We start from the raw sequence: 243,793 nt of genomic DNA, 5'->3' as shown, positions 1-243,793 counted from the left end.
AGTATTCTATAAGCCCAAGACTGTAAACTACTCTTTCTATACAAAAGCTCTAATAACGTACAGAGTTTTGTGTAGGAACTCTTGTGCTTCTGGTTGGCACATCATCTGCTTTTTAATATGTGAAATTAATACAGACATTTGTGAGAGGTTGTGCAAAACTATTGTATTTACAAAAATGGCACAAAAGTGAATTCAACAGTCAATGCACATGCACACTTCATTCACATCTTCAACAAAAGATACTCTAACACTATAGAACGGAATAAGAATACTAGCTTCAACGGCAGCTGTTAAGCACTAGAGTCACATAAGTTACACCAGAATGGGCAAATATTGCCCAAGTAAAATTCTATTGTTAAAGCTGAAACAGGTTTAAGGCCATTCAAGTTCAAGCACAGAGATACAAATCTTTCAGAGCCCCATCTATTTTTGTTTGAAGAATGTAACCTTTCTTCCAACTTGTGGTCTTAAACTTCTGTTTTACAAAATCCAAAAGGAAAATACAGAAGAAATCAATACAATAGAGGTTATATTAAATAAGAGTAACATACAAAGCTATAATTAAGATGAGTTAAGGAAAGCCAAAACATTACAATTGTAAAACTTGCTTGTTACTTGTTGAAACAGTCCTACACTAGGAGTTAGGTAATATATACAATTATTTTCAAGTAGATTACTTTATGTTGCTCTAACATGTTCTCTTTATCAGTGCACTGTTAAACTAATCAAAAACTCTACACATGTATATTCCCTTACAATAGCAGCACACACTACCGCTACCTGCAAAGCTGTCATTCCGAAATGACTTAGTGAATGAAAGGAAATAAAAAGCAGAGAAAGTAACATATTAAGGAGAAAAAATGGGAATTGAAAGATTCATGCAGTTCAGCTCTTTTAATCAGCCAGCCAGCTTGCTAGCAACAAGGGATGGTTTCCGTTGAGGAAGGTCCTGTGGAGTGGGAATGTGGTCACCAGTGACCTCTGTCTTATCCGGAGCTGCAGTAGGAAGCTGCTTGTTCTTCATTTTTGCTTTAGCCATGTTGTAATCCCCAGAATCAAAATATTTTTGCTACAAGGGAAAAAAAAAAAAATTCAGACTGGAGTTTAAAACTTTCATATGCAATCACACTGAATTTAAGATGTAGATGTAACCCTCAACTGTCAATATAAAATAAGCTAATCTAAAAAAGTTTAAACAAAAACATTAACATGAAATAGCACAACTTTCAATTACTAACAGAAAAACCAGAAATTCTTGCTTAAATTATTTGGAAAATAAAAACACTTAATTCACCATCTTGCATTTAGGATGTGCCATACACTTTCAATTATTAAAAACATTATTTATAGCTCCTGTCACCTAGGATGAACATTCCTGAAAGGATTTAAAATTATTTATTTGAGGGAGGCTAGGGTGGCTCAGTCAGTTAAGCATCCAACTCAGTCTCAGCTCAGGTCTTAATCTCAGGGTTGTGAGTTCAAGTCCTAAGTTGGGCTCCACACGGGGCACTGGAACCTACTTAAAAAAAATTATATATATATATAAAAATAAAATCATTTATGTGAATGAAAGCAATTCAGTAAGATCAAAATTAAGGGTAAAATATAAATGCTAGGGTGACAAGAAAACTCTTTAGAAATTATCACTTAAAATGTACATCCTTATTCTACACTTCCATATTTCACTTAAGACACTGAAGAAATACAACTTTTTAAGGTAGAGGAATGAGTAAGGTAGCAATGATACCCTATTATCACTAAAATAGAAATTGCAAGGAGAGCTAAATATCAACCTTAATATAGCTAATCTACAGGAGTTATCTGTTCCAGAGTAAAAACGTACAAATCTGCCTGGTTTCCAACTTCTACCTTTCATGTTTAACCTACCTTTACGGACTGCTTACTATACCTGAGGCGCTGTGTGAATCCTTGAGATACAAAGATGGACAATAGTCGAGTATTCCAACCATTATACTGTTTTAAGTACACAAGGTGCTACAGGTGCTCAAAAGAGAGTAACTTAACCTTTTAGAGTAGGCAAGAGGGAATAGTCCAGCAATGAGATGAGCACCTCACTGACAAAAGGAGAAAGGGGGAAAAATTCTCTTTGAGACTTCAGGGATATCTCGTATGGTAAATGAAGTAGCTGGGAATTCACAGCTTGGTCTAAGACTGTTGAGTGGCCTGGGAAAAGGTCTCAGTGGCTGCCTCCCTGAAGGGACTATTATTCTCTGATAAGACAGCTCAGGCCTAAAGCCAAAGGGTCTAAAGCTAGAAACTGCTTTTCATGTTGTCACTATACACGTAACACACTGAGCAGTTAACAAGGAAACTTGGACCAGACCCTACTAAAGCTTGCTGCAGCTTTATTTCTACATGTTTTAAAATGAGTATGGTGCTCCTGGGTGGCTTAGTCAGTTAACCATCCGACTTTGGCTCAGGTCATGATCTCACGGTTTGGTTCATGGGTTCGAGCCCTGCATTGGACTCTGTGCTGACAGCTCAGAGCCTGGAGCATGCATCAGATTCTGTCTCTCTCCTTCTCTCTCTGCCCCTCCCCTGCTTGCACTCTCAAAAATGAATAAAGGTAATAAATATAAATAAAAATAAAAATAAAAATAAAAAGAGTATGGTGGGGCACCTAAGTGGCTCAGTTGGTTGAGAGTCTGACTTCAGCTCAGGCCAAGATCTCACGGTTCATGGGCTCGAGCCCCACCCATGTTGGCCTTTGTGCTAACAGTGCAGAGCCTGCTTCAGATTCTCTGTCTCCCTCTCTCTGCCCCTGTCCACTCGAGTGTGCTCTCTCTCAAAAATAAACATAAAAAAAATCAATAGGATGAAAAAAAAAATCTCAGAACTTCTGAGTATCATATTAGAAAGCTTCTGCATATTAGAGAGCTACTTCTGAAATTTAGTAGCTTCTAGAGGAGAACAAAGCAGACTGCCAAATTCTTTCTCAATAAAAAACACAAAAGGAAAAATTTAATATACAGTACAAATTTTAGGCAGACTGTCCCCATTGTAATAAAGTCAGTTTCTAATGATCCTATTAACCCTGACATCTAAAAAATTCAAAACTCTTTTAAAATAGTAAGAAATGATATAGTTGAATATAAGACTTCATTTCCCAAGATAAAAGTGCTTATTCATTGACATTTTGGTATAATGCAAAATCATTCAAGAGTTCCCTTCTCAAATTCTATTTCTTGATTCAAGCAGCATTTTCTCTTTCACAACCACTTACAACACCAATTCCAAAATACAAGATTGATAAATTCTGACTTGAAGATACTTAAAAATTCATAAATAGTTGAAGCTTGAGGAAAATTACAAAGATAACAGCCCAAATGTTGGAAGAATGGTTGAGCATAAATTATGCTGGAGATTAACAAAGGAAAAGTTTCCTGAACACTTAAGAGTAAATCAATTCCAAATAATAATTTCATAGTCAAAGATGATTATATAATTTTTTTCATAAATAAAACCATACCTGATGGGACCATTTCAAAATTAGACTTGATACAAATACATTCTACATAGCTATGCTCTCAATGAATATGTTTCTCATTCTGCTTTTTCTATTTATCCCCTACATTATGGTATTTAGAATAATGCTCGTAAATAACTACAAAATATTCTATTCTGTTGACTTATTACAATTTAACTATTCCTCTGCTGCTGAACAGCGGTGCTGCTTCTAGTTATAAAGCTACAAATAGTATCTTCAAACTCGATTTTTTCCTTATATTGAATTATATCCTTAGATTAATTCACAAGAGATTATTCATTCAAAGAATATGAACACTTCTATAAATCTTGATCCATATCCCTTTCCACAATGAGTATTAAATGCTACACATGGCAAAGAGAATATTAACTATATTCAACTTCAACCTTACCAGTGGTTATTATATTTTTCTAATTTACTTGTACGTGTACTATGGTATGATCTAATTTACATTTCACTGATTTCCACCACGGATAAACATTTTTCTAACAGTTCTTCTGATAAAATATTTTACATAGGGGCACCTTAATGTTTTTCTTGAATATCTGAAAAATCTTTTTTATGTACTACAGGTATTAACTATCATTTTTGTAACAATTTCCCCAATGAATTACTTCTCATGAAACAGAGATTTTACATTTTTATATATTTGGAATGATTCCAACCTGCCATCCTATTATTTCAAAGCTGTGAATGTTATTCTTTCGTAAGACAAAGAAAATTCTGTATTTTGCCACTTTTAAAACTAAGTATTTAATATATAATTCTGTAAAAATTTTTATTAGGTGAGCTTTATTTTTTCTTTTATAGGTAATCTCTATGCCCAACACAGGGCTTGAACTCACAGAGTTCAACTCACAGAGATGAAGAGTCACACATGCTACCAACTGAGCCAGCTAGGGTGCCCTGTTAAAATACTCTCTTGGTAAAAAGACAAACAGTGTATGATTTGACTTACATGTGGAATCTAAAAACATTAAACTCACAGAAACAGCAAAATGGTGGTTGCAGGGGTGGAGGAGTGGGGGAAATGGGGAGATACTGGTCAGAGGGCACAAACTTTCAATTAGAAGATGAATAAGAAGTTCTAGGGATCTAATGTACAATAAGTTAACAGTACTAAATTGTACACTTGAAAGTGCCTGGAAAGTAGAGCTTTAATGTTCTCACCATAACAAAAAAATGGTAATTATGTGAGGTAAGGGATATGTTAACTAACCTTACTGGTCAACATTTTACAATATGTAGGTGTATCAAATCATCACATTGTACACAGTAAACTTACACAATGTTGTATGTCAATAGTATCTCAATAAAGCTGGGAAAAAAACAGCCTTTTGCAATTTGGAGAAAATAATCCATATATAACTATTGCCAATACCTACACATATAAACATACATATACATACAAACATGTTTTTACTAAGCAAGCAGCAGATACCAGTATGTTCAAGGTATTTATTTTAGTAAACTCATGATTTGGCACCTGATTCTATTAATAATTCTTTTCTTTCCCTGTTCCCTGTAAGGTAAATAATTTAAATGTACTTAAACCAAAGATGGAGTCCTTTAATTTTTTACAAAGAAGTTAGAAAGAAAATCTAAGGAATAAGCATGTAGCAGTATCTCAATTCAGATCTCATTATTGAGCAATAATGGTTTATGCCTCACAAAGAATTAGTAAGATTTTGAAAAAATATTTTCAGTAATCTTAACTACTAAAATTACCATGTATAAGCTGTATTAGAGTAACTCTGTAAAATGTATTATGTAAAGGAGATAATAAGCTCTGCCTTTACAAGTGATCATTTCATCCAAATAAAAATTATTTTTAGCCTTGGCATGGAAATCATCTTTAAAACAAGTAAAAGTTAAAAAATATTGGCAGAAGCATAAATGCCAGCTTCTGGATAGTCGCTGCTTTTGGAAAGAAGGGTGGGTGGGGTGGGATAAAGGAAAGAAGGGGGCAGGGGATATATACATACATGTGGTAGGTTTCAACTATATCTACATTTTCTTTCTTACAAAGATAAAACTGAAGTAAATATGGCAAAATATATTAAATCTGGGTGGTGGGTACATGAGTTCTGCTGTATTATTATCTGCACTTTCCACATGCTTGAAATAGTTTATATTTAAAAGTGATGAGATGTACATTCTTATACAGATTTATAGAGTAAATGATATAAAATATTGGAAAAAAATTATGTATATCTATGTATATATTTGTATCTGATAAAGTACAGAGTTACATACACACAGACACCCATTTCATAATCGCAACCAGCACAATGAGTTCAGGGTTTAAGCATTTGAAGATTATATGTAAGAACTTACCCCCTTCTGCAATCGTTTCCTTAAGAAATCCGAACCTCCAGGCTTTTGTCCCAAATGAGGATACCTTGCTTTTAATTTTGCTTCTTCGGCTTTCTCTGGACTAGTCACTTTATCTTCCATTTCCTGAAATAATTTAAAATAAATTACTTCTCTATTACAATTCACTTATTTAAAATAATTCACCTTTCAATATCTGGACCCTGACTTCAGTTGTCAAATACCAAATAATGCAGCATCTGACTAAGAAATCAAGCGCAGAAGCTTTTAAAACATCTCTGTCTTGTTTTTCAAATGATCCATGTGATAGCTCTATTATAGCTGTGATGCATGTGTACACCCCACACACTGGATAAAAATATCAAGATAACTCAGCTCTGAAGTCTTGCTTGCCATTACTTTCCAGTTATGTATAATACATTTATAGTTAGTCACCTTCCATGGAACTCATCAGCTCTGTGCCTATATTTAGAGAACCATTTTAATGTTAAAATATAAGAGCTTTTTGAACTCCTATTAATTCAAATTCATGTATGACTGGGAAGCTCTGAGATTCTTTAATAGGAATTAACAACAGCTTATTTACCAGAAGATATTCCCTAACTCAATACAGAAGACCATGCATTTTTTATTTGTTTTTTAAAAGATTCTATTTTTTAAGCAATCTCTACACCTAATGTGGGGCTGAACTGGAACCCCAAGATCAAGAGTCTCATGCTCCACCAAGTGAGCCAGCCAGGTGCCCTGACCTTGGTATTTTTAAAGAGAAACATCATCTTTGTCAACCTTCATATCAATGTCCATTATTCCCTAACCTCCCCCTGTATTTAATGACATGCCAAAGGTCCCATTCTTTATCAAAAATGTGTTTTCTGACCAAATGATATAAATATTTTAAGCCTATTCATTTTTTTTTTCTTCTTTAAAGTAATCTCTACAACCAATACGAGGCTTGAACTCATGACCCTGAGATGAAGAATTGCATGCTTGGAGTGACTGCGTGGCTCACTGAAGTGTTCAACTTCAGCTCAGGTCATATCTCCTGCTAGTGGGTTTGAACACAGAGTCAGGCTCTGTGCTCACAAGCTCAGAGTCTGGAGACTGTTTCTGATTCAGTATCTTCCTTTCTCTCTCTCTGTCCCTCTTCTGCTTGTGCTCTCTCAAAAATAATTAAATGTTTAAAAAAAAAAAAAAAAAAAAAAAGAGAGAGTTGCATGCTCTTCAGACTGAGCCAGCCAGGAACCCCTGAGCCTATTCACTTTTTTTTTTTTTTTGAAAAGCATACAGAATTTATTTAATACAAATTTTATGTGATACAGAAGAGTTCATAAGGATGAAGACCAAACAATTTAAACCTGATTTTTATGCTAGGTTTGAACAAAAGTACAGAGAAAATGAAAAAATACGATAGGACAAAAAGGAGTATGAGCTGAGAGTGGTAAATAGAGGAAAACAGCAAGGCCTATTTGCTCATTTTTCCCAGTGTCCCTCCATCTTTGGAGATAAGTAACCCACTGAACCAGCCTCAGTCCTGGGAATAGGTCAGTCCTTCCAAACAGTTATTTCTCATTTCAGGAGGTGGTGGTAAAGATGGGAATAGATACTCATCTACAATAGATCTGTATATGGTATGAACAATCAGGCATTTAAAAAGGGACATTTCTCTTGCACTGACTTTTGTCAGTTTTCCCATGATCCCATCTGCAGACTCTGGAGTAAGTGGGGTGTCTTAGCCACCTCTTCATGGTCAACAGAAACTATTTGTCAAGTTGAAAAGGCACTGACTCTTTCCATTCTCTCTCCTTTTCTCAACTCCTCTTCATTCCCCCTTCCAAGGGCATGTGGTCTTCCCACCTGGGGCACGAGGTGGTGGCAGGGGGAGGAGGTGGAGCAAGGGGCTCCACGAGGTGGAGCAAGAGGCCTCCACTCAAGCTTATTCACTTTTAACACCAGACTTGATACAATCTACTTTCTTTCAAAGAGCCATATTTTATAGGGAAGCAACGTTTATGACTGTCTGGTAAATACTGAAGAAGAAAGAATGAATCAAGAAAAAGTTGCCCTAACAGGCGATGCTGGGCAATGGCAAGGTACACACACCTTCCAGCTAATGGACGCTTTTCTGCATACCAGCTAGACAAAATCACACACCTTTGCATATCTCGATTCTTGCAGGTTATTTGCAAATGTCAAAAAGCAGGAATGTTATATCCATAAATGTCAAGCCTAGTATTCTTGTACAGCAAACAAATTACTTATGCCCAAAATGACTTAATATGATTTTTGCATTTATTTTTCAAAATTATATTCATACATGCTTTATAACTAGCTCTGTTTACCTTATACATTGTATTTCCTTCATCTTGATCAGCAACCTCATTTGTTACTACGTCTTCTCATTTTTAGTCTTAGAGGATTTTGATATTAAAACTGCTGCTGCTGTCAAATATACTTTTTCTATGGGGCTTCCTTTATATGTATGCTCCTTTCTGCTTCAAGTGTTCTACCTTCCTCCTTTTTTTATGCTACAGTTTCATGCATCTATTTAGATTTTCAGTCTAAGACATCACCTCACTTGATGTACACAAAATTCAACTATGCTGTCAGAGAGAGAGAGACTCTAAACAGTATGAGTGGTGATTCTGCCAGTCATCCCATTCAAGAAGAGTACGCCCCAGAGAGCTCAAGTGTGAGGTGTGTGATGCCAACCTGCCGTTTCCATGATGATCTCACTCCTGGGCCTCTTTCAGAGTTTAAGCATAGTGATGTTCTATTTATCATCTTAGTATTTAAAAACTCAGTCCCTACATACAAGTCTGCTACCTCAGCTATAAACTGAAGAATCAGCCCAGACATCTGCTCAACCACTGGATTAAAGTGACTACTTGTCCTACTGAGAATTGATGGGGCTGTTTCCACTATTAGGGAATCATGGATTATGACTTCATTGGAGTTTTTCAAGAGCTAATTTAGTTATATGCTATTCCTGCCTTACTAACTTTAGAATATAACCACTGTGTAAGGTATGACTGTATTGAACTCATCACAAAAGGTAGAGAAATACTGTAAATTTAAGGTTACCAGCTTAGTGCAGGAAGATGGGTGGGGTCACTGCAGTTTGTCCAACTGTATTCACATCGGTGCTACTCGGACGGAACTGGGAGAAGGAACCTACTCTTGGGTCCCTCTGTACAGTTGTGTTTTTTAAATTGGTTAACACTGAATTTGGATGTTAGTTGAAAAGGACTGTAACTTGATTTACAGCCTTTGAGTCCTTGCACATTCAAAAAAAATTTTTTTTTAGTGTTTATCTGAAGCTGGCTCCAGGCTCCAAGCCATCAGCAGAGAGTCCAATGCTGGGCTCAAACCCAAGCACCGTGAGATCATGACCTGAGCTGAAGTCGGATGCTTAACCGACTGAGCCACCCAGGCACCCTCTTGCACATTCAAATTAAAGAGTGTCAAGAGAGTCCTACATTTCCACTAAAACCATCCAGCTTTCTTGGGCCTGCCTGGGAAATAAAGGCTCTCCACTTCCTTTGTTTGATTTGAATTATCAGTTCTTTATATTTAAGAAAAATTCCTTAACATTTCTGGTATAGAGGTAGCAACTTTCCCTAATTTCCAGTGTTTCTGCAGGTTTCCCTTATTTTATATAAGAGAGGGGAAAAGGTTACACATAATATACAATTGTATCTGGTATTCCCTTATTTTCTTAATAAAGAATATATTCACATATATGTTTATACATGATATATATTACTCGCGTTCAATTAAATCGAATTAGGTTACTATAAAATACGTCTGGGCAAATAGCATTTACAGAAGTATTGTTTAGGTTTAGAATGGATCTATATAATGTGTCCTAGAAAAAACAAAGTCAATCATTGAACTTTCTTGCCAAATACATAGCACAAAGTTAAGTGTCTGCAAGCTGCAACTTTGTAGCTGGATTCAGAATTTCAGCTGCATTTAATACCAAAAGGGGGAAAAATATGACCAAAGCTGTATTTTTAAAACACAGTTTTTACCATCAACATATCTATATTTTTCATGGATCATACAGAAACGTTCTTAACCTTTTGCAAATGTACAGTTATAGGACCTTACTGATAAGCAAGTTGAAATGCTTGGACTTTATGTAGAGTCAATTATAAATAACACATCAGGTGGCAGACTGTCTGCTGGCATTCAGTCAACACTTACTCTTCTTTAAAACACTCCCCTGAATTAGTTAGAAGCCTGAAACTACCTTTCCCAGACTGAACTATTAGGTTCTGCTAATGGCACCTACACCAGATTAAAAAACATGGGAGAAAGAATCCACTCTGTTCCTGGTGATGTGACCAACAATGTGAACACCAGCAATAGCCCATGAGTTCCTGCAGGAGGGCATCAGGCAGATCATCAGGGGCTAGTGCAGCTGCTCCACGAGAGTATGTGCAGGGGATGGTCTGCTCAGAATAGTGCTCACTTATGCAGAGTCAACAGCTTTCTACAATCCACACCTGTAGAAACATTATCTTCCCCCTTTATTCCTCCATCCCTTCTAATAAATTTGTAACCTAATTCCCTAAATCACAACCCTTTCTGTTTGAAATACCCAAAGTGGTTTCTACTGTCCAGGACAGAAGCCGGTCGATAAAATCAGGTAAAATAAGCAATTTATCCCTACAGTCATGTTAAAAAATGCAAAAGGCCACAATGACTGGTGTGACTGCATGTTTCTGGACATCCTTCAAAGTAACTCTTAAAACATTTATTTCAGCTAGAATCAAAATAAATCTTGAAAAAGGTTTGAGATATAGAAAGAAATAGCTAAGAGGGGCACCTAGGTGGCTCAGTCAGTTAAGTGTCCAACTTCGGCTCAGGTCATGATTTCATGGATCATGGCTCAGAGCCTGGAGCCTGCTTTGGATTCTGTGTCTCCCTCTCTCTGCCTCTTGTCCGCTCATACTGTCTCTCTCTCTTAAAAGTAAATAAACATTTAAAAAAATTTTTTTAAAAAGGAAAGAAATAGCAAAGAAACTGAAATACATTAATGTACACTGACAAGCCACTTTAATAATTCCCCCCCAGCTTTGCTGAGATATAATCAACACATTCGCTTTTCAAATTTTAATATCTTAATATGCGAGGTTAAAAACAAAACAAAAGGAAAACAAACAAAAGGGGAGGCTGGCTGGCTCAGCTGGCAGATCATGCAACTCTTGATCTTAGGGTTTTGAGTTCAAGCCCCTCATCAGGGGGAGCATTTACTTTAAAAACAAATAAAAAACAAAAATACTACATAACACAGTTTAAGTGTTCTATGGTCCACATTGTTTACCAATTTTACATTTTGTTTAATTAAGAATGTATGATAAAATTTCAAGGGGAAACAATTACATAACAGAAATGAAGTATGTAATTTCCATACTAACAGTAGAGGTAAAACGGAAGAAGAAAAATCAATCATGAGGGGAAAAAAACCCAAAAGCCTGGGAGGTCAAGAGATAAGAAAAAGAAAAAGAAAAAAAAAAAAAAAAAAAAAGATAGGGGGCCAAAAAGCATTATTAGGGATGCAGAGAATCTAAATATTCATGCCTCTGATAAAAAGCCTCAAAAGCTATAAAGAAAAAATTGACTGAATTACAGTAACTGACAAGTCTATCAGTACAGATTTCAATACACCTTCCTCCATTATTGATAAGTGAAAAAGACAAAGTAGTCAAGATATCGTATTTTATTTCTGCACCCAATAGTTAGGAAATGTATATTCTTCTCAAGCACAATGGAAAAACTGACTAAATAGGCTATAAAATAAGCCTTAACCATTTTCATCCAAAGGACCATCTATGACTACAATTCACAAGATCAAAAGTCAACAATAAAAAAATTTATATATCCCTATTCAGAAATTAAAATACATACGTAACTAAAATAGCTTAAATCATTAAAACTCTAATGTGCACAGGGGCAGACGCCTGGGTGGCTCAATCGTTTAAGCATCAGACTTCGGCTCAGATCATGATCTTGCAGTCTGTGAGTTCAAGCCCCACATGGGGCTCTGTGCTGACAGCTCAGAGCCTGGAGCCTGCTTCAGACTTCGTCTCTCTGTGTCTCTGCCCCCCTCCCCCTCACCGCTTGTGCACGCTCTCTCTCAAAAATAAACAAACATTTAAAAAACAAACAAAACTGCAATGTATATAAGCTTAAAAAATATATTACTAAAATAATTCATGGTTAATAAATAATGGGAATTAAAAAAGAAACACATGGAACTCACTGATAAAAATTCTATACTTACCAAACTTGTAAGATTCAACAAATGTCCCTTAAGGGCATGTATTAAACAAGAAAAGTAAAAGTCAATGAGCTATACATCTAACTTCAGTAGTTAAACAAAGAACAGAACCCAAAGAGAATGAGAGAAAATAAAAAGCAGAGGTTAATGAAATAAAAACCAAAGGGATCAACAAAATATGGAAATGACAAGCTTAACCAAGAAGTATTTTTAAAAATTCAAATCTGGGGGCACCTGCGTAGCTCAGTCAGTTAAGTGTCTGGCTCTCGATTTCAGCTCAGGTCATGATCTCACAGGTTCATGGGTTCAAGCCTCCATCGGGCTCTGCGTTGACTGTGCAGAACCTGCTTGGGATTCTCTCTCCCCCTCTGTCTCCCAGAATAAACTTAAGAAAAATTCAAATCTGTTTTCAAACTTTTATTCTCCAAGAAGCTTCTGTGTCATAGAGCAATTTTACTACTTTGTAAGGATTCATCAGCTAAGTAGTTTCTATGCTGATAATACCTTGGGCGGGGAGGAGAGTAGTAGAAAAAGGATCATTAGAATTCTAGAACATTTAACCATAGGCTACAAACTGGGGAAGCAGAAACCCAAAGATATATGCTTATAATATACAAAAAATACTTAAAAACAGTATTTTAAATGAAGGTTATCTTCTTGACAAGTACATTTATCTTCGGTGTATACTCTATACCTAGCACATAGCTTAACATTTATTGTTTAGGCACTTGCATTTTTGTGAAATAGTCTACTGAAATATATTAGATGTCCCTTTTGTGAGTAGGTGGGGTATAAGGCATAAAAACATAAAAAGAACATTCAAACAATTAAGGATTATTATGTCATGGACTGATAAGTCTGAATGATTAATACCACTTTTCCACCTTCAGCAGAGAAGTTACATAGCAACATCAGCAATAAAAATCTGGTAACTCTAAGCAAATTTTCCTCTATCTGCTCAGCAATATGTTCACTGACGCAATGATTGATAAATAAGTAGAAAAGATTAATGAAAGCCCAACAAATCCTTTGGGATATTGCCAGGAAGGTATCGGAACTGTTATCAACCTCTAGGGAAAAATACTGTGGTCCAATTAAGTCCCTGCTGCTTGCCTAGTGCCTGGCATTTAACAGGTGTTCAATAAAAGCCTACTGAATGAACAAACACAACATACTCCAATTGTTTCAATAAAGCTAAGAAACTTTCCAAACACCTGACAGCTTCAATATCAGCTTATCTTTGAAATATATCATGTTATAGTAGCAGACACAGAGGCAAGCCTAAAACACTGCTGTATATATAGCACATTTGATAAGGTAGCAGCAAGAAACATTTTAAAACTTTTCTGAGGTTTACTTCTAGATTGCTGAGTATCAATGGTTGCACACAAACTAAACAAACAAGTTATGGTTTAAAAACTAAAATTAAAAACACTCTTGAGGGGCACCTGAGTTGCTCAGGCGACTGACCGACTCTTGACTTCTGCCCAGGTGTCACATGATCTCATGATTCATGGGTTCATGGGCTGGAGCCCTGCACTGGTTTCTGCACTGACAGTACGGAGACTGCTTGGGATTCTCCCTCTCTCTGTGCCCCTCCACTGCTCTCAGTCTCTCAAAATAAATAAAATAACATTAAAAAAAAAAACAAAACACTCTTAAGCCTTTTAGTTACCAAAGGTGGTGTTAAAATTGAAAATGTCAATACTAACTGCAATTTTTTAAAAACTGGGAAAATGGGGGGCGCCTGGGTGGCGCAGTCGGTTAAGCGTCCGACTTCAGCCAGGTCACGATCTCGCGGTCCGTGAGTTCGAGCCCCGCGTCAGGCTCTGGCCTGATGGCTCGGAGCCTGGAGCCTGTTTCCGATTCTGTGTCTCCCTCTCTCTCTGCCCCTCCCCTGTTCATGCTCTGTCTCTCTCTGTCCCAAAAATAAATAAAAAACGTTGAAAAAAAAAAAATTTAAAAAAAAAAAAAAACTGGGAAAATGGGAAAGCAGTTTGTACCCACTCTTTAGTGATGATGTATGGATGTAATAGTTCTCTTCCTTTTCCACTACTCACAAAAGCACCAAGCATTATCTTTTAAACTGACAAAAATGTTTCAGTTGAGAGCCCCACTTCAGTTAGCTTCTTCCAAGACATCTTACTAACTTAATTTGATCAATATTGTAATAAAATCTCTAGAAAATCTGCTCTTCAGATCTTCTTTTTAAAAAACTTATAAGTGGGGGCGCTTGGGCAGCACAGTCGGTTAAGCGTCCAACTTTTGATCTCAGCCCAGGTCATGATCTCACAGTTTGTGGGTTTGAGCCCCATGTCAGGCTCTGCAATGATGGTGCAGAGCCTGATTGGAATTGTCTCTCCTTTTCTCTGCCCCTCCCCTGCTTGTGCGCTCTCTCTCTCTTAAAATAAATAAACTGAAAAAAAAAAACAAACAAACAAACAAACAAACAAACAAAAAAAAAACCACTGGGGGGCACCTGGGTGGCTCAGTCGGTTGGGCGTCTGACTTCAGCTCAGGTCAAGATCTCACAGTTTGTGGGTTTAAGCCCCATTTCAGGCTCTGTGCAGCTCTGAGCCTAGAGACTGTTTCAGATTCTGGGTCTCCTTCTCCCCTGCCCCTCCCACACTCATGCCCGGTCTCTATCTCTCAAAAATATTAAAAAAAATTTTTTTAAACTTAAAAGCAGTAATACACATACACACACATACACACACACACACGTTTCTTTATTCTCACTCAGATTTCTTAATTGGGTCTAAACAAAGGTTTTTATATTACTATAGTCTATTCTTCCCTCTTTCAAACTGCAGTACAAGCTTTGTCATTTGTATTAGATAGTACTTTGGCAATGGTTTCAAATGAAAAATTCTGAGAAAAATTCATTCAACCAGTATTTTCTGAACAATGAAATGAGTGGAATGAATCAGGTAAGATAGGAGCAATGGGAGAAAAGATAGATAAAGAAGGGTCCATGACTTTAAGACGTTCACAATGAAAATAGAATTATGTGTTTTAAGTCATCACTATGCCTCTTCTCACCCCAGGACAAGAGTGTACACCTGTCTGACTGAGCTTAGTGGAATTCACAGGTGATAGATCCATGAGGTCTCTGCTAAAATTTTTTTAATGTTTTGTTTTCACTTCAGTGATAATCCAGAAGGAAAAAGTTTAAGTATATACCAGCACATATGAATTGCCATCTCATATCTAAGTGCTACATGATTTCCATTTCAGCTTTCATTTATGAAGGAGACTGAGCAGTACTCCAATTGTCCAGAAGAGTGAGAAAAGAACAGAGCTGAATTTAAAATGTAAATGATATATTTTTGATCCTAGAATTAAATGATCACACAGATTACTCTTAAAAAGGACAAGTGAGGGGTGCCTGGGTGGCTTGGTCAGTTAAGTGCCCAATTTTGGCTCAGGTCATGATCTCACTGGTTAGTGAGTTTGAGCCCCATGTGGGAGTCAGCACAGAGCCTGGAACCTGCTTTGGATTTGGATTCTGCGTTTCTTCACTCTGCCCCTCCCCCACTCACATTCCCTCTCTTGTCTTTCAAAAATAAACATTAAAAAAAAAAGGACAACTGAGTCATCACATGACCTAGGGAAGCGTTAACTTGCCAAACTCAAAATGCCCTGCCTGTAACAACTGCTACCACATTCTCAATACGTTGGAAATTTACTTTCAGCAAAATACTATGCCACAATGGATAATTCACACTAATTTTGTTTGTATTTGATTTGTTTAATCTAAAATAAATTTTAAGTAATCTCTGTCCAATGAGGGCTCGAACTCACGACCCCAAGATCAAGAGTCGCATGCTCCACCAACGAAGCCAACCGGGTGCCTAATTTTTTTAATATTTTTGTTCATTTTTTGAGAGACAGTGTGAGCAAGCAGGGGAGGGGCAGAGAGAGAAGGCCAGAGACAGAATCCCAAAAAGGCTCTGCACTGCCAGCGAGGAGCACCACACAGGGCTTGAACCCAGAACAGTGAGATCATGGCCTGAGCCAAAACCAAGTCAGACGCTTAACTGAATGAGCATCCAGGCACCTCAATGTGTGTTTATTTTCGAGAGAGAGAGAGAGAGAGAGAGAGAGAGAGAGAGGGAGAGGGAGAGCGCGAGCTCGCAGGCACACATGCAGGTGAGGGGTAGACAGAGAGGAGACAGAGAAGACAGAGAATCCAAAGTAGGCTCTACACTTATCAGCACAAAGCTAGACATGGGGCTTGAGCTCAGGAACTGTGAGATCATGACCTGAGCTGAAGTGAGATGCTCAACTGACTGAGCCATGAAGGAGCCCCATCCGTGTTTTAATTTTAAAGCAGTGTTAAAGAGGTATGTTTATACTTATTTTCATGTTTATACATATTTAATATCCCAATAAAAAAAAGTGGCCCATACAGTTTTTCTTCTCTTAACAAGGGCCCTGCGCTTCTCAAAAAAATAGTGACTTAGCCCTTACTCCATGCAGTCTCATCTCTTTATGTTAATTTTTCAGAGGCAACAGGCCAACGTACCGTAAAATTATAAAGGTGTTTTAGCTGAATGCTTTGGCTTTAATTGAAAGGTCAACTGGGTACACAGAGAATAATCCAATTTTTTAAGTCATCTAGCTATTCTTCCAAAATAGAAGAAACAGGTGATTTGGCCCATAGGAACACAGAAGTGACTCTGCACATTCTCCTCATGTTTAGGGATGGTATCCATGCTACGGGACACTTAACATCTACAGCCAATCCCTAATTCAAGAAGGGACATTATATTACCAACCCACTTTGGTATTAATGACAACAGACCTAAAACAAAAGGACTTGAGTTAAAATTTTAATGTAGACCTTTATGAAAACATTCAATACATGTTTAATATTGTTAAACCTGATATGAGGTTGTTTCAAATAAAAGCATTTACCCGGTAGAAATCAACACTTTATACTTTGGCAACACACTAAAAATCTCATAAAAGGAAACTACATAGCACACCACGGTACATCAGAAGTCAAAACCGAAGTTGATGTCAGTGTTTAGGACAAGACACCACACACATGGGTTTGTTGTTTTGGGGGGTTCTTAAATCCCAAGCAATTATGAACACAATAAACGTTTTTCAATAAATAAATGATATTTCATGTTATAGTTAGGATTGTAATCTTTAAACTGTATTTCTGTCCTAGAAGTCCATGTTTTTGTAAAGTGTGAAAAATACCAAACATAATCTTCATTGGAATATCCCTGAATAATATGGTAACTTGGCCTACTACCTACGCAGTTTTCTTTTTTTTTTTTTTTAATATTTACAAGTAACATAACAGAATCATTCAACTGAAGAAAAGTTACCATGCTTAAGAACATATGGAGTGGGTTTAGAACACTAATACACTAATCAAATTTCTAACCTGTTTAGGAGCATGAGGAGAACATGAAGCAGAAGGAGCCCTTACAAAGTCCAATTACTAGACCAAATTCTATTTATAATAATGCCGTCTGACTTTTCAAGAAAAGGTGCTGGCAACTCTCCATAAACAATTTAAGAAACAATATATGGGCCTTTGTAGGCCAGCCACAAGTACCAAGGAGGGCAAGGCAGCAGAAATAATAATGGTGGAAGGGGCAAGAACTAGCACAGACGAAACAAAGTCTTAACATTCGTAATTTGAATCATACTGATTTGTGGATTATTTTCCTACATCTGAAGGATGTTAGAAGTAAGTGTACAAAATATTCCTGTTGCTACAAAAATCCAGGTCAACTAAATTGGTAAAAAATTTTCAATTCCAAGCTTCTGGTTTTCAGTTAAGTACCATATGCGGATCCCAGTGGCTCACATTTCTGAGCACACACTGCGCTAAATATTGTAAGTTACCCACGTCATTTAAGCCTCACAACAACTTTACAAAGCAAGTGTTATCAGCATTATTTTACAAATGAGAAGATTGAAAACTTGAAGAGTTTAGCGACTGGCCAAGGTTACGCGGCAAACAAGGACGGGATCGGAAACGCCAACCCTGGTCTAACTCGCCACCCGAACACGAGATACCGCCTTTGGAGTTAAAAGCATGCCGACAATACCAGTAGTTGGGAAGAGTTCGTTCTTCACGGAAAAATAAGACTTCCTACGTTAAGTGAGGCTCATGGAAAAACTTAGGTTCCACCACAAAAACGGGAGTCCTGGGCTCATATGTACAGTCGAGCGTAAGGAAAAAGGCGACACACCGAGGCGCTGAGAAAAGGCAAATCTCGGCCAAGACTCGGACAATGCTCAAACTCCCACCACGCGGGCGCTAATCACCAGAGTTACGGCTGGCGGCAGGTCTGGGAGAGCTCGGCCCTCACGGCGGAGGCGTCCAGGCAGCTCCAGCTCTCTCCACCAGGAACCCGCGGGCCGACTCGGGGCGCGCCCCTCCGCACGCGGCGGGAGCAGGCCACCCGGCAGGCCCGGCCCGCAGAAGGCTCGCCTCTGGGCCTTCCGAGCCCCCGGGACCGCTCGCCGTGCACACTCACCTTCTGCTCCTCCGCGGAGGCTGCCTCGGGGACTTCCGCGGACATAGTGCTCCCTCTGCAAACGAGACGCCGGGAGAAGACGCGATTACCGGGGGGCCGAGGCCGCCCGGCCGCCGCACCGCCTCAGGCCCGCCCGCCCCCGCTCTCCGAGCGCCCGTTCGGGCAGCCTCCGCCCGGGAAAATGGCCGCCGCCTTATGACGACACGGAGCCTCGCGGCGCTCGGCGGCCACTGCAGCCCGCCGCGCCCCAGCCGCCCGTCCCGCACCGCGCCCCTACCTACCTTACCCCGCTTGTCCGACTCTGCGACGCCGAAGCACTTCCTTTCTTCCTTCAAAGGTCGCGGCTCGCACCTCACCTCACATCCGTCTGGCAGATGCTTCCTGGGAATTGTAGTTTATAAGTGGAGCCGCCTCTCCCCGCCCTTTTCTGCGTATTCCGGGAGATTTACTATTTCTACTTTCCCGGACTCGCCTTCCCCTGTTCTCTTCCTCGCTCCCCGCAGTGTAGCCACGCATGCTTTTTTGGGGGGCGCTTCAAAGCTCTGTGCTCCTTCCCTCCACAAGCCTCTTCCCGTTTCCCTTTCCCTTTTTCCTACTTAACCATATTCATCTTTCACATCCCAAATTCTATGTCATTGCCTCAGGCTTTTCTTGAGCCCCTACCCTAGGTCAGATCCACTTCTTAAATGTCTTCACATGTCTGTATCTTCAGCAACACACGCTGTACCATTAGACATGAATATTAATGATACCTTTCCTGGTCAAATAAGCCACATCAGGACAGGGACCTCGTCCATATTTGCTTATGTTGCACTCCCAGAGCCCAGCATTTCCTAGATGTTAAATAAATATCTGACGAAAGAATTCAAATTCCGTTCATTTGTCTACTCCCGGAGGTCCACTCCCACAACTTGACTGAAACCCCTGACACCAAACTATTCCGATGACTTTAACTACCAAATCTGTTGGCTTTACATTTAATCCTCATAATAATTAACATCTGGATAGCTACCGGCAATACTGTACAGGGTGGTTCCAATGAAGAGTTTATCAGAAACTTGGAAAAAGTTGCCTTCTAAGAGTTAAACTAGTAAAAAGCAGCGGGTAATGAAGGCAATCCTGCGGGAATTTGGAAACCATCAAAAGAACCAGTTTCCTAGGAAGAATTTCAGACAGGAAGAATTGCATGGGGATTGCAACTTGAAAATCCAAGTGTGATACTGCACTCCTTTTGGAGAAAAGAAGGAAGAAGTTTGTCAGGCAAGCAAGTACCTGAAATACGAGAATTCAAGATGCCAACTCTTTGACAAAGATATCCCTTGAGAGTGCTTTAAGTGGGCAGCTGAGAAACTTCTTAAGATCAACTATTTGTTCTCATTCCATACTCACAAAACAACCTACTGAAAATTTGCCTTCCCTTCATGTCAAACAATAGGGAGAAAGGAGAATTAACTAGTTAGGCTAACTGAAGTGTCTAACAGTTGTATTTTTATTAATAAATTGGCATTCTGGTATATATCCTACATCAATATATTTGCGAGCTTGAGTTAAAATCTGAGACACCCATATATAAAAAAAAATTAGTATATGTGATCTTGGATAAAGAGATTCTGTTCCTGAAAGATAGTGACATGCACGTGAGGGCAAGATTGAATTTCTGGGAGGGAGACTTTGGTCAATGGGGAATTTACAAAGGTCAGTGCCCCATTGTGGGGATGTGAGAAGCCATGCTTCCCCAGGTAACACTCCCCTGCATCATTAACCTTGTACCTTAATGTTAATTAAACATGTACCTTAATGTTTAAAATTGCACACTAATCACCAGAATCCTGTTTTTCAAAACTTTTTTCTCTTGATCTCTAGGATACTACTCTCTTATTCTCTCCTTCTCTGTCCATCTCCTCTTAATCTCCTTTGTTGAGTCTTTACTTGCTTCTTTCTTTTTATTAAGTTTGTTTATTTTTTGAGAGCAGGGAGGGGCAGAGAGAGAGAGAGAGAGAGAGAGGGAAAGAGAGAAAGAATCCCAAACAGGCTCTGAGCTGCTTGAACCCACAAGCTGCAAGATCATGACCTGAGCCAAAACCAAGAGTCAGATGCTTAGCCAACTGAACCACCCTGACACCTCTTTTCCTGCCTCTTAAAGGGAGGATTGTAACAGTTCTATCCTTGGATCCCTTCTTTTTCAAGTTTACACTCTCCAGATCACTTCCACCTCATAGGTTCAGCTGCCATCTATGTATTCCAGATCAGTGCTATGCAATAGAACTTTCCGTGATGATGGAAATATTCTCTATCTGTGCTACCAATACAATTGCTACTACCCATATTTGACTATCAAGCATTTTTTTGTTGTTGTTAACGTTTTATTTTATTTTTGAGACAGAGAGAGACAGAGCATGAACGGGGGAGGGTCAGAGAGAGGGAGACACAGAATCTGAAACAGGCTCCAGGCTCTGAGCTGTCAGCACAGAGCCCGACATGGGGCTTGAACTCACGGACTGGGAGATCATGACCTGAGCCGAAGTCGGCCACTTAACCGACTGAGCCACCCAGGCGCCCTTGACTATCAAGCATTTAAAATGTGACTAGTACAACTGAGAAACTGAATTTTAAATTTTATATCATTTTAACTAATTAAATTAGCCACAGGGATTAGAATCACTGAAAAACCGTATTAACAGAGATCCTCATTAGGTCTGAGGCAAGGTTCAAGTATTCATGTTTAACCAAAGCTCCCCTGGTGATTCTGATCCACACCTGCACAAGATTTTTCAGGCTTGGAACTTGGTAAGTGTAAAAAGCTTTAAAAAGACCAGAGGTCTTTTAGAGGCTTAGGTGCACTAGCTCAAGAGTTTGTACGAGTCAAGGAAATAATGTTCCACCACATCCATTCCTCAAGCAGCTGAGAGAGGAAATCCACCTACATCGTTGCTGAGATTGTAGCAAGGATCAAGAACAGAATACATTTACCCCCTTGTGGCTGCGTTTTGCATTTTATTGGCCAGAGGGGAAGTGGCCTCCTCTATGTCACCAGCAGTGCTCACAATTTCTTCATCCACTCCAGGCTTGGATCTTGGGGTCCTGGGGGTGGCTGGGCACATCGGGCATGTCCCCATCATCTCAGAGGGGCACTGGATAGTTGTAGGATGTGGCCTGGTCAATTATGGTGGCATATTTGATGAAGGGGCTAAGGATGGGCAGAATTGTAGCGAGGCCTCCTTAGTGAAGGATGCAACTGGCACTGGTTCCTTAGCCCAGGTATCCTCGAGGAAGGTGGCACCAGCTTATTTTTTTAAAGATGTTATTTTTAAGTAATCTCTATACCCAGTGTGGGGCTCAAACTTAACCCTGAGATCAAGAGTTGCATACTCTACTGACCAAGCCAGCTAGGTGCCCCAAGAACAGAATATATTTTTAATAAAAGGACGCTATAGGAAGAGCCTGGAAGATACATTCGGGAAGTCAACTGAGCCACTGAGTACCACAACCCCTGAGGATAAATGGTGATTTCTGAGAGCTAAGCCCAGGGAACAAAGATTACCTGAATAGGTAATACAGGCCAGATAACTATAGAGAGCAGTTTCAACCACTTGAGTACTGGCAATGGAACTTAGAAATTGGAGGATGCCACTTCTCTAGGGACTGAGATGAGAGATCTTTATATGAATTGAAAATTCAGACAGGAAAATTTTGAATGAATTTAAAATAATGATGAACAGTGGGGTCTAGAAGAGACTTCACAAACTTTCAACATTTTAAATCTCATAAAATATTTGCCACAATGTATTTCTAAACTTTCCCTTAACTTGAGTGCCTCCTGACAGTATACTAAGTTGGATGGCCTCTGAGTTGGTTTAGGACATTCCTTCCTTCCTTCCTGAAGTCTTTTTAAGTCTTCCCCCTCCCCCCCCCCCCCCACAATGATTAATAGGCAGGCCTTATATATGTCACTTATCACACACATATTATAAGCTGTATTGCCAAGAATATTGATGAAAAATATATTCTATGCCAGGCCATAAATACTAGTGGAAAGAATGGAAAAAGAGGCAAAATGCCCATGTAGTAGGGTGGAAAAGACATAAGCTTTAACTCAGATTTGATTCCTGATTCTTCTACTAACAGTGAGACTCTGGGGAAGCTCTTCAAGCTTCCTTTTCTTTCATTATAGAATATCTATACTTTCTGCAGTATGGCTGTAAGTATTAAATAACATATAAATTGTTTACAGTGCCTGGCACATAGTAGGCATTCACATGTTCTCTTCCTCCTCCCAGTGTCCAAGTTTAAAATACATATCATCAACTGTACTTCCATAATAAAAATTTTTAGAAAGGGCATCTTTTTCATAGATGATCCATGATAGAGTAAAAGGGGCTGATTCCAATGCACATATAGTTTTAGGAATTGAGAATGAATTCCTACCATGATGAAAAGCCTTCTTCCCATCTAGACTGACACTGTATTCCTAGATCCAGTAGACCATATGGGGTGTCAAATGCCAAAAGTTTCACAGCGACCACCTCCGTAAAATGATAGCTACAAGGGTGAACAGAGAAAGGGACTTTCATGTTTACATAATTATGTAGTGTGAAAATTTTTATAATGAACATATATTGCATGAATTTTTAAAATTAAGTTTGAAAAAGGATCACCACTTGATTCACAAACCTAAGTAAGAGTGAAGATCCTTAGAACGAAGCCTTGAAAGAGAAATGCTTTCCTTTCTTTCAGGAAAGAAAGGAATGACTGGGACTGGGAATGACAAAGACCTGGTCTGGGGAGATGGCAGGAAGAAGGAATCTTCTTTTGGATGCCTTCCATTCAGTCCCCACCCATTTCATCACTATTTTTAATTCTCATCTGATAAGAAAATTCCCAAGGACTTTCTGCACGTTGTTTGTGACTTGGAGTTCTTTTTCAAAGCAAATTACTAGTATGACTTATTGGGTTAGAGTGCAGAACTGTCAAGTGAGCCTGTGGTAAATGAGGAGATCCCCATTACCTACCACGGGTGGACAGGTTGTCTGCTGGTATCTTTACCTGCATGCCAACACTCAATCTAGTGACATGGTCTATGAATACAAAGAGGCATGATATGGCAAGAGTGGTAAAGACTCTGCCTGTGACAAAAGACAGGTAGGAAAAGAACTATTACAATAGAGATAGTGCCAGGGCAAGGGAGAGCAGATTTGTACTTGGTCACCATACCTCAAGTGGAAAAAACATGGGCATAAAAGACCCTAAGAAGAAGAGGGACAAAATGCCAGCATGTTTCCCTTCCCAGGAAGGGCACAGGATGCAATCAGATGTTGCAATCATGTTCTTGAAATTTTCTTTAAAATACCCAGAAACAAGAAAAACCATGTACTAGCAGTAATTCTAGAAAGGTTACAGTGAGGTATCCACATAAGAAGACACCTCTATCCAACATATATTACTAATTTTTGGATTATTGGAGAGGTCAAAGAATAACTTTTTTTTTTTTAAAGCATTTTGATGGTTTAACTACTTGGTGTTTTCCAAGTTTCATTCAAAATTGTCAATATTTACTTTGGTCAAATGAGTAAGTCTAGATACATATATTGGAATGCCAATTCCAAAAATCATATGACAATTTAAGAAGGCATATTATCAATACTCTCATTCTCTCACACAGACCCAGAAAGGTTAGAGGATTCCTGGAGTCAGTCCCATCAGATGCTATTAGAGCTAGAATTACAATCCCAACATTTTGGGTCCTAATTCCATGTTGTTTTCACAGCCTGAAAATCAAGAATAAGTCTTCAAAAATGTGTGCCATCGAAAACTTTTTTTTAGCTTTATGGAATGTAAGTGGCCTTTTCTCTTTGAGCTGGTATTTTATTTATTTATTTACTTAAGAGAAAGAGAATGCACAAGCGGGGGGCGGGGGAGGGGGGAGTAGACTCTATGCTCAGCAGGGAGCTGGATGTGGGCTCAATCCCACACCTGGGATTATGACCTGAGCCAAAGTCAAAAGTCGGATGCTCAAGTGATGGAGACACCAGATGCCCCAGCAAGTATTTTAAAAGTTATTTATAAGAGGCTTCTTGCTGGCCACCCCACAGCCTGCAGTCACATACTCATCACTGGTCTGATTTCCCTTGAATAGTCTATCCATTATCTGGGTCCCAATATAAGGACCTTCTCATCTCCAAAATTCCAAAGCGCTCACCTGATCTTTGACTCCCAGGTCTCTTGGTGTGGCCTACTTGAGTAGTATGTCTTCTCTAACCTGCACTTGTTGCTTTGTACCAGCATTCCCAGTATCTGTGCCTTGTTATCTGATCTGCTGTTGTCCACTGTCCTTGCACAAACATCTAAAACCATTCTTCTTTTTACGGGGATGGAAGGAGGGCTTTTGATGCACTCAATTAATTCCCTTCCTCAGTGGTTTTCCTATTGTGACCCTGAGCAAGAACATGATAAATTTCTTTGGGGAAGAGGCTCAAGACATCTTCCTTCCCCTCTTGTCAGCTGTAAAGCTAGAATGGAAACTGTCTGATGGTTATCAGAAATTCACTTAATCACATGAAGATCTCATCTAAAAATAAAAGCCAAATACACGTTTCTTTGTTTTTGCGTATATTTACAATATAAATATTAATTTGTTTTCAAAGTACATTTTTTTTAACAATTTGCAAAAGTTATCTAGCATGGGACAGCAATTTAATGTAAAGCTTCTGTAGTAGCAATTAAGGAAAAATAGAACTGTTTTGGGAGTAAGGAGTTCTAGAAGGAATATGAATGGGCATAATGATCTGAATTTGCAAAGGGAATGTGAAGCAGCTTAGTCCACGTTGCACTGCCAAAAACAGCATGTTACAGGACTAGTATGTGAGATAGCAACCAGGATGGGATATTGTAAAAACTAAACCTTGGAGATATAAAAAGTACACATGCTTGCATAGTGCGTTAATCTTAAAGAAGCTCAACATTTCATTCTCATTTTCAATAAATTAAATGAATAGTACTTAAAACACATCACACACAAAATTAAAGACTTGTGCATATATTTTGGATTTCAACATTAATGTCAAAAATACATAGTATGATTTTACATAGGATTTGTGCTACATTAGAACACTAGAGACAAACATCACTTGAGTATTAAGGAAAACATTAAATATTAAATAACTGAGAAATAAAATGTGTAAACACTAATCTAATTGGGGAAGGGGGGGTTGCTATTGCAACATGTCCAATGAAGTGGTTTCAACAGTACAAAATGGATTAGGACATGAGTGTTTCCAGTCTACTTGGAATATGTGGATCTCATTCCAGGAATCCTTTAATAAAAACTGGTCCAGGATAACAGGAGAGGATCCACCCTCCTAGATGTTAATTGGTGCACTCCGTTCTATGCTAATTTTTACTTTCAAACTTGGGTACTGAGCGAACGCTTTAAATTGTCACTCCTTATCAACATCTTGGTGAAAACTGAGGGTTTGTTGGCGATTCAGTGTAAGATTTGAGTTCATACGCAGCACCGCTATCAACTTCCATTGACTTTCTAGAGAACAGGAGCCGTACATCTCTATGGAGGTAGATCTTTCCAGATTTAGAACTCTGGAACCTAAACAAACAAAAAGATGCATTATTTCAGGGAATGAGTCTTTAAAATAAAGTTCAGTAAATTTTGAAAACAAGAAGGAGTCTTGCTACCAATATTAAGAGTAACTGTTTAACAAGATACTTAGTCTTACATTGCTAAAGTATGTGCTGCTATTTAAGTGCCTCTTCCTTACTATTCCCTAAACATCCCATACTCCCTTTCCTTCTTACAATGTCAGAGGTATTTTTTTATTTACATAATCTCTACATCCCATGTGGGGTTCAAACTCATGACCCTGAGATCAAGAGTCACATGTTCCTCTGACTGAACCAGCCAGGTGCCCCAGAGATGTTTCTTATTTCTATAAAGCTTGTTTCACATGTGATCCTTTTTTTTTAAATCTCTGACACCATAACACATGCACTTTCCCTTATCTACAATGTCAAGTTTCAGTTCATATCAGTCAATTATACTACTTTTGGGCTTTGCAGCCCTAGCATCTTACAGTCACACAGACTGCCTTATTTCATATAACTTGTCCTTCCCCAATTGTGAATACATTAAAATGGATTCCACACTTGAGAAGTCACCACAGAAAATAATCAACTATTGAGGACAATTACTCCTATCATCAGTAATGGCTAGCTAATAAAGCCTAATCATCATTAAAAAAACAAAAATTTGTAGTGAAGTGAAAATGGTTATAAATACTGTATATGGAACTGTATCTATTCCCTGCTAATACCTATAACATAATACAGGGTGCTGGAGTCTTTTGTCATATAAACTTATCTGGCAGACAGTCAAACATATCCTTTTGTGCTAATCTCTCTGGTTTACCCTTTGCATAGCAGAAATACTCTTTGGGTTTATGAATTTTACTCCTAAATTAGCTGAAAAATCTGGTGGCCAGTTTTATGCGAGCTGAATGCCAGCTCACTCTTTCAATCTGTCTGAAGTTTTTTCACCTTCTCAATCTGAAGGAGAAAAATGAGAGCTTTGGGAAGTACACCATACTCATACATATATATGGTATACTTCCCAAAGAGGTTTCTTTACAGCATTTAAAGTATCTAATCACTCTGTGGGGATTATATAAAAGCTGGGGTAGTTCATGTTTACTTTGGAGAATGTTGGTTATTTATGGTGGTTAAACTTCAAGAGGAATGGTATCGAATGGAAGTTTAGAGAGAGTTGAATCTTATCCTAGCTTGGGCTGGGATCTATTCTTATGGTCTGCTATTTCATACCATTTCTCTTTTTAAAAAAGTCTTCAGAGTCTGTTTTCAGATTTTCATTTTCACAATCTGTATACATTTCACATTAGGCTCATGTCAGGTAGTGTAGAGTTTGGTTTAAAAACATTGCTCCAGTTCAACATGTCCTTAGCATGTAGAACACCAGACAGAAGACCCCAGGATAAGCAGTACTATGTGGGAACCCATTAATAGACTTTTTCAAGTATGGGGTTAAGTGGACAGCTCAGTCTTCATGTACTCCTGATGACCACAAGGCAGATCTCTTGAAAAAAAGCTGGCAGTCACCATTAGCAGCAGATTAAAGAGGTCTTCTGCCTGCACTCTGGATGAGAGGTGCCTCCTCCTCATGAATAGGATCTTTGAACTAAGGAGTTAGGCTAAAATGAATTACTGTCACTGATGTGGTTAATAACTTACTATAAATAGCTTCTGAAAATTACCAAGAACAAAGTTACAGGCAAAAGACTATTCAGCTCTCTCCCAACCAACAGATTTGCTCATTGCCTGAGAACTGCACTAGGATTTCAGGGCCACAACCTTACCCCAGGATACTGGCAACATAGACCTCAAGGGCAAACAAATGGTTTTTCAAAATCTAGTGCTGTGACCTGGGTAGTACAAGTTAGAGGAAAGGTATTTCTGATGGAATTACCAGAATATAAACTCTATGAGAAAAGAGATTTTCACACTGCTGTTCCCTAGTACCCAGAAACATACTTAACACATAAATATTTGTTGAATGAATACATGAGGGTTAAAAACTTCCCTGCCCGATACAGTAGCCACTAGCGACATGTGGCTACTGAGCACTTGAAATGTGGCTAGTTCAAACTGAGTTGCCCTGTTAGTATAAAACCTATACTTGATTTCAAATATTTAGTGCAATAAAAGAACATAGAATAACTCATTCATAATTTTTATGTTGATTATATATTCAAATTACAACATTTGGGTATGTTGGGTTAAAGGAAATATATTAATCTTTCCTGTTTCCTTTTTAAAAAATTTTTTATTTCAGAGAGAGTGTGAGTGGGGAAATGGGGGTGGAGAGGGAGAGAGAGACAGAGATTATTAGGTGGCTCCATGCTGTGCTGAGCAGCAGCCTGATGCAGGGCTTGATCCCATGACCCCTGGGATCATGACCTGAACTGAAATTAAGGCTGGACACTCAACTGACAGAGCCATTCAGGCACCCCAATCTTTCCTGTTTCTTATTTTTTTCTATCACTTTATTTTTATTATTTTTATTATTTGTAATTTTTTTAAATATTTATTATTGAGAGAGAGAGACAGGGCACAAGCAGGAGGCACAGAGAGAGGGACACCCAGAACCCAAAGCAGGCTCCAAGCTGTCAGCACAGAACCCAACGGGGGACTTGAACTCATGGACCATGGGATCATGACCTGAGCCGAAGTCAGACATTTAACCAACTGAGCCCCCCAGGCACCCCTCTTAACAACTTTTTTTTTTTAATGTGGCTACTAGAATATACAGCACTACATATACAGTTCATATTACAATATTTTTAAGATTTTATTTTTAAGTAATCTCTACACCCAACATTAGGCTCGAACTCACAACCCTGAGATCAAGAGTGTCATCCATTCTCTACAGACTGACCCAGCCAGGCGCCCCCGTATTACAATTCCATTGAACAGCATTGATTTAGAAAATGTGCTTCACTGCCCCAGATATGTCAGAATTTGTTTTGATATAAAATATTTTACATTACATAGCTATAAATGAAAACTTCCTTAATTCAACAAGTAACAATGAATGAAGGAAGATATGCTCTGTTTTCTGCATCTTGGCATATGAAAAGTTTCCAAATTAAGCAAATTCCAAGGGGGCACTGGTCTAGAGTGACACATGTTAAAATAAACAAAAAAATTTGGAGTTGTTCTTCTGAAGTAACATATTTTCATATTTATTTGAAACATCACCTCAGATGTATGAGGTAGCGCAATAACCGTTCTTCTGTATGTCGGATGTTCTCTTTATTAACACTTCTCTTCATTTCTTGTTTAACAGGTACAGAAAAAGTTCTTTGTCGTAGGAATGTCTGATGATTAGCTGGCATATCTCGTAAGTCATATATCACAACAAACATCTTCACCACAGTCTTATTAGGGTTAAATAAGGTCTGAAGAAACAATATAAAAATTATTCTTAAAAAAGTGATTTATTGAGTTGATGCAAAATAATTGTGCCAATAATAAAATAGACTTTTTAATAAGAAGTTAATCCCACTGGATATAATTTAGTTTTGGGAACTAAAGTTAATAACATTTTATAAGTTTATGAAAAGATATTCACTATTTTAAAAAATGGTTCAATTTATTTCCTGTAACAAATCAAAATCTTTAGTCACAAATTTCATATTAGACAATATAAACTTTTACTCTTTGTTCAGATTTTTACAAATGCTTCCACTAAAGTAAGCAAAATACACCCTTACTGGATTAAAAAATTCCAGTTCATTTATTTCAAACATTAGCTTTATTAAAGTGTGTCAACCCCAAAGTACTCAAAACAGAATGTTAATTTTCATCACATTTTGATCATAAGTAAATAGAAATTGTTTTAAAATAAAAAAGCTAGGTAAAACTAGACTTTTTGGTATACTAGGTATGTATAGTTACTATAAAATTAAAAACGTTCTAAAAAAAGAGACTTTTTCTTATTTGGAAATTTTTCCAAGTTTAGAAAATAAGGTGTATTATTAGTTACCAAGTAGACTAAATAATACTTCATGTTCTCACAGTTGGATTCATTTCAAAAACTGTAGTGTAAAATCATCAATATTATAATAGACCAAAATATGTATCCTTAGTTAAGACTGAATTAAATTCAATTGATACTTGGCTATTAATAACCAGAGGAATATTATTTTTTAAAGTACTAATTTTTAAACAAGATCCCAAGCTGCTGATCTGACTTTAACCAAATTACCAACACATCAATAGGTAACTTGGTGCCCGTGCTTTCAGAAGCTCATCCGTGGCACTGGACATCACTCACTGAATCAAAATGAGAAATATATCAATATTATGATCCAACTTTTGAAATCTAGTGAGTCTTAAGATTAAGGCTAATACATTCAACAACCACAACAACTAGCAAGCTAAAAGTTCAAACCATGTTTATAAATAATTAAACTATATAAGGAATGAAAGACACACCTAAATTTCAGATTTAAAATTAATCATTAAAGTTGGTAGTCCTCAAACAAAGGGGTATGAACGTGCTGCCTTGGGATTTATGCCTCATTATTTTGACAACTGATAGCTAGCTTTTCCATGCTTTCACATGAACTACATAGCCAAGGGCAAGAAAACAAGATGATTATCACTCTTTTTAGTTCAAGAAATCCATTTAACATAAAAGTCTTACTTTAATATGCAATGATTCTTCCTCAGTAAAATTATATATATATATTGCAATATATATATTGCACACAAATGTATCACATAATACCATGTTTCATCCCTGTGTGATGTGAACTAAGCAAATGTACAGAAAACTCCTTGCTGTATTTGAACAATAGTGATGAGTAAAAGTGGTCTGGTGAAGCATTGATCACATTGAGGCCATAAGGCATAAAAAGGCTTGTTGAATTAGACCAGATCCTGAGTATAAGGAACTTAGCTAGACTTTTTAGTTGTTTTTTTTTAATTTCAACTTTCTTGAGGTATAACTGACAAATATCAGTTAGATTCTTGTCAGTCTGCTAGAGCCAGCTTTATAATATACTTTTGGGCATGTAAGATTATCCTGGGTCTGACTTGGAGATGAACCCAATTGTAAACTGGCCTTGGTATCAAATTACTCTTCTGAAAAACCAAGACCAACGATGATGAAGGATTGCTTTGGGCTCAAGGAATTCTCCTGAGCCAAAACTAGATCAACAGCTACACCAAAAGGAAAGATGCTTTCTCTGCCCTCACATCTGTCAGACTACATTTCTACTTGGTGTAACCATTTTAGTAGGTTAATTTAGAAATTATTACACCAGGGATAATATAATTTTGTTTCCCAAGTTTTCCTGCCAAAGCAATACTAGCATTTGAGGTTTCCTTTTAAATAGGTCAATCTCAGTCTGACTACTATATTAAATAGAAGGAACTAGTAAAGTTCTAATTACATTGAAAACAGCTCTATTTAAGTTACGTAAACTGTCATATACTCTTTTTCTAAAGCATTCACCTTGATTAGATTATTAATGTTTTCCTTTTATGGAGGTCCCCACATGGCCATTCCTGGGGCAGAGAGCAGGGAAACTCCAAAGAAAGCTGCAGCCCCACTGTTACTTACCAAAGTTGTTGCAGCAGCAGTAGCAGGAGAAAGGGCTAAGTTCTATATGTATGTGAGAGAATGATTATTGCAATTGTAGACTATAAAACACATACCACTTGTATTGTTCCTGAAGGAGGTACTCGATAACCCCTTTTACCAAGGGACTCTAAAGTAATCACACCCTTGAAATAAAAGAAGACAAATTGAGTACAAACTGATGCATATGTATATGAAAGGCTAAAATAAGTATAATAAATTATGTAACTACTAAAATTTTAGAATTCTATTTGTATGCAAAAACATTCCCATCAATAGATACATTCTGAGTATGAAATATTGAGGGTCCCACCCAAAAGGAAACAATTTACTGTTCTTCTTGCAGATGTTGAAATAAATAACATTACACTGTTCGAAATTTCCATTAAGATATACAATATAGAAGTTCCTTAAAAAGGAAATACAGTTAGAAGACAGGATTATTTTCTTGTATCATGTGGAAAGAGAGAAATGAAAAAGCAACTAATTTATTGTTCTTTGGACATACAAAAAGTAAAGAATGCAGAAGGGTCTAAGTCTTAGCCAATAGTGAAGTAAATTCTTTAGTCAGTGAGTTAAATTACATATATGGATTTCTGACTAGATATAGACCAGCATAATCGGCATCACCTAAAAACTTGTTAGAAATGCACAATTTATGGCTTCTCCCTAGATCTATCAAATCAGAGCTGTAGTTGTAAGATCCTCCAGATGATACCATATGTACATTAAAGTTTAAGAAGTACTATACTTCCCTATACTAGAGAACATAATTTTCTGAGAAGGATGTTCTAATCACTACAGAAACCCAAACAACGGGAAGCACGTATAAATTAAAACAAGGAAAGCTAGAATTGAATATATGCAAGTTTCTGGAGAACTAAGATGACCAAACGACCACAGGTGGTAACTGTGATATTTAATTCTTAGAAAGGGGGCTGTTTCATTGGTTTTAACTGGGGAAATAGTTTCGAGTAGTTAAGTAGAATAAATGCATGCTCTGCATTTCATATCCCATCATTTTACATTGTACATGACCAAACATGTCAACTGAAGTAAATATAAAACAGGACTGTCCCATCAGACATTTTTGCTGGATTTGTAAGAAAGACCAGGGTTGGTGGGTAAAAAGAAAAAGTGCACAAAGGTGAAAAGGAAAGCCAGACTCTGCTATGTGAATCAAATGCCATCCTTAGACTGTTAAATTAACATATTAATATTAGGAAATGTTTGTGGAAATGGGCACTGAAAGGACATATGTTGTTCTTGTCTAATGTGATTTACCACGTGGTCATTTAAAGCATAAAAACAGCATATTAACAAACTGCATCTCTAACCAAAATAATAATGAAGCTTTAACAATTTCTTATGATCTGCTTTATGTGAAAAAAGCTGTGGCATATAATGCCCCTCTTCTTCCTAGTTTCAGGAAAAAAAAAGTAAAATATATCCAAATAATAGCTACCTTTCATAATCGCACTGCTATAGGCAATACATTACTGTTCTTTCCTTGCCTCCTTCCCCTAAATACGTATAAGAAAACTGGTGGGGCAAAAACTACTACTACCAAGCCTACGCTTATTTCCTTTGATACATACAATTCTAATAGTTTTCAGAACATGGTAGCAATAATTAAATCAATTTATAAAGAGAGTATGTGTATTTTTAAAACTTTATAGGTTAAGCCAACACTTTACAACCATCTCTAAGCAACATAAGATCAGTAGGGGCACTAGCAAATTACAAATTTTAGACAGAAATTGGGAAATTATTTGGAATTTTATTATTTATTATTGTAATTTTAAATAACTTAATTATTTAATAATTATTTTTAATAATTAAATTTATTTTAGTTGGTCAGAATATTCATGTTTCTACCTATAAAAGTTACTGTACTTATTGGGGCGCCTGGGTGGCGCAGTCGGTTAAGCGTCCGGCTTCAGCCAGGTCACGATCTCGCGGTCCGTGAGTTCGAGCCCCGCGTCAGGCTCTGGGCTGATGGCTCGGAGCCTGGAGCCTGTTTCCGATTCTGTGTCTCCCTCTCTCTCTGACCCTCCCCCGTTCATGCTCTGTCTCTCTCTGTCCCAAAAATAAAATAAAAAAATTAAAAAAAAAAAAAAAGTTACTGTACTTATTGTATTTATTTTTTTTAAGGTTTATTTATTTATTTTGAGACAGAGAGAAAGCACAAGCAGGGGAGGGGTCAGAGAGAGAGGGAGAAAGGTGGGGAGAGAGACAAAATCCCAAGCAGCCTTCCTCTGTCAGTGCAGAGTCCATTGTGGGGTTCAATCCTACCACCCTGAGCCAACGCTTAACCAACTGAGCCACCCAGGTGCCCCAAAAGTTATTTTATTTAACATAAAGAAGAAAAATACATTTTGTCTGGTATTCAAGGATGGAAAAGAAAGATGAAGATAAACAGAATTAAAATCTTACACAAAAACTCCACAAATTACTCTACTATAGAGAATATGCACGCAGTAAGTAAAACTGAAAGAAGTTTATCTTAATTTGGTGAATTACAAATAGAGAAAGATAACATATGGTCTTGTTAATCTGATGATAATTGAAGTCGTACCATGAATTTACCACTGGCATGCCTTCTTTAGACCATTCTACCTGGTTCCACCATTCAATAGTTTCTAAACAGTGACATGTTGTTATGTAACAGTTGGAGAACATTTTTACCAGTGATACCCAAATTGGAGAGAGATATCATGTGGCTTTTTGAGTTAATCTTTAAGGAATTATTTCATGAAAAGTCCTGTACCAGTTATATATCACAAAAACAGAATTTTCTGTATATAATATTATCTTTTGTGAGTCATTTGTATTATTTGTGATGAGAGGTCCTAAGGTAACAAGTAGGAATTTGGTATCTCAGTTCTGCTGGTCTGTGAAATATATTATCAAAATGTGATCAGTCCTTTAAAAACACACTAAACTACAAGAATGTAAATAAGATTCCCTAAATAAATATGATTAATTTTATTAATTTATAGTAGGAAAGATTTGTGTTCTAAGATTTGGACTGGGTCATTTGCAAAAGGAACCCATTCCTAATGAATAAACTAACTTAGAAAAAATTTAATTACAAAATGGAAAGTTTACTGAAGAATATTATCAAAGAAAAGTAAGTCAGGGATTCTTTAATGTTTGTTTATTTTTGAGAGAAAGAGAGAGAGAGAGGGAGGGAGAGAGGGAGGGAGGGAGGGAGGGAGGGAGGGGAAGGGAGGGAGGGAGGGGAAGGGAGGGGGAGGGGCAGAGAGAGGGAGACAAAGCATCTGAAGCAGGCTCTGGGCTGTCAGCCCAATGCTGGGCTCAAACTCACAAGCCCTGAGATCTATGGCCTGAGCCCGAAGTTGGATGCTTAACTGAGTAAGTCAGGGATTCTTAAAGGACAGACAAACTCAACTCAATAACCTGATTCCATACTCTTTCTGGTATCTATTCAAAAGTTATAACCATTTGTGTGTACTTTCTAGAGAGAGTGACAAAACTCTTTATCATTTAATCCTATCTTTTTAGTTGTCAACCAAGGTCAAGATTAATGCTGTTCTACTCTTTAAAAAGCATAGTTCAAATTCTCTCTTCCTTGTGAATTTCACTCAAAAATATTTATTTGAGCTGATTTCAGTCATTCACTCTTTTATCTTGTTTCTAACCCACCTTAATGGTCACTGGGGGCTTTGTACATTAATGACAGGTTACAAAAAATGAGCAGACACCATTATGTTTTCTCATTCGAAGTATGAAACACTGATCAGGCTCTTCATTTTACTCTTAAAATGGAGTAAGGCTAAAACAACTTTCCTTAAGCAAACGGGGCCAACAATGAGTAGGCTATATTTAAGTCCCTAAAAATGTATAACTTCCTTTCCTTTGTTGTCTATTACATAGATTTCTCTTTTCACAACCTTTAGTTCTTTCTTGAAAATCTAGAAGGTTGTGGAGAAGGATATTAGAGGAAGCAATTGGGCCATGTGGGAAGCTAGAAAATTCAAATTGCAAGGCCAGGGCTGTATATTTCTATAACTATAGCAATCTGTATTTCTCAAAGTAAGACCTAACATGAAAACACAGATGTGACCCCTTATTTGAGACCATTACTGTAAACTATGTATAGACTTGCAGGGTTAGCCACTTCTCTTTCTTTGTCTTTTGTAAAAGGGCTGATACCAAACATGCACCAAAACTCAGTATCATTTTTGCAGCTAAAGGCTTATTTTATCTCAAGTGATCAGAATAAAAAAATGGGAAAGACGTAATCATGGGATCATTGAGTCAAAACTGTGCTTTTACTTAGCTATCCTACTCTCCACTAGAACATTAGTGTGGAAAACAGAAATAGCTAGTATTCTAAACAACTCTAGGATTAGAAAAAAATGGTCTTGAAACAAACAGCATAAAGAGAGTGAAAGAGTCTCACAGAAGACTTAATAACTCACCAAATCTTTACCTAAATCTTCCTGAAATGAGGATCACATGTGAAGGCAACACTTATGGGACCAGAGTATACAGTAAGTACTTGAGAATTTGTCTGAATTCAGCAAGATATGAAATCATAGTGTCACTAATAAAAGTTTTATCATGTTTTTTAATCACATAGAAACAAGTAAATTTTCAGCAGATCCTCAAATGCAAAAGAGGATATTTGTTGTTAGAGCTAGCTCAGAAAGAAGTTGTGAGATAACATGTCAGTACTTTTGTTTCTATTCAGCCTTCAGTTTTCTCTTAGGAAATGCTTTATGTTTTCAAGTATTACCACATTGCAGTATTAAATTTCTTTAAATTTAAAGACACTTGCGATTTAATTGGTTGATTTTAGCAGACAGAGACAATTTTTTAAAATACTTGCCATATAAGGAGAGGGAGCATTATCATCTGAAACACTGTAGAATGACACTTCAACTGGAAGAGTCAAATGTGTGGGGCAGAAAATACCACTTGCCCCTACCTCAGCAGTAAAACCATCAACAATGCCAAGAGGATCTAAACGATAGTTCAAGACAGACTCCTGGAAGACAAAATAAATTTTAAGAAACAAATTTTAGAAGTTAACACATTCATTTCTTTTTTCATTTAAATAAAAACATTACTATGATTTCTGGTACCAAAAAAATAGTTGCTACTCAAACAGAATCCAACAATATGTTAAAAAAATCATTTCTCACTATCAAGTGGGATTTATTCCAGGAATGCAAGGATGGTTCAGTATTTGAAAATCAATAAACATGATAGTCACTTCAATAAGAAAAAAGATAAAAATTATATGATCATTTCAACAGATGCAGAAAAAGCATTTGATAAAGTACAATATCTATTCATAATAAAATCCCTCAGCAAAGTAGGTTTAGAGGGAACATACCTTAACACAATAAAGGCCTTAAATAAAAACCCACAGCTAAAATCATACTCAGTGGGGAAAAACTGAGAGCTTTTCCCCTAAGATCACAAACAAGACAAGGGTGTTCACTCTGAAGTCCTAGCAACAGCAATCAGACAACAAAAAGAAAAAAAAGGAATCCAGATTGGTAAGGAAAAAGTAAAATTATCACTCTATGCAGATGACATGATCCTATATTTAGAAAACCCTAAAGACTCCACCAAAAAAAACTACTAGAACTGATAAATGAATTCAGTAAAGTCTCAGGATACAAAATCAGTGTGCAGAAATCTGTTCCATGTCTATATACTAATAAGGAAGCAGGAGAAAGAGAAATTAAGAAAACAATCCTACTTAAAATTGTACCAGAAATAGTAAGATACCTAGGAATAAACCTAATCAAAGAGGTAAAAAGACCTATACTCTGAAAACTATAAAACAATGATGAAAGAAATTAAAGAGGACACACAAGAAATGAAAAGATATTATATGCTCATGGATTGGAAGAGCAAATATAGTTAAAATTTCTATATTATCCAAAGACATCTGCATATTTAATGCAACTGCTATCAAAATAACAACAGCATTTTTCACAGAACTAGAGAAAAAATACTAAAATTTATATGGAGCCCTAGAAGACCCCAAATGACAAGAGAAATTTTTTAAAGTTTATTTTAAGAAAGAGTGCAAGCAGGGGAGGGGCAGAAAGGGGAAGAGAGAGAGAATCCCAAGCAGGCTCCACACTATCCGTGTGGAGCCCGATGTTGACTCAAACCCATGAACTGTGAGATCATAACCTGAGTGGAAATCAAAAGTTGGACACTTAACTGACTGAGTCACCCAGGTACCCCAACCAGAGCAATTTTGAAAAAGAAAAGCAAAGCTGGAGACATCATAATTCCAGACTTCAAGTTATATTACAAAGCTGTAGTCATCAATATAGTATGATACTGGCACAAAAATAGACACAATAGATCAACAGAACAGAATAGAAAACCCAGAAATAAACCCCCAACTATATGGTCAATTAATCTTTGACAAGGGAAGAAAGAAAATCCAGTGGGAAAAAGACAGTCTGTTCAACAAATGGTGTTGAGAAAACTAGACAGCTACATATGAAAGAATTAAAGTGGACCACTTCCTTACATCATACACAAAAATAATTCAAAATGAATTCAAGACCTAAATGTGAGACACCTAAAACCATAAAAATACTGGAAGAGAGCACAAGCAGTAATGTCCCTGATGTCAGCCACAGCAATATTTTTCTAAATATGTCTCCTGAGACACGGGAAATAAAGGCAAAAATAAACTATTAGGGCTACATCAAAATAAAAAACTTCCGCACAGCGAAGAAAACAATCAACAAACCTAAAAGGTAACTTAATGAGAGAAGATATTTGCATACGACATATATGATAAAGGATTAGTATCCAAAATATACAAAGAGCTCACACAACTCAACACCCCCAAAAAAATAATCCAACTAAAATATGGGCAGAAGATATGAACAAGCACTTCTCCAAAGAAGTCATATAGGTAGCCAACAGACAAATGAAAAAATGCTCAACATCCCTCATCATTAGGGAAATGCAAATCAAAACTACAATGAGATATTGCCTCACACCTGTCAGAATGGCTAAAATAAAAAATATAAATAATAAGTGTTGGCAAAAATGTAAAGAAAAAGGAACTCTCTTGTACTCTTGGTGAGAATCCAAACTGGTGTAGGCACTGTGGTGAACAGTATAGAGGTTTCTGGGGTGTCTGGGCAGCTCATTCAGTTAAGCCTCCAACTTCAGCTCAGCTCATGATCTCACAGTTTGTGGGTTTGAGCCCCATGCTGGGCTCTGTGCTGACAGCTCAAAGCCTGGAGCCTGCTTCAGTTTCTGTGTCTCCCTCTCTCTCTGCCCCTCCCCTGCTCGTGCTGTTGACTCTCCCACTCTCAAAAAATGTTAAAAAACAAATTAAGAAAGAAAAAAATAGGATAGAGGTTCCTCAAAAAGTTAAAAACCAGAACTACCCTACAATCCAGTAACCACACTACTAGATATGTACAGAAAAGATACAAAAACACTATTTAAAGGGATACATGCACCCCTGTGTTTACAGCAGCATTATTTACAATCACCAAATTATGGAAGCAGCCTACAATAGATGAATGTAAGATATGGTGTGTGTGTGTGTGTGTATGTAAGTATCTATACACATACACACAGTTATACTGCCATATATATATATATATATATATATATATATATATATATATATATATATATATATAGCTACACATACACACACACACACAATGAAGTATTATTTAGCCATATAAAAGAATGAAGCCTTGGCATTTGCAACAACATAGATGGATCTAGAGACTATAATCCTAAGCAAAATAAGTCAATCACAGACAATTACCGTATGATTTCACTCATGTAGAATTTAAGAAACAAAACAAACAAGTAAAGGAAAAAGAGAGAGCGTTAACCCAAGAAGCAGACTCTCATCTATAGAGAACTGATGGTTACGAGAGGGGAGGTGGGTGGGGGGATGGGTGAAATAAGTGATGGGGATTAAAGAGTGCACTTGTCATTGAAGAGCATAGGGTAATGTACAGAATTGTTGAATCACTACATTGTACACCTGAAATTAATATAACACTGTATGTTAACTATGCTGGAATTAAAATCAAATTAAATTAAAAATAAAAATAAATAAATGACAGGTTAAACCTAAAAAAAAAGGTTGCTACTATTTTCAAGTCCTTATTCAGATGTTCATTTGAACCGAAATCAACTTTTCTCTCTCAATCTTCTACAATCCTACGAAGTTTGGCCTCCTCTCACTATTCCAATGCACACTGAACTATCCTTAAACTTCACCACTGTTCAAACCTAATTATTTAATATGTTACTCTTATCTCTGTAAATAAAACTATGTTCTACCAGAGCAGGTATAATAGAAATTTTCTTACCCTTCATAGAGCCTATTCAAGGTGCCAGACACAGAGAAGCACTTAAAATCTTGTTAACACTCTCAAGCTCACTTGATGACATAATCACTTGTAACAATTCAGTGCTAACTTGCTACGTATAAGAAACATTTTAGGGGCACCTGGCTGGCTCAGTTAGTAGAGCATGCAACTCTTGATCTCATGGTTTTAAGTGAGCCCCATGTTGGGTTTAGAGATTACTTTAAAAACCTTAAAAATATAAAGATTTAATATTCTTAAGATGTCACTTTTCCACATATTGACCTATTATCAATGCAATCCAAACAAAATCTCAGCAGTCTGTTTTGTAGGAATAGGTAAGCTAACTCTAAAACTTACATGATGAAGGGGAAAGGAACTACCATAGTTGAAGCAATTTTAAGGAAGAATAGGGGTGCCTGGGTGACTCAGTCAGTTAAGCATCTGACTTCAGCTCAGGTCATGATCTGGCAGTTTGTGAGTGTGAGCCCTGCGTTGGGCTCTGTGCTAACAGCTCGGAGCCTGAAACCTGCTTTGGATTCTGTGTCTCCCTCTCTTTTTGCCCCTCCCCCATTTGCACTCCGTCTCTTTCTCCCTCTCAAAAATAAACATTAGATTTTTTTTTAAAAAAACATGTTAGAGAACTCACATTAGTTCATGTCAATTCTAAAATAATTGGGCATTCATGTTCATAAAAATGAAACGACTATAAACTACATATCATATATAAATCTTAACTCAAAATGGATCACACAACTAAATGTAAGAGCTAAAACAATAAAACTTGTAGGAAAAAAGTTTTGTGACCTTGGGGTCAAGCAAATAGTTCTCAACCACGGTACATGTGTCAATGTTTAGAGACATTTTTTACTGCTATACCTGGGGGGTAAGGGGCAGACGATGGTACTGAACTCTAATGGACAGAGGCCAAAGATTCTACTAAATATCGTACAATGCATCAAACAAATCCCATAACAAAGAATTATCTGGCTCATATATCAATAGTGCCATGGTGGAGAAGTGTTGGGTTAGATTTTTCAGATGCACTATCAAAATTAAGATCCATAAAAGAAAAAAATAAATTGGACATTTAACAAAACTAAAATAAAAATCTATTGCTGTTCAGGGGCGTCTGGGTAGCTCAGCTGGTTGAGTGTCCAACTCTTGATTTCTGCTCAGGTCATGATCCCAAGGCCATGGGCTGGATGCCCACATTGGGCTCCATACTGAGCGAGTAGCGTACTTGGGATTCTCTCCCTCTGTCTTTCTCCCATGCTTGCATTCCTTCATTCTCTCTCTCTCTCTCAAAAAACATAAATGAAAAAAATAATTATTTGGAAAACATTATGTGCTTACTTGGGAAAGAAAAGCTAAATGATAAAGCACAGAAAAGAGGTTCAACAGTATGAGTAATCAGGGAAATACAAATTAAAACCACAGTTCAACAGCATTGCAAAACTACTAGAATGATTAAAATTAAAACGACTGACCCATGCAAACACTGGCAAGGATGTGGATGATCTAGAACCCCCATACACTACTGGTAGGAATTAAACATGGTATAACCACTTTGGAAAACACCTTGGCAGTTTCTTAAAAGAAGTTAAAGATATACCTACCATACTACCCACACATTCCATTCCTAGGTAGTTACCCAAACAAAATGAAAACTTATGTCCACACAAAAATGCATCCATGAATATCCACAGCAGCTTTATTTGTAATAGCCCCAAACTAGAAACGACCCAAAGGCCTAGAATCAAGTGAGTGAATAAACAAATAGTGGTATATCAATATAATGGAAATAAAAAGAAATAAACTCTTGATACAAAGGACAACTATAAATTAAAGAGAATTTATGGGTTGGACAGTCTCAGAACTTCTCTATTTTTCTACTGAAGTGAAAATATATGCATATCTGCACAAATAACATTCCAATGTACTGATCTTTTAACCATCTTCTCTTTCCTAAGGCTTTCACATAGGAGATGCTCTTTTTCCCCACACAAATTTTCTTTTACTACAAAGGTTGCAGAATAAGTGATACTCACAATGGCCTCATGCCATTTTAAAATGACAGAGAATAGAGAGTTCAACAGTTCTGAAGTAATACCTTAAAAATGACTGGAAAAGAAATCAACTTATCATAACTATTTTAAAACTTTGAAAGACAGCTTCAAAATCAAATACAGTTTTAAATACAGCATACTATTAACATATCAAACTGCCATAACTCCAGTAAAGCTATTTAAATTAAAACTACTAATTTTAAATTATTTTCCCATAAAAAAAACCTCACCAATTAAATTCACTTTTAAAACTCCATTTACAGGCTTATGTTTCAGGTTGTTTTTCTTTTTTTTAATTGATGTGCAGTTGGCATACAATATTAGTTTCAGCTGTACAACATAGTGATTCAATGTTAAAGGCTGTTTTCTAATTAAAGGTAGCTAATCCAATAGTACACTTGATCCCAAGTAGAAATATTCTTATTAAATAAAATAATAGCACATTATTGGAGACTAACCATTCCATTTTTTAAAATAATCTTATTTTAGAATAGTTTTAGGGGTGCCTGGGTGGCTCAATTGGTTGAGCATCCTACTCCAGATTTCGGTTCAGAGTCATGGGATGAAGCCCCATGTTGGGCTCTGCATCAAGCATGGAGCCTGCGTAAGATTAAGATTCTCTCTCTCTCTCTCTCTCTCTCTATCTCTCTTGCGTAATAAGATTCTCTCTCTCTCTCTCTCTCTCTGCTCTGCTTGCTCTCCCTTTCCCAAAAATAAAAAGAGAATAGATTTAGATTTGCAAAAGAGTTACAAGTATAGTACAAAAAAACATTTGATTTTGAAAATTAACCTCCTTGATCATGAAGGGGCTCCTATCAGTCCACCATCCTCCTTCCTGGGACTCAGAACCAGTACTATCAGGTAAGGTGTGGTCAAGTACCTTCTCTGGCTAGAGTAACAGACACCTCACTCCAGTTTACCTAAGTCCTCTAACTCCCCTACAAGGTACCCAGTTATAAGATGGCAGTACCAACAATTCTAACTTCACTTCTCACAGAAAGGAAAAGGGAAAGAAAAGAAATAAGTTGATTTCAAGGCTTTGAAAAAATACAATCCATTTATTTATTTCCCTTTCACAAACAAATGACATAAATAACACCCTAGGTCTAGGTTAAGAAACTTCAACTCTTAAAATAGTTTTCAAAAACATTACCTCAAAATTTCCTAAGAGACTAAGACTTGTTATAGGTGGAGCACTAGAACTCAGAAATGGTTTTTCATGAATATCTGGATCATCTTCAGTGTTTAAACACGGTCGATGACTATTAAAAAGAAAATCAGCAAACAAACACATTAAGCACAGTATTTTCTAATTTATTTTTTGTATAAAATTAAATTAGGAGAATTTGATCCATTTTACTTAAACTACATGATAAAAAATTAATCCAACCAAATTTTAAGATATGAAATATCTAGTTTAAATTCCTGATTAGATTTTATGGTCTTTGTTATAATATTTGACAAAAATATATATAAGTAATATCCTAGAAGGTTTCAAGGCAGAATTTATATCACATAGTGACATCTGCTAGAAATATATAATGCAGTCTTCTTTATCAGTCTTCATTTTCAGTTAAAAATGAGAATATAAAGGCAAAATTATGTGACTAAAGAAAATAAGGAGAGTATTATTTGTCAACATGGACACATTTCCAAGGCTTCTTTTTTGCAAAGAAGTGTAAGGTAAAGGAGGAGGTGAATGACCAGAAATATTCAAACTTACTTAAGTGCTAAAACCAATGTATTTATTATGATGACCAATATACACTAGCTACTCATTGTCTTAATTTCTCCCTTCATCCTTAATAACTGTGTGAAATTAATATTGAAAATGATACCCAACTAGAAAATAATATTCCTATTAGAATTGTGATTTTTAGAGTAAACATTTATTACACAAGACTAGAAATTAGTATATTATTTCAAATACACAAATCAGTTTTAATATAAATACCTTCCAGATGATAAGCTTTTCAGATGCAGTAATGAAGAATCCAAATCAAAGCAACCTGATTGTGTCTTTCTTTGAGGAACCTAAGGTCAAAACAATCATTTGTAATATTTAAAAAGACTGTAATTTTTTCTTGAACTGATAGAACACTTTTCAAATGAAAGTTAAGCATATTTTACAAATACTATAACTTCTCCCCAGTCTACTTACAATCATACTCTTTATTACATATTGTCCTTATTTCTCATTTTATTAACTTGTAGAAAAAAAAATAAATGATTAACAAAAGCACTTTTACTAGGTTTTGACTCTTTAAGAAGCAGAATGTTTTTTCTAAAACAAAATCTTACATGGAATCCCAATATATAATAAGACTTTTACTTTTTTACTTTATATACAGTTAACCCTTTAACAACACAGGGATTAGGGGGCACTAATCCCCCCCGCCCAGCCTCTGCAGTTGAAAATCCACAAAAAGTTTTAGATCCCCAAAAACTTAACTACTAATAGCCTACTGTTGACTGGAAGCCTTACCAACAGCATAAATAGCCAATTAACATATATTTTGTATGTTATATGTATTCTATACGTGTTGTTCAGGGATCAACTGTACTTCTGTATTTTGTGAAGGGAGTAAAAGACTTATAGCTTTCAAATAAAAATAAACAAACAAAAAAAAAAAGAATTAAATGGTGATGGGAGCCTGGAGTCCTGCCAACTCTGCTGTTCCTTTGTCCCTCCCTACCCACTGTGCATTTCTAAGAACTCTGGGGCTTCACAGAGAATAGGTTTGAAAAATACTGCTCCAGATGTTCAACCACCATTGTATACCACACATTACATTTAAGACCATGATCCAACCACCATCTAGCTGAAAATATCCTAAAAATAAAAGACCCAAAGGTAAACTAAAGGTAAAATCACATACAACATGCAAGTTAAAAAGACTTGTTACTAGAATAAATATGTATTGTATACAGTACATTCGTCGTTAAGAAAAAAGATAATACTGAATGTCTAAGCAATCTCAATATTTTTGAGATTTTCATGAGTGCACCATGCTATTTTTTGTAGCCTGAACTTAATTGGGGGCGCCTTGGTGGCTCAGCTGGTTAAACGTCCAACTCTTGATTTTGGCTCAGGTCATGATCTCACAGTTTCCTGAGTTTGAGCATTGACCCTGCAGAGCCTGCTTGGGATTCTTTCTCTCCCTCTCTTTCTGTCCCTCCCCTGCTTGTGCTCTCTCTCAAAATAAACTTTAAAAAAATTATATATAAAAAAAGAACTTAATGTGAAGTTCTCAATCTAAATTCTCATGTCTTCAATTCTGAAAAGTTCTTTACCTTCATTTCTTCTGATACTGCATTTTCTTTGTTCCACTTAGTTCTACTTTTAGAATTTGTACTACACTTATATTCAGCATCTCATTTTATCCTCCATGGCTCTCCCATATTTTACCAACTCTCTTCCTTTCTGTACTTTATTCAAGATGCTTTCTTAGCATCTGTCCACCCATCACTACATTGCTATACAGCTGATTCTGATTCAATGTTAATCCTTCTGTATTTGTAGGCACACATGTTGTGTGTGTATACAGCAATTAAAATATTTTTCATATTTAAAATTTCTATTTAGTTATTTTTCAAGTTCATAAGTTCTTGCATCCCTACCTCCTGTTTGTACCTGTCCCAGCAGAGGCATTAAACCCTAGCACTAAATTAGGTTCAGATATCCCAGAGGGCCATAATTTGCCTCATATGAGTATTTGGAGATTTATCTTTCTTTCTCTTACATTATATTATGTACTTAAAGGTTATATCAGGTATTACGTATTATTTTTATTAAAGGTTATATTCTATCCATGATTTCTGTCTTTGAGGAGGAAGAGTCTTTGTAGATGAACTCAGTCTACCATGCTGAACAGAAGTCTACAATGCTCTTTTTATCAGTATGATGCTGACAAATCTTTTTTCCTGATCACTTGGGTCTTTCGAAAGCACCTCATACCTAGGTCAAATGTTTGGGGTTATTTTAAGTTGTTTGGAATTCAGCTTCTCTAAGACAAACACCTAAGGTCCAAGTTATAAATTTAAATTCAAGGTCTCTTATTCAATAATTATTTTTTGAACATAGGCCAGATATTGTATCCTTAGAGTTTACTTAAAAAAACACAGATAAAGTAGGGTGACTGGGTGGCTCAGTCGGGTAAGCGTCCAACTCCTGGTTTTGGCTTAAGGAATGATCTCACGGTTTTCATGAGTTTGAGTCCTACATTGGGTTCTACACTGGCAGTGCGGAGCCTGCTTGAGATTCTGTCTCCCTTTCTCTCTGCCCCTCCCCGACTCACACTGTCTGTCTCTCCCAAAATAAATAAATAACTTAAAAAAAAAAAAACCACTCAAAGCACCAAAAATTATCTTCTATCAGTAGCAAAATATATATGCTTTATACTTCTCCCTGATATTGATCACTTGACTCAGGTTTAACTGAAATGGCAGGTATACCAGCTAACAACTGATAGCTTACTATGTGTCAGGAATTATATTAATCATCCCCATAATACTAAAGCAGACATTATGCTAGGGTGAAGTCAGGGTGATTCCAAAGCAAGACTCCTAACCATTGCACTCAGATCTACAAATCTATTTGTAAATGTAGAGTGGGGAAATTTATATGTCTCAAAATAAGATGCTGCATGGGTTCCAAGTCAAAAACAACCACAAATCTGATTCCCAAATAACTCAGCTGGTGATGTCAACCAGGTTCAGATACAAATTTATTTATACAAACCCACTTGACACTAAATATTTTCTTTATATTTAGTAATAATTAAAAGATTAGACCAAAGAATTTCAGAGAAATTTTATAATCCTAATTTTTTCATATTTTTAGTCTTTTCTCATATGAACACATAGCTATTAAATATATTAAAAAGTGTTTTCTAACTGGAAATTCCTTTTATTTTATTTTACCTTTTTTTAAAAAAAATTTTTTTTAACGTTTATTTTTCAGACAGAGAGAGACAGAGCATGAATGGGGGAGGGGCAGAGAGAGAGGGAGAAACAGAATCCGAAGCAGGCTCCAGGCCATAAGCCCAGAGCCCGACGCGGGGCTCGAACTCACAGACCGCGAGATCGTGACCTGAGTTGAAGTCGGACGCTTAACCGACTGAGCCACCCAGGTGCCCCTGGAAATTCCTTTTAGAGGCATTTACATTTTTTGGGTGCCTGGGTGGCTCAGTCGGTTAAGCGGCTGACTTCAGCTCAGGTCATGATCTCACGGTTTGTGGGTTCGAGCCCTGCATCGGGCTCTGTGCTGACAGCTCGAAGCCTGGAGCCTGCTTTGGAGTCTGTGTCTCTCTCTCTCTCTCTGCCCCTGCCCAGCTCACACTCTGTCTCTGTCTCTCTCAAAAATAAAATAAAAAACATTAAAAAAAATTTTTTTTAATAAAAAAAATAAAAAAGTGCATTTAAATTTTTTTCAATTACAATTCAGATAAAATAATTTGCAAACATTTTAGATGTTTCCAAGTATAAATATGAAATAAGAGAAAGAAACCTTACAGGACTTGAGAGAAGAGGCAATCCAGTTCGAGGATGAAAAGCTCTGGTTGAGGTCCCATCTAAGGAATGAAAATTATGTTTCCGCCAGACACTTGAATGTTTCAGTGGTATAGTCTTCTGCTAGGAAAATAATTAATTTTAATGATAACATTTAAGTAATTTTGGTCTTATCCCTAATATGTACTGAGATATTATATCTTGGGTGGTAATGCTAATCATCTACAGATCTAGATCTACACACACACACACACACACACTTTAATAAAACAATGTCTAAGAGTTTTTTCTAAAGTACTGAATAAACTCAAATATTCTAAAGAAACTATGTCCAAATATAATCGTCTTATACATATGCTCATATTTATAAATACTCAGAGTCTAACATCTGGTAAGCTAATATTTGATACTTTTAATTTGTGAGAAAACAACTACTCAGAGGTAGAAAAAAGAGTATTCTAAAATATAAAACTATGTTAATATTAAGAGTCGTTCTCAAAGCATGTAATTTGGTAGAGCACGACACAGAAATACAATAAATGTGAATTTAAAAATATATCTAATGCAGTTGCAGTACCATGTTTTTGATGTGATACAGAAACAAGCTATTTCTTAACAATTTAGGCAAGTTTAAACCCAAACACTAGAAATTCATAGCAACACATAAAAATCAGAAAAGTCTAATTTGGGTCCTGGCTCTGCCACTTACTAGCTTTGTGACCTTGGGCAAGTTACTTAAGCTCTCCAATCCTAGGGTCCTCATTTGTAAACTGGAGTTTACTCTAGTTTACTCTCATAGTTTAGTGGAAGGATTAAGCATGCCAATATGTGTAAAATATTCAGAAGAGTGTCTGGGCACTTAGTAAATGTTGTATGATTATATTTAAAACAAGAGCATGAAAAACCGAATATTAGTAGCTTGAAAAATACAGTGGCCAAATTAAGTTTTCCTTTTAGGTACCAGAAAGGATCATGAAAAGCTAACTGTTTTTGTGACAATTATAGTTTTAGAAAATTGGAAACTACCATTTGATACAATCCATGTTAGAGATTCTATTGAAAAACAGAAATTGGAAACATGGTACAATTATTAAAACTCTTATGTCCAGCAGAACTAATTTTACTGATAAAGAAGATAAACTAAGGACATTCAGATTTAGGTCAAAACAGTTAAAAAGTACTTTTCCAGGGGCACCTGGGTGGCTCAGTTGGTTAAACGTCAGACTTCAGCTCAGGTCATGATCTCTGGTTTGTGGGTTTGAGCCCCATATCCTGCTCTGCACTAATGGCTTGGGTTCCTGCTTTGGATTCTCGGTGTTCCTCTCTCTGCCTAATAATAATTTTCTAAAGCTAAAAAATGGTTTGGTAGAAAGTTAAATAAAATGTAAATAAGTATCTTTTATTTATATAGTACATTAAAGATTCACAAAATTTCTTAAAATCTATTATATGATTGTCACAACTCTGAGATAGGCAAAAGAGATTTATCATTCTTATTTTAGAACTGAGGAAACTGAGGTTTTTAGAAGTTAGGTGACTTATTCAGTGTGACTTAAGGTCCAAATTATGAAGTCAGGACAGGAACCCAGGCATTCTAACCAACAAACAGCCTTGTGACTTCTCTATAGATATTCCTAAAATCCCTAGCTGAGCAGTGGCATTACAACGGGTGCACTGTATTAGGCCAGAGCTACTAACAAATGATACATTAAGCTGATGTGAGTTTCATTTCTGACTCCTAATTACCCTCCAGCAATTGTCCAGTGTTGAAATAACCAAAAAAGGGCAATGGGAAGAATTCACCTAGCATTTGCTCTTAAGTAAGTAGGTTATTTTTCAAGGATGTTAATACTAGTTTTGTAGCAGGTTTATTAGAACTGACTGTATTTACTATAATTAATGGGCACCTTAGGCCTTTATAACTAGATCTTCTGTAAACAAAATTGAAACCATGATAAATGTTTGAGAATTATATTTGAAATATTAGATGTTACCTACCAACACCTCTGTATTTTTCAGTCGTTCACATGTAGACAAACAGTCTTTTACTTTCTTTCTCTGAGAACAGTTTTGAGATTTTTCATCAATTATCTCTTCTTTCTTATCCTGTTCAATTTTTAATAGGTCTGGCTTTTTGCATTTGCGAACTTCATTATCTTTATTGAGATAATTTTCTATACTATTAAGTTGAGTATTTTGCTCACATGTCTTAGGCCTTTCTGAGTCTTTATTTGAGCACTTGTTTTCATGTTTGTTCAAATATTCAGACATTTCCAACATAGTAGCTTTTATTTTTGAGTCATCTTTTTTGGAATTATCAAATTCATGATTCTTAAAATATTCTGGATTAGAATTTTCATTTTTTATTCTTTTTTCCTTATACTTATCTGTGCAAATCTGTTTGTCAATACTGTTGCAATTTGAATACTTTTTATCAGTTTCATTGCTAATTTCTTGCTCCTTAAATTGACACTCAGAAAGTGTATTTTCCAATCTGACTGTCAAATCTAAGTTATTTTTTTTGCAGTGAGGCATATTTGAGGGAGTCAATAAACTAGTGGCTTTGTTCTGTGTCTCTTGGAAAGTATTTTGGATGGTTTCACTAGGATTGTCCTGATACAGATTTCTTCTTATTTGAGGTTTCAAAGAGGATTCGACTTTACCATTACATTTAAAAGAACTAAATGATTTATTGGGTATTAAGTTTTCCCCTTCGCTGCTGTCTTCTAACAAGGAAAATTTTGTATTGGAAATGGCAACAGAGGTAACATCCTTGTTTTTCTTCCACAAATTGTTGTCTTCGTATGTACTCCTAAATACTTTCGAAGGAACCGAATTGGAGTCATGCATGTTGAATGACTGCCGGGGTATATGTGATGCAGTTGGATCAATATGCTCCAAGTGTTGAGCAATCCTTGCAATAACATCTTGTCGCTCCTGGAGTAAAGAGCCGATCAAAGGATTTGTCTCACCAATAGACTGACGAGAATAAAGACCATTGGAACTGCCAGTTTCACTTCGAGGAGTATCTGGTTTTACTTGAATTTTTCCCTCACTGGTGTCTTCTGAGGAGGTAAGCTCAGGACTACCAAAGGAAATGGAGAAAGTTTCTTTACATTTTCTCACATTTTCATTTTCTTTTGAAACCCGGAAAAGTTTTGAATTAAGTGAACTAGACTCTTGCATATTAAATGGATGTCCAGAAACAGGGGAAGTGCTTGGATCACAATGAATCAAATGCTGAGCAATTCTTGCAATAACTTCTTGTCGCTCCTGAATTAAAGAGCCTATTAAAGGATTAGTCTCACCAACTGACTGCCAGGAACTCTGGTGGCTAGAGACCCTGGAATCAATCATTGAAAATGATTTTAAAGTTCTCACTGGTGTTTCATGTGACTTTTTATCTCCTCTACCACTGAAGCCCAGAATATTGGCTTGACGTGTTCCATAGTCAGATTTACTGCCAGTGCCTGGATACAGTTTGACATTTTTGACAGCTGCAATATATTCTGGAGTTGTGCCATTTTTTGCATGCAATATGCTTTCAGGTGCCATGGTCCAAGATTGTTTGCTACACAGACGCTGTGAACTATTTGTACTACATTGTTCTACTTCACTAGAATTGCGGTGCTGATGGACTTTAAGTTCATGTTCTTGAATTCTTTTCTCATAAAGGCCAATATTAGTGTGAATACTACAGGTCAAAACTGGATAATTAGATTGTCTGGGCAAGGACTGAACGCTGACTTTCAAGGCCACATTGTGAGAAACATTAGGAACAGGAAACACATGTTCAATCGGGGTCTGTGAAAAATTCCACTGCAGGTCTACATCAGCAGCACTGATTCTAGAATCATATAGAAATATACAGAATCAATGCATTGTAATCCTTATAACGTTATATATTATAAAAAATTTTCAACAGTTACATACTTATCTTTATTTGCATTAATTACTATTAAGGGTTTACTTTCAGCTACTTTACCATGCATGTCATTCTGATAAAACCAACATAAAAAGCACAATAGTTTATGCTTAGAATAGAGATGATTTTTTTATATGTAATTTATTGTCAAATTGGTTTCCATACAACATCCAGTGCTCATCTCAACAGGTGCCCTCCTCAATACCCATCACCCATGCTCCCTGCCCTCCCACCCCCCCCATCAACCCTCAGTTTGTTCTCAGTTTTTAAGAGTTTCTTATGTTTTGGCTCCCTCCCTCTCTCATCTTTTTTTTTTTCCTTCCCCTCCCAAATGGTCTTCTGTTCAGTTTCTCAGGACCCACATAAGAGTGAAAACATATGGTATCTGTCTTTCTCTGTATGACTTATTTCACTTAGCATAACACCCTCCAGTTCCATCCACATTGCTACAAAAGGCCATATTTCATTCTTTCTCACTGCCACGTAGTATTCCATTGTGTATATAAATCACAATTTCTTTATCCATTCATCAGTTGATGGACATTATGGAAAGAGCCTAGAGATGATCTTTTTATGAACACTGGACTACTTAGGCATTAAAGCTCAAGAATACTATAATTTAGAATTATTTCTTAAAACAAAAAAAAATGGCATTTACTCTAAATAAATGGATTTAGCTAATTCTGTTGTACAAGGTGATTAAGAGATACTCAATCTCAGGGCCACCTGCCTAAAGAAACAATTAGACACTTGGTCAGCAGCCTATAAATTTACAGTTTTCAAGATGCAAAAATTAAATAAGTCTACCATTATGGAAATTCAGCAGCCCAGAAAGTTTTTATATGTAAGCCCATTGGGGGTTCTTTAAAGCTAAAAAGCTCTCTGAAAACCAATCTATGCCGGGGGTGCCTGGGTGGCTCAGTTGGTTAAGCATCTGACTTCAGCTCAGGTCATGATCTCACTGCTTGGGAGTTCAAACCCCATGTTGGGCTGTGTGCTGACAGCTCAGAGCTGGAGCCTGTTTCTGATTCTGTGTCTCCCTCTCTCTCAAAAGTAAACAAACATTAAAAAAATAAAAAACAAATTAAAAAGAAATAAAGTAAAATTCATACTGATTCGCATTTAAATTCTCTAACTTGTTTTGAGAAAATCTTTAGTAAATTTTATCCACTTACATTTAGAAATGAAGGAAATAAACTGCTTAAAAGGTAAAATATCATTCAGTAGCTAACCAACAAGGTTAAATACACACTGTCCTTACTTTGCTCAATACTTACCTGTAAAGAATATTTCGTGGAATAGCACCATGGGAAACACTCAGCCAAGCACTTAACTGAGAAAAAAACACAAATGAGCGGACAGCCAATAGAAGAGTCTTCTCTTCAATAAACCGATCGCCACTCCTAAGGGAGGTAAAAAGTATCATTTAAATGTCAGCAAGTACAAAATGATTGAATTTTAGAAATACAGAAGCTAAAATAAATATATTCTGGATATGTGCTTTCAAGAGAATCGAAGTGCATTTACTAGTGTCACTTGAAGTCACAGAAGAACTAAATGTCTAAATTTTACTACATCATTAGAGTCAAAGACATGATACATTATTAAAATAATTTATAGAAGCAATGGAAAACCTGATTTAGCAAGAACAACTTGAAACTCAGTTCAACAACTTACTGTCGAGGAACTGGCTCCAATATCCATCTTTCTAATAATAATGCATCTTGCTTAATTGCAGGATCATTGAGATCAATTCCATCTGTGGTGGGCCCATCATCACTGTAGCAGCAATCTGGGAGTAACATCACTTCCACCATGATTGGAAGGTTATTCTTCCACAACAGTAAGACCTCAGACCTAGTTCTTCTGGCTTGGCGACACTTAAGAGAAAATGAATGTAAGCGAAATACCTCAATAACCCAAGGCATTTTATATTTACAGTTTAAAATTATAATTGTAAAATAGACATCTATATGAGAAATGAGTCAACTGTAGATCTTTGCTTAGGCTTATTTAGATTTCCTCATTAAATAGTGGATTAACACTAGTGAGTTCTAGAGTACAAGGATTAGTACTGAACATTTATGATGCAAAGTTTCTTGGGGAGGGGGATATTTCTACACTATTTTGTGGAAAAATAACTGTCATACACCACATCTGACAGGCCTTAAGGTGGCCCAGCCTAGTTTGTTAACTATGTCATTGTTACAAAATAAAGATTCATTCTAAGTAAAAACCAAAATATTAAAATCTCATTTTCATTAAATGCTCAAAATAGACAAGATTTTAAAAATGTAAAATTTTGGACTACATTTAAGAAACTGTTGGGAAAATCCCTATAGCAAATTATACACTACCTATCAAAATAACTATTTTTGACATTATATAAAAATACTACTAAGATAGCAAAAAGTATCCTCCCGTAGGAAAAAAGGAATATAAAAGGGAAATTGGTTAATCTGAAGAAAATAATCATGAAAGTAATTCTACCAAATAAACACAAGATCAATAGCAACAATTATCTTAAATCTGGCGAGTAAGAAGGCAGGTATGATTTTGGCTGTCACCCTGCATGCTGATCTGCAAAGGTACCTACTGTGACTTTAAGAGCATCGCTTAAGAGTTAGGGGTATTAGCTATGGTCCAAGATTAGGATTTTTTTTATTGTAGTTATAAGTGATTTTATACTTAAGTGTGAACATTATAATTGTCATGTAACAAAAGTGATCACAGAATTTAAACTAGTTTATATGAAAGAAAAAGAAAATATACTCAATACACAATTCTCACCTGAGCCAGCTTGTCACTACATTCATGTTTGGAAGTTACTGGGTAACAGGACTGTGCTGGAGGGCAATGGAAACTTTCTGTGCGACCTTTTACAGAACATTCAGGTGTTCGTCCTTCTGTTATTAACAAGGCCAAAGAGACCAAGAACTCCTCTGCATCATATTCAAAATATTCATCTAGAGTATCTGGTTTAAAAAAAAAATGAGTCTCTAATTTAATGTATTCTTGTTAAGAACTCACCGTTTACACCTAAAATACCTAATGTCACAATCTATATTCAAGTATATTCACTAACAAAGAGTGAAAGGGGGGTAAAAATCAGGCAATTAAAATACAGTAAACTCTTGGTTCACAAGGTATACAAGGTAAGGAGAGAATGGATAATTCCAAATTTCAGTTAAGGTAAAGGTGGTTGAAATTATAGCATAAAATTATTTTTATGTCAATTTCAGTTAAAATGTCTAAGATTTAGGAATACATTTATAATCCTATAGATATTTAGATATCTTATATTTTTCAGATGTCAAGTGCAACAGTTTTTACACCCAAAATTTCACCAATAACCAAAAGGTTAAAAGGTCTTATTATGTCATATTTTTTAGCTGTTTTATTACTATTATTAAATATTAAGGATGCAAATTCAAATATATGTTTCTCCCTTTCTCTCCTTTGTCCCTTTCTTATCTAGTTCCTTATTCTTAAAACCCATCTGTGCTGTGGACGTTCAGAGCTCTGGAGTCCTTCTCTGCCTATGCCTTATAGTATTAGTAGTTTCAAAAGGAGAAATGTTATAATTATCCAGCAGCAGATGCAGGCCCAAATTACAATATATAAAGTGTGAATTTTGTTGTTGTTATTGTTACTATGCAGTTCCAAACAATTTGAAATGCAGGTGTTCTCACTTATTTGTAGTAATTTTTAAATTTCTCGCAAGTGCTCCAAGTTTGTGAAACAGTTAAGTTTCAAAAGTGTTAACCTGTTACACGAGTTGAACACTCGTGCAAATGTACACACACAAATTCAATTTGTTGTGCAATCCAATTAAATATCACACACTTTAAGTACTTGCTACACTGTATTAAGTGACAGGGGATACAGAATTGTATTATGGCATAGATCCTAGTCTCAAAGGGTTCATGATTCATAAATCATCTTCAAAACAAATAGAACACTACAGCATTTAATACATTCCAACGTTTTTCAGATAACAGTGGTAAAATTTTGCAAAAGAGGTAGGCATTGAAATACACAAAACGCAGAGTCAGACCTATAAATACAAAGAACAAATCGTTGGTTGTCAGAGGCAAGGGGGCTGGGAGATGGGCAAAATTTGTGAAGGAGAGTGGGAAATACAGACTTTCGGTTATGGAATAAATAAGTCAAGGGAATAAAACGCACAGCATAGGGAATATAGTCAATGATATTGTAATAGCGTTGTTTAGTGATAGATGGTAGCTACACTTATGAGCACAGCATAGAAAATCTGAATCATTATGTTGTGCACAGGGAACTAATGTAACATTGTGGGACAACTATACTGAAAACAATTTTTTTTTAAAGGAGGTAGACATTGAGCAGAACCAGGAGAGAGAAAGTGCAACTTGAGTAGAGAATCTGTATAGAGAAAGCGTGCAAAAGAAAGGACTGGAGCCAGATTATGAATAGCCTTGAAGGAAATGACGAAGAATGCCCATTTCTATCATCAGGAAGGCTTATCTGGAAATGCAGCAGCCTTCAAAGCCAACTTTATTGAGTTGGTATTTTAAGACCATTCAGAAAATATTCCCTAAAATGACCATGTGCAACATATAAAATAACAGTGAACACTTACTAACAATGTCAGACATTGCCAGTTCTAAGTACTTTCTACACATTAATTCATTCTATCCTCAGAGCAGCTCTATAAGGCGGAAACTGTTACTACCATTTTAAAGATAACTGAAGCATAGAGACGTTAAGTAACTTGCCCAAGATTACCCAGCCAGTAAAGAATGAAGTTGGAATTTGAATCTACAGTCTGGCTCCAGAATCTGGTTCCTTAACCACTACTACCTCATGCCTGCTTTCTTTCATTGCAGCTACAAAAACTGTTATTACATACTTTAGTATATGTTTATAAAAATGTAAGAAAAATAATAATATGCAACATATATATTAATAATACATATTGGAACAGACAGCCCCTCATCAGCTTACTATTTTTTGACTTGACGATGGTGTGAAAGTGATTTGGCTTTTGATCTGGTCCCAGACCAGCAATATGGTAGGGTCCTCTCATGACGCTGTGCAGCTGCAGTGAGCTCCAGGGCCCAGTCTGCCACATGATGGAGAGGGCAAAACACCAATACACTTACAACCGTCTGTACCAACACAACCATTCTCTTTCTCTCATTTCCAATATAGTGTTCAATAAATTACAGGCATATTCAACACTTTATTATAAAATAGGCTTTGTGTTAGATGATTTTGCCCATCTGCAGTCTAATGTAAGTGTTCTAAGCACGTTCAAGGCAGGCTTGGCTAAGCTATGACATTTGCTAGGTTTGGAATGTTAAATGCATTTTTCACTTAAACCTATCATAAATTGAAAATGTCTTATCAGGATGTAACCCCGTTGTAAGTCAGGGAAGATCTGTAGTTTCCAGGGATAGAACCCTAGTTTATAATAATGTGACAAGAAAAACAAGAGAGTGATCTCAACTTTCCACTTTCCTCTAGAAATCAATTAGATTATAAATCAAAGGTTTCCTGTAGTCCCTTGGGATTAACTGAGTTAAATCCTGGTGTCCTTCACGGGGAAGCAAAAGATGTAAAAAGGATTCCATTCAATCCCTTTCTCTGGTGGTTCTATGGGTTTTCAAAGCTACCTCAGGCTTGCCATGGGCTACATGGCATGATTTCAGCTCCTGAGATATTTCTCTGGGCTCATCCTGTTCCTTTCCCTGAGTTTGTCAGGTAATCCTGGAAAACTAAGAATTGTGACAGAGCAGTGGCTCCTAATCTTTGGAATGCTGAATGATGCCAAGATGTCAGCTACTCCATGTGAATACCAAGGATGATCCACAGTCTAAGCAATAAGTCTTACATTTATGTGCTACTACTTAAAAAAAAAAAAAATCTATACTTGAGAAAAAACCTACAAGGTCAGATTAAGAAAGGGGGAAGGGCAGAAAGAGTGGGGAGAATGACAGTGTTATCCTTATGCCTGCAAAACTATAATTTATCTCTAAAGCCCTAGCAAATAATGGCTTACACACCAGGAATTATCAAGTTTAAAGTGATAAAAACTAAACTATTACAAAAATAACTTTTTTTAAAAGTTTATTTATTTATTTTAAGAGAGGGGCAGTGAGAAAGGGAGAGAACCCCAAGCAGGTTTAGTGCTGTCAGTGTAGAGCTCAATGTGGAGCTCAAACTCACAAACCATGAGATTATGACCTAAGCCGAAATCAAGAGTTAGATGCTCAAGTGACTAAGCCATCCAGGCACCCCCAGAGTGTTAAATATTTAAATGAAAAACTTAACACAAAGATTAGAGATGACAGTAGTTATATATTAGTTATCTATGTAACCATTACATAAATACGGGACACTTAGGTGGCTCAGTTGGTTGAGCATCTGACTTTGGCTCAGGTCATGATCTTGCAGTTAGTGAGTTCGAGACCCGCTGTCACTCAGCACTGCTGTCAGCCTATCAGCAGAGCCCACTTTGGATCCTCTGTCCCCTCTCTCTGCCCCTCCTCCACTGTACTCTCCCAAAAACACATATTAAAAACAAAACAAAACAAAACAGAACTGCAAGGAATAGCATGGATTATACTGTAGCATTATGAAAAATAAAATACTACCTAAATGCATGTGACTTTATGATGACAACCTTTAGGAACTGTCAGGAAAAATGTAAGGATGTCTGAATTTTAAGAAATGAGAATACTAAATCACAGTGGCCATTAGAAAAGTTACATAGTTAAAATTTTGATAATGTCAACCTCTAAAACACCAGACAGCAGAGACTACCATAAGGAATACGAACAATAACTGAGAACTATGTCATGCTAAAGAAAATTCACTCAATAGAACTTGATATTTTGAGCTTATTCTAGAAGTAAGTTATGATTTTAGGGCCTCTGAAAACAATGTGTACCTTTATAAAAACAAAAGGTGTTTCATATCTAGACAAATATGGACTGTCAATCTTACCTAGTAGTTACATATTTTAGAAGAAATAAATTATTTGATATAAAGCATAGCATTGAAGCAAACAAAGGATGTTACAAGTTTTCACAGGCTATGAAGGACAGATCTTTGGAGACTGGAGATTAATGAATCAAAACATAGTTCTAGAATCCCTCTACCTCCAAGACCTCAATGAGGATTGGGTTTACACCAGTTTGACTGAGAGCCATGACCAGACTGGCTGCTTTTGTAGTAGCATGCACTTCTGGCTGTGGAGTTTAGCTATTTCTTACACAGTTCCCCATCTGTTCTGTTTAATAAAAGAGGTGAACAATTTGGTAACTGGGAAAACTCTGATCAGAGTGATCCACAGATAAAATGGACTAACTCTCAGTAGAAGTGAATTCTTTATCACCAGGGATATTCAAGGACAGACTGATAGACACATCCCAGGGGTGTGATTGAACGTATTCAGCTAGTGAAGTGGTAGCAAGAGTTCTTTCAACCCTGAGAGTCTATGAATCTGTTCTGCAGAAGCAGCACAGAAAAAACCCTAGGAGAGAAGCCAGAACCACTACCTCCTTCTTAGGAGCCCCAGGAGGCTCTCTGAACCAGTACTCATCATATAGTGATTCAGAAAAAACTCCCAGGATAGCTCAGAACTTCTTCAAAGCTCTGTGTAAAACGAATGAGAGAAGAAGGTCTTACCCATCACTGGGCTGCTAGATATGCGGTTCAGTTTACTTTCTTTTTTTTTTTTTTTTTTTTTTTAGTATTTTTAATTTATTTTAAATATAGTTTATTGTCAAATTGGCTTCCATACAACACCCAGTGCTCATCCCAACAAGTGCCCTCTTCAAGGTTCACTTTACTTCTAAAGCCTGGCAAGGTAGCAGAAAATTCCACACTTCTAATGACATGGAAGACAATGACAAGACAAGCAGGAGAATAACCTGGGGGTTGCTAAAAAAAAAAAAAAAAAAAAAAAAAAAAAAAAAAAAAAAAATGTTTCTCTAACAATAAGGTCCTTTCAACTTCATAAAGGACAATCTGGTAATATGAATCAAAATCCTCTTTCTATAAAATAACACATACACTGAGCTGAATATTAAAGGATATTTATTTAAATGTTTATACCAATTTAAAAAATGGAATAAACCTAAATGTCCAATAATACAGGACTGGTTGATATACTGTGGTATAGTTATATCTAAAATAATGATATAGGTTTACTTTTGACAAGGAAAGATATCTATAAAATATCTTGAAAGTGAAAACATAGTGTTTCAAAAGAAAGAGTGTTATGATCATGTGTTTGTGCCACAATCACATGTGCCATGTACACAGAAAGATGTATATATAATAAAATATGATCAGCCCTTTCATAAAGCTAACATACAAACACATAAGCTAAATTTTAAATAAACTACTGTTCTCTGATTGGTATTAGATAAATGATAAGGCCTTTTAATTGAAAAATAACATGTAAATAAAAGCATTACCTAGTGTCATACATTTTAGTCACTGTCTTATAGAACTCCTACTTAGTAGGCCGTAGTTTAGTTATTTAATATAGGAATTCGTGAAGACAAACACAGGTAACAGCATAGGTTGAAATAACTTAGCAGTTTAAAATGCTTTTTTTGCTTTTTAAAAATAAAATTTAAAAAATTGAGATCTAGAGTCTTATACTAACAATATGAGAAACATATATGTAGGGAACTGAGAATGGGTGTTAAGAGTGGAAAAGATTATGCTCAAAGAACTGGATTCTCTGTTGACATAACCAGTATATTGGTATTAAGACTCCATTTATTCAACAATTATTTATTATATATGTACTATTATATACCTCCTGTGTGCCAGGCACTTTCCTAAACACTGGGACTTGGAGCTTATATTCTAGTGGTGGTGGAGAAAAACAAGAACAAATTAATAAGAAAAATAGCAGATGGTGGGGTACCTGGGTGGTTCAGTCAGTTAAGCCTCCACCTTCAGCTCAGGTCATGATCTCATGGTTCATGGGTTTGAGAGCCGCATCAGGCTCTGGGCTGACAGTTCAGAGCCTGGAGCCTACTTTGGATTCTGTATCTCCTTCTCTCTGCCCTTCCCCCACTCATACACTGTCTCCCTCTCTCTCTCTCTCAAAATAAAACATTAAAAAAATTTTTTTAAAGACAAATATCAGATGGTGTGAAGTGCTATGCTGTAAGTGTAAAAAGAGTGAAATGAGAATGCTTATGTGAATGTTTTATATCAAGTGTTCAGAGAAGGCTTTTCTGAGTAGGCAATGTTTAAGGTGAGATCTGAGCAAGGAGCTAGCTATTCAGAAATTAGGGGAAAGAGTATTCTGAGCAAAGGGTCTCAGGTGGGAATGAATGGGTAATGTCCCAGGTAAGTGAGGCTTGAAAGGCAGCAAGAAGGAAAGGAAGATGAAGATCAGAATGGTGGTGAGGGATTAGATTATACAGGATGATTTTGAAGCTCTCGAGGAAAGAGTTGAAATTTTGTCATAAATTCAATCGGAAGCCTTTGGAGGTTTTAATTAGAGAAATGGGTTGATCTGATTTACTTTTTTTTAAAAAACTTTATTTTTTGAGAGTGATAGAGCTAATGTGCAAGCAGGGGAGGGGCAGAGAGAGAGAGAGAGAGAGAGAGAGAGAGAGAGAGAGAGAATCCCAAGCAAGGCTCCGTACTGTCAGCACAGAGGTGACAGAGCTGAAGTCAAGAGGTGTACACTTAACTGACTGAGACATCCAGGCAACCCTGATTTACATCTTAAAGTGATCACCTTGGCTGCTATGTTGATAATAGGAATAAAAACCAAAGTAGGTATACTAGTTAGGAGGCTACTGTAGTTGTCCAGGGTTAGGGATATAGTTTAGGGAATCATTGGCAATTGGAGAGTATTCACAATCAAGAGCTACCTAAAGGAATATGTTGGGAACTCACGACAGAGCCTGGAGGCACTCCACCAGGCTCCACCAAGTAGTGATCTGAGAGAGGATGATGAACCAGCCAAAGGAGCTGTCAAGTATCTTGTATCACAGAAGCACAAGGGAAAAAAAATGTTTCAAGGGCAGAGCCAATGGTTTCAAATACCAGTGAGGTTTAATAAAATGTAAACAAAGATGTGACCACTGGATTTGACAATAAGCAAGTCACTGGTGACCATGAATGACAATAGTGATCTCAGTAGACAGTGATGGAAGACTAGGCAGATATGACATACATTGTCAATTATTCTGAAGGGTATAGACGATAAATACAAAAGTCTACTTTCTGAGTCCCGAGAAAAATGACCATTCATGTATTACAACAGCCCTTTCTATAAAAACAAGGTAAGTATTAAATACACAATATCATCACTCAAAATGGTCTTCAAATCTCAAAATGAGAATAAAAGAAGTTCCCTTCTAAGTCTATGAGACAAGGGTAGGAGATTCTCCCTCTTTATGGTCCTGAAATCCAGCCACTAAATCTTACTAATCTTACTTTAAAATTTTTCTTTGATTTAAACTCTTCTTTTTTGACCTCAAGACAGTTAACCTAAGTTAGGCTCTTACTATTTTATGCCTGAATTACTACAACAGTCTCCTAGCTATGGTCTAGGACTCTAAGCCTCTTCTTACTCACTTTGCACTTGAATGCAATTAATATTCCTGAAAAGCCATTTCATCACATTCCTCTTCATTCTAAGTTTTCCGTTTGTTTTACTGGCTCCCTAACCGCCCTCTGATTTAATGTAAACTCTGACATCAGGGCCAGGACCACACTACACTTTGCTGTGCACTGCCAGGTTCTGATGCGAATGCTGCATCTTGGATACACACTGAGGTGACCCTGCTTTAGACTCCACCTTTGGAGTCTTAACTTTCTCCACCTTTGCTTCTTCATCTCTTTTACTGCTCCCCCCATAGTCTCTCTGTTCCAGCCAAACTGGGACCTATTCCATGCTTGTGCCACTCCTTGTTCTTTTTCACCTATTAAACATGGCTGATTCTTCTTCTTTCCAACAATTCTGAGCTTTCTGAAAAGTTTCTTCATTCCCTATTTTTTTTCCTCACAAAAGAGCCCTTTCCTAACTCATTTCCACACTCATCTGTCACTGACGTTATACTCTTCCCCAGAACTTAGGTAAGCCATGTAGGCTATGAATGGTTACTTCAGGGTGCTGGCTCACAGTCCTAAGGTCATGAATTTCACCTCCACATGGGTAAGTTTCACTGTGTTCCATAAACAGGCTGTACTGCTAACTTCAGGCAACCTTTGCTCAAACTTGGGGCACTTACCACAAATGTGAACATGAAAAAAGAAAGGATAGATCAGTGCAAATCAACCATCACTTCAGGAAAAACTAAGCACTATATTAACAGTTCCATGGGTAACTCAACCCATCCATTTCTTTATAATAATATTTTTAATATTTCATGGATATGTATCTCAATGGGTTAAATTCTATATACACTGAAAAAATTTTGGTTTCTCATCTTTATGTTCCAATCTCAAAGATAAGTGTTTCATGGTTCTGTTTTAGGCAAAAATTGTAAGGGATCGTACCTTACTTCCAGATGAAGAAAATAAGGCACAAAGACAACAGTTTTCTTTAAAAAAATTTTTTTAATGTTTTATTTATTTTTGAGAGCAAGAGAGACAGAGCACGAGCAGGGGAGGGGCAGAGAGAGAGAGAGAGAGGGAGACACAGAATCTGAAACAGGCTCCAGGCTCTGAGCCTGTCAGCACAGAGTCCATGTGGGGCTTGAACTCACAAACTGCTAGTTCATGACCTGAGCCGAAGACAGACACTTAACCAACTGAGCCACCCATGTGCCCCTGCCCCTCAAGTTTCTCACTTCTTAAGGCATCACCAGATTGGTGGAATGGTTCATAAATGTTGTTAGTCTGTTTTATTAGCCTCTTTTTTTTATCTTTTATCAAGTCATTCCAGGAGAGTTCTATTGATTTAAAAAAAATTTTTTAATGTTTATTTATTTTTCAGAGACAGAGTGTGAGTGAGGGAGGAGCAGAGAGAGAGAGACACAGAATCCTAAGCAGGCTCCAGGCTCTGAGCTGTCAACAGAGAGCCCGAGGTGGAGCTAGAACTCATGAATTCAACCAAATATGGGAGTGAATTCAACCAAATATTTTTGTCGTACATCTACATAATACAATAACTACCAAAGTGCAAAATTATAATTAAAGCATTGTAATATTCTGAGGTGTCATCCAGAAAACTAAGTCATATGTATGTTTTTATAGTAATCTACCTTTTCAAAAACTGGCTATAAATTTTAATTGTCACTTAATCCAAACATCCAATTACACAAAGATGATCATCATCTTCTTGAGTTGTGAAGTATTTTATCAAGTGCTTCTTCCTTTTAATTTTCATGATGTAGCGCAAAGTAATAGTTAAGAGCATGAACTCTGAGACAACCAGTTCTACTACTTGTTAGTTCTTTGGCTTTGTGCAAATTATACAACCTCCCTTTGTATCAGTTTTTCTTTTTTCTTTTTCTTTTAACTTTATAAGAGAGAGATAGCACGAGTGGGGGAGGGGAAGAGAGAGGGAGACAGAGAATCCCAAGCAGGCTCTGCACTGGCAGAAGGGCTTGAACTCATGAAGCCAGGAGAACATGACCTGAGCTGAAACCAAGAGTCAGATGCTTAACCCACTGAGCCACCCAGGTGCCCTGCCTCAGTTTTTCTATTATATGGGGAAAATAATAATATCAACCTTCAGAAGGTAGTTACAAGGATTGAGATATTATTTGTAAAATTTCCAGAATATTAACTGACACAGAGCGATCACTATGGAATTGTTTGTTAAATTTAAGGTAAACATAAATGCACTGACACAGGTCTTCCTCTCACTTTAAAGATGTGAAAACTAATTCTGTAAAATCATTTGCCCCAAGTCACACATATATTATCATTAACTAGAGAATTATCTTTAAAAACCTGCTTGCCACTACCAATAGTCCTTAACTCTCAATTATAGAAGCTCATACTTATTTTTCATTTCACACAAAAATGACTTCGAGTCTAACCTTCCAGCTCAAGGCATGGATTCTTTAAAGCTCCTCAGACAGACGTATCTTCTTGGTATTAAATGAATTTGGACAACTACTCCCTTCCTATGTCTTCCCTCTTTAAGGCTCTTTCAATTTAGATATTATGGAAAGGTCTAGATTATGTACTTCCAGAAAAAGCAAGAGGATATCCCACTTAAAAAATTATGTTTTTTAATGTTTATTTATTTATTTTGAGAGAGTTTGTGCATGTGTGCATGCAGGATGGGCAGAAAGAGAGAGTGAGAGAATCCCAAGCAGGCTCCCCACTGTCAGCCCAGAGCCTGACACGAGGCTCCATCTCACAAACCGATCTCACAAACTGTGAGATCATGACCTGAGCCAAAATCAAGAGTCAGATGCTTAATGGACTGCTCCCCAGGCGTCTTGAAACATTATCCTTATAATGCTTGGCAAAACTGTACAATCATATCTGCTTATAAATAAAGTGTTTCAATGTTCTATTTTGTGCATTAAAAAACACTTAAGAGTTAATTAAAACTGAGCTTGGTCCCTTTATCGTCAAAGAAAAATAAGCAGCTTCTGTGGGAAAAAAGACAAGGGATAAATGGTTTTGCTTTTTTTTTTTTTTTTTTTTTTTTTAAAGACCAAGTCTTGGCTTTTGTACACAAGTCACAAATTAAACTCAAAAGAACCTTCAAAAGCATGTATTTTCATTAATTTGTACATGAGGAAACTGGACTTCAGAGAGGTAAAGTAATTGCTCAGACACACATGGCAATATAATGGCAAAGTGAGGCCTCAAACCAAGATCTCTTAGATGTGAAAAATGTTAGAAATCTGAGGACTTATGGGGGCACCTAGGTGGCTCAGCTGGTTGAGCATCCAACTTTGGCTCAGGTCATGATCTCACGGTTCATGAGTTCAAGTCCCACATCCGGGCTCTGTGCTGACAGCTCAGAGTCTGGAGCCTGAGCTCCAGATTCTGTGTCTCCCTCTCTCTCTCTCTCCGCCCCTCCCCTGTTCTCATTCTCTCTCTCTCTCTCTCTCTCTCTCTCTCTCTCTCTCAAAAAATAAATGTTAAAAAAATTTTTTTAATTTGAAAAAGAAAACAATCAGAAAAGAATAAATAGTTAAGATTTGGGGCATTGAGGAGGGCACCTGTTGGGATGAACACTGGGTGTTGTATGGAAACCACTCTGACAAGAAATTGTATTTAATATATAAAAAATAGTTAATATTTGGAATCAAAATAGAGAAAAGAGGAGAAAAAGAAAAAGGTAAACAAAATAAATGGAGAAACAATAAACAGCAGGAAAATAAGGGAGAAAATATAAAAGGAAGAATAAAGAAAACAGTAAAAGTAGAGCTAGAGGAAGTTGAATAAATAAGGGGTAGGGTGTGGAAATCTAAGGAAAGCCAATACTTTGTTTCCTAATTGTTTCTCAGATTCTTTCCCCAAACTTCCATCTTTCAAACATTCCAAAGTAGTTCTTCCTGTTTCCTCACACATGTTCTACTAGCACCTCTATAAAAGGAGCCCCAAACTTCTAAGAGAATTAGTTTTTTTTAATGTTTATTTATTTTTGAGGGTGGTGGTGGGCAGGCGGACAGAGAGAGAAGGAGACAGAGGAGAAGGGAAGTAGCTGACAGCAGGGACAACAGGAAGCCTGACACGGGGCTTGAACTTATGGACCATAAGATCATGACCTGAGCTGAAGTCGGTCACTTAAGTGACTGAGCCACACAAGCACCCTTAAAACAATTGTTTTAAACTATGTGGTCCAAGTGGGTCATTGAGTGCAACAATTGTCTTTATTAAATGGTAGGCTATAAGAAGTACTTGTGGAAAGGGAGCAAAATGCTACACCCAAAGGCACCACAGAGACTGAAAACAAGCCCAAAACCGGGAGCAAAAATCTGCAACCTAAATAACCAACCAAAGATAAACATCTGGAATATTTTACGTAAGAACTCTAAGAAGCTAATGAACATGTGATGCTGAGCTTCCCTAATCATCAAAGAATACAAATTAAATCCACAGGGACATACCATTTCAAAATCAACAGATTTAAGGGGGAAAAATTAGTCTGACTAAATAAGTGTTGGTAAATGTGTAGAGCATCTGCAATACTCATATACTGCTAGTAAAAGTATACCATAGTACAATCATTTTGAAAAATAACCTGGCATTATCTAGCAAAGAAGTGCATGCCCTACAACTCAATAGTTACTCTGCTAGGTATATAACTCAGAGAAAATTTTCTGCCCATTCACTAGGAGACCAATATGAGAATATTCAAAGAAACACTGTCTGTAATAACAAAAGTCGTGAAAACAATAACAAATGTCTATCTATAAAATGGGTAAATTGTGGTATATTCATATAATGGGACACAATACAACAGTGGACATAAATATAAGAAAAAGTGATAGGTACACACAGGTTATAGAAGACTATAAGTAGGATGATTCTATTTACATAAATGTTTAAAAAACAAGCAAAATCAAACAACATACTTGATGATCCCATACATATGTGGTAAAAGTATAATGAAGTACAAGGAAATAATTAACACTAAATTTAAAACAGTGGATATTTCGAGTGTGATTGGTGGAGCTATAATTGAGGGAAGGCATACAGGAGTCTCCACACAAGGGACTGATAATGCTTTTGGTAGCCACTGAATGAGAAATTACAATGCACATAATCTTTGTGTTGATGATGTCCTCCATAACTTAAACAACTTACTATATTCTTTTATAAACGTGACAAAAATAAACTAAAAATTTCAGCATGCATATGGAAAACCGACATCTGAGAATGCTGCACTGTGAGACAGTATGATCTAGGTGGGATTCATGAGGTCTACACTCTCCATTATGAACCTCTTTTGTTCTAGGTTTCTCCGGCTAACGTCAGACTATACTACCCCTAAAAAACCCTGCCGACTTTGGGATTTTAGGATTTGATGAAAATATTAAGGTGAAGAATCACAATATAAAAGAAAGAAAAAAGACAGTACTCAATTTACAATACTGTTTAACTTTTGGTAGTATCCAAAGCTGATAAATTCAAGTAATAGGACAAATATCTAAGCCTAATTTGCCACATATATTATTTCTAGAATAAATTTTACTTTTTTTCATGTAAGAATCAAGCTTTCAGGCAAGTCTTATTTTGCAATGAACACAACTGAAAGATACTATTAATGAAAAGTTCAGAGATTTCCTTGGTTGGACAAGTAACTAAAATGCTCTAAAATACAATGCTGATACAAGCAATGGCATGGCTCATAGTATTTTCTTTTGAAATTGAATAAGCAGCCCTTTGCTTTCACATTAGCACAGTATGTACTTTTGGGGTAAGTAAATGTCACTAAATATACAATAGACTTAGTCTGTACTACAACTACCAGTTGCTTCCTTAGCAAGTCAACTACCACTTGCTTCCTTAGGGTACGTTGTTGGCATCTTGTGATGTAGTCTACTACAAGTCACGGACTCTTTTTTGTTTGTTACATAACTTAAATCACGTCTATAGCCAAGTGATTCCCCTTACAAACTATATGATTTAGTTATTTATATTGTCACTACTTGTCTGCTCCCTGTAAATTCTACAATGGCAGGGATTTTGGTCAGGTCTGTTGACTGACATAGCCTCAATACACAGGGACTATGACTGCATATAAAAGGCATTCAAAAATATTTATGAACTTTTTCTCTCTCCAAGCCTTCTTGGCGGCTGCTTTTGGTTGGGGCCCTTCCACACCTAAGGCAGGAAGATGGTAGCCACAAACAAGATGAAAAAGTCACTGGAGTGGATCAACTCTAGGCTCCAACTCATTATGAAAAGTGGAAAGTACGTGCTGGGGTACAAGCAGACTCTGAAAATGATCAGACATGAAAATGATCATAAATGTATACATATATACATATACATATAACATATACATGTACATGTACATATACATATACATGGGTGTATATATGTATATACTGTGTGGCTCAGTCGGTTGATCATCTGACTTTGGCTCAGGTTATGGTCTCCTGGTTCATGGTTTCAAGACCCACATCGGGCTCTCTGCTGTTGGTGTGGAGCCCACTTCAGATCCTCTGTCCCACCCCACCCCCGGCTCCTACCCCACTTGCACTGTCTCAAAAATAAACATTTAAAAAAAATTTGTGGATATAATTACTAAATTCTACACTGTGAAGAAGCTAATTATCAAAATCAATACTATATCTAGCTAAGGACCATGTTAGTATTTCTTAAGTAATGTTCCCTTAATTTTAAAAATTAGCTTATATCCACTGATTAAAAACATTTTATAAAGTAGAAAGACCAATTCAATGTGAATTTTCGTTCATAATAGTGCTCAAAAGGTATGGTGCTTCAGTTTAATAAGCATAAAATAGTGACCAAAACTTAAGCAAGTAGTTCTCATAATTATTTCTCTGGTATCTAAGAGATGATTTACTGTTTGATAACTCTATTAGTCATATTCATTTCTTCTACTGGTTTTACACAAATGATCTTAAAGACTAATTCTGCTAAGGGTTCAATAAGATGCCAAAATTATAACTCATTTTAAACCCGAAATACTGAAATTTGATACTTTTCTATAGCACTGTAATAGTTCTGTAACTGTGGCCTACCTGGGAGAAAAAAATAAGCTTTATGATCAAGTAGATGTAAATTCAAACACTGAGTGTAGGCAAGTTGGAATAAATCTATTCTTTGATAAATTTCTGAGAAAAAAAAAGACTCTACCCTTGATTTTGGCATATCTTGCTATGGCAGGAATTTTGAGATTAGATACCAGTTATTATTTAACCTTAAAAAGCATTCAGTATTAATTGACAAGTATTTAAAAACCTACTATACATGCATTCATTGCTCCTTACAGTCAGAAGACATATCTAGTGAAGTTTTCATATAAAGGACCAGAATATTAATCAAGAAATTATTGATTTAATGGGGTACTTCCTTCATAATGTATTTGATTCAACAAAACATAAAATCTTCCTATCTTCAGAAATGAAATTAAACATAACTGATGGCCAAAGTAAAAATTAAAATTCATGTAAAGATTTGAAAACAAAATTGACCTTTAGTAACTATTTCATAACTGCAAAGGGTAAAATATTCACTGTAGAATTTGAAATTCAAAATTTTACCATTTTAACAAAGACAGCAATAAGATCCAGTGAGCCCAATCCTAGGCAAGTTCAGACATGTTATTTAATTTCTTCATTTATAAAATGGTAATAAGTGTTAGGGAAGAAAAGAACTTCTTCCTTTTACTCAAGAGGGGTCTCTGTACACAGGGAGAGTGGGACTTTACCACAAGCCTTATCTTTCTGTGGGGGGGGGGGGGCACTTTAGAAGGGGAAAAGGCTAATCTCATTTTATGAATTCTTCCACAAGGCAGGTGAGGTGGGTAGTCTGACTGGTTTGACTTTGGCAGTCATTGGGCTATTTCCAGTCATAATGGAGTAAAAGGGACCTGATTTACCCACACATCTTAAATCACACAAAATACACAAAACAACTATTTTCAGACACTAGACAAGAGACAGTGAAGGACGGTGTTCTCTGACAGGGAAATCAGCAGGTGAGCCCTACAACTGCCCATCCATACTGTCTTGAATAAGTTTCAGAGCTGAAGTGTAGGGAAGGGGAAGCCAGACAGAGCCTAACAGTCTCCTTGAATGGAGGACAAAGGAATTAGGGGGAAGAGAAGTCAAGGTGGCTAGAGTCACAGGGGGAACCAACAGACAGGAAAGAGTAGCACACAAAAGGAGAGCTCTGGAGAACAAGAAAAGTACTGCAAGAAAAAAAACCTGTCAACCTAGAATCCTTAAAAAAAAAAAAAATCAGAATGCTTCAGAAAGGTGAAAAAATTAATCAACAACAGACCTGCACTACCAAAAAAAAAACGTTAAATAAAGTTCTCTGGCAGAAGGAAAATGATACCATTTGGAAATGCAGATCTACACAAATAGCACAGGAAATCATAATTACATATGTAGATATAAAATGATTTTCAAACCACTTTTAAACAGAATTGACTACTTAAAGGAAAATTAGAGTGTGGTTTCTAACAAGGTAAAAGTAAAATGCATCATAACAACAGTATAAAGGCCAGAAGAGGGTGAAATGGAATGATATCACTGTAGGGTTTTACACTGTACAAAAAGTGGTATAATGTGCTTAAAGGTAAACTGTGACAAATTAAAGATGATTATCACATACCTTAAAATAACTAGTAAAATACCAAAAAACAACAAAAACAAAGAATCAAAATCAAAAACAAATAAAAAAAACCCACCACAAAACTAATTATAATTAATAAGTTAACAAAGGAGATAAACTGGAATTTTAAAAAAATCCAAAAGATGACAAAAAAAAGAAAAAAAGAACAAAGAGGAACAAAAAGGAGCAAATGGAAAGTAAATAGTAAGATGGTAGATTTAATCCCATCCACATCAACAATAACCTTCAATGTGAGTGGTCTAATTAAAAAGCAGACTGAGATTGGATTTTAAAAAAAGACAACTATATATGACCTATAAAAAACTCATTTTGTTTTGTAAAAAAAATTTTTTTAATGTTTATTTATTTTGAGAGAGTGAGAGAGACAGAGCATGAGTGAGGGAGGGGAAGAGACAGAGAGGGAGACACAGAATCCGAAGCAGGCTCCAAGTTCTGAGCTGTCCGCACAGAGCCTGACGCAGGGCTTGAACTCACGAACTGTGAGATCATGACCTGAGTTGAAGTCGGATGCTTAACTGACTGAGCCACCCAGGCGCCCCTTAAAAACTCATTTTGAATATAAAAACACAAATAAGCTAAAAGTTAAAGATTAGAAAAAGATACACATCCTAACATTAATTAAAAGAAAACAGAGTGGCTATATTAATATCAGATGAAATAGATTCTAGGGCAAATGATATTGCAAGGGATAATGATGGTTATTTCATAACATTAATGAAGCCAATCCATCAAGAAAGAGTAACACCCCTAAACATTTATGAACCTAATAAAATAGCTCCAAAATGTATAAAGTAAAAACTGAAAGAATTGTATGTAGAAAGAGACACATTCACAGTTATATTTGGAAATTTCAACACTCTCTTTTCAATAATCAATAGAGCAAGTAACAGAAAATCAGAAAGAATATAAAAAAATTTGAACAGTACAACCTGACCTGTCATTTACAGAACACTCCCCTCAACAAAAGCAGAATATACATTTTTACTAGGTAGCCAAAAACATTTACCAAGATAAACTGACCACATTCTGGGCCATAAAACAAGTCTCAATAAATTTAAAAGGATTTAAATCAAGCAAAGTGTATTCTCTAGCCACAATGGAATTAAATTAGAAACCAGTAAGAGGAAGATATTGGGAAAATCTCTTAATTATTTGGAAACCAAATGAATGGTGTGATTTTAAGCCATTGAACAACCCCTGAAGAGAGGTTACCAAGTGCTATGGACTCAATTGTGTCCCCTTAAAACTCATACGTTGAAGTCCTAACCCCCAGTGTGACTATATTTGGAAATAGGGCTTGGGGAGGGCTTTGAGGAGGTAATTAAGGTTAAATGAAATTATTTAGGTAAGGCCCTAATCCAACAGGAATGGTGGCCTTATAGAAAGAAGAAGAGATACCTCTTTCTCCAGGCACATGGACCCAGGAAAGACCATGTGGGCACACAGATGACATCTGGCTGCAAGTCAGGAAACACTTACCAAAACCCAAATCAGCTGGCACCTTGACCTTGGACTACCCAGCCTTCATAACTGTGAGAAAATGGATTTCCTGTTGATTAAGCCACCTAGTCTATGACATTTTGTTATGGCAGCTGAAGCTGACTAATACACAAAAACTAACAGCCAGGAATTTGGCTCCCTATTTCCTGTTTCTTCTTGAAACTCAAAGGAGGTAGTCTTGTACTTAGCTCTAGATTCCTGGATAAGGCAAGATGAAGCTTGTCCCCTACAACCTACATGTTCCTTATTAATAAAAGAGGGAGTGAAAACACCAGGCATACATGGGTTTCCAGAAACCTTGCACTTGGGGGATTACAGGGTGCATGCCCAATTTAATAAAGTGACACTTTCTTATTCTACTATCAATCATGTATACATACTTCTAGTTGGAACTCAGAAGGGGAAAAAGTGAGTAGTACTGTGACTCCCTAACAATTATAATAACTATGTAAGCACCGTACATAAACGCCGTGATGATCAGAAGTGACACATGTCAAACACTGAATTCTTAGATTGCTCTTACTCAAAAGGGGGAAAAGACCCCTTTTGTTCTATGGCATGACTATTTAATGAAGTCAAGGTGGGAACAAGAGAAGAAAATTAGGACAGAAAACAGTGAGGAATAAAGGGAAAATGAAAATAAAAATAATGATAAATCCATTTAGAATTCACTAAGTACAACATTATATCCTACTCCCTCCTACTATGTTCTTCCAATGACAAATTTGTTCTTCCTTCTTGAGTTCTCTATATAGTCTTACATTATCCATGCTTAATTGCCCAAGCCAAAAACTTGGTAATTCAGCCCTATAAATTATACTTCCTAAATAGCTCCAGCCACTTTCTTCCTCACTTTATGACCTCTGCCAAAACTACTAAGGCCATGATCTCTTGCATGAATAATTACAATAGCTCTGTGATGAGTCTTCCTGCAACTAGTCTCTTACCCTTCCCATCTAGCCCCATCCCCCTTGTTAGAATCCTATCTAAAATATAAATGCTGCCTGTATTAAAAGGACCAAGAGTAAAATATAAATGTGATTATATTTGGCTTAAATGGCTATAAATGGCTTAAATCTCCATAATGGTTCCATTACTTACAATTTAAAGCCCAAATTCTTATTACTTAAGAATAAGTTTAAAAATCATATAACAGAGGCACAGGTGAAAGCTCCTTACTTCCTCAGGCAGATATTTATGGTATGTATTGGTATTAAAGCTACTAGCCACTGAACTTCTTGAAGACAGAACTTAGCTCATTCATTCCTATATGCTTTATATTAGGGTTTTTTATATAAAATATAGAAAAAAGTATGTCAATGCAAATAGAATTTTGCTTCCTTCTTTCCAGTTTTTAATGCCAATTTCTTTTTCTTACCTTATGGCAATGGCTAGGTATACAATGCAGTATAGAAGTGGCTAGAGTGCATGCCTTCTTTCTGATCTTAGCAAGAAGTGTTCAATATTTTACCATTAAGTGTGATGTTAAGTATAGAATTTTCATAGATGTCCTTTATCAGGTTGAGAAGGCTTATAAAAAATTGTTTTGATTTGATTTGATAGATAACCATGTAAAATAAATCCCTCAAAGAAATGTCATTTTTTACTTTAGAATGCCCCATGAGTGCAAAAGAAATTTTTTATGAGCAAAAAAGCATCTGGACAAGGATTGCCAAAAATCATACCATTTTTCAATGTATATTACTTATTTTTAGTTAAAATAACCACATTCAAAAATATTTACCTCCTATAAAATGCCAGAAAAAAATATATATCTTTATTCACCAAGAGTGAACTCTAATGTATATGGACTTCGGGTGGTGGTGATATGTCAACACAGGTTCAATGATTGTAATAAATGTACCACTGTGGCATGGGTGGCATGGATAGTGGGGGAAGTTGTACATCTGTGGGGACATGGCATATATGGGAATGCTGTACTTTGTGCTCAGTTTTGCTGTGAAATGAAAGCTGTTCTAAACAAATAAAGCTACTAATTAAAAAAATTTACCTTTTATAAAATGCCCCCAAAATATTTTTTTTTAATTTTGCAGTTAAAAAATAAAAATCAATAATGAAAGTAATATACTCACTTATCTTAAAATTATACTTAAGATGTTCCCTCAGGAAGCATGAATTATGAAGAAAAAAACCAAAAATCATAGAGGGGAACTTCACAACCAAAAATAAAAAGTATCGAAGCTCAAGAGTCTTTACTGTTCTAGAACCGAAAAAAAAAAAAAAAAAAAAAAAAAAAAAGCCTTCTGTACAAACTTAAATTAACATAGTTTAGAAGTCCTCAGGGCCTGGAGAAAACAGGCTAATGGAAGAAGGGAGAAATGCTGTCTCTGTGACATTATTCATTATTGGATTTGCATCACAAGTAAAAAAAATTGTTAAGTGAGGGAAAACCGTTCTTATAATAACTGACGTTCTCAAAGTCTACGGACAACAACCTTGTCTCTCATATAACCTCTGATGCTATGTTTTTTGAACAATATTCCCCTGGATTACACTAGTAATATCTCTATATATTAAATTCTACATTTTGAGACCATGCCAGAATAAGAGTCCCTAATGAGCAGTACAATATATTGTACAATGATGGCTTTCAGCAGTCTGTAAATACAGCAGTCTGGGAAATATTAATTCAATGCCTGTTGGATTTCTGTTTATAAAAGGACTTATCTATAGAAAATAGCTTGAGGGGTGCCTGAGTGGCTCAGTTGCTTAAGCGTCTGACTCTTGATTTTGACTCAGGTCACGCATGGTTCATGGGATCCGGCTTCACATCGTGCTGAGAGCATGGCGCCTAGACGGAAGAGAATCCCGTTCTTTCTAAATGAGCTAATTGAATGCTTTCTCAGCCCCTTCTGAAAAGCAAACCAACCTTGAAGAATGAAATCATTTACCCAACAAACTTTGGATTTTTAAATTTTTAAAAATTAAAAATTTTTTTAATGTTTATTTTTGAGAGAGAGCACAAATGCGAGCAGGGGAGAGGCAGAGAGAGGGAGAGAGAGAGAGAGAGAGAGAAATAGAGGGAGTCACAGAATCCAAAGCAAGCTCCAGGCTCTGAGTTGTCAGCATCAAGCCCAATGTGAGGCTCGAACCCACCAACTGTGAGATCATGACCTGAGCCGAAGTCAGACACTTTAAGCGACCCAGGCGCCCCCCTTTTTTTTTTTTCATTGTTTTAATGTTTATTTATTTTTGAGAGAGAGAGAGTGTGTGTGAGAGCAGGGGAGAGTCAGAGAGAGATGGAGACACAGAATTTGAAGCAGGCTCCAGGCTCTGAGATGTCAGCACAGAGCCCGATTTGGGGTTCGAACCCATGGACCATGAGATCACCACCCTAACCAGTTGGACACTCAACTGACTAGGCCACCCCGGTGCCTATATCCAACAAACTTCTTAAATGAAGGGGGGAAAAGACATAGCTATAGTGCAGGTATTCATATAAACTGCATTCATACTTTATGCTTATTTACTTTTTAATGTTTATTTATTTTTGAGACAGAGAGACACAGAGCATGAATGGGGGAGGGTCAGAGAGAGAGGGAGACACAGAATCTGAAGCAGGCTCCAGGCTCTGAGCTGTCAGCACAGAGCCCGACACGGGGCTCGAACTCATGTACTGTGAGAACATGACCTGAGCTGAAGTCGGATGCTTAACCAACTGAGCCACCCAGGTGCCCCAATGCTTATTTATTTCTAATCAAAGTAAAAACTACTTCCATTATAATATGTTTAATAATGATTGGTTAAAGTAAATTTATAGTGCAATAATGGGATGCAAAGACTGGATATTTATAGTTTTATGATTAACAGATAATTTGAGTCCTGGTTCTGCTGCTAGTTACTATCTGCTAGTAACCTCCTGAAAACTGGAGGTAATATCTATCTCATAGCACCACCAATTTCATGAGGTAACAGTATGTTATGTTGAACACAGTGTCTGGCATACAATAAACACTATCATATAAAACCTGATTCTACTGATACTTAATAAGCTCAAGTGTCTCAGAAATTTTCAAGAGTCTAAGAGCGCCTGGGTGGTTTAGTTGGTTAAGCATCTGACTTCAGCTCAGGTCATGATCTTATGGTTCATGGTATGTTTGGGATTCCAAGCCCAAAGAGTCAGATGCTCAACCAACTGAGCCACCCAGGTGCCCCTAAATTTTTTTTTTTAATTTACCTATAGAAAATGGTTTCAGTGATGTCCACATGGTGAAATATCCTACAGCCATTAAAATAATTGTATGATATAGGAAAATATATGATAAAGTCCATTAAGTTAAATAGCAACATATACTTTATATTCATAATTTTTTTCAATAATGTATAAAGTTAAAGATGACCGGTATCAAAAACAATAAAAAAAATTTCTTAAACCTTGCTAAAGTTTGCTTAAATAAGCTTGCTAAAGCTACTTACTAAGCACCTTTATTACTAAAAAACTTTTTTTAAGTTTATTTATTGATTGAGAGGGGGGAGACAGAGAGGGGAGATAGGGAGGGAGGGTGGGAGAGAGAGAGAGGGAGGCTCAGTGCTGCCAGCACAGAGCCCAAAAAGGGGCTCGATCCTATAAACCATGAGATCATGACCTGAGCCAAGATCAAGAGTCGGACACTTAACCCACTGAGCCACCCAGTTGCCCCTGCTAAATATTTCACTTCTTAAATAAGAGCAATTTAGAAAAAAAAAAAGGTATTACCTATCTTTTACTTCCACCATCACTTCAGAAAAGGCATTTAATTACAAAAATTTGGAAGGCATGATCACAGAAAACCAAGTCCCTCTTGAGAAAGGCTGCTGCTACCTTTGCCATGGACAAATGAAAAGCTAATGTTAGACTAGCATGGGTCTGAGGATCAGCCTTTGGCAATCACCACCGTAAGGTACTAACCTGAAAACTGACTTCAGTGTGTGTGTGAATGGTAACCCACAGCCCAACTAATGGGGTCCTTCCCCACCCTCTCCACTTGCTTCTACCTCAATCAGACTGGGAAGCTTATCTATCATTTGAAAGAGCAATGATGAGAAGGGTAGAAACCATGTTCCATAAAAGTGGGAAACTGCCAATTCTTCAAAAGGGGGCAATGGACCAGAAGTCTATGAGAATGATAGTTTGCCAGAAAGAAAATGAGATGATGTAATAGCACCGAGAAAGAATACCCACCGGTTCCTCTAGTGATTCAACCAGTTGAAACAGGCAGACAATGCCACCCTTGTAACCATTTATTTGTTCAAGTGGATTCATTCATTAACCTCTGTGCAAATGTGGGAGATCAATTCTTTAGGATGGAAAATTACAGTTTAATTTTAAGTGGCTATTGTAAGGATATCACCTCCCTATAAGGGTGGGGAGAACAGAAACAATACTCTCTTCTAATTTTTTTTCACAAAGGAAGCTTCATATTGTTCTATCCTCTTTAAAATGGTACCTCTGCCAAAGACAATATCCTTTGATAAAGATAATGATCAAGCAGTAGGATTTAATGCTAATGTAATGCTTTTAATTAATGTTTTATTGGATGACTCTGTGGTCATTATCGTCAACTTCAGTCAGGCAAGTATAGAATAGTTCCTTGAACCAGATTAAACTGGCTTTAGTTCAGCCAATTCACACACAATTAGAACTGTAGTCAATTGAACATAGCTACTATGATCAAGCAATTATTTGTTGTTGTATTTTTCCAAAATCATCTGTTTAGAAAATAAATTTGCCAATCTGCTTTCATTCCACGTTTAACTTAGATCTTTTCCCTAAATTTTGATAACGAAATAACAGATCTTAATAACATTTATACTTGAAATAGATCTCGAAATTCCTAGATCTCTCAAAACCAAAATCTAATGATAAAAACGTTGTAGCAACTTGCAAAAAGTATGAAAACTCCACACACTAGAAGCCAAAAGAGCTGGACAGCCCCAAGACCTTGGGAAAGGTCAATTAAAATCTGTAACCCTCAGCAAAATCACTTGTAAAATGAAAGTTTGTGAAACTAGATGTCCCCTTCCACTTTAAACAATATCTGATTCTACTTGTGCAATTTTTGGAATCACAAAATACTACCATCCCATTTATTGTTAGTACCACTTTGGCCATAAGCACAGACTGATCCTGGCACATCTAGTCAACCACAAACTAAAAACAGTGATGGGGTTGCTGGTAGAGTAAAAAACTTTTCCCAAGCACAGTTATTTTTGCATTTTGTGATTTGAAATCTTACAATCATCTATGCCTCCTCTCTTTCTCTTGTCCTCAGTAAGCCATCAGTGGTAAGGGCTGACTGTTTCTATTAACAACTTCCCATACTTGGTCCCTTACCTTTCCCAGTTTGGCTGGTGTACTGGATGCATAAAGGAGAGTCATGAGAGATGAGGTGAAAAAGAACCCTACCTACCTTTTTTCACTTCTCTCATTACTGCCTTTAAGCACTCAATACTCTGGCCAAACTGATCTACTCATTCTCTCCTAGAGCCTCCTCAAGATATCCCATCCTCTATATTCTAATGAATCACTTAGAATTCCTCCTGTTTCCAGCACTCCTCTCATAGCTCTACCTGAGTTTTCTTAATCCTTCTTTCCTACAATGCCAATATTTTTAAAGCCTTACCATAGAAAAACTTTGTGATAATGAGGTGTGATTCATCCTTTTGTGCATCAGGGGAGCACTCCAACTCTCCTAACATACCTACTGCCTTTCTGGTCTTCACATGCCTCACTAATTATCAATGATTCCCCCAAATTATAACTCAACAATCACTTCAACTTTTTAAAAACTGCATATTAAATATTAAAATCTCACCATTTATGCAAGCCTTTTTAAAAAAATTTTTTTTAACGTTTATTTATTTTTGAGACAGAGAGAGACAGAGCATGAACAGGGGAGGGGCAGAGAGAGAGGGAGACACAGAATCTGAAACAGGCTCCAGGCTCTGAGCTGTCAGCACAGAGCCCGACGCGGGGCTCGAACTCACGGACCATGAGATCATGACCTGAGCCGAAGTCGGATGCTTAACCCGACCAAGCCACCCAGGCGCCCCTATGCAAGCCTTTTAAAACTTTGTTTGGCAGACTTTTTAAATTTTCTTCATAAAAGTCTTAAAATTTTCTATTGAGTTCATCCAAGATTATATTTGCTGCTCTTGTGCATGATTTTTTTTCATTACATTTTCTAACATAATTTCTACTCAGATGGAGTTAAAATTTTAACTCTACCACCTAATCAAATTTCTATAGATTGGGGTGCCTACTGGCTCTCTTGGGACAGGATGTGACTCTTAATCTTGGGGTCATAAGTTGAAGCCCCACACTAGGCAGAATTTACTACTCTAAAAAGTTCTACAGATTAAAAAAAAAGGGGGGGCATAGGGTTAGGGGTCGGTGAAACAGGTAAAGGGGATTAAGAATATGCTTTACTGTGATGAGCACTGAGTAATGTATAGAGTTGCTGAATTACCATATTGTACATTTGAGACTAACATAACACTGTATGTTAATTATACTGGAAAAATACATTAAATGAATAAATAAATAGGGTATAAAATAATGATTTCATCTTGGGGCGCCTGGGTGGCTTGGCTCAGTTGGTTAGCGGGCACCACAGAACCCGCTTTGGATCCTCTGTCCCCCTCTCGCACTGCCCCTCCCCAACTCTGTCTCTCTCTCAAATAAACATTAAAAAAATAAAATAATGAGGTGATCTCTATTGCAGTTTAAACACATAATTCATCATTAGGTGTTGTCCATCTCATTTGATCCCATTATACTCTTTCATGGTTTTTTATTTAATTTTTTAAAGTTGATTTGATTTTGAGAAAGAGAGAGAGGGAGGGAGACCAAGGATCCAAAGCAGAATCTGAAGCAGGCTCCGTGCTGACAGCAGAGAGCCCAATGTGGAGTTCGAACTCACAAACCCTGACATCATGACCTGAGCCAAAATCAGTCGCTTAACCAACTGAGCCATCAGGTGCCCCTTTTTATTCTTTTATTTATAAGAGTTTATTGCACCTTACACTTTCCCTTCCTAAAACCTAACACAAAGAAAATTAAATTATTTGCATCTCTCTTCTAACCCATTAGGCTCCACCAGAACAAGATGGTCCTGTTGCTTGGCCTAGCTTCTTGGCATGAACAAGCACTGGAACACCTGTTGAAATAATGAGTGGTCAATGTTCCATTATGTCTTATTTTCTTCATATTTCAGCTTATTTCTGATTAAAGTGAATAAAGCTTGCTGTTACCCTCTTCAGATAATTATTTTATTCTTCTCTTGGGTTTAATATTTTAATTCCCAACAGGTTTTCTATTTTTTCATATTTAAAAAGCCAAAGTTAGAAATAAAATTCTACAAATGTATCACCTGAAACATTGCACTAAATCTAATTATAATCTCCTTAACTTTCTTCACTTCCCGTAGCAGGTCTTAATTTAGTCAACAGGGGCCTAGTTCCTGCTCTTTCTCACCAAAATAGTTTTGTTGTTTGTAATGCCCTTTATCAACATAATTGTTTAAGTAAACTCTACACCCAACATGGGGTTTGAACTCACAACCCTGAGATCAAGAGTTGCATATTCTACCTACTGACCCAGCCAAGCACCCCAATAGAATTCTCTTAAATGGAACAAGGAAACATTTGTTTTTAAAATAATGAAATTGGGTTAGGTAATTGCTAAACCTCTAGCCTAGAGAGAGTGAGTGAGAAAGCATTTTCTGAGATCTAATTTCCATATTGATTATTGTAATTTTGCCTTTTAAGGGATTATAGAGAGAAATCATCATAACAATCTACTGGCTGCTTATATGGCAAGTATGGAGGAGCTTCAGCTCTAGAAAAGAAAACTAAATTTTAAGTAATTTTAAAGACTGGCTAGAAGGTAAAAGAGAAGTATCTACCTGTCAAAAACATCAGTGAAACCTAGCTCTTCTCCCCAAAGCAATGGGAGATCAAGCTGTTGTGCCGCCTTCAAGTAGAGGGCAGTCTGATGGAGATGATATAGTTAAGCCTAATTCATGGTGATATGATAAATGGTAACACGGGTAAATTAGGGTGCTGGGAATGCTTAAGAAACTCAATCTTGGACATGAGAGAAAGCTCCCAGAGGACTTGATATTTAAAATGTAAGAATTAAAACTAGTCAGTGTTATTGAGGAAATTTCCATTTGTCCTGCTTCCTTAAAGCCCAAGCTGCCACAATCGTGCTTTTAAGTCACACCATCACGGATGCATGGGCACAAACTTAGAGCTACACCAATATAATTCATTTCCTTCTTACCTGCACTAACCCTATGTAATTTCATTTCTCAGTGTTCTGCATAAACCATTTAGACCTAACTCATCACTGTTTCAGGGCCCGAAAAATCCTCAAGTAGGAAATATTGTCCTCTTCATTGTCCTTTGTGCGAATATTCCTGATTATATGGCATTATCACTCCATACTCCAGAAAGAACCATAGGACGAAAAGATGAGAAAACAGTGTCACAGAAGGAAGCAAAGTACTGTCTCTTAAAACCACAAATTCTAGATTTAGCTATACACTCAGAAGGTGACCCTGTGCTAAAAAAGCAACAATCCACTATTCCAGTGCTGTTTTGTTCTGTTCTAGCTTTACAAATCCCAGATAACTGGCACGTAACTTTCTCAAATTATACTCAAGCTTAACCTAATTTAGTCTTAACATTTTTACCTCATGGGAATATAGTTACAACATAGGCTGGTCCCCAGAAATACACTCAGTCCTTTCAACCTCCTTCCCACAGGCATGACCCCTATTTCTTCTAAGTATTCTCAACATTCATATTTTCCACTGTGTGTCTGCATGTGTGAAACCTAAAACAGCAGAAATAAAAAGTGGATAGAATAGAGAATTTTTTTAAATTAAGAGTTGAGAAACTTGAGCACATACAGTAAAATCAGTTCTGCTTGGTTCTGCTTGAATAAAGAAAGAACTAGATGACATCCATAGCAGTCTCTATCTCCAGTGCAGAATGATTTCTGGGGGAAAGTCCAAGTGGTAGCCTAAGGCCAAAGAAGGTGTCTTCTAGGTCTCCTGTTATATCAGTCTACAACTCGGAGATGGCATGTAGGTCCTGGGGATCTCGACATTGCATTCCAGGTCTGGTCATTTTGTGCAAGGTTCTCTATCAGAAGCCCAACCAAAATATAGGAGTCAGCATAGGAATAAGGGGGACTCCCCAGGGAAAACCTATCTGCAAGAGCACTAATGTATGGAGTACATGTTGGACCATTTTACCATTTTTTTTTAGAAGCTACAAAACAGTGCTCCAGGTCACTACTTCACACTTTGCTTGTATACATATCTTATACTCCTATCCAGTCTATCTTAAAACTCACTCTTTAAAAATTAATGCTTTTATATTTTGTCTAAAACCAAAATATGTTCAACAAGATTTCTTAACCTACGAGAATTTATGAACCTCTGGACATTTTCCACAAAATCAAGTGTGTATATGCATATATGTGGTGTTTTGCTTTTTGTTTTTTTTTCCTAGCAAGGGGACTGACAATTTTCAGCAGATTCTCAAAAGGGTCAGTACCCCAAACTGAGAAATACTCACACAGAGAAATCTCTCTTTTATTCTTTTTCTGTGTGGATTTCTTGAGAAAAGTGATTTAAAGTATGTATTCCCCCATCCACCCACCCCACAAAATACACCAATGCAATGCAATTGGGTAAACCAGGATACTTATTTCTAAAATGGTTCTCCTATCCTCTTCATCTGTTGCAGAACAGTCTCTGGACCCAAAGCAGAAGCTAGTTGGGCAGTACTATTGAATATATTAACAGTGATAAAATGGAGTACACTTGAAAAAGATCTTTTCTTTACATTTGCTTGTTCTCTAATTCTCAATAAACTGTATCTTCAGCAAACTGGAGAGCTAAATAATAGAAGTATATATAGGAATCACAAAATCTTGGCACTTGATGAAAATATGAAAACCAGGATGGGAACTCAGATTATACCTCCCTCCCAAAATACTGTTAAATTATAACCACTCAAAGCAACGAAAATAATGTGGTCAGTTGAAATCTTGTGTACTTGTTAAAATGACTAAAGAGTAGTTTCTGAACATTTTGGCTTAGACGTTTAAGTTTTTAAAATTTAGCCCTACACCACCAGCTTTTCTTTTCTGAAAGTTTTTCTATTTCAATACAGTTATATTCATCATGTATGTGATGATAGTTAATTTCTGGTTCCCAGGCCACTGGCTTATCCCTTGTCATTAATGTGGGTGGCAAACACAAGGTCACCCTTAGCCTAATCCTAGCTGAGGGATTCAAAACAAAAATCAGAAACAAGTTACTTCCCAGTAAACAAATCCCCAGTGGATTTACCAGCTCTAGTCCATTAGCTCAGTATTTGTGGACACTTATGTGTATGCACATGCACACACACACCCCCAAGATAACATCATCAGTTTTCTGCCTTCTCCTCTTTATCTTCCTCTGTTACCCATTATTTCCTTACTTTTATTGACTATTACCTTTCTTCAGAAATTTATCCATGTACTTCTCTATGAAACCAGTACCCTTTCTTCTGCCCAAATACCAGTATTTCCATGACTTTCTATATCATGAAGTATTAGAAAATTGAGAAAACTACATGTATATCAACATATGCGAAGCTCATGGGTAAAGTCTAAAAAACTATACTTAGTATTCTCAGAATTTAAAAATGTAGAATAATTAAAAAATTTTTTAATGTTTTATTTATTTTTAAGACAGAGAGAGACAGAGCATGAGCAGGGGAGGGGCAGAGAGAGAGGGAGACACAGAATTCGAAGCAGGCTCCAGGGTCTGAACTGTCAGCACAGAGCCCGACGTGGGACTCGAACTCACGGACTATGAGATCATGACCTGAGCTGAAGTCGGATGCTTAACCGATTGAGTCACCCAGGCACCCCAAAAATGTAGAATAATTTTAATGAATATATTATAAAATCTCACATTTTATTGAGTATTAACTCTGTGCCACTTGGGTCAGTACTTTTCTTACACTGTTTCATTTAAACTCCACAATTACCCTAAGGACCTCCTAATACTGATAGGGAAACTACTGTTCAAAGATGTGAAACCATGCTCAATAGGACATAGGTAAATAATAACAAATAATATAGAATAGATAATACAAGCTCCCCCAAATTTGAACAACAACAAAAAATCTCAAAATACTAACAAAACAGAAACCAACTTAGATTTTAATGGCCAATACTTAGCAATAACTCCTGTTAAATAACAGGAATGCCTGGGTGGCTCAGTTGGTTAAGAGTTTGACTCTTGATTTCAGCTCAGGTCATAATCTCACAGTTCACGAGCTTGAGCCCCACATGAGGCTCTGTGCTGACAACATGGAGCCTACTTGGGATTCTCTCTCTCCCCCTAACTCAAAATAAATAAATAAGCTTTTAAAAAATGTTAAATAACAGACATATTTAATTGATTAGTAGAGTTTCCCTTTCATATTCAGGATGACAAGAAGCTTATAGCAAAATCTGAGGTCCAACTATGTATGAGCCTTATTTTTTTCCACTCCATCTTGACTATTTCTTATCATTTATAATTTTCATGTCCCTGTGTTTATCATAAACTTTATAATTCAAGTCCTTTGATGTTCAGAAGTTTCTGAATGAGTAAAATTGAGAAGACAAGCAAAGAAAGAACAAGAAAATATTTCCAGTTTATCAATACTAATCATGTTACCACTTTTGTTTTTAAAGGGGTGTACTGACAACCTTTTTTTTTTTTTTAATGTTTGCTTAGTTTTCAGAGAACGCAGAGGGGTGAGGGGCAGAAAGAAGGAGACAGAGGATCCAAAGTGGGCTCTGCACTAACAGCAGAGAGCCTGATGTGCGGCTCGAACTCACAAACCATGAGTTCATGACCTGAGCTGAGATTGAACTCTCAATCAACTGACTCACCCAAGTGCCCCTCACGCTACCACTTTTAATTCAGTCTCAGCACAAAGGATTATACAATCAGATTCAAGCAATAATGCAAACAACTATATTTTTAAAACTTGGGTCTTTGATTTCAGATACAGTGACATCTGAAGGTTAAAAAAATATGTATTTGCAGGGGCGCCTGGGTGGCTCAGTCAATTTAGCCTGACTCTTGATATTGGCTCAGGTCATGATCTCACGGTTTGGGAGACTGAGCTCGTGTCCGGCTCTGCACTGTCAGTGCTTGAGATTCTCCCTTTCCCTCTCTCTCTACCCCTTACCTGCTTGTGCTCCCTCTCTGTCTCAAAAATAAACATTCAAAAAAAAATTAAAATATATATATTTATTTTTACTATACTTTTGGAAAAACAATATAGTATATACCACTATTGCCATATGAAAATGCCTGACAAAAGTTGTCAAGACTATTCCCTTGACAAATCTTTCTGGAATTCAGAACATAAACAAGTAATGGTATTTTTGCAAGGAAGAGGCAAAACAAAAACATTGTGTCATACAGCACTTAAGCACACATATAGGAATCAAATATTTGGGAAATATTTGAAGTAGGAATTATTAATAAAAATTTTTTCACAGGACACCTGGAGAAAAAAGAAAAACTCATAGTGTTACCCCTTTCTGAGGTTTTAAATTACAGAATTTTCTGAAGAACTGTACATGAGACACTGTTTACATATTATTGCCTGATGATTTCAAAATAAACAAATTTATTTAAAATAAAATCAGTTATATCATTGTATCTGATAAATATTAGTACTTCTATTTCCTATTCTTTATCAAGTGGCCAAAAAAGAAAAAGAAATCGCTATTTATAAGAACTGAACTATTTTTTTTATTTTACAAGTACACAAGAGTATGGTCTTTAATTTTAAAGATTTGACATAGAATAAGACAAATTTAAAGATTTGACATAGAATAAGGCAACAAAAATACTATTGTCAAATAATAGATAAATTCAAAGAGCTGAAACTTCCTGCAATGTTACTATATTTGACCAGGGTATAAACATCAGTTATTACCCTGAGGTTTTGATACTAGACAGAAACTTTCAGATGTTCCAGTATTAAAAACATCTTTAGGTGCTGAGCCCAGGAATAAAATTTGAGATTCTGCCAAGACTATTCCTCCTGCAACACAATGGCAAAGCTTTTGTGTGACACAGCAGTAGACCCAACTTTGTTGCCAATATCACTTTCCTTTATCTTTTACAGCACATGAACGAAACTAGCCTGCTCTTAGGAAGTCTATTAATTCCCAAGAAATAAACCAAGAGGAAAAGGTAGCAGATCAATTCAAGGAAAACTGGTTTTTGTGGTTCTATAATTAAAAAACAAAATTAGTAACTGATGAGAATGACAGCTCTAGTAAACAGAAACAAGGAGAATGGCTTCCATGTGGTTAGAGTTACATTCAATGAACCTGGGTTCTCATTATCCTCTGCCTCCCAACCTCTGGCTCCCTCACAGCTCTTTTTCTGTACATGGGTGCTTTATAATTGTGGGGCCACCAATTTTGAAGAATATAGTAGCTTTCTTTATTTTGCTACAATTTTTTAAAAGTTATTTATTTAAGAAATCTCTATACTCAACATGGGGCCTGAACGCACGACCCTGAGACTGAGTCACATACTCTTCCAACTAAGCCAGCCAGCTGCCCCCAATTTGCTATAATTTTTATGGTAAACTCCTATCAAGTTTTAGTTTTGGGTTCTACCTAACAAAATGAAAAAACTAAGAAATACCAGAGTTTTGTTTTGTTTTGTTTCAAGTTCAGCAACATGCAGGTTTGTGTGAAACACTTTAATGTTTAAGGATAAGTTGTTTTATGCATTTGCATCTATTATTTGAAGCCGTTAACACAAATATATGTATAATTAAAAATGATCAGTGATGGCCACCAAAGCATGAGCTATATTTGCATTCTTTTCAAAGAAATCTCTCTTCTCACTTATCAAACTATGCTAACGCTGACTGCTAAATCTACCTAATGACAGGTACCTCCTGAAAAGACTAACAACAAAATCAATCCCTATGGAAATGAGAAATAAAGCTTTAATATCAACTTTAAATTTATATTATACCCATTTTATTCATCAGACATAAATCACTGAGTGAATTAAAGAGGAGCCGGTTACACAACCAGGTGAAAATGAATAACTAAAAGAAAACTCTTCGTAAATGGGCAATATGCTAATTAGTCTCCTGCTTTAATTTAAAAGAATCATTAGTTAAATCAACTGTGTAAACTCTATATGAGAAAATGTAAAAGAAAAAAACAAAAAACTTTTATCTAAGATAAAACTTTCGTGTAATCAATTAATTGGAGAAACCGGTTTTTCCAGATCCCATAAAACCAAACTGCAACTCATAGTCTGTTCAATTATTAAAATATTGAATAAGTGAGGCTTAATTTAATAAGATTTTACTATATTTGCAGCATTAACTAAGACAGGTACAGAAATATTACATTTAAGAGGCTTACTCTAATTTTAAAATACTATCTTAACCATTTGTGTTATGTTGTCTTCAACATCCTTTATTTTTCCCACTTTCCATTTGGACATTTAATAGAACACAACACTGACTTTGCAGTTGGTTAATACAACTATCCTTTATCTGAACTGCTCAGAAGTAGTCAATGGATCAATTACAAGAGTGTACAATTTGAGGTAGCATCTTCAGAAATCCTTTATAAAAAGATAGCACGTCAATTTCCTAAACTATGCCAAAATTATCACTAAGCTAAATTCTGAGTATCTCTGTCAAATTCAGAAACAATGAATTCAGTTAAAAATATGTAACTTACTTTAAATACTTTCTCCCTAGCAGTTTTTATTTTTCAAAAACACTTCCTGCTCCCAAATACAGTTAATGCTTCTGGCTAACTCCCCATTCTCTTACCCTATATTCTCATTTTTATCACATTTTTCCCCCCGGTAAAGTGAGCACATTGTATTTTGGTTTCTTTTCTTCCTACTCATTGTTCAGACCAGCATTTTAATAATCTTTTAAGCAATGCTGTTCAAAGAAAATATGAAGCTAAAGGAAATTCTCTAAGTTCAAGGTTTTTCAAAGAGAGATTTTTCTAGACCTATTTACTAAAAAATCTATGCAAAGCAAACACCACAACTGGTAAACAGCTACAGAAAATTCAAAGTTTAAAAATAAAGCCGTTAAAAACACTTCATTACACACCTTCTCTGTGAAGCCCTTTGTTTCCACTGAAAACCATACTGGAATCCTTGTATAAAAGAAGTTGCCTTCTGGCTGTCAATAGCTACACAGTCAGTAACTGAGGGATCCAGATGTCTGCAGTGGTTAAAACAAATGTTCAGCAGTGGGTGCTGATTCCGCTTCCCTCTGTGTAAGGTTTTCCACAAAGGCAGCAGAGTAAGAGTGCACATAGCAACAGCACTCACAGCTGATTGGATGGAGGGTGTGCTCAGCCGCCCCTGCCTGCTAGGTCCACTACAGCTTCCTGTCTACTTGGCAGCACTATCATGTTGTCTTTGCTCTTCTTACCAACTCAGCTGTGTTTAGGCAACTTGAAAGGAAAGAGGAGTAGAACAATAATGACAAAAGTATTCTAGCATGCGCCCCTAAAATGGGTGTCTCTGGGTGTTTTTAAAAGAGAGAAATTCACAAGGCAAACATTTATTTCAGTATTTCACATAAAACAGGACAAAGAAGGCTGGTGGAGGCAATCAATTTATTATTTCACATTTCAAGTAAATCAGGTTCTACACCAAGAGAAACCCTCTGAAAACAAAGAAATATAAAAACTCCTAACAATTAGAATAAAACATCAGCCTCCATTTACCAGAACAAAGAATTCCTTTACAACAAGCTTCACAAAGTCCTAGAAAAGCACAACCTGTTAGTTAAAATGGGATAGGGCATAAAGTAGCCCCCTCAAATGTATGCAGTGCCTTTTGAGAAGATAAAAAAAATTGAAGGTTAAGAAATTAGAAAAAGATCTGAAAAGGAAAAATAGTTTCTAAGCAAACTCTCAACAATAAAGATTTAACTAAGTATTTGCATTAAAACGTCTCTTTTTACAAAAAGCAACAAGGACATTTAGCCTGAATTCATTTATTTTTATCATAAAATTATCTGGAGACATTGAGGGCATAGGAGATTTTCTTCAGGTTTCAAGTACCGGGCTTCAATGTTATCAGTCTATACCATCTCCTCAGGCTTTAAGAACAACAAAACTCCCTCCCCAACTTACAAAGATGTTTCAGGAGAGTTAGTGCCCATGGTAAGAGATAAACAGATAGGAAGGATTGAAAAATTCCCGTTTAAGAAATATTTCCTGTGAACATTACATAAACTAGGATAGTGTTTTTTAAACCTTAAAAGCAATTAAACTCTTTTTATTTACATTATTCCAATAAAATAATTGTTAATGGTGGCTTTAGGATTTCTATCAAGAGAGGTTTGTGGGAGAAAGCAGAAGCTACAGGAGCAGCACACTGTTTATTACTCAGATCTTTGTTTATCTGGAGTGTCTTGGGGGTAGGGAGCAGAAGCTGATGGAAATGCTGGCTCTATTAAGGCACCCCATGAGCAACATGAGGCTATTTTTAAATGAGAGGCCACAGACAACGCTGCAGTTTTAAATCAGCCCCAGAGTCCACAAGATTCCACCCCTGCAAAAGCTTTTAGGACTTTTACAGTATACGAGTAAGAGTACGAAGTACACAACCTGTGAGGGTTAAATGTCATTATTACCTCAGTGTAAAGAAAAAACCTGATCATTGGCTCCGCAATTAGCCAGAGGGAGAACTGCTAAGCCCTCTGAGAAAATAACAAGAAGAAAGATGTGTTTGGGAGCACAAGAAGCCTGTGAGGTAAGTGACTCAGACAAAGAATGGCATAGAAGAGAGCAAGGAGTTTGGAGACAGACCAACCAATGTGGGTTCAAAACATGAAACTGTCATTTATAAACAGTAACAGGCTTTACTAAGCCACTCTGAGCTTCTGTTTTCTTACTTATAAAATGGAGTTGGGGTACCTGGGTGGCTCAGTCAGTTAAGCATCCAGCTTCAGCACAGGTCATGATCTCAAGGTTTGTGGGTTCAAGCCCCACATCGGGCTCTGTGCTGACAACTCAGAGCCTGGAGCCTGCTTCATATTTTGTGTCTCCCTCTCTTTCTCTGCCCCTCCCAGACTAGGTAGGGCTCTCTGTCTTTCAAAAATAATTAAAAAAAATTTTTTTTTCATGGAGTCAACTTACAGGGCTATTGTGAAGGCTAAAAAATGCTGTCAGCCAGACTGGACTTTTGGTTACTAAGGACCCTCTAAGCTTCTTCAAAACTTGGGAGTTTCTGCAAATACTATTCCTCTCTGCTAGGAGTGGTCTTCCACAAACCCTTCAATAAACAAGTCTCAGCTTAAATCTCTCTTCCACAGGGCAGCTTTCCCTGATCCAAGACTAGTCTTAGGCTCCCTGTACCTCCTTCTTAGTACTTAGTTCATAGAATGTTAAATAATTATTTGCAAAATGACTTCTCCTCCACCACCTATAAGTGCTTTAAAGAGAAGTACTATGTTTGTCTACATTATTGGTTATCTAGCACCATGCCTGATTCCTATCCCATATGATACTTGGTTTGATCTGATTGCACAACCATGAGAGGTAAATAGAACAAGTATCATTATCTGCATTGTTCAAATAAAATCAGCTCTAAAAGTTTATTTACCCAAGTCAAAGTCATAAATCTAGAAGTCAAAGGAAATTTTTTAAATTTTTGGTAGAATAACTTGGGGGTGCCTGGGTGGCTCAATCGGTTAAGCGTCCGACTTCGACTCAGTTCATGATCTCGTGGTCCGTGAGTTCAAGCCCCGCGTCGGGCTCTGTGCTGACAGCTCAGAGCCTGGAGCCTGTTTCAGATTCTGTGTCTCCCTCTCTCTCTGACCCTCCCTCATTCATGCTGTATCTCTGTCTCAAAAATAAATAAACGTTAAAAAAAAAAAAAAAAAAATTGGGAGGGCACCTGGGTGGCTCAGTCAGTTGAGCATCTGACTTTAGCTCAGGTCATGATCTCACAGCTCTTGAGTTCGAGCCCCACATGGGGCTCTGTGCTGACAGCTCAGAGCCTGGAGCTTGCTTCAGATTCTGTGTCTCCCTCTCTCTGCCCCAACCCAGTTACATTCTATCTCTGTCTCTCTCAAAAATAAATAAACAGTAAAAAAATTAAAAAAAAATTTTTTTGGTAGAATAATTTTATAATTCAAAATCTACCTCTATCACTCTCAAAAAAGGAAAAATAATATACAATCCCTAAATTATTTTGGAATATTTCCCTTCAGTTATAATCCTCAAACTTTTAAATTAAAGGCTAATGGAATCCTCTATAATCTAAAACTATTAACATACAAAGAAAACTTATAAAAATATTAAATTTAGTCAGAAACATGTAATTATAAATGAATTAAAATGTACATGACACATGCCACCTTAAAAAGTAAAATCTAACAAAGATTTAGTGAAATGTTTCTTCTATGGTGCCAGTTTTCCAATAAATTTCAAAGTGGCACTTTATGTAACTGAAGAATGCTTGCTTTTCCCTACTTTTGTTTATCTTAGTACACAAAGCTATAAATGGGTACGCTATAAAATGGCAGGTTATCTACTTTGTAGGTCTCAACAGTCTACAAATTAAGAATCTAATAATATAAAATTCTATACGGAGTGCTAGTTCCAGGTTCTCAATTTACAACACCCAACCATGAAAAGCCCCCTTTTCCCCCTGCAACTCAGGTAGCATTGTCATAATTGTGCTCTAGAAATGGACAGTTCAAAAAATATAAATTGCTTATATTATCCTAATGTAAGGAAATAAATTAAAAAGGAGATCTTCCATTAATTCTTTTAACTACATATTCTAAAAATAAAATAGAAAAATTTCAAACATCAACTGTTTCAGATCATCTATGCCCTCCATTAGCAGAAATAATTGGGAACTATTTCCTTTTAAGAAACTTCAGAGATAATGATGCCAGCTTAGATACTTTCTAAGCAAAAAAGATATATTGCTAATAGAAAAAAAAAAAAACTTATTAAAGGTAATGATTCAATAGCTTCTATATGTGTAGGCCCATGGGCCAGGCATGGTGTTAGTCTCTTTACATACCTGTCTCCTTTGACCCTGTAGCAGGTGTTATCCCCAAAGATGAGAAAACTGGCTTGTTACCTGCCCAAGTAACTAGAATTAAGTGGGTAAAGCCAGGATTCAAGTTTAGGTCTTCCTGAATCTAACATGCATGCTCTTAACCACTGCTATCTTCCCTTAACAATTTGTTTCTTATGCGGCACCTGGATGGTTCAGTCAGTTGAGGGTCCAACCTTAGCTCGGGTCATGATCTCATGGTTCGTGAGTTGGAGCCCCACACTGGGCTCACTGCTGTCACTGTAGAGCTTGTTTCAGATCTGCTGTTCCCCCCCACCACCCCTCCCTCACTCACTTGCTTTCTCTCAAAAATAAAACATTTAAAAAAACCCAATTCCTTTCTTATATACGTTTCCATTCTTACATATATATTTCCATAAGGCAAATATGGCATCATACAAGAATAAAGTTTAATTACAGAAATCTCAAGTTAACATTTTCCATTGATTACTCATTCAATGAGCACTATCACAGTCCCATTACCCCCCAAATCTGTCATCGATAGACTACTTATACTACAGGACAACAGGATTTGACTGCTAAACAGGGAGCCAGGCTATAGCTATTGTGTGATCACTACATGAAGACACAATAAAAGGTTCAGTCTATAAAACTTCACTACTTCATGATCATAGATCACATATGTAATCCAGAGAAAGAAAATGAAGTAGAAAAGAACACTGACCAGGAACCAAAGATCCAGGTTGTAGTTTAAACTCTACCTCTAATCAGCTTTGTGATCTTAAGTACTTCTCTGAAATCGCTCATTTTTTTTTTTCTTTTTTTAACGTTTATTTATTTTTGAGACAGAGAGAGACAGAGCATGAATGGGGGAGGGGGCAGAGAAAGAGGGAGACACAGAATTGGAAGCAGGCTCCAGGCTCCAAGCCATCAGCCCAGAGCCCGACGCGGGGCTTGAACTCACAGACCGCGAGATCGAGACCTGAGTTGAAGTCGGACGTTTAACCGACTGAGCCACCAGGCGCCCCATGAAATTGCTCATTTCTAAGTCAGGAATCCTTTTTTCTTTACTGGTTTAAAAAAAATTTTTTTTTTACATTTATTTATTTTTGAGATAGACAGAGACAGAGCACAAGCAGGAGAAGGGCAGAGAAAGGAGACACAGAATCCGTAGCAGGCTCCAGGCTCCAAGCTAACAGCAGAGAGCCCGATGCAGGGCTCGAACCCACCAACTATGAGATCATAACCTGAGCTGAAGTCGGATGCTCAACCCACTGAGCCACCAGCCACCCCTTTTCTTTTCTGTTTTGCCTGCAGTGTTGGTTTGTTCTTAAGGTCAAATAGGATAGGATAAAATTACTTTGAAAACAACGACATTCTACACAATTAGAATATCATCTTCCCTGGTGATCTTCTAGGGGATAGCAGCATAAACTAAACATGTTTGCACAAAAATCAACCTCATTACTGGAATAATCCTTTAAAGCAGCAAGACAAAATAGAAAAGAGCCAGAGAGTCTAGGAGCTCAAGATCCTTCTCCTTAACAAGCTGTGCTATCACATTATTTAACCGGAGTCTATTTCCTCATCTGTAAAGTGGGAATAATAATTTCATTGAGAATTATAAATCACCTACCACATTACTTGGCTCTCAAGCCATTTAAGTTTCCTCTTTTCCTTTGCAAACATCAGGTCTACAGGATGTTAATAAAAGGTAAGTGTACACACACACACACAAACACAAATAAAGGACAATACATTACTAGTATACCACATTAATAACAATAAGGATAAAATTTAAATCTTGACTACTAAAGCAAGATTTATGACACTGATATTTTTAAACTCCTTAAAAAATGTCATTTAACAAAAGTTAAACATTTAACAGCACATTTCACAGTTCAATAACTAATTTGCAATGAAGGCTAAGCAATAGCTAAAATTTAACATTGTTAACAATTTTGGAAATTAAGAAATTTATGGGCTTTCTCATTAAATCAGTTTTTATCAAAAAACAAAATGTTTTACCGTTAGGTCAGTACTGGGATAAATTAAGCCCTAATAAGTTATATTAATTTCCACTCACATAGAGATTTCTAGCCATCATTATTGCCAAAATGATTACCCAGTGATTTGTATTCATTATGAAATGGTACAAATAACCTAAGTGGCAATCCAAAAATACTGTGTTTTTAAGAGCTAAAATGTTTCTTAAAATTAAAATATTAAAAAGTACCTAGAGACTTAGTGGCGTTTCTCCTCAAAAGATTTGAGGTTATGATGACCTAGATTAGCTCTAGAAGCAGAGTCTTGTTTACAAAATCTCACATCTTGGAGAGAAGAAAATGTTCTAGCCTGTTTTTTGGCATCATTCATACTACATTGTTTAAAATGAGCTAGAACAGGGGTTATTTATAATCTAAGATACTGGACAAACACTTTGTCTAATAATATCTTGTACACACACTAATTAGATTTAGCAAGTATCAAGATCAGGTATAAGAATGCATTTTAACATCCTAAAGTACTCTTTATAAATTAAAACCATCATCATTGCATAAAATGTGCCAAGATATTCATGGGTTCCCATTTACCTATACCCATACTTCTTAAAGACAAGTTCTAGGATGTTATCCCCGATATTATATTATAAAGAATGGTATGCTTGATTCAGTCTTAAAATCTAGAGCCATCATGAATTTTTTATTCTGCCAAAAATGATGTTTACTAAAAGTATCTGCATGGAAAATAATGAAACTTACATTTATTTGTCCCTTTGGCAATCTAACTTTGTGAACTAAGAGTATTTTGTGGGGCACCTGGGTGGCTCAGTCAATTAAGCATTTGACTTCGGCTCAGGTCATGATCTCGCAGTTCGTGAGTTCAAGCCCCACACTGGGCTCTGTGCTGACAGCTTGGATCTTGGAGCCTGCTTCAGATTCTGTGTCTCCCTCTCTCTCTGCCCCCTCCCCCGCTCACACTCTGTCTTTCAAAAATGAATAAAACATTTTTGAAAAAGAGTATTTTGTAGATAAAGAAATTGAACCATAAAGATTAAGGCAGCTGGTGGGTTACCTACCTAGTTGAATCACCTAACCCAGGTTTAATTCCAAGCCCTTTGCTTTTCTTTTTCCACAACTACCTATCAGTGGTACATATCTTTACCTCTACTAATTATGCCAATAGTCATACAAATGACAGATTCGGTATTTCAAATTTTGGAGAATGTTAGCAAAAATCTGGCAAAATTCAACAGCTGTAGAATTAAGTAGACCTCATGTAGCTTTAACAAAGACTCAACTGTTAAGTCCCTGAAGCTCTAGTACTCTGCTGGCATTTTTAAAATTTTGCTAACTTCAGACTATTTTGTATAGTTTTGTTTCCAAATAATAGGACTAAACTCTCTGGCTACCTATAACACCTCAAATTCTAACGTATCTAAAATTGAACTAATTTCTCTCTGAATAGGATATACCATTATTCTTACTCCCAATTCCCTAAGCTTGCAAACTTTGGAGACTATCAAAATAGCCATTAATTATATGCTTATTAAATACCTGGCACAGGGGTGCCTGGGTGGCTCAGTTGGTTAAGCATCCCACTTCAGCTCACATCATGACGTCACAGTTTGGTTACTGGGTTCAAGCCCTGCATCCAGTTCTGTGCTGACAGCTCAGAGCTTGGAGCCTGCTTCAGATTCTGGGTCTCCCTCTCTCTGCTCCTCCCCTCCTCATTCTCTCTCTCTCTCTCTCTCTCTCAAAAGTAAATAAACATTAAAAATAAATAAAAATTAAACAATTAAATACCTGACACAACCACTCTCTTAGATTATATTATAACAAACCTATGAAATTAATACTTTTATTACCTCAATTTTAACTAATGAGTAAATTGAAACTCAGAGAAGTTAGGTAATTTTATCAAGGTTACACAGAGCAGTTGACAAAAACCAGAACCTGAACGCAAGTCTTTCTAATTCTCCTAATGTGAAAACAATCTGTAGGATGAAATGTGCTATCAAATTAATTTAAGGGGTTGGAACTATCATTTGTTTTTAAGTAGGAAAAAGAAAACATCAACCACCACTTAGCTTTGCTAAGTAATGACTTTGGTTTGGGGGAGGGAGTGCTGGGATTGAGAAGCACTGTCAATTGTCTTTGTAACTGTGGGCTGACAAAAAATTTTAAAGCCACTGCTCCATGTTATAATGTCTCTCAACCACTGTCATCCCCAGCCATGTCCCCTAATAGATATTTGGTTCAACCGTATCATATTCAACCAACATGGACTTTGGAAGCACATATCAAAGGCTGATATTAAAATTTATTTTACTAAATAAAGTTTAAAAAAGAAGTAGGGGTGCCTGGGTTGCTCAGTTGGTTAAGCATCCGACTCTTAATCTAGGCTCAGGTCATGATCTCATGGTTCGTGGGACTGAGCCCTGTGTGGGGCTCTATGTTTACAGTGCAGAGCCTGCTTACGATTCTCTCTCTGCCCCTCCTGAATGTGTGTGCAAGCTCTCAAAATAAATCAACTTAAAAAAAAAAAAAAAAAAAAAAGGCAGATACTAGGGATTCACGACCAAAATTCACATACCTCACATGATGCCACAATTCAGTTCTATAAACCCTTCTTTACTAGGGGTGACAGTATACAAGTAGAGACACAAATGTTTAGAGACCTTTAAAGATGAAGAAAGTACAAATTCTGTAACTTATTTGTGGATAAGTTTGTGGATAGTTTTCTTTTTCCTCATTTAAATGCTACAGTCAATCTGTCAAAGCTGTTCATTTTCAACATTATTGTAGTCTATACAATTACGTCACCCAGAAAGCCAGTGGGAAGTACTTATACTTATCATGGACTACCTCAATTGTTTTTAAACTTTTAGACAGGAAGGTTTTAGCTGCATTGCCTAGAGGGCAAAATCATGAAAGCCTCATGAATTGAGCACCTCAAGTGAAACTTGCACTTACTGAGAAATAAATTTCCATTGCTCATTCTCCAAAATAAACAGAAACACACACACACACACACACACACACACACACACACACACCCTATACTCAAACCAAAAATATTTGAGATCACTACAAATAGAAGAGGGTAGTGAAATGTAGGAGTTCTACAGATCTGATCTGTGCAGACCATGTAATATGCTCTTCCTCTGGGCCACTCCCCCTACTCCCCACCTGAGCCTCTTTCAACCCAGCACAGGGTAAACCTCTAGTCCTGATTTGTCTGTTTACTCAGGAAAAAAAAAAAAAGACCACCAATTCCAGAGGCCAGAGGCCATGTTAGTTCTTGTTCATCAACGCATTTCCAGCACAGTGCTCAATGAATATTTGTCTGAGAAGAGAGGAAAAGGGACACAAATGTCTAAAGTTTCAACATATTTGAAAATAAATTCTAAAAATGATAAATCATTTTACCAATGTTTTATGTAACATTAATATTTATCGCAGAAGGCATCATTCATAAGAATTCAGATGACTTTGAATAAAAAGAACATTTTGTCAAAATATGTACATTTTGGTAAAAACATCTTAGAAATCAAACATCTCTGAAACAAAGTCCAAGTGTTTTGTACTAAATCCAAGTAAGCATTCCATGTTGTCAATCCCTTGATTTGTACAAGAGTCCACGTAAATTATAAAATATTATATGCACTCTCTTACAGAGCATAGCTGGGGCAAATTATCTACCTCAAGCTATATTTAAGCTATTTTAATACAGAATGAAATAGGAGTTATAGAGTGCTCTAGCAGGACAGAAAAATGGCTAATAATTAAGGTGACCATAAAATTCTTTGTCCAAACAAGGATACATGTAGAGTGAAAGAAGACAATGAAACAGGATTGGGCACAGAGGTAACAGGCATAAACCAGGACTATCCCAGGTAGTATTTCCATCCCATCCCCTAAGAAAATCTGAACCTTATAGCACAGTTAAACAGATATAAAATGGTTAACTCAAATTATTACACTGAATTTTTTTCTTCCATGAAACTCACTGATCAGCTAAAACATAAAATTTATATTTTATATTTGAAATACTTGACAATTGTCTATCAATTTTGCAGATGCTCTTTTAAAAAAAAGGTACCATGTGCAACTCATTGCATCCTAGCTTACTTTTGTCTGAAAGGAGAAAGATAAAGTCCTCACCCATAAGGCACTGATAGTGATTATGTATGCAACAGGCACTTAAAATGTTTTCTCCAGTATCTAATAAATGCTAACTCCATACCAACCACTGTCACAAGTGTGAGTGAAGAAGGCAGATGTGTCCCAGTCCTTGGAGAACAAATATTCTAATGAAGAAGACAATCTAAAGTAAGCAAATGAAGGAAATACAAATGATGGTATATGGTCTGTTCTTCAGCTCCTAAAGCATGCCAGGCTCTTTATAAATTCAAGACCATTGCACATACTAGTTGCTTGGCCTGGAATGCTCTTTCCCTCAATCCTCACATAGTTGACTCCTTCACATCCTCACCCTACTTTCTAAGAGAGGTCTTACCTAATCATCCTAACCAAAAGGGCTTCTCCCTGCCCTGGGTTAAGCTACCCTCTTAGCCTTTGTAAGTTTCCTTTAGAATATGTACTTATCTTACTTGTTGAAGAAATGTTAATATATTAATAATAAGTAACATCTTTTTTCTTCAGAATCAAATACTATTCTAAGCATTTTACATGGACTACCTCATTTAAACATTATGATAGCCTTTTAAGTACTCTAGTCCTGTTTCTCATATGACAAAATTAATGACAGATTTTTCTAATTCTCGATTTTTATTTATTTTTCAAGTTTTATTGTGAAAATGCAGAGCGCGAGCAATGGAAGGGCACAGAGAGGGAGACAGAATCCCAAGCAGTCTCCACAGAGCCTTACACTGGGCTCGAACTTGAACTGAGCTCATGAACCCTGTGATCATGACCTGAGCCAAAAATCAAGAATCACTTAGACAACTGAGCCACCCACGCACCCTGAATTCTTGATTTTTAAATTTTAGATATTATCTCTAATTTCTAATTTCATTGCATTTTTTCTTTTTAGCTTACTGTCTTAAGGATGAAATATGCCTTTTACTTCCAGTCTATTATCATTTAGCTTTCTTCTGAAGGAAGGTATATTTTCTTTGGAGAACAATGTTATAATATAATCACCATTCTTTCTTTCAAGTTCCCTGATGAAGGCTGATTGATCATTAATTATGTCATTTCTGGTGTAGAACCTAGAGGCAATTGTGCTCTTGCTAGACGCAGAAATACAGAAACATTGGACTGGCAAGTGGAAATTTGAGTTTCACTTTAATAGTTGGACAGGTTACTTCTTTTTCTCTGGGTCTTAGGTTTTCCTAACTATAAAAATGAAAGACTCATACTTCCTAAAGACCTTCCCAACTCTGATTTCCAGGAATAGCATGAGTTTCAAAGTAATTTCAGAATAACAAAAGGATTTTAATGTCCCGAGCTCTTTTTGATGGAATTTAATCTGTACCACAATGTAACCTGAGGATTTTTTTTTTTTTTCATTGTTAGCTATTCTGAGCCCTCTGGCAGATATCTGAACTCTGCAACATATGCAAAATAAGAAAAAACACAGGTTAGGGTTATTATATGTTAGACTACAGAAATATGCCTCTGGACCAGCATTTAATTGACACAATAATTACTAAGACTTGAATACGCTTCCTCAAAGGAGTAGGTATTTTCCTTATTCAAACTTCTGAATGAGAATACCAACTTAAGAACATAAATCCCAGACAATTTTTAAGAAGTTATAAATGAAGAGATTTAAGATTTCCTGCTTTGTGCTCTTTCTACCACAATACACTGAACAAACCTCTTCTATGGCCAAAAAAAATTCTTTTCTTGAAGCCTTGGTGTGAAAGTATTTATTTGGTTGGGTAGCAGGGAGGATATATGTCCATTTCCTCCTTAACATAGGTAGGAAAGCTTATCAGTATTGTTGGAATCTCCTTGCACCCATAGTTCACAAGTGGTTGGAAGGTACAAGGGCCTATAATCCCAGAGTTTATGAAGTTTCTGCCAGCAACTGTCTGAAATGAGAGAAAAAAACCCTCCAATTTTATCCTGTTTTTTTGTTATAACACACAGGTACTTTAAAACAGTGTAGTTTACTACTTTAACAAGAGTATCATAAAACAATAGCTATGGCCTTGTCAGAATTGTGTACCATGTTAATATTCCCAGGAATTTTCATAAAAGAGAACAGTACTCCTTCATATATTAAAGAGCGGTGGCAAAGGGAAAATAGATGGAGAAGAAAAAAGATTAGCCAACAGAGATGAATGTCAGGTAATTCTTATAATACCAAGTCATAATGTTGGGGCTAAAAACTGATTTTAAAACTGCCAGATATTCAATAATAATTTTTTGTTAGTTTATAATGAAATTAAATAGAAATACACTGACAAATTATTCTTCAATAAAGCTCTCTTTAATCAGACCAAACTACTTAATAGTGCCTATCAGGTGAATGAAGCTCAAATCCCTTAGCTTGACATTTCAAATGTCCCTAATTTTCCTCATTTCTGAGAAATCCCTACAACTCACGTTAGTCTACCTTCTGTCCCTTGAACATTTTAATTGCTCAGATTGTCCTCTCTTCCAGGCCTCCCCCTCTCAATCTTTGTAAACTTCCACCTATCCCAAACATACCTGATCTTTTAAGGCTCAATACAGCTGTTGACTCTAAGACAGGCTGCGCCGTGAAATTAATCACTGCAGGTGAAATGATTTCTTACCAACTCTGATGATAGACATTTTTACCATTTATTCAGTTATCAGATATCGTATGTTTGCATAGTTATTTCACTTGATCTGCCAATAACCTTGAGAAGCAGGGATAAACATTCCCATTTAGAAACAAAAACTGATACTAGAGAGTTAATTCTTAGGGTTACAAAACTAACAAATCACAGGGAAAGAATGCATAAAATTTTCCAGTAGTAAGTTTTATGGTACATCACAAAGATACTAAAATTCATGCAAACATTCATTTAATAGTAAATATTTATTGAGCAGCTACAAAATGTCAGGCACGAGTCCACACATAGGGAAATACAGTCGTGGACAAACATCACTAAGTCCCTGCCCTCATGAAGCTTACATTCCTATTGGGGAGAAAAACAAATAAGTAAATAAATATAGAACATCAAGTCAAGCAGTGATAATCACTACAAAGAAGTGTAAAGAGAAAATTAAAAAGCTGTACTTTTCTTGATAGGATGGTCAGGAAGGCTTCTTTGAGGAGGTGACAACTGAGCACAAAGTCAAATGCAGTAAAGGCCAGCCAGCATCATGAGACTTGTATTCCAAAAAGGGATAGCAAATGCAAAGGCCCCATGGTGTCAACGTGCTTGTGGTGACTAAAGAACAGCAAGACCAATGTGCCTAGACTGCAAGGATCTTACAAGTCTACTAAAAAAATGAGGTCAGAGAGGTAGCCTGAGACTTTAGGATTAAAATGTAATTCTTCCCCAATTCCAATGTAATTCATTTCAATCAAAAAAAATCTTGGAATTTCATCAATACTCATGATTCTCTTAAATCTATTTGGTCCAAGTAATCTCTTTTTTTAAGCTAAATAAAATGAGGAAAAATCTGCTAAAATCTTAATTAACTGTCCTATATACACGACCTAATTTCTCCCCCCCCACCACCCCAACACCAATACTTTCATCCACTTACACTTTTACCTATTCTTACGGTATAATCTAAAACCTTTCTAAATGTTGTTCAACATCAGGGTCTAACTCTCTTTCTGTAACAGGAAGCAATTTACTTCCTTAAAAAGGTAACATGATTAAAGACAATATTGGGACAATGAGAAATGTGAATATACAATGTATATTAGATATTAGCATCGTGCCAGTGTTAGATCTCTTGAGTATGATAAATGCACTGCAGGTATGAAGGAGAATATTCTTACTTTTAGGAGATACATGCAGTGGTATGATGGTAAATGTCTACCAACTGGCTCTCCAGAGGAAACAGCACCTGGTTTGTAGCACTGCCAATTTCCACGTTGTAAAAACTAGCCACTATTGTAGATAGCAAGCAGCTAACTTGATACAGAGTTGGGAAGAAATGTACAGTCAGCTTTCACATGCTAATACCAGTCAGTTCCAGGTTGAATAACTCAGGGTTGACATGTCAGGTCTACAACTTACTCTCAAATTCTAAAAACAAAAAGGAAAAATGAAAACTCCCTTGGGGTGCCTGGGTGGCTCAGTCGGTTAAGCAATTGACTTCGGCTGAGGTCATGATCTCACGGTTCATGGGTTCAAGCCCCACGTCAGGCTCTGTGCTGACAGCTCAGAGCCTGGAGCCTGCTTCAGATTCTGTGTCTCCCTCTCTCTCTGCCCCTCCCCTGCTTGTTCTCTGTCTCTCAAGAATAAATAAAAGTTAAAAAAAACATTTTTTTTAAATGAAAACTCCCTTGTGTCTATCTAATCTACCACCCACCTATTGAGAGAGATAAAAGTGGTAAAATGTTGACAATTAACCTATGAAAAGGCATTTGATTATTAACTATATGATTCAACTTTTCTTTGGATTTAAATTTTTTTACAAATTAGATATAAATTATAAAGCAAACAATGGAGGAAGTTTAAAGAAATTCTACAGCCAATTCTCTTGCAAACAGATTAAATCATAATTTTTTGGTGTATCGGTATCCTTTCATCAAGTACAGAGAATATGATATAGAACTTCAACCTATAAAATGCCTCCAAAAAAAGCAATTTGCCAATATTAAGTGCTAAAATTACACACGCTTTTACTATTATAAATTTAGAAAGAAATTACCCACTAGATAATGTGACAAACTATGATAGATACCACATCACACACACACACACACAAAACCTGCTGATTTGGTTTCAAAAATGTAAAAGAATATTTTAGATGTCAGGGTAAGCTTTAGTTTTTTTCTTTTTTCTAAGTTTGTTTGTTTATTTACTTATTTATTGAGAAAGAGAGAGAGAGAGATGGGAAAAGGTAGAGAGAAAGAAAGAGAGAGACTAAGAGTGAGAGAGTGAGAGAGAGTGAGTGAGAGAGAGTGAGAGAAAGAGAATCCCAAGCAGGCTGTCAGCAAAGAGCCTGATACGGGCTCCAACTCAAGGACTGTAAGATCATGACCTAAGCTGAAATCAAGAGTCAGACACTTAACCAACTTGAGGCAGCCAGGTTCCCCTGAGGGTTAGCTTTATAAATGGACTGATTTCAGATATTGATACCAAATTTCAATTTCATTCAAAAAGATATTAATTTGGTAAGCGGGAAAATAAAAAATGGAAACCACATACTAATTTAAAATGCTAATCCCCAATGATAAATTGGTTGCACTGCCAAAGGGTAAGTTTTTAAGTCCAAATAATGGTCATATTTGGAATATTACTTATAAATAATGTGAATTATGACTAGATTCCCCAGGCTAGCCTACCAAAGATTTCTTAATCTATAATGGCCATTACTTGCAGCATTATGGAACAAGTCTAAATTCAAAGAAGTACAAGGGCCATGGTCCAAGCACTAAATCAATCCTGGGTAGTATTCTGATATGAGGAAAAAGACAATTTGGGGCACCATCTCACCACTTTAATATTTTCCATCAACCTCCTAGTGTCCACCTCTACATCTCAATCTCATTACCCCAATGCTGCTCTAAATGTTCATTGTGGTATATTATCACCAGAAATCGTTGGTGTGTTCCAATTACCCACTTTTTCTCTCACTTCATACACATTATAGATGTGTAGTTCAATGCTGGTTTTGAGTTCCTCCAGTTATATGTTGAAGAACACAAATTTCAGAGTAACATTAAGGATATGTTGATCTCTTACACCTGTAATGACTAGTCTTCACAACAGAGCATGAAAACACTCCTCAGTGCAGATAATTCAAGCTGTGTTTCCTTGGAAATAAAACACTACCAATCCCTATCCTGCGCCAGGCATATGCTAGGGTGCTGAACCACAGATGCTCAGTTCATCTCTCCTACAGTCCTTAAAACTGATGGTGCTAGAATGCAAAGACATCAAGTTCAGATAGGCTATGCAATTTGCTCAAGATCATTTGACTGGTCAAGTGCTGAGGTTACACTTTCTATCTGCCTGACCTTATAGCCTTAGGGTTTTATCTCTTCCTGCTTCATAGCATGCTACTAAAAAGGACCCACTAAGCTACTTTTATACCAAAATATGGCCATCATTTCAAGATTCTTTAAAAATGTTTATTTAAATATACATTTATTGATCTGGGTAAATCTCTAGTTAGTATAATTTCAGTCAGCATAAAAGGAGAAACTTTCAAAATGGTAAAAATCAGGCACTATATGAATGCATGTTTACATGGAGTGTCCCCAACTAAGATACAGTTAGCTGTGCTTAGGCACACTTGGCCCTTTGCTCATCTACACTAATGATTAGGCTCACTGGGTCAACTAGTCAACGTATCTAACACTTCACAGTTTATAAAGTTCTTTGGCACATCATCTCACCTGAAGCTCAGAAGCATCACTTTGAGCCAAATACATTTTACAGAAGAGAAAACAGGTTTGGAGCTTAACCCAAGTCACAGAACTGTAACTGACAGAATGGGTCCCAAGTCTAAACTCTAAATCCTTTGAGTCTTTTTCCTATTAATCTACCCTATCTCTTGTACTCGTAAACCTCAAGTTCTTCAGCCAATGTAATCTCTCTCTCAGACAAATAGCCAACCAGAACAAATCTTGCATGGTGGGTGGATGGCATAGAGCTTCTAGCAAATATTTGTCTGTGGATCATTTGTTAATCAGATATGTACCAACAGGGACCACCTATACCAAATAGCTTTTGCCTACTCCTTTGTTATTTTATAATGTTGTATTTCCATTCAATGAGATTTAGTCAATTTAAAAATATAGTTTTCCTTTAAGTCATGGGCAAATGCATTTTAAATCTATTTTTTAAAAAGTGGACATAGGGGCACCTGGGTGGCTTAGTCGGATTAAGCAGCTGATTTTGGCTCAGGTCATGACCTCATGGCTCCTGAGTTCCAGCCCCGCGTTGGGCTCTGTGCTGACCGCTCGGAGCTTGAAGCCTGCTTTGGCCTCTATGTCTCCCTCTCTCTCTCTGCCCTGCCCCACCCCCCATGTTTTATCTGTGTCCCTCAAAAATAAATAAACATTAGAAAAAGGGGGGGCTTGCCCTTTAAATAAATAAATAAATATAAAAATTGGGCATAAAGTTGTGATAATAGCCTAAGAGTCAATAATTCAAACAAATCCTTAAATTGGCACAATTCTAATTGCTGTGAGTAAAACAATCAGTGAGGGGCGCCTGGGTGGCGCAGTCGGTTAAGCGTCCGACTTCAGCCAGGTCACGACCTCGCGGTCCGTGAGTTCGAGCCCCGCGTCAGGCTCTGGGCTGATGGCTCGGAGCCTGGAGCCTGTTTCCGATTCTGTGTCTCCCTCTCTCTCTGCCCCTCCCCCGTTCATGCTCTCTCTGTCCCAAAAATAAAAAAAAAAAACAAAAAACAATCAGTGATTGCTGACCTCTGCTTATACTCCTATTTGCTCAACAGTGAGACACCCTAGTCATTCATTCTTTCACCGAATATACATTAAGCACCTCCTATGCACCTACACTGCACCTACCGTATACAAGGATGTCTGCTAGGTAATGGGAATACAGCTGTGAACAAGAGACAAGGTGCTTGGTCTCAGGGAACTTAAAATCTAGTTGTGGAGACAGACAATAAACAAACATTTACAAAATGCAGTAAATACAATGAAGGAAACAGACTGTTGAGACAAAGAACAATAAAGGACATCCAATTTAATAAATATAATAGCAGCTAACATTAACTGAACACTTTAGATAGGGTAGTCAGAGAAAGCCTCTATGAAAAGTGACATTTAAGCCAAGACCAGAAGAATGACAAGGAGCCATCCATTTGATGCCTAGGGAGAAAGGCTTTTTAGGCAGAAGGAATAATCCACACAAGGCCCTGAACGGTCATCAAAAACCTAAAAGGTAGCCAGTAGGGCTGGGCATGGTGAACAAGGAGAAAAAAAATGCAAAAGGCTTCCTTATAATTTTATTGCATCCGTATCTTTTATATGAAAAGGAAAATAAAACAGCTCCGATCATTGCTGTCTTTGGTATTACACATCGATTATTGTCTAATATTTTTGACATGGTATTCACATTGTTACCCAGTCCATCCTGTTTCAGTTTAACATGAATGTCTAATATAATGAATGAACTATTCTCATTTTTCACCCATTTGAGAAAAGACAGAATTATTGACAAATCTGTTTACATACTGAAAAAGAAGTACTGTTTCCAGATACCACCAATTTTTTTTTTGTTATTGCAAAATAAAATTCAGTATTAAATTAGAATTCTAAGTTTGATATTAACTTAGTTTTTAATATCCTCAGCCTCAAATGGGGGAACCATAGTCCTATAATTCGATATAAAGTTGAGAAGACAAAAAAGTAAATATAAATGTTTTTCATTTAACCATTTTTTCTATACTTGTTCATAATGCAGAATGCTCAGTCTCCATGGGTTTCTTCACCTTTTTGAAATGGAAATCACCTTTTAAGTCACATTCCCTGTACACACACTAGCCTCTCGATTCTGCCTTCCAATTATCTTTTTTCTCATGCTTCAAAGAAATGACAGTTTCCATGCACTGAATCATTTCCTTCTTACTAGATGATTGGCAAAAACATAGACAGGGAAGGTCTATGTCAATCCTGTTAGTATCTAATTTCAGAAGTTAAATCAAACCAGCAATTATTTAACAGCTACAGTGTGTCAAGACCCATCAGTGTAAATAGAGGATAGACCAGCAGTAACTTTTTTTTTTTTTTTTTAACGTTTATTTATTTTTGAGTGAGAAAGTGAGTGAGTGAGCAGGGGAGTGGCAGAGACAGAGAGACAGAATCCGAAGCAGGCTCCAGGCTCTGAGCTGTCAGCACAGAGTCTGACACAGGGCTTGAACCCACAAATCATGAGATCATGACCTGAGCCAAAGTTGGATGCTTAAATGACTGAGCCGCCCAGGCGCCCCTAGACCAGCAGTAACTTCTGACTTGATATCACAGTGAGTACACAAAACATGTACAGTTGAATTAGCCTCTCTTTTGTCCTCTAAATGACTTAATTCTTAGAGTATGGCTTATAACAAAAGCAGTTCACATCTGAATGTTTACCATGAGCCAGCCACAGTTCTAAGAACACTAAATACATGTATTTAATCCTGAAAACAACCGTAAGCAAGATACTATTACTTTCCTCACTGTAAAGATGAAGAAGGCGAGGCAGAGAAGATAAGGAGTTTTCCAAGGTCACAATACTTACCAGATCTGTTTTGGGTTTTCCTCAAGCCAATTTGGTCCCATTATCTTATAATGTCAGAGGATTAAAAGTATATACTTGAGCTCACTTCAAACCTGAGCTAGCCCTCTTGTTAGCTATGTGACTTTGGGTAACTTACCAAATCTCTGTGAGTCAGATTCATTTATTTATAAAACGAAGGTGACAAAAACATGTACTTCTTTGAGCAACTGTGAAGATTAAATGAATGATATATGTAAACTATTTGGAACAGTGTCTGGCACATAGTATATATAAGAGTTAGCTGTTGGGGCGCCTGGGTGGCTCAGTCGGTTAAGTGTCCGGCTTCAGCTCAGGTCATGATCTCACAGTCTGTGAGTTCCAGCCCCGCGTCGGGCTCTGTGCTGACAGCTTGGAACCTGAAGCCTGCTTCAGATTCTGTGTCTCCCTCTCTCTCTGCCCCTCCCCTGCTCATGCTCTGTCTCTCTCTGTCTCAAAAATGAATAAAAAACATTTAAAAAAAAAAAAAAAAAGAGTTAGCTGTTATTATTAACACTACCACCACCACCTCCTCCTGGGAATTTAATAAAAGGCTTATTAATCTAGACTACTTAATCTCATCAACATTTGTTTTCTTTTCCTCTAACAGCTCTCATTTCTATTGTTTGATTTACATTGGCTAACAATGAGCTATTTTAAGCAAATAAGCAAGGCATCTTATTCCCTTGCTAATTGTTTGTCTAGGTCTAACCACTTCTTTCCTCCTATTTCAGTTGCCTAGGAAGGAATTGGTTGAGGTTAATAGGGTTGTATCATATCCTAAGTAAGTTCATAAGCCACTGTTATACTAAGGTTAAAGCCTAAACTTGTAATATAATTAACACGGGGAAGGGGAGTCTCTTAGTTTTTTAGGCTGCTGTAACAAAATACCATAAACTAAGTGGCTTATAAACATCAGGAATTTATGTCTCACAGTTCTGGAGGCTGGGAAATCCAAGATCGAGGCACCAGCAGATTAAGAGTCTGGAGAGAGCTGGCTTCCTCATAGATGGCTGTCTTTTCACCATGACCTCAGATGGTGGAAGGGCTTTCTTTGGCCACTTTTATAAGGGCACTAATGCCATTCATGAGGCCTCCACCTGATCACAACCTAATCACCTTTTGAAGGGTCCACCTCCTACCCACCATCACTTTGGGGGGGTGCTTAAGATTTCAACACATGAATTTGGGGAGGGGACACAAATCTCTAACAAGGGAAAAAACTACGATTGCACTCCTCTCAGTTTTAACCTCCAAAAAAAAAAAAAAAAAACCGGTTTACACTAATAGTATTATTTAACAATCATAAATCACCAATAATATGTATTCAAATATGAATTGGAATATAGTATTTTAAATTACTGATTTATTGATGCTTTACTAGATTTTATAGGCAGACTTAGTCTTTTGTAACAGTTGATAAGCTCAGATAAGTTCAGATACTCTTAGAAATGTCTGATGAAAAAATTGTTTCTAACAAAAACATAAAGCATAGCAAACTTTTACCTTCAAAATTAAAAAGCTTTTTATTTTCATGCAATACGATAAATTTAGGACTCCAGAAATACTACACATGTATAACACAAGTAATTATTAAAGGTTAAAACCACAAAGCGTTTTAATTGTTTCAATGCAAAGGCCATGCTTTAGACTTTTAATACTGGGCACTCAGTATCTATCTAGGACCAGGTCCAAAGTTTACATCCTTGGGTACAAGGTGGATAACACTGTTGAACCTCCCAGCTGCCCAGCTCTAGTCAGCAGTTGACACATTTAATACATTTAAAAATCCATTCCCAGGAAGTTTAGTCCACCCATGCCCCCCCTTATATTTTAAGCTATGATTATAACAAATGACAGTATAAAGAAATTATACATGTATGTCAACCACCCTTTCATAGCTTTTTTATTTTCTCAGATGACTATATATTAAAAGCCAATTAAATCTCCTTGAGCTTTAGCAGATTGAACACTATGAATGCGAAACGTAACGAAACAAAACAGTATGAGGTTATTGCACATTTGATTATTTTCTTTCCTCAAACATTCTTTTGTAACTGGCCAACTGTTAGGCATCTAAACATGATCAAAGGTACCATTTACTTAAAACCTACTATGCGTTAACCACTAACATATTTCATTCTAACAACTATGAGAAATTAGAATTATCCCCATTGTACACACAATCTGAGACTCTGAGGGATTAAATAATTTGATAGAAGATTACCTAGCTAGTAAGTAAAGGAACAAAGATACAAACAGGTCTATTCCCAAATCCTGTGCCAATGATAACATCAAAGACTCATCTTTGGCTGCAATGCCCAAGTAATGTTATGTTACTACTTAAAACTTAAAAAAATAAAAAAATAATTTACCTCAGACTATGGTAAAATACTATTAACTATTGTTACTATATAGGCCAATGGCTACATTTTGCATCTTAAATTATCTGAAAGTACCGAAATTTTCCTAAAAGACTTTTGCTTAATCAATTAGCAAGATGGACCAATGCTTTCCATAGCCTCCATAAAAATAAACTGGCAGACACTGGCTGCTAACAAGGTACTTTCTAGTTGTTTGCACTTTCTACTTCTACCAGTTGAGTTGTATGCTTCATTACAATCTGGTGTTTGTTCTCAAAAGTTATTTATAATACCACCCTATTTATAATAACTAATTTATTTAAATAATATATAAATCAATGAAATGAGTGCAAAAAAAGGTTATTTCTGTGAAAACTGCTGCATGCTTTGGAAAGAACATATGTGATGAACATATATTCCCTCCCCTTCTGAAACAAATTCCTATTGACTTCTGTATATACAAACATGTATAAAATTGTGTGAAACATTAATAATTTTAAAATGTTTTTAAATATAAAAGATACCATCCTCACACTGCTCTGCAAGTCTTATTTCACTTTTAAGAAAGCGAAACTAGAAAACTAGAAAAAAACAAAACAAACTAGAAATCTTAGGTGCACATTATTAGTGTCATTTATATAAGAGCATATGAAACTCTGAAAAACTGACCCCATTTAACCCCCCCCAAAAGAACCCTGAGCCTGCATAAAAACACAGGTGAATTAATTAAAGCTGTTATATTTATGGTTCCTCACTGAAACTGACTTTTTAAACTAGCCACCCAACTACTTATTTAGAAACTCTCTGAAGCACAGCTGTATCCTGCTAAGCAAATATCTCGGAGTCTCTCTCTACACTAGAATTCACACACTTTACTCAGATTCTCATAGAAATCTGAAGGGTTCTCCTATTTACTCTTATTTTATAGAGAACTCAGTGTTAAGTATAGTTACCAAGTTCTCTAGCCCAGAGACCAAAAGCAGTGAAATTAAAAGGAGGCAAGAATAAACATTAACAGCAAAGACTGCTGACAGCAGCAACAATTAAATGAGAATTTAAAAATCAGATCTCACAAAAAAACAAAAAAGGAGACGTGATTTAAGTTAGAGGCAAAAACAAAAACAAAAACTCCAAACCCAAAAAGCTCATAAATTTAAATCTCTCTGTAGGGCCTTTCTAGCCCTGTTTTAGAGGTCTGTCCATACATCATGATTAGAGTTGAAAATATTTTTGGCATTTAAAGAGTAAAGTTTCAATTATACAGAGAATTCACTCAGTTTCTTAGACACCAACGTAGAAGCAAATGAATTATTACTGTCATTTAGCTAAGTACTGCCTGTCATGTGCCTTTCCAACTGCAGGTCAAGAAATCCATTCAATGGGTTGTGACAGCAGTTTTTTTTTTTTCCTTTCAACGTTTTTTTTTTTTTTTTTTTTTTTTTTTTTTTATTTATTTTTAGGACAGAGAGAGACAGAGCATGAACGGGGGAGGGGCAGAGAGAGAGGGAGACACAGAATCGGAAACAGGCTCCAGGCTCCGAGCCATCAGCCCAGAGCCTGACGCGGGGCTCGAACTCACGGACCGCGAGATCGTGACCTGGCTGAAGTCGGACGCTTAACCGACTGCGCCACCCAGGCGCCCCAACAGCAGTTTTTAAAAATAGAAATAGAACAGAAAAGACAAGACCACACTCACAGAGTAAGGGTAAGTACGTTTTGTGAAAGGTTTATTTTTGTATTTCTATACTGTTTGGCAAAGTAAAAGATCCTTTAGGCCATGGGCCTAAAGATCCGTATCATCATGATGAAATATAATCATAATACTAAACTTGCAATTCTATCATTTTTACATCATAATGCTAAAGAAAGCTACAATTTTCAAGAGAAAAAATTTATTCTTATTCTATTTATTCTTAATGAATAAAGGTATTTATTTTTCCTAGTAATCTGTATCAGCACATAACTAACATTTTATTGTGTTTGGTACCAGTTTTGGCTAAAATAGAGATGTGTGCAAATATTATTTTTTTAAGCTGCTTACAGCCTTAAAGCAAATTTTAACAACAAAAAACCCCAAAACAAAGAGCTGCTTTTATTTTATTTATTTTGACATGCAATTACTGATCTAGGTGCCATTTTTCCAAAGTCACTGATGTACTCATCAGTGTTGAGATTTATAAATCTCAACTTGGCATTCTACACAAGCAACCTGCTTAGTAACAGTACACTTGCTAATACTTCATGCATACATAGCCGATTTTTTAAAAACAGCCAAACACTTAAAACTAATTTAAACCACTAACTTAAGTATGGCTTTCTCCACTTCTTCCTGGTGCATTTTGAAAGGCACCATTAGCAAAGCCCTATTTTAAAACTAGAAAAGAAAAAGGCTTTGAATACACTTTGAAAAAAATAAGGAAATAATATTTTATTACATCTTTTAAAAAATGAGCATCTCATTTATATGAAGATAAATTACTATTTCCAATCCTAAAGTCTCAACTCTGTCATCTAGTCCACCTCTGTACCAAATACAATAATCCTCTTCCAACAATGTTCCTTGGAATCAAACCCGCATCTAAAAGTCTTCACTCCTAACTACTACTATATTAATAATCTCCTAAACTTGGTCCTTGTCATTAATCAAAAGAAGGTTGATAAATTAGTGTTTAATTCCTTTTAAATCCTTGAAAAGCACAGTATACGTTATTCTCCTAAATCCTGAAAATACAGGTTTAGAAAGGAAAGGACACATTTAAGGCTCTGGACTGCTTTGCAAACTTTTAGAGTTTGCCTAAAGCACAAAAATCAGCTAATAAAAGCACTAACAGTAATAGAATAGTATTTGTCAACTCAATCTTAAATTTTCTCAGTTTATCAAGTTCAAGTTCTCCAGTTGAAAGTTTGTAACCGTAAAGTTGAAGTCAGATTGACGTTACCAGAAAAAAAAAAAAAAAAAAAAAAAAATTGTGACTCTAAAAAGATGTCAACTATTGTGGCAACGGATACAAATGCTGCTCCTGGTAATTTCATTTTGAGTGACACTAGAGTATCTCTTGAAATTACTACTTTCCAAACACTTCTGAAGAATATATCCTCCCATCTAGATTCTAACCCTGTCTTCCTTGTGCCCTCCTCTACCTCACCTGCTGGAACCTAGAACAGAAACAAGTGGGCATATGTAACAAGCAAAGAATTGATCCTGCCAGAGAATTAGGTTAACACTTACAAACCGGGGCACAATAAAATAAAAAAAAATAAAAAAAAAATCCTACTGAAGTAAGTCATTTACCTCGGTCTGGCTTCATTTTCACATCCAATTTCCACCCAAGGTGCTGTGAAATACACTTGTGGGTTCTTTCAACAAGCTCGCCGCTGATCCTGTGGCTACAGCTCCGTTTTCAAAATGCTGAAAGAGACCAAAATAAAATTAATCCAGGCTCTGACACCCAGACCTTGCAAGAAAACTACTGTGAACAGGCCTCTTCCTGGCAACTAACTGCGGTGACAGCAACCCTCGGCAGCTCCGAAAAAAGCAAAACTCTCTGTGCACGGCCTGCCCCATCTCCTCCGGACCCAGCACCCCTCTTCCCGCCCGTGTGCTCTCCAGGCCAAAGTGTCCTTCCTTGACACAGCGTCTCTGAACCAAAAGAAAGATCTATTTATAACCTGGAGGTACAGGCAAGAAAGAAAAAAAAAAAAAAAAAAAAAACAGGTTCAAGCAACAGGAGCTAACTAACCCCTTTGTAAAAAACGCCGCTGGGAACAGAGGCACCTCCGCACTGGCTGGTACAGAAATTCTCCGTCCAGGTGCCCGGGCGCAGGAAACTCTTCACGACCCCTAGCGCCTCGCCAGGAGCCCCGCCCGCCCCCGAAGGGCCTCACCTGTGTAATTACCCTCTGGCTAGCCTTCGTGTGGCAACCGCGGCCAAGTTTACACAATAAGAGGATCAGAAAGAAATGCGAGTCATCTCCTCGCGCCCAGCCCCCAGCCCCAAACGAACTCTACTGGGCTGTCCCGGGTCGCGCCCCCCCCCCCCCTCGCGACCGCCACACGCACCAGACCCCCAACCCTGACTGGCCCGACCTGAGGTGAGCCTGAGGAGGGGTGTTTACAGCTGGGCGCTCGCCCCTGCTCGGCGCAGCCTGCCCACTGCGGGCGCCTTCCGTCCCTCCGCGGCCCCGGATTTCCTTCAGCCTCGCCGCACCGAGCGCCGCGCCTGCCCCTCTTCCCGCCGGAGAGTTGTTTTCATGGCTCCCTCGGCCGACCTCTGCTGACTAACTCTCCCTCCTCACCCGTCCCAAGCCCTCCTCCTCTTGGCACTTCTCTACGCCGCTCGCCCAGCGGCTCACATCACACTCCCACCTCAGACCCGAGGCTCCGAGAGGCACAGGGCCGGCGAGAGCGGAACGTGGCGCGCAGCGGCCCCCGGGGCTGCGTTAGAGGACCATGGGGGCCCGAGACGACAAGCCCGACGCAGCTCCCGGGCGCCCTTGTGGCCATCCACCCCCGCCTCAGCCGCCGCCTCGCTTCACTCCCAGCGCTCAGCCCGTCCCCCTGCCCGACTCGCACCCGAGCCCCGCGGCCCCCGGGCTTTGCCCGCCCGTCGCCCCGGCCGGCCCGCTTGCCCTGCGCCTTTGCCAGCTCCTCGCCCGCCCGCTGTCTCTAGCTCTGGCGCCCCAGCTCCCGATCCCCCTCGCTCGCCCAGTTCTTTCTCTGCTGTTTGCCCTGTCAAAACACTGCCCGGGTCACGTGTCCCAACAACAGCCAACCCACCGCTCGTCACTTCCTCCCCGGCGGCCTCCGCGGCTGGCGCCCGGTTGTTATGGCAACACCCCGCACGCCCGGGGCCGCTAGCCCCGCGGCCTGGGTTTCGGTGCAGGTGCCCGACTGCTGCGCGGGCGCGGGGGAACGGCAGCTGCGAAGGGCTGACAGAGCCTGGGAGGCTCGGGAGGCGCGAGGCGCTGCGGCCCCGCTCGGCCCCTGGCCGCGCTGAGAGCCGGCTGCCGCGCGTCTGGGACCAGGAATCCGAGCTGCGCTATTAGAACACAGGGTGACTGGGGAGATGTCATCCCGGGCCTGCCCCAGACGTGGAGGATAATTATAGTCTCCTCCTCCTCCACATGGGATGTTGGCTCTGGGTTGTGACCGAGCCCCAGTGGATTGCAGCACACGGTGGAACCCGGGTCTAATGTGGCAGGAGAGGGGGCAGCCAGGCGCATCAAGGAGTGAGGAGTTCAAGAGCAAGAAGCCCCTCTCACTCTAGATTTTCCTAAATCCCTAGAGGTTTTAAGCAGAATTCGGAACCCAAGCTCCCAAGATACTCGCTGTGCTAAAAATAACTTTTATAACGTCTAAAACCCTGACTCATGGCAGGAAGACACTTTTGACACCATGTTATTGTTGAGGAGCTGTAATTTTGTTGTCCTATAACAATGTGACATGATGACATTTCGTGTTGTGATGTGTCATCACTTCAACACAAACAGATGACAAGGATCTGCAGTAATTAAAAAAAAAAAAAAAGCAGTCCTAACAAGGGCTGAAGCTATTAGCTACTCAGTTTATAGACAAAGTACATAGGGGGTTGTGAGCTCAAAACAAAGTACCAAATCTGCAATGCTCTTGCTGTCATATGAAAAGGTTTTTTTCTTTTAATGAAATAATCTTGCATTTAAGAATCAAAACCGGAAAGTATTATGGTAAGTCTAAAGGTGATTTATTTTAGGGGCACCTGGGTGGCTCTGACTCTTGATTTTGGCTCAGGTCATGTTCCCACCCACTGGTGGGATCAAGCTTCCCATGAGCTCTGTATTGACAGAGCAAAGCCTGCTTAGGATTCTCTCTGCCCCTCCCTTGCACTCTCTCAAAATAAACATTTTTTTAAAATTTTTTTTTAATGTTTATTTATTTTTGAGACAGAGAGAGACAGAGCATGAACAGGGGAGGAGCAGAGAGAGAGGGAGACACAGAATCTGAAACAGGCTCCAGGCTCTGAGCTGTCAGCACAGAGCCCGACGTGGGGCTTGAACTCACAGACCGTGAGATCATGACCTGAGCCGAAGTCAGACGCTTAACCGACCAAGCCATCCAGGCGCCCCAAAATAAACATTTTTTAAAAAGGTGATCTACTTTATAGTTTTTGTACTCCTTTGTGGTTTCCAAGGTTTTACAGTATTACTTTTACATCAGAAATTTTTGCATTTTTTTGCCTTACAACAAATACATGAAACTTCAATTAAGAAAAATACTAATTTTCTAGATGTTTTGATATTTACAGTAAAATCACATGGACAACTGCAATGATTAACCTTAACTCTAAGATTGTATCTAACCAAAACAGGGCAGAACATTCATGAGGGTAACATTTCATTTTCAGGAAAATGTTCTATCATGAAGATGAAACTTCTGGCAAATGGCAACAGTTCCTTAGTCTCTGTAATGGCTACAAATCTTAACTCCTAGTGGACCTGATTCTGATATTAGTGAATACTCTAATATGTAGTTTCCTTTGTGAAGTTTTACTTGTTCTACAAACACCTCTCGATTAACCTTGGTAATGGGAGACAGAAGGAACACTTCCAGATAATCCAAAACCCTAAATTTAGCACAACAGCTGGGACCAGATAACAGCTATTGTAAAAGGCTTAGTAAGTGAACAGATCTGGAAGCCAGATCTGCGATTTAGCTCCTTTTCCTCTGCCTATTTTGCAAAAGGTATAAAGACCAGAAAAAATGTTGAGAGCTGAAGTTGAGAATATTGGATAACATGGAACACAAATTAGAATTCTCTTTTCCATAATTCAGTTTTAATAGCACATAAATAAATGATGATGTCTGAACATTTCTTAGACTAACTTGAAGATTTTTATTAGGAATCTTAAATCTGTTTAACAATCGGAGATCATTATGTCAAAGAGTACTTAAAAGTGTTATTTTTGACCCATTCTTCAAGTTGTTTCATTCACTTAACACACATTTACTGAACACTCATTATTTGCTAGGCACATCCTAGTCTCAGAATAAAAGGTGATGAAAAACAGGGTCACTTTTCTTATGGAGCTTACAATATTGACTATGGCATAGCTTTGGTCAAGTCACATTCCAGAGCCTTTTTTCACCTGTAAAAATGAAGCATTTTAACTCTCACAGAAGGTAATTTCTTTCCTTTGTAAAGCAATTTTATTATTGTAGAAAACATATCCAGAATGGTTGGAAATAAGGACCCTCCCACAATGGCAACTCTAAGTGTTCGTGATAAATGTGTTTGCACTTTGGGGCACCCAAGCAAAACAAACATCTCTGGTTTCTACTTGGTGAGGGGTAAGGGTCAGCAAAGCAAGGAAGTCAAAACAGCTGACAGGAATCTTCCCCTTTTTCTATCTGATTTGCTCTCCACTTTGCTTTCCCCTAGTGTTCCAAAGACATATAATTTCAAAAAAAAAAAAAAAAAAAATCATTCTTCAGCAAGGACGTAATCCCCTCAACTTTTACAGGTTTTGTTGAAGTGGTATGTAACAAAACCGTATTTAATGGAGGTCTCTATTAGTTCTTTCACTGAGGTGTTGAGGATAACTGGTTTGCCCATTTTATTAATACAGGGCTGTTACTTTACCAAGGTCATGGAATGAGTCCAGGGTACCCGAATGAGCTCTACCAAAGTAGAGATGGGCACCCTTTTCTTCTTGTATCTCTAGCACTAAGCAGAGGACCTGGCACAGAATACATGTCAAACTTTATATTAACCAATAAAATTTTCGTTTACATGCCCCAAAACTGTACCCCGAATAGTGATTGACATTTTCTCTCTAGTAGGTTAAAGCTAGAGCGTTGGGAAATCAGTTAGTGGCACAAACTTCACATGTGAAGGAGAGGTTTTCACTGTCCTTGATGTACTGTCCCGTAATAGTAGGAATGTCCTGGTTTGAATTGTGCCCCCCAAAATATTATGTTGAATTCCTAATCCCTGTACTTGTGAATGTGACCTTGTTTGGAAATAGGGCCTTGCAGATATAATCAAGTTAAGCCCAGGTCATAATGGATTCAAGTGGGCCCCTAAATCCAACTACTAGTTTCCTAATAAAGTGAGAGCAATTTGAAGACAGAGGAGACAGGGAAGGTGGCCATGTGACAGAGACAGGAATGATACAGCCGCAAGCCTAAAGAATGCAAAAGATTGCCTGGAGCTACCAGAATTTATCAAGAAACAAGTGAGGATTTTCCTCCCGAGAATTCAGAGGGAGTATGGCACTGCCAATACCTTGATTTTGCCCTTCCCACTTTCAGAACCATGAGAGAATAATTATCATTGTTTTAAGGCACTCAACTTTGTTGTATTTTGTTACTGTAGCCTTAGGGAACTTATCTAGAACTCTAACAATATTGCTTTAATTTTTTTCTTGGCTTGTAAGTTGTATTGCTGATATTGCAAGTTTTCTAAAGTTCCAGGCTCCGAATGGTCACCTAAATATGGACATCTTCAATTCTGTAATAATTAGAGTAAATCACTTGCAAATGTGAAAAAAAAACTCTCAAGTGTGGAAGAACAACTTTGACCATAGATAAAGGATGATCATGACTAAGTGGTTGAGAATCATGAATTGAAAATACACTATTTTAAATATGGTGAATGGCCAATCTGTTTCATCATAAAATAATGAACAGTACAATTAACATGTAGATAAAGCTAGTCTTGCATTATAAGTAAAAAAAAAAAAAAAATCGAATTGTGTACTTTTAGTTCTTGAAATAACAAGAGGAAAGGCAAGCTATCTTTTCAGAAAGCTAACTTGTTTCCAATGGTTCACTTAAATTCATTGCAGTTCATTTGTTTCTAAGGGAGAAAGATTGTGGAGTTGTTGCTAAGGTATTGTTTCTAATAAACAATCCTCCACCTTCCCTTAAATTGACTGGCTGGTTTTTTGTTTTTTTTTTTTTTTTTTTTTTTTTTTTGAGGCTCCTGTTTGTCTACCTTCTATGACCACAAGTATAAGGAAATGAAAAGTGATTCTACTTCCTGTCTGCAGAAGTGACTGTAGTACTTAGAAATACAAAAGCATCTGAATTTCAAGCCATGGAAACCCTTAATCAGATTTGCTAAGCTGCTAGAAGTCTCTGAGTCATAGAGTTTTAAGATCTTTTGAAAAGTTAGTAATTGTTCATTTTTGTAACAGTAACTGTGCTTAGCAGTTCACAGATATTATACATTTGATCCTGTTACCACCTTCTTATCTCATGGATTAGCAAACAGGCTCAGAGAGGTAACTTTCCCAAAGCTATAGCTACTAAGTAGAAGGAGTCTACTTCCTTTAATGAGCTCATTTAATGTCTTTAACATTATGAAGTTAAATTATTCCAAAATTTTCAAATGGGAAAACTAAGGCTCAGGAACACTGAAAATGGTTGCACATTTATAATGTCAACTGGTTTATATAAACTTAGGCTCAATGCTTTGAGGTACAAGTTCTAAATAAAATGGTTCTGTTTTTGTTTTGTTTTTGTTTTTAATTTTTTTTTAACGTTTATTTATTTTTGAGACAGAGAGAGAGCATGAACAGGGGAGTGGTAGAGAGAGGGAGACACAGAATCTGAAACAGGCTCCAGGCTCTGAGCTGTCAGCACAGAGCCCGACGCGGGGCTCGAACTCACGAATCGTGAGATCATGACCTGAGCCGAAGTTGGACGCTTAACCGACCAAGCCACCCAGGCGCCCCTGTTTTTGTTTTTTGCATATAAACTCCAAAGAGCAAATAGCCACCAAGTTAATAACAGTAGCTAACTTTTCTTGAACACTTAAGTGGTAAGCACAATTGAGAACTCTATAGGGATTAGTTTGTTTAATCCCCATGACATCCCTGTGAAGTATTATTATCCCTATTTTAAAATTAAATAAATAGGAAAAGGGAAGTTAATAACATGCCCAAGGTGAAGCAATTAGGAAGTGGCACAGCCAAGATTCACACTCAGAGAACAGGACTTTGGAGCATAAGTTCTTAACCACCAACTGGTATTGGTCCCCTTTAGTTTGGTTTTCCACCCCAACCCTGTACTTTAATGCCACTGAGCTCCCGCCATTTCCCCATCATGCATCCCTCCCCAGTTCCTAAACCTTTCTGGACTTTGAAGGCCCAAGTCCTACCTTATCATGTGTTCTAAAGCCCACACTCAAGTGTTTTCTCTGAACGCCTATTTTTACTCTTAAAACTACATTTTATCTTTTAAGGGCAGAAATCAAACGTGACCTCAAATTCCCTTATATTTCTTATGTTGAATAGCACCAGACTGGGCACAAAGACTCAAGTAATTTTTCAAGACCTAAAAGCCATCACTATTCTCTAGAACTGTTCCAGCCAGTCAGTAGCCACTAGCCACCTGTGGCTACTGAGTACTTCAAACGTGGCTGGTGAAACTGAGAAACACAATTTTTAATTTTAATTAATTTAAATGGAATGATGGGTTCTTGGTTTCAATAATAGAAAACTATGTCTGGAAAAAGTTGAGTATGTGAATCTACTTTTTCCAACTGTAAATTTTAGGGTATCTAAATACAGATCAATTATTTCTATTGTAAGTTTAGCACCCAAACTCAAAGTGTAAAACATACACCAGATTTCAAAAGACTTAGTAATAAAAATGAATGTAAAATATCTCTATTAATACTTTTACAATATTGACATGTTGAAATGATCCTATTTTAGATTAGGTTTCTTTTTAAATTTTTAAAATATGGCTACTGAACGTAAAGCTACATGTGTAGCTCACGTAATATTTTTATTAGGACTGCTTTATGACAGAAGACATTTGAAATCAGCTCTCCTCCTAACCAAGTGATGCCTTTCGAGGGGTGCAAATTTTGAGATAAGGGAACTTGCTGCTTGCTCCAGTCCTGTCAAGAAGAGTTCCATGCATCCTAACGGACCTGGAGTGCACCACAACATGGTAAGAATGTACCTTAGATTTGGTAGGAATAGCAGTGAAATTTCCTTTAAAGCACATGTTGGATTCAGTTGAGTTTTCACAGAAGTTCTTTTTTGCCGCATGCCTCTCAGAGGCTCACATACAGAACTACCTTAACCCAAACGGTGTGAACTATTTTCAGAAGTAGTGATGGGTGGACTTCTCTAAACAGTTCAACTCTCCATGAGCTGGTAGTGCCATTAACTCTGTTATAAGTAAAATTACTGATCCTTTTCCTCTTTTCATCAGAATATATTAGTTCACTGCATTCTAATGGTAATTCTACTGATAGTGCTTTTGATACTTAAAAAAAAAAAAAAAGGAATCCATACCATTTAACTCAAAAAGTAGATATAAACAACAATAATCTCTATTTCAAAATGTGCATAGTAAAGTAAATGATTAGATATTTCAGGGAAAAAAAATTGGAAGCAGAGTCTGTAAGAAAAATCTTTTCTTAGGTTCTATTATCTTAGGTTAAGAAAAAAAAAAGTTTTCTAAGACTGCACAGAAATAATGCAGAAAACCCCAACTCTTTTTTACAAATGGAAAAACACATAATTGAAACTAAATCTTCACATATACCGGATAGAGCAATCTGCAATGTATTTTTAGTAAATCAAACTTCTGCTGCTTCTATCAGAACCCCAAAAGCTCAGTTCAGCATAAAGAGAATTCTAGAAGTGATTCTTTATTTGCCTGTTGTGTATATCTCAATAATTTCATACTGCCATGCTTCAGAGAGACAGGAACATTAGCTGCCTCTTTATTCTAAATTGCACAGGCAAAATTATGTACTTGTAACTCAGTGTAATTGGTCTTTATTTCCAAAATGTCATTCTTGTCTAACATAAGTGTAATCCAATTCAGCATTCACTGAACTTTGTATGCCAAATACTTTGCTGGGCCCCTAGAGAGACAAAGGCTAGAAAAGCTAGTACTGACCCCTCAAAAATTTTATTAATCTAAAAAGAAGATAGCCATGTAAATAAATAACTACAGCTTAGTTTTATTACAGGAAAAAAAATTCATGCATAAAGAACACAGCTCAAAAAGAAAAAAAAAAAATCACTTCTCTCTAGGAGAAGGAATTGCTCAAGAAGGAAGGAACGTATTAGCCATGTTTTAGAAGATGAAGAGGAGCTCATTGGACAGGCAAAATAGGGTGGGATGGAGATGAAGGAAATTGTTCCCAACAGATGAAGCACAGCATGTCACTGAAGCATGACAGAACACACTTTGTTCAAGATGCCCTATTAGAAGGTCAGATTTAAGAAAGTTAAATGCAAATGATTAGGTACAGCATTAGACAAAGCCCCTTTTTTAAAAAAACTAACCCCAGTTCTTCATCACCGCCCCCCCCCCCCCTCCAAGTTCCATGCCTTTCCCATGTAACTGCAGTCTCTCTCAGTAATAGGTCAGAATACATTTCCCAGATCCTGGTTCAGCCATGTGACTTGCTTTGAGGAAAAGAATGAGGCTAAAATGGTGGTTTTGAGCTAGACCTTAAGAGGCCTTGGCTGTTTGCTCTCTTGTACCTCTGCCATTAACATGAGAAACACTTGCCAGGGCTACCCTACTGGTCCCTGGAAGATGAGAGAAAAGTGGAATGAACTCTAACCACCTTTCCTGACCCACAGATCAACCCAGCTTTGATTAGCAAAACCCCCACAATCAACCCATATATCCACATCCCCGAGTATAAATTGTTTTATACAACTGGAGTCATTTGTTTTGCAGCATTATTGCAGCAATAGCAAACCAATGTAGCCATAACAGTGAACTTGGATTTTATCATGTGAATGACAGAAAACTATAAACAATTTTAACAGATAACTAAATTGTTTCAGAAACAATTGGCTTCAGCAACAAAGTGGAGGACAGAGATGGAAAGAGGATGGTGGGAGAGGTAGTGGCAAAGAAGTTATTTTAATGGGCCAACCCCAAGAGTATGCAGATCTGAACCAAGGCAATGGCAGTGGAAATGGAGTAGAAAAGACAGACTGGAGAGAGATTTAAAAGGGAGAATTGATAGAAAAAAAGAGAAGGGAGCATTTTTGTCTCCACTACTCCATCCCAACCTGGCTTGGAATAGTTGGTGGATCAACAGGTACTAGTAGGAAATACAAAACAAAGATCAGATTGGCCACTGAGTGCTGGGGTAGGGGTAGGAAATAGGAGTATTTAGTTTTAGATACATGATGCCTGAAAAACCTGTAAGCATCTAGACAAACATTCTGAAGGTAAAGAAAGATTCTGCTCTGGAGATTGGGGATGAGGTCTCATCTAGGTATATATTACTCAGAAACCATTAGCATACAAATGGTGGCTTCCCCATGGGTGCAGATGGGGAGATGATGGCTTAAGAGAAGGATAGGTGCTCAGATGTTGGCTGTTGCAGGGAAGTCAAAAGAAGGACTGAGAAATATTCTTTTGATTTCTCTATCCTGTTACCCCTAAGAGAAAAACTCTTTTTACAAATGGACAGAGGTAGCCTGGGCCCCATTGAACTCACTGTGTATTCAATAACCCACAACTGGGAAATTCACAGTGTAGTTGCTTTGAATCAGATCACTACTTTGCACCAGGTCAGGGCAGCATAATTCTGAGAACAGTCAACAGATTTACCCTGAACACTTATTTTGGGAATTCAATATCATCTGTACTATATCCCAAAAAGGCCATTATCCATGATCTCATGAAGTGCACTGGCAAAATCCAACATGCAGAGATCTCACCAAAATTGTTTTTCTGAGAGTAATGCACTGCACTTCAGAAACATTTTCTGATTTATAGGCATGACACATATGAAAAACCAAGAAAATAAATTCTCCCCAGCTCTTATTCTTAAGTGCCCGTGTACTCAATTTCTCTTCAGTGTGCTCTATGCATGACATTTTCCTCCCAATAAGTTATGGCTTATTTCTGTCTCTTCATCAGGATACACTGTGATGATTCTAGGAAACATGCCAGGTATTGATGGCTTGTCTGGCAAATGATATCCACACAGCAAAGATATGGCAACATGAATATAAAATAAAACCAGTATGGCTGTTTGGATTGTTAGATATTTATACAGGACAGACCCTGGCTGTGGCTTTTAATAGGAAAGTAGTTCTAGGCCATGCAAGAGAACTCAAAGTACCCTCCTCTTTTGTGGCCCTCTTTTTTATTTTTTTGCCATGTAACCCTATTCTCCTGGCCACAAGTGATTGAATCAGGGTAATACCTGACCTGAAGAAAACACTCTATAGGCTGGCAAGTGGCCTGTGAAGTAGTTTAGCCCTAGAGAACTCAGCCCAGAAGGAATACAATATATCCGCTAGTGACTAGCTAATCATACTCTTTATGATGGTGGTGGTAGAAGGGTAGTCATGTGCTTGAGGCATACAGAGTTAGTTACAGCTGGAGCAGAGAGCAGACACAGAGGATTCCCTAACAGTGAGCAATTGAAAATTGAGTAAGAGATACCCAGTTCTGAAAGAGCATTAAGTGCTCTTAAGCCAAGGACTACAAGTAGACTGCTGGGGGTGTTTCTAGTCCCAAGTGATGGGAATGATGGCCCAATTTTCTGTGAAGCCTATGTTTTCTGAGATTTTGTTGTTGTTGCTGTCTTTCATGGTTCTGTAAATCTTTCCAAACAAAGGCAACCTGAACATCCCTAATAGTTGAAACTCAAAAGTATCTCATACAATTTTATATTACTTCCAAATTATGAGTGAAAAATGTCAAAATACAGGTGTGCCTGGGTGGCTCAGTGGGCTAAGCGTCTGACTTAGCTTCAGGTCATGATCTTACTGTTTTTGAGTTAGAGCCCCGCGTCGGGCTCCGTGCTGACAGCTCAGAGCCTGGAGCCTGCTTCACATTCTGTGTCTCCCTCTCTCCCTGTCCCTCTCCTACTTGTGCTTTTGCTCACTCTCAAAAATAAACAAACATTTAAAACAAACAAAAAATTATTTTAAAAATGTCAAAATACATTAATGAATTAGATTGCCTACAAATGTCAATCATTCAATCAACAATATGTAGTAATTACCTGCTATGTGCCAGACGTGAACTAGCATTAGGAATTTAATAGTGAACAAGATTGACATGACTCCTGACTGTATGGTGCTATAGTCCAGCCTGGAATACTTAGACCGCTTGGCTCTTAACATGTACTATATGGACAGATCTAAACTTAACAGGTCTCAGAAGCTTGTGATCTACATTTTCTTTGAATATTCATGGTTTTCTAAATGTATCACATTGACAAGGGTGTGGCATATGCTAACACTTTAGGGATACAACATTTACATTAGAATAAAGTTTAGTTCAGAGGTTTTAAAGATTTACTGTATTTGGAAACAAAGCAAATGATAGAAAATGGGGCTAACAAAACTTTTAACTATTAAGTAGAACATGGCCACTGAGTAGAGCCAGAAGGACAGTAACAAGATGAGGCTTGCAGAAATCAACAAAAAAGAATAAGCTGATGACATTTATATGCCAGTATTTTGCAACAGTGGTAATGTGCCACCTACAAATCAAAGTGAGCCCCCGAAGTAAAAAGGCCATTTTTCTTCGTCCTCAGTAAAAGATAAACTGAAAATTAATGGCATGGATTGCCCAAGATAACAAGGCTAACAAAGATATAGGTGATTCATTAACCCAGATTGAAGAAAAATGGAGAAGATGGAATCTGGTGCTTGGTGAAATTGAAATGTCAAGGAATGGACATTGATACATCCTGCTGGGAACTCGATAGTCAAGCAAAAATTTTTAATGCTGTATTTCTTAGATCACCTAAAATTAAGAGTAAATATATTTCCAGTGAAGGTAAGATGGTCCAGTGAGAGTGGAGAATTTTGGGAACACTGTTAAGGTCTTCAAAGTTTCTCAGATTCTCTAGCTATTATTTTATTTGGAGTATCAGAGGACTGATGCTCTTTATATTCTACCATTCACATTTTTTCAGGCTGTCTCTTCAAGATTCCCAAATCCCTGAACACCTGAACTTGTACTTGCTGTAAGAGGTAGTTTGATTGCTATAGTACTGCTATCGAGATTATCTCTTACTGTCTTCAATTCAATGGATTGCAGTTTCAATGCCTGCAGTTCTTTAAGGAAAGAACACAGATGACTTTAGAAATTACAGATGGCATAACTACAGCTACCGAAGATAATTTTAATTACCTCAAAATTTTATTTACCTAATTTTATACAAATTTGAAAATTAATAAAAGTGGGTATTATGGAAAATATCAAGTATAAAATGGAGTTGAGAACAGGTAGAGAACCAGACTAGACCAATCATCATCTAAGAAATACAATAGCCAGGGTGCCTGGGTGGCTCAGTCAGTTAAGCGTCTGACTCAGTTTCAGCTCAGGTCAGATGTCACAGTTTGTGGGCTTGAACCCTGCATTGGCCATTGTGCTGGCAGTGTGGAGCCTGCTTGGGATTCTCACTCTCCCTCTCTCTCTTTCAAAATAAATAAACTTAAAAAAAAAAAAAAAAAAAAAAGCAATAGAATAGCCAAAGATCTACTCCTAAAGAGTTACCAGACCCAGAAGACTTTACAAGTTTACATGAGAATTCTACAAAACCATCATTTCATTCTGAGACCAACATAATCCTGATAACAAACCAAAATGGAAAGTACTGTCTCTGTCTCCCCTTCAAAAAAAAAAAAAAACCCACAAGAAACAACTCACATTTATAAACATAGAAGCAAAAATCCCAAATACAGTATCAGCTCAGAATATGGTAGTGTGGTAAAGGAATATATTACATCATGACTAAGAGAATTTATTGTAGGAATACACAACTGCTTCAAAATAATGAAGTCTATTTTTTTAGAACATTAAAAAAAAAGTTTATTTAACTTTAGAGAAAGAAAGAGCAGGGGAGGGGCAAGGAAAGAAAGAGAAACCCAAACAGGCTCCCATCTGTCAGGCCAAAACTCAAAACAGGGCTCAATCTCACTAACCCTGAGATCATGACCTGAGCCAAAAATCAAAAGTCAGACACTCAACCAACTGAGCCACCCAGGAGCCCCTATGAAGTCTATTAATACAAATCACCACACTATCCATTTAAAGGAAATAGAAACCAAATGATCATCTTAGGCTGAAGAGTACACTTGACAAAATTTAATTCCATCCCTATCAAAATGTCAAAGAAAGCTGAGAGTAAAACTTCCTTATAGAGAATTCTACGTAACACTACAGCAAGCATCACACCTAATCGTGAAACATTCAAAGCAAGAATTTCCTTGAAAGTAAAAAAACAAGAATACTTCCACCACTGCTATTCACTATTTAAGGTTTTAGTTAACACACATTGAAACAGGAAGAAACCTAAAATACAAGTCAATGGAAAAGAGGAAACAAAACCTATTTCAGAAGTTATGGTTAAACTATTAGAACTAATGAGGAAATTCAATATAAGATCAATATTTGAAAAGTTAATAGTTTCTAATACTCCAACAATAGCCAGTTAGAGAATATTAGGGGAAGGAGATCCATTCACAATAGCAACAAAACCATCACATCACTTAGAAGTAAATCTAATGAGGGGCGCCTGGTTGGCTCAGTCGGTTGTGCATCCGACTTCAGCTCAGGTCATGATCTCGCAGTTTGTGAGTTCGAGCCCTGCGTCGGGTTCTGTGCTGACAGCTCGGATCCTGGAGCCTTCTTCAGATTCTGTGTCTCCCTCTCTCTCTGCCCTTCCCCCACTTGTGCTCTGTCTCTGTCTCTCAAAAATGAATGTAAAAAAAAAAATTAAAAAAAAGAAGTAAACCTAATGAAAAATGTTAAAGACTTACATGGAAAAAAACAATGACAGAAAAGAAGACAAGATAGCTAGAGAGACAGACAATGTTTCCTGGATAGGAAACCCCAGTGTTTTGAAGAGAAGGTTTTTCAATCTACAAAATCAATGCAATCTCAATCAAAATCTCCAAAAAATTTTTAAATGGAATATTTTGATTACAAAAGTTTACATGCAACACTAGAATGACACAACATAGTGAAAGGCTTACACGAACAGCACAGTGAAAACTATTAACTAACGAATGGCCTCTTCAAGGCTTGCTTTTCATGCTCACATAATAAAAGATAGTAGCTGGGATGACTGTGTGACTCGGTTAAGTGACTGACTCCTGATTTCAGCTCTGGATCAGGTCATGATCTCATGGTTGTGAGATTGAGTTCCATGTCAAGCTCCACGCTGGGAGTGGAGCTTAAGATTCTCTCTCTCTTCCTCTGCCTCTGGAATGGTCTTTCCCTCTCTCAATCTCTCGCTCTCTCTCAAAAAGAAGAGGAAACAAGAGGAAACAAAGAAAGGAGAGAGGGGAGAGACGGGGGGAGAGAGAGAGAGAGAGAGAGAGAGATAGAGAGAGAGAGATAGAGAGAGATAGAGAGAGAGAGATAGAGAGAAAGAGAGATAGAGAGAGAGAGAGAGAGAGAGAGATAGAGAGAGATAGAGAGAACGAGAGATAGAGAGAACGAGAGATAGAGAGAACGAGAGATAGAGAGAACGAGAGATAGAGAGAGAGAGAGATAGAGAGAGATAGAGAGAGAGAGAGAGAGAGAGATAGAGAGAGAGATAGAGAGAGAGATAGAGAGAGAGATAGAGAGATAGAGAGAGAGATAGAGAGAGAGATAGAGAGAGAGAGAGAGAGTCGTTGTGGGGGAATGGCAGAGATGAATGCCTGCACAATTTAAATCCTCTCTCACACCTAGTCCTCCTTTCTTTTGTTCAGCACCTATACATGAGTTCTCTAAATTCAGTGCACTATATGACTGTTTTGTACTTTGATACATTCTCTTAAAATACAAGACCCTAGAATTTTGCAACTTTTCGCATCAGTCTCTGCATCTCACACTTAAGCTTCTGAGTACATTTAAATACATGATTGCTTAGAATTAAAACAGGTAATACCCTGTCTCCTTTGACACTCAAAAATTCAAAGAAATTTGACCTGATGCCTTGGTGTCACATCAGCTAGAAAATACAAAACACAAATAAATGCTGAAAGAAAACATTTCGAACACTCCCCAAAACACACTGTTTTACAAGAGCACTGTTGCCAAAATTAGAAAAATCCATTACGTTTTTAAAATCTAATTTAAAAATACTTTGTCTTACCAATTTCACTGAACATATACTTTTCCACTTTTAAATTTAATAATTTCTGTGTGTTCTCCGATAGCAAAAAAAAAAAAAAAAAAAAAAAAAGAATAGTAGAAAAAGCTATCGCTTCTTTTTTGACTACTTTTTTTGAATAATTTTTATTTAATGTTTATTTTTCACAGAGAGAGAGAGAAGAGAGTGTGAGCAAGGGCAGGGCAGAGAGAGACAGACAGAGGATCCAAAGCAGGCTCTGTGCTGAGAGCAGAGAACCCGATGCAGGGCTCCAACTCAGGGGCCTTGAGATCATGACCTGAGCCGAGGTACGATGGTTAACCAACTGAGCCACCCAGATGCCCCTTTTTTGACTACTTTTTAAATGTTAGTTGTCCCCCCAAATTTGCCAGTTTTCTTTCATCAGTCTACAGGCACTCTCCGGGCAAGACCAAGCTTCAAGTATTCCCCACAAGCTAAACAGCTTCCCTATTTACAATTCTGCACCATTCACCCTTTCCCCTGAACTCTATACCACCTACTATCTACACCCATTAGGACAGCCTAAAGGTCCTTTCTCAAAAAAGTAAATCAATAGCATTTCCTTCATTTCCTAAAAACCTCTGCTCCTTTCCTGCCTTTCCTTTCTTGGAGATATATCATCATTCCCTATTCATTCATACAGTATCTATCAAGCACCTGTTATGCACAATCACTGTTCTGGATGTTTGAAACCACAGTGACCAAAACAAAGATCCCAGTCTTCAAGGGCCTCCTATTCTGAGAGCTGGTAGATAATAAATTAAGTGATATGGTATATTAAAAGTTAGGAATAAATAGAACAGAGTGAGACTTGAGGAAGGGCTTTTTTTTTTTTTAATGTTTATTTTTGAGAGAAAGCAAGTGTGAGCAAGGGAGGGGCAGGGGGGCAGGCAGAGGATCTGAAATGGGCTCTGTGCTGACAGCAGAGAGCCCCATGAAGGGTCTGATCTCAGGAACCATAAGATAATGACCTGAGCTGAAATCAGAGGCTTAACCAACTGAGCCACCCAGGCACCCTGAGGAGATAGACCTTGTAGATGTAACCTGAAGGTGTTAAAGGCAGTTAGCATGTGGATATCTAAAGAAAGACTGTTTCAGACAAAGAGAAGAGTCCGTGCAAAGGCCCAAAGCAAGAACATTCCCTTGTATACTTAAGAGTAACTTGCTAGAACATAGTAAATGGGGGAGGCAGGGGAATAGGTGGGGTGAAGGGAGTAAGATGAAGAGAGAAGATGGAGGGCCATATTATATGGAGCCTTAAGGGCTAATGGAGGGACTTTGACCATTGCATGCCTTTGAGCAGAGACATTATGTAATCTTATCTTTAAAAAGTTCACTGACTGCTCTGTGGAAATTAGACCTTAGTGAGGCAAGACCATATCCTACAAGCTAGTTAGTAGGTGATTACTACAATCCAGCTAAGAGCTAGTAATAGCTTGGAATGCCATCATCTCTCTTACTCAAGCTGGGAACCTGAAAGAATTCCTCCTAGGCATTCCCCTTTCCCATTTCCCAAATCATTTCCTCACCCTCCCAACACACATACCTGGATTCTATTTCCAAATAGCAACCATGCCCTCCACCTCTTACCACAGCCTCCATTCAGGCTTATCTGGACCACTGAGATGGCCTCCTAACTGGCCTTCCTGTCTCTGACTTACCCCTTAGTCTATCAGCCAGGATATCCTTCTGATCACAGGGAACCTTAGTCTGGGATATATACACAGACTTCACTAGGTCTATGATACTGAGAAAAGTACATTTTCAGTAAAATCTAACTGAAATTTAGTATTTTCTTTGATTATGAATGTAAGAAACCATAGTATTAGAACCCATGATGTCATCAATAGTAATTACAGATATTTTCATATCACATTATAGTTGAAACCTACATCTCAACATCATAATTATTACTTCGAAATTATGTTATTAGATCTACCGCTAGATCTTTTTGAAAATGTGCTAATGGTGGGGTGCCTGGGTGGCTCAGTCAAGCTGAATTTGGCTCAGGTCATGATCTCATGGTTCATGAGTTTGAGCCCAAGTTGAGCTCTACGCTGACAGCTCGGAGCCTGAAGCCTACTTTGGATTCTTTGTCTCCCTCTCTCTGCCCCTCTGCCACTCATGCTCTGTCTCTCGGTCTCTCAAAATTAAATAAACATTACAATTTTTTTTCTACTTTAAGAATAAAATGTGCTAATGGACAAATATCATAATTAAGAAATATTTGTATTTCAATATTATAGGATTTCTTAACTTTTATTTTTGAGAGAGAGAGAGAGAGAGAGAGAGAGAGAACACTCAAGCAGGGAGGGGAAGAGAGAGGGGGAGACAGAGAATCCCAAGCAGGCTTCTCATTGTCAGCACAGAGCCTGATGCGATGCTCAAACTCACAAACTGAGATCATGACCTGAGCTGAAATCAAGAGTCAGTCGCTTAACCAACTGAGCCACCCAGGCACCCCATGGATTCTTTTTTTTGTTGTTTTCAATAATTATTTTGAGAGAGAGAGAAAGAGAGAACAGGAAGAGGGAGGTAGACACAGGGTCCAAAGCAGGCTCTGCAGTGACAGCAGATGCAGGGGTTGAACTCACCAACTATGAGATAATGACCTGAGCCAAAGTCACATGCTTAACTGACTGAGCCACCCAGGCACCTCACCATTAGCACATTTTCAAAAAGATCTAGCGGTAGATCTAATAACTATCATAATTTCAAAGTAATAATTATAGATGATGTTGAGATGTAGGTTTCAACTGTAATAAAACCAAGAGTCAGACACTTAACTGCCACCCAGGCACCCCTCTATGTATTTTAATTTATACATTTAAAATTATTATTCCTTGGAATTTATAGGTTTTACCAAACTTCCAAAGGGGTTCAAAGCCAGAGGGGTTACAACCCCTGTTCTAATCCTATCTAATCTATTCAGATCTGATCTTAATACTTCCATACTTTTGAAATCCTCAGGTGGCTTGCCAGCACACAGGATAAAGTCCCAAATTTTAACAGTGCTACAAATTTTTCCACGTCCTCACTTGGCTAACTTTTCCTGCTTTATCTCAAGTCATTCGTCCTCTCCCTCATTCTACATTCTGACCACCCTTGACTCCTGCTGCTCCTGGCACTTGGGCCTTTCATTCCTCTGGGCATTTGTTCCTTATGTTCCCTTTTCCTGCAAGGCCTACCCAACCCTGGAAAACTCCTACCCCATCTTCAAAATTCATCCTTCTCCAGCATCGCTTCCTCTCAGGCCAAATTAGTTTTCTGTTCATTCACATGTCCACTGCACATCAACAGGTGTTTTCACATCCTATGGCCATCTTGGTTGACCTGCTTGCGCCTCTCTTGCTCAACAGTAGCACCTCATGGAAAAAGACTATCTTTATTACGCTGGAATGTCTAGAAGGCTTTAACAGATGCTTCATAAATGGCTAGTTGATTTCAACTAAATAGTTCTTTAAGAAAATTGATCTGCGGGGTGCCTGGATGGCTCAGTTGGTTGAGCGTCTGACTCCAGCTCAGGTCATGATCTCACAGTCTGTGGGTTTGAGCCCCGCATCGGGCTCTGTGCCAACAGCTCAGAGCCTGGAGCCTGCTTCCGATTCTTTGTCTCCCTCTCTCTCTGCCCCTCCCCTGCTCATGCTCGGTCTCTCTCTGTCGCAAAAATAAATAAAAACATTAAAAAATTTTTTTAAAGAAAATTGATCTGAGATTATGACATGTCTTTCATTTATTTTATTTTTATTTTTTTATTAATATATGAAATTTATTGTTAAATTGGTTTCCATACAACACCCATTGCTCATCCCAAAAGGTGCCCTCCTCAATACCCATCACCCACCCTCCCCTCCGTCCCACCCCCCATCAACCCTCAGTTTGTTCTCAGTTTTTAACAGTCTCTTATGCTTTGGCTCTCTCCCACTCTAACCTCTTTTTTTTTTTTTTTTTCCCCCTTCCCCTCCCCCATGGGTTTCTGTTAAGTTTCTCAGGATCCACATAAGAGTGAAACCATATGGTATCTGTCTTTCTCTGTATGGCTTATTTCACTTAGCATCACACTCTCCAGTTCCATCCACGTTGCTACAAAAGGCCATATTTCATTCTTTCTCATTGCCACGTAGTATTCCATTGTGTATATAAACCACAATTTCTTTATCATGTCTTTCATTTATAAGAACACGATCAAATATACCTCAAAATTTTCCCCTCAGTCTTTTTATAATCTTTAGGTTAAGAATCTGAGATTCCTTTTGCCTATAAATTTGCTTGCAAGTCACAGACCAGAAGATATTGGTAATACATATATCTAAGGATTCAGAACCACCGTTAAAAAAAAAAAAAATCTACAAACTGATAAAAACAACCAATCCAATAAAAAATTGGGCAAAAGATTTGAACAGGAACTTGGAAATGGAGGGTATCCACATGGACAATAAACATATGAAGCAAATTTCAGTAGGGCTTTATATGACTCATTAGGGAAATGAGAATGAAGACACAATGAGAAACTACTATTCCCACCCCAGAAAGGCTAAGATTTAGAAGACTGACAATATCAAGTGTTTTTAAGGATATGGATCTCATATATTGCTGAGGGGGGCATGTAAAATACGGCATAATCTCTTTGGAAAAATCATTTGTCAGTTTCTACTAGGATTAAATATGCATTTGCTTTATGATACAGGAATTCTATTTTATCTCTAACAGGAGTGCAAATGTTGTATCATTGGTACATTATATTCATAGCAGCTGTATTCATAATATCCAAAAGATAAAACCACCCAAATGTTTATCAACAAATAGTGACACATTTATATAATGGAATACTACCCATCTATTAAAGAAATAATTGGCTCCAGCAACAAGACAGAGAAATGTCAGATACTATGTTGCAGGAAAGCCTGACAAAAAGAGTTCTATTATATGATCCCATTTATATCAAGTTTAAGAACAAGCAAAAGTAGGGGCACCGGGGTGGCTCACTTGGTTGAGCGTCTGCCTTGATTTCAGCTCAGCTCATGATCTCATGGTTTGTGAGATCAAGCCCTGCATGAGGCTCTGCATGGACAATTCATAGCTGCTGGAGGTTCTCTTCCCCTCTCTCTGCCCTTCCCCCACGCTCATGGGTATGCTCTTGTACATGCTCTCTCTCTCAAAAATAAACTTAAAAAAAAAGAGCAAAAGTGAAAAATGTTGATGAAAATCAAAATATTAATTCTTCAGGGAATAGAATGAGAAACACACAAGAGAATCTCATGAGGTATAGGAAATATTCTATCATTTTATCTCAAATATTGCTTATCCAGACATATACATATGTAAAAATTGAAACTATATACTTAAGAGTAGTGCACTTTATGCACTTTATCTTTTATTACTAAGTATAATAAATAAACTTGGTCAAATCTGCAGTAGTAGTATCTTCGGAAACTCAAACCATGGCATAACCATTTAGACAGTGGTTTTTTTTTTTAATGTTTATTTTTTGAGAAAGAGAGAGACAGAGCATGCAAGTGCATATGCACAAACGACTGGGGTAGGAGCAGAGAAAGAGGGAGACAGAGGATCTTAAGCAGACTCTGCCCTGACAGCCGAGAGCCCAAGGCAGGGGCTCGAAATCACTAACCAAAAGAACATGACCTGAGCTGAAGTTAGATGCTTAACCAACTGAGCTACCCAGGTGCCCCAGGAAATGGTTTTAATATAGTCCAAATAAAACTGCCAGTTGACTCAGTGAAAAGAATAAAGCTATTTTGGTAAATAAAGGGGAGAATGAAAGAAATATTTTCGAAGTAAAAGCACACTACACAAATGCACCATTGTAGCACAATCATGTCCAGCCTTGAACCAATGAGAACCTGAGTTAAGCCAATGGCTTAAGGATCAGCTAATACACCTCTATTTCCTCTCTTCTTTTTTGCATGGGTTTTCACACTGGTAGCACTTGGGACTGAAGAATATTTTATTCCTACTGCAGTCAGGCATGAGATGGAAAAAATATTTTTTTTTAAGTTTTTTTTTTTACATTTATTTTTGATAGACAGAGCACAAGTGGGGGAGGGTGAGAGAGAAGGAGACACAGAATCTAAAGCAGGCTCCAGGCTCTGAGCTGTCAGCACAGAGCCCGACGCGAGGCTCCATCTCCTGAACCAGGAAATCATGACCTGAGCCCAAGTCAGGTGCCTAAGTGACTGAGCCACCCAAACTACCCTCTAAATTTTTTATTCTACTGAGACTTAATCTGTGGTCTAACATATGGCCTGTCCTGAAAAATGTCCCATGTGCACTGGAGAAGAATATATCTTCCATTGTTTGGGGGTAGAGTGTCCTATACGTGTCTGTTAGATCTAGTTGGTTCACTGTGTTGAGTCCTGTATTTCCTTGAGCAGGAGAGGGCAGAGTAATGGATGAAGAGTTGGATATGGAAGAAAGATGGAAGGGAAGGTTGGTTGGAGGGAGCAAACTGGAGGGGTGGAGGATTTAAAGAAAAACAAGAAACCTCATGGCTTGTTAGGATTAATTTTTTATTTGGTGTTGTTACTACTAATAATCACAACTATTAATAATAGTGCAGTTAGCTCAAGCCTGGTCCATAGTAGAAACCTGATACACAGTATTTAGGTTTTTTTAATTTTAATGTTTACTTATTTTTGAGAGAGACAGAATCTGAAGCAGGCTCCAGGCTCTGAGCTGTCAGCAGAGCCCCACATGGGGTTCAAACTCACCAACTGAGATCATGACCTGAGCTGAAGTCGGAGGCTTACCTGACTGAGCCACTTAGTATTTTCTTCTAAATTGATGATGACTTGTCTACACAGTGAGTGTACTCCTTCACTGGTTCATCCATTTGTCACACTGTGCTGGGTGATGCTGAGGACATGATAGTGACCAAAATGGTCCAGGTCTCTCCCTCAAGAGGGTTCACTATCCAGTAAACAGAACCTCCCTGACAGACTTGTCCCCAGTGATGACCCAGAGTTGGCAGGGCTGGAATGGGTGAGGTTGGTAGGGTGGGATTAAAAAAAAAAAAAAAAAAAAAACAGAAACAAACAACTGTACATGAGAAAAGAGAGAATGGCACAATGTACACTTATTTATTACTTATTTACTAGATTCAGGGCTTTTTTTTTTCTACCCTTGCTTCATCCAATGGGGCAGTACATATCTTTATCTAAAACCATATACAAAAATTAACACAAAATAGATCAAGGACCTAAATCTAAGACTCAATATAACAAAACTCTTAGGCACAAAAATTAGACAAAACTTCATGATACTGGATTTGACAATGATTCCTTAGATAGGACATTAAAGGCCACAGGAAAAAGAAAAAAATAGGCAAGCTGGGATACATGAAAGTTAAGATACTTTGTGCAAAAGACACTATTCAGAGTAAAAAGACAACCCACAGAATGGGAGAAAATATTTGCAAATCATCTATCTGATAAGAAATTAATATCCAAAATACAGAGAACTCCTAAAATTCACCAGGAAAAAACCCAAGCAACCCAATTAAAAAATGCGCAAAGGACCTAAATGGACATTTCTCCAAAGATACACAAACGGCCAACAAGCACAGGAAAAGATACTCAACATCACTAATCATTAGGGAAATGAACCAAAACCACAGTTAAGATACTGCCTCATACTGAGGTGCCTGGGTGGCTCAGTTGGTTAAGTATCTGACTTTGGCTCAGGTCATCATCTCACGGTTTGGGAGTTGGAGCCCTGCATCAGGCTCTGTGCTGAGAGCTCAGAGCCTGGAACTTACTTCAGATTCTGTGTCTCCTCCTCTGTCCTTCCCTTGTTCACACTGTCTCCCTCCCTCTCTCTCTCTCAAAAATTTTTTGATTAAAAAAAATAAAAGAAAAAAATACCGCCTCATACCCATAAGGATGCTACTATCAAAAAAAGAGAAAACACCAAGTGTTGGTGAGGATGTGGAGAAATTGGAACCTTTGTGCACTGTTGCGGGGAATATAAAATAGCACAACTGCTGTGGCAAACAGCATAGCACTGCCTCTAAAAACAAAAACAGAATTACCGTATGATCCAGCCATTCCATTTTGGGGCATATACTCAAAGGAATTGAAAGCAGGGTTTTGAAGAGGTATTTGTACACCCATGTTCTTAGCAGTATTTCCAACAGTTAACACGTGCAAGCAACCCAGTGCCCTTCAATAGACGAATAAACAAAATATGGTGTATCCGTACAATGGAATACTATTCCACCTTAAAAAGGAAGGGAATCCCGCAATATACTACAACATGGACGAAACTTGAGGGCATCGTGCAGAATGAAATAAGCCAGTCACAAAAAGACAAATACTGTGTGATCCCACTGAGGTAGTCAGAGTAGTGAACGCCATAGAGACACAGAGTACAGTGGTTGCCAGGGGCGGGGATAAAGTGTTATTGTTAAACGGGTATACAGTCTGAGTTTTACAAGATGAAAGACTTATGAAAATAAAGATGGTTTCATAGTATCAACGTATTTAATACCACTGAACTGTACACTTAAAAATGGTTAAGATGGCAAATTTCCTATGTGTATTTTCCTGTAATAAAGAGAAATAACCCCCCAGTGAATGTACATGTTGAAAGGGTGAATTATATGGTATGTGAATTTCATCACTAAAGCTGTAAACATACATAAAATGGACTAGAGGGGAAGAAGACTCTTCCTTTTAACAGAGGTCATTTGATAAATATGGAGGCAGTGGTGGTATAATTGGACAATTACCATTTTGCAGCCATCATGAAAAAGATTGGTGTGAACAAGAATGGATGCTAAATTTGGGGAGAAAGTTTGATGAGGAGCAGGGTATTTGTATGAACTCATGGTCTTTCCAAAGATGGCTTGATTCCAAGTGTACAAGTAATAAATATACAGAGAAGAAATAAACAATGACTGGGTGGTTAAAATTGTCATCACCTATTAGATGCAGACTGATCTCATATGACTCCAGATAGGACAATCTGGAGAAAACACAAAATCACCAGTGTAATAATTCCACCCAGAGATGCATAATCTGAATGTAAGTATGAGGAAACACCAGATGAACCAATAGAACATGTAATATAAACAGTCTATAGTCTTCAAAAATGTCAAAGTCATCAAAGATAAACAGCAACTATTCCTGATTAAACGAGACTAAAAGACATGATACAATTTTATAGGGAGGGTAGAATATTATTTGGACAATTGACAAAATTGAAATCATACTGTAGATTAAATTATTCTATCAAGATTAAATTTCTGGAATTTGTTATATTATGGTTATGTAAAAGAACATCCTTGTTCTTAGGAAATATGCACTCAAAGAGCATGATACTTGCTACATATTCTCAAATGGTCCAGAAAAAATAAAACAAGGCAGGGGTGTGAGGGAGAGAATAATAAAGCAGATGTGGTAAATGTTGAAAAACTAGTGAATCTGGGTACAGGGTATACAGAAATTCTCTGTACCATTCTTACAATGTTTCAGTAAGTAAAAGTTTAAATAACAGAGTGTTTGTACCAAGTGCTCATTAAAGACCAAAATGAGATTGTTAATTTCGTTTGCCTTTGTATGTGAGCCCGAGAGCAGTTTTGTTTTAAGGTAGCCAGGAAAATCTTTGTCCCCAAATCACACTATCTCTCTGCCACAAAACTTTGTCACCAGAGGGTGGAATCACAGGAAATTTAAGGAAGTTTTCTGGAGTGGAGAAAACCTCAAGGAAGGAGTGGAGTTACCCTGGGAAAGGTGCAGTGAATATTAAATTAGAACAGTAAATAGGACAAATGAAAAATGAACAAAGAGGCTAATCCTTCTGAATGAAACTGGGGTCAATCTTGCTTTCAGCAGGGTGGGTGGTGGGGGGAGTGGGAGGTGGGTACTGTGACTCTACAACCGTAACAGCCTACTCCTTCTAGAGCTTTCTCCTTTCACTGACAGGAGAAAGAGTTCCAACCCCCTCTTCCTCAACAGTGAAGGGAGGCAAAGGCTTTTCTTCAGGTTCCAAAAGGTGAATCAAGTATACTTTCCATCTAGCCTTGAGAGTGAAGGCTGCCTGATTATGTATCACTCCCCACCAAAAAATACTCCTCACCAGAGTCTTAATCCTTTAAACAAAGCAAAGCCTTTCATTTGTGATAGTCCTCAAATGCAAATAATTGGCCAGTGTAACACAGTTATGTAAATGTATTCATGCTAAAGTGTCATCAGCTAACAATCAGTATGATCCTTAATTGTAAAGAACAACAACAAAAAACCCAAAACAAAAACAAACAAAAAACACCACCAAAACAACCAAACAAAAAGGAGCAAAAAGGAGTTGACTTTCTTGTTTTGGAAAAAAGAGGAATTGAGAAAAACCAAAGAAGAAATTACTGGAAGTAAAGAGAGGGAAGAAAGAGGAAATGAGAAGTCCTTACAACCTTTTATAAAATTTGCTAGAAGGTTAGTCCTCAGACTCCTGGTGAACCAAAGCATTTCAGGGGATCATTGTTATTAAATGGTAGGGCACACCTGCTTGCAAGGCACGATTGTTGTTTGTTTATTGTAATCTCTAATAGAAGCCAGGTTTTAGAGGATTTTTTTTTTTTTTTATGTTTGTTTTGGGAGAGGGAGAGGGGAAGGGGCAGACAGAGCAAGGGAGAGAGAGAAACCCAAGCAGGCTCTGTGCTGCCAACATAGATCCTGATGTGGGGCTTGATCCCACAAACCATGAGAACATGACCTCAGGCAAAAATCAAGGGTTGGGTGCTTAGCTAACTGAGCCACCCAGGAGTCCCTCAGAGGATTTTTTTTGAATCAAGGTGTTGGTGTTAAAATTGCCTCCGTTTCTCAATCTGTAAAATGGGAATAGTTACATTTGTAAAATCTACCCCACAAAATTGTTGGGATTGATGAGAGAGTTTCTGTTAAACTGCTTTAGCGAAGAAATATAGCACCAAATTAAAATTATATATTTTTTTCTATTCCAGTTGTCTGAACAAATTCTCTTTTCACTTGAACACTTACATCACCCACCCCAATATTATCCAATTGTTCGCAGATTTCTTAGTTGGCCAGTGTTCACAACCTCAACCTCTCCAGGGCCCACCCAAGTAACACAATTCCGTGAAACTGGCTGATGAGAGGGGAGTGCTAGGGAGTGATGAGGAATGGGCCAGTGGAGATAGCACGTCCTGCCTGAGGGTCTTCATGATACAAAATACATCCAGGAAAGTGGGTCAGCTTTGCCTCCTTTAGATGATGTCTAAATTCCCTGTGATTGACTATTTTGAAATTTCACACTTGGCATGGTAACTGGCTTGGAACTCCTCTCCCACTATTTATTAACCTGCATGGCTCTTGCTGGTCACCGATCATTGCAAAATCATTGAACTTTATGAGTAAAGGGGTGTTACCACTGAATTGAAAAGTTCACATAAAATACTTCATGTATTTGCAGAACTTTGCCCCAGAGCTCGAATTCTGTTTCCTCTCTTAAAGGACCAAGCTACTGGTTACAAAGTGACAAGTTACGGGCTATTTTTCACAGTGACCTTTTATATATTTTTTAAATACTTTTTTTTTTTTTTTTTTTTTTTTGGAGAGACAGCATGTGCAAGGGAGTGGCAGAGGGGAGAGAATCTCAAGCAGGCCCCATGCTGTTAGTGCAGAGCCCTACACAGGACTCGAACCCATGACCCTAGTCTCATGACCTGAGCTGAAATCAAGAGTTGGAGACTTAACCAACTGAGCCACCCAGGCGCCCCCACAGTAACTTGTTAACATAATATGTACACATGTTAGGTTCACCTGTTCTAAGTTTGTACCCAATCTCTGCTTTATCTCCCTTGAACATTCCAGCTAACTCTAACCTCATCTGATTACAAAGCTACTTGAGTCCCTTGTCCCGCTTAATCTTTTCAACCTCTTCACCCCACCATGTACCCTCATATACCCCCATCCCCTTCCATTCCCCACTTTCTCCAGACACATACCTATGAAGTCCCATCCATAGGATCCAGAAGCGTTCTCCACCACAGAAGACAAGACTAAGGTCCGAGTCTGGAAACAGAAGCTGTGGTGAGTTGCTGCTTCAGGTATAAATAGGCAGAGGGAGGAGTCTGTGGGAGGGTTAGCCCAGAGGGAAGTCCTTAAAGAGACAGGCCTGGGGCCTGGCTTTGGAGGAGGGGGCCCTTGGACTGTCACAGCCTCGCCAGCCCCAAATAGTTTTTTTAATGCTTGATTCCTGATACTGCAGTAAAGTAGCTCGAGCTGGTTTTCATTATTACAATGATAATGATGTCAAATCAGGTTGATATCTGCCCCCAAAGAACTCAGAACTCCAAATTTCTAGAGCTAGTGAGTTGCTGACCAGTCCCTGGCATGCTATATTGCTGGCAGCTGATCCCAAAGAAAGGCAGCAGTGAGGTCAGGTGTTCTCAAGTTCAGAGGCCTGGTCTGAGACTAGCACCTGTAGCAGCTGGAAGATTGCAGCTGTAACCAGTGAAGTTTCTGTTCCTCATGTGTGTGTATTTACATGTTATTTTGGGTCCACAAGGGACAGGCTCCTTGAACCCATATTACAGCTTACTCCTCTGCACCCTCTAGAATCACTTTCTATCACGGCTTCCAAGACCTTCCCTGCTCTGCCTCTGCCAGCATCTCAACTTTATCCCCTACCACGTGGTCCTCTTCCACTAAGGTCCAGCTACCCTGTGTTCTCAATGTAACATATCCTTTAAGTCAAACAAATTCTGTCTCAGGACTTTTGCACTGATTATATCTGCTACTAGAACACACATCCCACTGTTACTGCTCTTTCCTTTCCATAAACATCTGCCTCCCCGTCATTCATTAGCCCACTGATAAGAGTCTTTCTAAGGGATACCCCTGACTTTCCCCTCGATCACCAGACAGTTTTGTTTTCTTCATAGCTACTAACACTACCTGAAATTACTGAGTTGACATGTTTACTTGGGTATTTCTCCAGTCCCCTCCCCTCACTACACTGTCAGAGCCATAAGAGAAGAGTTGGGCCTACATTGCTCATAACATTATCCCTACCTCCAAGATCAATACCTGACACATAGTAGGTGTTTAATGTATGTGCACAGACTAAATGAATGGGATACAGTTAATTCATTGAATAAGTATTATTGTGTACTTGATGCGTGCCAGGCACTGTGTTGAATGCAGCCAAGAGAACAACTAATAAGACAGGCAGAGCCTCCCCCAGGGAGCCTTCCAGTCTAGAAGGGAAGACAATCATTAAAACAGTAATCAATTCATGGAAGATATATCTTAAAAAACAATAAACAAATAAGAAATTGTTTTTTTCACAGATTGCTATGAATGTACATTTCAGAAGTGGTAGTGGGTGATAAATGGTCAGTCACAGAGCCCAGAATTCTCAGGAATCCAAGCCATTTATGAACTGATAAAAGGATATATTCCTGGAAACTTGGTGGGATCCCATAGAGCAAACGACCCATTTCTGGTTCTCAGACTAATTTTCTGCTGAGAAGTCTAATCAAGACTGCCCTATGGCACCAGCACATTTATCAGGATCAGTAAGTTTAATTTGAGAATGACCTTTGAATCCATGTTTCAACATTGAAAGAATTCAGATTTTGGGGATGTCCCAGAGCTCTAGGTGTCTTTTGGAGCTTATAAAAGAGATCTGGCAGGGGTGCCTGGGCGGCTCAGTTGGTTAAGCCTCTGACTTCAGCTCAGGTCCTGATCTCGTGGTTTGTGAGTTCGAGCCCTGCATCGGGCTCTGTGCTGACAGCTCAGAACCTGGAGCCTGCTTCAGATTCTGTGTCTCCTTCTCCCTCTGCCCCTCCCCTGCTCACGCTCTGACTCTCTCTGTCTTTCAATAATAAATAAACGTTAAAAAATAAAAGAGATCTGGCATAAGGCAGGGATTGCAATAGGCCAGTAGGGCTTATAGCTGGGAAAAAGGGTGGAGTGATTCAAAGGCTGAGGGTTGGAATCAGATGGAGACATCCTCACTCAGAGGACTAGCAGTTGACACAGGCAATTGACTAGGCACACCTCCATATGGTCTGTCACTGCAGTCCCTCTGCACAGGCTTGTTTGGACTTCCTCCCAGCATGGTAGTTGAATTCTGTGAGTGAGGGTCCCATGAGAGCAAGGCAAGAGTGCACAGCAGCTTTATAATCTGGCTAAAGGTCTCATTGTAAGAAGAGCATGTGAGATGGAATTAGTGCAGGCATCTTAAAAAAACATGATCTGCCACAGTGATAGATGTGACTTTCAAAAAATAGCTAAAAGTCATTAAGAGTTAAGTTTGATAAAAAATGTAAATGAGGGGTGCCTGGCAGGCTCAGTCAGTAGAGCACAAGACTCTTGATCTCAGGGTCGTGAGTTCAAGCCCCACACTGGGCATGCAGCCTACTTAAAAAAAAAAAAAAAATGTAAAGGGGGCTCCTGGGTGGCTCAGTCTGTTAGGCGTCCGACTTTGGCTCAGGTCATGATCTCACGGCTCATGTGTTTGAGTCCTGCATCAGGCTCTGTGCTGACAGCTCACAGGCTGGGGTCTGCTTGAGTGTCTGTGTCTCCCTCCCTCTCTGCCTCTCCCCTGCTTGTGCTTTGTCTCTCTTAAAAGTACACATTAAAAAAATGTAAATGAGTGAAGCTGTTTTCAATTAAAAAAATGAAGAATATGACCATTAGTTAATAAGAACACTTCCTTCTGTTGGTCACATCTAGTCCAGAATTCAATTTCCAAAGACCTCTTGTGGAACTTTTTTTTGAAGGTTTATTTATTTTGATAAAGCATGAGTAGGGGAGGAGCAGAGAGAGAGAGAGAGAATGCTCAACCAAATGAGTCACCAGGTGCTTCTCTTGTGGCATTTTTTTTTTAATACTTTCAGGTATTCTCTCTCTTTTTTTTTTAAAATGTTTGTTTATTTTTGAGAGAGAGAGAGAGAGAGACAGAGTGCGAGTAGGGAAGGGTCAGAGACAGAGACACAGAATCCAAAGCAGGCTCCCCATGTCAGGCTCAAACTTACCAACCGTGAGATCATGACCTGAGCTGAAGTCGGACACTTAACTGACTGAACCACCCAGGCATCCCTCCTCTTGCAGAACTTTTAAAACAATTGGCATCATTCCCCCAATTACCATGACATATCTGATTAGGCATTGCATTAAGTATATTATCTTCTAGGGGTTTATTTGAGGAACTGACATGTAGGCAGGTAAATTCTTACATTTGGGTTTCCTGGGGAACAAACAAATAGCCTCATCATCTTGTATCACATTTAGTACATAAAGACATCACCAAAAGCTACATTTTGCTTTGGGCATAAGTTCTGAGGTGCTAGCAACAATCAGTGTGTCCTAAATGCTTTCCCAAAGGTTTTCCAAAGCTATATTCTAAGCATTAGTTTTCGGATGTGAGAAATCTTCCTCCTGGAGATTAATAATTAATAATCCCTCTAAGTATTAAAGGGTCTCTACAAAGGAAAATTTTTTGATATTGTTCAGCCAAGTGATCAAAAACCTCCCTTTTCAAGGAGATCCTATTAATATCCCTTGGAACAGGTATACTATGGAAAATATTGCCCTTGTCTTGTCCCTAAAAATGTTTGGAAACAGCAACAACAACTAAAACTACTGTTGGTTTGCCTTTTTGTCCCCAGTGTTCATGTTTAACTTCTGATTAAACAGGTGCTACTTGATATGATTAACCTGGGAGGATGGAGGTCACCTGGGGCCATTTGGTAAAGTCTCATTAATATAACACAGCGGTGCTGCCCAGGGTTGAAGGCTGCTTTCACACACGTGGAATGCAATCTGGGGTATAGACTGTAAAAGAACCACAGAGCTGGAAGAAGGCCTGGAGATCATCTACTTTAATAATCTTAAAGAAGGAAACTGAGGCCTGCCTCTGTTGGACGACTTCCCCAAGAAACTTTGTCAGTGCCAAACCAGAGCTGACAGCCAAATGCATTTTCTTAGAGTAGTTTTTGCAAGTATAAAAAGCACACCTGTATGTCTTAGAGTCTAAGTCTGGATCAGATACCCCCTAGAAGCAAAAACTTGGAGTCAGGCCTTAGGATACTCTGCCATTTATTAGCTGTCTAATTTTAGGCAACTCACTGATTTCCCTTCTCTGAGCATGTCTCATCCAGAAAAGTGAATGATATTGTACCTAGCTGCCCTGGAGGTGGGGGGGGAGGGGTTGTTGTAAGGGTCAAATGAGGTAATGTGCTGCATGGAGGCTTATGCAGATATCGCTGGCAGATTGGTTTGCTTGCTCTCAGCTAGTATGTAGAAATGTGACTCTGGACTCCTCAGTAATTTGATTGGTTTGAGATATTGATAGACTTACCAATGCAGTTAGTCATTTATACTAGCCACACTCTTTTTTACCTCCATGAATGACACAAAATGAATAATTGAGGGTAAAACCTCGAAGCACATTTCCAAAGATTCTTAAAGCTAAAACCTAAGATACCAATGGGGCGCCAGGGTGGCTCAATTGGTTAAGCGTCCGACTTCGGCTCAGGTCATGATCTCGTGGTTCATGGGTTCGGGCTCCGTCTCAGGCTCTGTGCTGACAGCTCAGATTCTGGAGCTGCTTCAGATTCTGTGTCTCCCTCTCTCTGCCCCTCCCAGGCTCGTGCTCTCTCTCTCACAAAATAAATAAACATTAAGAAAAATGTAAAATACCACTGATGTGTCCTCATTGCACTTTAGGAGTTGGAGGCTCTAATGTTGAAAAATTCTAGGCATAGGGAGGCCAGTTAGTCCTCTTGCTAATGTTAGTAGGGCTCAGGCAAAAGTAAAAACAGAGGCCCATATACCATATGTCCCTCAGCTGTACAGTATCCTTACTTTGTGGAGAAGAACACGGTCAGAAGAGAGGCAGCACAGGGGCCTTTCTTGCCTTGGTTTAACAGCACTGTAGCTTGCGAAAATCTCAGTGAAGGGGGACAAATGTGACCAAAGGAATGAAAAGGAGACAGTAACTGAGAAGTTCACATAAGAAACTACTGGGGTAGGGACACCTGGGTAGCTCTGAGCACAGAGCATGCTTGGGATTCTGTCTCCCTCTCTCTCTCTCTCTGCCCCTCCCCTGCTTGCTATCTCTCTCTCAAAATAAATAAAAAGAAACTTAAAAAAAGAAAAAAGAAACTACCAAGATAGGGGAGCACAAAAAAGAAAGGCAACAGAATGCCAAATTTTCAATCCTGGGTTATTGATGGGGTCAGGAGGGAACCTACATAGTTAATTTCAGATTTCTTTCAGCATATATGATTTTTCATGACTGAGCAACACTCTTTCTCAAATATTTTCACACAGAATTGTCACCCACTCATATGTGTTCAGAATAGTGCAGGTACTTAAGCATTTGCTGTAAGCATCAGATATAAGAACATGTTTGCTTAGAAATGTTAACAGTAGGGGCACCTGGGTGGCTCAGTCGGTTAAGTGCCCAACGTAGGCTCAGGTCATGATCTCAGGGTTTGTGAGATCTCTCTGTCTCTGTCCCTCTGTTGAAAAAATGAATAAACATTTAAAAAAATTTTAAAAAGATATGTTAACAGTAATATCTTACAGCAACATAGTTTAGGAAAATGTGCAATCTCTATTTAAATATTATGTTACCTCAAGTCATGCAAATAAACGTCATTCTGTATCCTTTATGGTAGAAAATTTGGTCAGCTGGAAAATAGGGTTATTAAAATTGTTTTATCATTAATTTTAAAAATACACTTCTAGAGTGGAATGGCATGAGATTTTTCTAAGCCAAAGACCTCAGAAGTCCGAGACATGGCTTTTCCTATTACAGATCAGTCCAGCTAAATCATAGGTAGAAATATATAGATGGAATATAATTATTCTAATTGGAAGATGGCCATGACACCAGCCAGCCAATACTCCAGTCATAAAAACAATGGTTATTTTTTGTCTCATTGCTTTTTATGAGACATTGCAATAATGGTTTGTGCCAGATAACTCTGACAATGTAATTGAATTCTAGAGTTATTATTCTAAACTTGCAATATAAGAAACACTTGTAATATAAGAAACAAAAGTGCATCTTTCTTTAAAGATAATCCATCAAATTTTTGCTTGAAAGATAAAAATATTTAGTCTTATGAAAGGTCCTATTGATAAATAATAAATTATAGAATTGCCACAGTGGTTTTTTCCTAAGGAATAATGAATAGTAAATTGTTTAAATGGTCCACTCTTTCTTAATATTGATTACTATGCAGGGAAACCACATAGAGTTAAGTGTATCTTGGATTGAGGGCCCTTAGAGCATTGCAAATACACTGGTAATCCACAATGTGGCCCAAATCAGAGCCTGGGGAACACTGAAAGGGAGCAGAACAGGAAGTAACTTGCAGGTGACTGGGTCCTCATCACCAACTGTAGGTGTTCTCCAGTCCACTTAATACATTTGACAAACCCCAGGTCTCACATGGGGCTGGAGGAAGGCAAAGATGAGGGGTAGAGGTGAGGATGGGGGCTAGATCTCTAAGAAGATATATCAGAATAGGTTCTTGCTCTTCAGAGGATTCTGAGAAGCAAGGGAGTAGAAGCCTTTGCTGAGCAATTCTTCCTAAAACACCACTGAAATCGTAGGGACCTGATCAATCACATGCTTCCTCCTCTCTGATTCTGAATCAGTTGAGAAATAGGCATGCATATCTAGTGGGAATAAAATGACAATTTTTTATTAATGATAAAGCTGCACTAGAGAACACTGCTTGTACCTTGGTCTAGGTAGGGCCTTCAGCTCTACCTGTACGTAGGGAAAGCTGTTCTGCAGAGCATACTTGACCTGCCTCTGCAGGAAAGGCAGTTTCCACCCTCATTCCCTATTACACTCAGAGAGGAGGCCCAGAGAAACATCAGGCTCCAGAAAGTAGGCCTGAGTCCCACTCAAGATCAACTTGCTTCTTAGGAACACAATCAATGAGGAGAAGGTGCAGGCAGTTCTCAGCCAGAGAGAGTGAGAAAGCAGTGTGACCTTTACCCTTCTGCCTGGTCATATCAGTCACTCCTCACCAAAGGGCAGCACTGGGAGCTGCTTTCTCACTTTCCTGAGAGGACAAAGTGTGGGCAGAAGTTACTATTTTAGGGGTCAACGATAGAACATGAGAAGAAGGAGAGAAGTGTTCCCTCAGCTGTCATGTGATTCGGTCTTATCCTAGCAGAAGAACATTCCAGAACTGGTGGGTCCTGGAAGTTATAATTTTACATGAACCCAAGTTTTAATCAGGGCAGAGCTAGGTAAGTAACATCGCTCCCTGTGGCTCATGGGTGGATGAGATGGGGGAGGCAGATGTACTTTGCAACTGAGCATTTGCAACTGAAACTCTGAGATCAGTCCTGAAAAGGAGCGAAGGATTCCCTTCTGAGCTCCCTGCCGACTTGTTTGGAGGGAAGAAAATAATGTATATGTTTATTTTTATTTGAAGCCGCTCTGAGGCATGGAAGGTGTCTCTCTTCCAGGGCTGTCAGCCAGAGGAAGAAAAGCCCAAGGCGGGTGTGAGGGGAGGGAAAGGGAGCCTAGATATGTGTACATGGACAAGGTTGAGCTTTGGCAAGAGTCTGAAAACTAGGTTCATCTCTGGTATCCTCGTTCTGCTCTTCATTTGACCAAAGCCCTCCTGCATGATTCCCTCATCATCCAGATGACTTTTCCTTCCATCTAAACTTGTCAAAGCAAGCATTTCTTCATTCCTTCCAGTGTGGCTTAAAGGTAGATGGTAGGAGAAAAATGAAATAATTAAAATCATTAACAATGAAGTGTGAGTCTCAGCCCTCTTTAGCCACCTTGGATGTATTTATATTTCGAAACAAAAAAAAAAAACTGAGTTTACAGGTATAAATATCTCAGTGGTTTAAATTTCATGCAGAATCCTGAAGCTGTTTGCCTCAGACTCAGGAATGGAATTGTTCCCAGTACCAAGTGGACAATACAGCCTTCTGTGTAAACGTGGCATGAGTAAGGGCCAGGCACAGATTCAGCAGAGGTCAAGAAGGATGAAGACAAATGACCATTGGTTGGCATAGAATGAGATCATCGGTAGCAGAAAGAAATTGGGGAGCAGTGGTAGCAGTGACGATGGACAATTATACAGGTCATGTGGACTCAATCCAGCCAGTAGTGTCCCGTGCTTATTATCTGCTAAGCCCTCAGCCGGATACAACCAAAGCTGCAGGGAAGAAATACACTCAATTGGAAGAAAGAACCAATGTTTAGGAAGGGTAGTAGAATGAAACATTTTAATTATCTGGACTCCTGCCCTAAGGAGTATATATTGCTTTTTATAAGCAAACCACCAGTCTTCTTTTTTTTTTTTTTTTCTTCCCCAAACCCACTAGTCTTGAACAAAGAAAATGCCAACGTATCCCTTGCTAGCTGCAGGACTCATGCTCTACCCTGATGGCGAGCTCTGCCTTGGGTCAGCCTCCTCATCCACCAAAATAAATGATCTATTCCTACCCTCAACAGTCCTTATGCTCAGCCAAACAGGCACCTGACTGATGCCTCATAACCTGACACTTCTCTCCTTGCCTCTGTGCACACTGTTTTCCCTGCCACCACCCCAAGCCTGTTAGTGCCCTTCTGAATTTTGCTCAAACTAGAGGTTTGCTCAAACGAGAGGTGGCTCAGGTTTTCAGACACTTCCTTCTCTGGGCAGGTTTCCCTGAATACCAGGATCCCTACCCCTATTGTAACTTAAAGTATCATATTAATAATCATAATGGTGAGGTGCCTGGGTGGTTCAGTCAGTTAAGTGTCAGACTTCAGCTCAGGTCATGACCTCAAGGTTCATGGATTTAAGCCCCACATTGGGCTCTGAGCTGATAGTATGGAGCCTGCTTCAGACCCTCTGTCTCCCTCTCTTTGCCCCTCCTCTGTGTGTGCTCTCTCTCAAAAAAAAAAATAATTGAAAAAATAATCCTAATGGCAATTATCATCATCATCATCATCATGTCCTACATTAGAATACTAAGAATTTTTTTTTTAATTTTTAGAGAGGGAACAAGCTGGGGAGAGGGGCAGCAGGAGATAGAGAATCTTAAGTAAGCTACACACTCAGCCTGGAGCCCAACATGGGGGTTGAACCCATGACCCTGAGAGTAAGACCTGAGCTGAGATCAAGAGTCAGTCGCTCAACCAACTGCGCCACCCAGGTGCCCCAATACTAAGAATTTTTTAAAATGCTAACATGTTCTTTGTTACATGTGTGCGTCACAGAATCATTCAACAGACAGTAAAGGATTAACATTATTCCTACCTAAAACCAAAATAAAACAAAAATCAATAAGGAAACCAAGGTCCAAGGCCCTCCAAGGCCACATACCCCAGAATGCATTGTATCTGCCATTTTGGTCTCTCTAATTTATGATTTCTGATTAAATGTTATCTTGCACAGTTTTCAAATTGTTTCCTGTTGCTCGTCGTGGCTCTGTAATAAGATTATACTTTTCTTCAGAAAATCTCTTATGCATTTTGGTAATTCCTCAGCACCCAGAAATATATTAAGTACACAACTTTGGCTTGGAAAATGTTGCATTGGTGATGTGGAGGGTCATATGTTCATATTTCTGCACATTGTGTGAGTACGGACATTTGAGTTTGCTGGAAGGCAGCATGGCCCTGTGATTTCATTTGACCTTATTTTGGGTATTAGAGATCCTGGGGTATGCATACACTGAGGGAGAGCCTTCTACTACTCTTAGTGATAGTGGCTACCATTACTGCTCTAAATGATTTCAGTGTTGATATCAAGATGGTAAGGAATGAAATATCTCTGCCTAATGTGTCACCTCCATAGCCCCTACAATATTAACTTGGAAACATGTGTCCTGTCCCCATCTGCTTGGAAATTCCTTGCTTCCCTCTCCCCCATCTAGGGTGACATCTGACCTGTGCCAGCTTCAGTGGGGAGGAGGAAAAGCACATGACTTTCTGACTGACACAGTGATAATGCTGGTGGAGAGAATGAGCTGAGAGGGTCAGTGATTGTGTTGGTGACTTGGGCCATCTGAGAGGGGGAACTGGAGGGGCATAAATGCTCTTTCTCTCCCAGGGCTTTGCGGAGGAAGGATGGTCTATGGGTTACTGCTCTGGCTCAGTGATTGGCCCCCAGGGGAAAGGAAAGACAAGAGATCTGCACAAGCTCCAGACCAGATTCCTTGAAGGTGAAGCTTCTGAGGATCATTGCAGTGAGAGGATGAGGACAATTTGGAGTTCAGTTCAAGGATGGGCTGACTGCATGTCCCAGGAGTGATGGATCCACTGGTTAATGTAACCACTGGCTTGTTGCCATGGTGATTTATGTCTCATGATTAGGGTGTGCAATCACAAAATACAATGACATCATGAAAATGTGTTTAATTTTTTTAATGTTTATTTATTTTTTTGAGAGACAGAGCATAAGCAGGGGAGGGGCAGAGAGAGACAGAGACACAGAATCCAAAGCAGACTCCAGGCTCTGAGCTGTCAGCACAGAGCCCGATGCGGGGCTTGAACTCACGAACCATGAGATCATGACCTGAGCTGAAGTCAGCCACTTAACCAACTGAGCCACCCAGGCACCCCATGAAAATGTGTTTAAATGTGTATCTGTAAATAGAGTAGAACATTGCAGTTTCAATACTTGAAGCAAATCATGCCAACTATTTATTCATTCATTTGAGCCAGCATTCAAATTCAAGTATGTAAGCATGCCAGTAAGATTACTGAGGCAAAAAATATTAATGTATGCCTCCTGGTTTCTGAGTCAACTTGTGTATCACTTTTAATAAATATATAGCACCTATTTCATCTCTAAATGATGACATCAAATGTTCCAGGGAACTTGACCTTCTCTAGAGGGAAACCAATAAAACTATGACAATATAACAAATACCTTGAAACAAAAATAAGAGCAAGGGAAAAATTTTAAAGTAGTTATTATGATAGGAATAATTTCCCAGAATTTTGACCCTGTGATTTATAAGCCAGAGAAGTCCTAGAGTTGGCTATAAAATAAAAACAGACTAGTTTTACAATTCTGAGTCAAAAAATACTTATTTTATACATATTAAAGGATAAAATCTTATTAGAGAGCCAAGACTAGCAACAGGAAATAATTAGCAAACAGTGCAAGATAATATTTAATCAGGGGACAAACCTAAAAATCAAGAGATCAAAGTTGCAGATATAATGCATGGATGGGGTACATAGTTGGAATCTAACTCATGATTGAAAGTAAAATAGCAAATATTCACGTAGCGATAATTATATGCCAGACACTGTTCTAAGTCATTTAAATATATTAACGGATTCACTTCTCATTAACTACCAATGGGATAAGGTTTGGTTATACTCATTGTACAGATGAGAGAACTAGATCGGTTGGCATAGATCGGTTAGGTAATTTGTCCAAGGTCACACAGCCAGTAAGTGACAGTACTGAGGATATGATCCTAGGCAGTCTAGTCCCAAGGTCTGTGATCTTAACCTCATGATAACTCATACTTCTGTTCCTAGTAGTAATAATAATGGTAACTTTTAAATTATTATTTCCTATGTTATACCTGAAGTAAAGCTTAAGTTAGGTGTTAAGTGAAATACATGTATGCAGGTCACTGGTCTTAGTTTCATAATAAGCCACATCCAGAATATCCCATCTTCCTGTCTCCCGGGCTATAATGCACAGACTGTATCAGCAGCTGACTGATTACCCAGCTCATGTACGTGAAGCCTCAGGTTGTTTGTAGGTCCACAGCTGCTTTATCAGGAACCTAGGTTTCATAAATTGCTTTAATTTGTGCCATGGAGACATGACTCGCCACCCTAGGTGAACACCTGCTCGAAGGCAGTCAATCTAAAGGCCGGTGATCTACCATTGGCCTCACCTGAGTCCTTTGGCCAACACTGCAGTGACTGGATCAGTCAGACTCTCTCCCTCTGAGATTTTTCTGTGAGGTAGAGATAGGATGCTAAATAAGTGATATGGTGTTAAATTAGAGAGAGAAATGGAAAAAGCAGTAAAGAGGCATCAGGAGGCAGTAGAAGTAGGGGAGTCAGTCCACTGCAGAGTGGGAGGGAAAAACCCAGAGATGGCAGGCTCTGAGGACCTGAGTCACAAACTTGGCCATTGAGGAGGACTGCAGTGGAGCCCTGAAATGATACTGGATTACCAGAGCCACGTCTGAAATGTCATGAGTGACCTTTTCATGAGGCCAGCAATGCAGTCACAGAGGTGGCTCTTTGTCCCCTTTAGGTTTCCATGTGTCCTTATCATATAATCCCATTCGTGGAGATACTTTGATTATTTGCATTTTGTAACCTGAAAAAATCTCACTAATCCAGGGATTTGTAACTCCATCCAGACTTCTCTTTGTTCCCTCTCCTCCCATATGCCATTATCAAACCCTGCTAAATTTGTTTTCAGACCCCTCTTTCTATAGCTACCTCTTGACTGGAAGACCTTAACCCTCCTACCCATACGGCTACAGTGGCCTCCTCCTGGCACAGCCAACTTAAAAACTCAGAAACAGGAACTCCTGGCTGTCTCAGCCAAGAGAGTATGCAACTCTTGATCTTGGGATTGTGAGTTCAAGTCCCACAATGGGTGTAGAGATTACTTAAAGACAAAATAAAAAAAAAATCTTCGGAAACATTACTTTCTAATTTGTTTAAATATTGCTCTAATGAAGAATTTCAATGGGATTTGGACTTTTTTTTTTTTTTTTTTAAAGGAACAAACCTTGAAATCAGTCCCTTCTGATTAGTATGCTATCACCACTGATTGAAAGCAGATAACATGGAAATTTCCTAGCTGAATCTCAACAAGATTACTTACATAATGAGTGTGTGGTATTGAAGAAATAATAACTATTGTGATTTATAAGCATACTTCTTCCTCTGGGTCTGCTTTGTTTTGGTGAGTTATCTTTTATCAGCCATGACAGCCACTAAAACCCAATGTCAAAATATACCCATTTTCCATAAGTTAAGATTTCCAGAATAATGAATCATAGCCCAGCTTATTGCTCACGTAAATTATATATATATTTTAAAAATATGTATTTATTTATTTATTTTGAAATAAAGATAGAGAGTCAGTGGGGGAGGGCCAGAGAGACAGGGAGACAGATCCCAAGCAGGCTTTGCACTGTCAGTGCAGAGCTCGACGTGGGGCTCAAACCCACAAACCGTGATATCGTGACCTGAGCCGAAATCAAGAGTCAGATGCTTAACCGACTAAGCCACACAGGTGCCCCTAATTATTATTTTTAAGAACAAATATTAAGAATTATTTTTAGGGGCACCTGGGTGGCTCAGTTGGTTAAGTGACCTCAGGTCAGGTCATGATCTCATGGTTCAAGGGTTTGGGACCCAAGTCGGGCTCTGTGCTGACAGCATAAGCCTGTTTTGAATTCTCTGTATCTCTCTCTCTCTCTCTCTCTCTCTCTCTCTGCCCCTCCCCTGCCAGCTCTCTCTTTCTCTCAAAAAATAAATAAACATTTTTAAAAAGAACTATTTTTAATGCTTATTTAACTCATCTAGCTCATTAATAATTCTTTTTTAGTGTATGTTTCATAATATACAAATATATACAGCTGCACAAATTCAAACATATTAATGGATGATGTGTGTGATAAAAAAATAGAAACTGGGCGGGGGGGCACCTGGTTGGCTCAGTTGGTTAAGTGTTCGACTTCAGCTCAGGTCATGTTCTCATGGCTTATGGGTTCAAGCCCCACATGGGGCTCTGCACTGATAGTGTGGAGCCTGCTTGGGATTCTCTCTCTCTCTGCCCCTCCCCCACTTGCTCTCTCTCAAAATAAATAAACTCGTTAAACAAACAAAAAACAAAAACAAAAGCTGGGGACCTCTTCCTGCAGGACAGAATGTTAGGTCTTTGAGGTTTATTCTCCCGCCATCCTCCACCCTATTTCCTCCATGCTATCAAGCTTGCTATTTCTGGAAGCTCCTGCTACTCCAAGCTCTTATCCCAGCTGCTGTTTAATCAGGTGGTCTCAGTTAACATACCTTTAGTCTCCTACCAATACAATTGGCTAAATTTTATTATTTTAAAAAAACTTATGGGTACGCCTGGGTGGCTCAGTCGGTTAAACGTCTGGCTCTTGATTTCAGCTCAGGTCATGATGTCAGGGTTCTGGGTTCGCGGTTTGAGCTCCTCGTTGGGCTCTGTGCTGACAGTGCAGAGCCTGCTTGGGATTCTTCTTCTCTCTCTCTGGCCCTCCCCAGCTCATGCTGTCCCTCTTTCCAAATAAATAAATAAACTTTAAAACAAACAAATAAAGTTATAGTTCCTAACTTACTTTTTCGTCTATAATAGTGATACAGACTAAACTATACTAGCAGCCAATATTTTAATTATGTTCTGTTTTGTTTTGTGTTGGACTATAAGGTAGCTACTAACATTCTCATTTTATACTAACAGTGTTTAGGTGTACCTACATGGTAGCTAGTTTATTGACCACTTATTCTTTTATAGCACAGCAGACCTTCCCCTTGCACAACTCTTTTGCAGTTTTCCGGCAGTACATGGGTAGTAGGCTTTGCCAGTGGCGCTTCCATATCCCCTCAGCACTTACGATCTCCCAGCTCGGCTGGTCCTGCTTTCTCTGCCCGAGGGCTCTGGTCACTGCATCCCTTTTGCTCCTGCCAGGTGCAGACAAGAATGCGGAGGAGTAATGCCTCCTGGGAGCAGCACACAAGCAAGTTCTGAAGGGAACCGTGGATTTCCCAACTCTCCTGTCCTTTGGGTAGGAGAACTCTCATTCCATTCTACATTGGCCCCAGGGTTCTGCCTTGGGATGAAGTTTCAATTGCTCATGGTGGTGACTTGCTTGACAATGCACTTTCCAGGCTTCCTTTACTTTCCTGTCTCACTTCCCTACTTGCTTACAGCTTGCATTTAATCAGTTTACTTTTGGGGAAACCCCAGAGAAGACAAGAGCATTGTGAAATTCTCTTTTTGCAGGTTTATTGGTGGCAAATTCAGTTTTTGTTTACCTGAAAACATCTTGGGTGTCTGGGTGGTTCAGTCTGTTGAGTGGCTGACTCTTGATTTCAGCGTGGGTCATGATCCCAGGGTTGTGAGATCGAGCCCCCTGTGGGGCTCTGTGCTGGGCTTGCTTGAGATTCTTTCTCTCCCCCTCTGCCCCTCTCCCCTGCTCGTGTGGGTTCTCTCTCTCTCTCTCTTTCTCTCTCTCTCTCAAAATAAAAAAAGAAAACATCTTCATTTCATTCTTATTCTCGGAAAATGGTTTTGATGGATACACAGTCCTAGGCTGTCAGCTCTTTTGCCTCCAACTTTGAAAGTGTCATTCCTGGGGTGTCTCGCTGGCTCAGTCAGTAGAGCAAGTGACTCTTTTTTAAAAAAAAATTTAAATGTTTATTTATTTTTGAGAGAGAAAGAGAAAAAGAGACAGAGAATGATGGGGGGAGGGACAAAGAGAAAGGGAGACACAGAATCTGAAGCAGGCTCTAGGCTCTGAGCTGTCAGCATAAAACCCAACATGGGGCTTGAAACCATGAACTGCAAGATCATGACCTGAGCCGAAATCAGCTGCTCAACTGACTGAGCCACTCAGGTGCCCCAAGCATGTGATTCTTGTTCTTGAAGTTGTGAGTTCACACCCCATGTTGGGTGTAGAGATAACTTAAAAATAAAAAATCTTGGGGAACCTGGGTGGCTCAGTCTGTTGAGTGCCCAAGTCTTGATCTTGGCTCAGGTCATAATCTCATGGCTCGTGAGTTTGAGCCCCGGGTTGGGCTCTGTGCTGACAGTGCTTGGGATTCTCTCTTTCCCTCTCTCTCTGCCCCTCCCACATTCTCTTTCTCAAAATAAATAAATTTTTAAAAATTAAAATTAAAAATAAATAAAAAGTCTTAAGGGCACCTGGGTGGCTCAGTTGGTTAAGTGTCTGACTCTTGATTTTGGCTCAGGTCATGATTTCACAGTTTGTAGGTTTGAGCCCCTGTGCTGACAGCTGACAGCATGGAGCCATCTTGGGATTCTCTGTCTCCTTCTCTGCCTCTTCTGCTTGCATGTGTTCTCTCCCTCTCTCAAAGTACATAAATAAAACTTAAAAAAAAAAAAAAAAGAAAGTGTTATTCCACTGTCTGTCATTCTAATTACTATTCCTTTGTAGGTGATCTGCCTTTTCTCTCTGAAAAAAGATATTTTCTTTGTCTCTGGTATTTTGCAGATTTCACTATGATGTAACCAGATTTAGATATTTAAGAAATTATCTTTCTCAGCATATGTTGTTTTACTGTAGCTTTAAATTCTTGACTTTAATCATTCTGGAAAATGCTCAGCAATGATCTCTTTAAATACTGCATCCTTGCATTGTCTTTGATCTCTCCTTCTGAGACTCTAATTAGACATATGCTAAACATTTTCCTTCTTTCTATCTCAACTTTTCTCTCTGTGCTACATCTTGTTAATTTCTGAAGCTCTCTCTTTCAGTTAGCCAATTTTTGCTTCAGTTGTTTCTAATCTGCCTATTTAATCTCTATTGAGTTTTTAAATTTTTTATTTATTTTTTATTTTAAAAGTTCTATATGTAACATATGGCCAACTAATCTTTAACAAAGCAGGAAAGAATATCCAATAGAATGAAGACAGTCTCTTAGCAAATGGTGTTGGGAAAACTGGACAGCAGCATGCAGAAGTATGAACCTGGACCACTTTCTTACACCATACACAAAAATAAACTCAAAATGGATGAAAGACCTAAATGTAAGACAGGAAGCCATCAAAATCCTAGACGAGAAAGCAGACCACAACCTCTTTGACCTCTGCGGCAGCAACTTCTTACTCAACATGTCTCTGGAAGCAAGGGAAACAAAAGCAAAAATGAACTATTGGGACCTCATCAAGATAAAAAGCTTCTGCACAGTGAAGGAAACAATCAACAAAACTAAAAGGCAATCGACAGGATGGGAGAAGATACTTCCAAATAGCATACCTGATCAAGGGTTAGAATCCAAAATCTATAAAGAACTTATCAAACTCAACACCCAGAAAACAATCCAGTGAAGAAATGGGCAGAAGACATGAATAAACACTTTTCCAAAGAAGATACCTAGATGGCTAACAGACACATGAAAAAATGCTCACCATCACTCATCATCAGGGCAAGACAAATCAAAACCACAATAAGATACCACCTTCCACCGGTCAGAATGGCTGAAACTAACAACTCAGGCAATGACAGATGTTGGTGAGGATGCAGAGAAAGAGGATCTCTTTTGCCCTGCTGGTGGGAATGCAAATTGGGTTAGCCACTCTGGAAAACAGTATAGAGGTTCTTAAAAAAATTAAAAGTAGAACTACCCTACCACCCAGCAACTGCACTACTAGGTATTTATCCAAAGGATACAGGTGTGTCTTTTCAAAGAGGCACATGCACCCCAATGTTTATAGCAGTGGTATCAACAATAGCCAAAGTAAGGAAAGAGCCCAAATGTCCAGTGACAGATGAATGGATAAAGAAGATGTAGTATATTTAGACAATGGAGTATTACTCAGCAATCAAAAAGAATGAAATCTTGCTGTTTGTAACAACATGGACGAAACTAGAATGTATTATGCTAAGCGAAATTAGTCAGAGAAAGACAAATATCATATGATTTCACTCATATGTGGAATTTAAGATACAAAACAGATGAACATAAGGGAAGGGAAGCAAAAACAGTGTAAAAACAGGGAGGGGGACAAAACATAAGAGACTCTTAAATACAGAGAACAAACCGAGGGTTGCTGGAGGGGTTGGGGGTGGGTATAGGGGCTAAATGGGTAAGGGGCATTAAGGAACACACTTGTTGGGATGAACACTGGGTGTTATATATAGGGGATGAATCTCTGGATTCTACTTCTGAAATCATTATTGTACCATATGCTAACTAACTTGGATGTAAATTAAAAAATAAATAAATAAATACATACATACATACAAATTCTCATTTTTTATTGTCTCCTTTTTCTATTTTTGTGACTCCAACTTTTATTTATTTAGACATTTCATATATTATTTTCTAGTCTTTATTTGGTAATTCTAGTATTTGAAGTTTGGACGGTTCTTTCTATAAGTCATGACTTATGATCAATGTTTTTGCTGATACTCACTCATGGTGCCTTTTTTCCTTATTGATCCTTGGTAATGAGTACATATTTGTTTGATCTTAACCTGGAGGAACCCTCAGGGTGAAGCTTAACTTTCCTTTTTTCAAAGGAAACTTTCATTTGTTTCTGCATGGAGGGGGCACTGCCTTCAGGGACCTTTTGGCCCCTTCCAGGGTCTCTGGCTTAATCTAGAGTCTAAGGTTCATTTTTGCGACCAAAGGTGTAGGCTCTGTTAAGGGCTGAATTGTCTCCCCAAAATTCATATGTTGAAATCCCAATCCCCAGTACCTCAGTATGTAACCATATTTGGAGATAAGCTCATTAAATATTTAGGTGATAACATTAAAATAAGGCTGGGTCTCTGATCCAATTAGGGTGGGCCCCTCATCCAATATGACTGGTTTCCTTATAAGGAGTCATAAGTTTTCCTTATAAGGGAGTTCACCTCTGTGAACAGGTGAAGAAGCAGTGAGATGGTGACTATCTTCAGGTCAAGGAGAGAGGTCCGAAAGGGTTGGCACCTTGATCTTGGACTTCTAGACTTCAGAATTGTGAGAACAATGAATCTCTATTGTTTAAGCCAGTCATTGTGTGGTATTTTGTTATGGCAGCCCAGCAGACTAATATAGGCTACATGGTACAGTTCATTAGGATTTGCCCTCAGGGTAACAGCAGCTTTCCTCCTGTGTGTTTATTATTCGACACTCTGTTTTTAGCTCACATTTTAATCTCTGCCCCTGGGAAATGTCCCTTACTTCCTACAAGCTCACTGATGCAAAGAAAATATGTTTCACTACAGATCTAGCTGTTTGGTCGGGGTATCTATTCAGAGTATCTAGTCTGCCAGCAGCAGAAGTGCTTCAAATTCTATTGCTTTCTTAAGTACCAGTTTAACAATTCTTTCTTTATGATATTGTCCTGAGTGACCTTCTCCTATGGCAATCCTTTCCCTCCTTAAAAATCTTAGCGCTTATACATATATCATTTATTGCCATTCAGGCTGCCTTAGAATTAGTCACCAACCATTTCCTTGAAAACAGAGGCCAAACCTTACACCTTCTCTCACACAGCTCATAAGGTAATCATAACGTGCCTCATAAGGCACCATGGGGATCTATTTCATGTTTATGGAATGGTAAATAGAAAATGAAAAACAAAGGACCAAAACTCTTTAAGCTGTGACTACCAGCTGAACAGACTGCATGAACCACAGAGTTGATTATGGCTATTAAGTGATCTAAATACATTTTAACTACAAAAACATCACATCTGAGGCCCAGTTCACAGAGAGCCTTTGAGGAGTTAGTGAAAAGGCCTTCCATTATCGGTGAGAAACACCCCTGAAAGAAATGAAAACTGACGTGAATCAGATCAGCAATCCTAATTTATTTTGCAAATCCTGCTCTTCCTGAGAAACAAAAATAATAGAAACTAAATTTATCCTGCACTGCCTAACACCAGAAAGGAAAATACAGTCACCTGTTGTGACTCATGTAGCCTATTTGGCAATGATTTCCAGATTCCTCTTCCAATTAAGAAGCAAGACAGAACTAAGATTGTTCAGTTAAGTCTGTGTGGCTATAGATATTAGACCATAACCACATGGAGGCACTTAAGACATGGGGACTTAGTCTGTAAATGAGTTCTGATTTTTATTTTTTTTATTAAAAATTTTTTTTAATGTTTATTGAGAGAGAGAGAGAGTGTGTGTGTGAGCATGTGCAGGGGAGGGGCAGAGAGAGATGGAGACAGAATCTGAAGCAGGCTCTGAGCTCAGAGCTGTCGGCACAGAGCCCAACGTGGGGCTTGAGCTCACAAACCGTGAGATCACGACCTGAGCTGAAGTTGGATGCTTAACCAACTGAGCCACCCAGGCGCCCCAGTGAATTCTGATTTTTAAATTTACCAGGTTTCTACTATCAATTGTGTCATTTCATATTGTTGAAGAAATTAAAAGGAACCAAGTTGAAAATAAAGATTTAATAGCTATATAACAACATGGTCAGAATTACTTTATTATTTTAAAGCTTGATTTTTATTTATTTATCTTTTTTGTAAGTAATCTCTACACCCAATGTGGGGCTCAAACTTGCAACCCTGACATCAAGAGTTGCATGTTCTAACAACTGAGCCAACCTTGTGTCCCTAAGCCTTAATTTTTAAAAAGCTAAGAAAGACCCAAAGGAAGAAGAGGGACAAGGAGCTGGGAAGGACAATGGAGATGTGAGATGAGATGGAGGGATGTCACAGCCAAGAGGAGTAAAGCACCGAGGCCACCTTGTGGGGTGACTCTGGAATCTGGAAGTGGTCCTCCTCCCTTCCAGCTCTCAGGGGCTCCTGGAGAAGTTCCGAACAGGCATTTGGAATTTGGAACAAGACAGATAGCGGTAAAGTGTATGTTAGTTGTCCTGCCTTGTAACCGGGGGCATTCTGTGTGAGTAGTACAGGAGTGGCCAGTTCTTAGTTAACTGTGATCTGGGAGACTGCTAGGAGCAAGTTTATTCCTAGACGAGTGCCAATCCAAAAAACCGGGACTGAATTTGATTTAATTTCTTCAATGGGCTCCATTTTCTGAAAGGCCATCAAATTAAAGAATCACATAGCCTCGTAATTAGAATTTTGATGGTTTCCATAGACTTATCTTCCTATTGTGTGATGAGTTTGTTTGAAACAAACTCACAGCTTGCTTAAGTTTACTTTCCTTTCTCTTAAGGGAAGAGACAATTATCCCCAAATGGGCCCAGACTAGTTGCTTTCTAGCCCAGCACTTGTGTAGGTGGTGGCTTATAGGGGTATATATTTACTGAAGTCATATTTGTACCCCTCTTTTGTTAATAAATCTGTAAATCCATACCCCTTCAGACTCATTTTGTGGAAAAAAGAACCCCCACAACCCCCAATTTCCTACAAATCTTTTTGTGTAGCACACATATTTCAACTTCTGTCTTCATCTCATGAAAACATGATCAATTTCCTGTTGACTTGATTTGTCTCATGCACGTGCTATTAGATCTTATGACTAATGCATGCCACCTTCTGAAGGGGACCTAAATAACCTACCTGTAATTCTAGTTCTTTTGTAATAGACCCACATCTGGTTTCTCTTCCTGGTCTAGTTAAGGCAGGTGATGTGCAGGTAATTTTTCTATCCCCTTCCCCACGGGGGTGGGGGTGGAGTGAGCTGCCCATCTCTGCACTACACTTCTGTGTCAGAAACAAAGGAATATGATATCCAAAGGGTTTCTGGGGAACTGTAATAAATAGTTTTCACTTATTACAGCTTTTATAGTCCAATTCTCCAAGGTGCATAAAACCAGCACATTGAGGTAGGGCAAATGAGTCTAAGTGTCAGATCTCAGCTTTCTTGTCTCATAGTACACCACAGAGAATACCTGAACCTTTGTGTAAGCCAACACCGAGGTTAAAAATACCTCTCTCTGCTCTAGCTGGGGGAGAGTAGGGCTTTACCTTGGAGAGGAGCGGATAAGGCCACAGCCACCCTCCTGAGCAGGGCATTCTGATTCTGGAAAGCTGCCCAAATACAAAGATAGCCCATCACACAGCTCCCCCAGAAGCATAGTGGAGACAGTCTTGAGCTATCATAGAAATTTTAGAAGAATTGAGAAACGCTTTCCCCCGGGCAAGATACCTTCCTTATTCTAACAACCAGCACCTGAAATTCTATTGCTGATAGATGCCTTTAGCTGAAGACATGTGAATTTGCAAACCCTCCCAAGAATGGTAACATATATCAATACATTAAACAAAGAAAAAACAACCTGTAGTTGTTGAAAAAGTCATATATCCACACAGTAAAAAACAAAACAAAACAAACACAGATAGTTCAAAAGGCTATACATTAAAATTAGTCTTCCTCCCACCCCATACCTTCAATATCTCTGCAGTTATACTAGTCAGACTCAGGCAGATGTAAGATAGGTGTACCCCTATAGCCTTTCCCTTTGTTTCTTACCTACATGGGTACACACAGTTGTGTCCCTCCAATCTCCACTTTTTTTTTTTTTTTGCCTCCTAGGTTTCCTCAATTGACTGATTTATTCTGAGGGTACGCTTGGAGATGGAGCACATCCTTCCCCACTGCTGTTCAGTGTTACATGACCATCATAACAGGCTCAAGCTATCCTTTTTTTTTTTTAATTGTTCATTTATTTTTGGGAGAGAGAGTGCAAGTAGGGGAGGGGCAGAAAGAGAGGAGGATAGAGGATCCAAAGCGGGCTCTGTGCTGACAGCTGAAAGCCAGATTTGAGGCTCAAACTCATGAACCGGGAAATCATGACCTGAGCCGAAGTCAGATGCTCAACTGACTGAGCCACACAGGCACCCCCAGAGTTATCCTGTCTTAAGAGGATCCAGAGGCTCCACATTTCCTTAAACAGAAGAAATATCTGAGATCACTTTAAGGTGGCTTGTTTGAGTAGATCACATGTTCATAGAACAAATTCTTTATTCCACAAAACATGGTAAAATATTTAGATTTGGGGGCAAATTAAGTTTGGAAATTGGAAGCTCTTGTAAACTTTGGGAACAGGTAAAACTTCAAATGTCCAATCTTCTACTTATGGGGCTGGGGCTGAGGGAGGAACCAGGCAGAGCAGGTGTGAAGTGGACGGTTGGACCAGGATCAGATCCAGGGGTGGGGTCGGAACAGGGCTGTGAATCAGAAAATGTAAACAGATCAGGCTCCCAAGAAAAAAACAGGTGTTTCCTGTAAAAGATTTAAATATTCTAATTTATTTTATGTGGGTTTCTTCCAAACCATGAGAGCATATATTTATGACTTATGAGATTCCAAAGGTAGAATTATAAGTAGACTCTGATCCATATAGTAAATAAGTAAGTAGGTTTTGTGTTTCATGGGACTAAGATAAATGCAGTCTAATTGAGCAGTACCAGTTGATACGTGAATATTTTATGCAATTGTCATTTATGTCATTCAGTCTTTCTGTGAGACACTTTCTCCATTTTATAAAAACATACTTAGAATTCTGGCACTTTAAGAAGAAAATATTTCATTTTTAGGAGATCTCTGTACCCAACATGGGGCTCAAACTTACAACCCTGAGATCAACAGTCACATGCTCTACTGATTGAGCCAGCCAGGTGCCTCTTAGAATGCTGGCTCTTTAAAAACATTTAACCCAGGGGTGCTTAAGTGGCTCAGTCATTTGAGTGACCGACTCTTGATTTCATCTCAGGTCATGAACCTAAGGCCCTGGATTGAACCCTTTGTCAAACTGCATGCTGAGTGTGGAGCCTGCTTAAGATTCTCTCTCTCTCTCTCTCTCTCTCTCTCTCTCTCTGTCTCTCTCTGTCTCTCTCTCTCTCCCTCCCTCTGCCTTTCTTCCTAGCTTGTGCTCTCCATCTCTCTAAAATTAAAAAAAAAAAAAGTTAACCCGAATCTGTTTTAGATCTAACTTCCAGGTTATAGGAAACTTCACGGATAGAGCAACAAGCTAAGCCACATCTGGAAGAAGTCATCAAACACACCCAGGAGGCAGGCATTTTCCAGATCAACTGATCACAAGTCTCCAAGTCAGAAGCATTAAAAAAGGGAATGTTGTAGATTAAGAGACAATAGGGAAATAAAAAACAAGTGCAATTGTGGTCTCGCTATTGGAGCCTACTAATTGTTTGTTTGTTTGTTTATTTATTTATTTAAAGTTTATTTATTTTGAGAGAAAGAGAGAGCATATGCAGAAAGAGCAGAGATGGGAGGGGGGGTAGAAGCCCAAGAAGACTCTGCACTGGAAGTGCAGAGCCCAATATGGGGCTCGAACTCACCAACCAGGAGATCATCACCCGGGCCGAAGTCCCACGCTTATTCAGCTGAGCCACCCAGGCGCCCTCTTCTTTCTTTATTTTTTAGAAAAATTTTCTTTTAAGTAATTTTACACCGCTCAAACTTACAACCTCCAGATCAAGAGCCGCATGCTCTTCTGACTGAGCCAGCCAGACACCCCTGGAACCTACTTAAGATGAACAACTATAAAGGACATTTTTAAGGACAATTTGAGAAATTTGAATTCTAACTGGGAATTCTACATTAAGGCATATATTTATATAATTTAATTTGGTTCAATGTGAAAATGTTATTTTGACTATAAAAAACGTTCTTTTTTTATTTACTTACTTTGTTAATGGGCTGAACTTTATTTGCTACCCACCGTCGGGGTGCGCCCTCCAGGCGGGGAAGCTCAGAGCTTCCCCTATTACAGCAGCAGGTCCCCATCCACCTCCAAGAGGCACGCACTCGAGGGCGTATCTGGTAGCGGAAGTGGTGGCACCCAGGATCGCTGACCACCACCTTGAGCCCTTATTCCGCGTTGGTGAGGAGCACGCGGAAAGGCTGTCTCGTACAGGAAGTGAATGGCTGCGCCACTCCCCTCTCGGCCCCAGGTGCCCTGCACCAGGGTGTTGAAGACCACTGCAGACTCATCCAGCCCGGGGGTTGAAATGCAGGGCAGAGGCACCACCCTGCACCTGGCTAAACAGCAGGCTCACATAAAACCTGCCAGCCTTGACAGGAATGACGCTACGAATCCTCATCACATTGCCGGCCCGGATGCCCTAGGGCAGCGGGGTCTTGTGGGACACATTCTGCAGGATCAGCGGTGTGGGGTCCAAAGGAACCAGGGACACAGAGGAGTGAAGCAGATGGGTCAGCCCCAGGGAGAAACGACCAGGACCCAGATCAGCAGAATCAGTAAGAAGAAAGGCACAGAGCCAGAGGAGAGAGAGCCAAAGCTAGGCAAAGAACTGGAGAGAGAAATGCAAACATCAACGGAAAAAGAGAGAGAGAGAGCATCCAAGAGGCAGATGGGAGCGTTGGGATGGGTTGGGTCAACCCAGGAGCCACAGCCCAGACACTTCCTAGCACACCCTAGCACCCACTTTCTCCTTTCAAACAGGAGACCTCAGCTGGGCCAGGCCCTACCCCCTAGTCTGGTGCAGCGTTGGGTCCAAGCCCCCCAGGCCTCTAGGCCCCTGAGACCCTCACAGAGCTCCCCTGCCATGGCTGGGACAGTGGGGCAGACAATGAAATGAAAAATGTTCTTGTTTTAAAAAGATGTATACTGAAGTTAAAAAACAAACTGTGTCGTCACCATCCCCTCAACCCATCCCCCTCCTTCCACCACCAGACTTTGATTGAGTTCTTAAAATGAAGGCTACCAGATCAGAGTAGGGTACAGGACTGTGCTTCATTTTTCTTTTCCTTCTGGTTAAAGCCAAGTGTTATCACTGACACGTGGGGGTGAGGCGTGGGGAGGAAATTACAACAAATCAAAATGTTCACAGCCATGCATGTCTTTCTTGAGTTGCTTCTTTCTTGTATTGAGTTTTGCACCATCAGCAGAGCAGAACTTGTGTTATGTAAAGCCAGGGATTCCTGCATCGCAGTATCTAAGTCCTTTTACCCACATCCTGTCACATTCAGCTGCAGATGTGGGAAGAGGCTCCAAAGCAATACAAAAGGTCTGTCTTGGGATATTGTGGGTCAAAATGAACTGCAAGGATTCTGGGTTGGAAGGGAAGACAGAAACAAGTTAGGTGGGCCCCTGGGCTGGCTGGTGCCTGCAGTGACCCCCAACCTGGGCCTGTACCAGAAACTCAGGAACAGCTCCTGTTGGGATCCCTTAACCCCATTTCTGTCAGTCTTAGTATTTCTCAAGCCTAGGCCCCAGGGAGCCCCGCTGAGTCTGACTGATTCTGAAGGCCATGTCTTTCTACACATCCAATCTGCTGCTTTGCTGAACGGGCTGGGAGGGCTGGAGGGGGAAACGATGTCTGAGGATGCCAGGCAGTGAGTGTTAACTGGGTATTTTCATATTGCTGGGGGACTCTGAGCAGACACCACAATGCCCGTCTGTCCATTAGCAGTAGGCTATGGATTAGAAGTGGTAGAAAGGATATCTTTAAATAGATCTCTTTTTTTGTTTGTTTGGTTTCAAGCCTAGTGATTGAGGTCACTCTGGGAGAAGCTTCAGAAGAAGCAGGAAGCTCTGGTCAGAAGCTTTGGGTTTTACATTTCACAACCATTATCCTCCCTCCTACTTCAATGGGAGAAAGAAAAGGTTAGGTGGGTGGGGTAGTGGAATGAGGAACAAAAATCGTCAGTCTAGGAAAATCAGACTAGAAAACATTACAATACATATTTTATATGTCTGAACCATTGAGGAAAGGGTTTGGCTTAGCACAACTCACCTTCATCAGGGAATCCTTGGTGCCCAGCATGCCTGAAATCGGCCCAGGTTCCTGTTACCTTTGAGCCCACTCATTTTGCAAATAAATGGCAGGAGCTCAGAACCAGTTTCCGTTCCAGTGGAAGGACTGGGCTTATCCAAATTCTTGTCTTTAAGTCCTAGCTCTGGCACTTGCTAGCTGTGGTGTTTTAAACCAGTCTCTGGCCTGCCCTGGGGCTCAACAACTAGTAAAGATGGCTGAGATAAGGGGGTCGGGTATCAGACTTTCATGGGAGCAGTTCTGGGCTTTGGGGGAGAAGACAGAGGAGAGGAGAGAGAGAACCAAGTGGAGTTTCTTCCAAGTCTACAGTTAAAAAAAATGCTATTAGTTGTATTTAAAAATGATTAAACGTCTTATGATATTAATAATTTATCATTTCCTTGTAATTCATTCCTTGAAAGCTTAAAAAACATTTGCAAGCCATCCTTTGTTATAATTTCAACAGTGTGGCATTAGCACCCAGTGGACGCAGTGCCCAGGGCTCTTTGATGCCCCAGGCTGGATGTGGGGGCAGGGTGGGGATAGGGTGGAGTAGATAATTTTGCCTCCAAGCCTTACCTCACTGTTTACAAGTTCTTTCCTTCCTGCCTCATCACTTAAGTGCCAATAAAAATGGCATCTCCCTATAGTGACTGTACATCATATAATGACATTGTCACCTTCAACTCCTGGGTTGGGGATGTCTCATTGTTTTACCTCCCCTCTTTGCAATCTCAGGTTTTGTCTGGGGGTTTTGCTGAAAATAACCTTGGTTGAGTGCTGCCATCTGCTGGCCAAAATGTATATAAGTAAGGCGATGTGGCAGGGAAAATGTTAAAACCTGATGTTTCCAAGACCATGCTCTGTGATGTCACTGGGTTGCGGCTTTTCATATTATTCTGTCAGCAACCTATAAAGCAGAGACGGAATCCATAACTGACTTTCAGAGAAAAATAACTCTAGAAATAGGGGTTTAAATAAAAGTTTTTAAACCTTTTATGTTGAAGTAATTTGAGATTTACAGGAAAGTTGTAAAATAGTACAGAGAGTTCCATTAACCCTTTACCCAGTTTCCTTTAAGTCTACATGACCATAGTGCCATTATTGAAACCAGAGAATTAACATTGACACAATACTTTTAACTATACCAGAGACCTAATCTGACTTTCGAATGTTCTTTTTCTTGATCCGATTCAGGAGCTCATGTCGTCATTTCTCCTTAGTCTCCTCCAATGGTGACAGGTCCTCAGTCTTTCTTGACCTTAACGCTTTTGAGGAGTACTGGTCAGCTATGTTGTATAATGTCCCTCGGTTTGTTTGATACTTTCACATGATTAGATTGAAGAAATACATTTTTGTCAGTGCATCATATAAGGGGAAACATGATGTTGATATGACTTAACAAATAGTGATGTTAACTTTTTTTTTTTAAGATGTTATTTTTTTAAAGAAATCTCTGCACTTAACATGGGACTTGAACTCACAACCCCAAGATCCAGGGTCACGTGCTCTACTGACTGAGCCAGCCAGGTGCCCCCAGTGATGCTAGCTTTGACCTCTTACTTAAGGAGGGGCCTGTCAGGTTTCTCTGCGGTAAAGTTATTATTTTCCTCTTTTAAATTGATGGGTATCTTATGGGAGACACCTTGAGATTTTGCACACATCCTGTTTATCATACTTCCACCTAGTGATATTAGCGTTCATCAATGGGTGTCACTTGCAGCAAATATTACTGTGTTGTTTGCCTAGTGGTGATTATTTCCATTTCTCCTATATTTTGAAATTGGAATTCTGCTGTAAGGAAGGGCTGTCTCTCCCCTTCCTTTCTCCCTTTGTCCCTTCCTTCCTTCCTTCCTTCCTTTTCTTTTTCTTCCTTTTCTTTCTTTCTTTCTTTCTTTCTTTCTTTCTTTCCTTTATATCAGTGTGTACTCATGGATATTTACTTTATTCTATGGGTTAGAATCCAATGCTATCGTTTTTTTTGTTGTTGTTCATACTGTCCAAGCTTAGGCCTTTGGGAGCTCTTTTAAGTCTGTTCCTGTGCCCTTCAGCAGGTACCATCATTTAAAAAATAACAACGGTATTGAGATATAATTCACATACCATAAAATTCATGCTTCTAAAGTGTACAATCCAGTGTTTTTTAGTATATTCATGAGATTGTGCAACCATCACCACTATCTAATTCAAGAACATTTTCATCACTCCCAAAAGGAATCTGTTAGCACTTACTCCCCATTTCCTTTCCCTCAGTCCCTGGAAACCACTAATATCTACTTTTTTTTTTTTTTTAATGGACTTGCCTATTCTGAACATTTCATACAAATGGAATTGAAGGGTAGCAGACACCCCAAATTGTGCCACTTTGGCATGTGGATTATTTTGAGCTGCAGTCAATCAAAATGTTGCAGACTCAAGAAAAACTTTTACCTCTCCCTTGACTACCTAAAAGAATTTAGACAGGGGGCCTGCCCAGAAAGAGGGCTATTACCTCAGATAGCTCTTTTTATCTGAAAGACGTATCTGTATGTCAGGGTAAATATATGGTTACTGAATACCTGCTCTATGAATTACCCACCTCCCCTTCGAAGCCCCAGGTCCATATCCTATTCCTTTGCTCAGGCAGGCATACAAGCCACAACTGGTTTGCCCTTGAGTCTCATACCTTTGGGGCCCCCCTACATATGAAATTAAATATGTTTTTCTCCTGTCAATCCATTTTATATCAATTTAAATATTAAAGTAGCCTAAGGACTTAGAAGAGAAGAAGGGATACATTTTCTGACCCTGCAGCATCATACACATGTGGCCTTTTGTACCTGTGTTCTTTCACTTTGCATAATGTTTTTGAAGCTCCTCTGTAGTGTAGCATGTATCAGTTCCTCATTGCTTTTTATAGTTGAATAATAGGGCATTGTACAGACATGCCACAATTCGTGTATCCAGTGAACACTTAGCTTGTTTCCATTTTTTTGGCTATTATGACTAATGTTGCTATGAACATTAGTGTACATGTTTTTGTGTGAACATATTTTCAGTCCTTTTGGTTATACACCTGTGAGTGGAATTGTCGGAATACACCTGTGAGTGGAATTGTCAGATCAAATGGTAACTCTATGACCAACATTTTGAGGAACTGCCAAATTGTTTTCTAAAGTGGCTGCACCTGTTTACATTCCCACTAGCAATGTGGGTTTCAATTTCTCTATATCCTCACCAATGCCTGTTTTTGTCTTTATTATAGCCCTCCTAGTGGGTATAGAGTAATATTTCCTTGTGGTTTTGATTTGCATTTCCCTAATGACTAATGACGTTGAGCATCTTTTTTGTTTTTATCTTCCATTTGTATATCTTATTATAATTTATTTAGATTGCTTCAAAATTTTTTCAACAATGTACTGCAGTTTTCAACGTACAAGTCTGGCACTTCTTTTGTTAAATTTGTTCCTAAGTATTGTATTGTATTGTATTTTGTTCTATTTTATTTTATTTTATTTTGAGAGAGAGAGAGAGAGTGAGCAGGGGAGAGGGAGAGGGAGAGAGAATCCTAGCTTGCTCCACGACCAGCATGGAGACCCATGTGGGGTTTGATCTCATGACCATGAGATCATGACCTGAGCTGAAATCAAGAGTCAGACACTTAATTGACTGAGCCACTGAGGCGCCCCAGTATTTTATTATTTTTGATGCTCATAAAAATGGAATTTTTTCTTAATTTCATAATCAGATTATTCATTCAATATATTAGTACAGAAATATAATTTATTTTTGTATAATGACCTTGTATCTTGCAACCTTGCTGAATTCATTCATCAGTTCTAATAATTTTTTTATAGATCCCTTAAGATTTTCTATACACATGGTTGTGTCATCTGTGAATATAGTTTTGCTTCTTCTTTTTTATTTTGGATGGATTTTACTACTGTTTCTTGCCTAATTTCCCAAGCTAGAACCTTCAGTACATTTTTTAATAGAAGTGGTGATACTGTACATCCTCATCTTGTCCCTGATCTAAGGAGGAAAGCGGTCAGTCTTTAGCTATTAAGTATGGTGTTGGCTGTGAGTTTTTCATAGATGTGTTTTGTGTGGTTGAGGAAGTTCTCTTCTATTTCTGGTTTGTTGAGAGCTCTTATCATGAAAAGATGTTGAATTTTGACATTTTTTTTTCTGCATCTATTAAGATGATCATGTGGATTTTGTTCCTTATTGTATTAAGATGGTATGTTAAATTAATGCATATTCACATGTTAAACCAACCTTGCATTCTTAGGATAGATTCTCCTCAATCATGGTATGTCATCCTTTTTGTGTGTTGCTGAATTTGGTTTGCTAGTATTGCATGGGGACTAAAATCATCCCTAGTTGAGAATTACTATGCTAGAGGAAAGACTAAATTATCTTTCTTTCCCCTTTATAGTGAACATTTATATAAGGAGGCAATCTAACATAACAGTGTGTAGCCAATGCCTTGGCCTGATGGAAGGAGAATTTTTATAGGATCCCCAGTCACCTCCTTCTGGTGGGCATAGCTGTATATGGCAACCCTAGGTGCTATGGAACTGAGAACAGATGGGGCAATCCTTGAGTAAGGCATAGGCAGAGGAGGCAAGCAAATGTTTGCATAGAAAGTACCTGGCATATAAGTTACAATTGCAGTTAGTAAACAAAAAATTCATTTTGTAGCAGGATTCTAACACAGACTCGTGACACTGAGGCTTTTCTTTCCAGGAAGCAACTTTATTCCTGCTGGCACTGCTCAGTTGGGTTGTACCCAAAGAACTGAGCCCTGAATGCCACGTGGCATAGTTTTTTATATATTTTCTACTTCTTTGTCTTCCATATATGGTAACACACAAACATGTAGCCTGATTAAGGGGTCTCATGTTACAACGTCATCGTCATCGTTGTGAGGAATGTTGTCACCTATAGCCAGGTTGCCTTGAGGTTTTTTTTTTTCCTTTCCTTAGGGAGGGGACCCTACCACACTTTATGATTAGATAGCTCCCAGGTTGGTCTTAGCTCTTCCCAGAGGATGATAATGTGCAGATAAGCAAGTGCTTTGGGTGCCGTGAATGTTCTGGGCATATGGCCTGAGATCCTCTGAGCCAGCTAATTGACTTGGCTTAGATGAGTTACTATTAGGTGGACCAAACACACATTTAAGGTACCAACCATGCAGGGGCACTCAAAATGTGACAACAAATTTTGGAAAGACTATGATGTTTGATCTATTAAGAAAAGCATTAAAGTAATTACCATGGGAAAAATAGAAAATGTGTTTAATTTCTTTTTGTGTACTGTAGGTTTAGTATTATTTTGAGTTTGAATTCTACATTAGGGATATGGTAGGGAGGAGGTGGGTGAAAGGAGGTACATCATAATCTTTTCAGTGCTTAGTGCCTCTGAAGATCCAGCCCTGCCTGGGGGGTTATCAGAATGTGCTCTAATGGGAAGAGCCTCCAAATCTTAATCCCTGATTTTACAAAAGAGGAAGCTGAGGCTCAGAGAAGTTAAGTCCTTGCTTTGTAAAGTGTGGTCTGTGAACCAGCATCACAGCATCACCTGGAAGCCTTTTGGAAATGCCAAATCTCAGGTATCATCTTAGACTTATTGAATCTGACTATGCATTTTAACAAGAACTCCAGGTGATCTATGTACAGAGTCTGAGAAACACTGGGTTGAGAAATTTATTGAGGATCAAAGAGACAGCAAAGCCAAAGTGGGACCCAACTGTTACCTACCATGTATTTATGTTTTTGATGTCATAATTTACTTCTTTTTATATTGTGTATCCATTAGTAAATTATTATAGTTATACTTATTTTTTTAATGTTCACTTATTTTTGAGAGAGAGAGAGAGTGAAAGCTGGGGGGGCGGGCAGAGAGAGCAGGAGACACAGAATCCAAAGCAAGCTCCAGGCTCTGAGCTGTCAGCAGAGCCCAATGTGGGGCTGGAACTCATGAACAACGAGATCATGACCTGAGCCAAAGTTGGACGCTCAACTGACTGAGCCACCCAGGCACCCCTCTATGTTTTCTTATAGCTCATTGATCTTCCTAAAAACAGCTGTTTAAAATTCTTTCTTGGGTAAATTGCAGATCTCCATGTTTTTGAGGGAGGTTACTGGAGGAGTATTGTGATACATTGGTGATGTCATGTTGCCTCAAATTTTCATCTTCCTTTAAGTCTTGTATTGCTATCTTCATGTTTGAAGTTGTAGTGCCCCTCTCCAGTCTTTACTGAATAAGTGTGACAGAGAAATATCTTCCTTGAGTCCTGCTGGGGATTCTGAGGTTTTCTCAGACCTTCTATGGATATCCCTGCTTCATGCTTCTTGCTGCCTCCTGTGGCAGAATTCTTAAGCTGTGTGCCTTCTTTTGATCCTTCACACCAGGCTGAGTGCTGATAGCCTCCCTTTTGCTTTCCCAAAGGTGGTGCTAAAGCTCAAGTTTTATGGTCTTTCCCTCAACCAAAGATTTGGACTGGTGCAGGCTTTCTGTGAGGGCTCCCTAGCCATCTGCAAAGCTTTCTCTCACTACTATTGGGAGCACACATAGGTAACTGACTATAGAGAGTGTGTGTGTGTGTGTGTGTGTGTGTGTGTGGAGGGGTGAGACTTGAGTAGTAATGGAATGACTGTGGCCACTTGGGGAGATTTGTGGGTGAGGGATCCTCAGTAGATCATGGGTAAGCTTCTTGATGGAGTCCATGACATGGTTATTAGGATTTGTGTCTCTTTAGTGCCCTGAGAGCTCTATCTGCCCCTGTGCCAGCCACCTTCTGTCTCCCATGTGTGAGCTCACAATTCAGTATTCTAGGTGCAGTGGGAGAAAAATGGGTATCTTTGGCCCTGTGCTGCACAGCTATAGAAGTTGTGTGCTCACTCATGTGCTTTCACTTTCCACTGTGGGAGAAATCATGGGCTAAGAAGGCCTCTCTTGGGGGAGGAGTGGTGTGGGTAAAGTCAAACCACTCCTCTTACCCTCTCCAATGCATCTGAACTCATTTTGTTGTTGTTATTGTTGTTGTTGTTGCTCCAATGGTGTTCTGGAACCTTTGCTGGACTCCTAGACTTCCACAAAAGTTTTGTTGTGCATGGATAATTGTCTAAGATAGTGTTCTCCAGGGGTTCCTGGACCATGGGTAAGAGAGGCTAGAGCCAGTTCCTGGTACATTGCAGGGTCCACAAGCTGGGACTTACTACCCTGTATGGGTGGGCAAGAATCCTCCTGGGTCCCTTGGTAGATGATGCTGGGTCCCATAGCTCCCATGAAGGTACTTGTGACCTTGGATGGATACCAAATTATTGTTGATGGGGGGATATGAGTGAGGAACATCTTATTTGGCAAATTTACTGATGTTCATTCCCTGGGTGTTTTTTTAGACTGCTGGTTAAGAAAAGATGTCATATCCTATTACTGAAATTCTTGTTTTTATGGAAAGATGGCTTTGAGACCTAACCCTTTTCCCCAAAACAAAAAATCTGAAACAAGAAGCCAAAGGCAAAATGTTCCTGCTTAATGTTTTCTAAGGAACTGGCTGATGTAATAAACACTGTGTGGTCCTGACCATGGTAACTTGACTAAAATTCAAATGGAATGAAGTAAATGCCCTGGTTGTGGAGACTTTTAGTAGTAACACGTTAGAGGGTTGGTGGTGGGAGTAAAGTTTTAAACACCTGAAAAGGGAATAAGGTGAATTGTCTCCCATCACTTCCTTTAAGCCCATGAACAAACCTACTGAGTGCATCAGGTTTTCATGAATGTAGTCATTGGAGGTGAGGACCCTTCCTAGTAGGGTGGAAATAGAAAAAGTTTTTTTTTTAATGTTTTATTTATTTTCGAGAGAGAGAGAGAGAGAGACAGAGAGACAGAGTGCAAGCGGAGGAGGGGCAGAGAGAGAGGGAGACAGAATCTGAAGCAGGCTTCAGGCTCTGAGCTGTCAGCACAGATGCAGGGCTCGAAGCCACAAACGGTGAGATCATGACCTGAGCCGAAGTCGGTCGCTTAACCACCTGAACTACCCAGGCATCCCAGAAAAAGCTTCTTTGGAAGGATTTGAAAGCAATTATATTTTATAGGTATTTATTTGCCATGTGCAGCCAGTATGTATGCTAGTTTTAGCATTTAATGAAATAGAGAACTACTGACCCCATCTAGGAGGCTTCCATTTTTGTTTGACTTCTCTTCCCTGGGCTTCATTTATAATTTCTTCTGCAGGTACTCTTAGACCCTCTAGGTTCTCTCTGTGGAGCCTTCCAAATCTACCCAAACTAGCTCCACTCCGCTAAAGACTCTAATAGTTGAAGTCTTCAGGAGTCAGTGTTTGGGATGCCTACAAGGAGACTCTCAAAGTCCACTTTCCCTTCAAAAACTTCTTCCAGACAGGCAATTGCTTTTTCCTTTCTGGTGTCCTGGAAGTTAGACATTAAACTGGACATCTCTTTAGGGTCAACCCATTGGACCACTTGGCAAATCCCTATTCACATTTTATTGTACATCTTTGTTGCATATCTCCTAACTTTGGAAAATATAAAGTAATTGCTGGAATATGCTGAGAAAGCAATCTTGCTTTTATATTGAAAAAATGGAAAGCCTAACTTAGATATTATTTCTTTAACTAGAAAAATATCTGCACTTTAAAATATTTACCAATAATAAAGACAGCTAAGGTTTATTAAAGATTTGTCATATGCCAGATACCATACTTTTACTTACTTGTAATATCTAATCCTCACAGCAACCCTGTAATATAGATACTTAGCCCACAGGGTGCCTGGGTGGCTCAGTTGGTTGAGTAGCTGACTCTTGTTTTGGCTCAGGTCATGATCTCATCGTTGGTGGGTTCAAGCCCCGCACTGGTCTCTGCCCTGGCAGCATGGAGCCTGCTTGGGATTCTCTCTCTTTCCCTCTTTCGCTGCCCCTCCACCACTCTTGCTCTCTCTCTCTCTCAAAATAAATAAACATTTAAAAAATATATAGATACTTATCCCCATTTTACAGATGAAGAAACTGAGATTTAGGGAAGTTAAATCATTAAAGCTAAAGAATGTGCCCACAAATCTAGTAATGAGCATAGCAGGAATTCCAAACCCAGTTTCCTTTTGTACCTGAACCAGGCCTCTTGATCAATCACTAGACTACCACTGCTTTCTAATTGAAGATCCTAATTCTCCATCCTCCCCTAGATCTTGAGCCACATACACACACACACACACACACACACACACAAACACATAGTATTTTACTGATGAGGACTTTTAAAGGTCATTCTCTCTAATAATAATTTTTATTTCTTCTGAAAGTCAGTCAGGTTAATACAAATGGCTAACACCTACAAATAGAATGTCCCACTTCCATTTAAAAACAGCCTCCTGAGGCTCCTGGCTGGCTCAGTCAGTAGAGCATGAGACTCTTGATCTTGGGGTTGTAAGTTCAGACCCCAGGTTGGGTGTAGAGATTACCTGAACATAAAATCTTTAAAAAAACAAAACCAACCAAAACAGAACAAAATAAACAAAACCAGCCTTCTGCTCCACTGGAGAATACCATTTTCTTTTTTCCCTCGTAATGAACCCTTCTTTAAACCATGACACTGGCGTTAGTTCTCAAGCACGTCACCCCCTCAGTTTCACCCTTCCTCCAAAGAAAAACTATGAGCTCCTTGCTGAGAATTGCAGAGAATAAGAACAAAAGAAGGCAAGAATTGTCTAAATTTAAAGTGCTGGAAAATCCAACATTTTATTTCACTACATTTTGGTGACTACATAAATGCTGAAACATTTTAACACTGAAAAGCATGATGGCATCATCACTTGCTTTTTTTTCTTTTTTTCTTTTTTTGCTTAGCAAACACAGCAGATGATATTGCACGGCATAAAGTGAGAACAGTAGCGAAGCTTAAAAAAATGAAAGAAACCTTAATGCAGTACAGGAGATACTCATAAACAAACCAGAATAATGCCTAATGCATTACACTTTTTGTTGCTACACACAAAAATACAGAAGAAGCATTAGACAGAGAGAGAGAGAAAGACAAAATATTAGCGAACAACCATAACTGGGTACAATAATCATTTAGTCTGAAATGCAGATGCAATGTAGAAACTACCACTGCTTTCTAATTGAAGAAGAAAATGACAACAACATTTGTCTTTTATCAAAAAATCTTCTAAGCCCCTCATGGTTAGGTTTTTAAATTAATTATTTAATTATGTATTTACCTTTTTTTTTGTTTTTTTTTTTTTTTTGTTTTTTTTTCATTGCTAAGGAAGAACTCCCTCTGCTCTTGGAAGATTTTCTACTCTACTGATCTTTTTAAAATTTTATTTTTAATTTTTTTTTTACCTGATGATTGTCTTAGGCACCCTCCTTACATAATAAACCATCAAGCTAACTTGAACAGGGAAACTGAGTCACACTCAAACAATAGTGAAGGTCAAAGGTGTGCTGAAAATAGAAGGGAGGGGGGACAGGTCTGAGTGACACATGGGCTGCCTTCTGAAGGGACAAGGAACACAGGGAGATATGAAAACTACCGAAGCAAGTGGAAGACAATGTTTTAAAGTTTATTTTGTTAAAAAATACTTGTCACTTGGTTCAGACGGCAAATCTAAAATGAGCCCACAATGATTATGTAATAAATGCAGAACATACCACAAAAAGAAAATCAAGACTAACACAGAAACAGAAAATATGACCTTGTGAATACAACTCTGTTCAGCGTTTCATTGCTGATGGTAAAAGTCTACTCCCTCAACCATTTTCCTGGGCTTTCTGTAATTCACTGCTCAGCATTTGTATTAAAAACAAATAATTAGTCAATGCTTACCAATGATCCTGCAAGTCAGAGCAGATTTATTGCCCTATTAACATACATAACGAGTATAAAAATGTTTCTAAGAAAATGGAACATTTGACCCAAAGTCTAAGCCCTCCCTTTCCTTCCCCACCCCTAATACCCTTGCAAAAGAAAATAAGATAAAATTCTTGTATTGAGAGGAAAAGTATTTACATCTATGGATTTATTCCATATAGTTGAAGCAATTTATTTCCGCAAAATAAAACAAAGCAGTGGGCACCGGCACTTCTGAGGATACTGCTAGTTGGCTGAGAATTGTGTGTGTGTTGACCTAAAGCAGGGCCAAGAATCTGAACAGCTTTGATTAAGGGGGCCTGGGGCAGGGACCATCTCTGGTGTGGACAAGAAAAGTAGTGGGAAGATGAGTGAGAAGAGACAAACTCAAATAGGGCTGGGATATATGCACTCAGGACTCTGACATTTGAGGAGAGCTCTTGCCATTTTGGGGGGTGATTGAGGGGGGGATGGGTAGAGGTGGGAGGTGGTGGGCGGGGGGGGGGGGACAAAGGGGGAGGGTAACTGTAGGTAGCAGATTACAAGAAATGGATGTGGAGAGGAGCATGTAACTGTGAAACATTTTCCTTGATAACTGGGGCTAAGCAATTATGTCTTGCTTTCCTGTGGGTTGGCCAGACAGGCAGGAGCTGGGCCGGCTGCCTCTCAGCCTTGACTTTCTCAGTCAGGGCACAAAACCATTCCACTTTCCTCAGCTCGGCCAGAAGAATTGCCTCTCTGCCCTGCCCCCTGCCTTGAAGCAGTTCAGAAACTTGGTGAAACTTAAGAGGATTTCCAAATTCAAGTTAGCTTGCCTCTTTGATTTTTTTTTGTTTTCTGTGTTTTTTTACACTCTTTACTTCTCATACCCGTGTGAATGGTTTAAAAAAAAAAAAAGTAGCAAAGTATCTCACAAAATGCCGGTGCTTTGAAACATTAAACAACTCTAAAATTCTTTGGAATTTCAGGTCTAACCTGCAAAATAATCTCTTCTAAAAAAAAATTAATAAATTAAAGGAAGAACACGAATAATGCCTTTCTCCTTTCTAAGTGACAAAAAGGACTACCATGAAACACTCATTTTGGCATGTACAAGTGTTTTGAGGGGGGAACCTGGCAGTGTTCACAACACACATTGAAGTGTCTGCTAAGAAGCTGAAGATACACCCTGCAGTTAGAGAAGCTCTTGCCTTCAGCTTCATCTTAGCATCAAGAACAAAAAGATTGTAACGTAAAGCTTTGGCCGTTTCAATTCTACTATATACATTTTAAAAACTACACAGTCATAAATTAAAGCAGTGATTAAATAAGCTCATATAAAATGTAATTAAATTAAAAAAATCACAGCACATTATAGAGAAAAATAGGAACCAGTTTCACAAAAAAGAGATTATATATATATATATATATATATTTTTTTTTTTTTTTACCCTGTGGAAACAAATTTACTACAAAACACAAAAACTTCATAAGTAACCATCAAAAGAAGAATCATTTCTTATTCCATTCTTGCATTTTTTTACACAACCCTTAACCCACCTGGGGAACATTTCTGGAAATTAAGTCTTCCTTGAGCAACAAAGCAGTTCTGCCAAGAAAATAAACCCCAAACCAAAGCGGGGGGGGGGGGGGAGGGTGGCGGGGGGACATCCCAAACATACAAACTACAAAATAAATAAGAATTATAAAGTTTTTTTTAAAGTAACCTTAACAATTATCAAACTAGTAAGTTCTGCCTTATCACATAGACTCTCTATACAACATAACCCTAAAACTTTATTACTATGAGGTATTTGGAGGAATTGGTAAAAGTGATGCACGGCCTGCCTGGTGAAGGGGCTCGGTGAAGTGGGGGGATCTTGAGAGGGAACGAGGAGGAGGAGCTTTGGTTTATCAGCAAGAAATTGGGGGGAAAAGTCATCCTTTGGTATCAAAGAAAGTTTCATTGCATGGTTGCACGGAAAAAGCACCACGGTGAATAATTATTCCTTTTTTTTTTTTTCATTAGTGGCCTTTCTAAGAGGCTGAGGTATTCAAAGAGTATAAGGTGAGAGGTCAACAGCGGTTTAACACTTTGGTTCAAGCAAGGCACTCATCCTAGGAGTTTACAAAGTTTGCAACATGTTTGCCTAGAGATTTACAAGTAGAACTAGCAGTAGTAAGAGTAGTATTTCCTAATGTTGTTGTTATCATTTCGTATCATTATTATTAAGAATGAAGACAAGTTTACACACTGAGTGAAGAGTGAGGAGGGGAGGAGAGGTGGGGGAGGGAAAAGGGTGGAGTTCCCTCTGCAGACCAAGGCCGTGCATGAAAATATCTTTGGTATTCTTTGGTATCATCAATGTGATTAAAATCACCAATGGAAATCGAGTGAGGTAGCGTCTTTGGTTCACACTATAAATAGTAGATCTTTACACTTTTTTTTTTCTTTTTCTTTTTTTTTCTTTTTTTTTTTTTACACGTGGAAGTAGCTATTTCTTACCTTCTGCTTCTTTGTCCTTACTATTTAGGAAATAGTTACCAAATGTACTGTAAAGCTAACCACACCACAAGAATAATCCAGAAGGCCAATCGCATCTCAAAATGGCCTCTGGTGTTTGAATGCACCCTAAACAACTAGATAGGAAACGGGGAAGTGCTTTCTCTTTGTTTGCTAAATGCATAGTTTTCATCCTTTATGTACAAAGAAGGGAGGACCTTTCTTACAGAAAATGCCTTTATAGCTCATGTGAAAATGTCCTAGGACTCTTTGGTATAGCAAAGTTTGCATTTAACCTGCAAAGATGGATCATTCACCTGGGGTAGCAATGGGAGTGGCATGAGTCCAAAAGTAGCATGGTGCTTTTACTTTTTTGTCCTGGAAAATTAATTATGCTTTTTTTTGGGGGGGTGGGGGGTGCAGAGTGAGTGACATATTCAGTTAGAATTTCTGAATTTCCCCACATTCTCTTTGGGTTTTGGGGTCTATGACAGCTGCATCCAGGGACTGAATACTTAGTTCCTGACATTCAGAATTCATTTACCTGAACATTTACTGAAGTCTGGGTTTCTGGAGTATCCAGACTTCTCATCTTCCACTCTCTTTCTTTGCCCCCTTTCAGGGAAACTTCTAGGCATGAGAGGACCTGAATGCTTTATGGTGAAAAACAGTCTAACTTCCATTCTACCAAAAAAAAAAAAAAAAAAAAAAACCCACAGAACCCCAAAACATGTTAAGTGAAGTGCAGTTCTGGAAGAAACAAACATACAAATGAAAGAATGAGATACCTTTTTAGGTGAATTTTCCAAAAGGATTGAGAAATAATGGATGAGCAAATGGCATGTGATCTGCTCTGTTGAGTGTGGTAGGTTAAGAAAGCTGAGCCATAAATTAATGCCACATGCCAAGTTAGAAGCAATAAAGAATCAGTTGTACATGACGTAACAAGTATATTGCTCGTGAGAAGCTGAGTTTGTCGTTATGATTTCTAAAAAGCAAAGGTTGTGAGTATACTTGAACAGTCAAGTAAAAAAATTGCTTTTCAGGCTCTGATTTGTGCATCTGTTTATGAGAAAATATATCTCTAGGCCCTGAAATTGCGTAATGGGTGCAAATTCAATGCTGGTATGAAAATTATCTTTGGTGTCAGCAAATAGGATCACTGTATTTTTTTTTTTCAAAAAAGCATTATGATGGGAATATTAGAAATGTAGTAATATTCTCTGAGACTGTGTCTACACAGTACCAAAATAATTGGTTGAAAAGTCAAATGCAATTGGATCAATCTGAAGAGGTTATGTAGCACAAATGAAGCAAAAACCATGGTGTTCGAATTCAACTTTTGTTTTTCCTGGGGAGCTGAATTTGGTAAGATTGTGTGTAGACACAGCTTGAATGTCCCTGCATTTAATATTCTCATGTTTTAAATAAATAAGGCTTTCCTCCCTCCTGAATTATAAATATATTATTATAGCTGTACCCCTGGCCCCCACCATTCCTGGAGAGAGTGAAAAAGTTAATCAGTTTTTTTCCTTTTGGTTTATGTCATTGACAAGATTATATGTTAAGCAAATCTCTAAGGGTGGCCATTGAAATGCTCTCTTTTAATAGCTGAACTGTAGTTGTGCCATATTTAGAAGAGAAATTTTTAAGCTGGAGTTTGGTATGAGATAAAAAAAATACTAAGACAAAATGTGTCAAGGCAAATGCACTATTTCATTAAAGGAGAAGTATGTGTTGGTTTGCTTTTCTCATTCTACAGCAGACATGAAGGAGATCCAGATGGCTTGTTGGTTTAGTTTCATCTCTCCAGGTGCCCGTCTCTTTCTAGACCTAGACAAGACGCTGAGACTTGACCTTAAGGAGTTAGGTTTTGTGTCAAGATGGTTCAATATTTTTCCTTTAGCATTTTAATGAATATCAATTAAGAACTAATTGTTGTGATAACATTTCACTTCATATCTCTAATTAGGTGTGCTAATTAACCAAGAGTACCCAATTCTTTACCTAATAGTACAAAAGACATCCATTTGTTTGAGTTACAATTCAATGGAGTTCAGAGAGAATTTTTCTGGGAAGCAAGTGATTTACTTGGGTATTGCTAGTACAACTGTATTAGTTTTTTTCTTCCCCCTTGATTTCTCCAGTTCTGGTTAAGTGATTTGGAAAAACAGAAATTGAAAATTTTGTATTTGGAAGCTCAGATCTAGTGTTTTATCTGTCCCTGTTAGAGAGTGGACTCTCTGTTAGAAAATTTCCAGCTTAATGCAGTAGCAAGAAAGAATGTAGTATACTTTGGAGGCTATGCTTAGTGAAATAAATAGCTTTACGCCAATAGAACCCAAAGTCTTGTCTTCCACTAGAACTCTGGTTTTTTCAATGGTGTTCCACCACTTCTCAGTTGCCTCTGCTATTTTTATTGATGTTCAAGTCATAATATGTCTGAGATTGGCAATAAGATCAATTTGGTTACAAATACTGGATAGTTCATTGTAATAATAATGTTGGTCTGCTCGCTTTGTGTGTTCATAAAATATTTTAAAAAGGTATTTGGTGTCAAATGCATAAAGCAACTTTCAGTCAAATTAACCCAAGTATGATATCCTTTATTCAGTGGTCTTTTACTAAAAAAGCATTACTTTGAACAAATGTTCTAATTTAATTGTTTGCTCTGTTAAACTTAGTTTTCTAATTTATAAATGGGGTCCTACTTTGGAAGAATCCCCAGGTTTTCTCAGCTATGAACAGATTATGGCATCACGTCTATATTTCTAAGTATCATTTATGGATCCCGAAAGGGAGTGTGCCATCTGGATGTACATGTATACTACACTGACCTCTCTGTTCTGATATTAATTGCTTCCCTGAAGCTACATTCTTTCTTGCCAGTTCTGAAAACTAATATTTCAAATGCTTCAAGAGTCATAAATAATAGTCATGATTCTATGTGGCATGTGTATTACAGCTAGATCAGTTTATACGTATAACTTTACATAGTATCTTGTGTAAAAATAGCTTTGGTTATTAAAATCATTGCAATAAAATACCTGCACTATAATATTAAGTGTGTTCTTTGGTACCTAGGTGATTTTTCTTTTAATGGATGGACTCTTGTTTCATTTCTTAAAAAATATCTGAACATTCCTTAACAAACAAAGAGAATGCACTGGTTTAGGTGTCATTCAAATTTTCTTTGCTGGGTTTGAATCTGCATTTAGGTTGCGGGCCTGGCAGGTTCAAACGCTAGGCTAGACGAGCGAAATCACACTCCTATCCAATGAACTCAGACAACCCCACACTATGTTGGGTGCACTCCTATAGCACAACCCTTCCTGAAGACCAGCCCTGCCTAAGTCCCTAACCACTGGTGATGCGTGTGTGTGTGTGTGTGTGTGTGTGTGTGTATGTATGTGTATGCACTCACGTACCCACACACAGTACTGAGACACCATACACCTTCGTGGCATAGTGGAACAGATGAGAAAGTCTGATCTTAAAAGATGTCCACTCAATGGCTCAAAATCACTATGCTCCAAACCACAAAACAGCCAAGCACAGCGAGAATGATCATGGATTGAAGGTGTGAGATCCAGTGGTGCTTTTCTGCTCATATTTTCTCTTGCCAAGTCGTTGCCCCGCTGAAGTGTGTGTCTCCGAACAAAGTCAGAATGCAGGTGAGCTAAGTCTTTGGTTTCTTTGGACTATAAATAACACTTTTTTTTTTTCTTCAAATATTTCTAAGTATAAACCTGCTATCTTGAGGTCCTGGTCTTTTAAAAATTTTTTTATTTAAAGCTTTTCCACCGAGGTTTAGTTTGTGGGTGTTCCTTCATGCTTTGGTACAAGTGCTTGATGAAGAAGATGAGTTGCCTGAATTGGAGCTGCCCTCGTCCTGCCACTTGTCCAGACTCCTCCTCCTTGCGTTCATGAAGAAATTGCTGACCGTGCTCAGCTCCAACCCCAGCTGCTGGGAAATAGTGATTTGCAATTCTTTGGATGGACGCTTATTTTCCTTGAATATTGCATGTAGAGTTCGACGCTGGACATCTGTGAAGACCAACCTCGGCTTTTTGGGTGTGTTGCCTCTATCCTTCCCATGTTCTTGTTCTTTCCTTTTGCATGCTGCAAAAAAACATAGCGGGTGTTAGAACAAACTTGCCTGGGAGATTCAAGAGTAGAAAGGCAGAGCCAATAGCATTTGTTTGCCATTCCTCATGGACCACTTTGTGACTGCTGACCTCTAATTTTAGCACCATTTTGGGCTGGGAAGAAAGTGTAATATAAGGATAGAGAATTAGGAGGTGGGGTTCTGCGAGTCCTGGGTGTGGGTCCTGGCTTTATAAGCATCAACTCTTTGTCCGTGGTAAGTGGTAAATCAATTAACACCACCAGCGCCTCAGATTCCTCATCTGCAGAATGTATTTTCTGTATTGTTCTGACAAAACAAACTCATTGCTTGAATTTTTGTATCATCATCTGCAAAAAACCTACCTTGCTGGGTTGTGGTAAGGATATATGAAATAGTACATGCATAAGTTTGTGTTAACTGAAATGCTTTACAAAGTCTTATTACCTAGATGTGGTTGTAGCCCTCAAGGGGTTTACGGTCTGCTTCTGGTAGAATACTAAGAGCCTAAGAGAGTCTGAAAACAATAGAAAAAGGAATTGCATTTGCTATCCTTCTGATCTTTTTTGTTTCCGAGGCAACTCCGTATGTAAGAAAACTCTGTATATAGCATGCTACCGTGCCCATCAGTTTTCTACTGATTATTTAGTGGAACCAGGACTTTGGGAGGTGTGAAGCCTGCTTCCTTGCATTTGGGGCTAAACCTGTCATATTAGGCACATTCCCTTTTGGGGTTTCTCTGTGCCTTTTTGCCGTTGGAGTCTCCTTCTTCCCCTACCTCATCTCCCACTCAGAAGACCTATTTCCTCTCATGCCTTTTGGTTCTGCATCATGTATCATGCTTCTTGGCTGCTAGAACTGTTCTGGTGTATCATCCCAATGTGGCCTTTGGGCCCCCATGGTTTGGTGTTGGATCAGGGGTTCTCCTAATCTCAGGTGCCATACTTCCTCTTTGAGGGCTAATATGGCTCACTAGCTTCCACCTGCCAAAGAGGCACTAAGGGCTACATTGCTAATAACACACTCCACCCACTCCTAATTTCCATCATCAATCAATGTCTATAGCCATCCCCAAATAACTGCACAACCTATATAAAAATGATGCTTTGGTTATGCTAATGCAACTTAAGAAGGCTCCTATGCCCTGACTCCAATCAGATTGCTGCCTCTCAGCCCCCTACATAGGCACTGTGGAGCAGCCAGTGCTTTCTCCATTTCTGGCTGGCTCTACTCTGACATGAGCTCCAGTAACAGTGACAGGCAGATGGGGTATCTTCCTGATTGACATAGAGGCTGTTACTCTTTTATTCTTTTCTCTTCTTTTCTTTCCTTTCCTTTTTTCTTTCTTTCTTTTTCTTTCTTTCTTTCTTTCTTTCTTTCTTTCTTTCTTTCTTTCTTTCCTTTCCTTTCCTTTCCTTCTTCCTCTCTTTCTTTCTTCCTCTCTCTCTCTCTCTCTCTCTTTCTTTTGGCTTGAGTGATCAACAGCCTACATTGTTATGGTAACACTGATACAGATGCCCCATTCTGGGTTAGGGCTACCCCCACCCCACCCCACCCCACCCCTTGGTCCTCATCACTGTGGAACTTTGGAAAGGGAGGGGGCAGAATCCCTCAGCAGAGCTGGACAGAGTCAAGTGGGACTGGTGAGTGTGGAGGTCACCTGGAACCAAGGGTTCAACAGGGTCAGGATGCTTGAATCCTCTGTCTTTTTTTTTTTTTTTAATGTTTATTTATTCTTGAGAGAGAGAGAGTCAGAGAGTGAGCAGGGGAGGGGCAGAGACAGAGGGAGACACAGAATATGAAGTAGGCTCCAGGCTCTGAGCTGTCAGCACAGAGACCAATGCGGGGCTCCAACTCACAAACCATGAGATCATGACCTGAGTGACGTTGGACACTCAACCAACTGAGCCATCCAGGCACCCCTAGAATCCTCTGTCTTGATGGGGGCTGGGAACACTTGGGTCCCAGGTTCAAGATTGGTAATGCCCTGACCTGGGTTCAAAGCTGGGGTGAGGTCTGGAAAAGCCTTAGTCCAGGGTTCAAGAGATTCCCTTGGTTCCAGATCCCGGCTTTGGGGCTGAGCACGGGAGATGGGTGGGTCCCAGATTGAGGGTGGGGGAGTATCTCTGGGTCCAGAGTTTGAGGTTGGTCATGGATACTCTGATCTCCAAGCCCCAAGTTCAGGGCTGGGGAAGAGTCTGGTCTCCTAGGTAATGGGGACTGGATAGGAGGGATATCCCAATTTTGGACCTGGGTGAATGGTCACAGATGTCCTATTTTTTAAACTGGAAGGGGAGCTCTATTTTTAGGGCTGTGGATAAGGGCTCTGGGTCCCTGGTTCCAGGCCAGAGTCGGGAGTGGGCAGACATTCTCCAGGGTACAGATCCCAGGCGCCTAGGAGACCAATACTCTCACTCTTGTTCTCAATCTTGTTCTTGAGGTTTTGCAGGTGCAGTGAGGCATCCACCAGAATCAGAAGCATGGGCCTGGAGATGCTGAGCAGGAAGGTACAAGTGCAGCCCATCACCCAGAGGACGAGGAGGCCAATGGCAAGCACTGCAGCCAGGCAGTTGGTGGTGGGGTGGCTGCTTGAATCTCAGCTGCCCACACCAGCACCTCAAGGCCACCATCACTACCAGGACACTTAGGAGGGTGTGCAGCAGGAGGGTGTACCTGCCCCTGGCACGATCCAGGCTCCCCTCCAAACCCAGAACCTCCACAAGTTCACCCTCCCAACACTTCAACTTGACTATGTCCCAGTCCCTGTCTCTGCCTGAAGTTCTGTTACCCTTTCATGCCTCCTCATACCTCCTGTTGGCTGCCCTCCTATTGCTGTCTCCTGCTCCACCTCCTGCCTCTTTTTATTCCAGGTTCTCAATTTCCTACCAGATGGCTCATCAGTTTGGGACAGATGCAGTCTCTGTGCTCTCCACACATAGCCCTGCTCCTCTGCCTGCCCCTACCTGTCATTCCTAATTGCTTTAGCTCCTGGATTTCAGAGTTTTCCTAAGGCCTTAGCGCAAATTAGCTCAGCAATCAGATCAGCTGAAAAGTTAATGGGTGATGGCTGAAGGAGACTCCAGTCTTTGGAGTCCAATAAAGGAGTCTCTAAAATGTTTTAACCATGTGCTACTTAGCAAAAAATGTTTTGAGTGTACACTTCCTAATATTATTTATTTACAAATTACATATATGTGTTACTCTACTACAGTATTATATACATGATAAAATATATACAAAATACAGACATTTTGAAACAAGTAAAATAAAAATAAATAGACACAGAAATTCTCTTCTCCAGATGAATTAGCTTGCCCAGGCCCTAGCACGCACTCACCCCAAAGGACCACCGGTCCAATTCCAATCACAGGGAAATATGAGGGTAAGAATTTCAGAAAGGCCATGACGGGAAAGCTCAGTCATAAAAGAGACAGTTTTAGGCCAGTCAGGCCATATGGTACCTTTCATAACATCACCCAAACATTACTGGCTGTGCCCCTTCTCAACATAAGAGGCAGCATCAACATAATGGGAAGTATGTATTAAATGCCCCATCCCTCAGAGCACTGAGTCACATATACTGAACCAGCTGAGATTTCCCAAATAGAATCCCTGCCCCCAGGGGCAACTATAGCCCTCATTGGGCAAACTAGATTAAGTCTCTGAAAAAAGAGCTGACTTGACTGAAGGCAACTCTAGTTAGTTTGAATCAGCCCATGTAGACCCAGCTTTACACAATACTGATGCCCGTAGCTGACTGATTCATTCATTCACTTTCAAAAACGAATATGACAGGGTTGCCTGAGTGGCTCAGTCTGTTCAGTTTCCAATTTTGGTTCAGGTCATGATCTCTAGCTCTGTGAGTTCAAACCCTGCATTGGTCTGTCTCAGTCAGCACAGAGCTTACTTCGGATCCTCTGTACCCCCCTCTCTCTGCTCCTTCCCCTCCTCAAAAGTAATAAACATTAAAAAAAATGAATACAACACAGGCTTTGCTCTTAAGGAGGTCACTCTTACAGTCACAGAAGCAAATAACTGTGAGTATAAAAAGAGTATACAGGATATTACTTCTTCTTGGGGATATTAAAAGAGGCATCAAAAAGAAGGTGTGCTTACTCTGGGCTAGAAAGGATGAATAGGAGCTTGTTAGAGAGAAGTGGGACAAACTCATGCCCAGCAGGGGGAGCAGCACTCATGTAGGATTGATAAACATCAGTAGATTGGGGTTAGTGGGGCAAGAGCACATAAAAGGAGGAAAGCTGTGGGAGACAAGGTTTCACAGGTGGACAGAGATCAGAACTGAATTATCTTGTTGGTAAGGAGGAGTTACCGAATGGTTTGAGAAAGGGTGTAGTGTGATTAAATTTGGGTTTAGAAAAACCCTTCTGGTGGTGTTGTGAGGGATAAATCAGAAAGCAGTAAGAATTGGGAGAAGGGTGCTGGGGTATGCCACCCTGATCCCCTCCGGAGTGAGACATTCGTTCCTCTGCTAGAAGAGTTGGTGGCTGTTGGCTCTCAGCTGAGGGCCATTCTGGGAAGTGCCCTTGGCCAAAGGTTATGGCACCCTGGGAGTGGGGTGGGAGACTGCCTACAACCAGTGGGGGGTGCGGAGGGTACAGGATGGGGGTTGGAGGACGAAGGATGAAGAGGGTGGGAATGTGTTAGTTTAAGGATCTCCTCCCCAACCCCTTGCATCAAGTTGGGACAATTCCGAAGTGTCACCCAGTTCCATAGCACCCCATAGGGTTGGTTGAGGCTATTGTTGCAACTATATCAAAGTTCAACTTCTTCAGCCTGCTCTTTCTTCCTCTACTCCCCCAGTGGGAGTTATTCTCCATTGCTCTCTCCAATAACCTGCCTACATGCAAGACTCAGAAAACCTGACCCGAGAAAACCACTGTACTGAGGATCCCATATCAGACAATGACAGTTGAGGGTAGAATACAGAGACCAAATGTAAGAGCTTCTTGGAAGGTAGAATCAAGAGGACTCAATGACAACTTGGCTGGGAGGGTAGAGATTGGAACATCTCCCAGGTTTCTGAGTGGAAGGTAGCAATGAGGCCATTAGGGAATGCAGATGGAGAAATGAACTTTATGAGAGCGGTAATCACTTCTATGTGGGACAAGAATTTGAAGTGCTTGTTTGACATTCTATTAAAGATCTCCAACATGTGGTTGTCCAGCAGACAGCAGCATATATATGTATATATATAGGGCCTAGGGCTCAGTGGGGAGGTGTGGGCTAGGACTGTAGACTGGGAAGGCATTAGGGCTCCAGATGGCAAATTACACAGAACATACCTATGGAAAGGTAAGTAATTGAGCATCAGTTGTAGACTCAACTTACAGAACTACAATTTATCATTCAGAAAGAAGAGCTAAGGGAAATCACAACTCATTTTCCACCTAACTAGGTTGTATATTTGAATGACTTCAATCTGGTCCTTCGCATTTGGCAGGACTGGGTGGGCTGAAGCTACTTCCAAACCAGCATTTTCCTTTTTTTAAAAAAATTTTTTAACGTTTATTTATTTTTGAGAGACAGTGAGATAGAGCATGAGTTGGGAAGGAGCAGAAAGAGAGGGAGACATAGAATCTGAAGCAGGCTCCAGGATCTGAGCTGTCAGCACAGAGCCCGACGTGGGGCTCGAACTCATGGACCATGAGATCATGACCTGAGCTGAACTCAGACGCTTAACCTACTGAGCCACCCAGGTGCCCCCCAAACCAGCATTTTCCAAATGGTGTCAGAGAAATGATATTGTCTCCAATGGGTTCCTGGAAAAGATGGCTTGCAGGTCAAACACATTTGGAAAAACCTACTATATATATATATATCTTTTTCCTCAAAATTCACAATATGTGTTAGCAAATGTAATTATGTTTCCCAAATGTATTTAACCCTTGAACTCTGTATGGTAGGGAATGTCTATTAATATCTCATACTAATGTTGGGGAAATGCAGTTTGGAAGTTTCCTCCCTGAACTCTCAAGCATTACAGATGTCACAATGCCAGAACCTGGGAAGTGAGATATTCCAGGAGCAGGGCACCTGGCTGTCTCATTCTGTATATCTAGGGCATGCTGGTATAGTGCCTGGATAGAAGGGTAAGTATTGTAGAGGGGTGGCTATGACTCAGTGAATGTGGTATATCTGCAGAGAACTCTGTGAATAAGAATGCAGAGATATCAGTAGAATAAAAAGTGGACTAAAGCTTGCTGAGGCTCACTGGGTGACCTTAACTAAGGCTAGGAGGAACAACCCACAGAAGTAAAATCATGCTTCAGGAAGGCTCTACAGAACTACAATTGTTAAGACTGTTAAGAGAATATGAATGAGAGAAATGCTTTGAGATTTTCATGGAATACATTTCAGGGTAGAGATTACCCTGGAGACTACCAAATGGAGGTCATGAGAGTCCACACAGTGTGCAAGGGAGGGAGCAAGAGGAGAGGAATGAGAGTGAGGCATGACAAGAGATACTGCTGCTCAGGGAAAACCACTGCATGTGTTTTATGTGAAAGTTATACTTCTTGTTTAGCTATATAGTTTCCATTAAAAATAGATAAGTATTTATCATAGAAATGGATTAAAGGGAAGAGGGTACTTATTGCTTGTGAAAGGTAGTGTTGAAGAGGAAGATGACCTGTCGTGAGTCACTTTTATGAAGGTGCACAGCTGGTGTATTTGCAGGATGCAGTGGCAAAGTGTAGTGGGGGCTATCCTAGGAGACTTTGATCTTCTCTGTGGGCAAGGTCACCCACAGTGAGTACTAAGTGGGAGGCAGAAGTAGGCATGAGAGATGGTAAAAGGCAGAGCATGACTTTGGGTGCTACAAGAATAAAAGATGGTAAAGAATTATTTTTTTTTAAAGGCAGAACATGAGGATATGGGTAAAAGACAGAGGCTCTCATTTTAGGCATGCCTGGGACCTGTGCTTTGCCCATAGTTGGCAAGACTGAGCCAACTGTATTTCAAGAAATATGAATTCTGCAGGATGTTGAAAGGTATCCAATAACAATAACCTGAGTTATTGAGGTCAGTTTGGGAACTAGTGAGTAATTAAGGATTAAAAAAGCTTTTTAAATGCAGGACTTCTTAGAGCCTTTATATGTTAATGTGCACTGACACTTGGGGGTCTCCCCCAATTTAATATACTAATGTGCACTGATACTTACGGGGTCTCCCAAGCTTCTTTGATTAAGGAGCTCTTTATTCAGGGACTTTCTCTCAGGAATGGCATTACTTAGAACAGTGTTTCTCAAAATGTGGTTGGCAGGCCCATACTGGTCTGTGAACTCCCACTGACCCGCAGGAAGATCAGGACAGAAAATTGAGAAGAAGCAGTTAGAAATTTTCATGGCAGTTTGGTATTGCTACAATATTCAAGTGTGTTATTATTGTCCTAGTAATACATTTTTAATTGTATTATCAAAACTATTGTTCCAGGACAGATGAAAATTATAAACAAACAACTAGCCCTTGACTACATAGGGTTTAAGAGACCCTGTCTTGGAACATACTCTATAAAGCATGGTAGACAGTAACATCTTAGAATCTGCTGTTGGCCAAGCATTCCTTCATCAACTTGTATCCAGTTTCCTGATTTAATGACAGAAAGGACTTCACAGTATCTAAAGTGCTGACTGAGTTATGCAAAAGTCTGCCAAAAATTTGTCTAGGAGCATGTGGGCACAGACATACTGGCCTGGAAGACATTTATAAAACCAGATACATTTATAAGATAACTTTGTAGATGAACATGGGCTCAGGACACAGCTCAAGTCCCAGCTCTGACCAATGGTAGATGTGTGATCTTGGACAAGTCCCTCACTTTCTTTGAGTCTTAGCTCACCCAGGTGCAAAACATAACAATGGCCTTCTTTCATCACAGGATTAAAATAATCACTAAATAAGACAATATATGTTGAAGTGATTATTAAAACTATAAACCCTTAAGGGAGTATTCCAGATGTGTGCAAATTAATTTTCTTCTTCAGTTATGATACAAGTATAAATATTGAATTTACACAGTAGGTTGGAATATTTGCTCTGCCTCTAGTCTGCTGCATGAACTTGGACACGTCACTTGATCTTTTTTTCTTCCTTCTTTAAATGAGCAGACTATGCTTCAAGGCCTCTGTGGACTCAAAATCCCTGTGAGTCAATTAATGCATGGCTGCAGTGTCTCTCCTGGTTTCCAAAGTCTATTATCACCTCTGTTAAAAAATTTCCAACGCAACCTTACTTTGTCTTTTAGAATATATAGCCACTATATTGACTTTGTAGCACATCTCCTCTCACCTTATGGCTTCTCAAAAACAGCAAGTAATAGCTCTGCAGGATCATCAGCCAGTTCTGCAAATAATCCAGATCTGCGTTCATCTGAATGAACGTGATAAACAAAAACTCACATTCCTCCTAGTTGCTTTGACTTCTAAATGTTATGAGCTCTGGAGGTTAAAATATTTACAGCAACCAGGACCACAGACATTGAGAACAGGTAAGCATTTGCCCTCCTAGGATTCTGAGCCATTAAACCATTGCAGCTTATATTTTTACTGGGTTGCTACATTTTCGTGAAAATTGTAGGACAATTTATTTAACTTGCTTCCTGACTTTCTTGATAATTTGTCCCAGAGTTGGCTGCTCACATCGGATGAAATTGTGTACTGGAATAAGGCTACCTTCTTGTGTATGTTTCAACATGTGCTTACTGAGAGTGTACTGTGGGTCCAGGTATAGTCAATGTATACTCCATCTTATCCATCTATGAGGGAGGAAGGTTTTATAAAAAGCATTGCACTAGTCGTCAGAAGCTTTGGGCTCTTGCTCTGACTCTGTCATCAATTAGTCGAATGTCTGGATTAAGTCATTTAACCAAGCTGGGTCCAGGTTCCTTAACTGTACAATGAAGGGATTGGACTAATGACTTATAGTCCCTTCAAGGTGCAACTCTATGACTTGATGTATGTAAATGGCTTTCTACATCACTCCAGAGGGAAGCAGCAGGCAGTACAGACCCTGTTCAGGACTATGGGTTTCTATGTCATTAATGGGCACCTGGACAAGTGTGAGCATTGAAACTGTTCACACTAGGGATAGCTGGGCAATCTTTCCAGTCCATGCCCTCTCTTTTGTCAGACCACCCACGTACCAGTACTACCTCCATCTCACTCCTGACAGGCAGAGGTGGCCGAGGGATTAAAGAGAGAAGATCGTTGGGCAGAACACCTTCCAGTGAGGTGGGAAGGGGAATAAGACCTGCATGTATGGTAAATGATATTATCAGATAGGATCAGAAAATTGAGCTTCAGAAGCACAGAGTCTTGCATTTGATAGGAACTGATGCCTGGATAGAAACTTACATCACCCATCACCCCTGCCACTAATAAGTAGGCTCTTCTTATTCACTACTGCATCTTGGGTACCAGAACAATGCCTGGCTCCATAAACGTGTATTGACTGACTTACTAAAAAAAAAAAAGAAAGAAAGAAAGAAAATTGGGCTTCATAAATTGTGTTATTCTTAGACATACTTTGTAAAAGTCCTTCAGAAAATTCTAGCTTGGGGCACCTGGGTGGCTCAGTTGGTTAAGTGACTGACTCTTGATCTCGGCTTAGGTTATGATCTCACAGTTCATGAGATCGAGCCCTGCATCATGTTCTGTGCTGACAGTGTGGGGCCTATTTGGGATTCTCTCTCTCTCTCTCTCTCTCTCTCTCTCTCTCTCTCTCCCCCACACACATATCCTTGTGCGTGCCCTCTTGCTCTCTCTCAAAATAAATTTTTTTTTTTTTAAAAGGAAAAGTCTAGCTTACCTTAGTTTTACTAAGAAGGACTAAGTGTTGTGGCAGAGGCGGGGGGTAGATGCACATACACACAAATGAAAATCAGGACTGAGGGCTCACTTCTAAGCAGTCATGCCTATCTGATAGAATAAAATGGGAATGGGGCCAAATGAGAAACAAATCACGCGTCTGTCACTTTAGAGGCATTACTAAGTCTCGGCAATGCACTATGAGGACTACATATGATAGGCTGAATGAAATTTAGGCACTTAACCTACGGGGAGGGCAGTTTTAGCCTTGATGTCTGGATGGAGAACCCCAGAGAGGCAGGGTGAAAGAACCAGGCCTGGCGGGTTCAAATTGGATTCATTTGGTGGTCTGAATGTAATACATTGAAGGAGGACTGTATGTCTACCCTGTGCTATGGCAAAATATCTTCTCCCTCCAAACAACTGCCCAAGTGTCTGCCATACTAACAGGACCCCAAGGGAGATGGGTCAGAGAGAAGTAAAGGGAAAAGCTGAAATTTCCAGGGCACCATGAAATTGCCTTGCCATCTCAGGACGGTGTGGCATTTTAATAGGGGCCTGCTAGAGACCCAGTGTCTTTGCCCTAAAGGCCAATGCTGGGGCCGAAATCCACAACCTGCAAGGCAGAGTATTCTTGAGCAGGTGACCCTGTGATGCCCCCTGTCATTCACAGGAGGTCTGGCCTCGGTTTGGAGGAGAATGCAGGCAGCTGCTCAGGCCCTCAGGCCCCTTGAGGCTCCAGGGTCAGGTGGGGTGCACTGGTAAGATAAAAGCACACCCCAAAATTCTACCCAGATTTCTGATGGGCTTGCCCACGTTCATCCCTGCATACTCAACCCTTCAACCCACCTTCATCCCTGCATACTCTGCTCAGGGGAGCTTGGGGCTTCAGGGAAGCCAAGAAAGGGTAAAAAAGCAGCTGGGCCAGAATAGGCAAAGCCACAGGGACGGAAAGTAGGTTGGTGGTTACCTAAAGCTGAGTGGGTGGTAGGAGGAAATACCAGTAACTCCTCATGGGTATAGGGTTTCTTTTTGGGGCAGGTGATGAAAAGATTCTAGAACTGGTTGTGGGGATAGTTGCACAGCTCTGTGAGTATACTAAAACCACTGAATTATACATTTTAAACGGGTGATTTGTATACCATATAAATTATATCTTAATAAAATTATTCACGAAAGAAGTAGCTGAGCATGTACACAGGGTGAGTCCTCTGTTATCACTCCCTGTCTGCCTCTTCTGAACTACAGCAAGGACAAGCAGGGGTCAGCTCCTCATATCTACTGAGCCCCCAAAGACCCTCTCTTGACGGCTGAAGCTGCTTTTCAAGGCAGACTCTATGTGGAGGAGCAAGAATGCAAATAAAACAGATTTCAGTAAAAGAAGATAGTGGTTGGGAGAGATATAAAAAGGGGAATTATTGGGGTGCCTGGGTGGCTCAATTGGTTGAGCGTCCGACTTTGGCTCAGGTCATGAGTTCATGGTTTGTGAGTTTGAACCCCATTTTGGGCTCTATGCTATTAGTGCAGAGCCTGTTTCAGATCCTCTGTCCCCCTCTCTCTTTGCCCCCTCCCCGTGTGTACTCTCTGTCTCAAAAATAAGTAAATATTTTAAAAAAATAAATAAAAAGGGAAACTATGGAAGTGAATGTGGCAGGTTTCCGAGCCCATTTGAACAGGCCAATACCTACACTGTGGAGCTCAAACAACTAGAGTACAGGCCACAACAGCTTCTGAATTATAGCTCAGACTCCAGGAGTACTGGGTCGTAATGTTATCTGCCTTGCCTTGAGTTATTTTGCTATATTATGCATATTTTTATAATCCACGCTCCCAGTTGTTTTTGGACTGATGTAGCTTTTTAATTGGAAGATTTAGAGGACACAGAATGATGCATGGTGTGTAATTTAAAAAGCAATTCCAGTGAGTTCCAGCTGCTGGGGTCAAGGGCAGCCTTTGCACAGGAAGTGAACTCCTGCATACATTGTCTGGAAACTGTGATGCCCAGCAGAGGGAGGTAGAGCCAATCAGTATACCCTGCTGGACACAAGCTAGCTTTGCTTATGTCTGTGAGTTTGCGGGTAGCCAGAGCACCAGTGGAAACTCTTCTGGGCATGCACGTGGAAGGTCTAATAGAAACCTGCAGACATTCCCAGCCAGAAATGATCCCTATAACTCACCCCTGTTTCTTGCTTTACAGTGCTTAAAACATCACCATTGAACCTTCCTAGGTGATCCCCACAAAACTCAAGTGAGGCAGAAATGGGTATTACTTCTTTCTCTATAGATGAAGAAACAATGTCAGAGAGGCTAGGTGACTTGTCTATGGGCACACAGCTGATTGGGTGGGGGAACTTTCAACCCACTGTGCCCTGGAGGCAGATGTCAGCACAATGGACACATCATCAAAACTTCTTCCAGAATGGTTAAATGGGCAGAAACAGCTGGTGAAAGGGAGCCCAGGGAACCCACAGCCAAGGTGAGCCAATACAGGAGCAGTGGGCCAGTGGGCAGCAGCCAGTTATCAGACCTGTTTTGCTACGGCTGAAAGGATTACAGTGAGCCCATCCAGGAGAGTGAGCAGCACAGGAGAGGACACAGAGGGAATTCGGCTTTACAGGGACAGTACACGCACTCTGGCCTGGGAGAGGGAAACTAGTTTTGATAGGGATGCAGAGGGGCAGGGGACAGCTATCTTCATGTGGATATGGGTTTTGAAAGGAAGCTAGAGGAAACTGAGCTGACCCAGTGGAGCAGCTGGGGAGCAGCTAAAGGTGGGAGAATGTGCCCTATCAAATTCTGGTTCGAGGGTCACCTGGGTTGCTCAGTCAGTTGAGCGTCTGACTTCGGCTCAGGTCATGATCTCACAGTTCACAAGTTGAAGCCCCGCATCAGGCTCTGTGCTGACAGCTCAGAGCCTGGAGCCTACTTCAGATTCTGTGTCTCCCTCTCTCTCTCTGCCCCTCCCCTCTCATGCTCTGTCTCTCAAAAATGAATAAACGTTAAAAATTTTTTAAAAACCACACAAATTCTGGTTGGAAAAGTCACCTGAACCTCTCCTTACCCCACCTGGTTTGCTTCTTTAACAGAGCCATCTAGGACAGAGACCGTCTTTCCAGGCTTCTGCTGTCTGGAGTCCTTCTGGAGTCAGCATATGAAATATTTCTATCCACCTCTCTTCTCTAGGTAAAACTCAATAGGCTATGGCCCAACAGGTGAGGCTATTGGACTTCATGATCCCAGGAAGGCAGAGGCTGCCTGTGCTTGGGAGAAGTGGAACAGGATCATCTGAAACGCGTGGCTGCTTCCCCTGTGCTAAACTCTGCACATGTATCACCTTACAGAGCCTCTCAACAACTATGGGAGGTAGGTACTATTATTATCTCTAGTTTACAAATGGGCAACCTGAGGTTTAGGGGTTCAGGGACTGTCCTGAGGTTACCACGGTGGAGCCGGGATTCCAGCCTGTGCAGGGCCCTGTGATGGTACTGGAGGAGATGAGGAGATGTGGCTCAGGTATTCCTCAGACACAAACCAGGAGGGCACTAGGGAATCACACAAGCCTTTGCTCTCTGTGGCCCCTCAAACAGCCTTTTTTGTGTGGTTCTAGACTATCTTAGTTTTTCTCCCCACAAAATTTGTCTTCTCCCTTTTGTTCTGTGTTCCCTCCAGTACTGGCTGAACCTGAACCAGAAAGGTGACTTGAGTATCCTCATTGAATGAATACATTTTCATACATATCCCTGTGAGACTTGCTTTGTCCTCTTGCTGGGCATGGACAATCTCTCTCTCTCTCTCTCTCTCTCTCTCTCTCTCTCTCTCTCTCTCACACACACACACACACACATTTTCCTGAGCACAAGCTCAAGCTTTTTGACACTCACAGGAAGAAATACCCAGTACCTGACCCTCCCCTCCACGATACTCTTTCCCTGCATTGCAGCTTCAAAGGAACCAGCGGGAAGCAACACCGCTGTCTTGTACCTGCTCATTCAGTTAGTAACATGGCTCTTTTCTCTGAAACACTGCCTCAGGGATTCTGATTTTTAAATTCCTAAACTTCTGTTTATGCCTGACCCACTGGAATTTTACTATATCGGTATCCCTCATCTTAAGGAGCCCCTCAATAGTTTAGACCCTAATAATTGGAAACAAGTGATATTCATGCCCTAGTTATGATGCTGATTCCTCTAAAAGTCAAAACAAATGGTAGACCTGATGAATTTCACGCTTATGATGTGTTATTATCTCATATAGGCCTATTGTGAATTGCAAGTCTTAATTTTTCGATCCTATTTCTTTAATCAATAGCCATGTATAATACTTTATAATATTCACAGCAATTGAAAGATCTAAAATGGAATTCCTTCAAAAATAACCTCCAATTTTTTTTTTTGAGAGAGAGAGAGAGAGAGAGAGAGGAGGAGGAGAGGGGCAGAGCGGGTGGGGGGGGAGACAGAAAATCTTAACAGGGTCCACACTGAGCGTGGGACTCAATCTCATGACCCTGGGATCATGACTTGAGCCAAAATCAAGAGTCAGATGCTCAACCCACTGAGCCACCCAGGCACCCCATAAAGGTTGACTTTCTCTCTCTCTCTCTCTCTCTCTCTCTCTCTCTCTCTCTCTCTCTCTCTCTCTCTCTTTTTGAGTGAGAGAGAGTGAGAGGGAGCACTGCCATTACTCTTATGACCGAGTCAGAAGGTAGGTCAGGGCCAGGTAAGGAGGGGACTGTAGTAACAGAGTGGAAGAGCAGAAGATGCAGAGGGGCTGAATTTGGGCTGAAGCATTGAAACAAGCTGGGAGTAGCATTGAAACAAGCTGAACAAGTTTATCAGCCTCACCCAGATAAAATGCTCAGGTGGGGACACTGGTTATCAGAGGACAGAAACATGCTGTGTCTGTCTTTGCTAAGTCTGGGTGGTGACTGGTCCATACATCCCTCAAATACAGGGATGCAGTCAAATCAAGGGTTGAAAAACTCAGATGAATGATTTACATATAAGGTGAAATGAAATATCATTTTGTTTCTTTTACTTCTGATAACTGCCAAATCATTGGATTTTTTTGTGTAGGACCTCTGGCTGTTGGGAGAACTTTTTTTAAAAAAAAATTTTCTTTTTAATGTTTATTTATTTTTGAGAGAGAGAGTGAGACAGAGTGTGAGCGGGGGAGGGTCAGAGAGAGGGAGACACAGAATCGGAAGCAGGCTCCAGGCTCTGAGCTGTTAGCACAGAGCCCGACACAGGGCTCGAACTCATGGACCATAAGATCATGACCTGAGCTGAAGTTAGATGCCCAACCGACTGAGCCACCCAGGCGCCCCGGGAGAGCTTTGATTGAAGAGTGAGAGGTGTCATTCCTTCCACCCTGGGTCTCCATTCTGGCCTGAATTTTGCAGTGGGAGAGTCTAGAAGGATCCTCAGAAGTTCCTAGCCTTGGTTATAAATAGGAATCACCTGAGAAACTTCAAAAACATTGCTGCCTGAAACCCATCTCCAGAGATACTAACTTATTCAGTCTAGCAGAGGCCCAGCCCTGAGATTTTTGAAAGCTCCCAAGGTGATTCTAACATATACATAGTCAGGTTGAGAACCAGTACTCTACATCAGTGTTTCTCAAACTTGGTGTACAAACTTGAATCATTTGGACATCTTGTGAAGATTATGATTCAGCTGTTCTGGGTGCGGCCTAAGAGTCTGCAAAAGAAACAAGCTCCAGGTGATGCCTAGCTGCTGGTCTCTGACCACACTCCAAGTAAGCAGGGTCTAGAGTCCAGAGAAGAAATTCTAACTGATGTGTTTGTGGGCCAAATACATCAGCATCACCTGGGCACATGAAGAGGAGGTTTGTTCAAAATACACTCCAGAACCTCATCTTATCCCTACTGAATTCGATTCTCTGAGAAAACGGGATTCACAAATACACAGTTTAAACAAACTTCCCAGGTGATTCAGATACCCAAGTTGGACAGCCGCTTGCTCCTAGGCCAGTATTTCAGAACTTGCGAAGGTCAAAAGAATCACTCCACACATTTGTCAAGACTACAGACTGACCCAATCAGAATTTTAGAAGTGGCCTGGGAATCTGCATTTTAAGAAAAGCAGCAGGTGATGCCTTTTGATTTTAGGTTTAGGAAAGCCTGGTTGGTAGGATCTTCCACTGGGGCCAGGGAAGGTCCAGGTAACTCTTTTCCCTTTCTCCACCATGAAGTTGTCCCTGAAAAACCCAGGTATGTTGACTGTCATAAAAATCCGTAGAGGAGAAGTGAGTATGTAGGGAGTTAGGGCAGAAGCATCCATGTGTTCAATGCTGGAGGCAGAGGGATTTATATGGTGATTCTCAAGAAAGAGGAGGTTAGGGGGAAACAGGGGGAACAGGTGTGAGCCTTTTCAGCACCGACTGCACCTCCTCCATCTTGACTGTACTCTCAGTTGTCTACTTCAGAGGGGAGACAGCTGTGGAATTGGAGGGCACCCCCTCTGGCAGGTTAGGGTACTTCACACTCACCCTCCCTCTCTGCCTCCTGATTATCCTCCTGGGCTGGCACCAGGAAGAGAAAATAGAGCTACGGTGTTTATTTTCTTTTACATTACACCCTCACACCCATGCTGTGACAGAAGAACCTCTATTTGTCTGCACTAGACCTGTTTTATATTTAAATATGTTTTTTTAATGTTTATTTATTTTTGAGAGAGAGAGAGAGAGAGAGAGAGAGAGAGAGAATGAGTGGGGGAGGGGCAGAAAGAGGGGGAGACACAGAATCCAAAGCAGGCTCCAGGCTCTGAGCTGTCAGCACAGAGACTGATGAGGGGCTCAAACCCACAAACTATGAAATCATCATGACCTGAGCCACAGTTGGATGCTTAACTCAGGCTCCCCTATTTTAAGATATGTTTAAAGTATAACTTTACATAATAATGCATGGTTATGTGTGTTCACGCACACACACACACACACACACACACACACACACACACACACACATATCATAAACCCATGGTGCACATTTCCAGCTATGCCTCTCAAACTTTAGGTTTAGAATCACTTCCAGAGCTTATAAAAACACTGGGCTCTACCACAGGGTTTCTGAATCAGGACTGAATCAGTAGGACTTTTTCTAACAAGTTCCCAAGGGATGCTGGGGCATATGTATGGGGGAAGAATTGAAAATAAACCCTAACAAAAATTTTTATAGCAGATTTGTTTATTTTATGGGTATGGGTGAAATTACTTTAGATGTTATGATACGATTGAGTAAATGAGTAAGTGTGGGTGGGGGAGAGAAAAACAAAAATAGAGATGTTATGGGTGCCGGGTTCTCACTGTAGAGGAAGGGATATGCAATGTTTCATTGTGCTTTGTGGATATTGCTTTATTTTTATTTTTACTTATTTTTATTTTTATTTTTTTTACAAATTGAAGGTTTATGGCAACCCTCATGGAGCAAGTGTATTGGTGCCATTTTTCCAACAGCATTTACTCTGTGTCTCTGTGTCACACTTTGGTAATTCTTAAAATATTTCAAACTTTTTCATTACATTTGTTATGGTGATTTGTGATCAGTGGTTATGACTTGCTAAAGTTCAGATGATGGTTCACATTTTTTAGCAATAATGTATTGTTAATTAAGGTTTGCACCTTTTTCAGACATAATGCTATTTCACACTTAATAGGCTATAGTTGGGGCACCTGGGTGGATCAGTCAGTTGAGCATCTAACTCTTGATTTCAGCTCAGGTCATGATCCCAGGGCTGTGAGACCAAGCCTTACATGGAGCACCATGCTGAGCATGGAGTCCGCTTAAGATTCTCCCTCTCTTTCTCTCTCTCTCTCTCTCTCTTTCTGTCTCTCCATCCCTCCCTCCCCACTCTCCTTCTGCCCTTCTCCCCTGCTCATGCTCTCTCAGATAAAATAAAAAGTATATTTATTTTTTTTTAACGTTTATTTATTTTTGAGACAGAGAGAGACAGAGCATGAGCAGGGGAGGGTCAGAGAGAGAGGGAGACACAGAATCTGAAACGGGCTCCAGGCTCTGAGCTGTCAGCACAGAGCCCAACGCGTGGCTCGAACTCACGGACCGTGAGATCATGACCTGAGCCGAAGTCCGCCGCTTAACCGACTGAGCCACCCAGGCGCCCCAAAAAGTATATTTAAAAAATAAGCTATAGTGTAACATAAACATAACTTTTATATGCACTAGGAAACCAAATAATTCACTTGACTCACTTTATTGCAGTATCTGTCTTACTGCAGAGGTCTGAAACTGGACCCACAATATCTCCAAGGAATGCCTGTACAAATACAGAGTGGGAGAAGGAAGAAAAAATCCTATGGGTATATATTGTAATTGGATGTGCAGGTATTGGTGTGAACTCATGATTTAAAAAGTACATACATAAGCATGTTTATGTATACACGTATATAACATATGTATGAGTGTGTATGTACATTTGTGTGTGCGTGTAAATATACATGCATATATTTCCTGGATTTTTCTGAATGATCCCATAACAAAGTCACCCTAGGAGCCAAACCCCACACCTAGGACTTTTTGGTCGCTAATATCATTCCCCACCAAAATATACCAGGGCTCATTAAAATGGCAGATTCTAGGAGTAGAACAGGGTAGGTAATAGACGGGGTTGGTCCATCTTATTATAACACCAGAAAGTTTAAAAAAAAAAAAAAATAGATGGAAGAATGTCCTGAGAACATAGAAGGCAGGTCAAAGGTGCTCCCACTGGTCAAGTCTGGGATAATTTGCGCACTGAAATAGGTGAGTACAGTAATGAATTATAAACCAGTGTGTGTGTGGGGGAAATGTCTGAAGCTACATCAGTAATAAATTGAAGGGAGCTCTTGCTCATGGAAGAAAGCTGAGAGCTGGCTGCTAAATATGGCAGGAATGCTGGAGATGGAATATCATTCTAAAAGCATTGTGAGGGGCGCCTGGGTGGCTCAGTCGGTTAAGCGGCCGACTTCAGCTCAGGTCATGATCTCGCGGTCCGTGAGTTCGAGCCCCGCGTCGGGCTCTGTGCTGACAGCTTGGAGCCTGCTTCGGATTCTGTGTCTCCCTCTCTCTGACCCTCCCCTGTTCATGCTCTGTCTCTCCCTGTCTCAAAAATAAATAAAACGTTAAAAAAAAATTAAAAAAAAAAATAAAAGCATTGTGATAAACAATAGATCAGGCAAGAATCAGTAGAAGCCAAATCTAAGGGGAATTTTTTAAACAAGGTTATTTGCATGACCTTAAAGTGTCTCTATACAGATTGCTTATTAGTTGTAAGAAAGAAAAAAAAACCCACAACTGTAATTATACAGCGGAGAAACTTGGCAACAGCTTGGCTGGGTGATCAAAATAAACTCACCAGTTAGGTGAGGGACAGACAGACTTTGTGGCCTCGAGATGTGATCCTCTGAGAGGACACACTTCACTCATGCAGCTTTCTGGGTAAGAAAGCATCCCCTCAATCCAATCACGAGGAAATATCAAACACAAAATAAAGTGGGGATTGTATGCTTCAAACATGTCAATGCTATAAAAGGTGAAGTAAGGCTGTGGAATTGTTTCAGATTAAAGAAAAAAAAAAGGAGATATGAGACAGCTCAGCCTGAGACTGGATTCTGTCTTGGAGGAGAACAATGCTATGAAGGACATTACTGGGTCAACTGACAAAAGTGAAGTGTAGCTGCATAAGGGAATAGCTGTGCTCTTGGAAATACACTCAAGTATTTAGGGGAAAGAGACCAGATGTTTATAACTTAACCTCAAATGGTTCATGGAAAAAAATGTCTGTGTGTGTGTATATGTGAGAGAGAGACAGACAGACAGACACAGAGTGGGAGTATGAGTGCTTGAGCATGTGTGTACATTTAAGCAAGTGGGGTAAAATGTAAACAACTGGTCAGTGGGTCCTGCTAACAATTGGGAAAATGATTTATGGATGTTCTTGGTACCATTTTATTTTTGTACCTTTTAAAATTTGTGAAATAATTTCCAAAGAAAAATGTTTAAAATCAAGCTTTGGATAATATTTAATGGCACTGAAATATGTTCAATTTTAAATTCTCTATGAGCTCAATTTTGTGAAAAATAAAAATTTTTAATGTATCTTTATTTTTGTACTTTTAAAAACCCAGAGGGAAACAAAACTATACCCAGGTATCATCCTGGATTATGGGACGGATAATTTGACTCTGTTGTATTGTTTATAATGTTTCGTATTTTCCAAAATTTCTACATCCTGCATGTATTACTTTAATATTTACAAATTAAGTTTGAAGGAATAAAACATATTTAGTAAAGTTTTATGTATAGTGTGGCTGACTGCTGTGTCATTCCTTAGTAATTGAAAAAACGAAGCCAAACAAAAACCCCTAAAATCACTGAATGTACAGTGATAGAAAAGGTTGTCAGAAAGTTTATATCAGTTATGATACTTTATTTAAGGTATAATAAAGTCATATAAATTTATGCTTACCCAATCAATTTATGGACCAACCCAAGTGTCCAAAAATAGGGGATTGCTTAAATGACAGCATAGCTATAAAACACAAAATGTGTAATATTTTCTGACATAGAGTGCTCTAGGAGTAGAAGGAACTGTCTTTGTTTTTCTCTGTTGATCTCTGCTGTCCTGCAAATCATAAACACCTTATCTATTCACATCTGTTAAATGAATGAATGCTAGTCATGAGGTATTTGGGAGGGGGGAGGGATGATGGAATTATCAGGAATTTTTATTGTCTCCATTATTCTTTTATGTATTTTTGAATGTTCTACCATAAATGTAATAATATGGGAGTTTTTAATTTTAAAAGCTATAAAATAGTTTGTATGTATCATCCCATTGAGAAAAGATTAGAAGAATATTCTTTAAAAGGTGGGTTATCTCTGTGTGGGGGGTGTTATGGGTGATTCTTGTCATCTTTTTTCTTCTTTTTTTATAAAGATTAATTTTTTTTTTTATTTTAGAGAGAGAGTGAGAGAGCACAAGCAAGGGAGAGGGGCAGAGGGAGAGACAGAAAGAATCCCAAGCAGGCTCCCTGCCTGCGTGGAGCCTGATGTGGGGCTCCATCCCACAACCCTGGGATCATGACCCAAGCCAAAATTAAGAGTTGGATACCCAACAGACTGAGCCACCCAGGCACCCCTCTTTCTTTTTTTCTTTAAAGATTTTATTTTTAAGCCATCTCCACACCCAGTGTGGGGCTTGAACTCACAACCCTCAGATCAGGAGTCACACGCTCCACCGACTGAGCCAGCCAGTCCACCCCTTGTCATCTTCTTTTCTTGAATAACATTTTCTTTTACAAAGAAGTTATTCTTTTAGAGCACTGGAATTAAAAATGAAATTATAAAAAATTTAAATTATAAAAAGTTTACAAAATTATTTAAAAAATGAAATTATAAAAAATTATAAAAAGATAGAGGGTGCCTAGACATGGTAGGTATGCAACAAATAGTAAAAATGTTTACTAGGGTTATGCCATGACAAAACCAGGGTCTAAAATTAAATATATATACAGTACAATAATTAACTGATTAAAAACCTCTATCATTCTATTGAAGGCAGTGTTCTAAAATGATATAGTAGCTGCATCTGGGTGTTATATTACTTTAAAATAGGGAGGCTGGGTGGTAGATAGCATATATTTACATAAGCTTAAATTTTGAACAACTTTCCTAAATTAAGTTGTCTTTCATAAAAGAACTGGATTAAAGCACTTTAATGAAACACTTGATACCACTTTCAATATACCCAGAAGGGTGGTCACCCTCCTGGTGCTAGTCCTTAATTTCAGTGTTCAGATAATTGCACTGGGCAGTACCTTGCTGGGCATATAAATATATTTACAGGAAGGCAACTGTCAGTCAAAAGAGCAGAATAAAGGAAGCAAGAAGCATTCAATCTTTTTCCCAGAAAGTTATTTGGGAGAGGGAAGAGGTCCTTGATTATTTTAAAAGAGGGATACACATGCATACACACACACATGCACAGGCATGTACATGCATGCTCACACAGTTGAAAAGCCATAGACTATCTCTAAAAGATACACAAGAAACTGGTAACAAGGGTTGTTTCTAGGGCAGGGGGATTGGGTACTGAGGGAATAGATTAGCAGGAGAACTTGGTTTTCTCTGTATACCTTTCTATGTTGTTTAACTTTTGTTAATCAAGCAATTAATTAAAAGTTTATGTATTTATTTTGAGAAAGGGATAGTGCGCGTGCATGCACACTTGAACAGGGGAGGAGCAGAGAAAGAGAGGGGGAGAGAGGATCCCGAGCAGACTTCACACTGTCAGCTCAGAGCCCAATGCATCTCGCATCTTGAGCTCATGAACCATGAGATCATGACCTGAGCCAAAATCAGGTCACTGAGGATGCTTAACCAACTGAGTTACCCAGGCGCCCCACCGTGTTGTTTAACTTTTAAAACACAATGTGCCCATAGAACATACTCAAAAATAAACATTTATTAATTAAAAACAATTATTTAAAAAATTGGGGGCTTGGGGCGCCTGGGTGGCGCAGTCGGTTAAGCGTCCGACTTCAGCCAGGTCACGATCTCGCGGTCCGTGAGTTCGAGCCCCGCGTCAGGCTCTGGGCTGATGGCTCGGAGCCTGGAGCCTGTTTCCGATTCTGTGTCTCCCTCTCTCTCTGCCCCTCCCCCGTTCATGCTCTGTCTCTCTCTGTCCCAAAAATAAATAAAAAACGTTGAAAAAAAAAAAAAAATTGGGGCTCATGGGGGAACAACTGTGTAAACTAGACTAGTTTTAGAAAAGCAAAATTTGCATTCTGGTGAAAGTGACAAAAACCAATACTTGCCAGTACCTGTCTGCCCTCCAATACACCTGTGCTTCTATACCCTCCTCTGTTGTCTTCACTTATAGACACAGGGCTCCTGACCAGTGTTACACAGGATTACAGAGAGAGAGAGAGAGAGAGAGAGACAGAGCGCCAGTGGGGGAGGGGCGGAGAGAGAGGGAGACATAGAATCTGAAGCAGGCTCCAAGCCCTGAGCTGTCAGTGCAGAGCCTGATGCAGGGCTCAAGTTCACCAACCATGAGATCATGACCTGATCCAAAGTTGGACACTTAACTGACTGAGTCATCCAGGTGCCCCATGCTTTTGTTTCTCTACCAGCAGGAACAGATTTGGGCTAACCTTTGGCACTCGTTCTTCATGGTTCTTGTGTGCCCAATGGTAGGCAGCTGGTTGGAATGAAAGTACCTATCACTGCCCACCAACACTGGGAAATACAAACCAGACCTAAAGGACTGAACCTACAATCTTCACCTCACTAGCATGCTAACATCATGTCTTCCCCATTCAGTAACATGTTCCTGTGAGGAACATGTGAGGACATGATTTTACATCTCAAATCTGTGTGGAGGCCAGAGAGCCCACCTCTCTTAAGAATATGCTTGAGTGGGTGGGCTATTCTGACATGTTGTATCTTTATATTTACATCAACACAGCCACCCTGTAGGGCTAATGGTGTATCCAAGCACCAGCTTCCCAAACCAGAACCATAGGAGTCAGTTCCTCTCTCATTTTTGTTCTCCACGATGTCTTCTCTACTTTTGATATATCTCTCAAGTTTTGCCTACCCGTTTTCTCCACCTTTGCTGACGATGACATACAATCAGACCCTCATCATCTATTTCACCCCACCTCCCAGCTAGTTCCTTGCTATTGTTATTCTCTTACGATCTCACTCAAGTTTGTTTTCAAAAGCACACAGCTGACTTCATTCCACTATGTATTATATCTCTATCTGTCTACAAATATAAAACTATGGAACTATAGATTATTCCAGAAAAATGGTAAATAAAGGGGCAAAAACAAAAGTTATTTGCCTTAAACCCTCCATATAAGTGTTCTAATTCTCAACCTGTAATTATATTAGAATCACCTGTGAAGCTTTTTAACCAGCACCTATTTTCTCCCCACCTCTCCTCCACCAACCTTATTTGTTCCCTTAGAGGAATATAAAACCCTCTGCCCACTCCTCCCCAGCACTGAAAACCACAGCCTTGGAGAACACTTTTGTTATTGATGGGAAGGTATTATGTCACTCAGCTGTGCCAGGGAAGAAACAAGCTTTCAGCTGTATAATAATTCAGATTCAAGACATCTGCAAAAACATTTCAGCCTGGGCCTCCGCACATACTGCTGTTCCCTCTGCCTGGTAATCCCTTCCGTTTCTGACCCAAGTCCTATTCATTTTCCAGATCTTCAAACTTGTCCTTTCATCACACCCCAAAGTTCTCTTGGCATGCATGCAGACACACACACACACACACATAAATCAAAAAGAAGGAAACGAACAGCTATTTGTCTCTCTTTCCCACTAGACTGTAAGTCCTAAGGGACAAGTTGGCTGAATATGCCATCCCCAGTACTGAGCACACGTGCTGTAGCTGGTGCTCAAATGAATGAAAAGCAAGTCTTTCTTTCCATTATCTAATAAAATTTCCTCTTTCACTTGTTTTTATTTTTAAGTTTTTATTCACATTCCAGTTAACATACAATGTCATATTAGTTTCAGCTGTACAATAGTGATACAATACTTTCATATAACACCTGTTGCTCATCACAAGTGCCCTCCTTAATCCTCAACACCTATTTCACCCACACCCTCTCCTCTGGTAACCATCAGTGTGTTCTCTACAGTTAAGAGTCTGTTTCTTGCTTTCTCTCTCTCTTTTTTCCCCCTTTGTTTATTTGTTTTGTTTCTTAAATTCCAAATATGAGTGAAATAATATGGTATATTTGTCTTTCTCTCTCTGCCTTATTTCATTTAGCATAATACCCTCTAGCTCCAACCATGTCATTGCAAATGGCAAAATTTCATTCTTTTTTATGGCTGAGTAATGTTCCACTGTTGAGTGTGTGCGTGCATGCGTGCGTGAGTGTGTGTGTGTGGCATATATTCTTTATTCATCAGTTGATGGACACTTGGGCTGGTTCCATAATTCGGCTACTGTAGACAATGTTGCTCTAAGGCATCCTCTTTCACTTCTTGTGTCCTGTCTACAGTTGGCAGAATATAATTTCTAAGAGGGTTGACATTTAGTACATGGCTAGGAACAGGGTAAATGACCATAATGCTGTGAGATTTGTTTGGTCCAAGCTGTTTGGGTTGGGAAACCAGAAAAAAAATCAATCTTTTTCCTCCCCAATGTTAAAATTAAATAACATTTACATCCATGAACAATATGTATATTTAAGTTAGGAAGCCTAGTAACAAAATGAACATTTGTGAAGGCAGCATCCAACAAAAGAACTAAAACATCAGTTGCATTGTAAAGCTACTTATCTTCTGACCTTCCCCTACTGGAGGTAACCACACTCTGAAATTTGAGTTTATTATTCACTTTTTCATTTTTTTAAAGTAGGCTTCGTGTCCAGCATGGAGCCCAATGTGGGGCTTGAACTCACAACCCTGAGATCAAGACCTGAGCTGAGATCAAGAGTCGGATGCTTTAACTTACTGAACCATCCAGGCACCCCTCTTTTTTTTCTAAATAGCTTCATCATATACTTATGCATCTCTAAACAATAAATTGTTCAGCATTGCTTGCTTTTGAGCTTTGTAAAGGTGATATTGTTGTTTTTTTAAATGTTTATTTATATTTAAGAGAGAGAGAGCAGGGGAGGGGCAGAGAGAGATGGAGACAGAATGTGAAGTAGGCTCAAGGCTCAGAGCTGTCAGCACAGAGCCTGATGCAGGGCTCCAACTCAGGAGCTGTGAGAACACGACCTAAATGAAGATGGATGCTTAACCGACTGAGCCACCTAGGTGCCCAAAAGTAGTAATGCTTTGATGTGATCTTCCATAGCTTTTTTCCCCTTAATTCAACATTGTTCCTAAGACTCAACTATGCTGCTGTATATAGCTATAGCTATATATGGTGCAAAATATCATCGTAGTATACTACTGCATTAGATAAATATATCACAACTTATGCACTCTTTGTCAATGGACACTTGGATGTTTCTGACTTCTTTGCTCTTATGAACAGTGCTGCTACAGTCTTGTATACATCTCCAGGAGCATCTGGAGATGTGAGTTTACCTAGGGTATATACCAAAGAGTAAAATCACTGGATAGGTGTAGGTTCAGGTTTATAAGTCAATGCCAAATTATCTTTTGAAACAATGGTAACAATTTACATTCCTAACCAGCAGTGTATGAATTCCTGTTGATCCAAATCCTCACCAACAGCTTGTATTATTAGGGGACAGGAATCTCAAACTGCAGCATATTTGTGCCAGAAGGCAGCACTCCTGACTGGGTAAGTTGTTTTCTCCTGACAGTTTGACAGGAGAGCCTGACCTGAGTCTTTGCCCAAGAGATGGGCCCCTGGGCCTTACACCTAATGTTGAATCCTGACTTTGGGACAGAGCAGTAAGTAGAGACAAAAGACTTTGCTGTGGATACACAGTCATCCAGAAGGCAATCAGTCATAGAATGTGGGACCTGAAAGGACCCTACAGTCAATTCCTTCATTCTACATTTAAGGAGACTGAGGCCCCAGAAAGGGTAAATGACAAGTTCTCTGAGTTAATTAATGCAAGAACTTATCTCTGGGGCTTTTGATTCTTAGTCCAGGGTTTTTAATTTTAATTTCTTTATTTGTTTTAGTAATGTAAGGTGGCATAAAATGATCTATTAAATTAAAAATAACTGTAAGTATCCAAATAAATGCCAATTTATTTTTTAAAGGTAGTTGTTTGATTTATGTGACTGATGAATTTACTAATTTTAGCTTCTCAGCTTATGAAGAAAACAGGGATAATATTGAATTCCACTGGGATAAATAGGGGGAAAATGCAACCTCCACAATTACAGTTGTCAGTATGTAAATTTGACTGTACTAAAAGACACCTATCTCCTGGGGAAAATAATCCTCAATTTTATGTCTGATCATCTTCATCCTTGGATCATTTCATTCCCGCCCCCCCCCCCCCCCCCAGAAAATGCTAAACACGGCTTTATAAGTCACTTTTTGTGAGGAAGGCAAACTTCAAATTCAGTTTTTCAATTCCTCTGTCTCTTATGAGCATTGATAATTAAGCTATCATAAGAGTCTGGGAGCTGTTTGTGAACATTATAGTAAGATAGTCTCAGTAACTTGATGGTTTATAATATCAGATGGCTTTAATATTCAATAATTTATAATATCAGAACGCAGAAAAATACTGAAAAAGGCCAATTTGCAGCTGAGGTACTTAGCACCATTCAGGGTGTGCATAACAATCAAGCATGGCATGATCCCCTGCAGAGGAATCTGTCCTCTTGAATCAAAGCAGTACAAGTGCAACCAGGGAGACGAGAAGGACTGCTTTACTAGGAAGGGTGCTTATGTGAAGGAAAGTGGCCTCAGAAGCCTTCAATGGATATGTTCATTCTGGAGCTGTTGACTTCAGGGAATTCCCTCACCAGCCCTCCCTTGGCTCATCTGCCTAGCTCCTCCCTACACTGAGAATCCATTTACCACTTAAAAATGTCTGCTGATTGGGGCGCCTGGGTGGCTCAGTCGGTTAAGCGTCGGACTTCGTCTAGGGTCATGATCTTGGGGTTCAGGCCCCGTGTTAGGCTCTGCGTTGACAGCATGGAGCCTGCTTGGGATCCTCTCTCTCTGCCCCTCCCCCACTAGCGCGCGCGCGGCTCTCTCTCTCTCTCTGTAAAAATAAATTAATTAATAAACTAATAAAATATCTTCCGGTTTAACAATGTCTGTAGGCTGGCAATAAAGGCTTCCTGTGAGATATCCTTTTTTTTTTTTCTAATGTCAGGATAAAACTCAGGAGGTGTTTATTATTTTGGGATGGGGGCTTGGAGAGAAAGAACACCAAGAAATTTTGCTAGGAATGCTAACCAAACTGCTGAGGTGCTCCTGGTTCAGGTTTTCCTCCTAGCAGTCATTTTAATCAGCACTTCCCCTATTTAATGAGCTTGTAGTGCCATTACATAATCACCCAGCTCGCTGGATTAATGATGAAAAGAGGAACTGATTTTTCCAGTTGCATCATTTGAAGTAAATGTTAACTTTCTTTCTGAGTCCTTAGTTAACCGCATTAGCGTGACAAATATGTCTTTGTCTAGCATAAGTAATTAGAATTTAATCACTTTAACTGCATCTTAATTATCCCAAATGAATTGAAAGGACATTTAATAGCAAAGATTAAATTGCCTTAATGAACGATTTTTGCGACTCCATCAATACTTGAATCGCGTTACCCACTCCTCTCACGCACTTCACCTGCAGTGAACACGGGGGTCACTAGGTGGCGCGCTTCGCTCGTTTATTTATTTAATCCTTCTCCGCCACCACCTCCCCGCCCCACCCCCCCCCACCCCGCCCCACCCCCCTCCATTGATCTGTTTTAGAAGACAACAGGAAAGAAAGTGAAAAGCTCATAGTTTATTGTGTTCCTTTGATAACCTCTCTTTGGGACTATGAGATCATCACCAGATGCAAAAACGAAAGCAGTGATTTCAGAAACTGTCGATTCTGAGTACCCTATGGCATATGCAAAGGAAGATGAGAGACACACGGATAACTGGAAACACATAGTGTTTGAGGGAAGTTGTAAGTTGTCCTCTGGATGATTGCCAACTTATACACAGAGTCTTAGTTTCATTTATTATTTTTTAGTGCAGGGTCCTAAAATATGAGTAACAGTCAAGCTTGAAATAGCAAGACAGCTACTGATCTGAAGCAAAGAAATGTAATTGCTGTCCAAGTGCAGATCAGAACACCAATGCCTCAAAGTATGGGAGGATTGGGCCTTTGGGCCCTCCTCCAGGCATGAGTCCCAATGGACCAGTCCTACCCACAGAACACATCTAATGATTGATCTTGCCCATCAATAACTGTTTAAATGAACAAATGGATAGGGAGACTTGGGTTCCATGTCTAGCTTTCACACTGCCTTATATTCCTTCTGGCTGCTTCTTCAAAAGAGAGCAATAAAGAGTCCCACTTATAAGTCTTCGGTTAAAAAGCCATAAGTTTCTATAAGTAACTTCCTTGAGAGTCTAGAGGAAACACACACTCTTCAATTTCAAGACCTTTATTATGCAGACACTTTCCAGATGGGGTATTTATGACAGCAAATTAGACATCTCCACATTCTAGGTCCACTGACCTGGTGGATCTGTACTAGGCACAGGGTGGAGAGTAAGAGGGTTCTGGGCTTTGAGCTGGGAAAGCTGAGTTCAGGACATCAGTGCTTACCACAGGAATGGTAACCTGTGGTACCTCAGGTACCTGGTAACCTCAATGAACATGGAAATAGAGAAGATAATAGTAACTACTACTAAACTAGTGGCTCCCCAACTTTGCTGCTCATTAAAATTACCTTAGAGCTCTTAAAAATCCCAATGCCCAGGTCATGTCCTATACTAATTGCACGAGAATATCTAGGGTTTTAGCTAGGAATCGTATCTGTAAAGATCCCTAAGTGATTCCAACATGTAGCAAGATTTGGGAGCCACTCAAATAGGCAGTGAATACTAAATAGGAACACCTATGCCCTCACACAGTACTTGACTAATAGAACATACACAACAGACATAAGCCCCTTCTTTATTAATTGCCATGACAAATTGGATGGGTAGTACTTCAGGGGCTGGTTCTGTTTAGCTGTTGGTTTACCAAATTGTCTCATCTAAAGGAGAAGAAAAATTCTAGAAGCTGTTTTCCAACTTGATAATGTAACACCTTTAGGAAGAACACAGTGTAGATGATTCTGTAGCAAGACTCAGTGATAAAACATAAATTCCTATGTTTATATCAAATCATCAGAATTTCTCAGAGAAAAGCAAATAGCATATGACTTGACTCAGATGAGGACTTTAAGATACAAAACAGGTGAACATAAGGGAAGGGAAGCAAAAATAATATAAAAACAGGGAGGGAGACAAAACATAAGAGACTCTTAAATATAGAGAACAAACAGAGGGTTGCTGGAGGGGTTGTGGGAGTGGGGATGGGCTAAATGTGTAAGGGGCTTAAGGAATCTACTCCTGAAATCATTGTTGCACCTATGCTAACTAACTTGGATGTAAATTATAAAAAATAAATAATTAGGTAAAAGAAAAAAAAGAAAAAATATTATAATGAAGCAGAAAAAAATAATCAGACTGTCTTGTGATTGGTGTAGTCATGTAATCCAATCTTATCACTTCAAGAGGAAATTAAACTTCACTAGTATTAACATACTTGTCACAAAATAAAAACCTGTGCATATCTATTGATAGAAGACAGGAATTTATGATTGTGCACTAAATTCATACCTATTAGAAATCAGTTTTTTTTTTTTTACTGAACTCTATGAAACTGACACTTTTCATGGAGAAATAATGTGGCTTTCTTCTCCCAAAGGTGGTTATTCATCTTACTTAAGTAGAGACATGATGAAAATAGTATTTAATGAATGCTTTTATCCAGAATGATGAGAAATCTATTCTCTAACTACCATTACTTCAATAAGACCTCCTTCTATTGCTACCCTAGGCTGGGGACCATTCAATTTTAGCAAGAGTGTGGAGATTCTGCTGTTTTAACTGAAATGAAACTAAGCATTTCTCATCCAATCCATGATGGCTCCTTGGTTGATTTAAAACATTAAGCTGGTGTTTAACTATTCCAATATGTGGAGTTTACAAAGAGCACTGAGCACTATTACTAGGAGGACAAGGCTTCTAGCTATGGATTTTGAGGAGCAAGACAAAAAGAACCTCTTTTTAAATTACCCACCTCCATCAGGCTTGAGGATTTTCTTTCTTACAAGGAAATCAAGAATAAATTTTACTGATATACCCTGTAAGAGCTATTTCCTCTGAGAACTTTGGATAGCAATGACTGTTTGATTAGCTGAATTTCCCCATGAATGTGGAAATGATGACATCAAAACAGCTCATGTAACAACCTTCTTAAGGACCTCGTAGATTAGAGATGACTATAGATTTTCCCCAGCACGGATCAAAGGGACTGAATTGAACGTTTTAGCTTAATGATCCAACCCCTGTCACACCCATAGGGACTCGAATTCTGATTTTGTAAGCGGGTGTGCACGTGTACTCAGACACACACAGAAAGCTGCTGGGGAGGGACGAAAAGATCAATCACCGGCTTGACGAGGACAGGTTTGATATTTTTGATTACTTGACTGTGCCAGTGTATATTCCTGGCAGGGCCTCAAGATTTCTCATAAACTTCAGAATATTAGCTGTTAGTTTTCACTTCCTTACTACAACTCTTCAAAGGCATCCTACCCACTTTCCAGCAGCAAAGAGAAACTGGAACAGCCTAGCCAGGCGGGGCCCTGTCCAGGGTCCTGACGCTGCACCAAGACTCCAGGCCGGTTGGCCTCCGTAGGCCCTTTCACCCACCCTACACTAAGGGAAACAAAGACCTCCAAGCTCAAAGCCTCAGGGCTGCCTCCAGACTCCTGTCAGTTAGCTAGAAGGGGAAACAACAAAACAAAGGAACCACTAATCCACACATCCAGTACTGCATCTCCCAGCCCCAGCCTCCTACTCCACACCACCAGGGTCACCTGCTTTCCTCAAACAAAAACATGCCAGCAAAAGTATAATTTGGATAGAAAATCCAAATGTGAATTTTGTTCCGAGAGGTCAGAGTTGGGGTGTACTTTGGGGGGGATGGCATTTTTTTTTTCCAATATATGAAATTTATTGTCAAATTGGTTTCCATACAACACCCAGTGCTCATCCCAAAAGGTGCCCTCCTCAATACCCATCACCCACCCTCCCCTCCCTCCCACCCCCCATCAACCCTCAGTTTGTTCTCAGTTTTTAACGGTCTCTTATGCTTTGGCTCTCTCCCACTCTAACCTCTTTTTTTTTTTTTTTTTTTTTTTTCCTTCCGGGTGGGGGGGGGGGATGGCAATTTTGTCTCATTAGTGGAGTAACACCCAGACATTGTCAGGAGCCAAGATAGATCTACTATGTATCCCTTTCTTCCTCCTTCACACCCTTTTCCTATCAAAAAATAATTACTGTTTTGCAAATCACTAGGATAACGATGTTCTAAAAACAAAGCCATGGCAAGTATCCCTTTCCTCTCCGCAGCATGTTGAGCCACTGGAGGCTTGCCTGGTGGCTGGCTGCAGCAGCCTGCAGGGGGCGTATGCAGCTATCACCGCACACAACCCATCAGGCCACCTGGGGAAGCTGAGCCCAGTGGAGGGCATCTGGGAGGGCAGGATTCCAGCTCTGCACAGGGCAGTGAGGCTCAATGCTTGAAGGTAAAGAAAGATGCGGCCTGGGCTCTGAGTTGCTTTGTTGTTACAACACAGGTATTGTTGGCACAGTCTGTCCCAAGTGCCAGTAGCAAAACAGCTATGACAGGGTCTGTCTCTCTAGTGACCACTACATCCCTGGGGCCAGCAGATCACTCTGGCTGATCCTGATCACCTTTGGGCACTTCCAAGGCGCTGGGGCTGCACCTGCTGGTGGGACAGCCAGCTCCCATCAGAATGGGGTTAACTGTCTCAAGCAGCCATCCTGCATGTGCTAACACTAGGATTACAGACATTAACCACCAGGCTTCCTCAAGCCTCAATAACAGGTATTCCTACACCAGTCAAATAGTTGGCTCCAATCTTCACCATATGCACACTTTTTAACACCAAGTGTTCCTTCCTCTCTTCACTGGCATCTGTGCTCCCTAGTGGGGACTATAAGAAGGATCCCACACCCTCAAGGGATCAGGTACAGGCTGAGAGAAAGGCCCATGCAGAGCTTTTTGGTGACTGTCCCTAAGGATGAGAACTTTTGGATTCCTGCTGGGCTGGTGTGGGGGGGGGGGGGAGTGGGGGGGTGGGGCTGGGGAGGGGTCAACAGTCAACTCCTTGAGCACATGGCCACTATTCACCCTGAGGGAATGGGGGTTCTTTGGGACTCCTCTGGTCTCCTCCTGACAACTGGCTGCCCCCGCCATTGCATGTTGGGAGAAGGTGCTCCCTTCTCCTCCACCACTGCCCCTCCTCCCCAGTCCCACTGGCTCCTGGGCTGCTAGGAAGATGCGGTTGGCCGAGCCCGCAGGCCCTTTGTTTGAATTGCAGTGGACTGGGAGAAGCTGCACCAATGTGAGAAGTGGGGCTTGAGAGAACCAGTCCATTTGGCACCTTCTCCTATTTTGGGGCCCAGGAACTCTTCCAGTTCCCATGTGCCCAGTCCTAGTTTTTCTCCTGGCCTGGGAGTCTTTGAGATTTGGGGAAGTGAGGTTCCCAAGGCCCAGCATTTCACTCCTTCTTCTTGGCTCACTTGGCCCAGGGATGTGAGGGGACAGTTGAAATGTCACCCACTGGGATAAATATTAACAAAAAGCAAATGGACTTGCAAGGAGGCCAGTTATCAATCAACCAGACCGCAAGGCCACTTATGGCAAACACAGCCCAGGTTGGTCCCGGTGAGACTTTCTCATGGCCACTTCCTGGCTGAACATTCTCCCTTACACACATACCCCCAGACTCAGGCTCTCCTCCAGGTCTTTCTGTGGCTGATTCTGGACAAGAAGGGGGTGCAGTCCCAGATGCAGGAGATCTGGAAGGCTCCCTGGCTGGCATTGTTTGGAGGTTCCCTTCTTTTAGGTACCCCACTGTCAAAGGGGCCTGGCACCCATCCCTGCCTGAGCCTGGGGCCTCTGGGCTTTGCTTCCTGGGTCCATGGTGCTGTGCCCTCGGGTAGTGCACATTCCAGCCTCTTCCTAGGCTGACAGCTCCTCTATTGTGGCCAAAGCCTTCCGGAATCTTTAATTGGAAACTAATCTCAGGGTCTTAATAGGCGCCCACCCACCCATACAGTCCAGCCCACCCACGCCTACTGAGGATGAGAAGCAGCAGTGTACTTTAATGGGGCAGCAGCAAGTATTAGGTTGAAGGAACACATATTGATTTTTTAAAGGTACTTAATTTGGTGAGAATTTCCTCCTGTCTCCCATCTTCCACCAAGCCAATGTAATATTGTAAGGAGAAAGCACCTCCCCAAACACACTGCCACGAGTGGAGGTTTTACACTTGATCTTAGCCAAAAGGCCGAGCACCAGTGTAGGTTTTGACCCTCCGCAACAGGCTTCGTGGAGCCTGGGCACCCGGAAGAGGATGGAGAAGCCACTCATCGCAAAAAAACCACCCAGCAGGATAGGGACGACGTTGAGGGTCTTTAGTGCAACAGCGAGTCAAACTGCAAGGGGCATCTCTGTGCGTGGAGGCTGATGATGGCGGTAATGTCCCCAGCCTCACCCAAAGTGTCCTGCAATGCATTTAAATCTGCACTTGGGGCCTACTAGAGATTATTTGGAGACTTCAGGAAAAGGCCTCACGCCCTCCTCACCCCACCCGAGAAATGCAAATGTTAAAGGAATGGATCTTTGTTCTTCGGTGACTTTAAAATAGGTCGTGGTTCCTGCAATATAATGGGATTGTTCCCGGTTGGGCTCGCTCTGCAAGCGTCCCCATCCCAGTCTTTTCAACCCCTTCAATTAAGTTAAAGAAAGAAAATTAAACATTCAGCGCTCCATCCGGGTCCTAAGATATGGATTCCACTTGGGGTTGGGCACCAAAGCTTGTCCTGACACAGTATCCGATTTTCCTTTTTTAAAATTTTTTCCCTCCAAGAAAAGGCCACGTGCCTGGGCCGAGCTTAACTCGCCTTTGGCTGCTGGGTGCCAGACCGTTGCCCCTTAGATAACTTTCTGGGTCCGGTGAGGCTGGCCCAACCTTCCCACATGACGGCCCCAGTACTCGTGTTACTCCCTCAACAGCACTGCGGCGCCCACGCGTGTAGGTCAGAGGGCGCTCGCGCAGATCACGGTACTAAGTCGGGTTTCCAGGGCTGGGGGTCATCTCTGAGCAGAACCTGTCAGTCTGATTTTCCAGGATGCGACGGGGGGGGGGGGGGGGGGGGGGGGGGTGGCGCAGAAGGGAAAGGCGGTCACTGAAGTCTCGAGCAAGAACCTTCACTAGGCTGGGGATGGGGGGTGAGTACCAAGCTTCCCTGAGGGGATCCCTCTTCATTTCCACCCCGTTCCTCCATTTCCTCTGCCCCACAGGCGGGCCTGTGAGAGCACTGCTGGTTAAAAGGTCCTCAAGCCGGAGTACCAGGCTGACGCAGGCGTGTGAAAAGGCACTGACTACTTTGGGCTCCTGCAGAGGCAGAGAAAGTCAGGGAGAAGGGTAGCTGTTTCTCCCGCTCCTTGTGGAACTTCAGCTGCCCTAGGGTCTTGGTCAGCTCACAAGGGTGGGAGGCGATATGGTGGATGCACACAGGGATAGGGAATGGATTCGCGGGAACCCCGGAGGGCACCTTGTCAATCTCTCTCCTAACCTTCCTGTCCTATCCCCCCATCTCCTGACTTCCAGGCGCAAGCTGTAATAGCCTGCGCGGGGACATTGCTTGGAACCAGGAGCGCAGGGCTGGGCTGGAAAAACTGGCGGAGCACAGGCTCCGCCAGTGCTGAGGACCGCTGAGAGGCCAGGAGCGCCCAGACCCTAGGAGTGCTTTGGGTAGCATCCGGCTCCCGCCGCAGGCTCACTGGCACGCCGGCACCTGCCTCCCTCTAGCTTCTCATTGGCCCGCACGAGGTGGGGGAGGGGGCTCTGGCCTCTCGCTTTGATTTTAGACTGTGAAACGCCTCAGTGCCCCCGGCTCTGAGCGGATTGACTGTCTCTCATTCTCCAGGGACGAATTAATGGAGAACGATCAGTTAATTAACAAACCCTCATTCCGGCTTTTACCTTTCTCTTCGCCAGGACTCAGGCCAGGGCACAAGGCTGAGATTGGGGCGGGGGGAGTAGCACGGACCCAGGAGTCAATCAAGTCTGCCGGTCTCATCAAACCGTGTCCGCCCTCGGTTGCCCTTGGCTCTACCTCTCCGTGTGTCCTCTGCCCTCCGGGGTCGCCGAATCCGCTTGAAATCTCCAGTGTGATTCAGCCTGGGCTAAGCTGTCCCCTCAGCCTGCTTCCAGGAGCTTTCCTTGAACCTTGGCTTTGAGAAACTGAGAAAGCTAGGCGCTGTCTGTGCAGAGCCGAGGAGACATTCCTGCTCAACTCAGAAACACCGGGCCTCCGGGTTTCGCGCCTGGGAGACCTCTGCTCGCAGACTTGGGGGTCATGTCCACACTTTCACCCCCTTGCATGGGGATTCACTCGAAACACCAAGCAGAGGAAACAAACAAACAAAACAACAAAAACGAAATGCGAAGTCGTAAACTAGCCGGCAGCAAAGGCGGTCCGTGGGCTCAGCTGTAAGCTCCCTAGCTGCTCCGCCCGCAGTCACCCTTACCTCGGCACCATCTGCCTTCCTTTCCCTTCCACAACCGGTTACTAGGGTAGAGTGCGTGCTCTTAACACAGTGTCGGCGCCAAACACACCCTCCGTCGGCTTCAAAACCTTTACCCAAAGTCTCAGAGTGCGCTCCCCATCCCTCCCACCCCTGCCTCGCGCCAATAGAGTGAGCTCCGGAGGGGGTCACCGCCGTAAGTTCAGCCAAACGTGGGCGGGCAGCTGCTGCACACTCCAACCCAACACCCGGGCGTGTGCCAGGAGTACTGCCTGGCAGAATCTGCGCGCAGTTCCACGCACTCGTCGCCTTCCTCTTCCCAAACCCGGAGCGTCCAACTGATAAGCGACGCACAGACGTATCCAGCCAGGTGCCGGGGTCTCCCTTCGCCTCCGGCGGTGAGCGCTTCCAGCACTGTCTCCCAGCATAAAAGCGTCCCGTCCCCGCAGTCGCCCAGGCGGTACCGCTCAGTTCCCGGAGCCTACCACAGCCCAATGCACTGAGTTCTGGAGGAGGCGGTCTGCATCTGGGAGCCGTGTGCTGGCTCTTCCAGGCCCAGGGGAACCCCCCTCCCTTCTGGGGGGGGAAGGAGAATGGGATGAAGCTTGCCCAACCCTCTCTTTTCCCTCCCTTCTTCGGCCCCTTCAGCTTCCCCAACCTCTGATCTCCCCCACGCGCCCAGCTCCTTGGCCGGCTCACCTGCCAAGCGGAGCGCAGACATGCGCTGGAACTCGGGCTCCTGCAGCCACTTCCACATCCTCCTGAAGGTCTCCCGTCCGGACTTGAGTTTGCTCCAGGGTTTGGGGTTGCGCAGCAGGTCCGAGAGGGTCCCTTGGGAGCGGCAGAGCACCCTCTGCGCGAAGATGGCCTGTGGGATGCTATAGCGCTTGAGCTCGGTGGTGATACGCTGCGCCACCTCTTTGGTATTGATCTCTTCCATCTGCCCTGAATTACTTCCATTGCTGACCTGTGCGCCGGTCACCGAAGGGTTGGGTTCCCGGGCCGTGCCCAGGAGCTGCCCGTGGCCCTGGGCGTTCAGGTGGGCGTGAGGGTGGTGCGGAGGAAGGCCGTTGATGGGCACCATGCCAGCCGAGGTGGGCGTGAGGTGCTGCTCCCCGTGACGGCCGAGCATGGCCGGGTGGTGGGCTTCGAAGCCGTTGGGGGTGAGCATCTTGTCAGTGGGCATAGCGGCGCCCGGGTGGGCATAGTGAGGGAGCCCTTGCTGGGAGTTGTGGATGCCGCCGAGCCCGGAGCTGGAGAGGGGCGAGAGGCTCTGGCCCATGCCGGCCACGTCCTTGTGGTAGGGGGTATAGAGGTTATTCATGGAGGCCAGCCCGCGCTCGTCCCGCATGAGCGTGAAGCTACCGCTCACGTTGCCCGCCAGGCGCTGGTGGTGGTGCGGGTGGTGGTGGTGATGGTGGTGGTGGTGATGGTGGGGGAACTTGTCCGAGACGGTGGAGATGGGCGGCAGCGGCTGCAGAGGGGTTAAGGTGGTGTAGGTGGTGGGCATGCTCATACCTGGGGGAGTCTCGCAGGCCATGGTCATAGTGGGGTGCAGGGGGCCGGCCAGGCTGTGCTCGGGGGCCCGGTGGTGGTGGTGGTAATCGCCGCCGCCGCCGCCGCCGTCCAGCAAGGACGCCATGCCCATGGAACGAGGGTGCGCGGGGGGCAAGTGGCTGCCACGGTGCGCCACGGAGCTTCGCGCGTGGGGACTGCCGCCCAGGAGGTCGGCAGGAGCGGGCACTGGCTCATGGCTCACCCCGTGCAGCTCGCCGATCGCCTCCATGGTCAACTGCGCGTTCATCGTGATCCGGGCGAGCGGGCGGCGGACACAACATCGATGAGGCCGGGCAAAGGCGGCGAAGGGCGCACGCAGTCCGGTCTTCACATCGGCTGCCGGCGACTGTTGCCTGCCTGCCTTCCTTCCTCTCACTGTGGGGCTCTGTCTCCCTCTCTGAGTGTCTCGCCTTCCCTCTTGCCCCCACCTTCCCCTCTGCGTCCTCGGCTTTTTTTTAAATATTAATTTCCAAAAAGGATCCGTGCCGTTGGGCGAGCGCGGAGCCCCCAGCCCGCCCGCCCCTGGCCCCCTCTCGCCCTTTCCTTCTTAGAATTCTGAGGCCCCCGGCTCCCCTGACGCAGCCCGCGCGTCTTCGGCGGCTGCTTTTTGCCCGCGCCGCTGGCCAGCTCCAGCCATGGCTCGGTTACTGTTGCAGACTCTGTGGCCGCGGTTCCGCCGCCGCTGCCGCCGCCGCCGCCGCCGCCGCCGCTGCGGCCCGCCCTCACGCCCGCCGGGCTCTGCGCGCAGGCGCGCGGCTCGGCCCCGCCCCCTCGGCCACCGCGCGGTAGGCCCGTGACGTCCCCATACAAATGCTGGAAGGGGGGCTCCGCGCCTTAACAGCGGCTCTGGGTGGCCCTGGAGCGGCGCGCACGTGCGAAGGCCTGGCGTGGACCGCGACCTGGGGAGGCCAACGCAACCGCTGGAGACTTGCACCCCTCTCGGCTCTCTGGCTGGGGTGCGCTTTCACCCAGCAACGTTTCCTGGGCTCCCATCCCGGGAGGCGCGCTACGCCTGGAGAGCCCTCACCCCTCCGTCCAGTTGCTGCTTCTCGGTGTAGATTGCCCAGAGAGCCTCAGCCAGTGTCGTTACTCCTTACACTCTGGTCTACCAAGCTTTTCCCCAGAGGGCTTCTGGGAGTCCGCGCTTTCCCCATCCTCAAACGCTTGGCCTCTTTGGAGGGAGTAGAAGCAAATATCTTAAATGCCTTGGTCAGCTTGGTGCCTGTAGACCCGACAACCTCCATCCTTCCTGATAATCCTCTGCCCACCCTTCCTCTTACACGCGCGGGAGAGGAGAACGCTCAGTGCCACGAGTTCGGGCCCGGCCATACCTCTCTGTCCCCCGCCGCCTGGGTCCTTCTTCATCTCAGCTGATAATTAAGGCGGCGTGCCACTTCCCGAATGAGTGTGTGTGTGTGTGCGTGTGTGTGTGTGTGTGTGTGTGTATTGGGGGTAGGGAGTGCTCTGGTGGGTTCCCACGTTAACTTCTGGGTGCTGGTGGGGCTGCCGAGGCGCGAGCTGTTCCTGCGGTTGCTCTAAGGCCCTCGTGGTGAAACACCCAGAGGACGCTGCTTGTGGGAAGAACTGACGCCGGCAGTGTGGACCTGGCGCGCCGGTCTCCGCTTGGCCCGTAGGGACGCCCTCTTCCCGGCGTCCCCGAGAGAAGCCTCCAGATTTGAAAATCAATTCAGCCTCGGGCGTAATTGTCCGCTTCCCACAATCACGCTCCAATCTGGAATCGAACCTGGTCCTTGGGCTTGGTGGGGACGCGTGGGGAGGCCCCCAGTGTGGGACGTACACCCGGCTACCACATGCCGAGGCTTTCTTTCATTTACAAAAGAGAGAAAAAAAAATCCGTAACAAAAGGCAGAGCCTTGTCTGCTTAGGTGCTTTCATCCCTCAGAGAAAGGACAGATGTGCCCATTGTCCAGCCCTTGGCAGTTACGACCGGGTCAGCGCCGAGCCTCAGCCCCAGGCAAGCAGTGGTCACAATGGGGGACAGGCTCTCAGAGCCTGGGTTATCTGGACCTGGATGTGGAACAAAGCATGTGTGGCCTTCTCTGGGCCAAACTTAGACTGTACATTCCTTTCCTGGGCACTTAATCAGAGCCCACCAGCAGTGTCTCTGCTGAAAATGTTCTTAGACCCTAGGAGAGGCCAGGGCTTAGGTAGTGGGAGTAGTGGTGACTGAGTCCCCTAAGCAAACACTTGAGCCACACAATCCTTGGGAGAAACTTCCAATCAGCTAAGGCATGAGCAGGCCCATCTCTTTATCTAGTTCCCTGACAAAACCAGGGCAACATCATGATCCAGGTAGATTAAGGCCAGTGGGTACAGTCCAACTTGACTTCCTTGAAAGTGGTCATGTCCTGGGATTGGTTAATCTGGTTGGTTTCATCACCAAGAGGCATGCCTATCTTTTCCAAACAATGCTTGTGGAGGCCCAGGAAATGGGAATGCATCTTGGAGGACTTAGTGTCTACCTGCACAGTGAACATTTAGGAATTTAACGCCCCCAGAAATGAAAAGTTTTTTTTGGCGGGGGGGGAACACACTGACATAAAGAAAGTCAAGGAACACAGTTACTCTATTTAAACTTATATCTACACCTAAACTATTCATACACACACACACACACACACACACACACACACAAAAGCATAAAACACAGTTTCTGCCTACTGAATCACAATATATTGGTGGGAAGCTGTATCCTTGGTTCCTTATTGTTTCTGTTCTCTTTTCTTACAACATAGAGTACGTAACTCTCATATGAGACCAGACAATAGCTTACAGTAGCAGGCTGCCTTTGAGCTAAACCTTTGAGCTAAACCATTGTGTATCCTCCCCACCCGCACATATTTTAATCCCCTTGAAATGATTGATTTGCCCTTATGACAACTCTCTTCCCAAAAGACAGTTGGTTAAAAGAAAGACGTGAATATCACACCAAGTGCACAAAGTGTTCATGGTTTTCTCTTTGTGTAAGTAATTAGGGACTTGATCTTGGAAACTGTCCATGTGTGGTTCCCAGCTGGGCCCCTGGAGCCTATGAAGAGGGCTGGGATCAGGTGAGCTCAACATTGGCCCCCACCCCCTACAAAAAGAGGGTCTGGTTCAGTCTTGGTCTCTAAAGGAGAAGTCAAAGGAAAGATCTGTATAAGTGTTATGTATGTTACAGTAATGTGTGTACAGGACTTGCTTTTGGTTTGCAAATCTCCCTAATCTTTCTTGGCTTTTCACACCTCTCATAACCATTGTTTACCTGTAGTTGACCCAAATTGCAATGATTTTTAAAGAAACATTGTATTCTTATTCGACCTTTTGGAAAATTTTCCTGTTACTAAGGATGGGTGATGAGTGGGAAGGATGCTCTTAAGCTTAGTTAAGGTGAATATACGTGTGTGTGTGTGTGTGTGTGACAGACACTAGATGGATTGCCAACTGCTGGAGGGCTGCGATAGCTTTTCATCATTTTGTTCCTCTCTTGCTTCCCCCCCCACCCCACCTTGCAGTGCCAACACAATGCCTGGTACCCATCAGGTGAACTATGGGTAAAGAAATAATTACAGCTCGAGAGGGGCCCCTTAAAACTACTTGGCTGGTCAATGTATACAATTACAGGATGCTGTTCAATTTTTTATGACAGTCAAGAAATTTAAGGGGAGGGCTTACTGTCAGCCGGTTAGATTTTGAGTAGAAGCATGGAAATTAATGGAAAAAAAAATAGGGCCAATCACCACCACGAAATTACATACATGTATATATTTAAGAAGGAAAGAAATAATACTACAGACTGGATGTTTGTTAGTGGCAATATTGTCAGTGCAGAAACAAGATTTTCAGACTGCTTATTTTGTAAATGTTGGGTGGCAGTGGTTGGGCAGATACAGTCCTTCCTGTACTGAGTGGGCCACAGCTTGCCATGTAACTCTACCATGCTTAGAAAAGAGACTGGGAATAAGGCCATTTCTCCAAATGCTGGCCACACAAAATTCTCTCAGAACCTTCCATAAGTTTCAGAATTCCTGTGTTAGTTCTTCTTGTGAGTTATAGAGATGTAACCTGGCTCAGTTCTAGTTTTTAGGACCATTCCAAAAAAAATGTTTCTAGCCCCTCTGAGCCATTAAATGTTTACTTCCTATTTGTTGACCATACAAACAGCAAACCTGGTGTCAAGGGCAGATTCTCCCATCCAGGGCTCCAGGGGAGGCTGACTCCTTGGCTAGAGCCTCAGAATGTAACTCACCAGAATTTCTGATGCCTGTAGCAAGTCTAAAATTAAACTCCTGGTGAGGAACCATTTCTATGGGGTCTGGCAACAGTAGGGAACTTGATAACTGTGGAGTGAAGTGTTTGGTCCTGGATGCTTCCTGCCAGCCTCTCCTGTCCTTTACACCTCTGTAGGAATTTTATTCAGAAAATTGCTGTTAGTTTAGAATAGAGCACCAAAAAAATTCAGAAGTGACCCGGTGATTCACTATTGAAAACCATTTTTTTAAATTAGTCAATGGCTTCTCCCCCCTCTCTGGGGGCCCGAGGAAGTGGTAACCAATTATTCTAGCCCTCTTTGTCAACCTTTGATCTTCTATTTAGCATATAGTTTTTATTCATCTCTTAGGTTAACTTTTTTCCCTTTTTAAAGAAAAAGAAAACCTAACAAACTAAATTACGGGTTTTGCCCATGACAATATATGATATGTGTGTATATGAGTATATATATAACTGTACTTTTGCATTCGCCTTTGTTTCATTTCCTACCCACTCCTTCTAAGTCCCAAAGAGAAGATACACTGGAGAAGGGCCCGTGCCAACCCCTCCTGACTCGGGGTTCTAGAAGGTTCAAGGGTTGCGTTCCAGGAGATGCGAGAGGCAGTGGTCTCAGGATGTCAGCGGTCCTGATAGAGCATCTCTGATTACTTCCTCTCTTGGGCCATCTTGTAAGCCAGAGGCGGATTCTCATGGGCTTAAATCCATTCCACTCTGGCCTCTGGCGAGGGCTTATTAAGGCATCAGAGCGCTGAAGGGAAAAGGGGTGTCCTGATGCCGTGGGGCTGCGGGAAGGGTTCAAAGCTTCTGGGTGACGCTCTGGCCAGAGGACCAGGCGCTGGACGCGGTCAGCTCTATTCCGGGAGAGTTGGGCTTCTCTCGCCAACCCTTCCGTGGATTTCCTTGGTCTTATCTCTGTATGGTTGAAGCATGTCACAAGGAGAGACCTATAACGGCTGCGGAGGACGACGAATTTTTTCAGTTTTGGGGCGATGCTTAAGAGGCTCCTCTTCCCTTTCTGGATTAGCCACGCTGGGGGGGAGGTGGGTAGAAAGTAGCAGTGCTGGGGTCTAGGGAGGACCGGGACAAGGGAGAAGGGTCCCTTTTGGTGCAAGGCAAAGTGACTCGAAGTGAGTAGAACTCGGAACAAAGAGGGCTGGCAGAGGACAAAGTCGGCTCACGACGGTCTCCGATGCACCAGCCTCCAGGCCTGATGAACATAGGGGTGAAAGTCGCAGGTTTCGGCCCAGCCTGAGACTGGAGAGGCTGGGACCAAACACCCTTACACCGTTAGATTGCAGGCTCTGCGGTCGGGCGCACAGCCCACTTGGCGGGCTTCTCCGCAGCCTCGCAGGATAACGTCTACCCGGGCCGAGAACAGCTGCACTTGGGAAGGAAAACTCTTTAAACAAATCATTTTGGTGTCTAATCAATTAGTGTTTGCGCAGTCAAGTACCATAGATTTAACAGAATAATCGTTACTGCCCTTGTCTTTATTTGACCCGCAGACACCTAGAAGATTTAAAAATGAAACGCCGGTGTTCCGGGCTCCCCACCCCTTGACAGCGCTTCCCTCCACGCTCAGCCGGGCCCCCTCAGAGCCCTTTGTTTTCTCCTGGCCGAGCCTCCCTGTTGCCTCCCTTCCTTCATCTGTTCTTTCCCCTTCATATTTTCCGCTCTTCTTTCTTTTCTTGCCCATCTGGCCCAGTCCACATTGCTAGTCTCGGCTTCCTCGTCCCTTCACTCCCTGACTTGCGCGCGAACCCATCCTCGGAGTATGGGACCCCTCATGCTCTGAGCGAGTGCGCCAGCCTTTGGCCCGCGCGCCATTCCGGCGCAGGATTATTAAATCTCTGGGGCCCAGAAATCTGTTCCTCGGGCCTTCACCCTCTGACCCTGAAGCTCACTTTCCCGTCTCCGCCCAAGCCATCCGAGCCACCCAAGACCACCCGAGGCCCAAGGGGTCCTGGGAGTGCCCGTTAGCTTCCCCAGAGTTCGGAAAAGACTTTCACCTGGGCGGCGGGGCGTGCGTGCGTCGCAGTGTCTTGCCACATAAATATGGTGACCCAGGGCGCAGGAGGGGCCTTGAGAAGAAAATCTGAGAGCGCAGCCTTGGCCTCCAACCCACGAAAGCAGGCGGTGGAGGCAGGGCCTGCGGGGTGAGGGCGGCGTCCCTAGGGATTGGGGTGTTTTGTGTGTTTGTGTATGTGTGTGTGTGAGGAAAGGGGGGGGGAGAGAGAGAGAGAGAGAGAGAGGTGCGAATGTGTCGTTTCTCCGAGTCTTGCTTCTCTGCGCCCGGTTGACGCCCAAGGGTTGGGGGAGGGCGAGGGTTGGGAGGGTCTGCAGGCGGTCATGAATAGAAGCTCGTGTGTCTCTCTCTCCACCTCGTGTGTCTTTTTTTCAGGCCTAACCTCTGTGTGTGTGTGTGTGTGTGCGTGCATGTATTTGTGTAGGCACGCGGGCTGTGTGACCCGCCGGGCCTCGGGCCACCAAGGCTGGGATGTGGGAGCCCCTAGTCGTGGGTCAAGATTCAGGAGGGTTGTAAGGTTGGTTACCAGGGCCAGGAGGCCTGGAGGCAGGGCTAGGAGGCTGGAAGGAAGATGGGAGGGCGAGATGAGGAATTTTGAGGGACCCGGGTGGCCAAGAGCGCCTCCACCTCTCCTTTTGTCTAATCATCATTTAACCCTTGGAGAGAGGTCAAGCCTGACACACCTGGGTAGTGGATTGGTTAAATATAAGGCTGTAATTCTAAAAAGGGGAGAGGAAGAGGGAGCTGGAGTTGTGAAGCCCCTTCCTTCTCCCACACAGCCAGCCCCTGGGGGCCTCGGCTGCCCCAATCTAAGCCTGGGTGGTCTTGAGGTCCCTGGAAGTGCCTTACAGTCGCCAGTCTCTGGCACTCACCTGAAAAATTTTGCTCTCAACAATAGATGATTATAATGTACTTGACTAATGCCTGTATTTTCCTGTTTAACATACATTAATCTAAGTAACAAAAAAATCAATATTGCTAACAATATTGCAAACAAATCCTAGTCTCTCTCACACAAAAACTGCTCCCAATTTTCAGTCACTTCTACCCACTTGAATTTTGCTGTTTCTCTTCATCCACTGTAGTTGCTAGCTAACCTGGAATCCAATCCTGGATTTCAATGGCCTTTCTCTAAAAATCCTGATTTTTTTTTTTTTTTTTTTTTTTTTTTTTTTTTTTTTTTTTTTTTTGCCTTGGGGTAGAACCTGGAACCCTCAAAGCCCAACCTCTTTCCAGAGGCCCTTTGAGGATTCTGAGTGTACCTCAAACTCCATCTCTTCTGGTACCAGCAAATGCCTAAAGTCACTGGTCAATAGTTTGGATTTTGTTGTTTGCCTTCCCTAAGAAAACCCCCTATGAGGCAGCCCCCAGACCTCAGAGAACTGGAGACCCCATATTGGACTTTCTGGGCCAATCTGCTTCCACCCTTGACACTCGCAGCTAATCGCAAACGGTGGTTTTTGCTGGGAGATTTTTACGATCCTTATTACGATTATTTAAAAAAATTGGTGTTTTCCACCTGGAAGGAACAAACCGGAGGGGCTAGCTAATGAAGGAACTTAGGTTTGCAAAACACTGTAAATAATTTAGCATAGTATTTCAAGGAAAAAAAAATAGCTTTCTTAAATCATCCCTGCAATATAAATTGCAGACTTACAGTATGGTCCTGGTAAGTCTAAATTTTTAAAGGAGCAATATTCAAAGAGACATAGATGTCTGTATTAATTATTTATTCGCCAGTGCCTTCCTTCGTTTCTAACTTATTATTAATTAGGCGCCTCTAGTCTTTCGCAGAGCGCTCCACCGAGCCGGTTGCAGCTTTAAATATGAATTAAAAGCAAATCCAAGCTACTGTAATGCGAAAATTATTCCGTGTCTTGCATGGCAGAGATGAATAGCTGCGTGGATCAATACCGTGAAACTCGGCTCCGAACGACAGGGTTATTGATAGCGTATATTAATGATGTTAATGATGGAAAAAGGAAAACAACGGCCCACACGACTTAGAAACTTTTTAGCCGCTGAAACCCCGCAATAAAAATGGGAAGGGGGCAGGAATCGGGCTTAAGTGTAATAAGAAAATTATTTATGAAACCGGATAAATGACTTCAGAGTCTTGATGCATTTGAACCTAACGCTCTGGCTCCTGGCGGCCCCGGCTCCAGCTGGGGAGACCGCGAAAACCCTAAGCCGCGGGGAGCTGGGGAGTGGAGGGCCCTCTGCTCGCCTCTGCAGCCTCCGGTTTGCAGCCCACCTTCCCCCACCCCCTCCAGGAGAGCCCTCTGGGGCGCTGGTCGCAGGCGCTTTTGGAAGTTAGTGGAATGTGTCAGGGGCGAGGCTGGCCTCTGCTGTCCCAGCAGGGACAGTGAAGCGGTCATTGGGGCCCGGAAGCCCGGACTTTGGCCCGATTTCTTCACTGGTCCTCTTGGCACCCGTTCCCATAGAAGCGTCAAATACTTTTGGCTTGGCGGGGGGGTGGGGGGGGGTGGAGGGAGCTCACAGGTCTGATTTCCACACTGTCGCCTCCAGTCCATCTGGCTAAGGCTCTCCGTATTCCCCACATGCGAACGGGTGGCTCATGTCTAAGAAGGAATTAGTTTGGTTGAAGAGAAACTGCTCTAAACAGGGCAGGAAAACTGGGAATGACGCTCACGCAACTCCTCCATGCCTCAGGGGGTTCTTTACCAGGCACGGGGTGTAACTGGGCCTTGGCATCCAGCGCCGGGCAAGCGCAGGATCCTCGAGGCTCGGTTTCCTAAGCGTGGGGAGTGGTGTGAGCGCTCAGGTTTGGGACTCATCCTCCAGCAAAGCGGCCTGGGCACCTCCCCCCTCTTCCTGGCTGGTCCCAAATATCGACCCACTTTCCTTTTCTCCCTAGCCGAGGGCAGGAACCAGGGAGCGAAAGGTTAAATACTGACTCTGGAGGACGGCAGGGAAAGGTCAAAGCCCCAGGGTCACTCTCAGGCCCGAGGTTCCACCCCCATACCCTGCGTGGGGGGGGGGGGGGAGCATAGGGCTACCAGGTCCCCTCCCATAGGCAGGGTCCCAGGCGTTTGCAAGCGGAAGGGGGGGGGGGGAGGGCGACCCCTCCCTGCTAATTATAAGGGCATCCTTATAAAAGATGCTAGGATAGTAGGTGGGTCCTCCCCTTATGACTCAGTCTGGTGGGTTTTGAGTCTAGTCTTTTGGATTAGAGTAGGAAGTTGGGAGGCTTTTAATTTATGCTTGGGCCAGTCATTTGTTCTCCGTTTCAGGAGGGAGTAGGAGCCACCTGGATGGAGCCACAGGAAATGTTCCAGGTCAACTACAGTTTCCTGCAAAGGATGGGGTATTTTTGTATTTTTTAGTTCTTTTAAATTTTGTTTTTCTTCCTTCTTTTCTTTTCTTCCTGTCCTTCACCATCTTTTTCACTTCTTTTTATTTCCCTCCCCCTTCCTTCTATTCTTTCCTCTCCACCTCTCCTTTTTAATTTTCTGCTACCTTCCTTCTTTTCTCCCTCTCCCTTTCTATTCTCATTATTTTTTTCCTCTAAAGCTTTCTTCCCTCATTTCCTTCTTCCTTCTCTTCCTTCTATAGCAGAGAGACCTGGTCTACTTCTCTGCACCTCAAGACTTTCCTATGAAAGGTGCTCACTGTATTCTGCACAGACATCAAATAATTTTTTTTTTTTTTTAAAGAAAAGAGGCAAGTCAGCTCCAGAATGCAGAGGGAGCACCCTCTAGGCCCTTTTGCTGTAACAGGTATCCCCTGACACTTTCAGCTGAGTCTTTGCAGTGGCCATGTCCAGCTGGCTCAGTGGCACCCCTTTCCCAGGCTTGGAACTCGACAAACAGGGAGAGTGTGCTCCCCTTGCTAATGCTCCTCCGGGTGCCATCTGGGCCCCTGATATTAGCAAGAATCTTGGGTTGTTGTTTTTACTTTTATTTATTTGGCTATATTTTGAAAAAAATTAAAGTGAATCTCTGAGGCCATAACTTGTAAAACTGCCAGCCGAGAGCCTTAAATCTACCCTAGGGCTCTAGAGGCAGCCCAGTTGAAACCATTATCTAGATAATTAGACAAAAACGAAACTTCCTGCCATCCGGGAAGAGCCACCTCTCACCTATCTGGCGTCAAAGTCCACCATCAACTGCATGTTACAGATAATCGCCCGCTGCGTAGATGCAGCATTATACCCACACAATCTACCAGCAAGCGGCCATTCCTTGGAAAGGAAACACAACAGACACTGCACAAAATCACTTGATTCTGGAAAAAATCAATATCGAAATTAGGTTTATTGTCCGCTTATATGATTAAAAATGACAAAGTGTTGCCTTTTATTCTCATAAAAAGACAGAGGGCTGAACAAAATAATTTACTATGGTATTCTGCTCATTTCATTTGCCTGGCAAAACCTGGAGGAGGCTGAAAGGGTGTTTGTGAAGCTCAGTGGCGAGGCCAGAGACCCCTTGCTCAGGGATGAGCTCGCCAGCCATCAGAGACATGTGCTGCTGCTGTGTGAGGGTATTATATTTCCTAATCTTCAGTTTACAGAAGTGCGGGTCTAGCTTCCTCAGTTCTCAATTCTGCTTCATTCTAAAGATGTGCTGGGCCATCTGTACCTTGCCCCTAATTTCTTTAACTCAAACCCATGTCCCAGGTCTTGTTCCCCTAAATAATTCTAAGGATGACACTGCTTTAGAGGTTGCACGGGTCTGGCAGCGCCAGAGCCTTCCCTCAGTCGTAGCCTCCCAGATCCTCGTCCAGCCACCCTGCATCTTCCATCGCAGTCCTAGTGCGTGTATACATCCGTGTGCGTGTGCGTATGCGTGTGTGTGCGCGCGCGCGTGTGTGTGCATGTGCGCGCTCACGCCTGACCCTCTGCTTGGCCCGCGCTCGCTCCTGACCCTCCGCTTGGCCCGGAACAGGCTCCCTTCCCCCGAAGGCTCGTGGGTTTCCAGAGTCTGGGCTGCAATCAGGAAAATGGGGTTTCGGAAACCTCTGCACTGGATTCTCCAAGTGTGGCCGGCGGTGAGCGCATTCGAGGAATACGAGTGTATTGGGCGTGCGCTGGTTACACCAACGCCGGCGGGTATTTATCTACGTTAAAAACAAAAAGAAAAACCAAAAAAAAAAAAAAATCCACCATGTGAATCTCGTCTCAAATTCATTTCCCTCTCCCTTACCTTTATCCCCAGTAGCCGAGTTAGAATCTACCCTCATCTCTCAGCTTCTGCTCTTCGGTCAGAGACCAGCGTGCCCAGAGCAGGCTCTCACTCGTTCACTGCCTTGTTCTAGAACAAAGTGGCTCCCAACCGCGCACTAAGGTTCATGGAGCGTGGCCTGCGAGAGAGTGTGAATAGCTTCAAGAGCACTTAGCACAATTAGGAAAATAACTACCAAGCCAGGTCCCTTAGAATTCCCCCGCGCCTTCCGATTTGGAGCTGGTTCTGTTTAATGGGTTGCACAAGCCGCGGATTCATTTGTTAAAGTCGTTAATTGGCTCTCCTTTTGTTCTGGAACCTGGAGGATTTATCTCCTGGAGGTTTCTGAAATGAAACCTAACCTAACCCTCTCTTCTACGGAGTCCCCAGGGACGTGGCTTCTCCAAGGTCGTTTGGCCTCTTCTCCCGGTCGAGGGCTTAAGGTGAAGCCGGCATGGATTGCTTGTTACTTGGAAATCTGACAGGCCCGGCTGGGTGCCGAAACTGGGCTAGCAGCAGTCCAGCCCCACCAGCTTAGCCTTCTTTCGGTATCGGGCTCGATGCTGCTCTCTGCCCTGTCCGGCCCAGCCAGCGTACCCTCGAGTCAGGCACCTTGCCGGGAGATGCCCAAAGAGAGGAGGTGAAGGCCCTGGGTCCTGACAGGCAGGGCTAGAGGAGGCTGCCTTTGGAAGGAGGAAGGCCGAACGAGGATTGGGGCATTGGGTGGCCTCTGCTGTGTGGTAGCTCCAGCTCCTTCCTGTGTCAAGGCAGATTCATCTACCAGCTTCTCAGGGAACAAACCCGGCAGTCTCCTATCCCTGTCCGTCTCTCCAGCCTCTTTTCCTTACTGGCCTCTGTCTCCAGCCTTGAGAGTCCCAGAGCTGGGGTTTCCAGGTCAAAGGTCAGAACTTCACTCCTTCACTAGGCTTGAGGTTCCACCTGCTTGGCTTCTGGTGTGAGGTGAGCGCAGGATTCGCCTGGACCATCATTCTCTTTTGGATGCCCATTGCCAACCAAAGAGAGAACAGATGCTGATCTCAGAGCTCCCTCCTCCCCTACTTAGCCCTGTCTGATAAGGTGGGGTCTTAGTGTGTGTGTTTGTGGGGGGGGGTGTTCAGTTTAATTTAGAAAATCATATCCAGACCATAAAGTCACTCATCTGGATATTTTAGGAGATTTATTTTTACTTTGGTGAGGGTGGGGAGGTTTAATGATTTCTGTAGGTATCCAAATTGGACTGGTTTTGAGCACAGGATTGACCACAGGAGCAGGCTTCCTTTGCATCATTTCATCATTTCCTTTGCTCCAACCCTGGTCAGAACTGGAAAGAAGTTGTCACAAGGGATCCAGGAGAGGCAAACGAATACCTAGCCCTCCAAGACGGCAGATCTGTTCCAAAGGGGCCGACCTTTTGCATGAATGGGGGCAAGGTCAGCAGAGTAAAAAGCATATTTCTATGCATGTTCACGTGGCCCAATGTAATGAACATATCTCCATCAATTCCTGGAGGCAGAGGGCTCAATTTACTTCAGTTTTAGCAGAGGAACATCCTCAGCCTTAGCTTTGACTGACTATACAGCAGCAGAGTAGTTAGAATTCTCTCTCCAATGAAAGCGATGGTCAATAGAATTCTCGGTATCAAATGAGCAATAATTTGCTGTGGCTACATGCTGGATAATGAAAGATGTTAGCAGGATCAATAAAAAATGAAAACACTTTTACTTACATCTTGAGTTACTGTTTTAAGAGAGGGAGAGGGATGCAACAAACCCAAAGCTAGGTTCAGAGCCTCCTCACACTCCCCTCAGACACACAAAGCTGTCACCATCAGACATAAGCTTCTTGTAGCCAAGGCCTCTAAGTTACTCCTGTGCTCACAGAAGAGTAGGTTATTTACATCAAATTAACTCCTTAGAAACCTGTAATAATTTAACTATCAGAGTTGTAAAAATTTTACTTTTTTCTACAGCCGGAAATAAATTTTAAATTGTTTTCCACCCGGAACTAAAGGTCACCTAACTAGTTGTAGTTTGCCAAAAACAGGAAAGCATCTCAAAGCTGAATTGCCCTTTGAAATGCCTTGAAATAAATGTGCACTTGACCAAGATACCCAGGAGGATGTGTGCTCTTTGGTTGTGCACACACAGGCAAAAGCATAGATTTAATTCTTTTCAATTTGTTACCTATGGACATTAAATCTGCAAACTTCAGACCTTAAACCTATTCTTCCCAGCCTAGTTAATTCCCTCATCTTCTTTCATAATCATTTCGTTTGTTCAATTTGTTTTCAATTTGCACTGAGTTTATTTGTACCTTCCAGTCTGTTTTTTTTTTTTTTTTTTTTTACCGTTCAATCCCAAACACTTCCTCTACATATCTAGTCTTTAAGAAGCCTATTATGAAACAATCAGGAGAGCATTCTATATATTTCTTAAGATACAAAGGTTTAAAAGATGAGAAAAATATCCCGAGTGCTCTGCATAGAACGAGTACAACGAAAAAGCTCATGGATTGACAGCTTCCAGCACCGGAACCAATATAAGCAAAGAACATGGGCAAATATGTGTTCGGCTGCTTCTATGGGTTTAAGAAGCCTACAATTTCTCACAACTTCAAAAAAAGAAAAGAAAGAAAAGAAAAGAAAGAAAATAAATTAAGCCGCCGCTTTTTGCTCTCTCACTAGAGAAGCTGGTTCTGCCACTGAGATAATGGTCAATGCTGCAAGAATAGTGGCCTGTGATCATCTTTAGCAGGTTTGGGCTGAATTTGGAGAGCCAACCGAGCAACCTGGGAGATTCAGAAAGCGGGAAGCTCTCTAGGGATGTGGAGACAAGTTCCAATCGGGGTAATTCCCCACTACCCCCGTATGTGAATTCCGAGGGCTCCAGTTCCACAACGCGCACCAATGCAGGTGCTGTTCTGCATCCTCACGCTGCTTCGCAGGAGAACCGCGCACAAACCGCATACGCGCTCGCGTACCGGCCACCCAGCTGGGCACGCCGGGATATTTACTCCCTGCTTGGGAGTCCTCCTCCCTGCCCTCATTTGCTACTTTAAACTCGCCAGGAGGACCCGTTAGCGGTCGTGGCTGGGAGGGCAGGCGGGAGGGGGGCGCCCCCGCTCGGCACCCAGGCCGTGACGCGGCTTCTGCCCTCCGCCCTCGGCTCCCACCCTGTTTGCGTGGCCACAAGCTCAGCAGTGGACCTGAATGGCAGGGCCCCTGGAGCCCCTGCCCCGGCTTACCCACCCCCCTCCCCCCGCACGCGCTTGTGAGGCTGGCTTACCCCGGTGGGCGAGTCGCGGCGCATTAGCGGATTTCATGGCAAGTTGCTTCTGTGACAAGCGATCAGGTTCGCGTTGGAGGATTTGCCCCCCTAAGGAGGGAGGGAAACGAGAGTCAATCTGCATAATTTCAAATGTGAAAGAAACCGGGAAACTGGGGAGTCTAATTTCAGGCACCCTAATTCCCCCCTCCTCAGAACCTGTAAGCCGCCCAACCCCGCTCCCGCGTCAATGAACCCTAAGAAAAAATAATCCGCACATGTCGCAGGTGATACCTTTTATTGTGCTCATTTTAAAGACCAGGACGGGTTGGCCCCCTCCATGAAGCCTTTCTCGACAGCTCAGCCCGGGGCAGGTGGGTCAGTCAGGCCGCTCCTGGGCCCGCGGATTCCTGCAGGGTCGCGAGGTGAGGGGTGCGAGAAAGAAAGACCTCGGGCTCCGTGCCAAACGGCCCCCTTTGGCGCGCAGGGTTTGAGCCAGACGCACAAACCCAAATTCCCTCCAGCGCCTTCGGCTCCATCTTTAAATCCAGGCAAAGATCAATTCTCCCTCTCCCTCGCACACACACATTTGCAGCCATAAATAAACAGCTCCCAGCTAAATCAGGAACCGGAGAAGAGAAAGAGAAAAGGAAGAACAGAGAAGGATGAGAACCGGAGCACGGGTCTCGCTTCTCCCAGGAGCCGGGTGGCTCCTTTTGGTCAGGCCACCCTCGCATTTGGGGTTGCAACTTGCATTTGAATAGCTGCCTGGGCTTGTTATGGACCCGGGAAAGCTCTGAAAGGGAATCACTATGCAAATTGTCCCAGTTACAATCGAAAGGTTCGATCTTCAGGAGCTGCCTGACGGAAGTTGATGTCAGCTATCTGTGCATTAGGGTTGCATTACCGCCTTCCCTGGCCTTCTCACCACCCCCTCTCGCGCCTGCCAGAGAGGCTTTTTTTTTTCTTTTCTTTTTTCTTTCTTTCTTTTTTTTTTTTTTCTTTTTTTTTTTGCTTATGTGTATATTTTCCCTCAGTAATTAAAAAAAAAGCGGCGGCGGGGGGGGGGGGCGGGGGGAAGGCTGAAGGTGGTGGCGTAGCTGGCTCGGGCCTGGGAGGCCCACGGGTGGAGGGAAGGAGGTGTGGCCGCTCTGGTGGGTAGGAGAGGGTGGGGGGAGGGTCATTCTTTTGCAGCAGGTGTTGACGGTGCGTCTGAAATCAAACATTTAGAAACGTTTTTTTAGCGCTTTGCTGGACTAGATGGCGACGAGGGGTGGGGGCAGAGATGTCTGCCTCCGCCCGCCTGCTTGATCCTACAATGCTGGCTACAGATCAATACCCGCTCACTGTAATCCTAGTAATTGTAGGACTCGCAGCTTTTATTTAAAAAAAATAATAATAATAAAAGGACACTAGAGCGCGGGCAGAGGGCTGAGGCAGCGTGGCTAGGCGTGGTGCCGCCGGGCGTCTTTCTGGGCTCCCATCTTTTACCTTATTACCCCGAAAGCTCCCCGCAGTGGGATCGTTTTGAGATTCCAGCTCTCAGGTATTAGCCCGGGAGGCGCAGGGACCCTCGGGAACAGCGAGGCTCGAGTGGCTTTCGGCCGGGAACCGCGCTCGCTCGAAGGTACTCCTTGCGGCTTAGGGCAGGCCGCGTGCGGTAGAGCGGTCCGCGCGGAATCCAGCCTCCTTGCGGGCCCTGGAGGGAGGGCCAGGCCTGGAGGTGGGCGTCCTGAGATTGGACAATGGCTTGCTGGCCTTAGGCCACACAGGCTCCCGACCACGAGGCTGCAGGTCCCGAGGATGTTGGAACTTAGGCCTTTCGGTATAGAAGACGCGGTTTTGTCCCGCTTCGGCCGCTTCCAAAGGCCTGAGGGTGGGCCAGGCTTCCACCTGCCAGGGAGAACGCCCTGCCGTAGGCCTGGCGTGGGCGCTCCACCCGGGAGGCTGGCAGGGGCACTAGGATCCGGCGGTTTCTCCCGCGCGGCCACTGAGGTCTTGGCTTCCACCGGGAGCGCAGCCATGGCCCACTGACCCCGCTGTTCTCCTGCGCCGGGCGTGTTTGCAGGGCGCCTGATGCTTGGGCCGCCCTCCCCTTGCTGGCAGAGTCGGGGCAGGACCGCTGGGGCCTGGGGCCGTAGCCCCCACGCGGCTGGCAGCGCGCAGCTTCTGGAGACCTCGAAGATGACCATCTGTCATTCAATTAAGGTTTCAGGGCAGCTGATGGGGGAGCCAGGGTCAGCGACCTCAGGACAAAACGGCCTGCTGCCTCGCATAGGAGAAGTTCAAATGTTAAATGCAGAACATTGTGCCCTCTCCCAGCCCTGGCCCCCGCCCAGCCGCAGGTCCGGCCGGTGGACAGCAGTGGGGTGAAGGGCAGCGGTCATTAGCACTTAGATTTCAGCTCTGGGCCGGGCTCCTTCTGTTGGGTCATTTTGACCAGAAAACCTTTAACCCTTTCACTTCAGCCCTTTCGGTAGGGAGGCCAGCTTGTCTGAAGGAGGAAAGAAAGAAGGAGATCAGATACCCCCATATATAGAGGGATCAGTATTTCTGGTCGCTTCTCCATAGGAGAGGAACCTACAAGATACAAGGAAGACAGTTCCTTATAGCCAAACTAAAACGTGTTCATAAAGTTTTATTTTTTACCTTTTAGTTTTGGGTAAGAAGTACATTCATTAAGTATGATCATGAAACAAACCACTGGTCCAGTGTGGGAAGAATGGGTTTGTAAAAACTCCAAACTTCCCTCCCATAATTATGTGTATCAAAACGTGTGAATGGTGATGAGTTTCAGCCAGCTACAGACAACCCCATTTAAAGTGCTGGTGATGAAAAGTCTCCATTGCAATCAGCCTCATCTACACTTGAAAGTATGTTGGACAGTTGACCTTTCCCTTTTGGGACTTTCCCATAATAAAATGAGGCAGAAAAAAAATTTTAAACTAATGGGATTTAGAAAATACATTCATTAAGCATTCACAGGCTGTGGGCATTTAGGTGTTAATATTATTGGCTTCCTGACACTAGCCAGAAAGAAAAGCAGCCACATACTTAACTGTTATCAATGGAAGATCCAACTATTCCTCTCAATTATTAACCATGAAGCCTGAAACAACTCTATTAGCAAGATATCATTTCAAGGCTTGGAAAAGTAGGTCCTTTGGTAGGTTTGTTAGTAATGGAGGAAGGACCCAGGGCTTCTGGCTTCCAGCCCCAGTTCTCAACTTTAAACCTTAGTCCCTACTTTTTGGAAGTAACTATCAAGAAATCAATTAATCAATGAGACATGCAGCATTGAAGCACCTTAGCAAATTTTTCATTGGATATCAATGAATAATGCATGGCCCTCCAGTATATTGACTGTGGTAAATGGTCTTTAAGGTAAGGTGCTGCAACAAGTACCTTTAAATAAAATCAAAATAAAAAGTTTACCACAATCATAATAAATTGTTCAGTCATCTTCTTATTGACTCACATAGCATCTTTCTTCAGGGGCATTTGGAGTTATTTTTTTCCCCTTACAAACAGACCAGAACAAATTGATGAATTGAGCTTTCACTATGCTAATTTAGACATTATAAATATTTAATTAACATCCCTAATAGCCAGTCATAGTGGGCCCCGCTCTACTTTACACTGTTCTTAATCTAAAGTAAATGCTTTTCCCATTAATAGCCTGATGCCATATTAGCAGCTTCCTCGGTAAAAGGGCCCCATTTAGTCCAAGAGGAGGGGGGCATTGAGTAGTCTGCATTAGACAGAGGTTTATTCCTGTTTGTAAAGGATCCTGGGAACAGTATCAAGTCTCTACAGATTCCACCTTTCTCAGTTCTTGCTTAAGTGAGACAATCCTAAGAATAGGAACAACCTCTCAATTTCATGTTTCTAGACAAGGTAATCTTTTGAGGTTGTATTATAATAGAAACTTATTTTTGTAAGGCTTACATTAAAAAGTGGATTGTAGATAATGGATGACAATTTTCAAACTGTGGAATGTACTAGTCTTTTCTACAGAGTGGTGCAGTGAAAAGAATTCAAAGTCAAGTCAAATGATATAAGTTCAAATCCTGTGGCATTCACTGGTAGCGGGACCCTTGGGCAGGGGATTTAACCTCTGAGCCTCAGTTTTCTCTTTTAATGTGAATATAATTAATGTCTATGCCACAGGGTTACTTTTAAGATTAAATGGGAGAATGTATGTGAAATTGCTTGTCATATAGTCGATAATTAATATTGGGCTAATTAATAAATGACTTCCAAATATTCATTAAACTTTCTGTCCCTTTTATTTATTCTTGTCTTATCTAAAATATCCTGTTATAATGTAACATGATATCTGCAAATGTTTGTCTCATCAATTCTTGGATCTAGTTTCTACAATGTGGAGAGAAAGTGAGGTGTAGAAGAAGCCCTATCCAGCAGGCTGTATAAACCAGATACTAGGATTTTGACTTTCAAAAGCTCTGAGTCATAAACTGATCACTGAAATGTCCTTACACAACAGTCCATATGTGGTTTAGAAAGATTCTAAAAGCAGCCTGATATTTCCCAGGGGACAGGAATCAGCCAAGAACAGAGAGTTCATGAAGTTAGAAACTCTCTGGGCTCATCTAACTCTGGGATATGAATCTGCAGATGCTGAACATGGTGGTAAACAGCTGAAGAAAGGAAGAGAAACTTCAGACAACTTAAACTTAAAACGTTGGAAAGATAAGCTGTCTTATTCTGATAATATTTCTCAAAGAATTTGAGGAAAAAAATGGAATTGACTTATTAGATGCTGCTGGTTGCAGAGACAACAGAAACCCTGAATTATTATTTGCCAGCAGAAAATAGATGCTACTTAATGTAATATAGACATGAATATCGACAAGATATTTATCTAGATATAGTAAATATACTAGTAAAATCATTTAGATTTTTTGTACAAACCAAATTTCCCTTTTTATTTTTGATTAGCAGTGGAAAGACTCAGAAAGATCAATGGGAAAGGGACAAGGGATTGGCTGAGATGACTTCCTAAGTAGCAGAGTAGTAGGAGGTATAGACAAACACAGTAGAGCCTGGCATTGGATAGCTCACTCTCTCTTCCTTGTGCTGCTTTTCCACTCTCTTGCTCTCAGTCTCTTCTTCTATCATTTTTTCTTTCTACTGTGTGAAGATTTATTAAATAGAAAGGGAAACATTTTTTGCATGTCCCTTCCCATCCCCCAACATTTTATTTTGAGATACCCATGGGAAATGTTTTTGACTCCCAGAGGTGTGTCCCAGAGTGTTAGTTCCCGAGGACACCATTACTTCTAGGAGAATGCTTGGTGTGGGCTTAGAGAACTCTCATTATCCACTTCTTGGGCCTCCTGAGTGAGGGCAATGGACCTGTTGGCGGTAAGCTATGGTGAGTTGTCCCTGAAGCTCTGAGGAACAGTGGAAAGTGATTGGTGGTGTGGAATACATAATATTTGCTTAGCCATCCACTGCCCAGTGAGTGCCAGGCAACTTGCCGGGCATGGGAGTTCAGAGGAAACACAAAGTCGTTCTTGTTCCTAATCTGAGGGAAGTGACAGATATTTAGATGCTATTTCAGAGATCTGAAGAAAGCTGTAAGAGTAGAGGATGGGTAGCTACCTTGGGCAGGGAGTTTGTCACTAAAGGCTTCACTCAAGGAAGCAAACCCTCAAGCTCAGGAGGAGAGATGGAATTGGGCAGGTGAAGATGAGGATGTAGGGGAGGACACAGAGGCAAAGAGAATAAATAGTACATGCTAAGGCAGTGCAGTCTGAGTTTTCAGTCTGGCAGGCATGAGGGTGTACAGCTGAAGAAGAAAGCTTGGGTCCTGTGAGAGACCTTGTTGCCAAGTTGGGCATGGATTTTATCACTTACTCAACAGGGAATCAAGAGAAATTCTTAAGCAGTCAAATGAGATGATCAGATTTATTTCTTAGGAAAATAACTGGTGGCAGAATGAGAAGATTGGGGACAGGAAGGCCAATATAAAAATGACAAAACAGCAAACCAAAGCAAAACTAATATTCATACTCTTGGTATA

General features: G+C 40.2%; 3 protein-coding genes and 1 long non-coding RNA gene across 12 annotated transcripts; all 4 read right to left on the bottom strand.

Annotated features, from left to right (window-relative positions):
* Nucleotides 1–879: 879 nt before the first annotated feature.
* On the bottom strand, nt 880–18,970 carry ARPP19 (cAMP regulated phosphoprotein 19). 2 transcript variants are annotated; one of them, XM_042941986.1, is made up of 4 exons: nt 18,919–18,970; nt 18,638–18,692; nt 5,846–5,968; nt 880–1,069 (listed from the first exon to the last, which is right to left on the bottom strand). In XM_042941986.1, exons 2-4 carry the CDS (start codon nt 18,680–18,682, stop codon nt 899–901), a joined length of 339 nt encoding a protein of 112 aa, XP_042797920.1. In that variant the 5' UTR covers nt 18,683–18,692; nt 18,919–18,970; the 3' UTR covers nt 880–898. The 2 variants fall into 2 exon arrangements, with proteins under 2 accessions (XP_042797920.1, XP_042797919.1); XM_042941985.1 differs by lacking the exon at nt 18,919–18,970 and having other exon boundaries at nt 18,638–18,831.
* Nucleotides 18,971–25,226: 6,256 nt separating this feature from the next.
* FAM214A (family with sequence similarity 214 member A) lies at nt 25,227–141,476 on the bottom strand. 8 transcript variants are annotated; one of them, XM_042941982.1, is made up of 13 exons: nt 141,421–141,476; nt 113,630–113,746; nt 54,458–54,642; nt 53,345–53,547; nt 52,945–53,070; nt 49,741–51,589; nt 47,746–47,865; nt 44,186–44,265; nt 43,385–43,493; nt 36,664–36,822; nt 31,883–31,951; nt 29,417–29,616; nt 25,227–26,234 (listed from the first exon to the last, which is right to left on the bottom strand). In XM_042941982.1, exons 2-13 carry the CDS (start codon nt 113,643–113,645, stop codon nt 26,081–26,083), a joined length of 3,270 nt encoding a protein of 1,089 aa, XP_042797916.1. In that variant the 5' UTR covers nt 113,646–113,746; nt 141,421–141,476; the 3' UTR covers nt 25,227–26,080. The 8 variants fall into 8 exon arrangements, 7 of the variants coding, with proteins under 7 accessions (XP_042797916.1, XP_042797917.1, XP_042797914.1 ...); XM_042941983.1 differs by lacking the exon at nt 141,421–141,476 and adding an exon at nt 115,115–115,134; XM_042941980.1 differs by lacking the exon at nt 141,421–141,476 and adding an exon at nt 114,911–115,079.
* A 25,325-nt stretch (nt 141,477–166,801) lies between these two features.
* Nucleotides 166,802–168,627, bottom strand: LOC122221188. The gene is made up of 3 exons (XR_006203126.1): nt 168,403–168,627; nt 167,806–168,147; nt 166,802–167,119 (listed from the first exon to the last, which is right to left on the bottom strand). It is a non-coding gene; the product is annotated as an uncharacterized LOC122221188 (long non-coding RNA).
* Nucleotides 168,628–184,362: 15,735 nt separating this feature from the next.
* ONECUT1 (one cut homeobox 1) lies at nt 184,363–223,333 on the bottom strand. Its single transcript, XM_042940494.1, has 2 exons — nt 222,140–223,333; nt 184,363–185,282 (listed from the first exon to the last, which is right to left on the bottom strand). Exons 1-2 carry the CDS (start codon nt 223,242–223,244, stop codon nt 184,990–184,992), a joined length of 1,398 nt encoding a protein of 465 aa, XP_042796428.1. The 5' UTR covers nt 223,245–223,333; the 3' UTR covers nt 184,363–184,989.
* Between the last annotated feature and the right edge of the window lie 20,460 nt (nt 223,334–243,793).

Source organism: Panthera leo, chromosome B3 (assembly GCF_018350215.1).
Source record: "Panthera leo isolate Ple1 chromosome B3, P.leo_Ple1_pat1.1, whole genome shotgun sequence".
Taxonomy (NCBI): Eukaryota; Metazoa; Chordata; class Mammalia; order Carnivora; family Felidae; genus Panthera; species Panthera leo.
The sequence above is the reverse complement of the archived record's forward strand: the minus strand, read 5'-3'. Positions and strand labels throughout refer to the sequence as shown.

Coding starts and splice junctions, on each gene's coding strand:
- ONECUT1 (XM_042940494.1), bottom strand. CDS start 223,244: ATGAACGCGCAGTTGACCATGGAGGCGATCGGCGAGCTGCACGGGGTG. Junction 185,283..222,139: donor GTCTGCGCTCCGCTTGGCAG/GTGAGCCGGCCA, acceptor GTTTTTTTGCAG/CATGCAAAAGGAAAGAACAA.
- FAM214A (XM_042941982.1), bottom strand. Junction 53,548..54,457: donor GTAGTGACAAGCTGGCTCAG/GTGAGAATTGTG, acceptor TTTTCTCTTAAG/TGTCGCCAAGCCAGAAGAAC. Junction 36,823..43,384: donor GTCTCTTAGGAAATTTTGAG/GTAATGTTTTTG, acceptor TTTGTCTTCCAG/GAGTCTGTCTTGAACTATCG.
- ARPP19 (XM_042941986.1), bottom strand. CDS start 18,682: ATGTCCGCGGAAGTCCCCGAGGCAGCCTCCGCGGAGGAGCAGAAG. Junction 5,969..18,637: donor CCTCCGCGGAGGAGCAGAAG/GTGAGTGTGCAC, acceptor AAATTATTTCAG/GAAATGGAAGATAAAGTGAC. Junction 1,070..5,845: donor GGAAACGATTGCAGAAGGGG/GTAAGTTCTTAC, acceptor TTTCCCTTGTAG/CAAAAATATTTTGATTCTGG.